At 42.6% G+C, this 288,358-nt stretch overlaps 1 protein-coding gene and 1 long non-coding RNA gene across 7 annotated transcripts; one reads left to right on the forward strand and one right to left on the reverse strand.

The window, feature by feature from the left end:
• The first annotated feature begins 55,017 nt into the window (after positions 1 to 55,017).
• On the forward strand, positions 55,018 to 191,242 carry NRP1 (neuropilin 1). Of its 4 annotated transcripts, none has more exons than XM_044226943.1 (17): positions 55,018 to 55,396; positions 58,876 to 59,050; positions 110,130 to 110,311; positions 116,053 to 116,280; positions 122,273 to 122,428; positions 124,204 to 124,370; positions 149,797 to 149,952; positions 153,367 to 153,511; positions 160,679 to 161,010; positions 165,447 to 165,591; positions 169,043 to 169,147; positions 173,608 to 173,667; positions 178,881 to 179,018; positions 183,130 to 183,404; positions 183,902 to 183,998; positions 186,226 to 186,276; positions 188,341 to 191,242. In XM_044226943.1, the coding sequence occupies exons 1-17, from the start codon at positions 55,324 to 55,326 to the stop codon at positions 188,628 to 188,630; spliced, it is 2,775 nt and encodes a 924-aa protein (XP_044082878.1). In that variant the 5' UTR covers positions 55,018 to 55,323; the 3' UTR covers positions 188,631 to 191,242. The 4 variants fall into 4 exon arrangements, with proteins under 4 accessions (XP_044082878.1, XP_044082879.1, XP_044082880.1 ...); XM_044226944.1 differs by having other exon boundaries at positions 183,133 to 183,404; XM_044226945.1 differs by having other exon boundaries at positions 169,043 to 169,126.
• Positions 128,916 to 172,680, reverse strand: LOC122891352. 3 transcript variants are annotated; one of them, XR_006381278.1, is made up of 5 exons: positions 148,818 to 148,983; positions 139,518 to 139,720; positions 137,310 to 137,376; positions 135,076 to 136,844; positions 128,916 to 128,993 (listed from the first exon to the last, which is right to left on the reverse strand). It is a non-coding gene; the product is annotated as an uncharacterized LOC122891352 (long non-coding RNA). The 3 variants fall into 3 exon arrangements; XR_006381277.1 differs by lacking the exons at positions 128,916 to 128,993; positions 148,818 to 148,983 and adding an exon at positions 172,488 to 172,680 and having other exon boundaries at positions 134,991 to 136,844; XR_006381276.1 differs by lacking the exon at positions 128,916 to 128,993 and having other exon boundaries at positions 134,991 to 136,844.
• Positions 191,243 to 288,358: the final 97,116 nt, after the last annotated feature.

Here is a 288,358-nt window from a genome sequence, read left to right on the forward strand (position 1 = left end):
ACTGGCTCTAATCTTACAAATGAAGAAGGAAAAAGATTTGTTTGGGATCACACAGTTACCAGGAGAACCCGAGTATTCTACTTCCTCTATTATGTAGCACTACCTACCCTGCACACACATTTCTGAGGAATAATGAGGCTAATGGAATTAGAGAACTCATAACCCAATTTCTCATTTCTCAGTGAGGTCAGGAAGGGAAATATGAAGTCAGGATGTGTGTGACAACAAGATAGGGCAGTTCAAAGAAGACCAAGAGTAGATGGGGGTTGTGCTGATATCGATCAGGGAGGTGACTCCTGTCCAGGCTCTGGGAAATCTGCAGAGGTGTGCAGAAAGGCCTGAGAATTACAGCAGGTGTGCAGGGAACAGCCACAAAAGTCAGCAAAGCAGGCCAGACCAACCTGTTCAGATATGGTGCTGAGAAATGAAATATTTACTCAACCCAGGTCAAAGGCTCTTTGTCTCCCAGCTTTATGCTGTTAGAAACACAAAAGACTGTCCCGGAGAGAGGCATGCTTTACAGGTCCTGATAAATGCTACTCACAGAAAATACTGGGTACAGGCTTCTAAGAATGAGGATTTAAAGAAGTGAGAAGTCTTCCCCGAATAACCAATTAAATGAGAATTAATTATTGAGAAGAGTATATGTATATGTTTATCTGGGTCTCTGGAAATAAATAACAAAACTAATTAGAGCTACTTTTCATCCAAAAAAAGAGGGGGGAAAAAAAGATATTTACTGGCAGTATACAAGCCACTTATGGGACCCAAGGTCAAGAAAGCTTCAGGCTTCCGTGAGGGACTGGGAGTTGCCAGAATTCTCCATTTGCCCTGCCTGCTTTGCTCTGTGGATTGCTTCGTTCTTCCCTCTCTGCACTCTGACTGCCACTGCTGGTTATCCACACCAGGCAGGAGGCGGTCACCCCCAAAGCTTCCAAATCCACAGGTCACAGCCCAGTCACAAGCAGATTCTAATCGGCAGGACTACAGGTCTAATGCCAGGTCCCTGGGAAAGAGAATATGTTCATTCCAGCTTGATTCCAGAGTCCATCTCTGGCCTAAATGACTAAATCCTGGAAAAGTGCTCCTGCAGAGTGAGATGGAGTTGGGGGCTGAACAGATGGTTTCCAGAAAAAGAAGTGGTGGTCGGGCTCTGAGACATCTACCATGTGCGCATCTCTGGAATTTAAATCTGGGGACCTCCAAGAGCTTCCGGGCCAAACCAGCCATTTTGTAAATGAAGAATGTAAGGCTCCAAGAAGGGAAATGCTTGCCCAAATTTACAAGATGCATAGATTGCAAAGCCAGAATTAATCTGAAGTCCTCCAAGTCTCTCATTCATTCATTCAACTCATGTTGATCTACGGCTTGGCAGCCCACTACATGTCAGGTCCCCGGCCACAGACTGAAAATAAGGCTGTGTCACACACCAGACCAGATCTTCTTCTCCTCCCTGGAGTGTATAGACATGTGCAGACAATCACACAAATAAATAAAAATGTAACTCTAATCAGTGTTAAAAAACAAAACAAACAAACAAAAACCAGACAGTGCCAGTTCTCATCTTGCTGTTAGATGTCACCAGCCAGGTCAAAAGAGCAGGTCCCCACATCAGCACTCAGAAGAGGAGTTCCATCTAAAGTAAACTGTGACAGGTGTGACATCACCAAGATGGCAGCCTAGAAGGTCTCTGACTGGTCTTCCTCCTATGGACACACTGAGTATGTAGCTACCCACAGATAAGTTGCCTCTGAGAGATGTCTAGAAGTTGAGTGACTCCTGCACATTGGATGACACAGAAAATACCCACATCAAAACAGGTTGTAAAGTCTGAGACCCACTCTTACCAAAAGTGCACCCAGGGCACAGTGACAAGCCAATGGAAGGGAAGCCCCAACTCTCACTTATCCTTGGGAACCAAGGAGTCTGGACCATACATATAGTATCTTAACTTTTAAGGCTGCCACTCAAGCTTCCCACCCAAGGGAGAGACTCCCAAATCACCTAGCATTCAGAGTCAGTGAGGCTGGCATTTACGAATCCCACAGCACTAGAACAAACAAAGAAGCAGTTGTTAAATGGACATGTGTGCTCTCCCCTTTGGCTATATCCCCAGCTCAGTGCAAAGGGAGCAGGCAAAAACACCCATCCATCAGTTTCTTCCTGCAAGGGATGTGACCGCGTACTTTCCAAGCTGCTGCCTATGGGTCCAGCTTCTAATCAGCGTGTTTCTAGGTGCTGTCTGGGATCTTCCCCAGAGCCCAAAAGAGCTAGTGGGCACTTTCCTGCTTTCTCCCTCTGGCTCACTCCAACAATAAAACCGAGTCTCAACTTCCCGACATTTGTGGTAGCCACCCAAAGGGACAGGCCATCAAATTACCTAGCTATGAGAGCCAACAGGGCTCAGCATTTACAGTACTGGATCTAAAAAGAACTAAATTTCAATGGATGTGCAAGTACTTCCTGCAGCTATCGCCCACCCTGGGCTTAGCCCAAATACCAAACGGAAATAAAGAAAACAATCCCTAAAATACTTAGGAATAAATTTAACCAAGGAAATGAAAGATCGCTACACTGAAAACTATAAGACATTGTTGATAGAAATTGAGGAAGGCACAAAATAAAAAGATACTTTGTGCTCATAGGCTGGAAGAATTCACATTGTCAAAATTTCCGTACTACCCGAAGTGACCTACAGATTTCAATGTAACTCCTATCAAAATTCCAATGGCACTTTTCACAGAAATAGAAAAAGTAACATTAAGATGCTTCTGGAACTACAAAAGACCCTGAATAGCCAAAGCAATCTTGAGAAAGAACAAAGCTGGAGGCATCATGCTTCCTGACTTCAAACTACACAAGGCTATTATAATCAAAGCAAACTGTAGTATTGGCATAAAAACAGACACATAGGTCAGTGGAACAGAATAGAGAGCTCAGAAATCAACCCATTCATGTTAGTCTCTTATTAATTTTTGACAGGGATGCCAAGAACACACAGTGGGGAAAGGACAGTCCATTCATAAATGGTGCTGGGAAAACTGGATAGTCACACGCAAAACAATGAAACTGGTCCCCTAGTTTTTTCTTATACCATAAATAAAAATTAACTCAAAGACTTGAATATAAGACCTGAAACTGTAAAACTTCTAGAAGAAAACACGGATGGTAAGCTCCATGACATTGGTATTGGCAATGATTTTCTTTGGCTTTGCACTAAAAGCAAAGGCAATAAAAACAAAAATACTTCAACCTTACATCAAGATTAAAAGCTTCTACACAGGCATCTGCCTTCAGCTCAGGTCAGGATCCCAGGGTCCTGGGATAGAGACCCACATCAGGTTCCCTGCTCAGTGGGGAGTCTGATTATCCTTCTCCCACTCTCCCTGTTTGTGCTCTCTCTTTCTGCCAAATAAATGCCAAATAAATAAATAAAGTTTTTTAAAAAATGTTTCTAGACAACAAAAGAAACCATTGGCAAAATGAAAAGACAACCTATAGAATGTGAGAAAATATTTGCAAACCACATATCCAATAAGGGATTAATATCCAAAATATATTTAAAAAACAGATACAACTCAACAGCAAAATAAATAAATAAATAAATAAATATTTAAAAGTTAAAAAAAAAAATTAAAAATGGACAAAGGACCTGAATAGACATTTTTCTGTTTTTCGAAAGAAGACACGTATGACCAACAGGTACATGAAAAGATGCTCAGTATCACTAATCAACAGGAAATTTTAAATCAAAACCACAATTTGATATCATCTCTCACCTGTTAGGATGTCTATTATCAATAAGACAAGAGATAATGGTGAGGATGTGGAGAAGAGGGAACCCTTGTCCACTGTTGGTGGGAACGGAGACTGGTACAGCCAATATGGAAAATGGTATGAAGCTTCCTCAATAAATTAAAAACTACCATATGATCCAGCGATCTCCCTTCTGGGTCAATAGCCAAAGGAAACAAAATCATTATCTTGAAAAGATATTTGGATTCCCATGTTCATTACAGCATTATTCACAATACCCAAGGTACAGAACCCACCTAAGTTCCTGTCAATGGGTGAATAAATCAATAAAATGTGATAGATGCACATATATACATGATGAAATACTATTCAGCCTTAAAAAAAGAAGGAAATCCTGCCTTCTGTGAGAATATGAATGGACCTAGAGATCATTATACTAAGTGAAATAAGTCAGACAGAGAAAGACGAACAACGCATGCTTCCCTTATAGACGGAATTTTTCTTTTAAAAAAAATAGCTTTCCTCACACAAAAAGAGAGGGAGAGACACAGAGGGAGAGAGTAGAAAAGTGGTTGCCAGGAGTTGCGGAGTAGGAGAAATGGAGAGAGGTTGGTAAAGGAGTACAAACTTTCAGTCATAAGAGCAATAAAGTCTGAGGATCTAATACATAATGCGGTGACTATAGTTGATACTACTGTATTGTGTGCCTGAAACTGGCTGGAGAAGTAGAACTTCGGAGTTCTCTCACACGCACACATGGAAGGTAAATAGGTGGGGTGACGGATGTGTTAATTAACTCAATGGTTGGCATCCTTTAACAATGGATACATGTATCAAATCACCACATTGTATACTTCACACCACAATTGTATTTATAATAAAATAAACTTGGCCACTTTATATCTTTGTCAGTCAATTCATCACATGTAGATACATTATGCTATTATAAAATCTTGAGAAGGGCTTAAAAGCCCGTCACTATGGCACAGTCCTCCAGCTGCGACCGTTTACCGGCAAACAGCATTGTATCAATAGACAATTATTTTGCTTCATTGGCATTGGCTGAACATTCGGAAGCAATGAAAATATTCTGTCAAGTCAAAATATAGTCCTTTTCAAAGATTCTTATAGTACAAGTATCCTAGCTATTTCTTTTTAGATGCTGGTGACTCTTTAACGGAGACGTTGTCATCAAAAATGTAAAAAGCCTATGAAAAATTAAAATGACTTTGGTTTGGCTGAGGCCCTGAGCTGGAAGGGTGTATCACCACATGTCTTCACTTCTCTTGTATGTATGGGATTATACTTGGGCAATTTTTCTTTTCTTCTCTTCTTTTTGACTGGAACCAAGTCAGTTACAATGTAGCCAGCTGCCGTCCTTCTTAGGAAAGTACTGTTGATTTTTGTGTGTATTGTTCTCTCCTATTACAATGCAGCGGGTTCCTTCTCTAAATAAGTGGCGTTCCCCATCTTTCCTTCCATTCCGTGTGACACAAACCGAGTTGGAAAAAAATAACTCCAAAATAGCATCCTTCTATTTTTGCAGTTTTATATGATTATAACATGCTAGAAATGTCACTATAATTATAGCAACAAATTATTTCAACAATCCTCACAAGTGATGCTATTTATAGACAATTGGAGAAGTGTATGGAGGATGAATCCGTCCTGGAGGAAAACCTGCCGAGTGTGGTGGAGCGGGAGCCTTGGGCTGGGACCACCTGGCCCTGGGTGATCAGATGTGTCCTGTGGAAACAAGAGGTTCATGCGTCTTCATTCAAATGCAGAGCGTAAGACATGGAATAAATAAAAGAGGACGTTCAACTGTTTCTAGCTTGGCATTCACTCAGCATTCCTTGTGTGTTAGGTACTGTTTAAAAAATCACAATCACTGCTTCACTCTTTCAAGACTTCAACCCGATCGTCCTATCAGAGAGACCTCGGGTTCCAGAGAGGTAAATGGCAAGAGAGAAACGTTTAGGTCAGGAGAAGGAATGAGATAGCCATGCGTCTCTTATCTGTGATCACTTACAGATTATGAAAGCTGGAAAGAAGACAAACGGTTTTTATGGGTCTTGCTTACTTCCTTCATGTCAGCTTAACCAGGGGAAAAGAGTTGGCTGGAAGTGCTTGTTTGTTACCGGGTTTTCCCTTTTTAGCCTTTAGAGTTTTTCCTTTTATGGCTTTTATATAGTTGTACTTAACAAAGCTGTAAATTCAGGGATGAGGTAAATTGTGAAAGCCATGGTGAAAATTGCTCTTGAACCTCTACTAGTACGATGCTTTTGCAGAAACTTCATTTTAGCTAAGGGATCCCGCTTTGGATGAGGTTTAGAGAGGAGGGGAAATCATTTCACCGAAAGCCATCCCTCCTTAAATCACAACTGGCTCCAAATTACCTGCGTTTTTCCATCTTGGTTTATAAAGTTCTCTCCCCCAGGTCACTGAGTAGAGTTGACAGCGCTGTCATTTGGACGGTGATAGGTGAGTAACTTCCCTTCGCTTCCCAAAAACCCAATCGTGCCTCTGCGGGACACCTCCCAGGGACGCCTCCCAGGGACGCCTCCCAGAGAAGCATGGGCACCAGCTGAAGTAGCTCATAATGGGAAACCTATGTTTGATTTTCTTTTTCTAGCAGACAAAAAAGATGTCCCTAATTTTCCTAATCTCATTATAAATGTCCACCTCTGTGCCATTAAATGTTCATCTGGACTATTTTAGACTCCATCAAAGATCGCCTCTTTCCTGTCTGTGTTTCTCTAGTGTGCATTACTGCCGGAGTACGCAAAGGTAAATTTGCCATTAGTTGACTGTCATTGTGTGGTGGGAGAGGACATACAGAGTGACGCTTAATGCAGGGCACAAAGCTGAACTTCAATGACTATAGCATGGTGCCGAGAAAGTGATCTGGGGATACACCTTACGGGTAAATGACAAGTGCGGAAAGGTGCCTCCAAGGTGGAAGACAAAGATTTGGGGAATGAATTGCTAGTATAGCTTCTTCTGATCCATGTCAAGGGCCAACCTGGGTAGGAAAAGTAATAACAATAACAACAACAACAAAACCCGAAAGCAATAACATGTGTACGGCAGGGACTGCAGCCGCAGCTCCATTTGGGATGAATAAACATGTGTTAATCATTAGAGCTTGAAACCGATCCCAGAGTACGTTGCATTATAGCTACAGACGTGAAAAATGGATCTTTGCACAGACAATAACTACGCATGTTTAGATGGTGACAAAGCCTGCCTAATGACGTGGACCTCAGGAGGAGCTGGAGAGGACAAAGTGATATCACAGGTCGCGTTTAAGGAACAAGGAGATGAATTTTCTTCAGAAGCAGCAGGATGTTCCATGGCTTTGTAAGAGAGCTCCAGATGGATGCTGAGAATAAGATACTAAACACAACAACACCATGCTCGTTGGACAGCTACCTGACAGCAATTGGAAGGAGCCTGCCGAAAAGGGTCCCTTCATTAAGCTAATAATACACCGGCTTATGTGGTTAACTGAAGCCAAGGGCTGGGGATAATTTTACAAAAAGGAAAAAATTTAGCTGCCATGGTAACCTAGACAGCGACAGATCTTCTGGATGTGACAAGATTCCAGTCTGAATTACACAAAGTCACCATAAGCCCAAAAAGCAAAATGGATTTAATTAGTTGGTTAAGTCTGCAGCACAGGAAAAATGGCAACATTTGTCCTTTATTCTCTTTCCAAACTAACAGTGTTTCACTAGCATGAGAGTGTTCCTAGAAAAGGAGCATTTTTAGCTAAGCACGTGATGGCAAAATGATGCTTCGCATGGGAAATCCCCAAATTTAAATTCCCTCAAAACTCCAGATCCAAATTAACCACGACTACTTGAAGGATGCCCAGAGAACAGGCTTCATTACATGTCATTTCTAAACACTGAACCTTCAAATGTCTCTCCCCATAGCCACAGATGCCAAGATTACCACTTCCTAATTTTAAGTTTATTAAGATAACGATAGCACAAGAACCTTCTTCATCTTATTAATCAAAATATATTTGGTAAGTACATATGGCATTGTATTGAATATTAAATAAAGCAACTCTCAAGAGAGCAGATTCCCATAAACTAAGATTTACTATCAAAATATCAGCCATGTTCTCATAACCAGATCTGGGGTGGGGAGGAGTATTAAAGGGCACTGAAAACTTTTCTAAAACAGAAGAGCTTATGGGGCTGTTGCACATGTATTTTGCCTTCCTATAATCCTCATTTCCCTGCTGTCTTATCTATGTTTTATAGATATTAGCATTACATTATTATTATTGTTATCAATAGTAATTACTATTATTATTATTACTATTACATCTGCTTTTTAAACTCTTCTTTGGTTGTCATAACCCCCATCCTTGAGTACGCTCAGTCCCATTCACAGCTCTTCATAGAATCCCGTTCTCACCTGCTCTAATGTCAGCGTAGGGCCCTCCCTTTTCTCCAACTGACAATTTCTCCAACCTCCCCTTTCTCCAACTGACAATTCAATAGTTACATGTCTCCCAAAGCATCCTCACATATCTAAAGTGAATGCTTCTCCCCTTCTTCTTTATTTCCCTAGCCTTCTCAATGCTGCCATCACTCTTCCAAGGCTTCCAGTTGGAACTTCAGAATTTGTCGTCTTCATGTCTCATATCCAATTGGTCAACTAGTCCTGTAGGTTCTTCCTTCAGAGTCCCCCTCAAACCTGCCCTCATGTTTTACACTTGGCTGTCAAAGGAACTACAGTTCTGTACACAGACCATGGTCACTCTGGTCTGCGTTCCTTGGAGTATGTGCTTTCCTCAAGTATCATTAGGTAATTAGCAACAGAAACTCAACATAGTTCTCAATAAAGGGATCTGATTGAAAAGTTTCAGAGAAATCTCATGGAACTTGAGGTGGGAAGCCAAGACCAGCTGGCATGCCTGGAGCTGAGAATGGGAAAAGTGCCAGGAACCAAGGGGGTGTTTCTCTTTCCTCAAGAGGTGCTTCATTCCCTCAGTTTGCTGGAAGGCCAACTCTGTTTATTCATCAACATGCAAATGACCCCCAGGCATCAAGACCTGCCAGCTCTACTTTCTGTCACCGCTTGGCAACATGCCTGGGTCTCTTAGTTCAAAGTTCAAGGGAAAGAATAGATTGGACCAACTTACCTGTTTAACCAAGACCACACATGTGCTTGGTTGCTGGACCATCAATAGGCTTCCTCTGTGTCAGGTAGCATGTACCCCTTAAGCAATCAGCCCCAACTCAAGAAATGGGAGCTGTAAACACCACTGCTGTTTTGAGAGACTGTGGGTGGAGGATGATCTTTAGAAAGGGCCATGGGACAGGCAATCAAACAATTCTTGTCAAAAATGCTGTTTCCTAGAATACTCTTTCCCCACCCATCCACTCAGAACACTCCTCCTACTCATTCTTTGAAACCCAGAAAGGGTCATTCTTTTGTCCCTCCATTTCACTCATTTTGTTTGGAACCCCAGCAGAAACAATCACACCAGCTCTGTGCTGTTGCTCTTTCTCGAGCTCATATCTGTTACTGCACCTAAATCACTAAACTGTAATTATTTTTTGCATGATTGGGTTCCCCACTGGACCAGACATCTCTTAAGGACAGTTTTGAATTTTATTCATCGCAGTATTCCCAACATTGGGCACAGTGTCTGGTAGTAAGTACTCAAAAAATGTTTTGTTGACTGAGTTGCTTTTAATATGCTAATTAATTAATTAATATTTATGAATGTTGTCTCCCAAGTCTGCCCCTCACTTTAGGGAATTAATTGTATGTAATTGAAAGGGCAGGAGTTGCAGTTAGAAGCAATGAATTAGAAGCATCTATAGAAATATGGACAAATCTTAAAAATCCTTAGTGAAAAACAGAAAGGAAAAGAAGACATATAATACCATTTGCATAATTTAAAAATAAATGCACACAAAATGTAATAATATTTAAGAACACATACAAAAAATATACAACAAACCCACTGAAATTTTTGATTATGGAAAGAGAGTAATAGAAACAAGGCATAATAATTTTTAAAAGGGAGAAAAAAAATTTTTTAAAAAAGGGAGAAAAACAAATAAATAAAGTAAGAAAGGGGTCTTGCACAGATCGAAGATGGTAATGTGCCTTGATCTGAGGAGAATGATTGACTCGACCATCTGTTTTGACTTTCAAATAAAGAATAATAAGTGGAGTGAATTTAACATTATAGAAGTTTAGGTTCCTATCCTAGCTCACGTCTGTGGGTGCATTGATACTGAGAAAGTTAACTTACATCTCCTTTCACCTTAGTTTCCCTATATATATAATTGGGATATTATTATCAACTTCATAAGGCTGCTTTAAAATTAAGTTAGAAAATGTATATAGAACACATGCCACAGAGTGACTCAAGAAATGGTCATATAAATGGATTCCTACACAGTATACCTGCTTGCATTTGCCTTTGGGTTCCTCCAGTTCAAATTTAGCCACTACCATATCAATCTTTAGAAGACAAAGACATCAAAATATTTCTATTATTTCCTGCTTCCAAATTACCTATTTCCCAATTTATTGGAAATTGGGTGGTTAGTGGTAGCAAGGAAGAGTTGTTAGATATGATATCTTAAATCTGATATCTTAACTGTGGGTGTGATACACGGGGGGAGGGAGGGGGGGGAGTAACTGAGGGAGATAAGAGAGAGGACAGGGAAGGATTGCCCCTATACCACAGAGTCAGACCATGCAGTTGGCTACTAGAACACATATCCTGCACCTGTAGTAAGAGTGGAGTGTCACCCGGTGATCCACTAAGCAATGCTTAGTAACTCGAGGCCATCCTTACCAACTGCCTTTAATAAGCCTTGAGGTCCAGGTAAACTGATTTTGTTGTCATTATCTCTGTAGGAGCATTGACATTTCCTGGTCTGTGACTTTACTGAAGATATTCCACACCGGGAATGTCTTGTCTTTTGTCCCCCTGTTTCAATATTATCCATTCTTCAGGGACCAGCTAAAACCCCAGCTTCTGTACAAAACTTCCACAGAACACTTCAATTTTTGAATAAGCTCCTTTTCAAGATGGTCACACTTATTTGGCATTATATGCTACCTCCTCATAAATATGAGTCCTCTGGTCAATCTGAATTATATTTATATTGGTTGTATAGACCTTTATTCATATGGTATCTTTGTACCTAAACAGATATGTCTGTAATAAACTCTCAAAAATAGTGTTTTACAAATAAATCACTTCAATAGCTTAAAATTTCATTATTTTGCAGGTGGGTTACTTGAAGACTAAAATATCAACTTATTTAGAAAGTGTGTGAATAAAACTTTCTCCAAGAAAAATCTTACAGGGAAACCCAATCAACAGCACACAAACACACACATTCACACACAAAAGCATAGTTGCTGTGATTGATGTTGGGGAGCAGCTGAGATGCCCATATTTTTGTCCTTGCTCCATTCACCAGCTTCTTGGAAGTAGAGTTTGAAAACCCCAGAATGGATCTAACACAGTCTTTCAGACACTTATTAGTTGCTGACTCCATAACTGCAGGAAAATGAACACCCTCTTCCTTCTTTCATAACACCTTTCCATTTGGCTGGCTTTCAGGATGGTACAAATTACTTAATAGGCCATTCAAAGTAGTAGGAGCTTCACTGCCTTCCCAAGGTTCTATGAAGATCAAGTGAAATAACATAGGTTGAAGTGTTTGCCAATAATAAATCTTAACTTAAAGGCATAGTGGTACTAAACATATTTAGGTGGTGACTGTTCTTGTTTTTACTATTTTTATTACTAATTTGCAGCACTATTTTGAGATCCTAGTTTCACTTAAAGATGAGAAAGTGGGGGCTTAAAAAGGTTAAGTAACTTCAAATAAGGCAAATTACAAATAATAGAACCTTGATTCTAATCACAGGCTTTTCTTATCCAAAATCCATATTTTCACAACAGCATGCTGCTTCAAGCTGAATTTAAAAGGGCTGCCTGAAAGGAAAGATAGTTTTTGAAAAATATGTTTAAAAGAACACAACTTATAATGTCTTTCATGACAAAACCATAACTAATATCTCTGAAGAGTTGGAGTCAGTCTTGTTTGATCCTTAGAGCCACCTTGAGACATGGGACATGTTGGGGGTGATGGTGTAACATCTAAGCTTTCCATGGGCTTGGGTTGCAAGAAAAGATGTCCGAGGGAAAACAAACACTGGGTGATGGAATTTACCAGGAGTCAGATATGAGTATTTCTGTCAAGAGTAAAACTCTAGTCTCTGGGCTAGTTCCCTGGTTCCTGTTAGTCATCTCCTACTCTTGGTAATGGCTGGACACATTTCCATGCTCAGTTTCTAGGCACTCCCAAGCACATCCTCATAAACATAATCTTGGCTTCCTGTAGATCCGACTAATACCTCACATAGATAAGACCTGCCCACATACACATACATACCTAACTGCCTTGTAATGTCAAACGTACGTACTTGTTTTTCACTCTTGCCAACTCAAGACCTATCAAGCATGACAGGTGACACATTGATATTGTCTACATTACTCAGATGAAGTGACTTGGTCAGGACCATGGGAACAAAGAGACAGATTCAGTGTCCAGACCCCAAATCCAGCTGTCTCTCTGTCACATAGGTTTTGGACGAAGCACTAAAAACTGGCCTGCATATTACTACATTGCCATCTGATGCCATTAGCGACCCATGGACTATGGGAAATACAGTGTTTTCTTCCTTGGGAAGCCATGTGATTCTCATACAATCAAACACTGAAAATGTTTTATTTCATGTCCTTGCAATCGACATGGACGGTGGTGGAAGTGTGGCTTGTTTGGTTTTAAGAAATCTCTACATGAGGGATAAAAAGGAGCAGGTATTGGTGAATATCCATTTGTGTGACTTCAGTTTATTTTCTTTTGTAAATCCTTTTTTTAAATAATTAGCTGGGCCCAATGAATGGACCTTTCTTTTCTCCTTCCAACTCTGTTCTCCTTCCATAGCCCCCTCTGGGATCCCAAAGACATCCAGTCAGAGAAGAAGGCCTGAGAGGCATAGAGAGGGCCATGCTCTGGAGAAAGCCTGCAATACCTGCCCTTTCATAGGGCTCCAGGTGTTTCAACAACTTTACTTCCAGAAAGTGCTGACATGAACAATCAGACTCAGGACAGAGAGTCCAAAACCTCTACTTACAACCTCCACCCTACTATTTCCGGAGAATCTAACTCTTCCCTCTAAGATTTCATTTTTGGCCACAATAACTCAAAAAATGACATATTTTCAAAGCAATTCACAAAAGCTGGTTACATTTCATAAATTATTAGTAAAAACTAAATAACTGACCTTCAGTTCAACAAAATATAAACCTAATGCCATTAGATGACTTCTGTATAGAATTTTTAGACTCAACTATGTTGAGTCTAAAACTAATACAGAGGTCTTTCAATTCACCAAATTTTAAATTTTGCATTTCAATTTAGGATAAGAAACAGGAAATGAAGAAAGAAAATTATTATTGTCCCAAGTCTCTAAAAATGTTTAACTTTGTTTTTTTTTTTAAACTTGGTTTTCATTTTATTCAGATAAGTGTAGGCACTGCAAATAAAATTTTAGAATGCAGACAGAAGGCCTGTGAAGCATAAATTATAGGTGTTTTCCCAACTGGTTTGTATAAAAGATTTGCTAGAACATAAAAGTTTAATTCACTAAAACTCAATTCTTCTGAAAAAATAAACTAACTTGGTTTAAAGAATCACATTCATTCACTTTAAGGAATTTATATGGGGTGACTAGAATGTGCCAAGCATTGTGCTTAGTACCATGGGAGACACAGATACTTATTTCTGAGATTAAGAGGTACACAATCTAGAAGTTCAGCTGGAGTTATTTGAAAAAGAGAAGGAGAAGAGCAGAAAGATTTATCTATAATACTGGAAATGTTGGAAAATCTAGTTTTTGGAAACATGATATATTTTGAATTTCCTCTGCTGCAATTTGGTGGCATATGTCTTATTTATAAAACAAATGTTTGTCTATTTTTAAGCACTTGTGAAGACACAATAATCCGTCCTCAAGAAGTTTACAATCTTGTAATCAATTTGATAATGAGGTGATTTTCAAGAAAAAGGGGAGAGTTCTCTGTTTCTCCCAAAGTAAGGGCGGAGAGCTCTGAATAGAGGAATTAGGGAAACAAAAGAACCAGGCAATATCTGGGTTGGATTTTATCAAAGGGGGATGGTGTTCAAAAGACTCACAGTTAACTTATGAGAGACGAGCTCAACATAGAAGAAAACTAGACTGGAGGGAGCCAATTTCAATTCCTGGGTGAAGAACTGACTATGGTTTAGATGGATGATGCAATCTGAAAGGAAGCTGTGAAAATGGCCTCTTTTTCTTCACAAAGCTAGATACTTGATCCTCGGTACATACATGTTCTTATCAATAACGAACTGGTACCCATTTCTGGTTACAGTGTGTGATGACTCCTGTCCCCCGAAGAGAGGTTCAAAGATCCAAGACTGAAGCTCGGAAGTGAGAATTGCAGCATACACACTCATCTTGCTTCTCTACCTCAAGCAGAGTGCACAGGGCCAGTCCCCCTTCTCAGCATAAGAGACAACTCTAAGCCACCGAAGGGACTACATCATGTCCACGGTAATAGCAACAACTAATTTAGGTCCTTAATGACCGTCGGCCGGCGCTTTCTCCCTGTGCAGAATATAGATGAAATAACAACCACATTGGAGATGAAGAGAGTAGGAAATTAAAATCATAAACTTGGGAGCGCCTGGGTGGCTCAGTGGGTTAAGCTTCTGCCTTTGGCTCAGGTCATGATCTCAGGGTCCTGGGATCGAGCCCTGCATCTGGCTCTCTGCTCAGCAGGGAGCCTGCTTCTCTCTCTCTCTGCCTGCCTCTCTGCCTACTTGTGATCTCTGTCTGTCAAATAAATAAATACAATCTTTAAAAAAATCATAAACTTGGACTTATAAGACTATACCCTAGTGTAACATTTAAATTTAAGTGTTAGAGATTGTCTGTCTATTCATGATATAAAAATAAGATCCAGTAAGACTTTTAAAAATCTGGGTCAAAAATTTGTTCCTGAATTGACAGATCTGAAATAGAATCTATGGCAATGTGCTTTCCTAAAAACTTACGGATCAATTAGAAAAGAATTCCAGAGAACCACAGAAACTTAAGGCACAGATATTACCTTAGGAGAAAATATTAGTAATTGATTATGAGATTCCCCTGGAAATTCTCTACTGGGAGTACCCATTCTATTCTGGAGGCTAAGCGTTACCAATCTTTCAATATTCCCCCAGCATCGTCCTTGACAACAACTGCCTCGGTCAGAACCTGTGTTACTCAACATTCCTTAAAGTGATTTGCAAATGGAATTCTCTGTTTGCCTCCAAGAGTGGGAACAGGGCAATTTTAACAACCACAAAATTTAATTTGATCTAGGAAACACATGAGGGAATTTAGCCATTCCAAGCAGGAAAAAAAAAAAGATGATAAGAAAGGAAGCTTTTCTTTTCCTCAAAACTTGAACTTCTGGCATGATGTTGCTCATTCTTTCACTTCTCAAACCCCCCATTCTCTGTTATGAGTTTGTATCTTTTTCTTTAATACCACATCCTCCTTATTTGAAGCCGAATGTGGAATTATTTAAAAGTCATGCTTTTTAAAAGAAATAAAATTTGTAGAATACATACCAAAAAACCCTACATTTTATAAATTATAAATCTGAGGCATAAGGAATTTAGTGATTTGTTTGAAGTCATACGGGGAACACATCAAAAAACCAGGAACCCAACTTCTAGTAAGATTATAGTCAGATAGACCTTGGCTCTGGAGACAGAATAATAATGAGATAATGCTTGGAGATTAGCTCCAAACCTGGCATAGAGTAAATACCTAATAAAAATCATTGTCATAAGTTTCTGTCCTCAGAGATGTCAGGATGATAAATCCTACAGAGAAAATAAAAAAAGGTGGGGGGTGGAGAGTGGGGAGTAAGGAGGGTTGCTAACTTCATGGAGTGGGATCCTGTATCAGTTCATGATAACCCTGCCTCCCGCCCCTGACATAGCCCTCTTTTATCCTGATTCTTGGCTTTAACACCATTTTTGCTTTATATCTCTTGCATCATCTACTTCTTTGAATACTAAATGTTGAATACCCACTAAGATCAAAAATACCAGCTTTGCACTCAATAAAGAGGGGTAAGTGACATGGATACAAAAACTACTCCAACAGACTGGGTAGAACTTAGCTTAATGCTTTTCAAATATAAAGGAATGATTTCAAGCTTTAAAAAGAAAATCCAAAAAAAAAAAACCACTAAGTTTTGTTGAAGGCCCATTAGGCTCTGCTCGTTTGTCTCAGGATAGTTGCAGAAAGCTGAGCTCCATTCAAATAAGCAGTGGTCCTTAACACAACATTTTCAAAGAATCATCTCCTCCCGCAAACTCCTCTGCCAGTGTCTCATTGACCTACTCTCATTTTTTTGAGTATCCTTCAAATATAATCCCCCACATACTGAATTGAAAAAAGAGAGTCAGAGCATTAGAATTTCTATAGCAGTTGACATCTATTATTAAGCTAATTTTTACCTGTGGAATAAAACTGAAGTGTTTTATGGGTATCCACCATCTTAAAACCTTTATTTTCTTTTTAAAATAACTTTATTTTATTTATTTAACATGCTTTGATAATCTCTCTCAGACCACTCTTCTATGAGGAGGGTAGATTCACACCAACTTTGGACTCTCAAGCAGGAGAGTACACTGAGGGACACAAATTTTAAGAGCAATTTTAATGCCATTCAGAAGTGATCTCATCAAACCTAAGATGGCGGCATGAAGTTGTGAGAAAATCTTTGCCCTGAGATTCTGGTAGGGTTGGGAGGGGAGACAAACCAAGGTGCCAAGTGTGCTGAAATTTCCTATATTGTGTTTGAAAAGACACTCCTCACCCAATTTCCTCACCGATAAAATGATGGGGTTATGCCAGCTGCTTCTAAGTCCATTCAGCCTTGAGATTTTTGAGACTTTGGGATTTGGTTTTACTACCAAAATATCTTCCTTGTCTTGCCTTCTACCCCAGTCTGACCAATGCCGTCTACCTCATAAATGGAAACACCACTCCTTCACACCTGTCACCTAGAAGATGTCTTCCATGCCTTTCTCTCACAACCCAAATTCAACCCATGAGAAATGATTTCTGAACATATACTGAATGTGGATCATCCTCTCTGCTCTAATTGCATTCCAAGCCACCTCCCTTTCACTTCTCTCCAAAAGTATTTTCCAAAAGTATTTTCCTGTTCCTGCCGTTTCCTGATGGTACACGGGAGAAGAAGGAGGCACAAACAAGTCAGCCGCAAGAGAAAGGGAGCCGGGGACAACAGTAGAAAAGACTGTTGCCCGGAACAACTCCTCAGTCCCGCCTTTATTAGATAGAAATAGTAACCAACAGAAGAGCCAAAAAAGGCCAAACATTAGCCGTATGCCTTGTAGATAAACAAGAAGGCAGGCAAAATATGTCTGGTCAAGCAGTATAAAGTTTATAGTTGAGGGCACCTGGATGGCTCAGTGGGTTAAAGCCTCTGCCTTCGGCTCAGGTCATGATCCCAGGGTCCTGGGATCGAGCCCCACATCAGGCTCTCTGCTCAGCGGGGAGCCTGCTTCTTCCTCTCTCTCTCTCTGCCTGCCTCTCTGCCTGCTTGTGATCTCTGTCTGTCAAATAAATAAATAAACATTTTTAAAAAAGTTTATAGTTGAACTAGCACATTCAAAGGACTTATCTAACTAGCCACAGGCATTCTCAGGGTGGGGGGAAGGGGGGGCAGAGGTAACGGAAAAATGAAGCAGGAGGCGTTCTGCCCTGAGCAGGCCAGGCAGCCCCCGCCGCTCACCTTCAAGGTGGTATATCGTTGTCTCCCCCAGAGGTCTGTTGCCAGTATGTGTTTTTCTTAAGGTGATATCAAAACATGCTTGGTAACTAGTGAAATTTCCCATGGGTTATATTTTAAGTAATACATTGTTCTGAGGGACAGTTGCATTTTCCCCTTTTTGTGCAGAAGTAGAGAAGTCTATTTTGCAACTTCTTGATTCATCAGTCGTTGGAGGGATTTTTGTGTACATCTGAGGACTAAGCATAAGAAGATTATAGCAGTAGAAAGAAAAATCATTCCACTTATAACGCCAAGACCAGTTTGTTTGATCCAAGTAAAAAGGTTTAAATTAGACAAAATATTGTTCATCTTTTGAGCAAAACTTACTCCTGGAACTGATTGTAATGATGAATGAGTAATGCTTTGAATAGTATCTTGAAGTTGTTTAATATCTAAAGTTAGATTATCACTTTTGTACAAATTGTGTGGTTTGAACAGTTTGACGCAAGGTTATTCCTGTAGTGGTAGCTATAGCAGTAATGGCTATAATTCCTAAAATATTTGTTATAAGCAGCCCAAGAAATTTTTTTGCTCTATGGACCCAGTCCTTTAAAACTGTTAAAAGTACATGCATATCTGGAGAGTTTTCCCAAACACGGTGGTGTTTCACTGGTAACCAGATGCCTGTTCTTCTTCGACCTACGAGAATGATAGAATTGTCTGCATAAACATTCTCATCTACACAGGTGAACATTTTACATCTGGGACAGTTTATTTCTCTATTGTTATGATCGAAGTTCATTTTTCCAATAACAAAAACATAGGGATCTCTTACACAAGCTTTTACCCGTTCTTCATCTATTAGGAAAAAGGAGAAAGCATAGTTATTAAACTTCTAAATGTAAGAGCCGTTCCAAACTCTTATGTGATTTAAAGCAGTGGTGACCTCCCATAAATTCTTTTGTCTTTTATGAGAATTCACAAAAGGGGATGGCACCGAAAGTTCTTGCCCAAACCAGGCCAGAGGTGCATCTCCTGAGGTTAAGGTTTGTGGTAAAATGAGATCATCAAAAACTTGCCATTTTAAATTTCGATGAGAGGAGCAGGGTCTCCCAGTGCGACTGGTGACTGCCATCCCCTTAGGGGAGCAGGCCCATACAACTCCATAGGAATCATTAATAACAATTCTGGGGTGAGAAGCTCAACAATCCTCCCATAGAGGGTGAATTCCTTCATCAGACCACATTTGTGTCAGTTTGCATTTGGGAGTAGGGGGTGCTGCTGTGCTACAAGTAGGACCCCCATATTCATTGGCTAGGAATCCTTTAGTGGAGAGTAAATGTAACTGAACTTTAGTCAGATAATTATTAGTAGGAAAGTCCACCAACCATCTTTGACCATCAGGGATAACGGGATGATTGCCGATACATATTGGTCTATTTTGATATCCTAAGGTAAGACTAATATTTGTGCCCTCCTCTAGGGCAATAGTGGCAATCTAGGATCCAAAATTCCAGGTACCCATTTTGAGGCATTCAAATAAATTGGTATTATATTTTCTCCCCACTCTACTGAACAGAGTGGGGGGGGGGGAATTGGGTATATAAGCCCAGTCAATAAAATTATTTATTTGTGCATAACTTCCAGGAAGACTTAGGCTACTGTGATGAGGACCTTCATAGTACATCAGATGTAGAAATAGTAGTAGTTTCCATATGCTGTAAAAAATACACTGTATAAAAAGAATCAGATAACAGATTAAATGCAGAAGAAACATCTTGAAACAATGTAACAATCACCATTAATTCTGATTTCTGTGCTGAGAGACTGGTAGTAGATATGACCTTTGAGGTAGGACCATAAGAACAGGCTTTGCCTTTGACAGAGTGATCAGAAAAGTAAGTAGGGGCAACTGTTATTGGATTTTTATAAGTAATTTTAGGAAGGACAAAAGCAGTTATGTTTTAAAAAGGAAACAACAGGTAAAGAGGGATAATGAGAAGAAGTGTTTCCAGTAAAGCCACTAAGGGCAATTTGCAAATTTAAATTATTTTGGAATGCTCTTTCAATTTGTGTCTTATTTAAAGGCAAAACTAACTTGTGGATCATATCCCTGTATTTGGAGATTTCTTTTTCTTCCTAATTGAATAATACTGCCAATATGGTCTATATAGGTAGTGAGTGTTTTAACAGTATTATTTGGAAGAAAAATCCATTCTTGATTAGTTTTTCCTGAATAAGTAATCCAGTGGCTGTATGTGGGGTATGAAAAATAAGAAGATCTAATGGTATCTCAGGTTGGACTCTATTTGTTTGCATTGATTGAACCTGGCTTTCCACAAATTGTAATTCTTTTAAGGTCTCTTCTGATAGGGTCCTAGGGCTATTTAAATTAGGATCTCCTTTTAAAGAGGCAAATAGATGCTGCAAAGTAGAAGTGGGAATTCTAATTTTAGGTCTTATCCAATTAATGTCTCCCGATAATTTTTGCAAATCATTCAAGGTTGTAATTTTATCTCTACGGATTTGAACTTTCTGTGGTTTAACTGAGGTCCTATCCATAATGAACCCCAAATATGAGAAAGGTGTAGTGATTGTATTTTTTTCCAGAGCTATAATTAGTTGTATTTTTCAAATTGCAATTGAAGGATTTTAAATGCATCCTGCAATTGCATGTTGTCAGAGGCTACACATAATATATCATCCATATATTGGATAAGATAAATTTGTGGAAATTGATTTCTAACTGGCTGTATAACTTTGGCCACATACTCCTGACAAATAGCAGGGCTATTTAACATTCCTTGTGGTAAAACTCTCCATTGATATTATTTGGCTGGTTCTTTTAAATTTACACTGGGAATAGTGAAAGCAAAACGGGACAGTCTTCCTTAGCAAAGGGTGTAGTATAAAAGCAATCCTGTAAATCTATGATAATTATTGGCCATTAGCGTGGGACTAGATTAGGCGAAGGCAATCCAGGTTGGAGAGACCCCATGGGTTGGATAACACAATTAACCATACGCAGGTCTGTTAAAAGTCTCCATTTTCCCGATTTTTTCTTAATAACAAAGACCGGTGAATTCCAAGGACTGTGAGATTCTTCAATATGCCCTTTTCTTATCTGTTCCTCCACTAGGGCTTGCAAAATAATTTCTCTTGTGTTAAGGGCCACTGCTCCACCCAAATAGGTTTGTCATTCTTCCAGTTTAACTTAGTGGGTTCAGGAGCAGTGGCCCTCAGTGAAAAAATCTGGGAATCCTCCTTAGGGGAAGGTATAACAAGAGAGGCTTCCCATTGACTTAGTAAATCTCACCTCCAAAGGTTAATGGGTAAGTCTACAATATATGGCAGCAGATAACCCTTTTGACCCTCAGGTCCTTCACAGAAAAGAATACTGGAGCTCTGACACACATTTCCATCCTGTCCTAATCCCATAATAGTAACAGAAGAGGAATTATATGGCCATTTTTCAGGCCAATATAATGAGCTTAAGATAGAGATATCAGTTCCAGTATCAATTAGACCTGAAAATTCCTTTCCTTGTATTTTAAGATGACAAATTGGTCTATCTTGATAAATTTTCTCAGTCAAATATGCTCCAGTTTTTCCAGTACTCCCAAACCCATTGGAGTTTCTTCGTTTGTTTTTAGATTGACCCTGGAGATAGGGTAAAAGCAGCAACTGGACAATGCAGTCTCCTTTTTGAAAACGGTATGGAGTCGCCATAGTTAACATCACTGAAATGTCACCAGTATAATCTATATCAATAATGCCAGTGTGAACTAGTACTCCCTTTGAAGTAAGGCTAGATCTCCCCAAAAGTAACCCAGCGGTTCCCTTTGGTAAAGGGCCATAAATATTAGTTGGAATATTAGTGGGAAGCTTGGCAGGCATTAAGAGATAATCTTTGGGAATGGGGATATCTAATCCAGCACTACCAGGCTCTCAGACAATATCAGAGCTGCTCAATAGCTTGATCATTCATCAGTACTTGGTCTTGTACTCGGGCCCATGGCCCAACACCCACAAGCTGCACCATGGAAATAGAAACACTATTAGCTCTGTTATGGGCAGCTGCTGTTTCTGCATGATCTTGCCACCATGTTTTAAATTGCAAGAACTCACTTGAAGATAGAACTGTTTTTGCTAACAAGGACCAACCAGTCGGAATAAGTCGATTGCCTTCTGCGATGCCTTGAATGATTCCCCTTGTAAATGGAGAATTAACTCCATGGTTTTATACTGTTTGTATTAGTTCCTTCAATAATTTGGAGGGAAATGGCTCATGCTTGGCCTCATAGATACCATTATGGTTGTCAGGATCATGTCCCGGAGCGACTTTTTCTCTATAATAACCCGGAAATTAAAATGTAAGGCATCTAGGTCTCCGGCTCGCTGTGCTTCAAGGAGGCCTTTTTAAATGGCCGATAGCATGGATTTTTCATCTTTTTCACTAAATGGTGCCTTCTTACAGAATGATGGAGCCGATTCTTATAGAATGACTTGCACCTTTTTTCTGTTATTGGAGGAGGAGGAGGAGATTCCTCCTTGTTATATTCCTTTACGATGGTCTTAGTAATTTCTTTCCCCTCCTGGATGGCATGTTCAGGTTCCTCCTTTTTAGTTTCTCCTGAACATTCATGATTGCTCTCCAAATCAGGGCTTTGTAAAAGCTCCAAAATGGAGTGAATGAGGGTCCACGTAGGCCATACAGTAATTGGAATTGGTTTTCCTTTAGCATGCAAAAGTTTTAACTCATTACCAACTTTTTCCCATGTTTGTAAATCTAAAGTCCCTAATAGGGGGGACCAGGAGCAATGTTCCTTAATCACTTCTAAAAGCGCCATAAGTTGGCTCTCGCTGACTTTTGCTCCTTCCGCCTAGAGGAGCTGTCTCAGTAGACTAATGTAAGGGCGATAATCATTTGTGCTCTCTAGATTCCCCATACCCTGCGATAAGTACCCACAACTCACCAGCGGGAAAAAGGCACGGCCATGCAAAAACTCATGTTGGGGCTTCTTCTCCTGTTTTGTTTCTGGTCCCTGTTCGGGCGCCACTTGCCATTTCCTGAGGGTGCACGGGAGAAGAATGAGGCAGGAACAAGTCAGCCACAAGAGAAAGGGAGCAGGGGACAACAGTAGAAAAGACTGTTGCCCCGAACAACTCCTCAGTCCCGCTTTTATTAGATAGAAACAGTAACCCACAGAAGAGCCAAAGAAGGCCAAACATTAGTCATGTGCCTTGTAGATAAACAAGGAGGAAGGCAAAATATGTCTGGTCAAGCACTATCAAGTTTGTAGTTGAGCAAGCACATTCAAAGGACTTATCTAACTAGCCACAGGCGTCTGGGGAGGGCGGGGGGTGGGGATCGATAACAGGAAAATGAAGCAGGTGGCGTTCTGCCCTGAGCAGGCCGGGCATCCCCCGATGCTCACCTTCAAGGCCGTGTATCGTCGTCTCCCCCAGAGGCCTGTTGCCAGTATGTGTTTTTCTTATGGCGGTATCTAAACATGCTTGGTAACTAGTGAAATTTCCCGTGGCTTATATTTTAAGTAATACATTGTTCTGAGGGACAGTTGCATGTTCCCACTTTTCCTCTGGTAAGGTTTGTTCTCTGCAGAGACGCCAGAGTGATCTTTTAAAACATAAGTGAAACCCCGTCCCTTCCCAGAAAAAGACCTCATCTACAGGCTTCCCTTCAATCTCAGAATAGCTTGGGAAATCCTTACCACGCTCTGCAAAGGCCTACATGGGTCAGTCCTGGCTATCCCACCAACTCTGTCTATACTCTCCCTCTGCCTACTGGCCTCCAACCACTCTGACCCCCTTGTTGTTCCCACTCATGGCCTTTGCACATGCATCTCCTCTGGCTAGAACCATCTCCCCCAAACCCTCACGGCCCCCTTTCTATGGCACAGGTCTCTGTCTTATTGTCACCTCCTCTGAGAGATTTGTGCTGACCTCCACATCTGAAACAACTGCCCTATCACTCTTTATGAATCCCTTCCCCATTGCTTTATTTTCCTTAGTACCCCTTATCACCCATGTGTTAAAATTTTTCCATAGTGGTCCATAGTAAATCATGGGTCCTGTGTCTCTGCCCATATGTAGCTTCCTCCGAGCCTGTGAGACATGAGCAATTATGAGGCACTTGATAAATGCTTGTCCTTGGGTGCCTGTTCACATGGAACCCTAGGACCACACAGGGACAAAAGACCACATGGACATAGAAGTCTGGCCAGCCCAGCTCTGCCAGCTGACCAGCTGACCTTCCAGTTCAAAGCAGTCATATGAGTGAGCCCAGCTGAGGCCAGAAGGAGAACCGAAACTCACCCACAGAATTGTGGGAAGTAATAAACTATTGTTTAAGCCACTTAGTTTGGGGTGGTTTTTTTATATAGTGAAATATAATTGATAGAGTTCCAATGGCATATTATTTTTCCTTATAATCTTCCCATTGGACTGTGTAGTCCATATACATGTAGAGACTTGGTGACAGAGAAAGTGATGGCAAAGTGCCAGTGAGGTTAAGAAAGGTATTTGAGAAGGTAATGCCAGCCAGAATGAGTGCAGGGCAATCAGAAATGTCTTAACAACTTTTCAGTTCTTTCACACAGTCAGTGCCCGGGACCATTCTGTCTTCCTGCTGAATTAGAGTTCCCTTGAGCTGAAACCTTAGCTCACTGTATTATTGATTTCTAGAGATTTCCATCACTGAGCTTCTAGATCCACGGACAAAGAACAATGTACCTTTTAAGTGACAGTTATTTCCTTCAGAGTGTAACTATAGTTATAAACCTCTCATTCCTCCCACCACATACTCGCAGCCTCTGGCCCTGATGAGTAAAGAAAACCATGTTCATGGAAGGGCTGTCACGATGGTGGGGAATCTGGATTCAGAGGCCAGAAACAACACCCTGTCCCCTGCACAGTGGCCTGGTGGAGCAAGACTGGGGGAACCAACCAGAGAAAGAGGCACCGATGCTTTAAACAGAGCCTTAAGTTGAGCCCGTAAGTGAGATGAATCAGAGAGGATAGTAGACAGCAGGTACCACTTGCTTTCCATGGCCACTGCCTTTGGGTACAGCCTGGTGTCAGAAAAGCATATCTGTGAACTAGGGACTTGCTTGCTTGGGAGAAGCTCTCAAATCCTCCCACAGGCTGTGTGGCCTGGGGCAAGTTCTTTCAGCTCTCTGGCTTCCAGTTTTCTTACCTGCAAGATGAGGAAATTGTCCTAGATGAGAACTAAGGTCCTTTTATGCTTAGAATGTTTGAGCCCCAAATCAGCAATATTAGAAAGAAACCATCTACCTCCCACAAGAGATGAACAATGAAGTCACTATTTTTAACAATCGTTAAGCACAAATAGTCCTATGGAGCAAGCAGTTCATATGAATCGGCTTCCTAGGTATTGTATTTGCATCCAAAGCAAACACGGTGAATTGACTCATCTGGCATGCGAACACTGACCCCCACTGCATGTCTCCATCTGTGCTAGCACCGGGGCCAGGCGAGAGGTGCAGAACACAGCCCCCCACCGTGGAAGGCTGCAGTCAGTTAATAAAGGATCTTGAGTCCCTAAGAGCTTTAAAGGAAGGATTTACTGGTGTAGAGGATGCTCATTCTGGCGTCAGAGCTGCTGGAGGGGGAAAGAAGGAGATGGTGAGGAAGACAGTAAGGAAGGCTGCTGCAGTAGTGTGAATGAAAGGCGACACATAAGGTCTTCATCTGTCTTGTAGGCAAACTGTTGTCATGAAGAGAGCCTAGCATCTCACAGCTCAACACAAGAGGCATTTTCCTGGGCAGTAGGTCAGCACCAGCCGCAGTTCTTCCACATGGGTTCTGCCATCTGCAGCTGCCCCAGCGGAGCAATGCTCCGTGGGCAGAAGACGAAAGAGCATGGAAGCCCTCTTCCACAAATTCTTAATGACCACACCTGGAAGGAACACATGCCATTTCTGTTCTGCGCCCATTGGCATGGGCTGGATGACACAGAAGACCCTGGGAAGAGCATGTAGTCTCTGACATGCCCAAGAAGAAAAAAGAGAATGGATTCTGGAGAACTGTTGGAAGCTTCTGCTTAAAGACACGAGCTGAAAAAGTAGCAAAGAGGGTAAGATGGAAGAAGGATGGAATTAGGAGACATTTCTGCGGTTTAATCGTAGAATGTAATAACACTTTGGTAGGAAACTAGGGAATGAAAAGGAGACATTTGGTGATGACCCTGAAATTTCTAGCTTGGAAAACTGAAATTAAAAATATTGCCAGCAAGACAGGATTTTTGGAGGACAACTTAGTGTTATCCATCAAAACTTCAAATGGAGCATACTTTTCACACACACGTTCTACTCTAGGAATTTATCCTACAGAAAAATTGACTATCTCCCTCACACACGCACATGCAAAGACATTTACTGCCGCATAGCTTGCATTAACCAAAAAAAAGAAAACTAATGAAATGTCCATCAAGAGGATACAATGTAATGAATTATAGCCACATAAGTGACAACCAGTAAAAATTGCAAGGGTAATCTATATGTATCGACAAGAAAAGATGTCTACATTTTACTGTCATATTTAAGAAGTAATATATATATATATATATATATATATATCAGGATGATATATACAACTTCATTTTAGAATAAAAATATATGTATGCATATTCATTGAAAAAAAAAAACCTCTAAAAGAATATACCGAAAACCATTAAGTCACTACTTTGAGAGTTACATATTATTTAAGTGTACTTTTATAAAGTTTCTGTCTTCACTTGGATAATCAGGAAAATATATGATTAAGGGTTTATCTATCTATCTATCTATCTATCTATTTTATTTCTTAGTCTGTAAGGCTGTGCCTGTTCATATTTAGGGGAAAGGTCAGAATGTGAGCATATTCTGTGTGCATGTGTGGATATATGTGTTATTTTTGCTGTTCCTCCAAACACTTTGTGACATCAGCAACTTTCCCATTTTAGAAAAGAGAAAAGAGCCTCAAAGAAGCTAATGTGCTGCCCCAAAATCGCAGGCATCTATCTGAAAGATCTTTCCTCAGGCTCCATGGGAAATATGAAAGCCTTCCTTTGCCACCCTTCTCTGCCCAAGCCCTCCACAGGCAGACATTAGTGGCCTGGTGGGACAGGAGGGTGGGTGGCGTGGGCAGGAAGAGAAAGGCAATGACCAAAATAGAGACAGCTGTGTCTTCTTTCTGAAGAACATGTGGAATTTCAGCTAAAACAACCTTCTATTTTCACTTTGCCTAGTTCTTATTTCCCTTTTCTCTTCTTGCTCCTTCTCTCTGACTCTCCCACATTTTTTCCCCCGCTCTGCCTCTCAACAAAAGAAATAAGAAGATGATAAAGAAAGAGATGTAAAAGCCAACAAACCTTTCAGTGGTTTTCTCTATTTTGTAAATGTTGACTTAGGATTTTTGTTTGTTTGGTTGGTTTTTGTTTTTGTTTCTAATCACAAGCCCTTGAGAGACACAGGTCATGCAATTTTGAAATTCTGTAGGGTGTCTCCTATAGGGACATAGTCATGCCCATAAAATTCTATTTTTAATCTCTTGATCACCAGCACCTGAATGATCAAGAGATTAATAATATCTGAGAAATAAATGGCAGTTGTTGATTTTTTTAGGTATATATTGATTTAATTTTTTGTTTTTCTCTCCTTTCTTCTCAATCCAGTCATCTTTCTCAAAGGCATTGAGTGAAATAAATAACAAGGGTGTACATTTTGTCTTATCGTCTTAATTTTGATGAATCATAAAAGGAACCATATGAAATATATAAAAGGCATTTCATATGCAAAAGATTTCACAAAGAATGAAACTAAGACATAAGATACCATATATATTTGTAACAGCTCACAGAAGCCTTTTATCTCCATGTAGTAAGACATTCTATAAGCTACATGAGAAATCTGTTTCTTAGCTTTATAGTCACAACACACCACACACACACACACACACACACACACACACTGAGGGATAGGGAGACTGATTTGGCTTTAGCAAATATCACTAAGAGCCATCCTTATTGCTTTACTTACAAAAATGAATTTAAGTATATATTTAAGTAAGAGGATGCTTTTACATGTAATGTAACATTAAGTTTGTTACAAAAATAATCATTAGAATGCAGATGGTGAGACATTGTTTCTAAATAAAGTTAGCAACTGTTACTGAAAATGCTTAATTAGGTTATTTTTTTAAGTAAATGAAAATGATAGACTCAATGTGTGTAGAGTGAGTCTGTATCATGCAGGTTCTGGAACATGAGAATGTATGCTTGCTTCAGAGTTATTGCAATGTATTCAAATGAGAAGAAAGAAGGTACAATATTTAAATTTGTAATGAAATTCCATGTAATGCGCTTTTCAAAAAATATTATTGTGTGAATATCTTAAATGGCTATAATTTCTAGGAATCTTCTTTAGCTTTCTCTGCCCTCAAGAAAATCAAATAAATTACACTAGACCAAGCATTAATTGGTTGCCAAGATTCATTTTTGTAAAAATCATTTTGGAGTTATAGATGTTCATAAAAAGACTAATTGCAAAGTGGTTTAAATTATTGTTATTATGATTTAATTGTTCAAAACAATTTTCCCTTAGGAGTATTTTTTCCAAGTCATTTATTTCACTTTGCCAAATGACCTTTTAAGAAGTTCTATAATCAGCACACTTTGTCAAGCCAAAATAGGAAATATGCAGAAATACTCTGGAACTGTTTGCTCTCTTTACTTCTCTGTTTCTCTCTCTTTCTTTCTCTGGGAAAGCCATACTTCTTATTATTAAAGTAATTCGAAAAGGTAGCCACCTATAAAATTAAAAATAAAAGTTCCACCTTAATTCTGTTAGGCTTATTTGGCTTTATATGAAAAATAAAAACAGTATTTTACAGCAGATTACAGAGCATTTAATATGGAAACCATTTCATATAGTTTAAACATGTTATATGTAATGTTAATATATAATCTAAAATATAAAACGCAATACACTATATTGAATGTGAATAGATTTATCTAAATGTTTCTTTCATACAAATCTTAATTGTCAGTGGAGTGTAGCATTTTGTATTTAAAGTCTTCCTTATTGGGGAATCTTTGAAAGGCCCAAAAGATTTTCCTTTCCATAGAGTACAATTTGCACTGACTTGTACCCAAGCGTTTCAATATTCAAAATATGTACAGAAAAAGAAATTCAACTCAGTATATTTGCATCTGCCCACTGTGAAAAATTGTATTATTTGTCATCTGAGTTCCCAAAGCAGAGATGAGGATTGGAACCTGACAGTCTAGCTCGTGGCTCTTTCTCTCCATACATTGAGCACAGGGTCCACAGGGTAAGTATGAAAATGCGGGCCACCTGAGAACTTCCAATCTTATGAAGAACCTGAGGAAAGTAATAAAGGTGGGAAACAGAATGGGGTTTACCTACAGATGATCAAACTCAACAATGATTCACAGCTAAAAGCTGGGTGCATTTAAAATAGAATTCATTCTTGATAATAGTTTGAGAGTTCCATCTGTACAATATTAAATAAGAAAAACGGATTTATCAGATTCTCTTTTAAATTGAATCTTGATCTCTGGTCTTCATGTGGTATAAGAAGAGTGGTGACCAGTGTCATATAGGCGCAAAAGGCATCTTCTACCAAAGAAATAGAAATAAATGAAGTAACTGCTCTTTAAAATTAGGTGGCCATGGCAGGAATATGGAGGAGAAACAGAAGGTACAAGTGTATGCGGATAAAAAGATTTTGTTATGGACTGAATTGTGCTTTTCCCCCGAATTCATATGTTGATGTCTTACTTCCAATGTGACTACATTCGAATATAAGACATTTAGGGAATAATGGTCAAAAAGGGTGATATGGGTGGGGTCCTATTCCAACCGTGATGATGTCCTCATAAGAACAGAAAGAGGGGCGCCTGGGTGGCTCAGTGGGTTAAAGCCTCTGCCCTTTGGCTCAGATCATGATCCAGGGTCCTGGGATGGAGCCCCACATTGGGCTCTCTGCTCCCCAGGGAGCCTGCTTTCTCCTCTCTCTCTGCCTGCCTCTCTGCCTAGTTGTGATTTTTCTCTGTCAAATAAATAAAATATTAAAAAAAAAAAAAAAAGAACAGAAAGAGACAGGGGACATTGCTCCCTCCACTCATGCAAAGAGGAATCCCACTCGAAGACATCATGAGAAATTGGCCACGTGCAAGCCGGGAAAGGAAGTCTCATTGGAAACCAACCCTAACAGCTCCTTCGTCTTGGACGTCCAGCCTTTTGTTGTTTAAGCTGCCCAGCCTGTGATGTTCTGTTATGGCAGCCCAGAAAGACTAATACATGTTTAAAACATGTTTCCATTCATTAGCTAATGGAAGGTGAATGAAAAGTAAGACAGAAGCAACAACAGATTGTGCAAGTCCCAGAGGAGACCAGAGAAGATGGAGCCCTGAACACAGATCACAGGGTGCAGAACACAGGTGGCTCTCATTGAATAAAGTTTCCAGACCCTTTTAAACAGAAGTTAGAGAATTTAATGAGCATTCTGACTTTGGGTAGGTACAGTATTTTCGAAAATGCTTCAAAGTTACACCCTTTCCCCTTTATCTCTGAAGAAGGGGCTCCTGTTCCCAACTAAACTTTCTGCTTATGCTTAGGATTTCAAAACTTCCCCCACCCTGAAGACCTCTTAGACTTTCTTTTCATTACCTTCCTCGCCAGACTTCTCTTTGAGTCTCTCCAACCAGCACCCAGACCCACATACCATGTGCCCTGGTCCTGAATTTTCCAGCCTCTTGTGACTTGTTAACCCTTTTTATAATGATCTATCAAATCATCTCCTTTAAAATTTCTTCATGGTATAAAATGAAGAAATTTTAAGTAAAAGTAAATTTTACATTTTACATCAGTGTGTTATTAAAAATCATATGACAAAATACATTTAATATACTCTCCTATGATATTAATTTTATGTTTAAAAATTTTAGCTTTTTCCATTTGCTATATGACATATATTGTTTGATTTACTTTTTTACATAGTAAAAATAAAGGAATGGTTTAGTAACAAATCTAAAAATGACAGTGCATACAATTTGGAGACTGATATATATTAAAATGTAGATTAAAATTTAATTACATGTTATATCATCAGGATTTGACTACTTTAGTAGCTGATATTTAGAACCCTACATTTTGCAGTTTAAAAATCAACTGGTTCATTTATATAATTGTTAAGTTTTAATGATGATATGAAAGGAGTTTTCAGGCTGTTACTTACAAACACTTTCCAAATAACATATTTTTATTAGATAAAAAGCCAGTCTCATGATATCTCAATATATCATATCTTATGATAACTACTATATTTTTATCTCCTTTTCTGTTTTTTTTTATGCATCTGAGACATCTTGATGAGCTTTAAAGAATTTTGATGTATGAATTGTGGATCTGGTGAAGATCACGTTGAGGCAAATTTGCAAAATATTATCATGTGTGTCAATAACTTCTAACTTCAACGTTAACATTTACTTTATGCCTTAAACCAGAGGTCCCTTTGTCAGCCCCAGTATGAAATTGAAAAAAGTCAATTAAAAATTGTTGAATAATAAAATAAAACTGTGCTTATTCCAATCTCCACTTACCACGCTTGGGGACCGGGTGTGTATAGGGACTCTGGCATCGCGCGGCCATTGCTACCACGCTGATCCCATGGAACACCTTTGTGAATCTCTGGGTGTCTGCAGATTACAAGTCAGAACACATTGCTGTAGCCTTCTTTCTCTCAAACTTTGAAGTCCTCAAACTTGAATGAGCATCAGAATCAAATGAACAAATTGTTAAAGCACAGACTGCCAGGCCTCGGAAAATGCGAACTTTCTGATTCAGTAAATCTGGGGCACCCCAAAATTTGCCTTTCTTAACAAGGTCTCCGATGATGCTGATGCTGCCAGTTCCAGAGGCCTGCTGGAAGAAGCACTGGCCCACCATTCCAGACTCTTCGTGTTTTCCATCTGCATTTCCAGCTCCAAGCCTGGCAATTTCCCCCCTGGGATGCCTCCTCCCACTCTTGTCACTCCCCAGTCCATCCTCTGAACTCTCCCCTGATGACAACTCAACTGTCCTTCCAGGCAAAATTCCTGCTGCTCCCTCAAGCCAGCTTTCTATTCTTCCCAGAGTTCCCCATGTTCTCCTCTGTGAGACAGCTAGTTGGATGCTTGCCCAGATGCACACATTGAGGACAAACTATGGATCGAGCTTTAAGGAAAATATCCAGAACACAAAGAGGTGTGAGCTGCAGATCTTCCTTTTGAGGAGACCCCATTTATGGATCTCACTCTCATTGGCTGTGTTGAAAACTCCTGGATTGTGAAAACTATGTCTTATTAATCTTTATGTCCCCTAAAGAGCTTCACGAACATTTAGGCATTTAATAAGGTCACTTCTAATTTTAATTGGCTTGTGAAAAATATTATTTATTTATTCAACAAATACATGTTGGATGTGCCATGATGAATGGGGCAGACCTAATCCCAGCCTTTATAATAATAAAGACAGTCATGATGATTTATTGAGTGCTTATTATCTGCAAGACACTATACTAAGTGCCTTATATTTATTAACTCATTTAAACCTCAAAACAAGTCTATATGATGGGTACTGTAATTACTTTAATTTTACATTGAGAAAGTCTAGGTAATATGTTCAAGGTCACACAGCTGGGAAGAAAAGGAGCCAGGCTTTAGAGCCCAGGCAGTCTGGCCCCAGAACTCATGCCATTTACCATGATATTACAGCTGAGGAAACCTATTTTAACAAGGGAGGTGGACAGTAATGATGAATGAATTAAATACAATCCTAATATAAACTATGAATAAGAAGTACAAGATGCTATAATAGCATATGATGGCGGGGAGGGGAAAACCCACAGTTTGGGGTTGGTCAGGAAAGGCTTTCTTGAGAAAATAATTTCTAAGCTAAAACATAAAGCACAAACAGGAATGAAGAAAGCAAAAGGAGAGAGAGTCAAGTGGTGTTACACATCAAAGAAAGGCCATGTGCTTAGTTCGAAAGGAACTGAATGTTTATATATGAAAAGATGCTGCTGAAGAGAACACAGGGGGCAGATCATTCAGACACTTACATCCTGTTGAGGATTCTGAAATTCACCCTAGGAACAATGGGAAGCCACTGAAGTTGTCTATATAAGGCAGTTGTATGATGGGACCGAAAGCAACAAATACAAATATGGATAATGGTTGGTAGGTTACTGCTATAGAACAGCCAAGAGAGGAAAATGGCTTATATTATGGTGTTGGCAGTGGAAAAAGTGAGAAAAGAATGGACTTTAGGAAGATAGAAGAGAGAAGGTAAAATTCATTGCATAAGTGAATTTGAGGGCTGAGGCAGAAGTGCTAACAAGGACACTGATTTCTATCACACAGAGGGAGGTACAGGGAGTGACTGAAGGGTTACTTTTTTAAAAGATTTTGTTTATTTATTTGACAGACAGATATCACAAGTAGGCAGAGAGGCAGGCGGGGGGGGGGCGGGGGGCGGGAAGCAGGCTCCCTGCTGAACAGAGAGCCTGATGCGGGGCTCCATCCCAGGACCCTGGGATCATGACCGGAAGTAAAGGCAGAGGCTTTAACCCACTGAGCCACCCAGGTGCCCCTGAAAGGTGACTTTTAAACTGAAACCTGAATGATAAAGAAGAACCAGAAATGTAGAGATCTAGGCAGGAGAATTGCAGGCAGAGTTGAAAGCAAGTTCCAAAGCCTGATGTGGGAATGAGTTTGATGTGTGTGAGGAAGAGAAAGATGGCAGTATGGAAGGGGGGCAGTGGGACAGATATTGTGTGGAGGAAAGATGATCCCTGGTCCTGGATCATCTCAGCCTTGAGAGCCAAGGCAGAGAGTTTGGAATTATTTGAAATGAAATGGGAGCCACGGAGGAGTTTTAGACAGGACAGAGACATAGACACACATGTTTAAAAATTGTTTTAGCTTCTTCGAAGAGAATTGTTTATAGAGAAGCCAAAGTATATATAGGAGGACTTGCAAGAATCTCTGATAATAGATCTGGTGAGAGGTACTAGTGGCTTAAGCTAGGAAAATGGAGAGAGGACAATGGGACCTAGATATATGTTAGATGTGAACATGGTAGAAGTGGTTGATGGATTGTACTTAGCAGGTAAAAGAACATGGGTTTTAGATTTTGGCCTGAACAACCTAAAGATGGTGGTATTTGCGATTTAATAATATGGGGTTTGCTGGGAAAGACCCACTCTGGTGGGGAAATATCAAGGGTTCTGTATCCAATGTGTTGTTTAAGGCACCCAGAAGACTTTCCAGTGGAGTTACACTGACAAGTAGATATGTGGGGCCAGGACTCCAGACCAGAGCTACTAAGAGTACATTTGGAGTTTTATCTAAAGCCATGGGATTGAATGGGATCACTGAGAGGGAAGGGGTACAACACTTAGCTCTAGGTCACCTCAATTTGTTGATGTTGGGCAGACATCCAGGAGTAAGACATAATCCGGAAGGTCAAGAGAAAATCGGCAGACTGTGCTGTCACAGAAGCCAAGAAAAGGAGAGAAAGGTCCAACACGGGACCACTGAATGGTTCAGATGAGACTGGAGAAGTGCCATGCATATGACCACCTGTATGTCATTGTGACCTTGCCCAGACTGATGCCAGTAGTATGGTGGCCGTGACAGCACCATGGAATCGCAGTGTGGAGAAAAAGCATTGGGAGTGATACCGATTATTTCTGTCCTAAATTGTGTCGTGACGAAATCCAAGGGTGCAGCAAGGTAGCTGAGGGGTTATGGAAAACAGTAGAGGATATTTGGGTGCCAGTGAGCAAGGGTCAGTGAATAAACTGATGATGTGACAGGGGTTGGATAGAAAGACAGAGAGTGGGAGAAAGAAAAACTGTAGGCCTATGTCTTTGAGAAGGCCAAGGGAGGTGACAGATGTAGAGGGGATGGCTTTAGACAGAAACATGGAGAGCTCATCAATTGAAACGAGAGAAGGGTATGGACAGTTAGGTTGGTCCAGAGACAGAGAGCGGTTGGGTGGGTAGATAAGATGGAGGGAAGATGAATTAATTTGTTTTCACTCTCTGCTTATATTTTTTCAGTGAAGTATGAGTTGAGGTCATCAGCAGAGCAGGAAGGGTAATTGAATATGGATACTTAAAGCAGATTAAAAGGTGTGACATCCTCATAGAAATGAGTGGGAAAAGAAACTATGAGGGGAAATGAAGCAAGGTGTACAACGATGTCTTGTACAGACTTTCTTATGAATTTAAGTGAGACCAGTCAGCACAGTCATGTGATTTTTTTACCCGCAAGATTCCTTATCTGCTTTGAACATGGACAGATGGCGAATTGGTTGAAAGAAGGGTAGAGATAGGCAAGGCAGGTGAAACGAAGGAGGAGAGGGGCAGTGAAATGAAGGGAGTGGTTGTCATGATGGGTTGTGGAAATTAAGGTGGGTGAGGAGGGAAGGAAGAGAGAGGTCACTAGATTTGAGATCGGGATAACATTGAAGAAGCTCTGGTGGGAGGTACTAGAGCATGTGAGTTAGAAGGACGGGTTGTGGTGTCTCAAGTGGGTGAGGTTTAAAACCAAGATAGCTTTTCTGGCATTATAGCTCATAATCACTTTTTCAAAGCTCCTCTGGCCAGATGTATTCACTATTCATAATCTTCAAATTTCTCAAAACATATGTGTATGTGTGTCATATCCCAATGGGATACAGGGACACCCTCCAATCAAACACATTAATATTTCTGTAGCAAAACCATAAATTTTCACACAAAGTAGGATAAAGACAGACTATTAATAGCCTAGGAACAAATCAGATCAGGACATCTTGCCAAGTGAGTTGTCAGATCTGGTCAAATTTGGCCGCCAAATGAGTAGCAAATAAATAAATGAATAATAAACAAACGAACGTGTCAGAGCTATTTGATTTGAGGATTTCAGATAAGGGATTATGAATATAACAGCTCTCTCTCTGTCCCCAAGTCATTTGATTTTTAATTTTCTCTTGTTTTCTTTTTCTCCAAGGAACTTCATGTACTCTGTAAGACAGCCATAACACTCAAACAATAGGCATAATTTTAAATGTGCAACTTCTCTGAATGTCACACCTGTGTACCATGGCTCATCCAGAGAAATAAAGCCTTACACACAACCCATGAGAAACTTAACCTCCTATAAAAATATGTGAACAAAAGTAGACTTGCTTCCGTTGGAGAGGGTGGGGTGGTAATTATCCCAGAGTGCTCCAGCTCTGGAGATGTTCTGGGGTCACCTCAACCCTCTGGTTTATATTCGTGAGGAGGATCCACCCAACAGCTGTGCTTCCATCATCTGTAGAGACACTGTCTCCCATCCCCTACCTCAAGTTAGTGAATTGTAAAAAAAAAAAAAAAAAAAAAAAACAGTTGAATGTGCTGGTAAATATACATTATGTTCCATTGTGTTACTGTGTAATTACTGTACTATATACATGGTGTACCAGAAAAGGACTGAAAACTGAAGAACTAAACAAAGTTATGGGTAAGCTTGGGCCAAATCCAGCAGGCAGATGAACAGGACAGTCCTGATATTTTGCCAAGGCCACGGCTATAGATAACTAGGACGATAGTGCTGGGCATGCGGTAAGTGAAAGAATTAGTTGAGTGCAAGTTCAGATTGAGAGGTTGATGAATGTGACAAGTCTGTCCAGAATGATCTCTTAGGATGGGTTGTTCATACAAACAAAACAAAGAAAACCATATGAGATATGAACACTATTTTACCAATCAATAAAAAGTTATATAACCTTAAGTTTTATAATCTATATATCAAGCAATGTTTCTATTCCAACATTTAACAATGTTTCTTTGTGTTGTTGAAAGTACCAACCTCCTTTTTTTCTTTTGTTGTTTACTGAGGTAAATCTATTTTCTTTTAGGATAATCTTCCTAGCTCAACGTTACTGACCTGCTAGAGTTTGCAAGAGTGGTCCATTAAAAATTTCATTTTTCCAAAAGCTTAAGAAAACCATATATTTAATTATGATAAGGCTAAGAAGCTAATTAACCTTGCAAGTATATTCCAGAGAAAGAGGGAGCGAAAGAAGAAAGGTAGAAAGATGTACACGTCCAGGGAGTTCCTTCCAGAAGGACAGAGTGCGTAGGTTGAATTAATGAAAGTGGAGAGCAGAAACGAATGTCACCAGCCAGTTCTGACGCTCTTAAATGTTAGCCTCACAAATTGGAATTTAGTTAGTTTGTTTGCAAAAGTAATACAAAGGTTTTTGAATAAGACAATGGCATTATCATATTTATACAGCTTTTTCCATAGAATTCAAACCACTTCACATTCTTCTGAGTCATTAAATATGTCTGTGGCTTTAGGGTAACATCAAGTTAATTTGAGTCCTTGTCCTAGTTTTAACTGACTTCCAAGACCTGGAATCTATAAATTAAGTCTGCCAGTGACTCAAACTCTCTGAACTTCATTTTACTTCTCTGTAAGTGGGGATAATAATACTAATTTTATAAAGGCCCTGTGAGGATCAAATGAGAGAATATGTAAACCACATTGTGTAGTATATGGTACAAAGCCAACGTTCATTATAAGTCAGTTCTCCTCCCAGGCCTTCCATGTCTTCTAATAATTAGAATGATAGCATCAGAAAGAAAATATCCCCCATGTAAGCCTTTTCATTATTTCTTTATTCAATTTGAGAGACTTTTATATGACAACTTCCTGGACCCTAGGACACAAAGATGAATAAAATAAGACTCTTTCTCTCAAGAATTCCATAGCCTACTGAAGGAGGCAGAAACCACATCAATAAGCAGAACACCATGTAAGGAGAATTAACAAAATACAGGGGGCTTTGAGGGGGGCAGCTAATCCTAGCCAGTGGATCTGAGATTTCACAGGAAAGCTAGGCTTTGAAGAATGAGGAGGTAGACGTGTGAGCAAATCACAGAGGCATAAAAGGGGAGTTCCTCAAGCAAGAAGGCCAATAGGATGCACTAATTCAATATGACTCCAAAAGGAATATGAGACCAGGTAATTAAGGAATATATTTATCCTGCCATACGTGTGAGTTTTATCCTGTACACAAGAAGAAACCACAAAAGGTGTTCAAATAGATTTGATATTTTAGACAGTAGTGCAATAGAATGGACTAGAACTCCAGAGCTGGAATGCCTCCAAAATCCATAGAGACCTTCACATTTCCAGCATTGATGTCATGACAGAAATTGTAACCAAGATGAAGGGTTCAAGAAGAAAAGTAGGGGGAAGTGGGTTGAGGAGTGAGATGAAATTATTTCAGATCCCTTAGATGTGAACTGGCTATGGCCCAACAAGACAAAAATCTGAGTTTGAAGTTTAGGAAAAACTCACTACGTGTTCAAGGAATCACAGATTATAGGTGAGGGCTGAAGCCAAGCATGTGACCAGGTCCAACCATGAAAACTTGGAGTGTGAAGGAAAGAGGGCTAAGAGTAGAATGATGGGACTTACAGTGTAAACATCGTGTGGAAAAAAAAAAAAAAAAAAGATTGATATCATTAATACAGAGGCACCTGGCTGGCTCAGTCTGTAGAGCATACAACTCTTAATCTCAGGGTCGGGAGTTCAAGCCCCATGTGGGGTGTAGAGATCACTTAAAAAAATAACAAATAAAATGAAAATAAAATAAATAATACAAATGGAAAGGAACCAGGAAAAAGAATGTCTAGGAAGCCAACAGAGAAAACCAGTAAAGACCAACTACATTTTATGCAGAAAGAAGGTCAAACATATTTAGAGGCAGAATACATATATATGTCTTTTTCTTTTATTTATTTACATATATATAATAAAATATATGATAACTATATAAAAATAAATAAGTACATAAAATAAATGTATATCATATGCATGTATTACATTAAAAATATTTTTATTAGCCATTTTAAAAACAAGGTGAGGGGCACCTGGGTGGCTCAGTGGGTTAGGCCTCTGCCTTCAGCTCAGGTCATGATCTCAGGGTCCTGGGATTGAGCCCTGCATGGGGCTCTCTGCTCAGCAGGGAGACTGCTTCCTCCTCTCTCTCTGCCTGCCTCTCTGCCTACTTGTGATCTCTGTCTGTCAAATAAATAAATAAATAAAGTCTTTAAAAAAATAAATAAAAAACAAAGTGAAATGGTTATCTGATTTTTTCCATTTCTTATGTAATGGCTCCAAATAGAAACATTTCCTGAGGAAAATATTAATTTTTCTCATTCTTAGATGATCTCGAAGGCACCATTCAGTCTTCCTGTGTCCACTCTCTTTATCATACAATCAATCCCACATAGTGACACAAGATACATTTTCTGAATACTACCAAACTGCTACTTTCTTATTCAAAGAACTTTGAGCTCCTCCTAATTGCTTACAGGATAAAGAATAAATCCTGAAGCCTCCTCTGCTTTTTAGACCTTCGATCATTTTTATTCGGTGTTTATCAAGCCAGAGACCTGAGGATCTGAGCTGGGCCCCAAAATGACTCTGTAACCTTTGGAAATATCTTGAACTCTTAGTTTACTCATCTGTAAAATGAAATAATTTTCAAGATTCTCAAGTTCCAAAATCATTCTGTGAAAGTAGGCATTAGCTTCTAACAGGGTACCTGGAGACCAGTTAAGAGGCAGTCGTGACCACTATCAGTCAGAGGCCCGTCCTGGAAGCAGTCCATAAGAAGTCAAACATCCAAGATGGCAAGTGCGCTAACAGGAAACTTCTGACCAAATTGGAAGAAAAAGCATGAAACCCTGCTTCCCACCCCAAGTAATGAATATTCCATCTCCTAGTTAACAACTACCAATACGAGATAGAAACCCAACCCCCAGGCCATGCAGCTGTCTCTCTCTCTCCCTCTCTCTGTCACCCACTCTCATATCTCTAGAGTGTACTTTTTGCTTTCATAAACTTTCCTGCTTGTGTTGCTCATCTACTATGAGAGTCGTCTCTCCTTAAATTCTTTCTTGAGACAGGACCAAGAACCTTTGGTTCTGCCTTCAGGATAGGCTGGATCTAGGCCCCAGGTCCCGCGGACTCTGCAATTCGCCCAGCAACAATTTGACCCTACGTGCTGCAGTGTATGTTTAGCTAAAGAGATAGGAACAAAACAAAACAAAACCATGTTACTGGGTGTATGCACACATCCAATATTCCAGCAAGGAATAAAATTGAGTATCTTCTAAAGAAATGAATGTGCTGATACTAGGATTTTTCCAATGAACTTGGGTTTGGGAAAGAACACATATACAAAAGAGAATGACAGTAACAGGCATGAATCAATGCGAGCATATCACAAAACTGGAAACAAAAGGCCTTGAACAAACTTAAGCTTTCAAAACTATTATCAGTAAAATGAATTTAGGGGTCCCTATTGCCTGGCTTTGATCTTTGATGACCTCTTTTTTTTTTTTTTAAGATTTTATTTATTTATTTGTCAGAGAGAGAGCGAGTGAGAGAGAGCACAGGCAGACAGAGTGGAAGGCAGAGTCAGAAGGAGAAGCAGGCTCCCTACGGAGCAAGGAGCCCGATGTGGGACTCAATCCCAGGACGCTGAGATCATGACCTGAGCCGAAGGCAGTTGCTTAACCAACTGAGCCACCCAGGCATCCCTTTGATGACCTCTTGAGACTCATCTCATTTTCCCCTCTCATGCACACTGTCCTATATATATATATATATATATATATATATTCTTTTTTTTCTCCCTGAATTCTCTCTCTCTCCTTTGTGTCTATTTTTCTTTTCCAGTGTTTTGCTTTCATCTTGCAGGATTTTCTCAAATGATTGGTGATCTGCAGTTGGCCCTTCAGACTTAAGATGAGGGAACAAAAACGCTGTTTCTGTATCTGCTTTTCTTACTGAGCAGTAAGGTCTTTGAAGGAAAGGATTATGCTTTGCTATTACCTTTTTTCCCCTAAAATGCTTTTGCAAAATTGGTATGCAGTATTTGAATGGCAATATTTAGAACACAAGAACTGACCATGCTTTTCTATTCACACCATATTTGGAGTAAGGGTAACATGAAAAACCAATAAAGAAGACTGAATCAGTTATGAAATTTCTTCTGTCATCAAAGTTGAATAAATCGAGAGGTTTCACTTGGAAAAGAGAAGGCAGAAGGAAACAAGGGAAATGGAATATGAAAGGAAAACATCTGAATGAGTGTGCATGACTGTTGTACCAATACCATGGAGGCACTTGCCCTGTATCAGGCAATATCCTGAAAATTAAATGTGTAACTCTTTCAATCCTATGAGGTAGGTATTATTTTTTGCCCCATTTTACAGATGTGAGATCAAAAGGCAAAAATATTAAGTACTTTGCCCAAAGCCACACAGTTCATAATTGGCAAAGCTAAAATTTGTACCCTGGCTATTCCTAGAATAGTCATTTAATCTCTGGAGACCTAATTATCATACATTAAGGGCTTTAGAATTTAGAAGTGAGTGAAATTTATTAGAATTTAGAATTTCAATTAGAAATTCAATTCAATTAGAATTTCCCAGTGATGAACTAATAGAATCAAATGGCAGGGATGTCAAAAGGGCACATTTGCAGTGGTCGAGAAGTTAAGACTTCAAGATCCACTAACAATCCGAGAGTCTGATGGCAGTTATATGCACATATATGTAATTATCGTCTCCAAATACAATGTAAGATTTGGGGGGATATGGATAATTTCTTACCCTTTTCCATGTTCCATGTTCTTTCTCCATATGTTCTCTATGCATAGTAAGCACAAATATTTGTTGTTTAATTTTGAAATACTTTCCACTGACTAGCCTTTTTGAATGGGGTCGATTATCTCTTCTCTGTGATGTTTAGCATGAAGGCAACAGAACAGATTGATGACTTCTAAAGCTCCCTTCCAGTGCTGTGATTTGGTAGGGGACAAAAATAGACAGGAAAAGGCACCAACATCCTTATGTCCTTCTGTGGCACAGTGGGAGAGTGCTATGCCAGGGTTTCTGATTTTAAAGTTGTTTTAAAAGAGAGAAAGGGAGAGATAAAATGGAGTTCTGAGCAAGTCTCAAAATGGCTTATTGATCATGTCATGCAGGTCTTCTAAACTCCATCCTGGATATATACAAGATATCAAATACACGTTGGGAAAAGGAGCTAGCCTTTCTGATGGCCTCAAGGATGTGTCAAAGAGGAGAGCGAGCTATCTAAATATTTCTAGACTACAACATTCAAGACAAGACAAGAGAAGCAATCACAAAGATTTTACAAAACAATTGTCAGCAATAAGAACGTATCTGACAACCTATAGCAGGCTTGGGGGTAATATTTCTTAAATGTCTCTCTGGGTTGTTTAAATCCATTTGAAATCATCATTTTGCCTCCAAACAATGACAATTTGATATTACAGGAGCACATTAGAGTGATTTTAAAGCAAAAGTTCCTGGGGTCACCTTGAAACTCACACTGTACTTGAATACATTTTGTTGTGCTTTTAAAGGCTAAATGAAAGTGCAAGAGATATTATTGAGACAAGAAAGTATAAGATAATAATAACCCTTTAAACCTGGTCTTGAAAATTTTAAAATAGTACATTATATATAACTATTTTCATCCAATAGCAAAAGCATAAAGACGTGATTTGAGCAAAGAGAACCAGATGTTCTTGTGTTGAGAGGAAAGTGGAAAAGCATACGTCAAACGTGTTTGAAAGCATCAAACGATACTCTAATAGTGAGATATGGTTGCTTGTAAAGTTATAATTATACCCACCTCGATGAGAACAGCTCCTAACCTCCAAATAAGTTGTTTACAAATAAGAAACAATTTCTACTTACCTGTGCCATGCCCCACCCACCCACCCACCATTCCCCAAACCGCAAAGCTGTCCCTGGCTTCACAGATGATAGCTGTTCCCTCGGACCCTCTTCTTCAAGGGGATATCTCCATCTTTTAGGGCTCTCCTTTCCAGGAATATAATTACTGTTAGGACCCCATCTAAGCCACTACTTTGGAACCCCACTATCTAGAAAATTCCCCCTCTCAATCCCAGGAGAGGAACCCAGCTGCCAAAACCTGGCTTTTGTGAGATTTCCCCTATTATTACACTATTGACTTAGTGTCCTCATCCTTCTTAAAAATAACCAGGTCTCTCTTAAAAATAACCAGGTTTAGGATCATAAGGGGCCTCACAGCTCAAGGCTACCAATAATAAAAGTTCAGCTGTGGGTGAGTTTAAAATGTCTTAGTGAACGGTCCTGTGGCCTATCTTTTATAACCTTGTCTCTGTAGGGAACTATGTACAACTCTAATCAACTAATTTTGAAACAGATATCTAGAGCATAACCCATTCCCAGGCTAGGGACCACCCATAATAATAATCACCCAAAATAAGCAGCAGGAGCTGAAATTACAGAATTGAAAATATTCCACCAGGGAAAGAAGAGGAACTAAGATATTGGGGATGTATATTTAATAGTTGTAGCCTAAGAAAGAGAAAATAAATTGGAAAAAAAAAGAAAGAAAGGAAAAAAAAAAACCGAATTAAGAAGCCTTTTTAGGTGAAACTACTAGCTAATAATACTGTCATGGGAACCTTGATAAAATGCTTACATTGCAGTCTAACAGATCCCAGAATCCTCTGATGGTCTAGGAAATCAAGTTATTGAAAACAGTGTCTTTTGTATTTAGAATGTCTTCTTTGCTGTAGGCTAAAAAAAAAAAAAATGTGTCAACGCTAGATGTTAACAATAACTAAAAGGAAAAGAAAGCAAACAAACACAAAAACCAGTCTCTTTCTTCTTCTTTTCAAATGGAAGCACCAGAGAAAACAAAAGCATAACAAGACCCTGGTACTAATCTAGTCGGAATTGAAAGGGACTTAATAAAGGTCACCATTGTAGGGAGTGCATGAACTCAACACCAAGAGGATTTGGAAGTCATTTGGCTTTGACTTAATACTGTAAAAGTGTTTGTGCTTAATTATGGAAGCCCTTGGGGGCTCTTCCTTTTCCCCTTCAAATGTGGGGAGTCATCAGTAATGGAAATTACCTGGTTGTGAGATTAAGGAAGACAATGTACTGTTCACCAACGAGGGGCCAACATGGTTCTGACAAATTACAGCCAAGACTCTCTTTTAGGGCAGCAGGATATCACTCTGGGGGATTTTTCCATCAGCCAAAGTACACCTACCTGGATCTTTGTAGATGTGACCTTCAATTAAGGCAACGATTTCCTCATTACCCATTTTCCACAGGCTTATTTTACAGAGAAGCTCCCAGGGAGCATGAAATAGGAAAACTCAGAGGGAACAAGAAAGGGGATTTTAAAATCAAGATAGTCATTTCAGCCTCAGGGGAAAAGGAGGAATGTTTTGGGAGCCTTTATAAAACTTTATTTTATTTATATTGTTTTCCAAGGACAACTTTTACTAAGGGATACGCTTGTTAAAATCACAGCAAAGGTGTGCTCTGTCAGACGAATGCAGCAGCTGTACTCGGATCCCCTCATGGTTCGGACCAGGATGACACTGAGGAACATTTTTATGTTAGCAACAAAAGCTACCTCCTGGATTTAATAATATGGGAATATCTGTGAGAGCCAACCACAGTTTAGTCAGTATGAGCCCTTCTAATATCACTATGAAGAACCAAAAATTGCCCCAGAAAATGCTCCTCTGTCAAACGCATGGTACTGCAGAGGTAGGCCTTTCAACCTCATGAGCAAGATGGTAATTAAGTTCAAGATTAATTGAAAAATAATATACCCTTGATACAGAAGCTGCAGGTAACATAAAAGGAAACCCACAAACCAAATGTGTTCTCCTTTTGTCTTCAGCTTGACCTAGAACGGGCAAGGCTCCATTATTGCTCTCCTGAAGGGAAGTGGGAACAAAGGAGCAGAAACCCAGTGTGGCACACATTCTGCTTCCACTGATAAGGGTATCCAGAAAGGCGGAGCATTTCTAGGAGCCCATGATCACAGAAATGGAAAGGCAAACAGCCTTTAACTAAAGCCTACAGCTTTAACCTGTACTTTCTCAATAAACTTTTGCTCAAATTTTTAATCTAGTTGACTCACAAGGATCCTTCATGAAGGAAGCACTTCTTTCCCTAGCTGAATAGGAATCCTGACTTGCTCTATACTTACAAGAAGTCAGGGAGAGAAGAGTTTTGGTGAGGGGTGTGTTGTTGTTTCTTTATCTTGCTTTTTCTTATGGTTTTGGTCATTCCCTGCCATTCCTCCAATAGCACTATTTTATTTTATTTTAAATTTTATTTTATTCTTCCTGAGAGCTGACAGTTTATACAGATAGGCATAGGACGCGGTCTCCAAGTCCATTTCAGAGCTTCATGGTCCATAGAATTGTGTTAGAAACACAATTCAGAAAGAAAATACACTGAGAAAGTTTTAAGTATCAGATAAGCAAAGGAGCCATTTCATGCGAGCTACTCCATGAGATGTCCTGGGGCAGCACCCCTACATTCAAGGTCTCACAGAATGTTGGATGGTGACACGCCCACTCTAATTTTAAAAAATAAAAATAAACAAAAAAACCCTGCTCTCAAAAGAGCAGAATTATCCAATGTTGCAACAGATAGGCCCTGAAAGATTACTGAATCCAATGACTCTCTTTTACAGACTGGTCACCCAGCAGGACGAGGCGATGGGTTCAGAATGGTACATAGTTGTCGTAAAATGGTAGCCTGGACCATCTGGGTCTGGACTCTCAGCACAGTGCTCTGAAATTCAGTTGAGCTTCCAGTTAACCTGCTTTCCTAGGTGAGAGTCTCCACTGTTCCCATCTCTAAGCACGTATTTCTTAAAAATTTGAAAGGGTCACGTTTTTATAAAAACAACAAACAAACAAACAACAAAAAATCTGGCACTATAAATGTGTGTGGCCTGTTCCAAATATATCTCAATATAGTCAAGTAATTCTTCTGTTCCATGAGGCTTAACACACCTCAAGCAAACATACCACACAAGATTGGCAGAAGAACATTCTGTTCCAAGTTCCTTTTATGATGTGATTGTTGTTTATTGCAAACTTCATACCGGAGTCTACCAATCATGTCACCCTAAAAACCTTTCATTTGTTGAAGAAAACAAGTTGTTTTATAAGTGATTCTTAGGCTCTGTCTTCACAGTCATCTCTCCAAAGTAAATATGTCCCAATTTCTCCCTCCAAGGCAGCTTAACACTTTGGAACCCCGGTGGTGTATTCTGACACTAGTGTGCACAGATTCTTTATTCATATCCTTATAAGGGTATCCTGGAATGTTCCTTGCCTCTTAAGCCCTCCCCACTTGGATGACATGGGCCCTGAACTCTCACCATTCTATGGGTTAAGTCTTGTGTTCTTGCAGTGATCTATTTCTCTAAAGGTCTTTGTGAAGGAGCAGGAAGAAGAGACATAAAATGCAGGGAATTCACTGAAAAGAAGGTGGAGTTAAAAATGAACTCCTTCACCTACTTTATCATTTTATTGACACTAACCCCAAATGAAGCTTGAAATGAGAACTACAGACTCACACTATCTGCCACACATGGATATTTGGGTAAAAATCTAAAAACAGGGGCACCTGGGTGGCTCAGTGAGTCAAAGCTTCTGCCTTGGGCTCAGGTCATGATCCCAGGATCCTGAGATCGAGCCCTACATCGGGCTCTCTGCTCAGCGGGGAGCCTGCTTCCTCCTCTCTCTGCCTACTTGTGATCTCTGTCAAATAAATAAATAAAAACTTTTTAAAAAAAATCTAAAAATAAAGGGAAACAAAACAAACACAATACACTGCCATCAACCCAGATAAACTCGAAGAACTGAAAGTTGTATACACTGTCACTCGAAAACAACAAACAATAACAGAAAGAATGGTCTGCCCAACAGCGGACGCCTGTGGTTTCTGGTGACCTGGGCCTCCTTCGGATTTCCTCACAGAAACCAGAGACCCTCTTATTTTTCTCTTGGAGAATTCCATCTGTCATGCGCGCTCACACTCTCATTCCCACAGCCTTGGTGGGCGAGCGACACAGGCTGACAAGATGAACCCATCCCCCCTGAAAACTGACCACTCCGGGATGGGCATAAATCCAAGTGGAGCCATCTGGATTTTATGGAAGAGAATTACATACCTTGGAAGAGAAACTACCCTATCTCTGAACACTTTCTCCTTCTGGAAAGAAGGGTTAAGCATGGAACCGCCATTAGCCTTGACACTGCCTGGAGAGTGCCTGCTGGAGAATGAAACCAGCTCAGATGAAAACACAGATATCCTGATAACGGGCACCAAATGAACCTTTGGCCCAGCTATGCCTGTGCACCTCGATTTCCCAATTATGACCATTAAATCACCTGTTTGTTTAAGCTAATCTGGTTTGACAATTGACAGCCCTGATTACCTCTCATCATGTATCCTGGAATTTATGAGATGTTTCCTTTTATACATGACAGAAAAGTTGTTATTGTCTATCTACATAATACAAGATATTCACCTGACATGATTAGGACTAATATCAACTGTAGAGATATCAGAGTTGATCTGTCTCAGATAGGTTTCTGCATAAAAGCCCAAGCCAGACAATCTCAAACCAAGGTCCAAAGAATCTTAAAAATCAATGAGACAGGAGTTTGTTTGGCAGGCAACATTAAAGTTGAATATGTTGGAGTAAATCTGAGTACAAGTTAAATCTGAGTATGTTTAACTACATCCAGTCCTTGTCTCAACATAATTCCAAGGTCTGAGATATCACATTAAAAAATTCAGAAAATGACCTATAATGGAGAAATATGCCTTTGCATACAAGACTAGAGACAATAGCACAGTATGAATTTAAGATGCCATTTGATGTATAAAACACAACCTAATGGATATTACTGTAAATTTTTAAAAGAATAAACCAATTGTGTTAAACTTATTTTATAGCTTTGTTTCTATCTTCTTTAAAACACAAATATAAATTCAAAAACGTGAGTTTCCTACAGATTATTCCATCACAGAATTGCTGCATAATCTTGCCAAATTTGAACTTTCAATGTATCTTGGTTCTTTTACCTGGCATAACAGCAAGAAATGACACGTTTAGAAGCCAGTGAGACCCAGGTCCACTTTGAAACTCTGAATGCAAATTATAAGTAGAAAGTTCTGATGGACACTTTTTTTTGTTTAACTTTACATTTCAAAACGCAAACCTATATATTTTGTCTACTCACCTATCACTAAACAACTTTACAGGCCTCAACTTTTAACACTTCGGTTATTTTCAATTTCTACAACTAAAAGTTAACGCTAAAAAAAACTGAGAAGAGAAAATGCAGGAGGGTTTCTTACTAAATATTTTTCCTTCCTGTCTACATGCTATTCTGTCCCTGCTGGGATGTTTACAATAGTTGTGCAGGAGGAGAATGTGCCTGCAAAAGGTAATAGTCTGAAGACTTTTTAACAATCCAAAAGTTCCAAAAAGTCCTGCCGAGTTTTGCATGACTTCCTCAGATCATGCAAACATTCCTCAGATCAAGCATGAGGACAAGGCCATCAAAGCAATGACTTTTGTAGCTGAAAATCAACCAGCAAGTATTAATTTATCACTTCTTACATAGGAGGCAAGGCACTTTGACAATCTGATGGTTTAGCATAATAAACTGAAGGAAAAAGGCTTTGTTGAAAATGATGTCCACTGACAAGTACTTACAAGTAAGTAGTCTACCCAATACACTGGACTGAACTTGATAGGTGGGAAATTATAGAACAACTCAAAGCAGGCAAAACAATCCCGTATGTATCTATCAAAAGTGTGTGCAATATTGTTGTTGCATCTCGACTTTACAAAATTGAAGAAACATTTTAGTTTATTTAATATGGAATATCCAATCAAGCAAGTCTGGAGGTGTGTGGTATAGGGGGAAAAGGAACATTTAAAATTCTTCTTGAGTCATCTCTGGAAGGATAAAGGACAAAGAAGAGATTGGGTGGGAGTGGACAACACTATTGCAAAGAGTTATGTGGAGGGACACTTTCCTGTACATTAATGGACACATTCATTAATTTGCTATAAATAATAGTTAGAAAATTCCTTTTTCTTCAGTCACTGTTGAGCACCTACATAAGCAAGCTTTGTTCCATGAAATAATAGCCAGTTTTTCTGGGAAAATGTGTTCCTAGCCCAAACTTGCAGCCTACAAAATTATCAAAACAATAACAACAGCTTCTCTGGTCAGTCTGCTATTCATTTCAATTACATTCCTCTCCAGAGACTTTCAATATCTCTCCCTGTTCCTCTTATCACATGAGACAGGAGAAAATGGAAGACAGTAGGAAAAAACTTCTAGAAGGGCAAACTTCCTTGCAATTATACTCATCAGCTCCTCTTTCCCTACACAGTTATCACAGAGGAGCTGTCCCTCTTCCAATCTAGGGTAAGTCTGCCCATCTGGTCTCTGTAGGGTATAATACCCCTTCCTGCCTTCTCAAGCAATTTATATCTTGATTATCTTTTCTGTGACATATGTTAAGTATCTTTCCCAGTACTATATTCTACCCATTAGCATTCAAGAATGTTCAAGGGTATCCATCTTAAAAGCAAACTAAGAAGACAAAGAACCAACCTCCCTCCACATCTCTTCCTTCCAGATCTATTGTCTGTCCCCCCCCCCCCCCCGCTTCAGTAGAAACTTTCAGAGAGAATTATCTTTGCTCATTGTCCCTATTCCCTTACCTTCTCCTCACTCACTGGTCTACTCTACTCCGGCCTCTGGCCCTGTCCCTCTAACACTCAACTGAAAAGGCTCTTGATACAGTCCCTCTCAGTAACCATCTTGCACTATACCCAATTGCATTTCAGTCCTTGTCCAACTAGGGCTCTCAACAGTATTTAACTAATTTGTCTAGCACTTCCTTTTAGAAATCTCCCTTCTACTTGACTTTTATGACAATATACTCTCCTGGTTTTCCTCCTACCTCTCCAGCTGCTCATTCTCAAAATCTTTTGTTGAGTCATCCTGACAACTCAGCCTTTAAATGTTCTTCATGGTTCTGTCTTGGTCTTCTTTTCCAATTCCCTTAGCAATTTCATCCATTCCTTCCACTGTGACTACTAAATTATTATAGTTGTATATTGTGATATCATGATATATAACTACATATCAGCAACCCAAAAATTTATATCTCCAATCCAAACCACTCCTCTGTATTCCTACCTCACTTGATTCTCTCGAAGATATGAAACACTAAATCTAGATCAGATCAGACTCATGATCTTTCTTCCACACTAGCCTTCTAGAGTCCCTTGCCTATTTAAAGGCTACTACCACCACCCACCAGGTTATGAAACCCAGAACCTCAGGGGTTGTCCTTGGCCACACCCTCTCCTTCGCAGGCACATCCATCTCACCATCTACCCTATTGATTATCACTTATAAATACACCAGAAATACATTGTTCCCAACCTCTACTGCTACGATCCTTGTTCATGTTCATATTTACATCTGCCATAGTCACTTCCTAACTTCACTTCTTCCCTTGTTCTACTCATAACCCATTCTCCATGTAGCAGCTGAAGTCATCTGATCAGAATACAAAATAAAACTGAATTCTGTTAGGATACTTTGACAATTCTTTTACTCTTTTTAAAGATTGCTATTTATTCATTTGCCAGAGAGAGAGAGAGAGAGATTGAGAGCACAAGTAGAGGTAGCAACAGGCAGAGAGAGAAGGAGAAGCAGGCTCCCCACTGAGCAGGGAGCTCAATGCAATATTCCATTCCAGAACCCTGGGATCATGACCTGAGCTGAAAGCAGCAGCTTAACCCACTGAGCCACCCAGATGTCCCTAAATTTGACAATTCTTAACTGTGGGTTTGTGTTGTTTCATTGGTTGTTTTGCTGTTTTGGTCTTTGTGTTAAATTTTACAATTATTTTTTACTCATTTTGTTCAAAATTCCTTAAAATTTTAGTTCTTTTCCTAAAACTATAATCAAATGTTAACAGAGAGCTACTTCTCTGTTTGATTACTCAAATTATACTTTATAGATCCTCCTATTTAAAACAGTCCTTTGGAAATATTGAATATGTTCTCTCTAATGATGTTTTTATTGGTCTGATGGGTGTTTCTATTGGTTATTATCATCTTAACTTTCCTAATTAAAAAGTAATTAAATGAAGGCAGAATAACCTAAGATGGTTCTTTCACACAAATAAAAATATGCATTTTCAAATTCTAGCCCTAACCTCTAACACCAAAAAATGTTTGGAATCCACTAATACTATGTAAATTTTGGCATTGTTTTCCTGCATCTTAATATTATTGTACATGCTTCAATACAAAAGCTCCATATGATAACTTTGTTCCAAATGTTAGATGGTAGTATTTTCTCCAATATTTGAAAAAATTTGTGAGATTTATTTACATTAGAGAGAGAGGAGAGAGAATGTGGGGAGAAGAGAAAGTCTCAAACTGACTCAGGTTGAACAGGGAGCCCCAAGTGGGGCTCAATCTCCTAATCCTAAAATCAGGACTTTAGCCCAAACCAAGAGTGGGAGGCTTAACCGACTATGCCCCCCAGCTACCCAAGCAGACGTGTCATTTTTAATAGAAATTTTAAAAATAATAATAGGGGCTCCTGGCTGGCTAAAGAAGAGCATGTGACTCTTGATCTGGGGGTTGTGACACCAAGCCCCACACTGGGTCTAGTGATTACTAAGAATAAATAACCTTTAAAAAATAAAATAATAGTATTTTAATTTAAATTTTGATTTTTAATCTTTCCCCAGTTTCACTTCTCCCATTTTTCTTTTTCAAATGTAGGTTAGCTCCTACTAAAAATATGTTGTTTTATTGCTTTTCTGAAATATGTGGGTTTGATGCTTTAAAAAACTTGACTAGACTTGATATAGTTTTGAAATACCAACCTCAATCTCCATATTGCATCAACCTGAAATACTTTGAGGAAGTTAGTGGCTCAAATGGCCCTCTGGGAGCAATGGATCTCATCTCATTTCTGACAAATTGATGAGAGCTTGATAAAAAGAACCTAACATTTACCATCGAGTCTATTCTTAATGATGGACAACGATTTCAGTCCTTCTCTGAAGGTCTGAGCGCCTTATTCCTGCCGCAGCTCTGCATGGATGTCTATGGGACTGGGGCTTGCCCACCCAAGGCCAGGACTGGCATTCTGGAAGTGTGCTCCATGAATCTTCCCTTCAGTGGAACTGGGTCCTATCTAGTCTGGGGATTTGTGATGTCAGGAAGAGTGATGTGTTCGTAAGATCAAAATAAAATCAACCTAGGAACACTGCCAAATTCTTCCTCTGTCTATCACTTATTCTCATATAAAGGTCGGTCTGTCTCCCGTGCTGGAGAATTGCAGAAATCTAAGACTGACCCTTTTTAGCACTTAGCGGAATCGAAGGCAGAGGAAAGAGGTTGTTAGCAAGGACAATTTGCTCTGTACCAACCCACTAGCCGGCAATTATCAATCAGTGAGGTAGGGCTCCATTACCCAGTACCGTGGAGAAACTAAGAAGCCTAGAAAAGCCTCAGATCAGATAAGACCAGAAAAATCAGAGGCAGAACTTAAATTCGGTATTTCCCTCACAGTACATAGTGCAGGTCTTATTAGTTGGTTGGAGAAAGCCTGGCAAAAGTGCTCAGACGGTGAGCAAGAAGGCAGACGGGGGTTTCCTGCGTGTTGACAAACTGGAGGAGCCCTTCCCGGGAAGGGCGGAAAGGGAGCCAGAGGGACAGAGGTTGCGGAGTGGGGGGCAATCCCTCTCTGAGTGCCTGATCCGGTGGCTTTATTTGTTAGCGTGGTGGGTCCAGGCTCGGAAATGCACACTCAGCAGGGAAAGGGGAAGGGAGATTGGCGGCAGTTTTATAAAAACAATACAGCTCAAGTCTCCCGCGTGTGCCCCCTCGCTCACCCCGCCGAGGCACAGTCGGGTCAAAAACGGCTCCCTGGAGTGAGTGCGGCCCCCTAGCTCCCAGTAGGAAGAAGGCGGGTATTTGTGACTCTAGGACGCCCTGACCGCTGCACACACCCCCATTCCCCTTCTCTGTCAACCCGCCAGTTATAAGAGGCGCCTCTCTCTCTGAGCCTTGGACTGAGGTCGCTCGGGGTCATCCTAAATCTGATGATGCGGCTCAGCCCCCCGCAGCTAGGGACTGGGGGCGGGGGGTGCGCTGGAGGCAGAGAGGACGCGGGGAGGAGGCGACTTGCGCCCGTCGGAGCCCAGAGCTGGGGTTTCCCTCGCAGCGCTTGCTCCCCCGGGTCTGCGCTGGGCGCGGCTGGCGCCCGGGTCTTGCCTCCCGCCCGCCCGCCCGCACGCCGCCGACGGGGCCAGGACTCTGGGCTGCCAGCGGCCCCGCCACCGTCCCTTCCGCTCGCCCCAAGCATTTGATTGCCAGCCTCGAAGTACCACCTCCCCACCCAGCGCCTCCCGGCGTCCGAGAGCAGAGACCCGGGAAACTGGTGAGGGAAAAGAGGAGCCCGGGGGCAGGGCCCACTGGGCGCCAGGGGGCCGGGTCTCCGGCTTGGAGGCGGGAGCTCCCCGCGAGCGGGGAACCGGAGAGAGAGCGCGGCGAGCGCGGGCGCCGCGGGTGCACCTCCGCCCTGCGCCGGGCCCGCCCGCATCCCCCAGGGGCGCGCGTCATAGCGCCCAGCCGGGCCCGCGCGCCTCGGGCTGCCCTTCTCCCGTCCCGCCCTTAGTTCTTCCGCCAAAACCCTTGACCAGGGTCTCCTTGCCAACATTCTTAAATGTCTTTTGCCAGCTCTTTGCGCCAGGTAGGAATAAGGCTCTGCTTTCGGGGTGTGCACATAAACGCCAATTCCCAGAAGGTGTAGCGACCTTTTCACCTTCCCCACGAACTCCTTGGGAGGGGGTCCACGGCCATTTACCCTCTGAAGGGCCAGACCGTTTCTGGCCGAAACCTGTTTGTTCCCTGAAATGTCTTTGCTATTCATATCCTCAGAGGCTTCTCGGAAAGCCCCTGGGGGTGGAACTGGGGGGCATCCAGCTCACAGTGAGGACGCGCCGCCGTGGGAGGTGGGGGAAGACAGGAGCTAGAGGTCTGGCGTGACAATTGCCTGTGGCCTGAGGTGGGCATTGTGCGACCCCTGCCAAGAGCCCTCCTCCCCCGCCGCTGTTCTCCCTACCCCGAGAGGCACCGAAACAGAGGCGACTGGACCCCTAATTGCCACCTCCCCCCCAACAACACCTGGGCTCCAGAGAGACGTGAGACAGGGCGGGGTCGGGCGACGGCTGCCCCCTAGCTGGAAGGCGCATCACCTCCCACCCTCCCGCTTTTCCTCTGTCCCAGAGGAGAGGGCCCCAAATCTCGGTTAACAATGGAGCCACCGGTGTGCGGCGGGCACCCGGGCACGACCGGCGCCCGCCAGCGCGCCCCGCTACGGGGCAGAGAGGCGGAGCGCAGCTGCAGCCCAGCCTCGCCCGATCGAGTGGTCTGACTCTGCTTCACGCGGCAGCGACGCTGTCGACCCTCGCCCGGCTCTGTGGTGGCGCCCACCGCTCCAGCCTAGCTTTCCCGGGTCTCCCCCGTCCCGGCCCCGAGCGTCAGGGGTGCCCCGCTGCTCTCTGCCCCGGGTCTCGGACCCGCACTGCCGGAGTGACGCGGCTGGCCCCGCGCTCCTCGCCGCCGCGGGCCGGGGATTTGGAGTTGTGGGAAGCCCCAGCCGTCTCCCCGGCGCGCCGCCTCTTGGCTGGCGGCTGGATCCCGGAGATCCTCCGCGGAGCTGCGGGTCTCTCCCCCCTCCCCGGGTCCTGAGCGAGCACGCAGAGGTAGGCTAGCCCGACCCAGTCGCTGGCACCGACCTCGCAGCCTCCTCTCCAAACACACCCCCACACCCACACGCCCTGGGGCGCAGACCCCCTACGCCTCCCTTCCCGCGGAGATCCTGCAGGGCCTTCAGGGGAGACGGACAGACAGACGGGAAAGCACACGGAGGCAAACTTGTTCCTCCCAGTCTCCTGTCAGGCAATTACTGGCGAGCCTGTGCCGGCAGAGGGGAGGGAGGAAGCGAGGGAAGGGCTCCAGAAGGGGAGGGGGAGGAGGGAGGAGGTGGGGAAGGAGGGGGTGCAGTTGGTGAAACTCCTCTGTCTCTCGCTCATCTTTTCATTGCTTGCTCCTCTCCTTCGCGCAGACACCCCGGACCTCCCCTGGGCGCCAGCTCCTCGGCTCCAACGGGTCCAGAAACAAGCCGGATTTTTTTTTTTTTTTTTTTTTTTCTTTCTGGAAATTGGCTTTGGTGTGTTTCCCTCCCTCCCTCCTCCTCCGGCTACCCCCCCTCCTTTTTTTTTTTTTTTTTTTTTTTTTTTTTTTTTTTTTTTGAGACATGGCCCGGGCAGTGGCTCCTGGAAGAGGAACAAGTGTGGGAAAAGAGAGAGGAAACCGGAGCTAAATGACAGGATGCAGGCGACTTGAGACACAAAAAGAGAAGCATTTCTCTCGGATCAAGGCATTGCCTCGCTGCTCTCTTTTCTCCAAGACGGACTGAGGATTTTACAGCTCTAGGCGGAGTTGAAGCTCTGCAGATTGTTTAGATTCCCCCTTTGCTCTATTTTCCGCCGCACGTTCTCGTTCTCCCGCGTCCGCCTGGGGATCCGGCGAAGGGAGAATGGAGAGGGGGCTGCCGCTCCTCTGCGCCGCGCTCGCCGTCGCCCTCGCCCCGGCCAGCGCTTTTCGCAACGGTAAGTGACAGGCGGAGGCGCGTGTGACAGCGCGGCGGCCCGGCTCCCCGGTTGCCGGCGACCGGCCGGGGTTCGCCTTCCCGCCCCAGCCGCGGGGCTCACGCAGAGCCGCCGGGGTGAGCCCGCAATAGCCACCTCCCGGGCGAATGAAACTTTTGTCCAGGAGGAGAAATAAAGAAATAAGATCAGTGGGCTTAGGGCAGGGAAGATTTCAAGTCCACTGCCTCCCTTCTGAAGTTGGTTGTTTGGTTATGGGGGTTTTCCTAGCTCTGTTACACGGCAGAGCTGCCTACCTTCTATGATCAGCACACCAATTATCTTAATAATGTTTCCTCCCAAAGGCAATTAGATGAGACTCCCTTTCAAAAATTTGATGGCTGTTGAAAGTTAATGAACACTTTACCAGGAGAACTTCCTGGTTCTTTTGCAGCTCTTCGAAACCATTTCCTCTGGTGGGTGCCTGCAAGGGATAGCGGTTTTTTTTTTGTTGTTTTTTTTTTGGTGGATGGAACTCCCTCCTCCGCCTTTGCAAATCGCCTCTAATGTGTCAGAAGTATGAATGAAAGTTACATAGTGTCAATGAAGGAATCTGATATATACACTATAAAACACCAGGATATCTAAAAAACCCTAATCTAGTTGCAGCTTCCACTTAGCTTTTAAAACCACTCACTGTTAAGTAAATGAAAGACTGCTGGGTTATAAACAGTATCCCCTAACCTAAATAATGTATTTTAAAATGTGATCTGGTTGTAGGCATGTTTAACTTACACTTTAAGTAGGCGAAGGCAAGGGTATGAAATTATCTTTACAGTAAGTCTTCAGCAATTATTATTAACTAATTATCAAATATTTACTTTTGTCTGGCTTAGATTTCAATCAAAGTAATTAGAAGAAAAGAACACCCACTACTAACTGTGGTATATTGTTTTAATAAGAGACCACAAGTGGAGGGGTTCCTACCAAGAGGAATTTAAATCACATCTTTATGATGGAAGTTAATCTCTCTAATATGCTTTTTGGAGGTTTTGTGATTGAAGCAATAGATTTCCCCCCAATAGCTACCAAGCGGTGTTCTAAAAGATATGCTCAGAGGCAACTCACGCACGTACACACACGCACACACACACACACACACTGTGAATGTGGAGTTCAATTTATTAATGAACCTGAGTTGGTGGCATCTTTCTCTAATCTGGCAAAGGATGAAACAACATTCTCCTCCAATTGGAAGAGGTCAAGTGGTTAGACTTTAGAAATTACAGGAACCCAACCTCTGCCCTCTACAAGTCCTGAGATTAAATCCATAGTCTGGATGGTCACAGGAGGGATTTGAAACCTAATGCAAATAGCTTCCAGACTTTAGGTTGTGAACTGCATGTATATGTATATGTATATGTATATGAACATACACACACACACACACACACACACAAACACACACACACATATATATGAAATACATTTTTAAATTTTCTTAGCGGAAGTCTGGGGAATGTTGAGAACCTGAGCCTCCGTCTGTGAGCTTGTCTGGGTAAGGCCATGTTGGTATGATTGCAGTGACCAGAGCCAGTAAAATGCTTCTGTGACACAGCAGACCTCTTAAAGCCATGTCCACCTCCTTGGAGTACCAGTGTCTGCTAAATTAATTCATTAACCTTATTTAGGTCTAATGGTCCAGAGTCATTAGAAATTGCTCTTTCTTAATCAACTGTTAGAGAGATGTAACAGAGCCAGAGAGTCTAGCAGTCCACATTATCTTATTACACTGTCACTTTCTCAGAAGTCACAGATTAAAGAGCTCTGGTGTGGTACCAACTCCACCTAAATGTCTTCTGAAGTGGCTCGTGGAGTGACTAGAAGCAGTGCTGTTTTATTTCACTCCTCTAACGGATGCCAGACTCTGCCATGATGTTTGTACAGAGCTGGAGGAAACTTAATGAGATGGGGTCACTCTCCAAGTTTTCTGCACATTTAGAATAATGGAAGAGCCTCGGTAGAATCACGTAACAGAGGCCAATGTGATCATTAGTTGAGATTCCGAACTCCAGTTGCAACATTTCTTCTTGGCAAATCTTAAGCTTTTAAAAGCCAAGGCAAAGGAAACCAGCATAAGGGGACCCCCAGGTCTAAGAAACATGGTCAGAAACATCTAGCAATTGAGAAAAACAATATGATTTATACTGTCTTCTTTTTAATTTATGGCAAATGATTTCTGTAATGCATGTAGCTTTATGCATTTTTGATGGGCACTTCATCTTTCATTTCCATTTGACCTGGTTTTCCTGTAATAAAATTCTGTAGATTTATAAATTCATGCTGAGAGCAAAGAATGCCATTCTCTTTCCACAGGGAATCTATTAGATGCAATATTAAAATCTATATATACCATTACTGAAAATTTGTGATTGATAGGCTTATATATTTCACTGCTTTCATACCTATTCCTCTTATATAGTTTATGCACCAAATTTTTATTGCTTAAAATTAAGCATCAATAAATGTGGCAGCATTTCAGGCTGAGACTCTCCAGCATGAAATCCATCATAAAAAGTGACAATGAGAATCTACACTGAACAATAAAGCAGCCCAGTGACTGGTTTATTTGGCTCTCAGTGAATCACTTCAGCATTTGGGTTTTTGGAAATGAAGGCTCAAAACCAGTCAGCTCACCTTTCCCAGAACGTGAGACCATGGCTTACCATATATGATACCCAGTCCTCAGTGTGGTGGGTTTTGGTCCCCCACCCCAACATTTAGGTAATTAGAATTAATGCTGTGTGGCTATTTTGCTTTCTGCCCAGTTGCTTTGATCTGGTCTCTAAGACTGAACAACTTTCCGTGGAGCAGTAGAGCGGAATTATTTCTGCTTCACCAAATACACTTTGTTCTCTGTTGATCTGGATCTCCAGAGCACAGATAACTCAAAATCACTTAGATTTATGGGCAGATAAAACAACAACACAAAAGGTTTGGCTTTAAGCCAATCGAAGTCTTGGATGACAATCCCCACTGATCAATGACATAGACCAGGCTTATCATCAAAAAGCCACACAAGGGGTCAAATAGCTTCTTTTAGTCACCTTCCACTCAGAACTTGCTACTTAATGCGATTACACTTCTTGGGGGATAATTAAGTCTAGCAGAAGCTCCCTGGGGACCATGTTAACATCTATTGAGAGGATTTAATGTTTTTAATGCTAGAAGACCTTTTTCTTGGGAAAGAAACTTTGGTGGAGGGTGGTACGGTAGAGTCCTGTCACCTGTCAGGTCTCAGTCTCCTTCCCCCCACCTCCAAGCTAACCTTTCTGGGATCAAAGAATGTTCCTGGGCGGTGGGGTTGTATCAACGCCACCTGAACGACCCACAGGGAGTTTCCCTAAAAAGTTATGGAATAATAACCAGTAATTTATATATAAGGCTAGAGCACTGAAGTGGTTGTCAGGGAAAGATTTACCAAATTGTTGTTTTTATTACAGATAAGTGTGGCGATACGATAAAAATTGAAAGCCCCGGGTACCTTACGTCTCCTGGTTATCCTCATTCTTATCACCCAAGTGAAAAATGTGAATGGCTGATTCAGGCTCCCGACCCATACCAGAGAATTATGATCAACTTCAACCCTCACTTTGATTTGGAGGACAGAGACTGCAAGTAAGTGAGCAAGTATTTGAACAGGGCCCCACACCGCCATCTAGTGGTCATGGATGTCTAAGGGGGAGAAAGTCTGTGCCTACAGTATGGAATATAAATGGATCCAGGAGGGATTCTAATCTAGGCCAGATCATATGTCAATGGTATGGAAATTAAATTATGTTAAGCGATTTCTAAGTTCCCCAAACTAGGAATATTATGTTGAAATGTATAATCCCTCATATTCTTTTTCCTGTTAACACTTTTGTTTTCGGAACTCTTTTGTTAAGAAGCGTGTCTATATGCTTCTTTTTTTTTTTTTTCTTTATTTTTTTCCCCCTGCAAAGGGGAAGAACCAGAAACCCGAACTTTCACTCAAGTTTTTATTAAATATTGTGGGTCACTAGCATATATATCATCAACAGATGGTGAGGTTGGCTATTTTTTAACAAATCTCTGACACATTTTGTGATTTAAGGACTGTGGCTTACTGAGTTCGACATGACAAAAGCAAATTGTCATTGAATAAAAATGAGGCATAGAGTATAAATGAGATGGGGTTTTTTTTTTAGTAGATTAATGATTGAAAGTCTTATGGAAAATTCAAAAAAATGGTTAATGCACAATGAATACAATGGGACTCAAATATAAATTTGTATTTCATCCACCTGCTTTAGCCTTGTTAACTCCTTCTAGTGTTAAGTAATTAAGCATCAACTTATGCCAGATTTCATTATTACGAAAACATTCTCACTATAGAGACAGCCTAAATTATTCTTCCTCACTTTATTGGAAAGAATTAGCTGTGCAGGCTTGGCTTTGCACAGTATGGAAAATGTATTTTAACTTTGTGGGCGAAAGCAGTCCACTCAGAGCCAGGTTTGCCCTTCTCTCTGGACACCCAGCGGACCACCGGTCTCTGTCTTGTCTACCTTACCCCATTCTGCCAATCTGCACAGGGAATATTCCCCAGACACTTGAACCTGAATATCTTCCTTTAATGAAGTTTAGATATAGAAGTAGTTTTAGGAAAGGGAAACAATCTTACTTAAATCTCAATTCCAAAGTGTTTCTCTGGAACTGATATGTTTTCTGAAGTTTTAAAATGGGTCAGTTCGATATAATTGTATACAGTGTAAATAGGTTACGAGTTCTATTGGATATGAACATTATTGTGCTGGGACATTCATTATTACAAGTGTTCTATTTGCAAATACATAGCCCTTTTAGGGAAGAACAGAATGATAAAAATGTTCCCACTTGTAAGAGGTCCTTAACTACCTGTTGAGTTGGTATGGTAAAACGAGTGTTTCGTGGGCAGGGAAATGAGATCATCTGGTTAATTCAACATTCTGGTGCTAGAGAATTAGCATACATTCATTGATCAATTTCCAGATAATCAGCATACACTACAGTGTAATAGAATTATGCCGATTCCAATTTAATCCTTGTTCTGTGCTTCAGGGCGTTATATTGACTTCTTAATCTTGTACAAAAGTTGCCATTAATAGTGTTGCAGCGACTGCTAGGAAACAGGGAATTTATTGCTGTTGTTGATGATATTCTGTATGGTGATTTTACAGTGTCAATCACCTAGACAACCTAGACATTTTTTCTTTCATTTTATTTTAGTTTGTTTTATTTTATTTTTTTGCTTTTTGACAATACTTTTTTTTTTTTTGCTTTTTGACAATACTTAAACGGCTTTAAAAGATATTTGTAAGAAACTCAACATAAAACATACTCAAGTAATATAACATTATTCCAAAGATAAGGCGTCATTATAGTTTAGCAAACTCATGCCTGCTAAGTCCTGATCTGAGAGTGGTGACCACGTCTGTGTATAAGATAATAGTTAATAAATTCAGAATAATCAGGAGTCACCAGCAGGGATGTGCTGATCAGTGTTGAATGACCGGATCTTGGAAGGGTATGGGTCAGGTCCTCATCTGTAATATTACCAATTTTTATAGTGTCATTCTGCTGGTGAGGCTTTTTTAAGGTTACCCAGTGAAGTGGTTTCTTAACTGTATCAACTGAGGGTTTGTTTTCTCTGAAAGTGCCATCTCCTGGCCAACCTCGAAAGGCTGATATATTCAGCCTGATGAAGTCAATGGAGATGATGGCATAGAAAATACCTTTCTGCCATGTTGCCACCTGATTGTTTTATCAATGAAAATTCCAAAAATGATAGAGGAAGAGCAACTGAAGACATTGCTGTCACTATCTTTCCAAGCTGGTCCATGTGACTCCTGGTCACTGTTGAAGGTTACACTGGAGATTCTACAAATGGGGCACAATTCTTAAGGCTTTTCTGAAGGCTGCAAGAAGAATCCACAGCTTTAAGTTGAAGTTAAAATTCCCTATAAAAATAGAAAATACCAATAACCCTTGGAAGAACAAATTTGTAGACTTCAAAATTTTACATTGAATGTGCAAAAGCTTGGCTTTGTTTTTGTTTTTTATTTTAGTGGGTTTGAGTTTGTTGGTTTTTTTTTTTAATTTATATTAGGCTACCTCCATAAAAGGAACTTGAGATAATACAACATCAGGTACAACAAACCACATTCAAGGAGCTAGTAAGCTTGTAGTTATCATTCCTGTTGAGATCAAGCTGATAGTTTTATTTGAGATATTTAATATCTCTCCTTGTTTCAGCTATATTATATGTCTAATAGCAATAAAAATTACTTGCTTTACCAATGTCAACAGGTTATTGGTAAGATAAAATGGGGTAGTGGATAGGAAAGCCTTTTGAAATGTTGAAAACTTCCCTCAAAAGAAGTTATCATTGCTATTACGATATCTCAAACAACTTGGTGATGGTTAGAACATATCAAGCTAAATATATAGATCCAGTAATGGGATGGTCCACATAAAATACACCCCCCAATTTCTCTTGAAAACGTCCAGTCTTTGTATAATCAACTTCCACCACGTGAAAGCTTAAGAAATTGATTCCTTAGTATATGTGTTTGTTGAGAAACATCCTTAAAAGCCAAGTAAACAAAAAAAAAACAAAAAAAAAAGTTGTTTTTGTTTTTTTTTTTTTTTTGTAGAGTGTAGGGATGGATAAGTAATTAAATGGATGACTTCTGGGAGGAAAAATATTTTTATTTACATTTGTATTGTTTTATTTATAATTGAATTAAAAACTATTTCATAGTTTTAACAATGCAATAAAGGGTACACAGTTACAACTTTTCATGTGAAGAACATGACCATAACTACGAACCTAAACTTACAAAAAGTTTTTAGAGTGAATATCAAGGGGCATTATTTCCATAGGGAAAATGAATGTATCAGGTTGTAATTGATAGTTTTAAAATGCAGCAATCTCTGTTTCAGGTTCCATTATGAGTCAGGTTTCTAGATAAATAAGCATCAAAACCATAATATTATAACTCCCTGAATTCTTTTATTGAACAAAGTGTGGTATCGATCAATCGCTCAATCAAGCAAGCAGGAGAACATCTGTCTGCAGGATAATGTTGTGCCAAGATGTGTAGCAAAACGGTCCAGTCTGGTTTTATTGTTATGTTGATAAAAGGTGGCTCGAGAATGTTCTGAAGGAGAAGGTGTGGAGGGAATTCACCAGCACAGTCCTCCACGCTTGTGAAGTCAAAGCACAGTTATAAGCAGAAAAGAAAGAAAAACGCAACCTGCCAAGTGTTTTTCGAGAAAGCAATGTTCATTGGGCACTGTACATGGTTTCCTGCATTTACACTGAGCTAGTTAGATCTCACCCAACGATAGTTTCCTTCAGGGGTAACGCAGACATCTTGAATCTCATAAAACTTTATATCTGCATAATAAACAAGAATGTCATTGATACAGTAGTTAGAATTTATGGAACTTTTCCGGTTTCCCAGCAATGCAAACTATCAGCATGATAATTTATAATGGGTTGTGACAAATACTGCTGAGCAAAGAGGTGTGTGATTACATTCAGATCAGATGTCCTCATCTGGGGAGCAATAAAAATTTCACAGACATTGGGTTAAAAACATTAAGAAAATGAATGTGGAGCTCCAGAAAGAGTCTAAAACGGTGGTAGTGTTGGAGGGAAAAAGCTCAGTAGTGGTCTTCTTACTCACTAGTTCCTGACTTCAGTCCCTGATTTGTCAGTGCTGTTTTGTAGGATTTCGCCAAGACACAAGCTAACGTGGCACAGATGCTTTTCTGTCTATAACTTAGGTGTGTATTCCCTTCTTAGTGGAACCAAAAAGAAGTGTTTTTTTTTTTTTTTCTAATTCAATGCAGTCAAGGGAGATTTCACTTTTGTAACTTCGTATGAAGTTTAATTACCAGAAAATTTTAACTAAATAGAGATGCTATTCAAGTTTTGGAATCTTGTTGGAACAAATCACACATCGTTTCTTTAATGCTACTTTTAAAATTACCTAAGTTATTACAAACTTTGAAATACAGGTCATTTCATTTATTGCTGTAGACCATAAACTCACTGAATGAAATTAATCTTCCATTAGTTTCTCAGATTTGATAATTTTCACACATTTAATTATACAGTGGTTACTTTGTCATTTATTGGCAATTTGGGAAATACAAGTTCCATTTTTGGTTTCCCTGAGTACTATTTTTTGTTTTGTTCCTTGCTTTTTTTACTTTGTTCAGCTGTGGGTTTTTTCATTAATTTTCATTTTTTATGCATTAAAATATTATTTATCTTAATTGGTGAATTTTTGACTTTTTGTACCTGAGGCAAGTGCCTTACTCTAGTCCTAGTCTTGTGTTTTAGACTATCCCTTAGACCAAAACAAAGCCTTTGTTTTATGGAAAACAGTGAGTATTTTAAACCAAAATATTTTTTCCGTTTTCTATATTAAATACAGAAGTATACATACTTTTATTAAAGGACGAAGTGTATGTAGAAAAATACAGTGTAAAATTTGATAAAATTTTATAAGGCGAGCAGAACCACATAAGCAATCCAAAGTAAACATTTCCAGCTTCCTATGAAGAATTCCCCTTTTGTTCAACTAGCCTTTGGCTTCAAGGAAGACTACTGTCCCAACATGTGATTCGATTTTTATGAATTTCAAAATAAGACAAAACTAAACTCTTGTCTTAGAAATCTGCGGGCACTATCCTTCGGGTGTGGTAAAATTCTCTGGAATAGAGATAGAACAGTGCATATAGTTCCCCTTCTGATAATAATAATAATAATAAAGTCATACTGAAGTGTATGCTAATGTTCTTCAGTGACTGCTGTAGAAATATCTCAAAGGTGGAAAGATACTTAGTGCAGCAGCTGAGCGTTTGGGCTCAGTTGATTTGTAACAAATATCTCATATTTGTTACATATACCACGAGTTTGTTAAAATACACACAACGTTTATGAACTAGAGCTTCCTTTGATGCAAGGCAAATAGAGAAAAATCTTCCCTGGCTTTATTTTTCAGTTTTTCATTGTTGGTTTTCATCTCAAGTAACTTCCCAACATGGGCGGTGTGGGAGGCACCACCACCAAGCTCAGTTCAATTAAAAAACTTTTGAGTGGTTAAGAACGAACCCTTCTCAGAACAACTGCTGGACAGTATTGTTGCTACCGCCTGCAGCGTCCTTGGTTACTACTCAGGCAGATAATTATCTACTTTCCTCCTTTTGATATTTTTCCCTATTAGCACTGATTTAATTTGAACAAAACCCCATGTGTTTAATAGAATTAATGTTCCTTTATTATTTTTTACTATAAGCAATCGCATTGTATCATAATGAATTCTGAGTACTACAAGGTTGTTGTGTGTTAGGCATTTCTGTAATTTGAAAGAAGCAACCTTTATGAGAAGCTAAAAGAGAAGGTTAGTTGAAATCTTATCAAATTGAATCAACATGTGCATGGCATTTCCAACCAGATTTCACTTGGGGAGCAGACACTTAAAAATTGATCCAAGTGAGACATATGCCTTCAGCCGGCATGCATATTCTCAGCTCCTTTTTTTTCCAGCATAAAACTTGATACTTGCATGCATGCTGACATACTCCGGCAGAAGCACACACACAAACACATATGTGCATGTGTGTGTGTGCTTGTAAAGGAGGCTACAAAATAAACTTAGCTAATTGCCGTTGTAGTATTCATCAAGGCTGATCATTAAGCCCAAAGAAGAACAAGAGACAAGATTAGTGTTCAGATCAGGTTCCAAATGCCTCCTAATTGGGTGTTTGTAATCAATCCTGATTGTAGGAGTCAGTGACTTGGCAGAACTTAGCACCTCAAAAAAAGGTTTTTTTCCTGCTATTCTGTGGTTGATGGAACTGTGTCTAGTATCTAGGTCAGTTAGGGATGGCGTGAGGTCGGGATAACTCTCAGATTGGCTGTGAAGCCTGCCAAACATATCGTGCTGGCTTATGGTTGAAATCACTTAGTCTTTGCAGTTAGCTTAGCAATTGAACTTCCTTCATTCAGAACTCTATGAAATTCTGCAGAAGAGCGGAGAGGAAAAATAATCTTGGCTTCTCTCTACTCAGTTGTCTTTTAACCTAGTTTTTCTCATGTTCGAGCCTAGGTCTATATTGTACGCAATCTTATATCTTATACAGTCACCATGTTTTTTTCTCCTTTAATTTAAATAATTAAAAGAGTGTTTGGGAAGGAATCGTCACAGCTGGTGCTTCCTGTCGGGTCCTTGCTCTATGTCCACCATGAAATAAGCACTGTACACACAATTTCATGCAAGCTTCCCGCCATCCCCATTTTACAGATGGCAGCACTAAGGTTTAGAAAAATTAAGTCAACTGAGCCCAAACGCTCAGCTGCTGCACTAAGTATCTTTCCACATTTGTGACCGATGGGGCTGGGGATGAAGTTCTTATCAAGTATTGCCCGTCTATCTGGTATTCAAACAGACATTTTCTTCTATGAAATACCTCACCAAACTCTGAATACAAACCAACTCATTCTGAGGAAGGACTGAATTTTTAAACTCTTGGTTCAGATTAGGTAAGAACTGCTAAAAACTTTCAACCAACAGGTGATTTTTCCACTCAGTTAAAAACTTGCCTGAACCTAGGGATGAAATCCTGGCAGAAAATATCTAAATTCCGGTCCCTTTGGTTGATGGACTTTGACAGCACAGAGCACATACAAACACAATATTTACTTAAAGCCTGATAACCAGGCAACCCAAGGGTTCGATTTATACAGTTGGTTCAAGGGACGCATGAGTTCCCAGCTGCGGGCTCCACTTCCTCCCAGACCCGGAAGTCAGAAGACTGCCTTGTCTTCCAAGCATTGCTCATTTACTTCATCTCAGCAAGTGTTGGGAAAGTTTGCTCTCCCACAGCTCCCTTATTTGTAAAGTCTCAATACTTGTATTTGCCATGGTGACTCTGTAAGGGTTAAAAGGGAGAATGTTTGCTCAGGCACTGGATTCCTATGAGAAACAGAGGAGTGTTTTTTGAGAAGAAACAGATGCTCTAGAGTATTTTGTTTTTATCTGGTCAGATACTTGTATAATCAGCCGGCCAGGTTGGAGGTGATGGCTTGTTGCTTCTGTGAGGGACTGGCATGTCACGGAGAGATCAGCCAGTCCCAGACTGAAAGAGGATGCTAAATGTCTCCTTATTCAAGTTCTGAAATTTCTTTAGAACAGCCAGAGGTGGCAAAGGCCAGTCCAATATTCCTGATTCCAACTTCTTGCCTGACTCTCCAACCAACAGATGCTACGAGCTGGAAAGCTATTGTGTGCAACAGAAGCAATCACTGAATTGGCAGTGAAAAAAAATGTGGTCAAAACCTTAGTCTTCCAGAGATAATTTTTTTTAAATTAAAAGCACTAAATTCCCAAATATAAAGAAAGAAAAAAAAAAGAACATTCTCTTGACTTGAAGAAAATAAATATCTAATAATAAAGGACACAAAGCCCCCCAGGCTCCGTAGTTTGACTTCCTCTCACTCGGGGGTGGAGGGGGATGTTGTTTTGGATGGAGTGACACCTGACGCCACTGTTTGGCCTTTTCTCTCAGTTCAGACCAGCCTGTCCGTACTTGAATAACTTGGGAAAGTGGGCATTTATTTGTAATGCAGTTGGTCCTAAAAAAAAAAAAATGATGAAAATTTCAATTTCTAGATCAATCCAACCTTGGAAAAAATGGCAGCCCCTAAAAATAACAAATCTGTCTGAATTCGACAGCAATGCTATATTACGCATGGAGCTCTTGGACCCGTCTGTCCAGGTCCCTCATTCTAACCGTACAGGTAAGGGTTCATCTCCCTCACTGGGTGGTGAACTCTTTGTAGGCAGACACCGTGTCTTCCTTACATCTCTACTGTCTACAGTCCCCATGATGCTTTGCACCTAGCAGGCACTAGCCTAACGGAACGCCACAGTGGAGAGTTTTATTGAAATTAAAGTCCTGAAAGAATAGAGAGAAAGCAAACAGTGTTGCCTCGAGTAGAGTCTACAGTTCACGAGAGGCAGTCTGGATGAAAGAACAGCAAAATTCAGCGAAGGGAGAGCAAAAGGGGTAATTTTGATAACTACGGGTCAGTGGTCTGAGCGCCCGTCTTTCAAAAAGACATGATGGCAGCCACTTCCTGGACACAGAGGTGGTAGCTTCATTTTTGTGTTCTCAAAATCTGTCCAGGTCCCTCCTCCTCCGTCCCCATCCACCCAGTCAGAGACATCAGAGCTGGGAGTTTGGCGCCTCGGTTTGCGGCTACACAGGCAAGGCCTGCAGATTGTCTGAGAGAGTGAGAGAGCAGGAGGGGTGGGCTCTCCCGTGGGCTGCCCTTCCACTGTCTATGTTTGAAACACGTTTTAGCGTTGCTTTTGCTGGAGCCAAAACATCCCACAATTCCCCTAGGAGCTTCTTCACTTCTACAAGGGGTGGCCCATAATTTTATTTTTCACTGAAGGTTGTTGACCCTGGACAGAGAGAACAGTAGGGGTTTTAGCACTGATTGGATTTTTTTCTATCTTTCTTTTTTTTTTTTTTTAAGATTTTATTTATTGGAGAGTGAGAGAGCTCACACACACAGGAGTAGGAGGGATGGACAAAGGAAGAGGACGAAGCTGACTCCCCACTGAGCAGGGAGCCCGATGAGGGACTTGATCCCAGGACCCTGAGATCACGACCCAAGCCAAAGGCAGATGCTTAACCAACGAGCCACCCAGGCACCCCGCCCCTCTTTTTTTAAGGAACAAGTTTTACATTTTCCTTATCCTTTATTCCACTGCCAATTTCTTTGTTCCTGAGTAATGGTTCGGTGATCTTGGTTTAGTCCTTTAAGACCCATCCTCATTTCCTTCTTTAGCTCTTCTAGCCTCATACCTAGTGCGTGTGTTAGTTCATTAACTCAAGCAGGGAATTTCTGATTGTCAGGGGACAGTGTTAGCAGCTCTGTGAAAGTGTTCTGGTGAGGATCAGGGGTGTGTGGATCATAATTGCATGTCTACCCTCCCACCTGGGAGGCAGGATTCAGGGCGGGAGGACTGCCTCACCGTCCACGAATGGCTTGGCGATGGCGCTGTGAATACCGTGGCTTTGACCGTGTGGACCGGCGCAGCTCAGGAAGGTGTAGCATCAGGCTCTGATGGACGCCCACAACCCAGACAGAGTCTCAGTTCACCTTTTTTCTTCTCTTTCTTAAGACAAAAAAAAAAATGTTTTCCTTCCCCTACTATCTCAGTGACACAGTGCTGATGACATAACGAAGGTGGAAGTATCTTATGAACACAAGAGAAATAGGTTAAATAAAGCCTAGGTATTACTATAAGAGGAAGTGCATCCGTGGGTTTTGTTCCTTAAAATAAGTTCAGACTGTAAACAATAACGTCTGCATCCTCAGGAGAAGGCACTTATAAATATTTCAAAAGCACTGCACATGTCCGCAACAGAGATAGTATCTCATGCTCAGCGTGTTCTCAGCAAACGAGAGTTCTGAATGTTCTCATACTAAGTTGGCTGGATAAGTGGGTTATAATTGCCTTCCTCTAAAATTCCTGATGGGTGGAGTTTCTGGAAAAATCCCACGGAAGATGCAATCCCAAGATCCCAAACTTGATAATAGCATTAATAAGTATTTTTTTAAAATCACAATTTTCTCAAGGGTGCCTGAGGACTTAGAAATCTATTCAGCACACCCAGATGGTAAAGCAGTCCATACTTTATGGAAGGTGGGAGCCAGGATCATGGTGGCTGCTACAGTCGGGATGCCAGTCCTTTCTAATCAGTTAACTCTGCCACTAAATTCACGTGCAAGAAAGAGGAAATTAGGTGGATTTTGTATTATAAATCCATAGAGAGTTTATGGGAAAATACACATTTTTAGATTGATGGTCCTTCCCATTCTCGTTCCTGTCCCTCCACTTCTCATGTCCCCAGGTCCTTTAACTTCGCCATCTCCTTCCCCCATTTTTGGTTGGGACAGATTTCCCCATAGTGAGGAGGGTCTCCGTGCTAATGAGGAAAAGCCATTTCATCTAGCAGAAAGGGTTGCTTTCCTTCTTGTGGGACCATGATCAGCCTCCTCAGGTCAAACAGATTCTGTAGGACTTTCCTACGCATGAGTAAAAGAAGTCCTCCAGGGAACTTGTTACCTTCAAACAAATATTTCATCTTCTGCCTTCCCTGGTACTGCCACGGGTACTGAAAGGAGTGTCTACACTCTACGGCTCTACCTTCTCACTTAACTTTTTTCAGCATCACTCCTGTCCCTTCCAGTTGACTGAAACTGCTTGCTTAACTGCTCCATTCCAACCACTCTTCTAATGCCCAGGCCACTGGCTTTGCCTTGACCCTGATTTTTTTCGCCCTTTGTACGACATTATATGCTATTGACTACTCTCTGTACATCAGAGCTTTCTTCTTCTCTGTATCGTGTCATACTGTACCATCGTGGATTCCTCCCTACCTCTCTTTTTGGACTTTCTCCTTCTCCTCTAACATTAAAAGACAGGCACTGGCAAAACCTTTGCCCTGAATGTCTTCTCCCTGAATAGCTTTATTGATCTCAGCCACTCACCTCTCCAAAATTTCTGTCCAGCCCTACATTGTCCAGCCCTAAACATTGGACTCAAACTTCCAAATCCATTCCAGACAGTGTTGACTGCCTGAGTGGTAGACCGTTGCCACAAATGAAAAAATCTGGTTTTGTACCACCCCTGCCTTTTCATTTTTTAATTGACTCCTTCCTTTCCTGTGTATCCAAACTTGACACTCTAGAATCTCTCCCAGTTCCTATTTGTCCCCCAGGTGCAGTCAGCTTAAGGCCTCAGCATTGAGTATCTACAACACCCTTCCTTCTTTCTTTTCTGTTCCATTTCCACTGCTACTGCTCAAATCCTAACACTTTTTCACCCACTCTCAGGGCTGTTGCATTAGCGACACAAAGGGACTCTTCTCAGTTCTTCCTCTTTGCTTAGAAAGCTTGAGCATCCTGTTCCCCATCCTGCTTCTGTCGGTGTTTCTCAGTCTTCCACAACATAACTTCGTCCTGTCCCTCTGCTCTATCTCCTGTGGCATCCCGATATATTCTTGCCAAAATATACTGTAGCTCTTTAGACTCACTCCTACTTTATCTCCCCATGCCTATTCATTGGGTGTTTTCTTCACATACCTTGTGTCCCTGTCAAAATATTGCATATCATTCTAGTTCCATCTGAAGTGCTCCTTTGTAAAGCCATTTCCGAGAACCAATGACCAATTAAATGTGATCTCTCCCTCTGTGTCTTCCTGCACCCCAAGAACTGTGTTTCTACATCTTTCATGCTCTTTAAAATATTCTGTCCTGTCATAATGTCATAATCATTAATATTCTGCTACTCTTCACCCAACTAGCTCATAAGGTGCTCAAGAACAGAGTATGATACTGTTTTCCACCACTAGCAGAGCCTAGTGTAGTGTTTCATCTGTAATAGGTGCTTAATTAACATTTCTGAATCGAATGGACCAACTGACGTCCAACTGAGTCTTCTCCAACATGTTCATCTAGTACGCAAGAACCAAGTCAGCTTTTTAGGAAAAGCTCTGACTTAATCAGACTATTAAAATGCACACTTATGCTTCTCATTTACATGGTAAACTCTTCCTTTGCCTGGGCAGTGGAGTCAACCTCACACTTTTCCTCTAAAAATCTCTATTTTTAAAATCACCTAAGATTTCTACATGTGAATAGCTTTAGCTAAATCTCAACAAACATGCAAAGGTAATGCTTGACTGAAAGCTTTGCTTTCTGTCTCACACTCATCTCCACAATCTGTTTTGGAGTTAGAGACATCACATGCATTAACAGTAGAGACATATGTCCCGATTGTTGAGTGTTTTCTAACATCCCCGCAACTCCCTGGACTTCATGTCACTACTCTAGAAACTTTGTCCATTGTCTGTTCATATCTGGGCGCATGGCCAAACCACCTTTATATAAATTTAGCGCAAATAATTTAGAGCCTTCCCGCATTCTAGCTGGCAACCCCAATACATGCACGTTAACTTCACAGCAGGCTTGCTGGGGACGTTGAATAAAGTGAGGTTCTCTGGAACAGAAGTCAGCATAGGATGGATTCTGAGCAGAAGGGTGTAAATACGTTAGTCCGTATTACCAGATAAATACCAAAGCCCAAGTCTTGGTGCAGCTACATGAAGATACCACTCTGGGGAGGAGCTAGACTGAGCTAGCCCAGAGGTTGCTGAAATAGACAATAAGGGATTTCAGCTGCTCCCCTGGTTCACATCATCCCAATGTTTCCTGAGTGTTTCTGTGGGTCACAGTGAACTGAAGTCAACCTAAGAGGAAGAGATGAACAAATGGCATGGGCATGGCTATCCCTACAATAGTGAGTCATCCCGGCCACCACAGTTCATTTTTGTATTTCTTACCATCTTTCACTGAGTTCTCTGGGTTACCGTCAAATGCTTCTGTTCTCTGTCTAGTCTAGAAACCCATAGCACACCCTCATCCTTCCATCTCCAGGTCGTCCGCAACCAGAGAACAGAACGACTTAGATGATAAACTCTTGCATTTCCATGGAGGTCAAGGACGAGCTGGGGCAGAGGCAGAAGTGCTGCCTGACTGTGCCTTCATTTTATTCTCCTTTGTGCCAGTCCCACCTTCATCGTTCCCTTGGGTGACTTGCTTAGCTAACAGTGTGGTCTTCATGTGTGATGCCGATAGGATCCCGTCACGATCCTGAATTCTAGAAGTGACTCAGCCTTTGTTTTGTAGAGCTGTGGGCTCTAGTATTTCATCTTTCTGGGCCTGCATTTCTTCATCTGGGAAATGAGAGAGAGAGGTTCTGTGCTTTCAGCCCTTTGACCTCTAATCTAACAGCATTCTGTGTGTGCAGGGGAATCCTGTCGCCATAAAAGCATATTCCAAAGATGGTTTTTCTGATGATTAAGCTGGGTGCTTATCCCTGGTCCTTCCTTTGTCTTTGACAAGACACCCCACACCTTTTCTCTTTGTCTCTCTTTAGCTCTGAGCTACTCCAGCTCAGTCCAGACCCTCCCTGCCTTTTGCAAAACAGCCCCTCCCCTTTCCTTACCCTTTCTTTTCCTCTGAGACACTTTTTTATGTCAGTTTTCTACCCCTAAATTTTATCAGACATTTTAGATTCTATCTCGGCAAGATTTATTCCAGAGAATTGCCCATTTCCCCACCTTGACCCTAGTCTTCTCCATTAACAGGGGATTATTTTAACTCATCGGTTATTTGGAAGAACTGGGAACGTGGTCCTCAGAAATGCTCATTTCTTGTTCTGCTGTCACTGAATATGATATTTTCAGGCAGTGGAAATTCTGTGCAGGAATAAGCTGTTTATTCTTGAAACTAGATGGGCCACAGGCCAAGTTCAAGGTGTAATTTAACTGCAGTTGATAACCCTAAGAGTTAATCGAGACTCGGATTTGATCACTAACACAGAAATAGCTCTACCTTACCTTTCTGCTCAACATAGCTTATTAAAATTAGATTGTGAAAAATAGAAATTGCATTGGAAAAAATACAGAGGAATGACAACAGCGATTTTGTTAATGAATCCCACCTCACTCTTTATGTCTCAAAGGCAGCTAAACTATGTAATAAGCTATGCATCTATTTGTAAAACAGTCTCGAATTAAGGAGCTTATTCAGATACCATTGTAAAAATAATTTTCTGAAATTGTGGTCTATCAACAGGAGATAAGATGGCACTTGGTTGTCGCCTGCTGAGGCCCATTATGAATATTCTATTTCAGAGGCAAATCACACTGTAAATACAATGTTCAGATTCATTTATTTCCACAATAGCATTTTTGCAAAGGTGCAATTTCATAATTTGACTTAGCAGTGATAGCACATCATCATTTCAAAGCTCTTTATAACCACTGGTTAATTCACACATCCTGGGGAAATTGTTTATTTGTACCAGATCCATTTTAAAGTGAAATCACCACAACATACAAAGATAAAGAAACTTGCCAAAGGCTAAACAGGGACAGAGATTGTGGTTAACTGTCCTTCTACCCGTTTCCTTTCCTTAGCGCTTGTGACTAGGCGTTTCTGGACATGCGTGTGTTCTCAGTAAAAACCAAGGGCTCTATTAATGATTCTATTATGGGCAGGAAGCTTGGTTTAAAACAGTAAATCCAAGTCATTCAAGATGCAAATGCCAGCAGGACTTGAAATGTAAGAACTTATTAATTGTACTTTTCTCCTCTGTTGGGGTCCCCCTGAGCCATATTTTTATTAAAGCAAATGATTAACGGTGGACGAAGAATAACGTTATTTAGCTAATTCCCAGCATTAATTGGAAAAGCTCTACTATTTCTAAACATCTCAACACAAAAAAGAACTTCAACTGCCAACCTCCATTATTTTGTCACCACATCTTTCCTAGGACCGTCCTTGAGATTTAAGCTCTTCGTGTTTCTTATCTGTGTTTGGTGTAGATACTGATTATACAGGCCCTGAGATGGATGACGAACATGAGTTCACTGTTTAACACCCATCACAACGTATGCTTAAAAAATATATATGTGGCAATAAGTTCTGAACTTACAAACTTGTAAGGTGAGGTAAATTCAGGCACTTTCCAAAACATTGCTTATTTGGACACCAGAACTCTTCCCCTGAATGTTGCCTGCTACTTTAACTGTTGCCTGCTACTTCATTCATTCATTCATTCATTCATTCATTCAGCAAGTGTTTATTGATCACAGAGTATGCCGATTACTGTTCAGTGACAGAGCAGTGAACATAACAGACATGGTCCCCTGCCTTCATGGTACCTACATTCCAGAAAGACGGTGAAAAACAAAGGAGAGCTGTTGATCAGGAGCCGTCCTTTGTGTTCACCCTGTGCCCTTCCAGCTTGTTCCTCATTATCCTCATCGGCAGTTCCAAGATAAGCCCGGTCTCTCTGGGACCTGACTCTCACTCTAAACAAGACGTGTATTAAAACATCTGTCTGAGGCAATTGTGGGTTGGCGTCACATTTGCTCCTGGTGGCTGATGCTCTCTGCTTGTAACCTCTGCTGGGGTTCCTCTACGATTCAACTCTCAGCCACTACTCTTGCTTCCCAAATTCACTCAGTCTCCAGCCCTAAGTGCTTGACCCGTGCATGTCCACTCTCCACACCCGGCTAGCCAAGTCTCACTTCACACCTTGGTTCCTTTGCCTGTAGTTAAGGATCCCAGTCCGTCCTTTTTCACTCTCCAGGAGGCCCTGAGTGACAGGCTTCAGGAAGCAGTGGACATGGACAGAGGGAACATGTGGCTTCTAAAGCTTTGGGGCAAACAATACATGTTTGCCGGAGCTGGCTCAGCAGGGCTGATGGCCTCTGGGTGATTCATATATAGGAATCTCTCAGTGGGGACCGAGCATGGTCAGCTCTCATGTTTTGGAGCTGGTTTACAGTCTCGGCAACCATTTTACCGGCTCTTCAAGTCACACAGACTAAGTAGAGGACAGAAGGAAACTATAGGAAATCTTTTCTTCCTCATATTCCTAGTATAAAAATAGTAATTCTTTAACAAAAATATTAATGACTAAATAAATGAGCAGAATGCTTTATCTTACCATTCCATCTTCGCCTCTTTCCACAAAGGTCCCCCATCCACTTCCTGAATGTAGCTAGTGGAGATAGAAACAGAAAGGAAGAGATATCTTTAAGGAGACATGGACTGAACTTGACTGTGATTGGATTTGAGGAGAGATGGAGGCTGGACATTAGTGACTCTCAGTGTCCCTATCTTGAAAATAGTCAACAACAGTACCAGCAACATAAATAGTAAAAAAGCAAGACGGTAGGCCCCGCTGTGGACATTTTGAGATACTTTTGAAATAAACATACAACATTCTATTGCTTTCAAAGTAAGCTGATCAAGTTCAATGGTGGTAAAATTGGTGACCACTTCGTATTAAAGGAAGTAGGAAAACTAGGATTAATTTACCAAGTCTGTTACGTAGCCCTGTGTAGGATGGCAAATGTGTTTAGTATGGATTAACAGTGACCTTTGGTAGTACATTTGAGAAAACTGCTTCGCAAGGAGGCACAGTGCACTGCAGTGCCTCCCATGGGCTTGAAAAGACATGGTAGTGGGGCGCCTGGGTGGCTCAGTGGGTTAAGCCTCTGCCTTCGGCTCAGGTTATGATCTCAGGATCCTGGAATCGAGTCCCACATCAGGCTCTCTGCTCATCAGGGAGCCTGCTTCCCTCTCTCTCTATATCTGCCTTTCTGCCTACATGTGATCTCTGTCTGTCAAATAAATAAATAAAATCTTAAAAAAAAAAAAAAGACATGGTAGTAATCTCCATCTTTAATCCGTACACAGAGGGGCCTCTTCCGGAACCAGGCTAACCACAGAATGTTAGAGAAGAGTTTTATGTAGAACAGACATTTTTGTTATTAAATTAAAAGTCATGCAACTTCTTTTTCTTGAGCACAGAATGATCAGAAATAAAGTCTTATTTAATTGTTATCTGACAGATTTGGATTAATCCCTTTGCTTTAAAAAAGTCTAATGTATGTATTCTATAGAATCAATTTTAAAAACTCAAGAGTTGTAGATACTGTAAAAATATATATTATCATTCTTATAGTTCTAAATAAAGATTTGCTCTGTGGTTTGGCAAACCCTATGTTCTGTTTTGCACAATAGGCCTTTTACAGAGACATGTACACCACACTGAGGTTGCCTATGTCTGATGGAATTGTGCCGCATATTTTTCCTCTGAATAAATATTTGAAAAAAAGAAGACACGAGAAAATAAGTCACCCACAATCTTACCACTCAAAGATAACACTATCTTGATTTTGTATATCTTTTTTTAGCCTTTTCTCTTTGCATCTAGAAATATGCATATGTTTAAGAAATTGAGATGATTCTGTACAGTTTTTATTCTACCATTTTCTCTTAAAATTACATTTTAAGTATTATATTAGACCCTTAAATAGTTTTAAAACATGCCCTTTAGAGATCACATTAACTTCGCAAAATAATAACTTTTATCAAACTGCTTAGGACATTTATTTTCAATGACTTAAAATTATAAGTAATAACAATAATGGTGAAATGATTTCTCTATGCATATCTTTATGTACTTTGAGGATTTCTTTAGAAGATATTTCTGGAAGTACGATTTTTGAACTGAACAATAAGGACAGTATTAAGACTCTTGATACAAATTACCAGCTCATGTAAGAGGGTAATTCTTGGGAATAAGGGAAGTTAGTGACATTTACTTTAAAACTACATCTGCATTTCAAAGAAGTTGATATTTGTGTGACATAAATTGATATTTTAAATCAAGAATTGGCACACTTGCTGAAAAGGATCAGATAGTAAATATTTTAGGCTTTGCTGACCAGATGGTCTCAATCTTAACTTCTCAACTCCTCCATTATAGTGTGAAAGCCCTAGACAAGTAAATGAATGAGCATGGCTGTGTTTCAATAAAACTTTATTTATAAAAACAGGCAGTCAGACAGATGCGGTGTGCAAGTCATAGTTTTCCAATCCCTGTGTCTTAACTGAAAATTCTGCCATGCTGTGAAAACATCCAGATTTGTCACCAGCAAGATTTTGGAGCCAGTGTTCCCTTTGTAAAAATTTGAGCTTGTAGGATTGTGAATCTCAACTATAGTCTAGGGAAGGGAGTAAATTTGCTTTTGTTGCAAGGCAATTTGGAAACCAAGCAAGGAAGCTATAAATCAGCCTGTTGTTTTAACATAGGCAGAGTATGGAGAAGTCTATACAGTTAGGCTTCTGTTTGCCTCTGTTAGGCAGCTGAGCTCTGCCCTGTATCTTTTCTCAGTGTGCTTTCTTGAGGAATTCACTCTAACTCCTACAAAAGTAGTTACATCTATGTATACAAGCTAATTTCACTCACTGTTGACTCAATCAAGGGCTCCGTCACTTATTAATACAATCATTACTGAACAATTCCTAGGAAAACAAAGCTGATGGTAGAAGAAAAAGAAAATCTTATGAGAAATAACTTTGTTTTCATGAAACCTACCAACAGGAGATATTTTTCCCAGATGTTAAGCACGCAGTTGCTTTTCTTTGGGTGACCCTTTATGGAGCAGCTAAAAGACTACCTTTAACAAAGGTGTAAAACAAAGGAAATAAACCAAGTGTAATCTAAATAATCCTATTGTGTCATAGATAATTAGCAATTATCTGTCAAGGAAATTAGTAAACTGGCCAAGGGGATAATATATGTTTTATCAGTCTCCATGGCAAAATAGAGGATGAAGGAAATTGCTTTCAGGGACTATCGGATCTTACGTAGATGTGCGCGCGTGTGTGCACACACACATACCCTTCTGACCTCGAGAATGCAAAAGCAGCTGCTTTGGTAAACACCACATCTGAGTCCAGCAGTAGTTTTATGTTCATTGTTTCTGTCTCTTTTATTTATGCTAGAGAAACAATGCGAGCTAGATGCAAACAGCTCTCTGCCAATAATAGAAGTGTGTTTGCCGGCGAGCCCAAGCAAAAAACAAAGAATCGGAAAAAAATGGCTTTGACCTTAGCAAATTAATATAAACAATAACTTCCCTGCACACATGCACACACACTTGTACACACACACACACATACACTCTCATACAAACACACACACCCCATATGACAGCTATAGTTACAATTTTGACTAGAAATACTTTTTTTTTTTTTAGAAGACCCCAAATTGTGTGCCCATCCTAAGCTTTTAGGCCTAGCACACAGTATTTAGGTAGATGTTATAAATACATATACTGCCTGCCAGTGAGCTAAGAAGGTAACCCCAGACTTATATTCTGCCCCTTCTATTTGATGGATGAAGAAACTGGTGTTTTCACAGTGAAGGACTTGCCCAGGGAGTGGGGCTGTGGTACAAACTTGTTCCTCCTGATTCCTGGAACAACGATCTCTTTACCCCATACCCTCTCCCTCCTTAGCGATGTTGCTTTTCCTATTTGCTGTTTGGCCCAGGCAGAGTATAGTCATCATTTGCTGTTTGGGCATATGCGCCTCCTTTTCAGCTAGTCCTTCCAGGACTCAGAACTTCCTCTGTGTCATACTAAAGGGTAGAAACTCAAGCCCTAATACACCATAACAAACCTTCTAACTTTCATAAAATATGACTTTCTAGGAACGTATGTTCAATCTTGAGCTCGTTTAACTTGAAAAGTTTACACATTAAAAAAAAATGATTGTAGTACATTATATATTTTGTACAAATGCAACTCAGTACCTTATCATAGTTGTTACATGACAGCAGATCTTCAGGCAGAGTTATCAGCGAGGCCACCCTAAATCACTGATTTCGCTACCACTGGGAGCTGTGGATGGGCCACGGTAATGCCACAGAGAGCCCATTTGTAGCCTGGCAGAACCCACCACTATGATGTACATTTCTACAGCAAATCACTTTTCATTGACAAAGAATTGATTCAAGGGGCGCCTGGGTGGCTCAGTGGGTTAAAGCCTCTGCCTTCGGCTCAGGTCGTGATCTCAGGGTCCTGGGATCGAGCTCCATATCGGGCTCTCTGCTCGGTGAGGAGCCTGCTTCCTCCTCTCTCTCTCTGCCTGCCTCTCTGCCTACTTGTGATCCCTGTCTGTAAATAAATAAATAAAATCTTTAAGAAAAAAAGAAGAATTGATTCAATTCTTCATAATACTTTTAATCAATCTGGTTAGTTGGATGCTCTTGCTTTTGTGTTTGTTTGTTTGTTTGTTTGGGGTTTGGGTTTTTTTGGAGGGGGGCTTTCATTGTTTAGAATCAAAGTATATGCTTTTTTATTCCATTTCTACTCCAGTGAGGGACTGTCTCATGGAGTGGTGAGCTCCCTTTCCCCCAGAAGCTTTCAGGCTGTGGCTTGCTGCCATCTGTGAGGAGTGTCGTGCATTTCTGTAAAGATTCAGATCTAGACTGTAGTGGGTCCACCCATAAATGGAGAAGAGTAGTTGAGTGCCAACTCCACGGCCACTGGTTTAGGAGTCATTTTCATTTCATTCCCCAGAGCACATAATGAAATACACAGCTTATCTCCGAGCTAAGTCTGAATTGGATAATGGCATCACAACGGCTGCAAGGGGACAATCATCATCGTGTTCTAGAGTCCTGTGCCCCTGGGTACGGAGGAGCGAAGGAACTAGGGAGGCAGTATTGGTTAAAAATAAGTAAAATAAATAAATAAATAAAAGGCATCCCAGCCAGGAGGGATCTTGTAGAGCATGACAGACATAGCTGACAGAGGACCTCATAGAAGACAAAATGCTACCAAGTTTCTCTTATGGTGGCATTTGTTTTCTTCTCCATTCTTCTCCCAGCTTGCTCAGTTTTTCCCAGTGATGATTTAGTACTTCTGGGAGTAGAGGTTCGATTCAAATAAAGAAAAGTAAATCAGTGAAAGAAGAGGAAACGGAAACCAAAAATAGAATGTATTGCGGTGAAAACATGTCTCGGGTCAACTCCTAAACTAATTATTATAATGGATTTCAGTTATTTTCAACTGTTGGGCCTTTGTTCATGTGTTGACCAAATTACCTTTCGTTATTTCCCATGAACCACTAAGTATCACACAGAGAATACTTGTTCCATCATACGATTTGGCCTATTATATCTTTTTTTTTTTTAAGATTTTATTTATTTATTTGACAGGCAGAGATCTCAAGTAGTCAGAGGCAGGCAGAGAGAGAGAGGGGGAAGCAGGCTCTCTGCTGAGCAGAAAGCCCATCGTGGGGCTCGATCCCAGGACCCTGAGATTGATGAGAGAGCACGGGGCTGGCTGAAGACCAAACAAAAGCTGGCGCCTTGCACCCCCCTCTCCATCCGCTCCCCCTCTGTCATATGTGTAGCATCCCTCAGGCAGCCCTGACTGCCATGAACAATAAGCAAATAGTTAACTTGCAGAGCTCACAATCCTGCTAGACAGGAGTGTCCCTTGGCTTACAAATGTCCTAAATCTCACTAACAAAGGCGATTGATAGCAGGATTGTGACATCCCACCAAAAAGTCTCCCAGCTATCTTAATGTTAATAGCTGGTCTAAAGACAACATTGATCAAGCCGCAAGGGCAAGGCCTCCGGTATGCCTCTGACATCCTGGAACCTTGTAGGCCCTCTTTAGCATATGAAAACTCCGTTGAAACCTCCCTTCCCCTCACCTTCCCCCCACCTTCTGAAGGCAGAGTCTTTAACCCACTGAGCCACCCAGGTGCCCCTGGTCTATTATATGTTGATGGAAAAACAGACCCTCAAAATTTGAAAAAGATCAGGATCTTCATTTCTTCTTTCTCATCACCATGCCAATGTTGTTTAATCATGTTCAGTAACAACAACAAAAAAAGACAGGAATATGCATCATATGTCAGTCTCACAGTCAGTCCTGGGCTCAGAAAGACGAAGAATGTCTCGTTCACAGTCCTAGAAGGGGTTACTGCAGATGGGGGACACGGGAACTGGTAAACGGATATTCTGTAGTTTCAGATGGCAAATGCTGTAACGGGTATGTAAACGAGATGGTTTCCAAGTTGCTACCCAGTTTGGTTGTGTGGGCAAAGCTTCCCTTTTTTCTCCTGCCACTTCCGCCACATTTCACATGACCAACCCCTCATTTAGAGAGGAAACTGAATATCCCTCCCCAGGCCCACAAGGTTGGCCCTGTCACTTCATTACCCTATTATCATCAAAGAAGGCCCCAATCATTGTCAACTGGAAATGAAAGGAGGCAGCATTTAAACGTGAAATTGTTACTGATCTGTAGTACTTGTGACGCCTGGAAGGGAGAGACAAAGAACTGTACCCTGGGATTCGTCCCTTGGGATTTACAAGTTTATCTTCTCTTTGGGAAGATGGAGTTTATCCCAGTAATAAGATAGCGAAGGAAACAAGGCCGTCTGTAAGTAAGTGCCCGCCGAGTGTTACACGGGAATGTGTGATAAGCATTCAAAGCGCCTGTTTTCCTTGTCAGGTAATTAAAAAGAAGAATGAGTTCTATAGATAAGACCAATACAAGAAGGAAGGTCTCCTAAAAATGTTTGTTTGTTTGGGTACACTTTGATCTATTTGCCCAATTTAGAAAGAAGATAACTGATAGCGTTGATTGCTTTCTCTCTCCTTCACTCTTACATAATGAGGTTCTCACACAGGTGTGATTAACTAGAAAGGAATGCAAAATATCACCAGCGTGGAGGGACCCATTTTACCCGAAACTGGTAGATTGTAATGAAATTGCAACTTTGGAAATGGGGGCTATGACTATAAAGTAATAAAGCTTCCTCGACAAATCAACAAACCTGGAATTTTTGCATGGAATGAGGTGTCCAACCTTTAAGTCATTGACTGTGCTCCCAGGTCTCAAAAACACTTTTGAAGTGGACTCAACCAGGAGGGGGCTCCAAGTCTGGGCCCTGGCTCAGAGGAAACCTTTGCTTTTCTCCTGGCCCCACCTCCTCATTAACGGACGGAGCCGCTGCAACTTACCCTTCCTGTAATTTCGGCGGGGCCCTTGCCCTCCTGGCAAGATGCCGGCCCCTCCGCCATGGATGGTAGCAGTGGGTCCTCCAAGAGAACGTCTGATCTGCAAAGTGTTAATGGCTAAAAACTAGGGGGAAGTCCTCATCCAAAAGCTATCTTTTGATCAAGGAGGGGCCCTCCGCCTCAGAGGAAATCTTTCCTGTTTACAGACTTCTGGGCCCTTTGAAAACCCTTGGCAGGTTATGGGCCAGGCTCCTTAGCTTTTACGCAAAGGGGCAAACAGGATGAGACCAGGATGGAAACTACATATCACAGGAACCCAGAAGGGCAGGAAGTAGCAACATAAGAGGGAACTCTTGATTAAAAGTATAATTGAAGAGTTTGTGTGAGGTAGGAAGGGGATAATGGCATTAAAATATGTCTGTAGATTTTGTACGTGTTTGTAATAAAACAACCACTAGCCCACCTTTACTTCGGTTGGTTTTCTTTGTCACGTTATTCTCCACTTTGGAGAAATCTGATTTTTCTCCTCCTTCATGCAGATTCTGTGCTATGTTTGGGAGAAAAGACAACCAAACTACATTCTTTTTAGTATTATTAATTTCTATGTGAAGTGGAATTTGGGAAAGACCTCATTATCCTGCATAAGATTAATTATTCTAGAATAAATAACTGGGAGACTGAAAAGAAAAGATGGGTGTAAAGGAGGAGGTCGCTATTCACTACATTCTGTGAATTTGCTACATTCGGTTCTCTAAGAATGACATAGATGTACATGAGTTCTTTAAAAACAAAATCAAACAAACAAACAAACAAACAAAAAAGGCTGAAAATTTAGACATTACTATGAAAGGAACAATTCTTTTGGCTTCCAAAACTGTGTCTGTGGTGGTGGCAGTGGCGGTGGGGGTGGTGGCCATTGAAATTCCACGTATGAGTGGGGATGTCCACAAAACACCCCTCTAATTGTATAATCCCTCGGCAGGATCCAGGCAGCCTGCGCGTGACCACGAGCCACACCCACCCAACTCTACAACCCACACTACAGGGTGAGCCACCATCATGTGTTTCCAGACAGAAGTTGGTAGTAACATGTTTTATAATTGTAGTCCTATGCCAACTAGAGAATAAATTGTCATTACCAGATGGCTCCCTGGTGCAGAAAATGTGCTTGTACAGAATTCTGCATCAGCCTCCTTGACTTGCACCCAGCAGGTGATATTTATGGACTGTTTACAAGTTGCTCACATATGGCATTCTAAAGAGGTTTGTAACTTTTATGTGCTGTCATCCAGTTTATTTATTTTATGAAAATCCCACTCCAAAGGTCAGCCTCCCTCTGTCTACCTCCCCAACTTTCAGACTAGAGGAAAAATCCTGAATGGAATCTCGGGGCAGAGTTGCTAAACAAAGAGGCTTTCCGGCCCTCCCAGTGTTGTGCCCCCCACACACGTCCCTGATAGACTGCTCCTTCCAACTGCTGGTGGGACCCCGGCGAGAATGGGGGACAGTGTCTTTTACTGACTCAAATCAGAGAGCGTTTGTATTCTGTGATGTGGAAAGGTCTGCCCGCTTTGGGTTGTTCAGCTCACGTGGAAGAGAGAATGGGGCAGCCACCCTGCAGAAAGGAGGGTGGTCAGTGGCGTGGGAGGGTGTGCAAGCCGCGGGCACTCAGGCGGAGCCGCCTGTGGCGTCCTCCCGCCACACGTCCCTGCCTCAGTGGGCCCAGGCCGGCAGGTAGGAGCCGTTCTCTGATCTCCTAGCCGCCGCCTGAAACGGGAGTCCCAGAGTTCCCACCATAGGCAGCGACAGATCTGCACCTGAAAACAGCTCTTCCTGACGCAGATGGGCATTGTTCTGGACATAGCCATTCTTGACATGCTCACCCTCAGTCTGGGTGGCCACTCAACATGGGTAGATGTTTTATTCTCTGTAGGTCAATGGAAATAGGAAGAAGGTATCTTCTTGTCCTCGTGAAAACAAATCTAAGGGAGTGGCATTATTTGATCATTGGACAGATTTCAGTACTGAGATGGACATAGGGTGTCCCCATGGTGGAGGAAAGGCGGGCTGTGTGGGAGCCCGGGGACTGTGGAGATGGCAGCCATCTTGAAAGTCATGTCAAGTCCTTCACCTGCATTTGGTAGGAAGTAGGAAACAGCAGGAAATTTTTTTGATTGTGAACTTTCTCAAGTGACTTTTCCAAGTCGCATAGGTCCTCTTTCCCTTTTTACATAATTCTTTAGGTAATTAGAGAGCATTTAATAGCACAGAGCACGGATGGGGAAAAGGAGGAAGTCAGGACGCTACAAGCCTATATGGGCTGTGGAGCCAACCAGGATCCCTTTGTGATGCTTAAACCAAACACACCCCTGGAAATCAGCTGCCTGCAGCCATTTTTTAAAAATACCTGAAATTAGGACCCGGAACGAAGAGACTAGGGATGGTGCTCCAGCAAGGACGGGAGACCGTCCCGGTGAGCAGCACCCAGGCCTCTGGCCCGCAGGCCCGTGTGCTGCACCCAGCCTGCGAGGGAGATGGACCCCTGCTTGGGCGAGCCAGTGGGTGGGAGGAAGCAGGGCTCTAGGCGCAGGCGCAAGGTGGAGGACTGAGCAGGTTCAGCTCAGCCTCTAGAAAGAGCTCAGCACGGATCAGCCAGGGTCAGCCGCTTTCTCTGTGACTTTGGGGAGGGTGACCTCCTTAAGTCTCATTTCTCTCAAGGACAAAGTGCACCTAAAAATAGTACCTCGTGGGGTTATTGCTGTATGCAGTGAGATGGTAGGGGGCAAGCCCCTAGAAAAGTTGCTGGCAGGAGGAAACGCTGTGAACAAGAGCAATAATGGTGCTAGGACCACTTTGATTAGTGAGGAGAATGTGGAGTTGGCGTTCTGGCACCATTCCAGCCTCAACCTGTAATACGAACAGCCCCAGTTCACGTGGTGTCTACTGCGTGCCTGACTGTAGGTGCCGATCTTTAATCCTCACACGTGCACGGCAAGATAGTGTCATGCCCGTTTCACAAAAGAGACATGAAGAATAAAAAAACGTAAAAGCTCTGGCTAAGAATACAGAACTTGAAGTGGCAGCAGAAGGCTTTGAAGCTGGTCCTTCTGAGGCCAGCCCACCATACGGTCTGCAATACCCGACCAGATACAGAATCATGGGGCCCCGTGTTCCCTTCCGGCTGACCAGAGCAGATCTCAGAGCCCCGCCCCCGCTGCCTGCATGACCGGTCCTGATGAGCTTATATTCTGGGCAGTAACTGAAAAGCACTGGGATCTTGGGAATTCAGCATGACATAAGATCAGGATGTGAAGTGGACCCTTCAAGTACGAGGTTAGAAATTCATCAGCCTTTTCCCAGGGTGAAGGACAAGTGTGGAGAATGGACAGAGGCTGCGAAGAAGGAGCACAGCTAGCTCCCTCCGATCCCCCAGACTCCCTCCAGCCCGGGCAGCATGCCCCAGTGAGGCAGAGTCTGCAGGAGGCCTGCCCGCATCTCTGGTGGCCCCGCCAGTAAGTGCCTGGTCAGCCAGGGCAGAAGTAAGTCTAATGTGACATTCACATGCTGCTCCCGGAACAAGGGCTGAAAATAGGATCTCTTGCAGTTCCCTTTCACCAACTGAAAAAATATTTCCAGGAGATCCCAAGATCTTGAAAACCTGCTTGGCTCTAGAAAAACAGATACACTTCAACGCCTGCCAAGAGTAATAGAACTGAACGTCCACTGTGAACTGAAGTCGATAAGTATATTATTAATAGGAAAATGTAATACTCATTTTCAGAGAATAATATAATTCCTGTGAGTTTTTTCTTAGAGCAGTGTCCAAGAGTCTAATTGTCTAGAGCCATTAAACCAAACTCCGTCTGAGGAGACCAGTAGCTCACCGAGCAGGCAGCCCTCTGTTTCCCCCTCCCGCCATCTGCCCTCAGGACTGTGCAGTTTAAGGCAGTTAACCCTACCTTGAAAACCAAAGTATTTGAAGGAAAAGTAGGTTTTCTGGAACAAGGTATACTTTGACTACATAAGATGTAAGATTGGAAGTAAAAGCTGCAGAGGCTCCAGAAATATTTCAGGATCCATATTTCTATTCAAATGAAATCTATAGAAACTGAGGAATTCATAGCAAATGGCTTCTAGAAACATCCTTGGAGAAAACTGTTCATTCACAGACTATAGATGAAATATTCACCCCTTAAAAGTGTGCGGCTTCTTATAATAAGACACACAGCCTGTGGCTACAACTAAATTTGCCATCTGATGTATGGCATCACCACTAAGAGTAGCGTTCGGTATTGGGTTTGTGTTTAAGGTTGTGTGGACTTCCAATCTGTAGTTTATAATCCATTTGTAGAATAAAGTTGCCCTGAGTGAAAAAGTTTCCCTTGTTTAAATTGGATTATTAGGACTGAGATGCTAATCCTGTCTGGGCTCTGGTGGCCCCAGTAGATACCTCCCAGGGAACTGACTGACTTGTCCAAACCAAGCTTGGTGTGTAGCCTTGTTCCCAAATCGCCTGGTTCCCATCCTACCCCTCCAGCTCTAGCGTAAGAACAGACCGCTTGTGCCACCCCTGAAGCAGTCACTGCTCCAGATTAACCTTCTCGGCTCTCCTGTCTGCATCCAGGCCAGCCCCCGACAGTCCAGAAACATCTTGTCCTTCTCATCAAAGAGCAAGCCAGTTTCCAGATGGCTCTGAGCTGGCTTGGGCATATGAAGCAGGATTAAGATGAAAAGCATCACTTTTCATAAGTCCACTTGAAGTAACTAAACGGGAAAAGGAGACTCTAGAGAGTTCCAGAACAATCAGACTAACTGGAGAGGTCAGTGGACCAGGGGGCAGCAGACTTTCCTGTCTGGCTTTCAGTTCCTGTCCTCACTGAAAAGCCCGAGGATAAAGCTCAAAGGAAAGTATTTCCCAAACTTAGGAGTATGCTGATCACCCTTTCAAGAAGAGCATTCCCACCAACCTTTAGTGTTGAAAATTGTATTTTTGTTACATTTCTTATGACATATGTACGAATGAAGTACCCATGCCTTATTTATGTTTAGCATTCCCAGAGAATAAATAAAATAGGCCAGTTTACACACTGATCCCAACATAACAACAAAATAAAAACATTCAGATAACAACATCAATTTGACGTGCTGAATCATGGGAATTGGCAGAAACAAAATCCTCGTCATTGTATAACATAATCATAGTATGATGTGTTTGCAATTTTATGCTTTACTTAGTATTAACTTAGTTTCCTTGAGTTTCAGCATGATGGACAACCCTTTTAGCTATTATCATGGTCTTTGCTGGTTTTTCAAGATTTTTTATCATTTCATTTGTTGTAGCCACTGATGGTGGTTTCAAGTAATAGTATATTAACAATGCATTAATTTAAAGGTGTAGTTCAAAATATCACATCAGAAAACAAATACCCTTGTAATGAAAAGTTCTTTACTGCCTATTTATGTCTAGAGTTGCTACTTATGACCCACTGCTTATGAGTTTCCTAGTGAAACTGGGAATGGCCAATGGCCAGGGTGCCGGTGCTTTCAAGTTCAGTTTATGTCACTTCTGTGTTCCCAGGTGACGGAAGACTCACCCATCCACACCACTTGTATCTATTTGAATGAATGGGAAGCTTCTTTCCCACAGAGAGCAATGCCTTCATGTGGTCCACCCTTGGCGCTCATTTAATCATAAATAAATACACACATGGCCACCAAAAGACATGGTGGTGTGTCTTATTTGGTGGTTATCTAGGCCACTGAGAACATGTTTGCAGGGCAGTTTTTAAAAGACAATCATCAGGGTGCCTGGGTGGCTCAGTGGGTTGAGCGGCTGCTTTCAGCTCGGGTCATGATCCCGGAGTCCCAGGATCCGGTCCCACGTCAGGCTCCCAGTTCCATAGGGAGTCTGCTTCTCCCTCTGACCTTCTTCCCTCTCATGCTATCTCTCATTCTCTCTCTCAAATAAATAAATAAATAAATAAAGATAATCATCAGAAGGAAAACCTAAATTTTTAAAATTCTTTTGTAATTGTTCAGCACTTGAAGAAGGAATGGCCTTAGGTCCAACTGCCCATATCTGACATAGATGAGGTGGTTTCTGGGCAAGTCATAGGCTCTAGACCTTGATCAGAGCTATAATAAAACCAGAGCCAACATGACTATTTTTGAATCCTTGTGGGTTGTTAATGGAAAGGACTTCTGAGATCTTCTAGGGCAATCCCTTTAGGTCTCAGATGAGGAAACAAAGGCCCAGAACAAAGTCCTCAGAATGAGGACGAAGATGCATTAGCAGGAAGTCAGATGTCACGTTGCACTTTGTTACAATCCTCACATTCTAAGAGCTTACCCGAAGCATTTGAAAAATGTAGGAATCTCACCACTACATAAAACGTCACATATACATAAAAACCAGTAAGTGATCAACATCTTCTATTGAAAGAAATGCACCGATTTTAACTTGAGGTCACAAACCCCACTCTGATTGTATATACAGTTCCGCTTAGCTGAATTTGCTCACTATGGTATTGCTCAGGGCTTACATGAAGTAACAAATGTCTTTAATTGGTATTAATGACCTCTTGGTTTGCCTGCAGAAAGAACATTATCCACACTATGACTGGGATGGATAAAAGACTATACACATTGGGTATGAATGAGTGAAATTCATTCATTCACATGGTAATGCAAAAATGGATAAATCCACAGCATGGTAATAGTGTCACATCCCTATTATACAAATCAGCTATGTTTTAAGGGATTTTTGTGGATTTTGAGTGAACGTATGTGTGGATGCGTGTGTGTTCACTGTTAACAGATGCCAAGCATTCTTCCTTCAAAGATAATAGATACGCTTTCTGTCTTCCCTTTTGCTGAGTGCTTAGTGAGTGTGTTTTAATAGAAGCCCTGGATGTAGGAGAGAGAATCCAAAGTCCAATTCTGTTGCTATCTGGGAGTCATACGACTTGGAGTAGTCCACAGGGGCTCTGCTTCCTTATCTGCAACATTTAGGGGCAGAGAAGATGCCCTCCAAATTCCCTTCTGTGATTCTCATTCATGAATTTACTTTGTTTCTAACACAATGAAAAATATTGTGTGTGATTAAATACGCCATCATGGTTAGTCCACACAGGTTGTAAAGCTCTAAGGAAGTACACTGTTTCTGTTTTCCTCTGTACTAGAAGCCAAGATATCTACTAAAGATGTTAGAATCAAAATTGGCTGGGCCAAAAACATTCCAGGGAAGGAAAAGCCTGGAAAAGTCCCTGTCCAGATTACTGTGTTAAAGTTTATATTTTACAAATGTCTCTTATCTTGTCTGAAAAGGAACAGAGAATCTAAGTATTCTGGTATAAAAATAGAATGTGTTATTTAAATGTATGTGCATGTGTATATTTAAATAAATTGGAAAAAAGAAGAAATGTTCTGAAACTGAAACGAAAGAGATCGGAACTGTCTTCAAAAATTTTCTTCAAAGTAGAGGTTACAGAATGCAGGAATAAGTTACTAGGGATGCTGTGGGATTTCCTCCTTCAATGGGTTTTTAAAGTAGGACAGACATGGGGTGCCTGGGTGGCTCAGTCGGTTAAGCATCTGACTCTTGATTTTGGCTCAGGTCATGATCTCAGTGTCCTGAGAGTGAGCCCTGCGTTGGGCTCTGCATTGGGCATGGAGCCTGCTGGAGATTATCTCCCTCTGCCCCTCCCCCGCTCTCTCTCTTTTTCTCTTTCTCTCTGTCTCAATAATAAATAAATAAGTCTTTTAAAAAAAATAAATAAGGCAGGACAGACACAAATCCTCTCATCTGCCTGAACTGGATTAGGTTGTACAAATGAACTCAAGCCTTTTGATGTTCATTCCCTCTAAGATGTTCAGATGCCTTTCTCTGCCCATTGAGGTTCAGGGGCAAAGTCAGCAGAGTGGCACATGCATAAAAAAACTTAATTTTCTTTCTACCTTTATTTACAATTAAATACTAACTGAGCTCATCAGAATGCTTAAGATATTTAGTTTTGGGGGGTGGAGATTTTGTTTTATTTTAATGATGTTACATTAGTCACCATACAGTACATCATTAGTTTTTGATGTCGTGTTCCATGTCACTTTGCTTAGTGTTCGAAAATAAGCTGCAGATAAAAGAGCGCCCACAACTGAAGAATTCTGTTCTTCAAGAAAAATCGGGACAGAAATAAATTTATAGAGAAAGTTCACATTCTTGAACTGTACAAGTGGGAAACATATTTGGAAACTCTGTGGAAAAGTAGTAGATAGAGAATCAGAAGACCTGAGCCTTTAGACGGTAACACTAACTCTGTGATCTTTTTTCCACCTCTGTCTCAGTTTCCATATTTAAAAATAAGGAGATCAAACCAGACAATTTTGCAGGTCATTTCCACTTGAAAATAGATATATATAATCTTCTCTCCATTCCCCCTCTCTCTTTTTATACAGACACACATATATGACCTATATATTTATATATTATATTACATAAATTGTATGTAACATATTTATATAAATAAATAAATATAAAATTTATATTTATTAATACATATAAATATATATTATATACAATTTGTGTAATAATATATAAATATATAGGTCATATATGTGTGTCTGTAGATACATATATAAAAGTCTTCTAAATTTTGTCCCCATTTAATTGATTTCCTGCTTCCAGGAAACACTCTATGACCTGTGCTTTAAATGTTTATTATAGAGGAGTTTGCAAGCTCTCTGAGTTTTCTCCAGAATTCACGCCACCACTCTTTCGAAGATTCTGTTTGCATCTACTCTGCGTACCCCCACTAACGTCTTGCTTCCCTCCATGTCTCCACAACACAGCTCTGTTTAGTGGCGCGCTGTGGTTGCTGTTGTTCGCAGTTGTCTGGAAAAGTCTTGTCTCCAAATTACAGTGGCTTTCTTTCTTCTTGCCCTGAAGCAACAGAGGATGGAACAAATATGTGTATGTTTCTGTTCTACAGAGTCAGAGCTGCCTCGAGCACAGAATTCTTTAACCCTCTAGTTTATTCCAAATGCAATGAATCACTAAGTAAATGAGAACCCTGGGCTGCATATCAGGGCAATTGTGTAAGTTAAATTCATTTTTAGAACCAGATTGCATTTGTGAAGCCGCGGCTCTTAATGTGTGCCGACAAACATGTCGAATCAGCCTACCAAGGTGCCTGAGACGTATTGCCCAGATAATAGCTGAAAATTTGAACTTGGCAGTTTTATGGATTGGTTTGTATCTAAAAAGCAGGCAGCTTTTAAAAGCCCTGAATAAACATTGCTTTCTGTGGACACCTATGGCGTGACTATTTATAAAAGTACCCAATCTTTTTTCCCCTCCTAAAAATGCTACTGGCAGAAGAGGGCTTGGTATTTAATCCGTAACCTGCAACGCACTGCACCCCACAGTGGCAAAGAACACACAGAGCCCGAAGAAAGAAATCAAGGAAACATTAAAAATGTCAGGCCACAAGACCATGTTTAAATTATTAGGTGAGATGCTGTCCCGCCTTTAACAATGGCCGTGCACACCTCGAGGCCCAACCTCCTCTCCACTTGCTCTGTTCCGATGGGTTCTTGCAATCTGTTCTGAAATTGAATTTCCGTTGGTTTCAATAGCATTTTGCAGTAAATAAGGGGGACGCTGCTATCTTGTTTGTGAATCTTGATGTAATAATCAGAGGTAATTGAAGCATGCACAAGCCACAGAGACTTATGACATGTTTTTAAACAAGTATTGACTGATAGGAAACTAATTTAACAAAAACTGGAAATCGGACTCCTCTGAGAAGGCGTGCGCAGAATACAGGGTCCTTTGGAGTTGCAACAGAATTGGCCTCTAAAAAAATGGTTTGTTCGGGTTTCCTTACCTTTCCTGAAGGAGTCTGGATGCAAGTTACTGGCAGGCAAGGTTGTGACCGCACGAAGAGGGCTAATCATCTGACCACCAGGATTAATCCCTTGTCAACCCTGTGGTTTGGAGTCACTGCGGTCAGTCATCCTCTAGTGCTATGGATCAGAAAGCCTCTTGGTGTCAGAGGCACACAAAATCAACTCCAAATGGCAACATTTTGTGTCTACCAGCACAGCTCTGGAATCTTTTTATTTTGTAAATTAATTGTCCTTAGATAAGAATGCAATCTTTTGTATTTATGCTCAAGCTTACACAGTTATATGCACTGATAAACATAGCCCACAGAAGCATTATATACATTCTCACTTGCAAAGTGCCCGCTGGACTTATATCCCATTTTAATGCTAGTTAGATATTAAAAAAGAGAAATAAAAGAACAAAACCTGTAATTTACATCTCTAAGCCTTAGTACAGACAAAGATTATTAGAACAGGTCATGCTATTCTCCTTAGGCTCTGGATTTAAAGTGTGTGAAAAGCATTTGAGGATCAGAATTTGAAATTCAAATGATGAAAAAAATAGTCTAAAATGTTGGCTTCCATAGACACTGACCTTAGGTACAAATGGTGGTGAATTTTTTTGTTCATGCACTAAAGAGAAGAGAATGGGTTGTGTGTAGTGCCCTCAGAAGATTGGTGATAAAGTCTCTGAAACCTTAGGCTGTTTGTCCCCTAATTGAATGAAGTAGAGAAGACTGATAATACAGGGAGGGAACATAATGGAAAGAAAATAATTAGCAGCTTCATTAGGCAAATTTTACCATTTGAGTGTGTTTCTAGCACACACTCATGTCAGTTGCATTGAGACTTTATGCCGAGCAAATGTCCTGAAGAGACCATGAATTACCACATACAATTTGAAATACATCTGTACCCCCCTTATCAGTAACACTGCCAGAGATCCCAGAAAAGTCGAGAGCTAAACAGTTTACTTTTCTAAATAGAAATCTTGAAGACATGGACCTCATTAGAACTTATCATCCACCTGTGGAAACTGAAGCAGGACTGACAGAGTGACTAGGGATTTATAGACGTAATACTTATTATCGCTAATAAGAGTCAGGTACCCAAATCCCAGGACGATAGAGGCGACTATGCCCTTAAGTATTTGGTATGCTTTTCTGCAGAGGTGTTGTTGTCATGATGGCTATTTTAATACGGTTTCGTGTAATTGGAACAAAAGCAGAACCACCCAGTGTCTAGGCGTTTTCCCCAAAGTGATTTATATCAGTTGCAGAAAAAATTTCTGAAGGGGTAAGGGTAAGATGTTTTCCTTCAGAACCATTTAGTACACAAGGCAGAAGATTCAGTGTCACTGTTGTTAAACTCAGTACAGTGCAGTTGGACTACCTGAGTTATGCGATGCTTGTTCTGGCTTCTCTTGTTGTTTCTTTTTCTCCATAAGCATGAACTTTTTTCAGGGGAGCAGTTTTGTCTCTGATTCTCATGAAAGCCCAAGAAAATAAATAGACATATTTTCTACCTGCAAGAAGGATGATTAGGGCGCCTCAGTGGTTTAGTCGGTTAAGCATCAGACTCTTGATTTTGGCTCAGATTGTGATCTCAGGATGGTGAGTTCAAGCCCCGCATCGGGCTCCACACTCAGCACTGGAGATTCTCTCTTCCTCCGTCTGCCTCTCCCCCTGTTCCCGTGTGCTCTCTAAACAAACAAACAGATAAATAAATAAAATATTTAAGAAAAAAAGAAGGTAGGAGGAGGAGAAGGAGGAGGATGACCCCATCAGGGAAAAAAAAAACTATGGCATGGCAACACCAAAACAATAATTCCAGTGCAGCACTGGGCAAACATAATTAACTGGTCCATACTGACTAGGTTAGGGCACCAGAAAGTCAGGTGGGAGAAACACTTACAGGTGAATGAGTATAAGAAAAGCCCCCCAGAAGAGATGAATGTTGAGTTGGGCTTTGAAAGAATGGAATTTGGTTCTGCAAAAATGAGAAGAGAGAAACTTCTAGGAGACTTGATGCCAGAACAGTTCTGTGTAGTTATTCTTAGGTGAGGAGCATCAGGGCAGCTGTCTCTGATCTTTGGAAAAGCTGGTACCATCCCAGGGGTGGTGATTGGGGCAGAGGCTCAGAGCAGAGACCCAAAGGACTCGCAGGGGGAGCCTCCTTCTGTTTGTGCCTTAAAAAGAGAACCCCGCAGCTAATACCTGGACATGCATTTGACTGCAAATAGTCCTTTCTAATTTCCTTTTTACACTGCCATTTCTCTACTAGGATTCATGGTTTATCTATTTCCTTTCTTAAGGTCACTATCCTAATTTGTTTTATCTACATTTAAACACTGTTTTTCTTTCTTTTTTTTTTTTTTAAAAAAAGATTGTATTTATTTATTTGAGAGAGAGTGTCAGAGGGAGAAGTAGACTCCTCGCTGAGCTGGGAGCCTGATGTGGGGTTCTGGGATCATGACCTGAGCCGAAGGCAGATACCTAACTGACTAAGCCGCCCAGGTGCCCCTACACACTGTTTTTCAAGAGTCCAATTAGAATAAGAAGGAAATGTTCCGCGGTGTTTGCAGCCCTAGGAGAACTTGGCTTAATGCTACCTTGAGCTCTGAAGCTTGAATGAGCAGAGCGTGTTTGAGAGGCAGTAGGAAACACATTACTAAATACATGTCATCGAATTATCTTCAACTGCTATGACTTTTATTTCTTTTACTTCCTCTCTGGCATCCATGCTATGGGTTCACTTCCGGGTCACTGACAGCGAGGTCCAAAGCCAAGGATGAGGAGGCGACTCTGTCTGTCCCACCACTTATCCCTGTAACACTATTCCAGGCACTTCTGTGTAACTCTAGGTGAACAATTCAGGAATTAGTGCAGCTAATTCATCAGTCAGCTCAGGAAAGAATGGCCTGTGACACCAGTGGCTTAACAACTCGACGGGCTCTTCTAGTCGTGAGTCAACACAGTTGCAGTAAAGACATGCACTCACGTCTCTTAGGACACTACCTGTTCACTCTCTCCTTTCAAGCCTACATAACAATGCCAAGTCTGAAAGCTCTCTCAGCTTTTCAGAAAAGAGAGCTACATAAATATAAACTATTATTTTTTCACCAAAATTATGTACACATATACATGTACCACACATGCTAAGATTACTTTCTTCCTTAATTGCAAAGAGTAATGGGAGTAAAAATCAAAACTTTTGCTAATGGTCTAACATTTGTACAGAACATTTCCACTGAATGGATCAATATTATTACTGTTCAAACATTTACACAGTCTGTGTTTAACATGCCTGTCACCCATTATGGGGAAAGTATTTTTGAAGACATTGGATTTTTAAAGAAGAAAAATTAGAAAAACATCAAATTTAAGTTATTATTTTTAATGACTCCCAAACTCAACATTATTTCTGCTTTGATAGTATTTGAACTGCTAACCTGTGTTTCTGGAGTGTATGTTCATCAGTGAATAATTAGAGAGGAATTCAGTAGTAAGTAACCGATATAAAGGCCATTTGACTTATAAATTTACAAAAGCCTATTTTAAGGTTAAAAAACATTATGAAGGCTATATGTGTGCTTAATTAGTGAAAATGGGTATTTGTCTTATGTCTGGAAAGAAGAATTATTACAAACTGTCATTAACAAAAGTATCCTGAGGGGCGCCTGGGTGGCTCAGTGGATTAAGCCTCTGCATTTGGCTCAGGTCATGATCCCGTGGTCCTCAGATCGAGCCCCGCATTGGGTTCTCTGCTCAGCGGGGAGCCTGCTTCCCCCTCTCTCTCTGCCTGCCTCTTTGCCTACAAGTGATTTCTCTCTCTGTCAAATAAATAAATAAAATCTTAAAAAAAAAAAAAAGAAAAGTATCCTGAATAAATGACAGTTTTACCATACAGCCATAATCTTATTATATTACAGACACACACACACACACACACACACATACACACAAATGTTAAAGGGACTATCAGTTGGCATAAGATTACATAGTAGTATGAGGAGGGAGGGAGTAAGAGAAAAGTCAATATAGAAATTTAACAGTTGTAAAAATAGGAACATTCTCAGCCCAGAATTTAGAGTTCTTGGCTGGTGTGCCTAGTTTGTAAAAGAAAAATCAGCAGAATAAGTTAAATTCTTTCTCTGGCTTCAGAAAGCCAACCCTCAAAATGGATGCGGAAAATGTTTGTGTTAAATTGTGACCCAAGCATTTCCATGGCCCTCTGCCTCCTCCACGGAGAGACCCCGATCAGCCCTTCATCTGCCCTGCACCTCTCTCCATCCCCTGGGTTCCTGCTCCACAGGCATCCCCATGGCAAGAACCTGTGTCAAGATTGCCAAGTCCCAAATCAGTAAGAAGGGCAGAGGCAGGAGAGTGTAGGAATGGAGGGAGAAGGAAGGCAGAGTGGGGTGTGGAACAGAAGTCTAGCCACCCACCCTGGCTTTTGTGACACAGACACTACTCCAAGCCCCGAACAGTTACAGAGCCTTTGAAATACATACATGCTTTTCAAAGGGCTCAGCAACCTTGTAATTGCTAAAAGAAGGTTGTCTGGACAACCTTTGAGCAATTAGAGAAGTGGTCTCCTTACTTATTTATGATCTCATTCATTTTTTAAAAAGTGTCAGTCTCATAGATCAGTGTTTTAATTTTTTCTCTTCTTATAGTACCAAATATGTTAGAAACTTAACTGCAGATACCTGAAGGTCTTTCCTGTGGAGGAGTAATGAAACATAGTTTTAGGATAATGGATGGAAGCTACACTAAATACTGAGGAAACATTTACTGAGGGAACAGAGCCAAGGCCAAGTAATGAACACAAAGTAATCATCAGGGCGCCAAAGACAGAATGAGCTCTCTGTCCGGACTTACGCGCCTTCTCTTCCTACAGGTTTTGGAGCAAGGCTGAGCATTCCCCTAATAAGAATCTCAAATCAGAAGCAAACCCGATGAACACAGAGACCTTTCTCATTATCTCCTCAAAAATGAGATGTAGTGGTTTGCTTTTCATCAAAATACAGTAGAAGGTATTACTTCTTCTGTTAAAAGGATCTGAAATATTCTTCCAGTCCCTATAAGTGTTCTGGGTTTTTGGCTCTCTCATCTGTGGACTGCAGTGTTGGCCTACTGTCCCTTAGATCTCTTCCCACCGTAAAAGTTTGCCTGTTCTATTCATGGTGGTCCCCAATACACAAACTGCGTAGGGAAAACCAGGACATTCCCTAATTCCCTGCTCGCAGAGAAGCAAACTGGAGTCCTCTAAGCCAAGTGCATCTGTCAGCCACGGCCAGCCTGTTTTACCAAGTATAGGCAGTCTTCGGGATCAACATTATAGTTGTTTAGTTAGACACAGTTGCTAAAACAGTTCCCCAAGCACTGAGTAAAGTTAAATTCCTAACATCTAAGGCAAGAAAGAAGGAATTAGGTTGCCAAACTTATCTCCGTCTTCTCAAATTTATGTCATCACTTACAAAATTGATTCCCTTCATGACTGCTGACCTGTGGCTAGTACAAAGTCAGTGACTTTTCAAAACAGGACATTGAAAATACTTTCTGATGAACATGGGTTCCATAGGTATTATGTAATAAGAGTCTTAGGATCAATGAGATAGGCATATGTTGGATTAAAGCAAGTTAAATCCAGGCTTCATACCTGTGGGACTTCTCAGAGCCTTTAATATACTGACGTAAATTGTAAAGATTCATGAAAGGAACATTATGACATGCAACATTCCCAAGCGATTTGGGGAAAAACACCCTATTTTTTCCTAGAAGCATTTCATGAGATGAATATTCTTGGGAACACATTTTTGGACCAATTACCTACTATTTCTGCTTCCTACTATCAAAAAAAAAAAAAAAAAGAGGGGTGGGCACTTGGGTGACTCAGTTGGTAAAGCATCCAACTCTTGATTTCAGTTCGGATCATGACCTCAGGGCTGTGAGATCGAGCCCCACATCAGGCTCTGCCCTAGGTGTGGAGGCTGTTTCAGATTCTCTCTCTCCCTCTCCCCTCCACCCCTCACTTATCATGCATGCCCTCTCCCTCTCTCTAAACAAACAAACAAACAAAAAACCAAAGACAAACACAGCAGACTGAGATGTGATGAAACTAATAATACAATCTATGTAACTTGCCATTACTAGAGAAAAAAACAATCAGAATTAATGAAATATCTGAAATGGCTATCTTTAATGTAGTAGGACAATTTCAAGAACATACAATGTTTTAAATAAGTTTCCCCTGGAAGGATTCTCAAAGGGCCTATTTTATTGTCCATATGCAAGCAAACATGTACTTGTTCCCAAATAATTCAAGAGCTAAAATGCTGAAAAACCACCTTGCTATCTCTCCCTGTGACTTGACACCATCAATTGTCTTAAGAAACTTTTTTATTTATAGATAAGTGCAGTAAACTTTAGCCCTCTACGTTAAAAGAAAACATTGATTTCAAAGAACTTAGGCTGTTTAAATGGAGGGAAATGTTAAATCATTTTATGTCTTCTGGTTTGTAATGCAAGAAAAAAAAAAATCACCTTTCCTTATGGAATAATTAGTCAAAGCAAGGAAGGTAAAGCACAACCTTCTCCCTCCTTGGCCTGCCTGTCTTGTTTTTACAGCTGAGTCTTTAGTGTCATCAAGAGGAAATTTTTTATGCCTTTGTCTAGCTTATGTTGTGCTAAAGAGAAGAGTGTATTTGGAAATCCTCCCTTTACACTCCCTCTTATTTTTAGTGAACTTGACCATATTCCCTTTTCTTTTCTGCTAAGCTTGCCATAAAGATACCTGGGGGTCAGGGAGTTCTTTGGATGGTAGGTGAGAGATTGTCTGATCTCCCAGTTGAGTTAAATCATGCTCCAAGCACAGAGCTATTCCGGCGAGCTGACCCTCTTTGTGCTCATATGGTTAAACTTAGGTGGTGCTCCTCCTCTTAGGCTACTGGCAAGGTTTATGGCCACTGCTTTCTTTTCTTCTAAACACACAATTACTCCTTAAGGTCTGTATAAATCATGAGGCCGCCTAGCTCATTAAAATCCTTTCTTCCCTCCATGAGCTCCCTCCTAACTCAGAGACTGTTCAAGTCTTGCTCCTATACCAATTAATTACTGAGTCTGTCATGCAAGTCAATGATAAGAAAAAAAAAACATATAAACTAATGTTTAGGCCAGTAACCAGTAAGTCTCTGAATATTATGTTTTTTAACTGAGTTGCATGTTGTAATATAGAAAAAAAAAGTCTTATTTTATGTCCACAGACCTCCTTCTCATTATATAAATTTTTCTCCGTATTATGACTTGACTTGGGGTTTCAGAATACATGCCTGTTAGGCATGTATTAGTAAATGCATGCAGAAAACATACATGTAGGCATGTTCTAGTAAAACTGGTAGCGGCCCAGGCATGTGCAGCTAATACCCCTGCTTTTTGAGTTAATAGAATTCTAAATAATGAGGAAAAATAGAACAAATACTATAAACATGGGTGCCCTGGACTGTAAAGATGACTTATTCCAAACAGTATGTTGCTTTCAGTGAACATTAGGGACTAAGGAAAAGGCAGATCTCGCTGTGACATGATCTATTCTTCTCATGTGCATTTCTTTCTAGTATCATAAACGTATTAAGCTATACCTAAAAGAGTCATATTCCTTGGTTATGGGTAGCTCTGTAGTTTGTACCCTGAATAAACCTTAGGGGCTACTGAACAGAAAAGCTGAATTCCAACTTCGGTCAATGTCCCTTGCCCATCTTAAAATCCAACTCCAGGTGGCTTTCCCTACTGGTGTCACTAAAAGGAAAAGAAATCTAATCTGTGTTACCAGACCCATTTTTCTTCAGCATTTTTTTCTTTTCACTTTTTCAGAAGACACGGGTAGTCATTTCAGGGTAAGTGACTTCTGCATCCCAGAATGAGTAATCTCACCTAACTGACACCAAAAAGGGTTTTTCCTAATTACTGCCTGCCCCACCCCCCCCAAAAAAAGAAAGAAAAAGAAAAAAGAAAAAACCTTTAAAAAATGAATATTTGCCATCTTTAGTTCCTGCAACTTTGATTTGCAAACTACCTAGATCCCCACTGAATAATTACTAATTAATCAGGAGACTTTTAAAAAAAATTCTTAAAATTGGCAATTAGGTCATAGAGTTTAAAATAAGATTATCACTTTATTTATTTTTCCAAAGGATGAGAAAGGAAACTTGAGGATTCTGATGCTGTGACTCCATCAGCCAGAATCACTGATTTTCTAGAATGGGCAGCTGGACCCTGGGGGCCTCTATTGTACTTAATAATTAAGGGGGGTTTTGAACAAATTCAGCACTGCATGTTAATAGCACCAATCCAATGGCAGATCATTAAATCAGTTGGGTACTTCAGTAAAAACACTCAACAGATTTAGTGATTTTAAAAAAAGCATATCATGGATGTATATATATATATATATCTATAGATCTATATCTATATCTATATATCTATATGTAGAGATATATATATCTTTAATTCCATTATTGACAGCGGCTTTCATTGATTGATTGTTGGTGGTAGTACTGGGGCAGGACCTACTGTCATCCCAGGTAGTACTCTGCAGAATAACAGGTCATATCCTGAAAGTTAACCGTCTGACTGACAGTTCCCCCTGGGAGCTAACAGTAGCTACATTCTCTGCACTCCCTCAACAACAATCTGCTTTGAACTGGGTAGTAGTGTACCTTTTGGCCAAGACAGAACTGTGCTCCCTTTACTTTCTACGTATTCGACTCTTTTCCTTCTCCTGCATTCCAACCTCACTCAGGAACGGACATCAAGCCCTGCAAAGGCCATTACGTGCATTATGTCATCTAATCCTCCCTATCGTTACATAGGTTAATTATCATGTTGTCCATTTTTTCAGGGAGCAACTGAGGCTCCCAGAGGTTGGTTAGTGACCTACCCAAGATGCTCAGCTGGTTAGGGACCGAGTGTGAGGCCTTGGACCACAGTCATCCCACTTTGGCTAAATTGACTGCCTGATGGTCCAGCAGGCGGCACTTCCTTGCCTCACTGGCCCCTTTGACACTTGGGGGGGAGGTCAAATATCGTGACACTTTTTGATAGATCTGAGGTGCCTGAGTGGCTTCTGAGGTTCAGAGCCTCGACCAGAGCCCAGTCCTTCCTGCCCCAGTTCTCTCCACTGGACCAGTTAGAAGAGGCTCAATTAACTAAAAAAAAAAAAAAAATGTACACACACACACACACACACACACACACTGTGGATGGTTCAGAGGAGAGGAGCAGAGAAAATATCCTTGATAGGGGAAAAAAAAAAAACTTAAAGAAGTAAGGATTTAAGATAAGTAAGAAGGAAGTAAATGTGTCCAAAAGCCCCCTCTGTCACTTCCTGATGGCTTGACTTGCTATATAAACCCATCTTGAGACAATCCATACAAGCAGTTCCTTCTTTTTCCCTGAGAACAGTGGAAAGTTGGCAAGAAGTAAAAATTTTCTATGAAATAGGGAGGCGAACAAGTTGTAAATGATGTTAATATCTTCCAGATGGCACAGTTTTACTTGGGAACTGAATTTATTGTAATTAAAGGCATGTGAATTTTTCTATAAATACTGAACTTTGCAAGTTTGACACTGGAAGACTCTGTCACTTCTAGAACATAGTTGCTTTAAGGGAGGCGTTCCTTGTCTTCATTTAAAATTCATCATTGGATTTCATAATCTGAGTTAAATCATAGAAATATTTTCCCATGTGAAGGACTTTTTTTTAATCTTCCATGCCAATAAATCTTAATTATGAAGTGAGATCCCTCAGAAATGAGAAATTTAAACTCTAAACATTTTCTATTAAAATTATATATTTTGACCATTATTTTACACCACATGTCTTGAATTCCTTTATATATTTATTTTTAAATTAAGCTATTATCACTTTTCTGTCTCCAGACATATGTGTTGGGTAATCTTGGAAGTTCTGTTTTTGCTTCAGTCAGGAGAGTCTGGCTCATTCCAGAACCTTGCTTTCCTTACACTACAAGCAAAGCTTACAGGCTCGGAGCTCCCAAACCAGCAGCCAACATGACATGAGCACATTAAAACTGCTTCCACGATGACTTCAGTTTCCTAATCCCACCCTTCGTCTTACCCTGGATCTACTAGGTTCTTCTCTATGGGGTGATGCAAATAGATGATCCCTCTTGGCTTTGGTTTCTACTGTGGCCTCCAAGCTGCAGGTGTCCTACCGGAGCTTGGACCGTGTCGTAGGCAGAATTCAAAGAAGGGCCCCCAGGCTCTTCAACCCCTGGGACACCCACACCTCCTCCCAGTCATTCATTAGTACAGGTGCTGCTACAAAGAAATTTTGCAGATTCAATCAAATTACCAAAGCAGCTGACCTCAAGAAAGAGAGACTATTTTGGATGAGCCTGACCTAACCAGGTGAACCCCTAGAAGGGATTGAGCTCTTCCTGAAGAACAGAGGCACAAGAAGAATTCACTGTGAGGCAGATTTCCTGCTGTTGGTTTCGAAGCTGGAGAGGGCCACATGACAACAAATGACGGTGGCCCATAGGATCCGTCCCCAGCCAGCGAGAAAGTGGGGACCTGCCCTAACAGTGTGGGCTTTAACAAGGACACCAAGCTCAAGATAAGAAGGCAATCCTGCCAACACCTTGATTTTGGCCTTGGGGTACCCTGAGCCAGGAACCCCTGCCACGCCATGCCATGGACCTAACAAATGTGTGTTGTTTCAGCCCCGCCACTGATGGTGATTTGTTATGCAGCAATAGGAAACGGTCTATTACCTGCTGGATATTTATTGTCTGTTTCTCTCCCATGCTGGTCTATGCTGGTCTTGACTGGCCGTGACCCACGGTGGCCATCTGGGTCAATTGTCATCCCTTTGCACCACTCCAGGGAGAGCCATTTAAGATCTCTTTTAATTTTACTCCAGTGAAACTTTTTTTTCTTTAACATTTTCTTTCTTCACTTTCATAATGCCTCATTTCCTAGGACTGTTAACTCTCATATATATTATTATGTTCCTATCTAGCCTATTAATCATCAGCTTTCTATAGCTGCAATAAAGTTATGGATATTCATTATTATGACCCTGAGGCATCACAAAAGCTTAAAGATGAAAATTTTAATGTGTGAGATTAGCTTTATGAGTTTTACTGTACTCTGATTACTGTGAACGAGTTATCAACTACCTACATATAGAAACTCTTACTATACTGAATCAGCAGAGCCACCTTCTGGAAGAGATGCTAGGGAGACTGTATTGTGTTGGGATTTCCTGGAGAAGAGTTATCTGGAAGCCTGTGGACAAGTGCAAGATTAATACCGTTGTGGGCCTTTGAGGAGAACAATGACAAGACAAAAGCCAAAAATGTTTGCAGCAGTTTCTTTGTTCCAAGAGAGCTGAGGGCATTGGCCTCCCATTTATCATCAGTGGAGCTGGTTGCAAGAGAGATGGTTTGGGCTTCGGTATATACAACAACCACTGAGCAAAGCTGCCTGTTTTCTTTTGCACCAAGTACTTCCCAGCTGTGCGGCACGGGCCCAGCCAGCCAGGCATCCTCCTTGCACTCTGGAACTTATGCTCTGTACTGAGGAACTTTGAGGTGGGGAAATGGAAATGCTGATAAAAACGCTACTTTCCTACGATGAATGGGCTCACCAACATGGCAGATAGCTACCCCAACTGAAAAACACCTCTTCATGCCCTAACAGTGTCAAGAACATATTACTTAAGCGCAAATAGGCATAAACACATGATAGATATAGGTACAGTAAGAATAGGGATTGAAAGTTAGGGATGCATCGGAAGGGTAACTGGACTTGGGATGTGTCAAAAGGATTGCCAGAATAGAAGCAGGGGAGACTGAATTTTAGAAAGGGCCAATACAAGTGAAAAGGAGTGCTAGATCAAAGACTGATGTCCTACAGTCTTGCTTATAGTAATACACAGGGTACGTACAGGAAGAAAAAATAATGTGTATATGTGAAAATATATATATATATATATCTTTAGGAAAAGTATTTAATGTTATTTTGATGAGGGAAAATTACTTTCTAACTTAGAAACAAACCTTAAAGGGGACTATGACAAAAATAATAAACACAGCAGTATCTTGTCTATTGTACAAATTTTAAAATGTTGTCAGATTCAGAATGGCTTTCGTAGAAATTGGCACTGGGTAGAACTGGCCAGGTCACAGCCCAGCCCCTCTGTTCCTCTGAAAACACGGAGGGCTCTCTGGCCGGGTCCTCTCGCCACTCTGAGTTTGGATTGTTGCCACCTCCTCCAGGACAGGGAGTGACCCAGGTCAGCTCTGGCCCTGGTGGTGGTCAGAGGGGCCTGCCCTTCCCACGCAGCCGTCCTGGGGAGCGTGGGTGGGCCTGCATCATTTAGGCTCTGCCCACGCCCCAGCCTCGCTGGAGCCATCTGTGCTCAGGCCCAGGGTGCTGGCACTGGGAAGAAACCCAGATTCTAGATGCTCTTGGACACCCTTCCTGTGTTTCAGGCTGGGCGGGGCTTCTCATCACATGGTCCCTGAACAACCGGCCGAGCAGGGGGACCACGACCAGGACTAGGATAGCTAGGAGAGCTCTAGAAGGAGGCCCATTCAATGGCCACCATCAATTCCACTGCAACTTTCAACTCATGTCACTCCCTGGTGGCCAAGGGCTCTCTTTGCTTCTGTCTCTGTCACACTCTGTTCTCACATACACACATGCACATAGACCTCTGCACACACCCAGATGTCTGGATATATAGCTCCAGCATGATGGTAAGAAAAGTCAATGCAATATTGGTTGATGTGGCATGTTTCTAGCAACAATAACCAGTTGCAAAATGAATTATGAGTTGTGAATGAATAATGCTAAATTAATAAGGTCATACCCATCCTCTCCACCTCCCAAAAACTATGTATGAAAGGGAGTAACAAGAGCAGAAATTGGAATCAAATTTGCCCAAAAGTGGACAATGTCGAAAAAATTTTTTTAATTTTTTTAAAATTTTTTAAAAATTAAAAAAAAAAAAGGATATAAATTATTCCATCTGTATGTCTCCCTTCCCAGTGCTTCCCCAAGGCCATGCTCCCACTGGGCAGGATCCCAGTAGGTGCCTTCCTGGGATCACCGTACAGACTATGGTAGACAGTACATCTGAAAGCACTTAGTAACATGGAAATTACTGTACAAATAGCAAGTGTTACTGTCAAGATTTCAGACAGTATAAGATCAAATCTCATTCATTTTAATTTTCTATTACAAAAATAATAAAATTTTTTAAAAAATTTTTAAAAAGCACCCCGAGACTTTCATTGATCCAACTGTTAAAAAAAAAAAGACAAAGACTTTGATTTACTTCTAAATAAAACATCATAAAAAAATAGTGTCTTCTGACCAAGAAATTAAAAATTATTAGCTAGGCAATAAGGTATTGATTTGCTACTTTATATATAGGTAATGAATGCTTTTCAAAGTAACTTCCTTTTGGTTATGAAGGAACATTGACCTGGGGTGCTTGAGTGGTACAGTTGGTTAAGTATCTGACTCTTGATCTCAGCTCAGGACTTGATCTCAGGGTTGTGAGTCCAAGTCCTACACTGTGATCCATACTTAAATAATAAATAATATAAATAAATAAATAAAATAACACTGATCCATTGCAAAAGTTTTGAGAAATATAGAAACAACTAAGGGATGTCATCTCTCTAGCCAGAGATAATCACTTAATCATGGCCCGGCATACTTCCTTCTGGTTCTCCTTCTGCGAACTGAGACTGTACTATAGATAAGGGTTGATGTTCAGATTTTTCACTTAATGATATCCTAACATTTTTCCTATGTTATAAAAAATAGTTTATCCAATAAGCTTTTTAATGACTGCATAATATTCCATGATATGATTGTATATAAATTCCTTCTTATTTCCTTCCTGCCTGACCCATGTTATTCTAAATAAATCTTCAGGCATTGGTTTTGCATAAATATTTGATATTATTCCAGGTTATTTCCTTTGCATGGATTTCTAAAAATTGCTTTTACTAAATAAGGGGCCATGAACCTTATAAGCCTCTTCATATATCTTGATTAGGACACTGCAAGCAAGCCAGAACGTAGGGGCAGATCTCATGTAAAATCACTCAGAAACACAGATGCAGACTAATTGGCTCCTCCAAGCTCCGTCACTGTGTATTTTTATTTCCAAATCCTCTCTCTAATGCTCTGAGAGTAAAGCCTGTTCTCTTCTGGGGAATATGTAAGGTAATTCTTGGATAGCGGCGTGGTAATCGTTTACAGGTTGTTCAGTAGGGATAGCTATTAATTCCTGGTGCAAAATAAACCAAAGATCCAAAGAAACACATTTTTGCAGGTGAAAATTATGTTAGCCAACATCATTTCTCACTCCAGTTTATGATGTCAGGTATCAAATTTCTCCATTATTAATGTGTGGACGCACGTGGGGGTAGAGCCTCTTGGAAGGAGATGAAAAAGCCGCCGGCACCTATAAACCCATCTTCCTAATCTTGGGAGCAGGTCCGGGAGCGGCGAGGGCTGGGTACAGTAGCTCCCCCGCACAGACAACACCGTGCAGAGGATCAGCTTTCTCTCCATTAGTGGGCTCCACCGTGGAGAGTCGGGGGTCATTCCTACTCTCTGGAGAAACCCCGGCTTGAGTAAAAGGCGCTCTCCATCCGTTCAGCACCGCTTACCTGTAAAGCTTCTGCGACCATTCTTTAACGACTGAATGCATTCCTCGTTTTCTCATCACGCCTCCCCCTACTTGGCTATTTTCCTAAAACTGTAATTCAAACTTTCCAAAAGAAAAAATAATCTCTGGCTAATCCTTTTCAAGAATTCTTCGAAGGAAATCTTTATTCTTTTATCACTCTTAGGGGAAACCTAACTCGTGATTAGTATTAGGATTCAGAGTGTTTTCACCACACGCGTATACGTAAGTAGGGTGAGCGTATGGGAGCAGAACATCCTTTAGTGCCAGGAGCATGCATTCGGAAGCCAGGGATGCTCCTGAGAAGAGCCACCGGCGTACTACACCCTAAAATGGGAGCCATGGGAAAGGGTCCTTTAATCATAAAAGAATTCGTTCCTAGTAAATACCGGCTGCTTTACCATTATGAGCACAGAAAGGGAAAGCATTTAGGCAGGAGACTTAAGAAAAGAAATGGCAGGATGCCTAAAGAAGGAGGAGCGGTGATTTGTGCTCTGAAATATTCCAAAAATCCCATGACATTTACATGCCTGTCATGCCTGTGATGATAAGTGGGCAGGATGAGGTTTGAGGAAGGGCTTTCCTGGGTGGGACCCATGTCTGCTCTGGCCCAGGCTCCGGCAGTGAAGGGTGGTGCCCTGTGGACTCCGACAGGGCTCCTTGGAACCTGGAGGATTCACTTTCTGGAGCAGGGCTCCGAACAGACAGAGGCACCCACTAGCTGACCCCAGTGTCTCCAGCTTTGGTGCGTTCGATTCCCGAGACACAACTCCCAGCTCTCCTTCCGGCAGCCATGACGTGTCGGTTCAGAATAAGAGGCACACACGTGTCCCTGTGGTCACCTGTGTAGGTCCCGCCATCATGACCGGGGATCGTGACATTCCAAGGAACGCAGTGTTTGCCACACTGGAGCAGTAACAGAGCAATGTGCAGCAGGCTGGGCGAGCGAAATTTGCAAACTCAGGATCCTGGGCCTCAGGCCAAGGCAGGCTGGGTGCGTTGCTGTGGTGACACATTTAGTCTCTAGGGAGGGATGCTGGCACATCGGCTGCATTTCTGGCACCACGTTTGCCAGCAAGAAACTTATGGAGAGGAACTGGTATCAACTCCAGAGGGAGATGCAAGCTGCTTTCTTAACTTCCTTGGCAGCACCAACCTTTGCAACTTGTGCACATAAACCCTCCTGAATATTTACATGAACTGCTATTTGTGACACTCTTTGGGGCCCTGTTGGATGGTGCTTTGAAGGGAAGTGCTAAAACGATAGCAGCATTCCAGTTTATAAATGTAACTATTGTATCCCTGAATAATTCAATCTCCTAAAATTGGCACTTAACGATGCAATGACTTATCTCTTGCTGGGAGGGGATTCTAATCCCGCTCCTCCTTTTAAAAATAGCTTTTCCTGTTGCCAAGAGGAGAGCCTGGTATTTACTATTAGAAGCTATGTTAATTAAAATACCAGCTTCTTTCCCTGTAGCAACTCACTAGCCCTATATTGGCTGAGCTCTCCCCTACCTGGGAGAAAAGGCCCCTCCCAGAAGCACCCTGAGTTCTTAGGAAAGCCTGATCCACCTCTCTTACTGGATCCTGGGAAGCAAAATGCCCTCGGAGTTGGCCCCTTAGTATTCAGACCATGTCAAGATTCAAGTAAAAAGCCTAGACTGCATCGTCACCAGGCCTAATATAGCCCAACAGTTCAAATCACAGTTAAATTATAAGCAAGCATGGGGCAAAGCTTGCAGATCTGTCTAGTCAATGAAGCAGTAGAGATAAAAGGAATTACTACATAAATGCCAACATGGAGGCTTTAATGAATACAGAGATGGTGTTCTTTCCAGACTTTTCCAGACTGCCCCCCGTCAGCTGTAAAAGGCTCTCCAAGATTTTGAACCTAATGCTTTCTTCCTCCTCTTCCTCCACTTTTTCCTCTCCTCCTCCTGCTTCATCTTTTAACATGCAAAACATCTCCCAAAATATTGGGAACCAAACAGTTCCTCTGTGTAGGTCCGTAGGTTTGCCAAGGGACAGTGATGCTAGCTGGCCAGTGATTACTACTGGAAACATCAGAGGCAGCAAAGGAAATGCAGTTAATACAATAATTCACATATGTTAATGCTTAGTTCCATCAATGTCAGCTTTCTTTTCTTCTTGATATATACAAAGCTGGCACACAATTTTAACTGATGAGGTAATGTCATTTTTAATTTAGAGAGCCTTAAGCTGTCCACTCACACTAGTGATATCATCTTTGCCATTCTCTAGGGAGATTTTATGTAAACATAAGTAATGTGTCCTGGACAGTTTGAAAAGGGATTGTTAAAGATGACATTGGTCATCAGGAAGATTTCCCCCACTTTGATCTCTTTTAAATTGCCAGATATAGTTTATATTACTGCCATATTTTAGCCATTCCTGAAATTAATATATCCCAGGACTTTTGAACCAAGTTAAACACAGAAATAAAATGAAGGTTTGAAATGAACGGATTATAATGTTTTCATGTCAGGGCTGGAAGAAAAACGGAAGACAGCTCAGGTTCTCTGGCTCCCAGGTGACTTGGTAAATAACAGGAGAGGGAAGGGAAAGACGCTGAGAAATGGGTAACACCAAGCAAACAAGAATCTCTCTATTTTCCAGAAGGATGCTAGTCTATTGGAGTCAGCTCCCTTTTGGAAACAAACAAAAAAATATGTGTTAACTCAGTACAGTGTTTAGAATAATATTTTATCACGACTTCCTTTACCATTTGTCTCCTCTTGGTATTGTTATTCAGCCTGAAAGTGTTGGTTGTTTTTTTTTTTTTTCTTTAATCATATCACTTTGGTGACTCCACGTGTGCCACATTTCCCTTCCAAACAACAGTGTTCCTTTAAAGATTCAGGCTGGTGGGTGTAAACAAAGTAAGTTTCCATGTTTAAATAAGCGTTTTTCTTCCGAGAGATGATGTTCTGCAATTCCAGATAGTCTTGGGGCAGATGATCTCTCTCTTAACCACTGTGGGTACAGAGAGAGGTTTTTTTCCCCTAAGAAGTCTGGAGTTTGGTAGAATTGAGTTAAATCGTAAAGAATCTGTTTATTATTCTGTGGCCATATGTTTAGAGGGTCGCTCACAGAAATCAAAGTATTGTTCATGGAGAGCTCCAGCCAAGGAGACATTTTGAATTCATAAAAGAACTTCACAGTTTGAAAAGAATGAATAGCATTATATATTGACACCCCACCACCATAGACAAAGGAACACAATTTAATACTAGAGAATTGTGCTCGTGAGATTTTTCTTCTTCTTGTTAATTGGTTACTTTAAGTGACATTGTCTGCAAGTATAATGGACGCCATTATTCTTAATAGTTCTGTGTTGCCAGATGATGTACACAGACATGATGTAGTCCATTTCAATTATTTCATTTTGCTGAATTTTTCTCCCTCCATGAAACACAGTGGTGCATGCAGATAGCACTGTTTTCCTGACAGACTGTGCTGCATGGGACTGCCTTCTAAATCACTGACATTTTGAGGGCATTTCTTGCTAACCTCTTGTTTTCTTCCGTATTTCTGTGCTAGGTATGACTACGTGGAAGTCATCGACGGAGAGAATGAAAATGGACGCTTGTGGGGGAAGTTCTGCGGAAAGATTGCCCCTTCTCCTGTAGTGTCTTCAGGGCCCTTTCTCTTTATCAAATTTGTCTCTGACTATGAGACACATGGCGCTGGATTTTCCATACGTTATGAAATTTTCAAGAGAGGTGAGTGACTTCCCGTAGAACAAGTATGACTCAACGTTAATTCACATTGTTTGATTCCATGAAAGACCAAAAGAAAAAGACCAAACGAATAGAAGACGTAATGCTTTTATCTTTTTGTGAAAATCGTATATGTTCCCACTACAAAACTGTTGGAAAATACTTTACCCAAAGAAAAATTACCCGATGTATGGCAGAAGTTATGTTTAAATTTAAGTATTTCAGGGCTCAAAATTGCATCATTCTAATATGCTGACCAGTGTTTATAAGACATATATTCTGTAAAACTCTTTTAAGAGCCTTTATTCTTAGCTTGCTTCTTCAAAAGTAAGTCTGATCTGCCCTCGAAGCTTGAGTTCCTTCATTAAATTGTGTGAGTCCCTTTTACCTTAAAGTCTTGTGCATCCTGTTCCCTTTGTTTTATTACAAAATTCACAACTGGTATTTCCCAGGAAAAGCAAAGTTGTCCACTATCCTTCGAGTTTTCTAAAACTATTGAAGGAAGAGGAGCTTTTCTATTAATGTCCGTTAAGAAGAGGAATAGTTGGGGAAAGAAGCTCTTGGAAGAAACCGAACAGCAAAGCTTTAAATGTTATTCTCCTTAGGAAATAAAGGTCCTTCTCCCTCTCCAATATAATCACTTAGTCAACTATTCCAATGGTATATATTGAGATAGATAGAACCTGACAATTCCTAGTCTCCCAGCCTTAAGAAATTGAACGCATATATCAGTCAATTGATAAACAATGTATCTTTATCTGGATGTCACTGTTTTTCAACAAGAGCTATTAGAGTCCTTTCATTTGTCAAATTCAGCCTTCCCTTTTAAGTTGACAGTAATGTGGGGAGTAGGGACCAATCCAGGGCCAGAGGTTCAAGATCTGGGATCATTGGTACAACTTTTTAAAAATTTCAAAGAAATCTGGCACTGTCCCCATGTAAGTATGGAGAGAGGGAGATAACTTTTTTCAAAAATTTATATAAGCATATACTTAGAAAATCTATAGCATAAGTAATAGTCTATATACAACATCAGTATGTACAGCTGATTACATATGTACTTATATTCTTGTGTGGAAAGCTGCTGGGCCTGTTCTCTAAATCATATTGTACTTGTATGCGTATGTACATACACACGTATAAACACATCTACATCTGCTTGCTTACCTGCCTATGGCACTATCAAAGAAAACATGGGGTCAGAAAAGAGTTGAGGAGTAGCCTTTGATTTGCATTGCTTCTCGAAGATCTGAAGATGGTTGAAAAAGAGAGCTCGGTAACTAAGTCATTAAGAATTCTTCTTCCTTCCAAACGAACTCGGTTCCCTTCACCTCCATTCCCCGGAGGTACTGTCCTTTCCCTGCCCTGATCTCCAACACCACCCTTGAGACTTGAAGCCTTAATTCTTCTCTCTCTTCATTTCCCTACATTCAGTGTGGCTTCTAGTTCTTTTGAATTTGTATCCACAAGTCTCCAAAAGTCATGCTGCCTTTTTGCGTCCACAGCCACTAACTGAATAGGCCCAATTTGGGTTCTCCCTATGTTTCCTTATCCTACACCTTCTTATCCTACAACTTCTCAAATGGTCATCAAGCCATTGTCCCTGAGGTGCCTTTGCCAGCTGTCCATCACCCATGGAGTCAAGCTTCAATATCCCATTGGGTCAAGCTCAAGGCTTGACATCAAGTGTTCCCGACCTTCTCCAGCCTCATCTCATGCAGATCCACACTTGGCTTCCTGCCCAAGGACAGAGTGCTGGGTTAAGTCCAACAGACTAAATGGAAAGTTAATTCTGCTTTTGACTATCTTCGTGCATGTTCTGAGCCTCAGAATCCTCATCTGGTAAATGGATAATAGTGTCCAGGACTGACTTGTGGGGAATATTGGTTGAAATGGAAACATGGGAAACATGGAGCCAGTGCCCTCACCAAAAATGTCTTCAGTAAACACGAGCTGTGACGACACTCATGGATATGGCTTGTGCTATCAGATTGCAGAGCCCTTGCTCCTTAACCTCCATGGAAACCTGGCTCTAAACTTGTTCTTGTCAGGAAGCTTTTTTTTTTCCTATGTATATACCCGACTTGTTCCCTACACAAGTGTACAATACACACATATGCATACCATACACACACACACACACACACACACACACACACACAGAGATGTGTTTTACTAACCATTATGTTTCTCCTTAATATTTTCAAATTTGTTCATGTGTGCATAGTTCATTTTCCAACCAGATTGGTACCACCTGAAAAATGCAAAGAAAATATCTTACCCCCTCCCACCTCATTGTACATACTGCATTCTTACAGGGGTTCCACAGGAAGTCATTAGCTAATACAGTACACTAATGCATACATATACAAGTTCATGGACATTTTTTCCCTAAAAAATGATATTTAATGATATTATAGAATCCATGAATCTCCTTTAAAAAACTACCACTTCTTCCAGAGTACAGCAATTTCAATTTTCCTCAAAAAACATACATTATACTAATCATAGTTGAACCGATAAATGAGCCTTTCACCAGTTGACCCTGAGGTTTCCTGGCAATAGATTACAGTTCTAAGGAAAATTTAGACCGTTCCTGCATCCCTAAGGTTGCATTTCTAGAAGGCTACCTTTGCCTGACAGTCAGCAAAACCCATTCCCTCCTCTTCCCATGCCTTCTGGAGACACCCAGACACCCTGATTTTCTCCCCAGGTTCCCCACTTTCCCCTCGTCCATGTCTTTTCCTAGATGCTGAAAGCTTAGGCCACCCCCCTAAAGTTATTCCCACTCACCAAAAAAATTTCTCCAGGGAACCCATGCTTCCCTACCTATCACTCTTCCCCTATCCTTCCCTTGGCCTGAATCATCCAGGCTCAACGGCTGGAAGAAGCTGGAGACATTTTCGGTGGGTCTCTATGTGGGGAAGGCACATTTATTGAAAGCGAGATTGGTCACTTCATATATTATGTGTTTTAGAGTCTGCATATTTAATAATAATTCCAAAGAGAGTGTCTTAGCTATTACTATTATATATCCTAATGTCATTAACAATGTGGCATGGCCTTCTTACAGCACAAGGTCCCCTAAGTCTTACGAATAACCTCGAAAGCACGGTGTTCAAGGGCTGCCCAGTCCAAGTGTGCACCTCCCACACCAGCACCTTGCTCACTCATAGGCATACAGGGCTGCTCCCCCTCCCTCCTGTTTAGTGCTGTGTACACTCTGCAGGATTCCGTAACCCGCACCACTGCCTTGATCCTCTTTGGGAAGTGCTTCCTCAACAGTGGCAAACCTACACAACAGTGAACAAGAAAAATGTTAACACAAATCTTGATGTTTACAGGAGGAAGCAGGAAATTATAGAATCTCTTTGAGTTTGAAGGGCTTTTTTTTTTTTTTTCCAAATCCCAAAGCCCACCTCCCATTTGTTATACACAGAATCTGAGGACCAGGAATGTTAGGAGGCCACCTAAGGTTACACAGCAGGTGTAGAGTAGAGGTTGGACTAGAACTCAGATCTGGTGCTCAAGCCAGTTCTCTTCCACTACCCCCATAGAATTTCTCCAATTTTTGTTGCATACCTGGGCTAGCTTCCGTGAAGGCGTTGAAATTTATTTGATTTTGAAAATATGCCCTTGGGGCGCCTGGGTGGCTCAGTTGCTTGAGGATCTGCCTTCGGCTCAGGTCATAATCCCAGGGTCCTGGGATCAAGACCCGAGTCAGGCTCCCTGCTCAGTGAGGAGCCTGGTTCACCCTCTCCCTCTACCCAATGCTCACTCTGCTTGTGCGCGCTCTCTCTGTCTCTCTGACAAATAAATAAATAAAGTCTTAAAAAAACAAGTATGTCCTTAATTCCTATCATTTTTTTCCCTCTCATTAAATTTTGATCTCACCTAAGCAATTTTATCTTTTTAAGAAGGAGAAAATATTAGTACTGAATTAAAGCCTGCTGTCAGTGTGCCTTACAAGGGCCTAGCCAAAGCATTATTTTTGCCCGAGGCGGGAAGCTGGAGGGCTCCAGGGTCATTGTTCCTAAATAAAAGGGCTTCCAGTATCATAAATCTATTATTTCAAATTGCTGATTTGCATTAGCGTAGTCCCTGTCATTTGAGAAGCAAGCCACTCACTTAGAAACAATATAAACAGTACAGCACATTTCATAATCTTCTCACCTGTAACTGACATGGTAAAATGCCACATATTAGTAACTTTAACTAGAATCAGATAAATAAGTATCTGCAGCCATCATGGCGAAGGGTGAGCCACAACTGAGAAGACTTTCAGAGGCATTTTAAACCAGTCAGACCTCTACAGGCCGGGTTTATTGTGCACAGCTAATAAGTTTTATTCTTCTGCATGTCTAGTGCCATAGACATCTAATATGTACATGGGGAGCAAGCAATTGATTTGTTTACTCAAAAGGCTGCCAGATGCACGGAGTTGGAGATTCAGAGTACCAACCCTAGACACTAAAAATAGAGATCTGCTATTTAAATTTAATCTGTATTGATGACTACACTGTTGCCTCCAGGACTTCGCTCTGTGGGAGAATATTTAGTTAAGAACATTCTCAACAAACCTCCTTATTTAGAGTTGAACCCATGCATGCCATCACGGGATGCCCATCAGTGAGACAATGGCCCAGGAGAAGAATGGTTGAACTTAACTTTCCCCCAGGTTGGATCTTGAAGTTCGAAAGGGTCAAGTCATCTCTGATTCCAGGAGAGTCTTAAGATCTCTTTGGAAAATCATGCCAGTGGTGGCGGTGATAAGGGGCCAAGCTGATGGGCTCACATTCTTGCAGATGGGCCATTTCCAATGGTGGTGAATACCATCCCATGTGGTCCTGGCTGCCGTGAATTGAAATTGCGGTCATCCGTACGGTCAAAAGGTCAACTTGCAATACATGTGTGTATGAGCTTGACCAATGTAAATTACAAATTAGCATAATTTGTAAAGTATTGAGAACACTGACTAGTCATTGAAATTATACTCTAAAAATGTGTGCATTACACACCCACACAACTATATTAAAAAATAATTTTAGAATGACACTGTATCTGCTACTTTGGGGAAGGCAACGATGTCAACATTGATATCAAGTGACTTCTAGCAACACGGCCTGTAATCACAGTTTATCGTGCCCTCACTAACAGCCACACTTTACCGCCACACCTGTGTCAACACCACTCAGAATGAGTCACTCACCCTGGGTACATGTACGAATTACCTTTCACATTTAGTTTGTCAAAGAGGCATAGGTCACATCTGGCAGAGTTACTGAGTCATTGGTGTAGGAATCTGAAACCCAAACTCCCTCCACTGAATTCTCTCCCTCGCTTTTGTAAATGTTCTATTTCACCAATAAAGGGCTGTCAGCCTCAAGATTTAAAGATTTAAGCTTGAAGGGGCTATAATTATTTCTCTAGGGCTCTGTCGAGATTTCTGTAGCTTACTCATTCATTGTTCCCACATGATTTTATATTTGTCATTTTTTTCTCTGCAACAGCAGAAGTTTTTAAATTGCTTCACACAAATGGAAAACTAAGGGGAACGCAATAAATCTGAACTTGACTTTCCATACTTACCGCTCCTATGAAAAGGCTGAGTAATGAATGATTAGGACAGTGATTGTAATGGTGAGCTTTTATTAGAAATATATGTTGCCTTTGCTCAGGTTATTTCTTGGTGAAGTCGTGTGAGCGGGATTTTTACTTTGCTCCTTCTTTTCTTTTACTCCCAGGTCCTGAATGTTCCCAGAATTACACAGCATCTAGTGGAGTGATAAAGTCCCCCGGATTCCCTGAAAAATATCCCAACGGCCTTGAATGCACTTATATTATCTTTGCACCAAAGATGTCAGAGATTATCCTGGAATTTGAAAGCTTTGACCTGGAGCTCGACTCAAATCCTCCCGGGGGAATGTTCTGTCGCTATGACCGGCTGGAAATCTGGGATGGATTCCCTGATGGTAAGAAGGGCAGGAAGCATCCCCAAAAGGGAAGAACCTGGGGGAAGGGCCCTCGGATACTTTTACAAGTGTCATGATACATGCAACATTTTTTTAAAAAAATAGCTCAAAAGGAGGAGGAAAAACAAACCAAAATGGTAAGTCTCTTTATGCAAAGCAACAATGAAACATTTCAGTTCAAAAGACCGTAATTATCTTGTTCAGTTTCTTCATTTTATAGACAAGGAAACTGAGGATGAAAGATTATACATGGTCTTATGGACTCTTTTTTTTTTTTTTTCTTGTGGTAGAATTGGGACCAACACATGGTTTTCCTGACTGAAGTATTTTGCTCCTTTCATTGACCTGCCTACTGGTCATTAATTCATAGACCCTAAGAGAGCAATTAAGTCAAACCATTCACTTTACAAATGCAGAGATTAAGGACCAGAGAGGTTAAGTACTTGATACAATTTTAAGGATGAAATTATAATAGAAAATTATCTATTATGCAGTTACCAAAAATTTAGAAACTTAGAAAAGGAATGAGAATGTTTGGACATTCCTAATCTGGGGGCAGAGGCGCGGCATTGCTAATTTAGAGAGATTCCTTGTCTGCTCTGAGGCAATTTTTATCTTTGGCAATTTGAATCACCTCAAAATATCCTCTATCTACACTGAACTTATCATCTAAATTCGTCCTACATTTAAAAAATATTGACTGAACACCTACCATGTACCAGGCACTGGTCTGGCCACTTGCTAAATATAACAGTCAAAGATGGCTGCCCTCTCTAAGCTTCAGTCCTGCCAGGGAGAATGGGACAATAAACAATACACATTCTAGATGAGTGACTTATGTGGTTAGAATGTCAAAAGGTGAGAAGTTCTATAAACAACAACAACAAAAAAAAAAAAATGGAAAGAAAGAAAAAGAAGAGGAGAGCAAAAGCATGAAAAGAGCTAGGGTTAGGAAGAGGGATGTATATGTTGAAATTTTAAGTAAGGTGGTCAGGGTCAGTCTTAATACAAAAATGACATTTTAGCAAAGATTTGAAGGAGGGGGTGGGTAGCCATGTGAATAGCTAAATTAAAGTTTTCCATGTCAATCCTTGTGAATTAGGAGGTGAATGGCAAAAATACACACCCAAATCCTGAACAGAGGGAGATAATATCAAATAATTTGTTGCAGCTGCATTGCTTGTCTTGTGTTTAGTCTGGTTTAATATTGAGATTTCTCTAGAGAACACACTCCACACAGATCAGAAAGGGCAGGCTGGAAGTTCTTACAAGTCATGCAGTTAGAGATATATAACCATCTATAAAATAAAGCCAGATATTATGATCAGGCAGGAGGAAGGAATATTTAAATAAATATTAAATTGTAAATGAATGAAGGGCAAGTATCACATGAAACAGATTGCCTTTGCCTTTGAAATGACATTAAAATTATCAGTGTAATTCAATGTAGCTGTGTTCCTCAGCAGTAAACAGCAATGGAGATAAACTGGGTTTAGGGGAAGCTTATATTGTCATTGGGGTAAATGGGTGAGCTATCATTGGTTTAGTTTTTTCTTTGGTCTATTACTATATAAATAGGGTTATGATGATCTTATCGAAACTCCTTCATTAAGTAATGAGATTTGCCCAAACAGAGTGCTGATTGATTTCCAAGTAGTCAATCCAATAATTAGGAAAACAATATTATAATAGTATTGTAATAATAGTTGGAACATTTAATAATGGGTTTATTTGTTCACAACCAAAATTTGCAGCCTTCCTTTCCAGAACTTACATTTAAATTGACATCTGAAAAGGAGGTCCAATCAACCAACTATTTTAGAATACTTTCAGAAAGAAGCACATTGTTATTAGTGTCAAGGGTTTCTCAAAGTAGTAATTTTCTGGCTCTAGAAAATCACTGAGTTGAAGCGAGGAACAATTAACAATAAGAATTATCAGCCCTGCAATTCACTCATGTTTGAAACTATGGTGCACTTGACTTATTCCCAGAGAAAACTGGCCTTGCAATGTGAAAACTATGTATATTTGTTAAAAGTTAACCGGCTTCGTCCAGCCTACTCTAGAGTAACAGCTCTCTCCTTTTTAGGCAAAATGGCAGACGGTCCCTCCTGGGTTCCTCGTCAGTGGCACTAGAGACATTTTTGTCATACTAGTTCAACACAGACAGTTCCTTGCCAGCAAAATTGCTTTTACTCTTTGATTCCCCTTCTAAAAACAACAACCAGGAGGTTCTGAAGGCTGTAAACCATCCCGTGATTTTAGGTTGCATTTTATCATACACAATGCATGAGAGGACTAAGTCATTGAAAGCTACCCATTGCTTTAGACTGACGTTGAAGAAAAGTGATTTACTCCAGAACTCAGAATCCGAGACACACATGGGGTGAATCACACATCCCCACGGACTGGTCTCGGAAGCTCCACGGACTCACAGGTAGAGACTCTGAAGTGACTGATGGAAGTTTGCATATGGTTTGTGAGCCAGGAGCTGAGTGTGCCCCCCTGGCGGGTGTCACAAGTGTTTGTGCTGAATCATGGAGTCCAGCGTGAATGCTTAGCTCCCATGGCATGAACACACTTGAAGTCCGCTCTCATCTAGGCTGGCCAAGGAACCAGAAATGCAGTTGTTACCTACATTCCAAAAGTTATCAACTGTTTGAGGAATAGGTTTCTTGAAAACTAGATTGAGCTCTGTTTGGTTTTTATTGACTTACTCTTAATATTAAAATTAACCTTCGGAGGTAGAAATAGAAAATAAAAATGATATAAGCATAAAATAGACACATTCCAAGATATAAATGACACAAAGGTGCAGATTTCTTTTCCCCCCCTGGGGAAGAGTTGCAAAATCCCAATATCCTCCAATAAAAAGTTTACTATTGTAGAAGAGTACATGGTCTCTTTTATACCCTTATACCCTTTCTAAAAGAGTCCCTTTTTTGTTTGGTTTTTCGGAATGCCTCATTTTAAAATGAGGAGATTGGTGCCCTTTTTTTCCACATAGAAAGGAGGCAGAAAGCCAAGTTGTCTGATTCTAAGGTGGGTTATAATTCCTGGAAAGATGAATGGAAAAATACAGAGAACTGGGTACTTCCATTTAGGGTTGCTGGTGTATCTTTTAAACAACACAAACCCCATATCGCCTTCACACTTGGAAAGATACGATCACTGCAGACCTACTGTCCCCACAAGAGATTGCTTGGCACATGTTGCAGGCTTAAATTCTTCAATAATGCAATTTTTGAGTTCTACTGCTGTCTTTGTGACAGTTTCCATTCATCTCCTTGGCCTTTGGGTCTACGAAAACGGAAGTAGGAAATCCAATAGCTGTGTCCATGTAAATACACAAATGAGCACACTCAGGAGATGGATAAGAATCCTGCGTGCACTCCTGCTCAGATCAATATTGCATTAGCTTGCTCGGCTAAGGTCTTGCTGTTGTTCAGGAAAATTCAATACTTCTTTGTCTTATGGTCGAAAAAGCCTTTTCACTCTCGTATCTCGAGGGCTCCGAAAGAGAGTTGCGCACTGCTGTCCGGGGGCAATGTTCTGAAGGACAGAAGGCAGATTTACCCAGCAAGTCTTCAACATTATAAACCAGTGAGTCATGGAGACTCTCTAAATTATGAGTCTGCATTAGACAAGTTCTCTTCTGTTTGCTCTTTCAAAGAGATTCCCCCTCCCCCCCACTTCCCTGGAGGAATGGGGTAGTAGTGGAGGGTGAGAATCTGCAGCTTAAGGGGGTAGGGGGGCAAGTGCAGCTTTCCTTGTGCACTTGTATTCTTGGAGGGGTCAGTGGCTGTGGGGATCAGAGAATGGCTCCAAGGACTCAGGCTGCAAAAGTTTGCCCACAAATTAAAGAAACAGAAAGTTATGAAGCCACGATAATGGAATTTAAACGAGGAAAAAGAGTGAGATCATATGAATGGACTCTAGTCTTCTCATTAAGATTGCACATCAGAAATGGGATTCTTTTTGTGGAAAGGGAAGACCCGAGTTCGTGGCTCTAGCATGATGTTCTCGTGTCATGGGCAACTTTTGCGTTCCAAAGGGAAGGAAAAAAAGTGTTGGATTCATTCAGGTTGAAGAAAATCTGGCAAACAACTAACACATGTAGAAGCTGAGGCTCAGATTGAAACTGAAGAGAAACAAAACAGTTTCCTCTCCTGAGATGCTTTCTTCTGCCAACTGGGAAGTCTGAAATGACAACATTTTCTTCCCATGATGCAGAGCCACTGTTCGTGACCACGTGGCACCTTGTAGAAAACCGGTATCGATGCCCCTAATGGGCTCTGTCCTTGTTTTCTTCATGACAAAGCAGTCTATACACACACACAGACACACACACACACACACACAGTGTTTGGTTGCTGGAGAGGGAGGGGTTACTGTAGGGAAAACTCTTTGAATTCAATCAAATCAATTACTGTGAAAGATATTCAACGTAACCAATTTGCACTAACTCCAACGTGGAAACACTTTGGTTGGGTTTTTGGTGTTTTGATTTTTGTTTTGTTTTGTTTTTAAGTGGGTTGGCCAAGAGCTGGAAACCTGTTAGCCAAGGATCTGAGTACCCTAAAAAGCAGGGTGTTCAGACAAGCCAGCTGCCTACCAGGAGCTCAGAGGGTCCATGTGGCTCCAGGGAGATCAGCTCTTCTAAGGCTCACTTTTTCAATCACATTTGAAGCTTCTCCTAGTCCCCCATCAACTGCCTTCTGCATCCAAGTTACACACACGGGCCTTGGTACACTGTGTCCCTGCCGGAGGCCCACCCCTCCAGAGAGGGGACCACTCACTGTGCTTCCTTGGACAAAGCAATAACTCTTAGATGAAATGCAGAGAACCATGGATTTCTTGGAGGGGAAAATGGTCCACACCAGATTGTCCTTCTAAGCCCAAACCATCTGGTATGTTTTTACCATATGTGCAATTAAAAAAAAAAAAAAAAAGCCTAGGAAAAGGATTTTTTTTTTCTTTTTTGCCTTACTGTTGATCTGGACAGGGAACTGGAAAGATTCTCTAAGCCCAGAGGGCTTGGGCACTGTCTATAAGGTTAACTTACAATTACTAATTACCAAGGTTTATCTAACAGCTCTTCAGTAAAGGGGTGGCCGATCTAAGCCAAACAGCAGTGTGACTTATCAAAATTAATCAGTGTTCCCATTCTTTCACTGCCTTGGGTCCTTCCTCTTTTTCCCCAGCATGCATAGTCAAATGGCTGCATTGGGTCATCTTTTGGCCACTGGACACAAATGCAATGCAGTCACCTCTCCTGTGTTTGGCAAAGAAAAAATTGGAAGAAAAGTCAGATGCATTTTCTTTTCATTTGGTTTACAACTTATTGTTATGTATAAATTATTAGAATCCGTAGCTTCTATTTTTTTTTAATTGTTACAATTATTAGTTGGCCCGTAGATAGAGCTCTGAGTAAGACGCTGTACATCGTCCTTTTTCCGAGTCTGGGATGCTCTTCGTATAAGGCTGCAGGACTAAAAGATGGATTGAGGAAGGACATTGGGACTAGTCAGTGTCGGATCAGATTCCTGGTACTGGTCTAGTTCCATGCAGGACCAGTTCCCAACATCTCCTCCTGCGGTGGGAGAAGTGAGTAAGGCAACTTCAGGAATCTTCATTGATCACAGCCTACCAGGCATCTCGGCCCTGGGCAGTGTGTGCAGTTTGCTCCTGGAGGTGAATGTCAAGGTGCCTCTTGACAGCCCAAACCTCATTCTTTGCTGTTGAGCAAGCATTTCGATTCTGTTTCTGAAAACAGTCCTGCTCAGTGGGGAATGTAGCTACATTTGTGACTGCCCTTCTGAGCACACTTTAAAATCCTCTCCACAAACCTGATCCAATATGTTCACCGCAAAACAATTAACCAGGGAAGACTTCTGGGTTCTGTGGGGACCCATGCTTACAAAATGGTTATTCTTGCGTCTGCTGTGGAACAAAAGCTATTTTAATGTTGTCTGCATTTCTCCCTTTCTAGTTGGCCCTCACATCGGGCGTTACTGTGGGCAGAAGACCCCAGGTCGGATCCGTTCCTCATCAGGCATTCTCTCCATGGTTTTTTATACCGACAGCGCGATCGCAAAAGAAGGCTTCTCAGCCAACTACAGTGTCTTGCAAAGCAGTGTCTCAGAAGGTCAGTATTTATTCATCTTGCAAAGCACTGTGGGAAACACTCCATATTCTTCCTCCTCACACCCCTTGTGGCCACAGGAAACACTAAAGAAATATTTGGTGAATTGGAGTGCCTAGTATTTGTTTTTCTCTTTTAAATGGTTTTTATGAACATCAATAGGAACAACTATTTGGTGTGCCTTCTTAAGAAAATCGTGGATGAGAAGGCTGCTTCTAAGCCTCTGAAATCATGGGAGAGAGTAGGAAACGGCAAAACAGTGACCTGAAACAATGAACTAGAGCCAGACCTCCTGTCTGGTACCCTTGAATGTATATCGGGCTGAGAATCATACAGAGACCGGCATCAATCAGAAGTGATAGAAACACATCTGTGGTGGTTTATTGACAGGAAGTCTTACAAGATAGATACTGACACAGCATAGTTTGGGTCATGAAGACCCAGAATGGAAGCCATTTTGTTTTTCTTTCTTATGTGAATAGAAGTGGATATTCGGGTGAAACAAGTATGTTTCGACTTCTGTTCTAACTTTCCTCAAAAGAAAGAGAAGGTAGTATGTTTCGCATCTTATTAAAATATGCAATTCAACCAACTCAAATCTTCCTCAAAGCTATGTGGGGTTCAGCTCTTTCAAGGGCCTAAGGAAAACATCAGAAAAAAACAATGAATGTGTGATTCAACATGTCTAGCTGTCAGGTTGGAAAGTAACCTAGTGAAGAGGACAGAGGATGTTTGGAAACCTGTCCTACAGGCTAGTCTCTTTTTTACCAGGAAAATAAAAATGCCAATTAAATTACAAAATCATATTTGTACTTAATTTGATCAATTAATTTACATATCTCTGTATCTATAAATATTTTTGTATTAACAAATAACAAACCTAACCTTAAAAGCATGAAACTGGTGAAAGAAAACCTTTTATGCCCTATAACTTGATCTGTTATGACAGAAAATTCAGAAAATGTGAAAGTTTGATTGAGATTTTTCTTGATGGTTGAGAATCTTTCATCTCTAAAACTTTTTTTTTCACTTTATTACTTTAGATTCACATTTCCTAAGGTTGATTATTCATCTCCTTTTATCATATTTCATATCAATGTCATATTTCATTGTTTCACTGAGTATATGAGGCCTAATGGAATATATGATTCATGAATCACAGTCCTCACTGTGAGCATTATTATTTTATGTTGTAAAGCGATGGTCCTCTTTGGGACCATATGATACTGCAGTTTACTTCTGACGGACACTCCCACGTTTTAACGATATAAACTAGGGGCAGGAGGCATGAGAAATAAGGGAGTCAAGGAGAGGTGACCCGGGTGTCAAATAAAAGGAATCTGAAAAACAGAGCGTTAAGATCTGCTGTCCACCTAATATGGATTATACCATAGACATAAAATCTTTTTCATTTTATTAGATATTGAAAGAATTAGTAAAATTTTATTTAAATATAGCTTCTGTATTAAACTTTGAAAGTAACTAAGAATTCCCATCATTTCCTAATAAGTTTCTGATGGTATTTCTGTCAAGCTGGATCCAGTGAGGAAAATAATCACGATGAGATCTTCATAGCCTTGCTTTTCAAAATTATTACCATGATTACGATTACCGTCACATACCAGTGCTGCATCCCAGTAAGTCCCTCACTGTCATCTTCTGTAAGATTCTCTGTGAACATCAAAATGAGTGTTTTCATCTGCCAAGTTATAAAAAGAAAGATGCATCTCGAGTCCCTTTTGTTTTGATGACTTTCGGCCCTTTTTCTTCCCCTTCAGATTTCAAATGTATGGAAGCTCTGGGCATGGAATCGGGGGAGATTCATTCTGACCAAATCACCGCTTCTTCCCAGTACAGCACCAACTGGTCTGCGGAACGCTCCCGCCTCCACTACCCCGAGAACGGGTGGACTCCCGGGGAAGATTCCTACAAAGAGTGGATTCAGGTACGTGGCGCGAGACTCAGCACACACAGGACTGAACATTTAGGTCATCTAGAAAGGTTGTTGACCTAAAGCAGCGCCATTCCAAACGCCTTCAAAAGGAACAGTGGGTACCCAGTGTAGGCACTCTGCAGAATCACCCCGCCACCACCATCGGGGAGAAGCAGTGGAGGTCCCCGAAGATGCATTTATTTTTGCAGGTACTTACATACAAGTCTTCAGAGAATTTGAGCACGGATGTCTCACTTTGGTAACAACTAAAAGATCTGATTTTTCCCCACGACTACACATTTTCTATTCATACGCTTCCTCCGTCAACAGATTTTTATTTCCTTGATGAAATACATTAGTTCTGGCCGACCTGCATGAAGTAATTGCATCTAAGTATAAGGCTTCTTATTTATTTGTTTGTTCTTAGTAGAAGAAGGAAGAAAGGGGTTGAGGCTTACTTTTCCTACAGGGACACATAATACATGCCCAAGGAAGCAGTCTTTGTGGATTCTGTATCTATAGATATGTATGAAATGAACACATTTGTATCCTTATTATGATGTTGCTTCTGCGGTGCTCCCTTTGCCCTAGCACTCCCTCCCCTGCCCTTGTCTTGCATTCCCCGGGACTTCCTCCCCTGCACCCCGTCTCCCCTGCCCCCCGCTCATCCCTGGCACCACTCCTAATGCCTCAGCTTGTCCAGCCTTGATGTCTGAATACTCCCACCCACGGCCTGACGCTCATGTTCTTGACTTTTTCACCCACTGTCAAATGAAACATCCCTATCAGGCTGTGGGGGTTAAACTGTGGGCAAATTATACAGAGTTATTTGCTGAAGGATCGAGGCTTCCTTTTCAGAGCTAGGCAAAGCTTGTCTTACCACTCATTGCTGGATATATAAAAATGACTAATTCCCAGAGAGAGTTTCTAAGCAAGAAAAAAAACCCACGATGATTAATCCCCTACTTTCTACATCTATGGCTGCTTCAGTCTTTTGAACACAAATACCAGATTTTGTTTTACTTTGAAAAGGTCAATATTAGTTTAACATACACTTAAAGTGAAATGGCCTATTACAGGAGACTGAACTCCTGCTAACCTCTAAATGATAACTCTGAGAAATGTGTCGAGGGTGAGAAAAGATGAGACTTTCACCTGAGGTTTGCTGAATCCAGCTCTAGATTAAGTCAGAAATTAAATGAATTTGCCTATGTCAAAACAGCTCTTGGTAAGTTATTTTTCCACATCCCCAAACCAACAAACAGTTCCATATGATTGACAGACGTGCCTCTAGAGGAGAGCTTGCATTTTGCAACGGTAAGCATCTTTGCATGGTAACGTGGTCCTATTCTTGGTAATGTGGAGAGTGCCAGATAATTTAGGGACAGGGGTCTCGTGAGCGTTCTGAAATTGCAGCTGTAGCAATTCTTCTGTGCAGGGCAATTCTGTGTCAGGAGAAACATGGAGACAAAATGGGCTCTCACAAAGCATTTGTCAACAGGACAGGATTCCCATCATGCTCAGGAATTAGGCAGAAGAAAAGAATCTGAACGGCCCAACTCTTTCTACCCAAGCATAGAAAGCAGTGGTTAGGAGAAGCTAGGTAACCCAAACCCCCACAACGAAGTTTAGTTCAAGCTCAAGCTTCTTGCCTTCTTCATCTCCCGTCGGCTGGGGGGTCTGCTCCACATCTCACCCCAGGACCCGGACAGAGAGAGTGGCGGTCACCTCAAAGGTTGCTTGTCACCAAGCAGAGGGAAAAACAGCACGGCCATCGCGCTAGCTCTTAAGTTCCCCTCAAAGAACACTTCCACCACTTTCATTGCCAAAGCACGTCCCACGGCCACACTTAGCTGCTGAAGGGCAGCACTTTAGGGCGTGCTGGAGGAAGCAGTGCTAGAAATTTGGTGAACAGTCTGAAAGACAATTGTGCTATTCATGGAATAGTTGCCGTTTATTAAGTGTTTACTATGGGACCCGACTTCAGCTGAGTACTTGACATATTTGCTTTTAATCCTCCCAGCAATCCCTGGAAGGAGGTGCAATTATCCTCATTTTAAAAATGAGGACACTGAGGTTCAGAGAGATTAGTAAATGCCCAAGGTCCCAGTGAATGACCAGACTTGGAAGCAGGGTCTGTCAGACTCCCAATGCCTGCTTTTTTAGGCTTCGGTCGCTCTGTCTTTATCATTCGTATAAAAGGTGTGTCTTGTGACAGGACTCCTTTTATGCTTTTCCTCGGGAGAAGACACACCAAGATGAGTTGGGTGCTTACTATTTCTAAACCTAGAATTCAGTGCCTTTATGCCGCTCCATCCCTATGGAAGATGAATGTCAGAGAAGCTTAGCATCAGTGCACCTTGAGGTAGAATTATCTTTTGTTCCTTCTGGAGCTCAGCAGGCTCATTTCCATGCTTGTTGTGTCTGCGTACATGGTAGGGGTTCTTATCATTCACCCATCACCTAATTATGAATAATTTCATATGTTTTCAGCTTTTCTGAAACTCCGTGGAAGGGGTTGGCTTGTTGTTTTCTCTGGGTAGATGTTTTAAATTAACCAGCAAGTAAAGCATAATGGAGGCAGAGGGCGGGAAGCTCTTACCTCTACTCACAGGAACGTTAACGCACATACATTCCCATTGATATGCACATCAGTATGCCCAGGGTATTTGTTTCCTTTTTCCACTTTTTCACATTTTTGCATGAAATATACCCCCAGAAAACATGTTGCTGTAGCAACAAGGACAAACACTTGCATGTGTTAAGTTAATAAGGCAGTACTGGAAGCTGACTTTCCTTCAAGACAGGAACAGTCTTTGGCTGCCATTGTTTTCTCTAGGAAATTACTGAGTGACATAAAAAAACAATGCGTCGTTAACCGTGGGTATGAACGTCCACCTTTGGGGCTTCCTGTGAGATCTGTTGTCTGCCAGAAAGCTAAAAACAAGTCAAGAGGCAATTTAGTGGGAAGGGGCGTAAGGGAAGTCCCGGTTCGGAGCTTTATGGTCATATCCTGCTCGAAAGGCCACTTCATATCCTGAGCAGCTAAAACCTCTTAATTGTCCACGGCAGAGTTAATCACACTGTGAAATTTGCCCATGGCTTTCAGGGTATCCCATTCGGTCCTGTGTCTCCGAGCTGCTTATCTTATTGTTAATTTCATCTTTTTTTCCCTTTGGTTTCTGGTTAAACAATCAAGGATTCATAGTAGAGACCCAGGATATCAGTGGGGCTCTAATAAGTCTTCATTTTCGAACACCTCCTTTAGAGCCCAAGCCATTAACCTCCCTGAAGCCGAGTTTCCTTCCCTGTAAAAATAAAGGCTTCTCCATTCAAGCTCTAGCAGTTCATGATACGGTGAATCTCGGAGAAATGTAGTCTCCGTTTTCTTCCCCTCCCTGCATACTAAGTGCATAGTGTACTGTCTGTTCAGGGAGCATGTTCTCATAGATCCTAAGTGTAGCCATTCACACACAAAACAGAATTTAATTCGTTAATTATTTCAATGTTTTATTAATGATAGTGTTCACCACACTGTAAACAGATTTATCCTTCTCGCTTTAATTAAAGCTCCTGGGAGCGCTTTCCTGAAAACAACTGTGACTTTTCCCTGATTAAAATGCCAGGAGACAAGGGGGGAAAAAAATGCAAGAGATATAATGCCTGGATAGGATATGAACTTTGTTGATCCAAAGACATAAAAATGGCGCTAGGGACTAATCGATTACCACACCCCCCTACACTGACTTTGGAAATAGAATTACTTGATAAACCAACTCAGGCTGGAACTGCACTCTTGTCCAAATTTGGGGGCATTGTCTTTTGTGAGAAAATTTTGGGTACTACATTATTTATGCTCTCACTTATTCCAGAGAAGCAGAAAGCGAAAGCCATTGGCTCCTAAACGCTATCCTGTTCGGTTTGGTAAGACTGCCCTCAGCAAGCCCCCGGAGCAAAAGTTGCCCTCTTTTTCCAATGCATATCCTAGCACAGATGTTCATTCTGAGGTATGAGGAGGAAGAATGTTCCAGAAGAGAGGAGGCAGTGCTCACTTCATAAGGAAGCTTGTTTCTGTGTTTTCCTTTTGCCTTATGTGTATATCTCTTGGATAATATTCCACAGTTTCTAACGGAAGGAACTCTTAAAGCAGTCATGAGCAGCAAAACGCCTTAGTGTGTGGAAAGGAGATAGAAGTGAGTCAGAACACGCCCATAACAACTCACGCACATTCCGTCATGGTCACTCACTGGCAACCATAGCATCAAAAACAGTAGGTGCCTTTGATCACGTTCAATATGAGAACCTGGTCAAATCCAGGAGGCCTTTAGGTGTCTTTGTGGATTTTAAAATTCATTGTACGACGTGTTCTAACAACAAAACATGCTTCTAAAGCCCATTTCCTTTCTTAAAGCACCTTTTTGGACACATCCCATTTTCGTCTTCAAATGTACATTAAGTAGACCAAAGAGTCACATCCCCATCTTCATGTGAGAGAAGCGAGGCTCAGAGAAGTTCAATAATTCATGAGTCCCAACGTGGGGACAAGATGCGGCTGGTGGGAAAGCTCAGGCTTACACAGTGGAAGTGGACTTCCTTCCTCAGACTTGAGAAGGGAGTCCGTGGGCACAGAGAGATCTGGAAGGCAGACAGCAGCTGAATCACCACTTGTGGTCAGGCCTGACACAGGGCCAGCGTGCAGCTGGCCTTTCTGTAGCTCTCTGGTCATTCGAATTCGGAGTCTTTTTACCTTGCACTGCCTCGAATAAGGTAAGAGGGGCAATTCTCCCACTCCCCCTCTGCAGAGAAAAACTAGAGCCTTTGATGTTGTGGGGCCTTCAGGTCCCAGAGGAGACTGTCATTCAAGTAACCGTGATCCTAGAACCCCCAGCCCCAGGAGCTTTCCTCTGTGCAAGGAGGCTCACTGTCCGAGACGCTCCCAGTATCTCTCCAGGACTGTGAGCTGTATCTCCCAGTAACTTCCAGAGTGGCTCCGTCATCACTCAAAAATGGAATTAACAGTTACAGCTTACTGAGACCAGAGACAAAAATTAATTTAATGGCATGGGCTTGATTTCAGGAGCTAAGGAGGGGCCAGTTGGATGCCCTGTAAGTAACAAATGGAATGAAATAACTCATGAATTCTTGAAAATATTCCCCCTGACACGTGGAATTATTACACATTTTTAGCAAATCTTAGGTTGGAGAAGTGAGTTCTGCTCATTCAATGAGAAGAATTCGTTATTTGGAACCCTAGTTTTTATCTTTAAAGTTAGTTGTCTTCCAAAATTAAAAGTAGAAACTGGAGTCGTTTATCTTAAAGCTTTAGAATGTCATTTATTTTAACAAGTTCCGTATATAATTTTCTTTCCTTTCAAACTTTCTGGAAACATCTTTTGTTCTCATAATAATGTGTTGGCTTTGGAAGAGGTATCTCCAATGAAAGTTTTTGATTTTTCATTCAATTGCGAGTTTTTAGCACGTTTATTATCTGTAACGTTGTATTCAAAATTGGTTCCATGTGCTAAATTGACTAATCCAGAACATATATTAAGCCAGGTTATCCTGATTGTAAACTTGCTGCTTATAAACCAGACACTTTAGAGGGTGTATTATCTCATTCAGATCATTAGTAAATTGCTGAAATTGCAATAAAATGATCCTTTATAAGTGTGTAACTCGAGAACCGGCAAAAATAGCTCACTGGGTTACCCAAATGTGGAACGATGCATGTAAAATGTAATGTTGGCAAATTTAGGGAAAATACAGCTGTTCAACTGAACGTTGATTCCCCAGGTGTGCTCTGTGTCTGTGTGTATGTATGTGTATTGCAACTAATATTAATATGCTATTTTAGCTAAAACATTAATCTGGAAGAGAGACAATTTGCTTTTTTAAAAATCTGCCAGGTAAGCCTTTGGTTGTCTTACCCGGATTCTGCAGTGACCTCTACTTCCTGCATAAAACGAATGCTTCACGTCCTATCCTTAGTGCATCGTAGGTCTGTTTTCGGTTACTAGGTTCCACCCAGGAAGTCCCTGTTCCAAAAATTCTCTCTCGAGGAACTTTTCCTATGCTTTCTCTGGTACCTTGTTTTCTCATGGTATAGGAAGTCATTTGAAGGAAATACATATAGGAAATGCATATAGGGACAGATGAAATTCAAAGTTTTTTTGCTGCTTAAAGGTGGGTATGATTTAGGGAACATAGATAAGCATATGACATAATTATGTAGATATTTTTAACCGAATGTTTTGTCATATAGAAAATACCAGGACGATTTTAACCATTTCGATTAAGTCAACTACTTACTTCAGTTTTAAAAATCAGTCAGATGATTTTACTAATTAGTATTTCTTATCCACACACCTAAAAGAAAATCTATGACATTTAAAGAAACCTCTTCGATTTTTATGATGAAACATCGCTGGAAAGACAATATTGAAAGAACCACACCTGTTCAGCTAGAATTATACTTAAAATAGATTAATTTGCATACCATGCACATTCCATTTTGCTTACCATTTTGGTTTCTTATTATTTTATGCTAGTGTCTATTTGGAACCAAAATTCATCGTTATATTCTTGAGAAGAACTGTTTTCTTCCCAGGATAGCTCAACTTTAAGCATAAGACTAAAAGCAGAGGCGAACATCATCTTGTCTGAATTCCTTAGACTGCATAGGTCCAGAAGTTAAGCGATTGGCAAGACCACAGAGCAAGTTAATGATAGAACCTGGGCTAGAATCCTAGTAGCCTTGCTGTCACTGCTTTGTTGCACCTCGGGTGTACTAATATGCAAAAATGGATTTGGTTCCCTCTTGAAGATGGTATCCTGATGACTATTTATATACCTGCTCAGTTACTGATTGGTAAATGATGTCTATCAACTTGAACAGTCACTGCAGAAGCTTTAACTTAAACCAATGACTGGATTGTGTCTAGAGCAGGGTTCCTTGGCCTGGACAATACTGACATTTTAGAGTAGATAATTCTTTGTTGTGGAGGTTGGGCCATCCTGGGGGTTACAGGATTTTTAGCAGGATGCCTGACTCAATAGAAGTCAGTAACACACACACACACACACACCCCTATCTCTCGATTTTTTTTTTTTTTTATTAAAAGATTTTATTTATTTATTTGACAGAGAAAGATCACAAGTAGGCAGAGAGGCAGGCAGAGAGAGAGAGGAGGAAGCAAGCTCCCTGCTGAGCAGAGAGCCCGATGCGGGACTCGATCCCAGGACCCTGAGATCATGACCTGAGCCGAAGGCAGCGGCTTAACCCACTGAGCCACCCAGGCGCCCCCTTATCTCTCGATTTTGATGACCAAAAATATCTCCAGGCATTGTCAAATATCCTAAGGGGGGGGGGAATTCATCCTTGGTTGAAAGCCACTGGTGTAGAAGACGCCGTAAGTCCTAATCAAGTCATTTTTTAAATAATAAGGTTGATCGCTATTTTGAAAGAAAAAGTAAACTGGTTGCTTGGCTGTTTTTTTTTTTTTTACTTTTCAACCTCTTATCATAGATATCATTTGAACAGAATCATAGTTCTTTTGTTTTCCAAAAATATTGATGCATCTGTTTACCTTATGCAGGAAAATAGCATCATAAACCTTCTTGCTTATTTATCTTAAGCTTCACTATTTTTAGCTTTTAAAAGTGAACTGTTTTTAGCTAAATATATACAGATGCGATTTTATAATACCGCAGCCTGGGCTTCCAAATGCACTGATAAGGATTGGATTAAAGAAAGGAAACACAAGGATAAAAATCACAAGTCATCGTTAACAAGATTTAGGAAAAATAAGACTGAAATGAGCTCCTCCACACCTGGATGTCGTGTGTCACTGACCTCTGTGGACATATTTTAATTTTTTTGCAGTATGTAAATCAAATGTGTGTGTGTGTGTGTGTGTGTGTGTGTTTTCACTTCCAAGGTAAAGGAGAGTAAGGAAGTGTGTTTGAAAAGCTTGTCTATTGCTTATTACCTTATCTTTTCATGGGAAAAATACTATTAAGTTTCCAATTTTGTAACCTAAACAACAACACATTAAGAGCTATCAATTACCCACCAGTTTCATATCTGTGGACCAATAAGAAGGCAACGTTGATGGTTTCACATCTGTTTTGGGTGAAAGGCTGTTCCTGTCTGTGGTATTTAAAATTTAAAGAACTTCTGTTATTATACAATTGGGAATCCTCAGGGAGTAAAATGTTAATGAAATCCATAACATGCCCAGATTTTATGATAGCAGTTTGAAGAAATTCCTTTGGTGGGGTTTGTTGATTTCTGTCCCGGTGGTAATAATTGTACCTTTTACAGAGTGCATTAATGTTCACGTTTAGGAGCAATGCCTACGCTTAGGCAGCGTGTAATGTAACACACGAACTCCTAAGCTTTAAATAACTTTCATATCGTAATTTGAAAGCCCCAGAGCGAAAAATGTATGTTCTTCGGAACTGGCACAACCCACAGTTTAAAACTTGTCCGGCATGTTTGAAGCAACCTCCCGCAAAGGTGAAAAAGTACAGCCTGGAAATTCCAAAGCCGGGATGGAGATGGGTCTCCCATGCCCTCATGAAGTTCTCATTTAATGCACCGTTTGAAAGCTCCACATCAAAATGGCAATTTTGATCCACATCGAAATGACAATTAGGGATGTTGACCGGCAATAGGGACAGAAACCCATACTTCTTTCCTTTCTCCACTCCCACCCCGCCCCCAGCTTTCAAATATCATTCAATTCTATGTTCGGATAAAGAGGAAAGTAGATTAAATAAAAAATGCTCCCTACATCCCAACAGTAATAAAATGCATTATGCTTTTATATTTCCAGCTATTGAACAAAATAAGCATTTGAGATTAATCGCACATGTTACGACTCAGAATAATCATATACATACTTGGCAAGTGATGTGAAGATTTGTTTTGGTTGTTTTTGTGGGGTTTTTGTTTTTTTTGTTTTAGGGTTTTTTATTTTTTTTTTAATTTTGTTAAGTTTTTATTTTTTTTTTTAATTTCTTTTTAGTGTTCCAGAATTCATTGTTTATGTACCGCACCCAGCGCTCCATGCGATACGTGCCCTCCATAATACTCACCACCAGGTTCACCCAACCTCCCACCTCCCCGCCCCTCCAAAACCCTCAGATTGTTTTTCAGAGTCCATAGTCTCTCATGTTTTGTCTCCCCCTCCAATTTCTGTTTTGGGTGTTTGTTTGTTTTTGTTTTTGTTTTAACTCTCTGCCATAAGGGGTTAAAAAGGCCATTTATGACACTCTTCTATTTTTTAACTCTCTTTGCCGTAAGGGGTTACAAAAGCCATTTATGACACTCTTCTATTTGCCTTTCTTCAGAAGGATGAAGTGTTAATTTTACCAAAGATTTATTTTCTTACAATTCTAATGCTTCAGATTTCTACCTACATTTTCTTGATTTTAGGTGAAAAATAGATAAGTCCCTTTATTCTTTCAGCTAGCCTGAGAAGGGCTATAGATAAAATTCTTCAGGTGATGGGTGATTGGACCAGACAGCTTCTGATGTCTTTTCAAGCATTTAAGATTCTGTGATTGTATTAAAACTAAATGTACTTTATCAGCTGGTGCCCTGGGCTTGCCTAAATGAGAGCATAAATATAGGAAGCATAATGGGAATTCATTTTAAATACTACTGATGATCATGGGAGGCAGCACAAAGCAAAAATTTACTTTTGATTAAAAAGATTTACTCTCCTTAGATCAAGTAATTGTTTAGGATGGCCTCGCCATGAAGCTTCTCTGAGGATTTCACACAGAAAGTCCACTCATGGGCCCTGTTTTCCTCAGTTCTTTGGTAGCAGCTTGCAGGGATGCAGAGACCACTGGGGATATAAGATGAAGCCCAGAGAGTTCTTTCGTGTCTCTCCAGTCTTTGAAGAGCTCTCGGTAAGGGGTAGGCTCACCGGCCATGACAGACTGTTCACACCTTCAAGTCCTGCCGATACCCAGTCTTTCTTTCCTTAAGGAGACTGAATACCACATGCAATTCTAAGGCTGTGATAGGTCATAGTAGCCCAAAAAAGTGAATAAACAAAAAGCGGCCCTGGGATCCTGGATGAAGCTGTAGGATGAAGGACATTATAGTCGTCTTATGCCTCTCAGACTTAATGTATTTACTCTGGGCTAAAGCTGATGCTACTGGATCCATTTCCGAAGTGAGAAAGACCGGGACCCAGGTAGACACCCAACCTTATGGCCATAGGTACAAGAAATCAGACACAGCCTTCCGTTTGAGAATCTGGAAATGAAACGTCAAATTTGCAGTGGGAAGTACTCATGATAATAGAAAGATGCAAGAACATCATGAAACGTGAAATACTGAAGAAAATAGTTTTGATATTTTAGGAGGTACACCAAGCTCATGTGGAGAAGGGAAAATATTTTCTTAAGTTCCCAATCTTAAAAAATGAAGATACAGCATGCAGGATTTTCCTGGCCTAATTATTTAAATCTTTTTTAGAAACCCAGACTGCTCTCAGTCAGCAGCATTCTATCGCACACATATCACACTATTTCTGTAGTTTGGACGTACGTTTCCAAATATTGCATTCATTTATAAGGATGTTCTTATTTATTCAGAAAGCTCCGGTGCCAAGATGGCAGGAATTCATTTATTTAACAATTCGATTTCCATGTAAAGAAAAACCAGTCAATACATTTGTGCACTTAACATGATACTTACTCTCCAACAACCACGAGGAAATATATGAATCTCATTTATTGTGACAAATATGGAAGGCATCTTATATCATCTCCATCTACACATTCCTGTGTTCTCTGGGCAGTTAGACAAAAAGGAGAAGGAGGCAGGAATAGGTAATTTGAGGTTTCTATATCTCCTAAAATTCAACTGTGATTATCAACTTCTATAATACAATAATCCAGCCCCCTTAGTCTAAGAACATGGCTGCTTTCAAGAAGAATTTACATGAGCATGTTTATCTACTTATCTTTCTTTGAAGTGTACAGGTTTATAATATCCTTCTGTGTCATATACAATTCATCTGAATTAAAATCTTTTGTCGAAAGTAATTCGAACAGATTACAAACCAGCTCATTCCATTTCTTTTTAAATACTGGCAGTTTTATTAAACCATGCAAAGTGATGTGTTCTTATCCTTAACTTGCATCTAGAAGTATAGTAACAGGATGTCTGGATGGCTCAGTCAATTGGACATCTGCCTTTGGCTCGGGTCATGATCCCAGGGTTCTGGGATCGAGTCCTACATCGGGCTCCCTGCTCAGTGGGGTCTGCTTCTCTCTCTATGCTTCCCCCCTGCTCAAAATCTTGATCTGTCTCTCTCTCTCTCTCAAATAAATACATAAAATAAAATACTAAAAAAAATAAACAAAAGTATAGTAACAATGGGATAGGATTCTTACTGTCCTGAAAACCTGCAAGGTTAATATGAAGGGAATGCTTTCTTTGCATTTCCAAATATGTGCCTCAGCTCCCTGTTTTCTGTCAAGTGGCACCTCTCCCACACACCACACACACACAAAACAGTGTGCCCATGTTTACCAAGAAAGCATATCACCTCTTGTCACCTCCGAGGATGTGGCTGAAATAGGTGTACCCAACCACGTGTTAAGAATGGTTCCAGTGGATAAATGCAAGTCACAGCTTCCATTGTGTTAAGGACTTTAGGCGATGCTGGGGGACGAATAACACGATATGCTTAGTGTAACATCTGTGCTCATTCTCCTGTGGTTTGAAAATAGTCGCACAGATGCATTTTTCCCATTGTGTGACCCAGGCTGAAATGCATGAAATTAATATAGATAGATTTTTTTTTTCACACCACATTTGGATAGCAAAGCAGCATATCTTCAGAGCATAGAATGATGCTGTGCTTTGTCCCTTTCTTCCAAGAGGACCCTGGAAATCCCTAATCATTACATAACATTTCCCCTTTCCTTGTTTTCCTTTCCCACCTCCAACACAGAGCTGGTCAGTCCAAAACTGCAGAACATCAGTTGTGAATTGTAATTGCAAACAATTCTCTTAAAGAGTTTAAAAAAAAAATTAATGCACTTTTTCAAGGCTTTTCCTACCCACCTTCTAAATGATCTTCAAAAAAAAAATCAGTATACACTTCCTGGCCGAGTGGTCAGCTTGCAGCAGGGAAAACACCGTTGACCAAAGAGTAAATCGTGAAGTTCATTTCATCCGCTCTCAGGAACGACTGGCATCCCTTCCGAGACTGAGTGTTTACCCGCATTTTCCGACCGCCAGCTGTACCTAGACAGCCTGTTCTTTGTCTCCTTTCTTGTCTCGGGGGCAGCATTCGTTATAACCTTAGGCGGATGACCGACTTTAATCTCAATAATCCCATCAGCTCCTCGCAGGATTGTTAATGCCAAAGAGAGGAGTTTTCTTGGACACCTGCACTTGCCGATTCTCCACTGGCACATGAGATTCTCATTAACGTGACAGGCCCACCTAGATCCCTGAAGAAATACATGGAAAATCGGTGTAAAAGGACGCCGTCGGGGTTTCCAGGCCAAGAGGCTATGATTTAGACCACCGCCCCCATCTGCAAGTCTTTAGTGTCCAGAAATTCATCCTTGTGTTTGTTTTTGAAACCAAGCTTTTAGGAGGAGGGAGAAAAATTAAAGGCTTGACTTACTGGAAAACTAATAATAAACAAGTCGTGTTAGAAGAGACAGATGCTGTTTGAGTACAAATGTGTGTTTATCCGGAGGCATTTAGGGATCTCCTCACTAGTGCAGATGAAACTTCATGAATAACATGGAACCACAGCTTCTGAGACAGAAGTATACTTTACCTGTGCAGGATGTTTAATATTTTCTGGGTCTTTTAGATTTAAAGTCTCTTTGAACTGCTGATAAATTGGAAAGATGTATGTGTCCATAACCAAAGTCACTGCTCCTAGAAAAATTATGCCACCTCACCTGGGGGAGGACCCAGCTCCAGAATCTCTCCCACGAGGCTTGCTTGTGAAGCAGCTTCTCAGAGATCCTAAGATAGAAATACGAAGATCACAAAAAGCCCGAAATCTGCATTCATTTCCTAGCCACACACAGCTATAATTGCAACATCTTTTTTTTTAAGATTTTGTTTATTTGAGAGAGAGAGAGAATGAGAGTGAAAGAGAGAGCATGAGAGGGGAGAGGGTCAGAGGGAGAAGCAGACTCTCCACTGAGCAGGGAGCCCGATGCGGGTTCTGTCCCAGGACTTCGGGATCATGACCTGAGCCAGAGGCAGTCGCTTGACCAATTGAGCCATCCAGGTGTCCTATAATTGCAACATCTTATAAAGACCACACGTTAATTAGGTAAAACCGTAGAGACCTATAATTAATGTAGTGAAATTTTGATGTCATTCCCTTTTAAAAAACACAGGAAGGGTATAAGAAAAGTCTAAGACACCAGATACATAAACACCCAATGTATAAACATCTTATAACTTAGCTCCAAAGCAAAAGGTTTGCATGAGGTTGGAAGCATGACTGATACTGTGAAAAAATTTTTCAAGTCCTGCTGTTCTCTGCTGTCCTGTTAAGTCTGGGGTGACTTCTGGGAGGAAGGACACATACGAAGCTACTGAGAGGTCATTTGAGAAATAAGTAAAAAGGAATCCTTCACACAGCATGAGCCGAGCCAATGAAACTCATTACTCACCTGACTTCAGTGTCACGTAGTGGACTTTTCGAAGGACTGGGAAGTGTATGAGTAGTTGTACTATTTGCAATTATAAACACCAAGATGGAAAAAATCACCTTCCTAGCTTACGTGTACAAGTTAGTTGCTCAGACACTAACTTCGACTTTAACGACAGGCAGTTGGCTTTCGTTTGGAAGGAAGGAGTTTCAGGCCTTGCCGGCAAGGCTGGACTGACACGGCGTTGAATTTAAATTCCAACAGAATATTTGAGCATCTGCTGAGGATGAGACACTGTAGATAAGGGCCAGGTGCATTTGAAATGAAAGATTCTGTCCGTCCTTCAAAAGAGTTACAATGTGGGTACCACAGGCAAAACCACACACATGCAAACACACAATTACCCAAGTGACTAAGAGAAAAAAAAATATTAGGGTCACATTCCTATGGTTAATGTGTGTACAAATGCTTCATAATGATCCTCATAATAACTGTGGGTTGCCCACTAAATGGAGTGAGCCTTGGCATTTTTGTTGGCGAGAGGAGAAGACTAAGGCTTGGGGTGGTTAATTAACTCACATAACGTTGTCCAGGTCACATTTTAATGTCAAAGCCGCTGAAGTATTTCTGGGGCCTGTGCTTTATGCCCCCACATGCTGTCTGTATCCCCCCTCCCAGTTTTTTTCCCTGTAGTCTAGAATGTATTGAGCATTTTTAATGCAGTCTACCCGCTCTGCATGGAGATTGATTGTCTACTTGACTTTTTCCCTCACTGGGTAAAGGGCAGGAATCTGGGAACCTTCCCTCTCTTTCACCTAAGTATCCAGCACTTATTTGTGTGATAAATGAGTAATTGCTGGTCACCAGCGTCCCTCCCCAGAAACAAAAATACTCACCATTATACGCTTGTGGTCTGAACTCCTTGCCTACTCCTTAAATGTTTGAGGCGTGAACGGCAGGATTCCAACAGCAGTGTGAATCCCTGAAGTAAACCTAACAATTTTTTTGTCACTTTGCTGAGATGTTTTCTTTTACATGTAGAAAGGAAGATAGGGCAGGACCGGACCGCGGCGTGTGCCATTAGGGCCCCAGAGAAAAGTCCCTGACTCATGCAGAGTGAGGCTGAGGTGTGTCCCCAGGAATGCCGGGAGTCCCAGAGGCAGGAAAAGTGTTCACTGCAACACATTTACCCCAGCAATGCCGTGCACACTCAAGGAAAGTAGGCTTTCCTTGTCTTTCTGTCACCGGCCAGGCCCTTCCTGGCCTGGACCTGTGGACCACATGAAGGCCCACGCAAAAGGTGATGTGTGCTGGGAGGAAGGGGCAGGTTGGACCCGGAAACTTGCCCTCTAAAAGCAGCCCTGCCAGGAGATACTAGATAGAGGGAAAATACTCATCATATCAGATATTTCGAAACACAGGCATCTGGGTGGGATATTTTTCCAGCTGATTCTGCCTTGAGCTCATCAGTCTTGGCCCCTTCCCCAGCCAGAGTCTTACCCTATTTAACAAGATCTGGTGTGAATGACTCGATTGATCTCTCTTCCTTAAAGCCCATTTTTCTCTTTCTTCAGGGAATCTTTCTTCTGGGATCCCATAATGCCTCCTTGGTCAGCATGGTGGCACTTTGTCTTGTATTTGTATACTTGTATATTTTGTCTTTATTATCATTATTTCCACATAGGCCTACTTGCTTCCAGAACCTGGAAAACAATAAACGTGTGTTGAGTTTAATGGACTAGATGTTTCTATCTGGATATGCAGCATCCTTCAGTTTAATTTCACACTTGGAGTTCAGGTACCCATGCCATGTGCAGCACGGTGATTGAACTGTAAGACATGTGTGAGCATAACCCCCGGCTCCCTTCGTTAGCTTGTAGTTTGCCCCCAGATGTTTTAGTAAGAAGAACAATAATCGATGTTTCTCTCCATAGTATAGTCCTACTGAAATTATGCACAGAGATAATAAATTGTGCTAAGTTGTAAAATGGTTGTAATCCAGACCATCTGTTATCCATCCTTCCATACTGTACCCTTTTGGTTTGGGCAGAGACAGGTATCAGGAGCCAGAGATCTGTCTACACAATCTGCTCGATCTTACGGGGTAGCTAGTGTTACATCCCTGCGGTCAGATGGATCAGTACCACTGGACCCGCCAGCAGGCTCCTGCCGACCTCCCGCGTGCAATCTACTAGGAGATCTACTAGCAATCTACTAGAAGACCTGAAGTCTTTTACTAGGAGAATGCTTTCCGAGTTTTTGTAGGTCTTATACATAAGCAATTAACAGGAGGAACCGAGAGTTATAGCGGGAGAGCACTACGCCGGTGCATGCCCTCCATGTAGTAGACACGGACTGCGTCTTTGCTGTGAACCCGTCTAGCAAGAGCACAACTCTCCCATGAGGCTTGTCACTAGGAGACCTACACGGTGTTGATACATATTTGAACTGGTTACAATTATTTCTGACCTGTAGCATATTTCCTTTTCTCTCTTAAGAAATCCGAATTAAACAATTTTTACCGTAACATTTTTAAGTTGAATTCTTAACAGAGTTTCTAGAAATTGCGTTTGGTCTGTTCTGAATACTTGTCCTCTTCCCACATCAAAGGATTAGGCTCAGGCTTTAAATTTAATGTAACTTACAAACGTGCATTCAAAAAATGTTAATTGGAAGTACTAAGTCCCTGAGTCCTTTACTGCCCAACAAGAGTCCCTGAAAATCTTAGTTAGAAAAGGATTTTTTGTGTGTGTGTCGTCTTCGTGACTGAGCTATTGAAGGTTTGAGAGGAACCCATGTGCAAGGTGACATGATATTGAAGCAATGAACCTTCTTCATTTTAAAGAAGAAAGGAGTTCGCAGGCATGTATATGTCTTAAGAAGATTAATATCTTTTCTCAAGATCTAGGCATGGGGGTTTAACCAGCCTTTCTCTTCATCTCTACCAGAGGGTTTCAACTGGTCTTAGATGTTTATTTGTATCCCAGAGTCTAGAGGAACCCTAACACATTTCACTTTCTTCTTCTTTTTTACCAGAATAGATTGTGCCCTGATGTCCAGATTTTACAGGTTTCTCATGTAAGAAAGGAATTAAATGGAATATCTGTCTGATTTTTCTGTACACAATTATATCTATCCAAGAAAATATGGAAGGAAAAAAAAAAAAAAACCTCAGGTTTCGCAGAGGGTATGTGAAGACTTTTTGCCCGTACATGTCTTAAATATGTTTCATAAACTAAGTTGAGCATTTTTGGGGTGGGCGTCCCTTTTGGTTTGTACTTCTGTCAAACCAAAGGTCTTCAAAGCCTGATGCTGTCCCCATCACACTGTGGAAATGTAGACCAGCCGTGGTCCCTCTATTCTAGAACATTTGATCTTTATGGTTTCTATACTGGAGTGATTTGAGTAGCTGGATTCTGGAAATGTCTGTAGTTGAAATACGAAAGTATTAACCTGCTGCACGGAGTCCCTTTTGTTTCTTTTTTTGTCTGTGCCACTTGCCAATTTTAACAACTACAGCAGATTTTACTATTTAAACAGAACCAGATGGAACTCCAGTTCAAAGAACGTATCAGAATTAAATATTTCTTTTTAATTAGTTGCTTCTGATTTATGCAAAAAAAAAAGAGAGATAGAAAGAATGTGCAATGAATTCAGACACAAAGGAGCCCACGTAAACATTATCTGTCTTTATCAGCCAAAAAAGACCAAGGTCAGCCCTTATTTGGGGACTTAGTTTTTCTTGCCCCTTTCCTTGTTCTTGTGCTATAAGGACAGTGGAAAGTCTAGGAAACCAGGCTTTTCACCGCATTTGTGCTGTGACAGCCTTATCTAGTGTTATTCTAAATGGCTGGCTCATAGCTTCCGATAGAATTCATCTTTCGCTCACGTGGTATTGTTTTTCTACCAGAGTTTTGTTACAACCAGTAGTTTGTTTCCACCCAAGGAAAGGCTTTCCTTTTATTTAGCAATGAAAAAGAGAGGGGGAGAGAGATTAATTCAGGCAATTAAGACCAGAAAAGAAAATTGGCAAGGCTCTTCCTGCATTACACTTTTCTCATACTTGGATATTTTTACTCTTTACAAGCATTTTAAAAGTGTTTCCTCATTCATTATCGTTGGCTAACAATGATCCATCTCTACCATCTTGTTTTTCAACAGTGTAACTGAATCATTTGCAAAGGTTTGCTTTCTGGTAGTCAGTGTAAATGTTAAACCCATGGTCAAGGTCATCATAAAGGGTTTCAAATTCTCTGTAATTATACAAAATTGTATTTTTTAAGAAGAAGAATCAGATTTTATTATTATTGAGGAAGTAATCTCTTTCTTTCGATAATCACCACATTTTGCAACAGGAATGGGGCAACAGCCTGGGTGTAGTGTTTGTACATGGGCCATGGATCTGATCTGGGTGAGTCTCAGCTCAGTCACCGGTGAGTTATGTGACTCTGGGCAGGGTCCACACATCTCTTTGTTCCTCAGTTGCTTTGTCCATAAAACCTTCCATGTGTGACTGTTGTAAGAACTGAAAGAGGTAATGATTGTAAATTTAGCCCTTAGTAAAATGCCTGACACAGAGAGATTGCCCTATGATTTTTCTATTAATATAGTAACTTTAGCCATCAGTATTTTTTATGTGATACAGTAATAGTGAAAAAATACATAAAGAGATAGAGAACTATGTCACTGGTTATAAAGTGATTATATTCCAGTTGGTAACTATACGAAGTCCAAGAGTTTAAGGAACGCAAGGATCAGATGCTTGAATTAAGCCCACAGATCCTAGGACAGCACTGATGTTCAAGTGCTCAGGCTCTATCAAAAAACATGTGTGTTATCTAAGGAAATGAGACAATTGCTTAAAAATATTTTCTTTAGCTTAGAGTGTCTAGTGATGAATTAAACAGCTCTTTGAGTCATCAGAGATGCTCTAAAAAAAAAATCCGACTTGCTCCCCCCACTTCAAAATATTTTTCCTGTTTTTAATCAGACTTCAGTCCTTTGTCCTGTATTTTTTCAGGCTCTTGTCTTGACCTGCTTTGGGAATGTTAAGAGCTGGTAAACGCTCCCTGCCCAATGCTAGCTCAATGGGAAGTATTTTATTGAGCAAGACAGATTTTCATTTTAGAAATGAGGCTTTCCACATTATGACATTACCAATAGCTGGTTATGTATTATTACAGAAAGCCACGATATTCATTTCATGGCTCGGAGGCTGCATGCTGGTGTTTAACCAGCAGTTCGCAGAGGTTTGCTACATGATTAACTACACAATGCTGAAACGTGCGCTTTGTCCTCAAAGGATTCCCAGTAGAAAGTGTGCCTCTCCTGGCTTCTCTTTATCTGGGGAATGTGTTTCCTGTCATTACTAAGACAATGCCATGGCCGTAAAGAGCATGTGGATTATACACATAGACATCTTCCAACAAAGAGCGAGTTGGGATCATGGTCAAGGTCCATGCCATGGAAGGGCCCCCCCCCCCCACAGGAGCGGCTAAGACCCCCATCCCCGGCCCCCCAGAAGCAGGTGAGGACCTCTGTTTTCTTCTATGAGTATGCTTCACCCCAAACCCAAGATGAAAGTTGGGCTTTCCCTTTCTGTATCTGCAGTCTAGCAATATTGTCTCTTTGAGGGTGGAGCACAGTGAAAGTGAGACGTGCGTAGGCATTTTAGCAACAGTGTTAGAATTTTATATTTGCACTGGAAACAGGATATAGTATTGGGTCACTTCTGCTGATGGGGCTACATAAGCTAACTTAGAGAGTGGCCATGAGAGCTCAAAAGGAGTGTGCTAGACTTCTATAAAATAGTCTACATTCGACCAGATAAGTACCAGATGTTTATGTTCATCACACACACAGAGTGAAACATTTGACAATTTTAGCAAGTGCATTGATGCACGGCTCCGTACATCCCCCGCCTCCCATTCTCACACCCCCTCACTATCACCCTTAATGTTAAACAGAAGTGCATCAAACTCAGATGTGAAATCACATCTATCTTCCAATTAAAAATAAAGCAGCTGTGAAATAATGATATTCTTTCAAAATGAGAAGATAGTGATTGGAACAGAGCTGATTGGATTTAGGGAAAGCAGGTTACTTAATTATGGTTATTGTGTGTCTGAGTTTTTATGGGAAGAAAGGAAGTATTGTTCAGGACGATGAACCCTCCAAAACACAGAGGGGTGGCATTATGTAAAACCGTTCTGGGGTTGTAGCTTTGTCTTTCCAGCTGCCTGTCTTGGGTCGCCAATCTTGTCTATTATGATGTGAGGTTGGTGAGAGCTCATCATAATTCAAAAAGCTAACCCACCAAGAGGATGGCCAGTGGCTGATTTTGAATAGTCTTCATGAAAACTAATTATGTTGGCTTGAAAATGACCAGAGAATTCTCTTAAAAGAGCAATACACTTCTTTAAAAAAAATAAATAAATAAAAATGAAGAGCGATACACTTCTGGACAAATAAGGGCTACGGTGGTGAGGGAGACACAGTAAGTTGTTTAGGGTCCATTTATTTCTTTCATTCATGTCCTCCTGCTTCCCTCTGTACTTCCTGCTCCTTCTTCTCACCAGAACATTCTTTGTTTTTTGTGCTATTTGCCAACTTCTACTGTGTATCCTCCAACACCTGTGTTAGACATCAGGGTCCACTGCAAAATGTCTGCAGTGCCCCGACTTCCATGGGTCTGCATAAAACGTTGCCTCCTTCCTCCGAGCAGTGCCCCATTCTGTCATCGTGTGTGTGTGTGTGTGTGTGTGTTTCTCACACCCATACTGCTCTTTTGTCCTCACCGCTCACTATAGAACTTAGAGGAGAAGAGGTATGAAGTGTCCACTGAGTGAATGTCAATTAAGTTGAATAAAAATGTTCACGGGTAGTGGACCAATCAAACAGATTATGCAAAAACCTGCCTGTGGAATATAATCCGAAGCCGTTGGAAAATACTTTGGATATGAAAATCTAGCCATCCAACTAAACACAAAGTTCTCAAACCTAGAGGTAATACGACCTCATTTTGCTAATGAAAAAACATACATACAGCATCCAATGTATTTTGCATGGAGAAGAATATTCTGGAACGCTCTTATCGGTGACTATTTCCTAATGTTGGTCTTACAGAGATTCTATTTTCTTCTTTAATCTTTTCTGCCTCTTATACATTTTCACTAGGCAGCTATTACTTTTCTCTATCAAAAAACAGACACTGCCTAGAAGAAATCACAACATTCTGGATGGAAGTAGAACAAAAACACAGTATGATAAGTTCAGCGGTAGAGATGCGAGCCGTGCACCAAGCATCCCCAGGGGGAAGAAGGGACTTCGCGTTCTGCCTACCAGACCAGGAAGAGGGAAATGTGATTTGTAGTCAGAAAAGAGGAAAAGGTTATTTTAGGTCAAGAGAACTTCATGTGGCAAGGCAGGGAAACAGAAGGGCTTCTCTCCTGTGAGGAGTAACAAATAATTTAATGTGGCTGGAAGGTACAGTTGGAGAGCAGGTGGGACTCAGAAGGTCAACAGAGGTCAATGTCATGATTAGCAGAGCCAACTTCACTGGTGACAGGAGTGTAAACACCCAGGCTTTAGGCAGTAAGGCCTTCTGGGTCTCCGGACACGACTCGGGAAGCGTGAGCCGCAGGGCTTCTGAGGCTGATGGTGATGTATCTCTGCCAAAGCTGAATGCCGTGAGGGCATTCCTCGAAGATACCTACGGAGAAAAGACTTGAAAGAACTTCGTTGATGCTGCCGGGGAGAGCTCCCGCGGTGCTACGGAGGCTGTGTCTTGTTAGAGTTCTGGGTACCATCCGGTTTTAATTGCAAAAGTTCAGGCCCCAGCCCTAATGATTTGGGAGGTTGTCATTCATCCTTGCTAAACCCAGTGGCAGTAATGTGAGGAAGAAAAATGAAATGAAATTTCAAGTATCCCAGTGCGGGATAAATAAGAGAATCTGCAGAGTTTTAAAGCACAGCAGGAAATTTTATGCAATTACAAGGGGAGGTTGCCAATGCATTTCATTGCTGTTGAGAAAGGAAAACATTGTTTTCTTTTTTTACAAGGGATTCATGCATATGTTTTGGGGCCTTTCTATCTGGGATGCTGGACATCTCCCGTGTTGGATACCTGTTTAATTCCTGTCAGTTACTCCCTCCTTTAAAGTCCATTGTTTCTAATGCCTAGGATTTTTCTAGTTGACAACCAATTAACTACTTTCCTACCTGGTAACCAAATTTTACCCTAAAATCAAAATTTAAAAATTAGCAGAAGGGACAGCCCGGGGATGATGTTCTAGAGTTATTTCAAATCAGCCTGAGCTGAATATTCACTCTTGGGGATTTAATCATTTCCAAACTGAAGAGCCATTTGTAAGTTTGACAGGAAGAGTTTATTTAAATAGCTCTGCTTCATGCTCCCTTGGACGTCAAGATTTTAAGGGCCCTTCAGCTTGAAAGTGGATATGGCATTGGGCATGACTCAATGGATAGTCAGTAAAGCACTAAGTGTTCTGAGAGCCTTTGAAAACAGTTGAAATTGTGGAGTGCAACCAAGTCCAGAGTACCCATTAACTCTCAGACTGCAGCGTTAGGAAATCAAGAGAGTTTTTGCAGCAACTTAAAATCCCCTGATTATTTGTCTGAAATAGAGTTAGATTTAGGGTTCCCAGATAACATCAGAACATCCAGTTAAATTTGAGTTTCCAGTAAACGAATGACCAGCTCTTAGTATGCCCCAAGATTGCACAGGACATACATGTATGAAAAATAGGTGTTGTTCCTCTGAAATTCAAATTTAATGGAACAGACTTTATTTTTATTTGCCAAATCCAGGAAACGTGGACTGCCTCCCTTTTTTGAAATTTGTGTACAAATTCATACAAAGCCTTACGGCTCACATGTGAAAAAAATTCAAATTTCAGTTAATGAGTAGAGGCGCTTGGTAAAAATGTGTGGGGTAAATACTTATTTGTTAAATTAAGATTAAAGCACCTACCATTATTATCCTAAACTCTTAATTTCTATTCAAGCCTTCCTCTTGTTTCTTCTTAAATCTGGCAAAAGCCCGAGCCTAAACTTTGTATCTTTAAAATCAAGTAAATGAAATAAGGGCAGTTTTACATTGAACGGTGCTCCCTTCCTTTCCAGATGAAATCTCCTATTGTTGAATTGTGTAACTTCAAGTTGGCTTTTATGGGCTAGTGATATAGCTGTTTTTCCTGGATGTAACTTTTTGTTCAGTTTTTGAAGTGAATTGGCAACATGTTGATTTAACTACTCCAAGGGCCTTCAGGAAAAAGCAATTCATGAAAGACAATAGTCATTCTTCATGAGGCTGACTGTACATAAAATGGAAATTCTTTAGGTGTTCACGGCCTATAGGACCGGAGGGTTAATTGGAATTTTGTTTTCTGAAAATTGGGTTGTCAGGCAGTAAGTGGAAAACAGGCTTCCGAAGTGCTGGAGGTGGGTAGGGGGTATGTTTGGGGTTCTTTAATTTTTGTTTTTTTGGCTTTTGTTCCTGTTCTCTTTGGAAAATGACATTCTCTTACCTCTTAATAATGAAAGTGCTGTTGAAACATCTTATTAATGTTGAGTAGTTGTAATGTGCAGTTACTTTCTGTGTCCTTTAAAAAGTATTTGCCGTATGCTTGGGTATCATTTCTTTTTTTTTTTTTCTTCAATTTATTTATTTTCAGAAAAACAGTATTCATTATTTTTTCACCACACCCAGTGCTCCATGCAAGCCGTGCCCTCTATAATACCCACCACCTGGTACCCCAACCTCCCACCCCCCCGCCACTTCAAACCCCTCAGATTGTTTTTCAGAGTCCATAGTCTCTCATGGTTGGGTATCATTTCTTTAAAGTATCTGCATTATACACAAATAAAATAAGCAGAAGGTATAATAAATAGAGGGAAACAATTTTAAGCAAAAAAATCAAATGTATCCTTAAGAAGAAATTAAATATATTTTGAACATATAGAAACTAGTAATGATTTTTGTTTTAAGATTATTCTTGGTTACTAATGATGGAAATACGAAAATAATAAGAAAGAATAAAAACAAAACTATAGTTGACCCTTGAACAACCTGGGTTTGAGCTGTGAGGGTACACTAATAAGTGGATTTTTTTTATAGTATGATACTGTAAGTGGCTGTCCTTATGATTGCCTTAATTACATTTTCTCTTCTGTAGCTCACTTTATTGTAAGAATATAGAATATAATATGTATATAAAATGTGTCTTAATCCATCATTTATGTTATCTGTGAGGTTTCTGGTCAACCGTAGACTATAAGTAGTTGAGTTTTGGGGGAGTCAGAAGTTATGCACGGAGTTTCGACTACGGGGCAGGTTGGCACTCCTAACTCCCCACATATGTTCAAGGGTCAACTGTATTTTACTTTACTGGAAACATGGAATCATTGGAAGTCAGAGATGAAAGGGGCCTTCTGGGTTATCTTGTCCAACTCCTTTATTTAACAACTGAGGACTGGAACCCTAAAGACGAAGTGACTTGCCCAAGGCCTCACAGTGAGCCTGTGGCAGAACCAATCCAAGACTCCTGAGTGCTCGATGCTTAGATCTTTGTCCCGCCCACTCATGTCATAGGGTCACTGGAGCAACCCAAGCCACCACACACCTCTGGCAGGAAATCATGGACCTTGAGGCTTTGGTCACCCTCTGTCGTCACTGCTGCGATGCCCTCTAAGCAGCCCAACCTTCAGGGTTATGAGACAGGCTAGTGAGAGACAAAAACCAGGCTCTGGTGTTGAGGAACTTCTCCCTTGGAAACTTACAGTCAGAGCTCACAGCCCCAGACATTGTCACACGAAGGCATCAGTCCTTCCCGCATGATGTCTTGGGATCCACCGGCATCTGGAGCTGAACTGCAAGAAAGGCCATGGGAAGACAGGGGGAAGGAGGAGATTTAAAGATGACAAGGGGCGCCTGGGTGGCTCAGTGGGTTAAAGCCTCTGCCTTTGGCTCAGGTCATGATCCCAGGGTCCTGGGATTGAGCCCCACGTCGGGCTCTCTGCTCAGTGGGGAGCCTGCTTCCTCCTCTCTGCCTGCCTCTCTGCCTACTTATAATCTCAGCCTATCAAATAAATAAATAAAATCTTTAAAAAAAAAAAAAAGATGAAACAAAAATCCTCACTCTATCTTCCTTGTCTCCCCTCCATTCCAGATTGTACATCTCTGGCCCATTTTCCAAACCACAACACTCACGGTGGTTTCAGAGTTGTATCGTATCTGTCTGCAATTTGTTTGTAAGAGGGCAGACACTTCCGAGTGTAATGGGAGCCCATTAGACCTGAGCTCTAGTCCAAGCCTTTCCAAAGCTCAATGTGCAAATTAATCTTGTCTTAACTTTCTAATTGTAAAATGACATATATTACTGTGTTCTTCGAAAAATGTTTTTATTTTGTAAAAGATTGTATTTATTTACTTGAGAGAGAGAGAGCACAAGCAAAGGCAGAGGGAGAAACAGGCTCCCTGCTGAGCAAAGACCCTGACATGGGGCTGAATCCCACACCCTGGGATCATGACTTGAACCAAAGACTAATGCTTAACTGAATGAGCCACCCAGGCACCCCATACCTGTGCCTTCCTTTAGAAGGAATGGAATGAGGAAGTTAGGGGTTGTTGATGCCAGGTGGAATTCAGGCTTATTGCTCTAAGGTGGATGAAAACTACACTGTGGAACCCACAGGAAAAGACGTTTCCAGTTATGGTGGTGCAAGGTGAGGGACTGACCACACTTGTATTGTTTTGCAGGTAGACTTGGGTCTTCTGCGCTTTGTCACAGCCGTTGGGACACAGGGAGCCATTTCAAAGGAAACCAAGAAAAAATATTACGTCAAGACTTACAGAGTAGACATTAGCTCCAACGGGGAAGACTGGATCACCATAAAAGAAGGAAGTAAACCTGTCGTAAGTGTGACTGCCGTTCCCTTCCTGCCCCCACCACCGAGTCTTTGAAATGGATGATCAATTTTTACTTGTTTGTTTGGGAGCTTTCTGTCTGACCTGGTTTAGTTTGGGATTGATTTAAAATGAAAAGTGCAATTAGAGGTTTATATCTGACCAAGGGGGTCTCATGTTCCCAGATCCAGAAGCCAAGAGGAAATTATACAGATGTTTCCAAGAAAAGTCAATACCAGCCAAATTAAGTGTCAGACTCGAGAATCACTTTAAACCTCTCATGGGATATGGACTGTCCGTGGGATAAGCCCGGTGCTCTTACAGCCTTAGGTGCATTGTTTTGTTTGGTTTCCCAGAGTTTCTTCCTTCTCTTTCATAGACTCCTTTTTTTTCTCTCAGTAATGGGCTGGTTTTAGAAAACTCCTTTTCACCTACCCTCTGTGGCTCACAAACTAATTTACAAGTGCGTTTGGCTGCTTCTGTGAGAATGAATCGAAGGAAAGGCAGTTCGCAGTGTTCTCTCAGATCACGCAAACGACAGGACGCCACCTCCTCCCCGCCCTGAGCCGAAGAAGCCACACCAGCAGGCCTCGCCCTGGGTGCCCTGCCCTAACTCGTTTGGAACTGACATACTCTTCTCCGTCTGCCTGTTTATTTGAAGTTCCGCTTGCTCTGATGGACTAATCAAAAGATTTCTGAGAACTCTTACTCGCTGTCTCCCTCAAATTAAAAGCTTTCCCTGAAGCCAAGTAAAATGCATGGCATTGATAAGGATAGTAGCAAAGATCCAGGGAACTTGAAATTCTGAGTTTGGGAAGAGGCCAATTAATGTGTCTTTGTCTCTCTTTTGAGCATACGTGGCCTGGTTTTTTCCTCCTGGGTCTGGAACTAAGAAAAGCCTCCTGAGTGTGAAGATAATTCCCTTTGATTAGCTGCGAAGCCCCAACTCTTATTGAGGACAGACAGGATGAAAGTAGATATATAGACAGCTGCCCTGTGGGAGGAAACTTCTATGGACAGCAAGTTCAAGGCCACTGTCTAGCCCTGGAGGACACGGAACCAATCCTCCATCTGGGGACGAGAAACCCTCACAGCCAATGCTTTTGAAGCTTTAGCAAGTAAATTTTGACCCTAAGTTTCATGACTTATTCTTGAAATATTTTTTGGAAGACATGCCTAGTTTCAAACAAACAAACAAACAAACAAAACACTAATGCCAAGGACATACCAACAAACAAAAGAATTCAGAGAGAGTGAGGAGAACTGACCTCAGGCCTCTGGGCCATTTCTTTAAAACATGAGGGCTGTTTCTCCAACATGTCCTCGTCAGCTGTTGGCCATCAATTGTCTACATGGCCCAGACACCATGACGGGGACGTGTCAGGGAGCACACACAAGGGCTGAGGGGGTGTCTGACAATGCACAGTGTGAGGCCCACAATCCAGAGCATCCTGGGATGCAGAAGGTCTTCCAAAGTGGGAGGCAGAAGGGTTAAAGAGGGATTCAGCAAAGATAAGGGTGTGGCGTCCTTCTGAGCACATTCATTGAAGTTAATGCAATCCGATCCTCCACCTGGAGTCTCCTTGTTGCTGCCCACTCTCCTTTCCCTGTTCTGTGGGGCCTCTCTGACGCTGGCCTCCACATCTTCCCCGCCTTCTTCAGGGAGAGTTGGCCGTAGCTCGTCAAGAGCAGCCTTCAACCAACGACAACTCCAGTCATCCTCTTTATGGTAAATGGAATGTCCGCACTTACATGGTTTTCAGCAAACGTAAGGTTCCCTCAGTGTGAGCCAGAGTTCACCCCCACAGCCTACGCTGGAGCAGGCAGCCCTCTTAACTGACGGCCGGTCTCTCCCTGAAGAGGACTTGTTGACCCTTCAAGCATTACGGCTGGGGACTCGACTCCCTCAGGCAACGACCCATTAGTCTTTGTCACACAAAAATGCTCCCATACAGATTGTTTCCCAGAGAGATTTGCTGAAGTAGGACAGAAATCTAAAGGCCATCACAGGCCAGGATAAATTATGATATTAAACCATCTCTGGAGAGAGATCAGGCTAACAGCCAACTTTCTAAAGCATTTGACCACCTTCCGTCATGCAGGCACTTAAGCTAAATGAAGCAAAAACACCATCCCGACTCTTAGAAGTCTTTTCTCCCAGGGTTAAGAACAAGCCCTGGGAAACTGTGGTCCTCCTCTGAGAACTTACCTGGAAAGGTGGGGAGGAGTCCCCAGGCCTCTGAAGGGACCCAGTGACATCCAAGGGACACATCCTGACCGGAATGTGGCGTGGTTGTGTGATAAGCAGAACACTAGTAGCTTTTACTTTTCTGTGGGCTCTCCCCAGAGCAGAGCTGAAGTAAATGCCAGAGAAGTGGAGGTTTTCAGCTCCTCCAGAGAGAGGTCTAGTGCCAGAGTGTCCCGGCAAGACAGAGAGTCTCTGCTCCTCAGAGATCTTGCTGGAGAAAGGGGCTGTGGCACCACGCCTAGGCAGCGTGGCCCGTGGAGAACTTGTTCATGACTGGCACTTACTACTACATTTGCAGTTACCTGCTTCATCCTTTCCTAGAATAAAATGACTCATGTTTAAAACTAGAGGCAGGAAAAGCTGATTTCCAGTTGCGTATCATTTATAATTCGGCTTTGATTTTGACCACTAAAACGTGATGTGAAAAAAGATGGAAGTTATTACTTAACATTAGGGATAAGATTTTCCATCAAGAAATGGAGTTAAAAGGGGGGAAACTACTTGCCCAAGTGCTGTAGCTGGGAACATACCCTAGAATTTTCCAAAAGCTGGACCCTATACTGAACTCCAAAAGTACTCCTTCCAGGGGTTCCTGGGAAAGTAAAGTGGTGTGAGTGCCCATGAAATGTCTAGAGTATTCTGTAGGTCCGTATGATAGAGTTAATAATCTCCAACTTTTTTGGATGATAGCACGTAGCCTTTAACAAATGTTACCTTTGAGGGGTGCCTGGGTTGTTCAGTCGTTAAGTGTCTGCCTTCATGAAGCTCAAGGTCCTGAGATCAAGCCCCACATCAGGATCCCTGCTCGGTGGGAATCCTGCTTCTCCCTCTCCCACTCCCGCAGCTTGTGTTTCCTCTCCCGCTGTCTCTTTGTATGTCAAATAAATTTAAAAAATGTTTTTTAAAGTGTTACCTTTGAATAGTGCTTTTGGAGGTTCTAGGCTCTCAGAGAATTGAATAGATGATTAGGGCAACATTCTATATTACACGTGATTTTTTTTCTGGTGGCTATCATTTGAAAAAATAACAGGACAAGTTTTTAATGCTGCCTCAACCTTGATAGCCAGTGCTGAAGTTGTAAATAATTTTATAGACATCTGAGAAAACGTATTTTTGTATTTGTCTTAAATCTAAAGAGTCTGTTGTTAAAGGGGCTTTTTTCTTTTTCTGTCTAGATCTTTCAGGGAAACACCAACCCCACAGACGTTGTGTTTGGAGTTTTCCCTAAACCACTAATAGCTCGATTTGTCCGAATCAGACCTGCGACTTGGGAAACTGGCATATCAATGAGGTTTGAAGTTTATGGCTGTAAGATCACAGGTAAGGTCCAGCTGGAAGGCTGCCTCGTTTTGACTTATGAGAACTTTTAAATATAGGCAAAATCATCTCACATAGGTGGGGTCCTGTCTATTTGGTGGTTAAGGGTATGTCCTCCAGATTTAGACAGATCTGACTTTACCCCGGAGGGATGTGCTTGTGCCCCTCGCTGGCTTATTTGGGGAGGAACCGACTGTCTTTCAAAGCCTTTGTTATCTCACCTAGGAAACAGTCACGACAGCAGACCCATGCAGGGTTGTTGGGATAATGGATTAGCACGTGGGTCTAAAGCACTCAGCACAGCCTGGTGCGTCACAGGTGTTTGCCACTGGTCGGCAAGCTCCATGAAGACAAGCACTGAGCTTCTGTCCCGGACAGGTGCTTGGTAGATCTACAATTAAAAATTATTACATGGCATGCTGCTCTCTGTTACTTTATCTTTCTATTTTTGAAGGCTACTGGAGGCTGTGTCAGCCAAGATCAAGGAGGGGTTTACCTCCTTTTCCTACTAACTCCTCTGACAACTCTGGTCTTGGTATCTAGCCATCGTGTGTGGAAAGCATATACTAATGTTAGAAATCGATCTGTCAAGGTCTCTAGTTTTTTTGTTTCTTCTGACATGAGTAGGACTTTAAAAGTTTCTGTTAAACTGATATAAGTAGAGGGATTCTACCCACTGGAGAGATGAAGAAGACTCAGTCTGGAGGCATTAAGTGACCGAAAAGGTAGGCCAAGCAGGGCAGAGCTGAGAATAAAAAAACCGTCAGGACTATTACTTTCCTTGTATTCCTGTGGCAATCACTGCACTTATGACTTGTCCACTGATCTTCCTGTGCGACCCTGCTGTAGTCTGGAGTGAATAGCAGTCACACCAGAATTCCTTTCCATTGAAGTAAATACATTGCAAAGTGTCATTAAAAAAAAAAAAAAAAGGCAATACAATGTAACCTTCAAAATAAGATTAAAAGTTAAACAGAATCAGTAACTGAACTATCTTTTAATATTACGTTAGGGTATTTACTTTCTTCTTCCATGAATACCAACACTGTTGCTTCTATTTTTATCCTCTTTGCCATAGTTATGTCTAGAGAAGGAAAACAAATTTTTGAAGCTGGGGGGAATACCCACCTGGGAACTTTTCAATGAACTTACAAGCCATTTGGAGAAAAGCACCAGGAGGAAAAAACTAAGGAGAAAAAAAAACTATACTAGTTTATAGGACATTCCATTTTGGAAAGGAAAAACTAACATCTGATTTCTTATTTATTTCGTATTTATTTCCATCCCAGAGACAGACTTATTTGTTTTAAGATCGCAGACTTAGAAAGTTCAAGGCCTTGGAGGCAGGAATTAGTCAGAGAGGTCTGGAGAAAGAAGGAACATTGAAAAGTTAGATTTAATCTTGGCTTTATTTTTGATCAGCGGTTACGTGAGGAAAAGTTCTAGGTAACTTTCAGATCATTACAAATTTGAGAAACTACCCATAAATTTATAGGAACAAGGTCATTTGAGGTCAGGGTGGAAATTTCTGTCTCCTTTCTAATCTTATCTCACTATACCAAAAAAAAAAAAAAAAAAAGGAAGAAGGAGAAGTAACTTGGCGACTCCAAACGTATTGGTCCGAACTAAGACTCCCAAGGTTCTCCTTTTAGTTAAATAAAACACTCACTTAAACTTGAACTGCTCTTTTCCATTTTCACAAGGATTTCCGTGAGAGTTCATTCTAGGCATGTGAGTCTTCACATGTGAAGAAGGTGAATAACTTATTGGATTTTTGAAATAAAAATATCACATGACTTAATGTTACATGTTAAGGGACTAGTTAAATGACCTATTTATTTAAACATTGGTATCCGCAACAGCGTATTCTTATTTTCACACATATTTTATTTTGCAATTATTTAAGGAGCTGTTTGTTTCCCCCAAAAGATACTGTTTTAGGCTCAGAGTGCTAATCTCTTTATCATGACCCCTGACATATTTTACATAATCTGATATATTTAGATAGTCTGACATATTTAAGATACTCCTGGCTAGTACAGTAGCTACAGTCTCTAAATAATGGATGGGTTTTGGAGAAGGCAGCATGTTGACAGTCACGTGGACAGAAAGTGTGCAGACATCTCCCCAGGCCTCACTCTGGACTGTCCACTTGAATGTGTGACCATGAGAGAGGACCATTTCCTCTCTCTGACCTCCATTTCCTGGGTGAATAAGATGGACTTTAATTCATCTGTAATGAAGATTAAACTGAAAGAATATAACACACTTGGCTTAGAGTAAGTGCTCACTAAATGGTACCCTGTAAATGAGAGAAGGCATGGTGTTCCATGAACGGGGCCTAGAACAGGTCTCAGCAAGCAGAGTCTCTGAGGAGACAATGATATCCGTGTTTTCTTCTCAGTTGCCAGAAACAGATAGTTTCCATCTCTTAGAGGCCACTGTCCCCTCAGAGTGGAGACTGGTGTGAGAGAAACAAGGCTTCAGCACCCTTGCTGGACCAGAAGACCCATAAAGCAGGGGCCACGCTTCCCTTATTTTCTATTGTGTCATGTATGCCTGGACCATAACAAGTGCTATATGCATTTATTTTTTATTAATTAATTAACAATTAATTAACTAACTAACTAACTAATTCCTGGATGACTTACAGTTCTATCTATAAACAAATTACTGAATTTCAAAATATCACCCTCTCCTCTTGGCTTGTCAAATCCTAACCCAAACTGGATTAAAACAAACAAAAACTATTGAATTAAAAGTTACCTCATAAATACATCACTTGACTTCCAAAGTTTCTGGAGCCTTCAAGCTTTCACCTAACTTTTATATTAAGAAATTCTTTTTTATTTTTTTAAGATTTTATTTATTTATTTGACAGGCAGAGATCACAGGCAGGCAGAGAGGCAGGCAGAGAGAGAGGAAGAAGCAGTCTCCCCGCGAGAGCAGAGAGCCTGATGCGGGGCTCGATGCGGGGCTCGATGCGGGGCTTGATCCCAGGACCCTGGGATCATGACCCAAGCTGAAGGCAAAGGCCCTAACCCACTGAGCCACCCAGGCGCCCCCAGAAATTCTTTTTTAAAAAATATAATAATCAAAAAAAAATTTCAGAGTATATAGTAGGTGTCACTCCAGAAAGATATAAAGAAAAGAAGATTGGGGCAAACCATTCTGCTTTATAGGTGATTGACAAAGGAGCATTTTCATTATTTTGACAAAGAAACTTCATCATTTGGGCAAATATGGATTTTTTTTTAAAGATTTTATTTATTTATTTGAAAGACAGAGATCACAAGCAGTCAGAGAGGCAGGCAGAGAGAGAGAGAGGGGGAAGCAGGCTCCCCGCTGAGCAGAGAGCCCGATGTGGGACTCGATCCCAGGACCCTGAGATCATGACCTGAGCTGAAGGCAGCGGCTTAACCCACTGAGCCACCCAGGCGCCCTGGGCAAATATGGATATTGAGAAAAATAACCTTGGAGAGTTATGACTTGAAGTATCAGAACATACTGCAATTCTGTTAACTTGTGTTTATTAACCGGAAGTCTCTTAACTGGCATTTCTGCACATATCGGTGTGTTCCTCTGTTAGCCAAAGTTTGCAAGGATGACCTCAGGCATCACAATACCCTGAGTCATCATGGGAAGATTAAACTATGTTCATTCAGTTTCAACCATCAAATGCACCAATCTCCTCCTCCTTGGAAACTGAGTATTGATTTACCAGTATATCCCACTGTTCCTGTTAAAACTGAGTACAGAGATTTTACTATAAAATAATATCAATAAAAAGAACTACCTTAATTCCCCACCACAGAACTCATCTCTCCCTTCCATCTGGAATTGCTTGTAATCCCACACAACCCCCCATAGGGTTGCCAAGTAAAGTACAGAATGGACAGTTAAATTTGATGTAGATAAGTGACGAGTCATTTTTTTAGTACAAGTATATCCCATGCAGTATTTGGGACATACTTGCGCTAAAAATCACTCATTATTTTAAATTCTAATTTGGTTTGCCATCCTGCTTCTTCTTTTGTTATTTTTGATTGTTTGTTTGCTAAATGTGGCAACGCAACTTCCAAAGGATTTGACTTGTAGCCAGGCACATCTGAGCCAGCCAACTATGGAAGAATAGAAGTAGATGTTAGCATCTCATTCAGACTTTGAACGGTTAATATAATTTTTCTCCTAATCATTGCTAAAAGTGAGTCAAATAATTTTTAGTCAAGGGAAAATCAAGGTGTTTCTTCATTGTTCTTTTTGGGTAAGGCAGACTTACAGAAGGGATGTAACTAACTGTACTGTGGATATGTTGGCTGAAGGAGGCTGGGCATCACATGGTTTGTGGGTGTGTAAAAAACACCCTAGCCAAGTCTGCATTAGAGAAAGCGCGTTAATCTGGTAAAGGTTGTGCTCTCCTTACAATATTCAGGTTAATTGTGTTTTTCTCCAGATGGTCACATCTGGTACTTATTACCAGCTAAACATTTTCTTTATAAAGGCTGATTTTGAATCAGTCAGGTGTGACCACAGTGACCAAAAATGTGACTTCTATTTTTAGCACTATAGTTTTATAGACCCTCAGTAAAATACTTCTTATAATTTTTTTTCATCCCCATTGAATTTGTTCTGGGTTTCCAGATCCCAGCTTGGAGCAAATACTGTGACTGAATTACAGGAAGGAGTGCTTAACAAAAAATGACAGCTGCCTTTATTGTGCTCATAAGTTGATTCATTCAACAAATATTTATTAAGTAAATACCCTAGAGAAACCAGGCTTGAGGAGTCATAGAAAATTTTTAGATATGGTGTGATTCGTGTCTCCAAAGAACTTAAAATCTGGTGAGGCAAATAGCGGCACTCCAAGAGCAGAATATGGTCATCTGTATAGTAGAAATGCAGATCAAGGGCTAATAAGAAGTCTCAGAAAAGGAGAACCACACCTTGTTGGAAAGACGAGGAAAATTGTTAGCACTTGAAAACGGTTCAAGATTTTTAGTGGTTTAGATAGTGGGAAAGGCAAGATAATGGGAACTTTCAAGTGGAGGGAAAGGAACAGAATGAGAAAGCTTCCCTCCTTCTCACCACGATAAGGAAGTGCTTTATTTCACTTGCCTCTAGCAAAATGGGGTAAATGAGGAGGGGCTTTGCAAAACCATGATCTGGAAAGCCTGGCCAGCTTGGTTGATAGTACATGCATAATTCTTGGTTGAGCCAGGACTGAATGCTTGGATAAAGAAATGACATGACCTGAAATGTACAACTCATGTGGAAAGTATCTGAGTAATTCATTCTTAAGGGCAGCTAACATGGACACAGTTTAATTGCATTAAATATATGCCTCTCAGTTAAGATGGTTATATTTTTAAGCTGAATTTTAATTATATTATGTAAAATTGAGTATTTCAAAGAAAAATAGGTTATCATTCTTATGGATGTCCTTGAAAGGAGAATGATTGATCAGTTTGTTATTAAGTCACCAATCAATTAATCAATGACTGATACTCTCCTTATGCTCAGAAGCTATTTGGGCTGCTGTAGAAGATACAGAAAGTTCTGATGCTGTTCCTTGCCTTCGAGGATTTTCTAATCTAGCTGTGGAGACAAGATGGCCAGTCTTAAAAACAAGGAGAGAACAATTTAATGCAAAACTCTGTGCTACTTCTCGCACGGACCATCATATTTCTGAGGAGGGAGACTTCAGAACAAAGGCTAGAGTAGTTGGGGAAGTTTTCATGAAGAGTCTGAGGCTGGCTTCTAAGGTTTTAGTGGACCTTACTTCTGTCTGCAGGAGGACAAGGAACAGCAGGAACATTTTGATCAAAGGCAATGATGATGATTAGAGAAAGAAATGGATTAGCTGGAATATACTGTCAGTAAGAGGAAATAAAAGAAAAACAGTGTGAAACCAAAATAAAGGTGTCAAAAGCTGGATAGAGACTTTTTATATGATCCTATAAATAGTAGAAAGCCATAGAAATTTTCTAAAGCTCTTTTATTATTGTGGTAAATATGCATTACATAAAATTTACCATTTTAACCATTGTAAGTGTACGACTGAGGTGTGTTACGTACAGTCCCAGTCCTGGGCAGCCACCACCACCATCCAACTCCAGAGCTTTTCCTTATCCCAAACTAAAACCCTGTACCCGGTAAAGTCTACCTCCCTATTCTCGCCTCCTCCCAGCCCCTGGCAAACACACTCTACTTCCTCTCTTTATGTGTTTGGCTATTCTAGGTACCTCATATTTGTCCTTTTGTGTCTGGCTTATTTTACTTAGTGATGGAAGATTTTTGAGTCTAAGGATGATATTGCAGAAAAATGTTTAGGATAAATGAATCAGCAGTTATGGGTGGTATAAATTCACAGCTGGAGTCTGACAAGACAGCCAGACCATTTAGCACCTTGGCCTGGAGGGCACAGACCGGGATGATGCCGAAGGAAACGGGGACCACAAGCCTGGGTCAACGGACTTCTTTTTCTTTTTCTTTTTTTCTTTTCTTTCTTTCTTTCTTTTTTTAAACAAAACCACGACAGATTTACATAGCAGAACAGGAATGCCAAAATGGAAGATAGGGGTAGACAAGATGACTAAGCAGGAACTAGCTGGTTGGCAGTTCCACTGGTCAAAACACAGAGTTTGGTAAAGGGATTCAGCGTCAAGGGAAAAGGACCGTTTGGATTTGGACACGGTACATTTGAGGTAACAATGGATATTTGTGTGGAAAGCTCCTAATGCAGTTAGAACAAGGGGTGGTCAGGACAGCTTCCTGCTGTTGAAATTACTGATTTCACATCTTCCACCTGTCATAAACTGAACCTCTGTTGGGCAGGGCCTGTCCTAGATCTGGGAATAAGTTCGGGGTACCAAAGAGACTGGAACATCAATACTTTGACATTAAATTTGGAAGAACTCAGAAAGAGGGACGTGTATGACCTTATGGAAGATTTTCTTAATTGGAACGTATGTGTGGGAGGGGAGTTCTGCAAGTGTAGGAGAAAAGTTTGAGGGAGGGAAAGCTCTGGTTTAGTATCAAATGATGCAGAGACTTACACATGTGTATGAATGGATACAGACAATGGGCCAATTCAATCTGTGGTATTCTCTTTCTAAGCACGGAGGCTTGTAGAAAACCATCTCATGTCATCTATTTCATTCCACCCTCTAGATTACCCTTGCTCCGGCATGTTGGGTATGGTGTCTGGACTTATCTCGGACTCCCAGATAACAGCATCAAACCAAGGGGAGAGAAACTGGATGCCTGAAAATATTCGTCTGGTAACCAGTCGCTCAGGCTGGGCGCTGCCACCCGCTCCCCACCCATACATAAATGAGTGGCTCCAGGTGGATCTGGGGGAAGAGAAGATTGTGAGGGGCATCATCATTCAGGGGGGGAAGCACCGGGAGAACAAAGTGTTCATGAGGAAATTCAAGATCGGATACAGCAACAATGGCTCAGACTGGAAAATGATCATGGATGACAGCAAGCGCAAGGCTAAGGTGAGGTCCAGGGACTGGGGATGAAGTCCTTTCTTGAGTTGTTGACCTAGGTCAAGGACCTCCTGCATTTTCCTGAAGAAGTACGACTTCATATTTCTTTTAAGCCATGACATCAGTGGAGGTCTTTGATGGTGTCCACAAGACTCCCATTCTAGGGAACCCGGAAATGAGGTACTGAACATGGTTTCTGAGAGCAACACAGGATAGCATTGCTGATCACCATTCCTCCCTTAGGGAACAGCAGAAAGCTCAACACTGAGGAGACAGGGTGGCCCAGAGGTTGAGGGTCTGGGGGTTGAGAGGGCAACCCAGTAGAAACTCAGTATCTCTCTGCAGATCCTAATCTGTTAGCACCCCCCCTCCCATTCCTTTCCCCTTCTCTCACGCTTCCCTTATTTAAATGTTTAAAGGTTTGTTGTTGTTGTTGCTGTTTACTTTTTACTTGTGGTGAAAGACACATAACATAAAATTTTCCATGTTAACCTTTTCAGCTGTATAGGTCAGTGGTGTTAAGTATATTCATATTGTTTTGCTAACCATCTCCAGAATTTCGTCATCTTGCAAAACTGAAACTCTAGACCCACCGAGCAATAGCTCCCATTCCCTGATCCCCCATCTCCTGGAAACCACCATTCCATTTTCTATCTCTATGAATTTGACTTCTCTAGGAGCCTCACATAACTGGGATCATACAATATTTGAACGTTCACGACTGTCTTATTTTCCTTAGCACAACGTCCTAGCATTGTGGCAGGATTCCTTTTTCTTTTCTTTTTTTTTTTTTTCAAGCTGAATGATATTCTTTTGTATGCATATACCACACTTTGTGTATCCGTTCATCCACCAATGGTCCCTATCATTGCTTCTCCCTTTTGGCTTTCGTGAATCGTGCTTCCATATGTTTTTAGTACATTGGAACCTTTTTAAATATGGCTGGTTCTTGACCCAGTGGAAAGGGAGATATTCCAACATTCCCCACAGATCTTCTTTAGTAATTATGTTTTAGTTGGACTGATGGTCAAACTTATTTGCATATCCTGAGCCCACAACACCAACCAGGAGAGGACACCCAAGAGTATGCTGTGGGATCCGAGAGCTGGTTTGAGGATGAATAACTAACAAGCCACAGCCAGTCCATTCTGTCTGCACTTAGGAATGGTATTCAGCCATCAACACACCCAACACAATTGGCTTTCCATGCCTGCTTTGCCCAAGACCCACTCATTTTGTGAGAAGATCTGAGCCCATTGGCAGGAATGTTATCCTTGCTCCCACTCTAAGCAAGCGTGGGAATATGGCTTGATAAAAGTGACTCAGGCCAATGGTCTTGCGGACAGGAGACAAAACCCGCCAGCACCACCAGCTCCCCTCTGTCCAGATGTGAGGCTCTGCAGAGACCTCCTGTCCCCCATGGCTGTGATCAGCACCAGTGTGGCGGGCCACCAACAGCCACGATGCTGTCAGAAATGTAAGAATTTCTCTCCCATCTCACCCCTGCTTCACTTGTGGTTTCCAAAATATTTCCAGTTTTTTTTTTTTTAATCTATATGCAGCTACTCTCTTTCTTATGTTCATTTCATTTCCCCCCTTTTATGTCTGGCCCTCTTGTTTTGGTAAAAGAAAAAAGTGAAAGAAACTTCAGACACTGGCGTTCCCCTAAGAGCCAATCTCTTCTGAGGAGTGGTGAGCCTTCCGACTCGATCACCAAGTGAGAGATTGCCACACATCAGCAGGGCCAATGCTGTTGTGACAAGTTTGTTCTTCAACACAAGGGTTCCACAGGAGAAAGATAACCAAGTGCCTTATGCTTTGGATAAGATGCCCTGTCACGTCTGCAATTAAGTCCAGAGCTAAAACTATCGCTCTGGGGTAGTACTTTGCTTACAGAATTCCACCCTAAGCCAGGACACAGTTTTCAATTCCAACCAAAAAACTCCATTCATGAGTACGTGAGATTTTTCTCCTCAAGTATTATTTTATCCATCATTATCATCTTCCTATGATATTTAAAACCACAAAACCGTCTAAATTATTTACATAGAGTCCAGTCTGCGACTCCTAGTATGTCCCGCTCCCTACTTAAAATCTTTAAGATGCAAAAGAGCATGGGTAAAACCTTCAGGTTAGGAGCATACCTATTACTGAATTGTATGACAATATTTAACACATTATATTTAACGTATATAACAATAATGTATATAATGATATTTAACGTATTATATTTAAACTTACAAATGAAGGTTACCTGCGTAGAATGCCAAGTATCTTTAATGTAATACTAGAGTGAGCACTGTTTTTATGAATGAAACAGGACTTTGAAGGATTGAAAAGACCTTGCTTCTCACTTCCTATCCTCCGGTAGCCATAATGGACAAGGTATATCAGAGTCTCTGCATTAACTAGACTTCTCAGGAGAGGACAGGGGATCTAAGGTCCCAGAGCTCTCTCCTTCCAGAACATGATTAGTAAAAGGACGCAAAGATACTTCACAAACAGCCTCATGTTAACAAAGTTAGCCCGGTTCCATATGGCTCTTTACTACTAATACTCTTCCCAGCTCATCCCCGTCAGCTTTTATAATGTTTTTACATTGTGCTAATTCTTGACTTGAGTTAAAATGAGAAGAAGAGCCCAAATTCCATAACTCTAAGTGCTTTTCTCCTGTGATTGTTGGAGCTTTGTTAACATCAACAGAACAGGCATGTGTAGCAATGTTGTTTTCATCATAATTATACCTCGCTGGCGACACTTAATTGGGCCTAACAATAACGTATGTCAGATTCTCAGTGACTGGAAGCCAGCTATGTTCCATCAAGAGTGCAGAACACCATTTGTGAATTTACTATTATTTACGTGAAAATAATAGAAGGAAGCCTTCAGGGGGAGAAGCGGGGCTATGTTAACCATGTCCTTTTAGATTCCTGGAGGCTTTTCTGAACTGGAAAAGGGTGATTAATTTCCTTCTAGAACTCAGAGAACCTCTAGTCTGTCACAGACCACCCAGTTGTTCTCTCTTCTCTTACATGTGTGCCCCCTTTAGCCCTGATATTTCTCCTGCTGAATGATCCCATCTTTTGCTGGTTTGGAACTTCTTGACCCAGCCATTGGGTATCGTCCCCACTCCTGACTGACATGGCCTGGGGCTGGCCATCCACTCAATCTGATCTGCTAGGTTTGGTAGTCCAAACTGCAATACATTTAAGGAAACATTAAGAAAACTAAATATGTTGCCTTGGTCATAGACCTCAATTTCCTGAATTTAATGAGATTAGACTAGATTCTTTCTAAGGGCACCAGTCAAGACTACGTAGGTTTGAACCCTGGTTCTGACACTTATTATACATAGAGCCATGGGCACATTACTCAACTTCTCTGTGCCTTATCTGTAAGCTGGGTGTAATGATAGAACCTACCCGAGGATTAAATGAATTCTTCTATTTCAAGCACTTAGAACAATGCCTTGCACCTGTAAATATTGCGCAATGTTTGATGCATATAAGAGACACTCTCAATGATAAGGTGGTTTGGTTTTCCTAATCCCCCTTCCCCACCTCCCACCCTGGACGGGATTAAGAATGATATTGGGAGAAGAGGACGTAAGAAGTCTTATCTGTTTCTTGCAAAAGTTACTGTTCCAGCTTCTTACGATTCCACTCAAGGATTTTGACCTTCCTGTCTGTGTAAAAAGGGGACTAAAATAATCAAGTTGCCGAACCGGCCATGGGCTGCCTGGCTACGGAAGAATGCCACAGCGTCTTCAAGTTAGGGATGTACCTCATTTACTCTGCAGTTCAGCCCGCCCTCAGGACCTCACTCCATGGTCAGGACCCTTGTTACCTTCCTGAGATGAGAAGGTCTTTTATGTACAAATGCCTCCCTCCCGCGGGTGGTACTGCTTCAGTAAATAGCAATTTCAGTGGGTTGGAATAACCCCAGTTCCTGACTAAATTGCGTTTGCACGGCATTACGTTGAATATCTCCTACTTCAGGAGTTTAATCCCTTCTATGGGTCTTAGCAAAACTAGGACCGGCTCCTTTAAGAGGATGTAAGAGGCATCGTTGTTGGAAATGTGCTGTCTATTCTAGCTCTGAAAAATGGCAGCTTCTCTTCCTGAGTTACCTTCCTCCACCTCCAGGAAGTGGTGGAAGTGTCACTTCTCCCAGGCATGTCATTGAAAACGTGTCTCATTAAACCCTCAGCTTCTGGGATAGCCTCCGTGTGTGCTCCAAAGTTTCTGAGAAATGATATCTGTCACTTCTTGGAGAAGCTTTAATTGTTGGTTTTTTTCCCACTTCCTCGTTTGTAAAAGAGGTGTCGGCCATTTATGCAGCGATGGGATGGAGTCTATTTCTCTGCCTTATTAAGAGTCCTGAAGGGGGGACTTTTCTGCCGAAAGGGAGGTTTTATCAGTAATGGCGTTTCTCTTACTTCACAGTCTTTTGAAGGCAACAACAACTACGATACACCTGAGCTGAGGACTTTTCCACCTCTTTCCACACGATTCATCAGGATCTACCCTGAGAGAGCCACTCATGGAGGACTAGGGCTGCGGATGGAGCTGCTGGGCTGTGAACTGGAAGGTAATTACAATTCCCAGAGTCCCTTCTAGTTCCCCAATTCTTTTTTTTTTTTTTTTTAAAGATTTTATTTATTTATTTGAGAGAGAGAGACAGTGAGAGAGAGTATGAGCGAGGAGAAGGTCAGAGAGCGAAGCAGACTCCCCATGGAGCTGGGAGCCTGATGTGGGACTCAATCCTGGGACTCCAGGATCACGCCCTGAGCCGGAGGCAGTCGTTTAACCAACTGCGCCACCCAGGCGTCCCTAGTTCCCCAATTCTTAAATCTCTTTCTTCATGCATTTATGCCCCTGAGGGTGCCGCTGCAAATGGCTAGTTTTTCCCCCGGGTGATCCTGCCTCTGGGTCTGCCAGTCCGGGAGGCTCAACATTCCAGCACACCCCACACAACAGTGCCTTGCTTGTCTTGCGAACAGTGTTTTGGTTGTTCGCAGAGCTCTCCTCAGGTTCTATGGGTTGCCTCCTTTGACTTTTTTTAAAAAATATTTATTGAGATGAAATTTGCATAATAGGAAATTGATCATTTTTAAGTGAACAATTCAGGGGCTCTTAATACATTCACAATTATTTATGCAACCAAGACATTGTTCTATCTAGTTCCAAGATACTCCCATCACTCCAAAGTAAACTCCCCCACCCATTGGGCAGTTTGCCCTCAATGCCTGGAAATCACCAGTTCTTTTGACTTTTTCAGTCTTGTTCAGCCATCTGTCTGATTCAAGTTTCTGTCTGCAGTGGTAACTACCATCACATCCTAGTGGGAAGGGACATTTGACAGACTGAAATAGCAGCATTACCCTGAATGAATTTCTCAGACTGCTGCAGAGAAACAAAACTTTACATGAGATAATATGTCTGAATGGGCACTGAATCCATTCAAGGATATTACTGCATAAATTTATCATATGAAAGTCATACCAAGGACAAATTCATTTCACACACTGACCTTGGAACTGCACGCAGCTCTGCCTTTTTATCACATAATAAATAAGAGGAATGTTTGAAAAAAAATGATGCCATGTTTGTATATTGTACTGTCGAATGCTTTTGTGCATTAGAATTCCCATCTGCCTTAGATTTGAGCATCAATGAGTAACCAACTTTTCCATCCCCATAAAGGTCTTTCTTCAGGTTAGCTCTGAGGATGGCTATTGTTGGTTCCCAGATGTTAATCAACTGAACATATGCTCATGGTTGTTTTGAAGAATGCTTTTTAATACCACCTTCTCGTGGTTTCAAAATTATTTGTGTTTTGAGCTACCCAAATATAATTACATTCTTGAGCACATTAAACATCATAAAACTTTGCTTATGCACTAGAGAATCTCAAGCTATAAATCACCATCCTAGTGAATAATTCATAGCTACTTTTGTATGTATTTATTTTAAAGTAGGCCATTATCTCCCATTCTTTATTGTGTAGTTGTTTCTATATCTGGAGCCATGTCCAGACCTCTGAACTATCCAGTCACTATCAACACAGACTAAGAATGACTATGTGCCAGGACTTTGGCAAAGGTACCGAGAAAGAGAAGAGACAGGCAGATCAAGCCAATTGTAGACACGTTCATTCCATTGGCTAAGAAACGTGCTCCTCTGGAAAAGGGAGTCTGCCACTATGGTGCAAGTCATGAGCCTGGATTCTGGAAAGCAACACTGATTTAAGAGGTGGAATGAATTGTTGGTTGAAAAGACTGAGGCTGGTGGCAGTTTGCCAGTGTCAACTCTTGTAGTGAGGTAGGAATAGTTGGTGAAGAGATTTGCTGCAGATGTTTCCAAGCACTCACAAAAGTGAGGAAGTTGCCCGGAGCCATAGAAGAAGCCAACAATCCGGGGAAAGTAACGTCAAAGCTTTTTGACACAACTGGTAAAAGGGAGTGATTTGGTTTTTTATTTGTTTATTTGTTTGTTTTTAATTCCTTAAAATGATTAACATCCCTTAGTAAATATCTACTCCATGCCTTACACTCCAGAAGATACCTAGAGGAACAGAGAAAGACAGGGGGTTACAACTCAGCCTTGCACATGTGCCCATCCTACTTCGGGCTAGCATTTATGAGAAATAATTAGAGAATCACAGAAGAGAAAATACATTCAAGTATTAAAGTTGGGATATTAAGATTATTCACTTTCTACTTTTTCAGTTTAAACCATGTCCTACCCTGGGTCTCTTCCAATGAAGCACTCCTTCTCAATAAATACCGTAAGAAGGATGAATAGAGAGTTTTAAATACTTGAAGGCGTCACGAGCATCTGGGCCTCCAGGAAGGGTTCTCTTGATTCAGTGATAGCGACAAGTGGAGTCCAGAATGTGTGCTTGGCATTGTACAAAGTCTACATTGTACACCTGGACGGAATGCACATTCTCCCTAGTTATTATTGGTGTGTGTCCTGGACAGTTAGGGAAGTTGAAACTAGTTACGTTTCTATATTTGTCATAACTCTGCTCAGTAATGAAGCACAATTACAAAGAGTATCAAATTTTTATTGAGGAAGAAGCGGTTACCAATACAGTTCTTTTGGCCGGAAGCTCTCAGAGTACAGTACCCCCCCCGCCCCCCCCCACACCCGCTCCCAGTGTCTTGTCTGGTTCTCAGACATCAAGAGAGCTGTACCTTATCTCGAGTCTTGTAAAGTGAAATGTAATGCCGAAAACTGTAAAATATTAAACAGATTGCAAGAATGAGTAACAGGCTGAAAAATAATAGACCAAACTAAATTTAAAGAACTTCAAAAGCCGTCTTTGATTAATGTTGGCTACTTTTCAACTACAAGCTCAAAGATACAGGACTACCTGCCAGGGTTGGAATGCAATCCCCTAGGGAGTTCAGGGAAAATGACCCCAGGATATCTAAGATAACTTCTCTCAAACACCTGCTCCCGAGAGGGGGGTCCCAAGTTGTGAAGCTTACTTAAAGGGAAATGGATTAAATCTAATTTAAAAAAAAATAAAGAACAATATTGTCCTAAAAGAGAATCTTGAGACTCCCTTTTGGGGAAAAAATTATAATACCAACTTAGCAAACTTAGCAAATCCTAAGAATGAAAAAGAATTCATGACAAGCAAGTTCTCTAGCACGTTGAAAATGAAAGGAGAAACATTTGAAGCAGGATCTCTCTCATCAAAGTTCTCAATTCCAGGGTCATGAATAAATAACCAGTGAGAGAACTCAAGCACTTTTCAGAAAAAGGATGTTTATGTAGATTACAATGTATAAAACGCTAGGGCTGCCAACTCTCCTCGGCAGATAGTGATCAAATACCAAAACAAAGCGGTCCCCAATGCATTCTGCTAAATCCAAGTATATTTAGTGCCTGAAAGAGAGGCAAGCCATGCTCTTGGCCTTCTTACCATGGATTAGAGTTTTCTGCAAAGGCGTTAGCGGATTCCCTAGCCAGAGCCCTGTAAGTACATTGCAGAGGTGTGAGATCATAATCCTTGGATCTCGTTTCAGCACCTACAGCTGGACCAACCACTCCCAACGGGAACCTGGTGGATGAATGTGATGACGACCAGGCCAACTGCCACAGCGGCACAGGTGATGACTTCCAGCTCACAGGTGCAGAAACCATCCTCATCCCATTGCTGTGCCATTTCAGTCATGTTGGGGTTGAGACCGGCTAGTTCATGTGTGTGTGTGTGTGTGTGTGTGTGTGTGTGTGTGTGTTCTCACGTAACTCCTTTCGGCCCTGACCATGGCCGGGGTCCGGGTGGTGGCAGAGCTTCAGCGCCATCTTCCTTCCCTCCTGCTGTCCTGCCACCACCACGCAAAACAATTATTTGAGCCGTTTCCAGAGTCAGAGGCTAGGATGGTCTTAATCGAATAAGAATTGCTCCACCATGGCTAAATGTGCACGACTCATCCTTATCTCCAAACCCCCACCCTCATAACACACGCATGACCCATACTAACCACGCACTTTAGAATGTTTCTTTATTTTCTAACCAGGGTGAAATGTTTTGAGTGGAACCTTTACCCAACGAATTGATGAAATTGGGCTTCTATTTGAGATGCAGCTTTTAAGTGGGGATTTTGTAAATCCTGTTACATTAAAACCTACAAAGGCAGAATTAGTTCTTATTTCACATCAGGAACAACTAGCAAATGTATCAGGGATGGGGTGTGCCAAATACCTCACTAATTAATTTAGAGTATTACTCCGTAACATTCTAAAACCTTGAGAGCTCGAAAGTGACCTACTCTTCTCCTTGGAATGGCAGAGGAAATATTAGACGGGGGTGGGGAGGGGGGGAGATGGGATTGTACCAGTTGGAAATGCTCCAAGGCAGTAGGATTTTCACCCGATTGTGGCCAAAGGCACTGTGGGACCTTTACGGCCACCCGGGTCAAAATGCAGTTTCATCTAGCATCTGACTCTCATTTTACATTAAACATGAGCCCTTGGCTGCAGGTCTGTACTTTTACCCAGAAGGGACTCACAGAGCCCACATAATTAATTTCCATGGGCGAAACTGAAGGCGTTCCCATCTAACTCATAAGAGTACCATGTTATTGGCTACCACATTAATATGAAATCTGCAAGGAAATGTCCCACAGTACATTTCCAATTCCTTCAAAAACTCTCCTCTGAAAGAATGAGAGAGCTCCACTCTCAGAGAGAATAAGGGGTCAGATCGAGCTCAGAAATGTTGTACCATGAACCGGGTTTCCATTTAAATCCCAGCTTCTAAGGCTGCCCCCCCCTCCAAATTTCCAGGATAATCGCTTACAGTCATAGGGCCAATAAATGTTACCATGGGCTTCTGAAAACAAATCCTGTATGTAAGTAGCCACAAGCCACAAAAACTAATTAATGCAGAAGCATTTTCTTTGTGAGATGTCAAGTTCAAGCTGAAACCCCTACAGCTGGTGTTAAGAACAGAGTACCATTCTATGAACCAGGTCCTGTGGAACCTTCCCAGGATTGCTTGTAAACACCCTGCCACAGACCTCAGGGCTTTCGTGGACCCCATCACACATCCGTAGTGAAATTCCTCCTAAAAAGGAATGACTAGACTCATCACAGTATACCCTTTCAATTGCCCTGTTGTGGAGAGGGTTCTTTCTTTATAAACCCTAAAGTGGTCAGTTAATATTGATTAGAAACAAAGCCTCAGATTTACTCCTCGTTTCAGAACAACCAACCTTCTTATTTTTGCATCAGTTCATGACTGAATCAATTGAAACTAAGGCCTTTGAATGAAACAGGGCAAGTATGTTAGCCTGGAGCAAATTATGTACGGCAATGAGTAACACACCACAGAAAATGGGTCGTTTATAGTGGAAACACTGACCATCTTCTAAGAGTTACAAGTTTATAGTTTATCTACAGCATTTAAAATCATTTATTGGTTACACTGAAAAAAGTTCCAATTTTTTTTTTCATATTATCGTGGCAAAAAAAGAAAAGCCATTTTCTCAAGTCAGCCCATTTGTCTCAGTATCTATAAATACATACATATATTAGGAACTTCCAGAGGTCTTGTTAATACCCGCTCCCTGACCCATCAAGAAGAGGTGACTTCAGTAGGAATCTCATGTTTCAACTTCATTTATTGCATTAACAGCCAACTTGGGTTTTGTTTTTGTCTTTGTTTTTGTTTACTTATTTTGTTTTATGGAGCTATGGGTTCTCCTTCTCTGAGAAAGGGTGTGCTCATGTGTAGAAGTTTTTGTGGGAAGCAGAAGCCTCCCATCATCCAGGTCTGCTCTTACATAGGAACGGCTCACATCTAGGCTCGGGCACAGCTCTGCACCTTCCTTGCTCCTTCTGTCACAGCCTTTACCGGCAAAGCCTCAAACTGGGCACGTTGAGTATAACGGAGCCAAGGTAAAAGCATCCTCACTTTAACCTTGAGCGGAGGGAAGGTAGAAATTAGGAGGAATGCTCTCTCGCTCCGTGATTGGTTCTTTCATGCAGATGGCGTCACTTCAATCTCTCCTCCTGGGGTAACGCTTTGAATATAGTGGGAAATAAGTATTTTAGCAATATGCTTGTTACTTACAAACAACAGTGAATTCCAGGTCAACTGTACCGAATGCATGGAAATGAGGAGAGATTGCGCTCTCCTGTACTTGCTTGCCAAGGTGAAAATTCACCCCTGAAGTTACTCATTTGCAAATGCCTTTGAAGTCATTAGATAATACAATTGGTTTCAAAGGCACCGGGAGGCCAAATTTCACATTGGATCTGTGTGTACTCAACAGCGGAATTTGGCTCCCAACCTATAACAAAACTGATAATGCATATCGGTTTTAAAAAAGTGAATTTTCACCTTGAGTCTTTCTCCCCTAAGACCACTGGGAACAGAACGCTAATGTATTCTGGCCTCCCTCCAATTCTGCCATTATAGATTCACCTTCTTAACCCATAATATATAAAATTCCTTCTTCCTAGCGCCTGCCTCACTGAGGCCACGCACACCTGTGACCGCTCATCCAGCATATTTACGGGGAGACCAAGGGTAACATGACTTGGTACTGCAGTCGATTAGCTCCAAACTCTTCCCACCATCCCAAGAGCATGATTTTACGGCTCTCTGATTCACGATCGGGATGATTTCTGATCTGTGGGAGCCGCGGGGCCTGGGCAGAATAGAAATGATCACAGAGCTTGACTGAGCGATACTACTGGAAGGTGTATGTTGACACCTGAGAACCGCCTCCAAAACTCTCCATGATGTGCATGAGCCCACCCCATGCCCTGCCCCCGAATCTGCCCAAGGTCTTATCTCTTGGGGCAACAAATACATGCTCTCTGACCATACCAAACACACGCAAGGAGAAATGGCTTTTCTCAAACATCTAAGTAATAAACAGCAAGCCAGTGTCTCCCACACGTAGTAGGTTCTAACACTCACCTGAGGAGCTTTCAAAAATTCAGATTTCAAGGCCTTACCTCTGGACATGCTGGTTCGGTGAGGTCTGAGGAGGATTAGTGGACTGGCAACTACAGCTTCAGCAGGCCCTCAGGTGATTCTTACGGTTGGCAGGTTCAAAAACACTACCTTAAAACAGAGGTTTAGGGGTGCCCGGGGGGCTCAGTCGGTTAAGCGTCTGCCTTCGGCTCAGGTCATGATCCCGGGGTCCTGGGATCCAGCCCCGCATCGGGCTCCATGCTTGGTGGGGAGCCTGCCTCTCCCTCTCCCCCTGCTTGTGCTCGCTCTCTCTCTCTCTCTCTCTGTCAAATAAAAAAAAAACTTAAAAAAAAAAAAACAAATAAACAACAACAACAAAAAAAACAGAGGTTTAATGAGGAGGAGCAGAAAACAGAAGCACCAAGGTGCAGTACAAAAGAGGGGGAAGCTGAAACGTCACCTGGTTCCTTCGCCCGGAATCCCAAAGTCAACCCCAGCTGATTGGAAGCTGACTCGGTTCAGGAGGTCATCCACGCCACCTTCCAGGGCTCTGAGCCTGTGACGCAGTGTTTCTGCTCCTGCCTTCTCCCGCAGCTTCTCCAAATCACATGCTGGGCAGAATATTTGTCCTTGGGAAAAACAAACCACTTCAGCTGCCGAAGAAAGAAGGAACTCCTGCCACCCACGTGAAGCTTCAGTTTTCCAAACAGACTGTGGGGAGCAGCCCAGCGCCGCCCCTGAAGGCACGCATCTGAGACCTTGGGAAACTATTTGAAGCTCAGAGCCCCAGGTCGAGTTTAATTCCCAAGTCACTGAGGACGTGTGGAGGTTTCGGCTTTTCCACGGTTCAAACTGTGTAGCATGCTTAGCCCAGGGAGTCAGGGAATGCCCTTGGAACGAAGTCTCAGGCCCTCTGTACAGCCTGGACGCTTTTAGGAATACATGTGTTGAGTACAGAATCGTGGTTTATGCGCGCTTGATCTTGCAGTGGGTAAAATCTCAGTAAAACGGTTTCCATGGGTGGAATTAAAGGAAGGATTTTCTGGGGAGAAGGTTTGCCTTGAACAGATGTACCTGAGCATACAGCATTTCCTTACTGCATATTATGCACAATGCTTCCTCTTTCTGATTTTCGTATGTTACTTTTTGTGTGTTTTTCAGGCGGTACCACTGTGCTGACCACAGAGAAGCCAACCGTCATAGACAGCACCATTCAATCAGGTATCAAAAAAATAAAAAACACAAAAAATAGGGTAGATTTCACGTGTGTCTCTCCCCTCCCCCCGCCCCCAAGCAGCGCTTCGCGGTGCTTCTCGGTTTCAATTTCTCTCAAAGTCCTAGAAGAGAGATGCCACGCAGCATCTGGTCTCCAAGCATGAGCCATAAATATTGCTTTCCTTCATCCACATGTATATGCAGCAGGGAATGAGGTTTCCTTCTCCATCAGTAATTGCCAAATGGTGACAATCCCAGCTCTCGACGGAAGGAACTGGGTAACATACTTTGTTTAACGCAGCACATCTAGGACATGGACTGTGTTTGCAAACTCCAGGAGAAGGAAATCTCACAGGCAGCAGCCTGACTATTTATTTTCATCACAATCCTGCAAAACCGAGACAGGCAAAGTTTGTCAGTTCTGCCTGCCACGGAGTTGGCAGTGTGACAACAGCGTTTCCAGTGGGCGTGCCATGGAATGGGGGTGCCGGAAACCACGGCTACGATGGTGCGCGGGGAGAGCGGCGCCCCAGGGAGCACCCCCCCTTCCCCGCCTCCTTTTATTAATAGAACAGCCTAATGACTTCTCAGACCCCGTGACTTGCTGTTTAGGGGGGGGGAGGGGGGGCGCAGCGGCAGTTAAATGGTAACCTCCGCCCCCCACCTTTTGTATTTTGTTAGGATTCTGTAAAATTCTTCCCCATGGACACACACGAAGGGAAATCGTCAGTGCAAGCAATCAGAGTTTTTAAATACTTTCAAGTTAATCATTAGAGTAAGGTGAACAGGTCAGCTTTCCAGCGTCTCCCACTTCCTTTATCGCAGCGCACTGAGCCTTGGCCCCCACAGTCATTTATTAATGGGGCGTGTGGTGTATATCAATGTTTCCTCAACAGTATGACACTGCCCAGCGAGGCAGAAAGTAGAAAGGGCTGCTCTAATTAGTATGCTTCCTTAAAGGACGCTGTCACCATTGACCTATTAAACTGCAAAACAAACTTCTCTTCAGTTGAACTTAACCCCGAGTTTCCCTGCGGTGGGCTCAGGTTGACAGAATTCCTGTGACCCCACGCTTCACATACTCCCAGCGACCGAAAGGTGAAACAGAAAAGCTCCTGTTCCCCTAAATTTGGAAAACACTGTAGTCCAAAGGACATCTTTCCAAGGTAGAAGATAGGGCCTTCGAGTTTGCGCCATGACCCTGCATGGACCCTCAGGAGTCCGGCCTCTCCTGTGCATCCTGCCTTCCCTGAGGGTCCTGGGCCTTCTCGGTGGTTCTCCGTAGAGTAGCACCAGCTGGCTCTCTGGGACCCTCTGTGATAGGGAAGAGGGCTGGGGGGACATACTGAAGTTCTGGTAACCTGACAAACATATTAACTGCCCTATTAGTTTTTTTCTCTTGCCAGACAGAGTTAATTAAAAGCCCTCTGAAGTTGCGAGAGGACTTACCTCATCTCTTCTGTCTTCTTGCCTATCAAAAGAGCTAGGGATCATTGAAAAACTGAAAGTTGACAACAGCTCTGGAGACAATAGAGAGGTCTACACCAGATTCCAAAGTGGGGTAATTTCCCCCTGGATGTTGAAGGTCAGCAATGGCTTCTTGAACACATGCGGTTGGTGTATGAGTTCAAGGGCCAGCCATCCAGTGGGGTGTGCTGTGGTCAGAGCACAGATGGGCAAATCCTGAACCAGGAAGACCCATAGCCACCACCATCTGAACCAGCTCATGTCAGACCACAGGACTTACTGAGAGAGGGGGTCTGCTCTGGTTTTGAGTTCCACGGTCATCCCAGAGTCCTTTCTAAATCATCTCGGTTTCTTGTTTTTCCGTTGTCTGAGTCATGAATCTGTCTCCCAGTGTTTGCAGATAATGGACCTTCTTGGAGGGGTTCTGTTCATTGTCACCTTCTGGCTAAGCCCATGGTTAGAGCAGTTCATGAGGCCTTGCGTGTAAACCAAGTCCAAGGCCAAGTCTGGCTTTGAGGTGTCCACCCACCGCTCTGATAATTTGATCCAACTGCTCTGCAGGTTTCAGATTCTGCGGGCATATTTACAAGCAGCCAGTTGGACCCCTAAACTTTCATCTAGTCTGACTTTGCTGAAGCCATCACAGACTTGAGCTGAGTCTTAAGGTTTCATTTTTGAGGATTCTTATCAATATCATAAACTCAGTGGGCATAGAAGACTCATACACTGTCTGGATTGTGATCAGACCCATCAAAGCCTGTTAATGCTCTCCCAGACAATGATGAGAAACCCTGCATTTTCCAGCGGGCCCCCCTGGTATATCTTCAAACACCCCTAGAGCGGCTGAGAGTCTATTCGTGACCCGGGATTGTAAGGGCTTGAGTACCTCCACTTATTGGACTGAAAGACCTGTCTGAGAGTAAGCTAGTTAACATCCTCAAAAGAAGTTCTGAATACCAGATTCCCAAATTAAATCCTTGTGCATATATGGTGCTAATGATTCAAATGCGGGCAAAATAGGTTCCTCTAGTGCAGCTGGGCTCGGCGCACAGCGGCTATAAATTTGTTTTAAGTTCAGAATATTGTTTCCTGCTATTTTTAAGAGTCAAGAAGGGATTTAGCCAGATTATTCCCAATGAATTTAATGAGAATTGTGCAGTCACAGGGCCTGGGTAATATTCAGAAGACTGAAAGGTCACTCGCCCTATATACTTATTTCATTCGTCGGTTTGCTTTTTTCTCTTTCTTTCTCCTCTTTGCTCTTCTGCTTCTCTCCTTCTTTCTTCTTTCTGTCTCTTTTTCTTTCTTTCTCCTCCCTGTAAATGTGTGATGTTTTATGTGTCTCATAGCCTTTCTGGCCAGGCCTGAGCTGTCAACATCTTCTCACTCCACACCCCTCCCCGACCATATGCATGGATTAAAAAAAAAAGAAGAAGAATATTTCTTCTAAATTAACCAGCTTGCCATAGATTATATGATGGGGACAAGAAGATGAAAGGGCAGTAAAATACAAAAGGTTAGAGCAGATCCCCTTGTTAAAGTCACAGAATCAGAGAAAACACGAGAAGGTCAATGTGGACAGTCGCTCAGGGCAGCTGCAGAAATGCTTGAACCCTCCTCTCAAACAAGGCTGTCCTATGTCCTAGTCATAGCAACACATCCAAACTCCTAGATTTTATGATATCACCAGAATATTTAGAGCCAAAATAATGCATGGTGTAGTTTCTATACTATACAATAAATGTAATGTATTCGCCAGAAATACAGCCAGAAATGTGTGTGCTGTAACGGCTCACTGCCCTCCTGCCTATGCTCATCTTATAAACTACATTTAAGGAGGAAACCCAAAACCACATACATATTAACATTTTCCAATATTAACATTTCCTAACAGGAGATTATGCAACAGTACATTCCAGGTTCCTGGGTGTTGACATCCAAGGTCGCTCAACCATTCAGTCACTGTTCGATAGACTGTAGTTCATCTGCATAATTCAATCTTGCTGCGTAAAAGAGTGGTAAATTTTGGAGAGGGTTTCTCATGCTTTAAGAAGCCCTATTTCATGGTTATGATAGACGAGACATGAAATATATCTCTCCAGTGACACCATAGCTGTGAAATACAACCCTTCTGCCCTCACAGAAAGTATGCCCCTTAGCACATCATGGGGCTGGCCCAGAGTGGCTTTCCCCAACTGGCTCTGCTCACCCTTTGGGAGGTCTTACTGTCCCTGGAAGGGAGAGCCCATCCAGCTCGGTTTTGACAATGCATAGGGTGCATTCCTTCCAAAATTCCACATTAGCATTTGCAAAAGGTTCCTTGGAAAGAAACACGTAAAGTAAATCATCCTTTATCTATTCAGTAAATCTTCCCACAAAAATCCCTCCCACCATTGTTAACATGGGGGAGGGGGCGATGGCGGCCAGGTTCCCAGAAGAAGGCAAGCAAGCCCTGTTGTGTTAAACACAGACAAAGTTAAAGAACAGATCAAAACAAGATCTGATCTGAGCCTGACCCTAATACACCATTACGATACTATACTTCCCTTATTGTACATACGAATGGTTTTGAGACATATTCAAGATCAATTGGCAAGATGCCCTAGGCACCTTTCTCTCCGTTTCAATGCTGCCATCTTGTGGACTACCTAAACTCAATGAGAAGCAGCGACCTCCCTGCATTAGCGAAAATAGTCCCTTTGTGTGTTTAATTTCATTTGGGGGGAGGAGTAGGACTGACCAAAGCATGAGAACTTTTATCTTTAGGATTATTTTAATTATTAGCTTCAGTTTACTGAAAACAGATTCCAAGCCACAATGATTTCATTTCTTTCCTACTTAAAAAGTTAAGCTACTTCTAAAAAAAAAAAAAAAGAAAGAAAAAGAAAAAGCGAGGGAGAGTAAAAAATAAAGCTACAGAGCCTTAAAAAACACAACAATCAAATAAGACCTTGTAGAACACACAAGACAAATAATTCTGGAGAATACATTCATACTTTCTTTTCAAATTCCAAAGGAGACTCTTTTTTTTAACATTAAAAGAAATGTTTAAGGGGGCAGCTCTTTAAAAATGCTTGGGCTCTATGTGAACTTGCACAGAGGTTTTAATTTATATGCAAATTTTAAAATTCACTTAAAAGGCAGAAACTTACCCTTAAAATTAATTGACCTGATACAAAGCACATGAGACTAAATAACCTTAAGAAATGCTTCAGAGATTTGACATAAAGACCAGAAGCATTACCCAGTGTGGTGAGAATACAGATAGCCTCGGGAATGAGACATCCAGCCAAGTCACATTTCTAGACTTTTGAGGTTCATGAGTCAACCGGTACTCAAGATACTTCTCGCTGGTGGATATCGATATATATGATTCATCCTCAAGAACAGAATATCTTTCATATTAAATATCGTGGGCATAGGAAGAATGCTATACATATAACATGTCTGCCTTGGAAAGTAACCTTCCCGGAAATTTTATGTAAAACCAATTTGACAGGCAGTCCATAATCTTTTTAAAGCTGGATTTAAAAAAAAAAATCCGAAACGTGATTTTGCAAACATTTTGACATCACCATGGGTCTTTTGAGTTTCCTGGTAGTCCTGGGTTTTGTGGTTTTCCCAGAATTTTCAACCAGACGTTAAGTTATATAAATTGTGCCTTTCGTGAACAAATTAAGGGCCTTGCTGACCTCAATGATTAAATTTGTCTTTCTCTGCTTGTCTCTATTTTTCCTTTCCACCCACTGCAGAGTTTCCAACATATGGTTTTAACTGTGAATTTGGCTGGGGTTCTCACAAGACATTCTGTCACTGGGAACACGACAATCGCGTGCAGCTCAAGTGGAGCGTGTTGACCAGCAAAACCGGACCCATCCAGGATCACACAGGTAACGCGGAGTTCACTGCGGCCTCGGTTTCTCTGAAAGAGAGAAGGTGTCCCTGTGGGGGGTTTCTGGGCTCTGTGAGATGAGGGGTGTTAGAAAACACTCCCGAGCATTCACTCCTGCTTTCATTTCCTGGAATTATCGAGATCTCCTTTCCTAGAAGAGATGGTCCTACTCCGGGTAACAGACAAGGATGATTAAATCTAGCAGCGGATGGCCTCTTGGAAAAATAGCACACTAGGCAAAGATGTGTAACTAAGTACCTGTTTTATACTCTTCCTGCACCATGTTCATGGAAATTCCGAATACATTCAAAAGCAGAGAAGACTTAGTTGACCTGAACCCTCGACGCATATCACCCAGCTTCAACAGGCACCGAATCATAGGCTTGTTATTTTATCTTGAGCACCCCTGGCTCTGGATTATTTTGAAGCAAATCCAGGCATATGTCATATCATTTGTTTTGCAGCTAAAGAAACAATATGTGAGCCTCGTGCCCCCTCTCTCTTGACCCTTGCAGTGGAAGTGGAACAAAGTGGAGCGGAATTCTTTTTCTTTTGAGGAAGACTGTAAATCTGGCCCTTTTTTTTTCAGAGCAGGTGGAAACCTCACCCTGCCCCACCCCGTCTCCTATCTTACTTTCCTGCTAGGATTACTTAGGGCAGAGGGATGGCCTGGGGTGGGGGGCAGTCACTAGAGGCTGACAGACACTCCAGTGAACTCTTTGTCTACCGCTCTCTTGCTTTCCCCTCAGTCATATTGTCATCCAGCTTGAGATGCTGCCTAAAGACTGGGCGGTTGTCCTCACAACGCCCACACGTACCCAGGCTCCCACACGCTCACCACAAACACTCAACCATCGCCCTTCCCTCCGACTCAGTGAAACTTCCAGGACTGTTGGCTCGAGAGGTGGCTTCCCAAACGATACCCCGGAGGGCCGTTTGCTGATGCTGAGAAATCTCATTAAGCAAAATTCCCCCATGCTGGGCCTTTGGATGAGTGGGTCAGTGGGCCAGTGGATGGGCAGAGGGCACTTCATGCCTTTCCCATTTTGTCATTCACTTTTCTTTTCCCCCAGTGAATATAACCATTAAGTAGGTTGAATTGGCCTCCTTCCACCACAGCCACCTCTTTGCCTAATGAGAATGACAAGGAAATTGGATAAAATTGGACTCCTTCAATTCTGAGACACTTTCAATTGAATCTTAAGACAAGCAGTTTTAGAAAACTTAAAATACTTTGACTGTAAATGGCACTGTACATATAAATGGCATCAAATTAACCAAATGCAATTAGCCAAAATGAAGGCAGTAATGGTGGAAAAATTGATGCAAAGTGAAGCAAAATGGCTCAGTAGGATCTGACATTCAAAGGAGGTTAAAAGCTATGTTAGCCAGAGACAAAAGCTAAAAGGCTCGCAGAAGTAAAGTGCTAATTGAGAAAATGAAGACAGAGTTCCTGACCCAGAACTGTGATAAAACCTCTGAAAGGAAGAATATCAACGCTTTATGAGTTGAAGTATCAGAAAAGGAGGGCTTGTCTTAGAGGAGCAGCTGAGAAGTGTAAGTCCTTCAGAAGCATTTGTTTCTTTTGTTCTCCCAGACACCCAGATTTCCTTGGCTGGGGTGCCAGGTCTGCTCTGATGAGAAAAAGCCTCCCACGGCCCTGGAAACATGAGCATTTGCTGAGAGAGGGGGGTGAGCCCTACATCTGAAAGGCAGGGACTTGTTAACGTAAGGAAACTAGATAAAAAAGGGCCTCTTACATGCACACAGACGGACGTTAGACGGTGTTCCACATTTTGCAGATCAGACCTGGAGCTTTCTTTAAATTAACGCGATCTAGGTAAAAATATCCTGCTGTCCAATTTGGAATTTATTGGAAGGAATCCCACTTGGTTTTCTGCATTTGACTTGTAAGAGGGAAGCTATGCACCTCCTTCCAGAAGATTCCTGAAACCCAGCATCTTCCCTGGTTCGTTGAACAAGTGTTCTTTAAGGAGCCCTATTACTTGGTACATGCTGAACTGGAGATGTTGAAATAAAGGAGGGGGGGATGGGGGGCGGCAGCTCTGGGGAGCTCACAGAATGGTTACAGGTGGGAAATGATTACCATGCAGGGGGTGGGGGTCCCAGGTAGAGGTGAGTGGCGATGGGAAAGAGAACATGGCAGCTCAGAGAAAGCAATTGTGTCCCAGAGAGTCTGGGCTAGGAATGGCATGTGCGGACACAGAGGAGGGATGGCTGGGGGTGTGCGGGACAGGCTCCTCTGTGAAGCGGTTAGCTATATGGGGCGAGGGGCTGTGCAGTCTCTGGTGCCATGCGAAAAAGTGTGGCTAGGCTAAGGGTAGTGGGGAGACGCCAACAAACTTCGAGCTGAGGAGTGGCATGAGCGTGTTTTTCAAAGACCGCAGTGGTGTCACGGCGGAGGCCAGGAGAGAATTCCCAGGCAGTCTTCCTCCCTCCGTCCAAGACTGGTTTCCTCCTCCTTTCTACCACCTCTTCTCTGATGAGCCAAAATACAGGTCACGGGCTCCCTCGATGTGCCCCTCTATTTGCAGCATCTCCAGCTTCGGGATTTTTCCTTAAGAATGGGGGACCGGGACCCTACTCGGCTCAGTGAGATGGCGCTGCCACATGGTTAAGGAACCACCAGTTGGTAAAATAGTGGGAGAAAGCAAACCCCAAGAGCAACTGGGTCCTTGTGGCCACGAGGGGGCGCTCTGTAAAGATCGTGTCGAACGTGCCACTGGAGCTGTGAATTTTATTTCCACCCTCCTTTCATTATTCCACCCGTTGGTTTTCTTTCTTTCTTTCTTTCTTTCTTTTTTTTTAAGATATTATTTATTTATTTGACAGAGAGAGATCACAAGTAGGCAGAGAGGCAGGCAGAGAGAGAGAGGAGGAAGCAGAATTCGTGCTGAGCAGAGAGCCCCATGCTGGGCTTGATTTCAGAACGCTGGGATCATGACTTGAGCCTAAGCCATAGGCTCTAACCCACTGAGCCACCCAGGCGCCACCCCCCACCCCCCGTTGGTTTTCTGAAGAGGGTTTTGGTACAATCTCATGTACGCAGCCAGGGGAGGGAAGCAAGATGCCTACTGACACCCCCCCTTCCTCCCGGACACCGTGGACACAGGCAAGAAGATACAAGGACGAGCCTACATGTGCATGGGGAAAAAGGATCTCACAAACACGCAAACCCCTTGGGCAGCAAACAAAACATCCCGCTGCCCACTGAGGCCCGAGCATCACATTCACACTTACCTCAGGTGAGGCATTACAGTAGGCATTTCTATTTACAGAGCAAACAGTGAAACATGAGTTGTGTGTGTAGACCAGGTGGTGGCAGGAGGAAATGTTCCCACTGGGGGTAATTAAAAGCAAAGCCAAGAGTAAGTCCTTGCAACTCGGCAAGGATCTATGTCGCCAAAATGGCACATTCTAATAAGCCTTAAAAATGCAACCTTGCCTCTCCTTGAACCAGAAGCCCACATCAAACAGAAGTGAGACTTGTAGCTGAGAGTCAAGCTCTCAGGAGCATGTAAGGAATTTATAAGCCATTAAAACATGCTAGGGAAAAAACACGTGAATTTGTGTGTGGGGGGGGGGATCACTAGATGATTTGGAAAAACTGCAATGTTAGTACTATCAGGCAGTTATAGTAACCAAAGTATCATCACCCAGCTCACATGATAAATAAGAAAACATCTAAATTATTCCATGTCGTGTCTGTGTTTGGATCCGTGCTGCTGAAACTATTTAAAATTTTGCCTGAAAAATAGTTCTGCCCTCTGCTTTCAATGTGCATGCGACGAGGCAAATGCCAATGGGAGTCCTTGCCCATGGCCATGGGACGATGCCTTCCAAATCCAGACTGCCCGAATTGGTGTTGTTTCACAGTCCTTCCCCATCCAGCACCCACGCAGGGAGGCTTGGAGCACAACCTTAGGTGCCAAAGAGGTTCCTCTAAAACCGCACACCCTTCCCTTCCCACTGCATATTTGTGTTCTTGATGCTCAACCTCAGAGAGAAGGTTGGAGTCATGAACTTGAAAGAAGAGATGAAGAAGTCGTTAACGTGGCCAGTCTCCCTAACCTGGTTTTTTGTCACAGCAGGTGATGGCAACTTCATCTACTCCCAGGCGGATGAAAACCAGAAGGGCAAAGTGGCTCGTCTGGTGAGCCCCGTGGTTTATTCCCAGAACTCCGCCCACTGCATGACCTTCTGGTATCACATGTCCGGTTCGCACGTGGGCACACTGCGGGTCAAGCTGCACTACCAAAAGCCAGAGGAGTATGATCAGTTGGTCTGGATGGCCATCGGACACCAAGGAGACCACTGGAAGGAAGGGCGGGTGCTCCTCCACAAGTCTCTGAAACTCTACCAGGTGTGTGGTCTTCCCCGGGTGGGAGGGCAGCTCCTTCTGGGAGACAGGAGATGGGCATGATATTTTGGAAATTATATAAATGAGATGTGGGAATTATGCCAGTCATTATTTCAGGTGTTTCCCAAACCTGGGATTTTGCTGTGGTGATTTTACTCTCAGCAGCATATTTCAGTCTCCAAGATTACAGGAATAGAACCAATTTGCTGTGAAAGAGGGGAGAATACTACTTTATAATCTATTTCAGGGCTGTCACAATGACCATTCCTTTTCTTCGCTGCTCTCCCCAGTTTTAAATTTTGAATCACAAGAAGAGAGTGTTAGGAGAAGTTTTATGCCATCACCAAGCAGTTAATGTAGATTGATGAGCAAATCGCGTGCTTAGGTAAAATCTCATGAATTTAATTTATGTGCCATAGATTGAACTGAACAAGCGTTTGTAAACACTGCTCCTCGGGACTGAACATTTCAATACTGTGAAAATGATCTCGTTTTGTTAGGTGATTTTTGAAGGCGAAATCGGAAAAGGAAATCTTGGTGGGATTGCAGTGGATGACATTAGTATTAACAACCACATTTCCCAAGAGGACTGCGCAAGTGAGTATGAACTGCTGTACAAGCCAGTGACGTGCTTGCCCAGGGCGTGAACAGTTTCCTGGGAGGGTCTTTGTCTTGCTCATTTAGACCTTAAGAATTTCAATGTGGACCTTAAGCACATTGTATGAAATGCATATTTTGGGCAAAAGGGCATAAAATCAGGTCATCTTACCTTTGGCTACCCCATCCCCCACCTCATTCATTTAGTGTCTGCTTGGTACTTGCAAAACCACATAAATGATGTAGAATCCAAAAACCATAGCTAAAAAGAATAACTAACCGCCCCCCCCCAAAAAAAAGAAGAAAAAGAAGAAGAAACACTCACAGCTTACAGGCTATATATACCTTGCCAAAACATTTTGATGAAAAGTGGAAAACTCAGACATCTGGATAATTCCAAATATCTGGGTGCATAAACAAAACAGCAGGTCTTTGAAAATTTTGAGCACAGCAAACTTAATTAAGATTACAACGTTAACGGATCATAGAAGCCATAATTCTCCTCTCTATTATAAATAAGTATATGTTTCTGACTCTAAAAATAGTTGAAATGACTCAAAACAATAAATGAAATTTTGAGACCTTGCCTAGTACTCCAGAGCTTATGGCTTGTGTTGGCCTGGTATATGGGTGAAAGTTGATGTCGAAAGCCAATTCGTATTCCCTGGTTCTTGATGTATAATTATAAATAGCATCACTAATGGCAAAGTAATAGCACAGTAATTAGTCTTAAGCTCCATTTGCTACACTTCAACTTTTACTATATATCATATAATAGCATGTTAATTATAACAAAATGGAATAAGCCTATTGGGCAAATTTAAGACAAAGGAGGTCTGTTGGCTGGTAATAGGTTTTTGGTCATTTCAGCAATTTACAAAGCTTTTATTATACAATATATCGAATATTATGTAATCCTAAAGTGGCAATAATTTGATATGGTCGATTAAAGAAATTGGGGAAAAAGAGCAATGAATAAGGATCTGCTTCTTTGTACTATGCAAGGAAATCTACTTAGTGCCACACTACTTAGCTGGTCTTTGCAAGAAATAGTAAGACTTAAGATGTTGAGATTACACTATCGCTTGCCCACACCCAAGTCTACACTGTTGTTAAAATATGTATTTCATGTAGTTACACAGTGTATGCGATGTCGCTGCTTTCCTCTTCCAAAATGAAAATGAGGTTTTTGGAATGTGAGAGCAAACTCCACAAACGGAAACAAAGGAATAAAATTTGATTCCATTCATCAAGTTTTAATGGACTGCATGCTTCACGCAAAGCAGCATCCAAGTGCTCCCGTGAATATATAGAGGGATAAGACAATTTGATGAGCCTGTTTCTTTTCATGGGACTGGTCCACACGGCCGTAGCGGTTGCTGGGCCTCATACTCAGAAAGTCACAACTGAAACACCATCAAAATACTCTTATGTTGCTGCCCCGATAAAAAGATGCCTCAGATAATTAATTGTATAATGAGTCACCAAATATGTGTCCTTGAATATTTAGCTATGGATGCTATGAAACTTTCAATTCTTTATTAGTTATCCACACATTTATGGAACAAATATTTTTGAAGACACTTTTTCTGTTCTGTTATAAATGTTGGGAATACAGCAGTGAATAAAGTCCTCAAAACTCCCTGCCCTCCCTCTCCTCAAAACCACATGGGCTATTGGAACTCTACTTCCAGAGATTTCATTTCTTTTAGTTTATTACTATAATTATTATTTTATTATTATTATTATTTGGGGAGGGGAGGTAAGACATAGAACACAGTCTCTTGCCTCAAAGAGCTCGTAATACAATTTGGAAAAACAAACTAGCCCTTGCCAAATTCAGGAACAAGTTCTCTAAAAAAGCACAAGATGGCAGCCATCGGCACAACCCCGCTACTGCTACCTGTTTCCGTCAGCTTTCCCCCATACTCCAGATGCCAGAACAATTTCAGTCCACTCTTCTCTTCTCCTGAAACGACACACTCTGCTAGCAGCAGTGCTTGCTGGTTTCGATGTGACCCCAGTTTCCTCATCCTCTGACACCACTTCTCCATTGTTCTGCATTTATGTGGTGGGGTTGGATCACACTACAAACTCCCAAGGAAATCCAGCAGAAGCATTGGTCTGAGTGTGTGTATGTGTGTGTGTGTAACCATTTATGTAGTCTGTGTGTATTGGATTTTGTTGGCAGTTCAAATATCTCTTTCAATTTTGTTTGACTTGTCAGAACCGGCCGACCTGGATAAAAGAAACCCAGAAAATAAAATTGATGAAACAGGTAAGTCTGTCTTGATGACCAGTTAAAAAAATATTTACTCTGGCTTTCATTATATTATGAAGTAACTTTCTGGAGGTCTAGCACACTGGTAGATCAAAGAGGTTCAAATATAATAAACATCTCTGCCCATGGTGCCGTGTGTTGGACTCTTGTCGCAGAGGGCTGTCTTCTAAGCTGTCCGGAGATCTAGGCCAACACGGAGGCCTGGTGGGGGACATGCTCGCCCTGGCCTTGTCCTGTCTGAGCTGGAGGAGGACCTAGAGGATAACCACATGAAACACTCTCCCATTACATCTGTGGAAATAGGAAACCACTGAAGCCCATGACCTACCCAAAGACCAACAGATTTTTGTACAAGAATTTGAAACCATGCTAAATTCTCATCTGACCGATATGATCTTTGAGGACCGGACCCCAATTTTTGTGATAAGCTGTTGTGTTTGATCCATGTGGCCTCCTCTTTTCCATGGGAATCACACTTCATGATAATGAAGACAGTGATGATGATGGTGGTGGCGATTTATTGAGGAGCTAGTGTGTCTCAGGCACCTGAAGGTGTTGTTGTGTATGCTCTCTGAGGCAGACTGATCCCCCCTTTCACAGATAAGGGGGCTGAAACCAGGAACTTGCCTTCAGTAGCCCAGTTAATTGGGAGGTAGCTTCGGACTTTACACTGATTAATCTGAAAATGTGTGTTTTCCTTGATTACTTTGTGATCAAATACAGGACATTTGACCAGAGTTGGGCCCTACCTGATACTATTGTATTTCTAGAAGCTTCCACCCCTCCCAGCCAGCTTTTGTGGGTTGTTAGACCCTCGCCTCAGCCAGCATCACTCACAGCTGCTGTCAGCAGCTCCGTGTCCTGGCCATCAGCCTCAGCACCTGTGGCCGGTAGAAATGTGGAGCCACCGCAGTCAGTCTTGGACTTGATAGAGACAAATAAATGCGGCACTGTACTAAGTCGTTAATAACATTAACATGCGGCTCATTGAGCTTAGTTACACAGCCCATACCAAGATGTAAGCTTTATTAGAGGTTGTTTCAAAACAATGTTTCAAGGGAGAGAATATTAATATGTCCCAAGGCTTGTTTTCCCCTGTTTAGGGACTTGCATCTCATATTTTTAGTTTTCTTTGATTGGAATCTTTGTTGACCAGAACACCATTAAGTAAACACTATGCATGTTGTGCATTAACATTTCAGTCTCATTTCTAGTACCACGTAATTAGGCTCAAAGCTCCCATGTTAATAATTTCTCATGTTCCACTCTCAAGAAAACATTTCCCCAGTGACTGAACTGCAGAGCAGCGTGACTGTCTCCTGTGAAACCACCAGGGCTGCAAAGACGCTGATTATTAAATGTGTTCTATTCAGCACAACACAGACACGCTCTCTAGCTTTGAGCCATAGCCCATGTTAAATGTCAGGGGCGAGCATCCGCTTTGTTCTGAAAGATCTGTCCTTCTTGAGTGAAACTGGTAGACCCGGGAGCTCAGAATCTGTCTGAATGGAAGATTTTACATGTGGGGGAGCAAACACCTGTGTACCCCGTGCCCAGACACACTGGAAATGGCACGATACAGAGGGCAGTTTGGAAGGTCTCCCTGGGCCTGGTTTGGGGGGCAGGCACAGGCACAGGGCAGGGTGAAACACACACCCCTACCCCCTCACCCCTCCAACCCCCCTCTAGCCGAATGTGTGACTAAGCCGTTTGCAGAGCTTTAGTGACCTGGCTTGCAAACACAGATTACAGTCTAGGGTACACGGTGGGCTGCGCAAAATCCGAATTCGATCAGAACCTCGCCCTCCCCTGTTTGTCCAGAATCTGTGGTCCCCGTGTGCCAGGCCCTGTATAGGAATCGCGGCACCTGCTACACCTCCATTCACAACAAGTCAAACATAGATGGTGTTTCCTGGCGAGGGGAAGCCACATTCCGCTCTGGAGAGAGGACAGACCCACGTGGAGCCTGTGATTGGCTTTTTCTGTCCTTGTTCGCTGTTCTGCGCGTTTTCATCTGGTATGTCGGTGGGGCTCACGGGACCCATTCTGCTTTTCCCCTAGGGAGCACCCCCGGCTACGAGGGCCCAGGAGAAGGTGATGAGAACATCTCCAGGAAGCCGGGCAACGTGCTGAAGACCTTGGATCCCATCCTCATCACCATCATAGCCATGAGCGCCCTGGGGGTCCTCCTGGGCGCCGTGTGCGGGGTGGTGCTCTACTGCGCCTGTTGGCACAACGGCATGTCCGAGAGAAACTTGTCTGCCCTGGAGAACTATAACTTCGAACTTGTGGACGGCGTGAAGTTGAAAAAGGACAAACTGAACACACAGAGCACTTACTCGGAGGCATGAAGGCAGACAGAGGCAAGGACGCGTCGGAGGGCTGCCGCGGAAGGACAGACCTTGAACGTGCTGGGGGAGCCGTGGGTCTCTCGCCGCCCAGGCTGGGACGTGCGTCCGTGACGCTGAGCCAGGCTTTTCTCAGGAGCTTCGACGAGTCCGGCCGACAGGCGGGAACAAGTTCGCTGTGTTCACAAGCAGAATCATGTGCAGTCAGCTTTTTTCTGTTGGGTTCCTTCGAATCATCAAATGCTGGTGTTGAGACCAAGTATGAATGACTCAATAATTCATTTCCACTCTCCTCTCCCTCCCCTTCTCTCTCCTCTTCCTTTGATGGATTCTTTTCGGAAGCTGTGCAAAATCCAAGATGCGGGCACCAAGTGTATGCAGTGGGGCCCTCTCGACGGACGTGCTACCTGCAGCCCAGTGCCCAGAATATCGTAGAAAAACCGCCCTTCGGTGGACTCCTGAAGCCGTCCCTGTGTATAATTGCCCACGTCGTGCATAGGCAGAGAAGGATTAGGCTGTTTTCTGTGAACGTACTGTTATCGCCTCCGTCCCGGTATCGTGTGTCAGCTCTGTTTACAAAGCAATACCGTCAAATTTTCTTGATGTTTTCCAGTGTTGTACTAAACCTCGTGCTTGTGAACTCCATACAGGAAACTGTGCCATCACCAAACACGGCTGGCAACCGCAATGAAAACTCCTTGGCACTGGCTAGTCTGTCTTCTCAAGTGCCTTTTTGTTTGTACTGGTTCTCATTGTGTCACATTAACGACCCGCTCTGTTTCTCGCTGGTGAAAGCCCTACTCTTTAGTCAAACCCTGGTGGCCCACTGACTAAGAAGAAAGTATATTTTAGTGTGAGATGCTGCCCCCCTCCCCCACCCCGGGATGGCAAGGGCTCCGAAGATTTGGCAATGTGGCTTAATTGCTCTGCTTTTTTCCATAGTTCAATTTCATGTCTCTTGACCCTTTTGTATAAAGCTGCAATATTCTCTCTTATTGGTCTTTCATATGGAATGTATTTTCAAATGTAAACTTTCTCTCCTCTCTCTCTCTTTCTCTCTCTCTCTCTCTCTCTGTCCTTTTTCTCTCTTAGAATTTAAGCATTTGCCATTGTCCAGAAAAGAAACTTGCAGCTTTAACCTGCTGGTAATGGCAAACGATTTTGCTAGACTTTATGTTTAAAAATAAATAAATAAGGGAAATTCCTAACTTTGCCCTCCAAAGTCTAACTTTGGTTTTCTTGTTAACTGGTTAAAGTGACAGTATCTTTTTTCCTTAAGCCATTTGTCTGTCTGCTCCAATCAAAATGATCTGTGATAGAAGCGATTGCATTTAATAGAAAGAGTGATAAGCTGAGGAAAGAGTTAATACTAATTGGCTTTCAAGTGAGACCCAAAGAAAGGACTGAATACAATTCTCCAAATACCGAAAAATATGAAATTTTTACATCCAAATCTACAAAATGACCCGTGAGAACCTTCTTGTTTTGCTATTGAATCAGACACGGGAAGTAGAAGAAAGAACAGTTAATTTAAGAAAGTGACTATAAATCCTGCTGCCTGGGGTGAAGTATTTTAAGATAAGACCGGGAAAGAAAATGAGCAGAGTCAAAACAATTCTTTAAAAACATCCATTTAGGAGCAACCCTGAAAAAACAGAGACTTGAATGAATGCATCTAGAAACTTCCAGTGGCTCACAAAGAAAAGGCCTGCCGTGGGGCTGTTAAGACGGAAACCTCGAACAACAGCACAGAGAAGTAAATATCTTATCAGGCAGCATGCGAATTAATCCAAAGAAGTTGTGGTTGTTTTCAGAATGTTCCTATCAGTCAGGCCATGGTGTACAGAAGAATTTTTAGATTTTCCTCCCTTCCTACCTTGCTGCGGGGTCCCGTTCAGATACATTTGTGGGAGTCACATTTGCATCCTGGATGGGTCAGTCCATTCATCTTGGTTTAATTGGATTAAGGATGCCTTTTGTTTCCAGGAAAGTATCGATCACTATGAAAAAAGAATAGATTTTTATCCCCAGAGGCATTCATTCAGTTGTTCCAATCGTTAGGGGATGAAAGCACTAAGTAAGACCTGTTTATTTTTTTTTAAGGCAACAGACTTAAACTTGTCCTTAGCCAAGGAAAAATGATACTGCGACTTTAAATTTTAAAGTATCTTGCACTGATAAATATATTTAAAAATTATATGTTTATAAAGTTATTAATTTGTAAAGGCAGTGTTACAAATTGTTCAGTTTATATCGTTTTAGATTGTTTCGTAATTTTTAAAGGTGTAAAATAACATATTTTTTTCTTTATTGAAATCTATAAGACTTTCTGTAGTAAAATGTTTTCATTTTACTGGTATATGATTGCTTCATGTTTTGTACCATCATAAAATTTTGTGCAAATTTTTTTTACAGAAATTTTTATTTTCTATGACAATATGACGCTTGTAAATTGTTGTTTCAAAATGAACAGCGAAGCCTTAACTTTAAATGACATTTGTATTCTCAGACACTGAGTAGCATAAAAACCACATAGAACCGAACTGTAATTTCAATCCCAACCTATGACTACTACATTCCAAAGAGACAGTTGAATTAAACATTTTCATAAAATACCCACACCTGATGGCTTTTATTCTATTAGCTTTGTTATTGTTAAAGAAATTGGTATTACTCCAGCATCGGATAGGTTTCAAGATTTTTTAAAGTTCTTTTTTGGAAAAGTATATCCTAATAAGGAGAGACGATTAAGAAGACATATCCTGAAAGTAGACAATCCACTCAAATCGGACACTGTCAAGATAAGGAAGAGAATTCAGCCTTCTACGTGGAAAGTTCTCAACCCCAAATCTTGTGTCACATGTTCTATCGTTATTCCACTTGGTAAAGTTTTTTTTTTTTAATTTAAATGAAATTTACAAATATCTGTTGGTAAGTTTCATTCTTGTAGAAAACAAGTCATACACTGACAGCGTTTATGGGCGTGCCTATGCTAACCATAGGCATAAAGCCAAGGTGAGCATGGCATTGTAACTGGCTGTTTGATAATTCTTGGGAAAATTCTAATTCCAACTGGGACCAAAATAATAGTAATAAAAACAACAACAACAGCGGCAACAACAACAACAAAGCAACAGATACGTTAAGCCAAGGTTGCTGAGTAGGGCCCTTTATAAAACTTGCTCTGACAAAATTGGCCTACACTCCACTCCACTCTCCACAGACCAGTAATTCTTTCTTTACCTTTGCAGGGAAATTTGAAAGCATAGGAACTTCTAGAAAAGTGGGCGGCTCTGTACAGCTCTTTGCAGTGAATCAATATATCTGATTCTCTCTGGACATTTTTGCCTTTTTTATCTTTCCAGATTTATCTGAGAATAGGATATTTTTCCTGTTGAGGGGACTTTCAGAATTCTCTGCTTAGAAGAGCTGGAGAGAGACAGAGCTAGGTAACATTTCACTGAAGTTAAATTCTGCCTACCTTCAAGGATATATCCAGAAAGCATGCTAACTTGCAAGGAGTCTATCAGAATTAATCTAGAGATGCCTTCTGAAAATTGCCCAGGGCCCCTGAGTAACATGATCTCCATTTCATCGTTTGAGAAGGCCTTAAACCCTACGTGCTTATCACCCCTGGTTAGCTGATAGGCTAGGTCCTTCCTTTTTTACTGGGTTAAATGAGCTGCACTACTGTATAATATTTCCCAAAGTCAGGAATTAAATGTGTCATGAGGGTTGAAACATTTAACTTAAAGCATGAAAATTCTTTATTGTTCCATCTCCTGTCCTCCCTAATAACTTATTAATTGCCACTCGGGCTGAATTGCACTGGTTCTGTCTGCAAATCAAATGGATTTTGTAACATTCCATAATGCTTCTGCTTCCCAATGGTAATTAAAGCTGTTGTGTGACATTAAAAAGCAGTTCTGCTAAGAATTAGCTCTATTTCCGTAAACTATATCCACTAAGGGATCTTTACCAGCTTTTCAACTTCAGGGTTGAGAAAGGGAGTGAAGGGAGCCTCAAAGTAAGTAGAACCGAGCACCCAAAGCAGGCAAGACCAGACTAATAACATTTTTAAAACACTGTTTCAATACTTACCTGGTAGGGAAGATACCATGATCACAAAAAACTGCTGCAAAGAAACATTGCAAGATGGGGCAAATAAGAGCATCATATAATCACGTGCATTCATCATGTTAGCGATACAGGTCCAGATCCTAACATCTTAGGGGGAAAGGTGTAAACTCCACTTCGTGAGAATCTTCTCCAGCCATGTCATTGTACTTCTTTGAGAGCATTCACTATTCTCACAGCAGCTCTGGGAGGAATCCAAAGTTTAGGGAAGTTTGAGTGATAAGCTTAGTGTGGACCTGATTTCCTCTCCCCTTCGATTGCTTCTACCACCTCCCAGCCCTGCACTGTGTTGCAAGGAGGTCACGTAGAGCCTTGCTACTCAAAGTGGGGCCCAAGAATCAGCATCAATGGCGGCATCATCCAGACACCTCTTAGAACTAGAGTCTCAGGCCATACCCCAGACATGCCAACTCATGTTAACAATAGCCCCAGAGACCCATATTCCCCCATCCATTTGGGTTTGAGAACGGGCAACAGAGTCTGCAGCTTCCCTGAGCCAGGAGTGAGAGAGAGAGTGCCTTGCTTCCAATGGTGATTTTGAGACCCTCAAAGATGGAGGAAATATCCCTGCGACTTTCACGGAGCACTTTTCAGAAGAGTCCAGGCATGATGCAGCCTGGAAAATAGACAGTAAAATTAATAAACAGGAAATCCCCCTCTGGGCACTTTGTGGCCACTCTGCCTGATGGCTTGGGAGGGATCTACACATGGGTTTTTCTGAGGGTGAAGAAATAGTGCTGACCAAGTATTTTGCTGGGAAAGCATTTGAAAGTGCAACGGGCACAGCAAACACTGTAACTCATCAGAGTGTGGTCAGGGACAAAAAGGAAGACCTGTTTATGAAGAACCAAAGCCTCTTCTCCAAAAGAAGTTGCCTTATTTGTTGGACACACACAGTTTACTACTTTACAAAGATGTTAAAATCCTGAATGGTTAAACTAGACTGAACCCTATTTAATCTTTCTTTGATGATTTCTGATCTTGTTCCTTAAGGTCCTTGTTATAGGTTATGACATATGCTTTGTTGTCAAACAGTGACTCCTGAAGAGGGTTTTCCTCCATAGAAAGGTTGTCTCTCATCTGTACAGCTGAATGGGATGGTGCCTATTATGATATAGGAATTCAAAAAACGTGTGACGTGTATAGCTGACACCTAAATGTATCACTGCCCTGTCCAGCGTTCATGGAGTTGGGAAGTTGCTCGCTCCCACAGAGTGTTGCATTGGGAACGAACCTGCTGTCCTGTGAGGAGAGTTGAGTCTCGCCCTGGTGCTACGTGAGTGAGCCGACTTGCCCGGATGGAAAGCGAGCCCTGGTCCCCTGTGATGCTCCTTTCAGTGATTTGGAGATCTCCCCCACCCTGCCATTTCTGACATGCACCGATGCCACGCTCTTCTTCAAGGCCCCATCATCATCTCACAGAGATGTAATGCTGGCACAGCTAATGATCTTGATGTAATCGTGTCGGGAAATGGTGCCATTGTTAATTAGGGCTATCATTTCCCTAATCTTGTCCAACTTCTGAAAAATCATCAATGTTCATTAAATTGCTTCTTGGCTTTGAATATACGATATCTTTGAAGCAGATTCAACCATTAGCCTCAGATCTTTCTTGTAATTCTCCCGTGATTCAAGCCCTCCATCTGAAAGGATCTTATTGTTAGAATCAAACATAATTTTTGTTGGGTCAACTTATAATCCTCTGTGTCACCTAAATTGCTATTAGTTGTAAAAAGAAATGTTCTTTCTGGCATCCAAATAACAAACCAGCCCTTTGATTTAGTGTCACCTATTGATGAGGAAGTTTGGGTGGGGAGAGAGGTCCGGGAAGTGGCACCATCTTTTCCCCGGTCCCTAAGTGTACAGAGCTATGACATCGGATGTGTTTGCTTCAAGTAATGAGCAAGCACATGACTGCATCTACTTTGCATACATTTCTGAACTGCTTATCATCATAACTACTACAGGTTCCTGAATGTTCACTGTGTACCAAACTTTACTAGATGCTTCGAGTAACCCTTAAAACAATGCTACTATGATTGAAGGCTACACGACTGAAGTCCAGAGACACTGAGAAATATAATTAATGTCACATAACTAGTTAGTAAGTGACATTTCCAAGATTCAAACCCAGATCTAACATTCTTTTTTTTAAAAAAAAAAGATTTTATTTATTTATTTATTTTTAAAAACTTATTTATTTATTTGACAGAGAGTGAGAGGCAGAGCAGCAGGCAGAGGGAGAGGGAGAAGCAGGCACCTTGCCAAGCAAGGAGCCGGACATGGGGTTTGATCCCAGGACCCTGGGATCATGACCTGAGCCGAAGGCAGTTGCCTAACCAACTGAGCCACCCAGGCACCCCAATTTTATTTATTTATTTGACAGACAGAGATCACAAGTAGGCAGAGAGGCAGGCAGAGAGAGAGGAGGAAGCAGGCTCCCTGCTGAGCAGAGAGCCCGATGCGGGGCTCGATCCCAGGACCCTGAGATCATGACCCGAGCCGAAGGCAGCAGCTTAACCCACTGAACCACCCAGGCGCCCCCAGATCTAACATTCTAAATGCTTCTCTAAACCGCATCCTCAGCTGAAGGAAAGATCTTCTTGTTACCAATGTCAGTTGTCATAGGAATGTTCTGGAATGTAGAGAACTGGGATCTTACTTTACTATCAGGCCAGGTGTTAGCTTAGGTGAGGCTATCCAGTGGGAGAAATCAGATTCCAAGTATTACTAGCTCAACACATAAAGGTATATGTTCTCTTTATACAAATGCTACTGTGAATCAGGTAACCCTGTGGGACACTTGTATTCCAAGCAGTGACTCAAGGAACTGGACTGTTTACCTCTTTCTGCAATACCAACCAGAATGTGTAGCTTCTAGTTTCCATGCAGGAGAGGACTAAAAATTGTTCACTGTCCTCTACATGCTACAGCCTGGGATTGACACATGGCCCTAATTTTAAGGGCTCTGACAAAAGTGGGGGAGCACATGTGGACTCAAGAGCAGGAGGGGTCTCTGCCACAACTTGCAAGTGCAAAGCCACCCTCTAGAAGGGAGCTTAGTCATTAGTCACTCTGCCTGCCTCCTAGGGAAGTGAGGTCTCAGACTGCAAACTTCAGGGAGAGAAATAACTAAGGGTGAGCAGTCACATGAGATGAGATGTCCCCTATCGAAGACGAGACTCCTGAACGCTGGAGTAGGAGGGGGCATCCTGCATGTGGAGGCAGGTCGGGAGACAGGATATGAGCAAACTAGGCTAAGGGCTGATGGAATTATTTCGAACCATCGGGTCCAGAGAATAGGGACCTTAGGAGATAGTTTGTGAGAGGTCTCTGTGAGTTTGGAGAGCCAGCTTTATATTTCTCATGCTTTCTGTGTATTTCTACTTGATTTTCCTTTAATATTTAATCCTTCAGTCATTTTAGTACTATTTAGAAACTTTTAAAGTCCCTATGCATCTCAGCTATCCAAATAGGAGACAGGGAAAGGTTTTTGCCCATATGCATCCAAAACATAAGAAAAGAAGGCAAACGATACCTGTCCTTCTCCGTTGCAGTTCCCATGTCCACTCCCTATTAGATTTCTTTCCATGGAGTTTATCACCTTTTTGCATAGTATATACTTTATTTATGTCTGTAATTATCCATCCACACTAAGAATGCAAATTCCATGAGGGCAGTGATAAATATGTGTTGAATAAAGGAGCCGGGTGAGCAGCAGATATAAGAGAATTTTGATAGAAATGAGACATGAAGAGACAAAGTTGGGGGGTGCTAACTGACCGGGAGATTCTTCTGGAGCACGAACTTGAAGGGTTGGTATACCACAATTTTTTCTCAAAAGGAATTTCTTTCACACACTGCTTGTTACAGATCTCCTCTATAACAGGATGGCATCTCCCCTAATATTTATCTCTCGCATAGAGACAAGCTATCCTCCTGCCTAAATTTCTCTTTTTCTTATTCCTACCCAATGGCAACATCATCACCACATAAAATTCATCAAGTGAGAAATCACCCATGGTCTCATAGCTGCCCATCTCCTAGAAACCATGGGAAGAAGAGCTTCCTAGATATCCTGTTGAAGATGGCCTGTCAGTTTAGCTCCATGGAAGCCAACACTAGAGATGAATTTTGGGAACACAACTGGGGCCACCCACAGGATCAGTGAGGGAAGGAGACATCTTCCCAAGTGATATTGCTTGAGGATTACTGAAAGATATCTGAATACCTAGCTTTGACCCTGCTTCTGATTCCAGAAGAGCAATGAAGCATAAGCTAGTATTTTCTCTTCTCCCAATATTTCAATTTATATATAAAAATGATACTTTCAAAATAATAAAACTGTGGTACAGCTAGAAAAACAAGTACACTCGCAGAATGGAAAAGTTGAGGAAATCCAGGAAGATGGAAAACAAGCAAGATAGACTCTGGATCTTTTTTTTAAGTTTTATTTATTTATTTAAGATTTTATTTATTTATTTGACAGAGAGAGATCACAAGTAGGCAGAGAGGCAGGTAGAGAGAGAGGGAAGCAGGCTCCCTGCTGAGCAGAGAGCCCAATGCCGAACTCGATCCCAGGACCCTGAGATCACGACCTAAGCCAAAGGCAGCTGCTTAACCCACTGAGTCTCGCAGGTGCCCCTACTCTGGATCTTTTGAGTTAAAATAGCGATTAGTTTTATCAGCCTCATGTAAGTGCAGTCGAGAACAGTAAGCAAACAGGGAGACAGAGAACACTGGGAGGGAAGTTTACATAGTAAAAGGGAAAATAGAGAAAAACTGTAATTGAAAAACCCTGCATCACCAAGTTGTCCCTTTTGATGAGATTAAAAATAGCAAAAACCAGCAAAAATAATCATGAAAAGCAACTAAAACTAGTAATGACTTAAACCTACTCCAATTAGCTTCAAAACCCAGAACCAAACAAACCAAACTGGAGAGCAGCCAGGCAATAGTAGGGGTGTGAACACAGGCCGGCTTCTCACCTGATTCTACCCCCAGAGGGACCCGTCAAGGTGAGTGGAAAATACCAAGGACTCTCTCTTAGAGCGCCTACTCTTGAGTTAAACGGATGTGCTCATCTTTTTTCTTTTTTCAACTGAGAAGTGGGAAGGACTTTGGAAACTATTTGCCAAAATAAAGGGAAAGCTTGTGGGCTGGGGAGAGGAGGGCACCGTGAAGCTCTATGAACCAGGGAAGCCATCTGAAGCCCAAGAATACACCCATCCCGGCAATGCGCTACACTCCATCCTTAGCTGAAGAGAAACTTGGTGAGGCAGAACCAGCTGCTTTTCCAGTTTCTTCCTTTAATAATGGAATTCCCAAATTTCACCGGCACTCAGGACTGCCCAGAAGAAAGACTACATTTCCCAGCCCCCCTTGCAGCTAAGTGTGGCCATATGACCATGTTCCAGCCAATAATATGGAAGAAGTGTTGATGCCTTAGGCGAATGGCTTTAAAAGAGAGAAAGAGCGATCCGCCCTTCCCTTCCTCTTTCTCCCTTTACGCTGGTTGGACGCGGGTGTGCTGTAAGAGCTGAGCGCCACTGCAATGTGTAGCAATCTGGACAGACGACTAGAAAAATTTAGAATCCCTGTCATTACAGAGCTGCTGCAGTCTCTGCACCACCAACCCGGACCGCTTACCTTTACGTAGTTAAGTAGGAGAAAGACACATTTCTATGTTATGCAAATCACTGCTGTTTTGGCCTTCCTACCTGTTTCAGTATCATGTCTAACTCCGGATTTAGATACGTAATTTAGAACTTTTAACCAAATCCTAGAACTGAGCCCAGATATGACCAACAGACCAACCGAGATGACCTTGCTTCCTTTCTCATTTCATTTTCTTACTTTTTGTTTTTTAAGATTTGATTTATTTATTTAAGAGACAGAGAGAGGGGCGCCTGGGTGGCTCAGTGCATTAAGCCGCTGCCTTCCGCTCGGGTCATGATTTCAGGGTCCTGGGATCGAGTCCCGCATCGGGCTCTCTGCTCAGCAAGGAGCCTGCTTCCTCCTCTGCCTGCCTCTCTGCCTACTTGTGATCTCTCTGTCAAATAAATAAATAAAATCTTTAAAAAAAAAAAGAGAGACAGAGAGAAAGCACGAGTTGGGGGGTGGGGGACGGTGCGCAGCGGGAGAGGGAGACAGGCTTGATGCTGAGCAGGGAGCGCAATGCGGGGCTGGATCCCAGGAACTTGAGATCATGACCTGAGCCAAAAGCTGGCATTAACTGACTGAGCCACCTAGGCGCCCTTCCTTTTCTCATCTTCTCATGCTGTGGGTCAGATATTGTGGGAAGAGAGTCGAGAATTGCCCACTCTATATCAGAACAAGGGAAAGGTTCAGGCCAAGCGGTCCGAGCATAAATAAGGTAAAAAGAAGCACACTGACACAAAGCCCACAAATAAGGGAAAACACAAGGCCAACATGAAAAAAAAAAAAAAAAAACCACACACAAGTAACATAATCTAGAAGAAAACAGAAATCAAAAACCAAAAGATATTTACTCACAATTACTAGGTCTTATGTCGAGAACATGAACATAATAAACAAAAATATAAAATGACAGAAGTGGGGCTTTCAAACTTAAGAACACTGAGGAGCAAAATAGCATTATTTCAGGTTTAATAAATAACTTATGAAAAATCAAAATACTATTGAAAATAGAATTACTGAATAGAAAGGCAAGGTTTGAGATAATTATGATAACTGCAGAGGAAAGAGAAAAATATATTAAAGCAATTCGATTAACACTATTATAAACAGCAAATAAAAGGCAATTCAATATAAAGACACATTGTGTCCCTAAATGAGAGAATCCACCTAAGGAAAAGAAGATGTATTGAGAGATAATACAAGAAAATGACCTTTAAATAAAGAATATACTGAATCTGCTTATTGAAAAGAATACTGTGTTTCCTGAAAACGTGATACAGAGTTGCCACAGAACTAGATCGTAGTTAGGCTGTCAGACTACAAGAATACTAATGAATGCTTCAGATATCCAAGCAATAAAGACAAACTAAGAAATAAGGGGGAAAGTCAGTTTGGCCTCAGTCTTCTTCAGAATAATATACAAGGCTCCATTTAAAACAATGGAGTGGAGCCTACACAATGCCAAAGGGAGGAAAATGTAACACCAACAAACTCTGCCAATTGAGAACCATCATTCAAAAGTAAACCATGAGAGACTGTGGACTCTGAGAAACTAACTGAAGGTTTTGGAGGGGGGCGTGGTTGGGAGGGCCTGGTGGTGGGTATTATGGAGGGCACCTATTGCATGGAGCACTGGGTATGGTGCATACACAATGAATCTTGGAACGCTGAAAAAATTAAATTAAATTTAAAAAAAAAAAAAAAGCAAAGAGACATTCTTAAAAACAAACAAAAAATGAGAAGAACACAGTACCTGTGAGCTGCTGTGGAAAGAACTACCAAACACTCACAATCATACAATCAGGGGTGTCTGAGTGTCTCAGTCAGTTACACGTCTGACTCTTGATTTCAGTCCAGATCATGATCTCAGGGTCATAAGTTCGAGCCCCATGTCAGGCTCCATGCCGGACATAAAGCCTGCTTAAGATTTTTCTCTCTTGGGGTGCCTTGGTGGCTCAGTGGGTTAAGCTTCTGCCTTCGGCCCAGGTCATGATCTCAGGGTCCTGGGATCGAGCCCTACATCAGGATCTCTGCATAGCAGGGAGCCTGCTTCCCCCTCTCCTTCTGTCTGCATCTCTGCCTACTTGTGATATCTCTCTCTCTGTGTCAAGTAAATAAATAAAATCTTAAAAAAAAAAAGATTTTTCTCTCTTTCCTTCCCCCTCTGCTCTTTCCCTACCTGCTTGAATGTACTCTCTCTCTCTCTTTTCCTAAAACGTAAAAAATAAAAACAAGTAGTATACTTATTAAAAAAAAAAAAAAACACAATGCATACAAGTCAAAGAGGAACTGAAAATAATAAAGCCAAGAAGAGAGAGAAAATGGGAAAAGGTAAAAGCTACTTGGGAATTCAAGTCGCACCACAGAATGTAAATGTTATATATCTAAATAATGTAGAACTAATCATATGGCTAGAATACATGTATCAGGATGTAGGGAGAGTGAGTAGAGAGAGTGTGAGAGATTGCTGATACCCTCTTTTTTCAGAGCTAGGATTCAGAACATGTCGCATTAGATCACAACCCCTGTTCATTATTTCTCACGACCCCGACTTCCTCAAACTCCTTTGTTGAACATAAACTCATCTTTTAGTCACTAATAGTACTGGTAGTAAAGAATCATTTTTTGAAGTGCCACATTTCCTTTGTTTTCCTTCCATTTTTTTCCCATTAAGTTAAACTGAATCTGAGTAAACTAAAATTTAATTTTCATCAAAATTGCATCTGCAGTATAATCCCATTTATATAAAATAATTCTATCAATCCATTTTATCAATGTGTATTGTATCTTTACTCTTCTAAAGTTAGGAATACTAATGAGATAACAATCTTTTAACCTGTATTTTTCTGTACTTAAAAAAGAAATTTACAGGGACGCCTGGGTGGCTCAGTTGGTTGGACAACTGCCTTTGGCTCAGGTCATGATCTCGGAGTCCCGGGATCGAGTCCCGCATCGGGCTCCCGGCTCCACGGGGAGTCTGCTTCTCTCTCTGCCTTTCTCCTCACTCATGCTCTCTCTCCCTGTCTCTCTCTCAAATAAATAAATAAAATCTTAAAAAAAAAAAAAAAAAGAAATTTACAGGGTAGTGTGCGTGGGTGGCTTATTCAGTTAAGTGTCTGCCTCCGAGCTCAGGTCATGATCTTAGGGTCCTGGGATTGAGCCCCACATCAGGCTCCCTGCTCCTCGAAGTATCTGTTTCTGCTTCTCTCTCTCCCTTTACCCCCTCCCACACCCCTGCTTTCCTCACTCTCTCTCTCTTTCTCTGTCTCAAATAAATAAATAGGAAGGAATCCATCAAAATCCTTGAGGAGAACATGGGCAGCAACCTCTTTAACCTCAGCCACAGCAACATCTTCCTAGGAACATCACCAAAGGCAAGGGAAGCAAGGGCAAAAATGAACTATTGGGATTTCATCAAGATCAAAAGCTTTTGCACAGCAAAGGAAACAGTTAACAAAACCAAAAGACAACTGACAGAATGGGAGAAGATATTTGCAAATGACATATCAGATAAAGGGTTAGCGTCCAAAATCTATAAAGAACTTAGCAAACTCAACACCCAAAGAACAAATAATCCAATCAAGAAATGGGAAAAAGACATGAACAGACATTTCTGCAAAGAAGACATCCAGATGTCCAACAGACACATGAAAAAGTGCTCCACATCAGTCAGAATCAGGGAAATACAAATCAAAACCACGATGAGATACCACCTCACACCAGTCAGAATGGCTAAAATTAACAAGTCAGGAAATGACAGATGCTGGCAAGGATGCAGAGAAAGGGGAACCCTCCTACACTGTTGGTGGGAATGCAAGCTGGTGCAACCACTCTGGAAAACAGCATGGAGGTTCCTCAAAATGTTGAAAATAGAACTACCCTATGGCCTAGCAATTGCACTACTGGGTATTTACCCTAAAGATACAAATGTAGTGATCCAAAGGGGCACGTGCACCCGAATGTTTATAGCAGCAATGTCCACAATAGCCAAACTATGGAAAGAACCTAGATGTCCATCAACAGATGAATAGATAAAGAAGACGTGGTATATATACACAACAGAATACTATGCAGCCATCAAAAGAAATGAAATCTTGCCATTTGCGATGACATGGATGGAACTAGAGGGTATTATGCTTAGCGAAATAAGTCAATCAGAGAAAGACAGCTAGCATATGATCTCCCTGATATGAGGAAGTGGAGATGCAACATGGGGGGTTAAGGGGGTAGGAGAAGAATAAATGAAACAAGATGGGATTGGGAGGGAGAGAAACCATAAGTGACTCTTACTCTCACAAAACAAACTGATGGTTGCTGGGGGGAGGGAGGGTTGGTGGGGGTGGGGTGGGGTTATGGACATTGAGGAGTGTATGTGCTATGGTGAGTGCTGTGAAGTGGGTAAACCTGGTGATTCACAGACCTGTACCCCTGGGAATAAAAATATATTATATGTTTATAAAAAAATAAAAAATTAAAAAAAAAAAGAAATTTACAAGGCACTTGGGTGGCTTAGTCAGTTACGCAGCTGACTCTGGATCTTAGCTCAGGTTTTCATCTCAGGGTTGTGAGTTCGAGCCTCACATTGTGCTCCAAACAAACATACTGATATCTGACTGATGAAAACACCCAGTTTGCCATGACAATTCATTGACTCATACAATGTGCTTGTTTTACTATTTTTCCTTTATCCCTCACTTCAAGCAGGCAACTATAATTCCTCATCTCCAGCATTTTTGCTAGATGACAAGAAGCTGACATCAACATTGCCAAAACATTAAAGTAATAAAAATTAAAATTAAGAATCATAGAGTGAAAGGGAAGAGGGGAAAGATTTTGGTCTCACAGCCTGAGGGTGAGAACAATGAAGAAATTTTCAAACAAAAATTGAAATGAGTATCTATTACCTTGTAAATAAGAGATAAAGTGTATTGTGAAAATAACTAAAAGCATCACTCTAAATTTAAAGTCTCCATGTCAGTTCTTTTCTTAAGGCATTTGCATTACTAAGAAGATTATGTAGCATTTGGTTTATCTCATAATGCTAGTTTTACCCTCTATCACTGAAGGAAAGTGTGGCTCTTAGAAGATGAACCCTCAGGTCAAGAAGACCATCTGGAGAGGAGGGAAACCAGGAGCATGGCATGTTGTCCAAACTGGCAGAGGACACGGCTCTGTGGGGAACCTGGATACCTGGAGAAAGTATCAAGAAGGGAAAGAACATTCCAGAAAGGGGAAGGGAGCATCAAAGCCAAAAACCAATTGTATTCTCATTTCTCAAACAGGTCCCAGGAGAAACATGAGTTATTTGTTTGCTTGTTTTTCCAAACCAGTAGGTTGTCAGTCCACACTGGGATCACATAGCAAGTCAAAGTGTTGGACCAGCCTGGCAGTGAGTAGAAGCTCAGTGAGTTAAGAAGTAAATGGGAAACTTTATAAATAAGTTAATAAATGATTGGAAAATTCCATAACCCATAGAATGTAAGGTCCCATCGAGTAGGATGGAGGTGGTTGTATTTAGCTGGCCAATGACTTGACCAGTGTAAATCACAAGACAGAAACAACTGTTCATAATAAAACATCTCTATGTTACCAGCCTCAAGAGCATCATTGCTTTAGAAATCATCCTGGGAGGGCCCTTGGGTGGCTCAGTTGGTTAAGCACCTGCCTTCCACTCAGGTCATGATCTCAGGGTCCTGGTATCAAGCCCTGAGTTGGGCTCTCTCCTAAGCAAAGCCCCTCCCCCTCAGCTTGCTCCTTTTCAAATAAATAAATAAAATCTCAAAAGAAAGAAAGAAAGAAAGAAAGAAAGAAGAAACCACTGTGGGAGTAAGTTAATTTCGATAGGAGCTGTTATGACAGCACGTTAGAGTTAAATGGCCTGGTTCAGCCTTGTCTTTCTCTACCTGAAGGCTGAGACACATGGCCCCCACTCTCTACCAGTGTGCATTTGAGAACCCGTGGCTGACAGACCCTCCAAGCTCTCTGACAGGTCAAAAGAGGACACCATGCCCATCAATCTCACTCCATCATCACACTGCATTGTCAAATCCTTGGCAGTTTGATCTTTGAAGCTCACCTTGAAAGTGGCATTCTTTGTTCCTTCACCTGACAGTCTTACCCCACCGAGTCACTCAAGTTGATAAGTCCTTGCTGTAAGGACCTGCATCTCCCCTCTTTTTAGCTTCTGCAAGTCTATCACAGCTAAAGCACTTTGCAGGTAAGCACCTTTGAAAAGGAGCTTTTCAAAAGGAAATGTTATTATTAGGTTCAATTTTTCCCATCATGCTCAGAATTCCTTTTGAATTCCATGAATGCTCTCTGTGGAGTACCCCAAGCAGTGTTGTGCCTGCTTACCTTGGGAGCCATTCCTGTCCTGGGGGGATGGGGCAGGGAGATGGAGTGAATGTTTACAAAACACACGTCCACAGAGAGACACTTGCAAGGGCGAGGTATTCTTATTATGAAATCATGAGGTAAAGAGCACCTCCTAACACAGACCAGTCCGTTTGTCGCACAGGGCGACAGCCACTTTAGGCTGTTATTCTGAGCTTGGCAAATCACGTGTCAAATGCTACCATTAAGCCCCTCTGACCCATTCTTGTTAGTACGTTGGGCAGACACCATAAGTGAAAAAAGTTACAAACACAATGATCTATTATTTAAATCAACTAGAGTGCTGTAGATCTTAAAGAAACTCTAAATGATTCCATGTTCAAATAAATAAAGGATTGTTAAATGAAGGAAAACAAAGCAAAATGTTAATGTTTACATAGTGACATTTCAATCCATTCTCACACCTAGTTGGCAATAGGTATCTTGAATGATCTGCACTGTACAAATCTTATTTCAAAACTCACACACTGCCCTTTAAGCAGTGGAGATAAATTTCTTTGTTAAATTTAACATTAACTCTTCATAACTCATGCAAACTTACAAGTCAACACATGCTACTTTAAATCAATATATTCATATTTCCTCACATAAAGAAAGATGGAAACCAGAAATGTATCAAGATAATTCAAGGTGGGCTCATACCTTGCCTTTGTTCTGATCAATAATGTTCAAGGTAGCATTTAGTATAGAGAAGAGGACAATGGCTTTGTCTTTAGGAGACCTGAGTACTTATTTAATTCCTCTTTTCCTAACTTCTCCTGTCTCCCTCCCTCCCTCACTCCTTCCTTCCTTCCCTCCTTCCTTTTCCCCTCCCTCCCCCCCCCCATTCTGTCCCTTTCACTTCCTTCCTTCCCTCCTTCCTTTCTTCCTCCTTCCTTCCCTTCCTTTCTTCATGAATATTCATTAAACACCTACCTACACAAGGTGTTATGTGATATAAAAAGATATATAAGATCCAGCTTGTGCCCTCAAGTGATCTGTAGATTTGTTTTTTTTTCCAATTTATTTATTTTCAGAAAAACAGTATTCATTATTTTTTCACCACACCCAGTGCTCCATGCAAGCTGTGCCCTCTATAATACCCACCACCTGGTACCCCAACCTCCCACCCCCCTGCCACTTCAAACCCCTCAGATTGTTTTTCAGAGTCCATAGTCTCTCATGGTTCATCTCCCCTTCCAATTTACCCAAAAGCACATACCTTCCCCAATGTCCATAACCCTACCCCCCTTCTCCCAACCCCCCTCCCCCCAGCAACCCACAGTTTGTTTCGTGAGATTAAGAGTCACTTATGGTTTGTCTCCCTCCCTATCCCATCTTGTTTCATGGATTCTTCTCCTACCCACTTAAGCCCCCATGTTGCATCGTGATCTGTAGATTTGTATGGGAAATATGAGTGACAGGATGATAAAGACATCACATGGGTTTGACATTTACCAGTCTTAGATGAAAATGCAAATGTAGTTGTGCATGGACTGTGTAACTTCATTCATATTACTTACCTCAGCTGGCTGAACGTTACTGTGTCCCTGGCACTATTTTAAGCATGTATTATTTAATCCCTACAACAGTTCTGTGAATTGGGGATCATTATAATCATTGCTGACCTCACTTACAAAGTCTGAAACTTGGGCACAAGGAGATTCAGGAGTACGACAAAGTGGCCCCAGTAAAGACTGTGGAGGCAGAAGTCAGGGATAAAGGATCTGGAGTTCAAGGTCACATCAAATGCCTTGCTAACCTGCCATGTCTCTCCTTACCAGAGACCCTTAGTCTCTCTTTTCCTGACCTTCCAGGCCCTAAACAAAAATATCTTCCTATTTATTTCTTGATGTCCAGAAATGTCCGTTTTCTTGTCTTGTCTCGCCCAGTTCCGTGGTCTTGACTAAGGCAAGGCATGGTCTTGGGTCTCTGACTGATGTCCTCCACTGGCCACACTCCCTGTTGCTCTTCCTGGAATGAACCTGTTTTTAGCTGATTCTGGCTCTGCCTGGGCAGGATGCGCCCCCTCCCAGGGCTCCCTGGAAAAAATATAGGTGCTTTGGTGTCCCTCTGCCCATAACTGAAATCAGACTGCCACTCATCACAATCTGAATATAAATAACTTGATTAAAGGTGACTCACAGCCAGGTCACTCATTAATTTCCATCTGAAAATGTGCCATCCCCTAGAGTTTATTATAAAAGGATTGAACCCTATACCACTGTCCTTCAACATCAAGAAAGAAATCAATATACTAATTAACCTTGAAATAATAAAAAATTTCGAAGACCCTAAAATTTTAAAGACTGTCTCTGGCAGTCACCTTCCAACTCTTTTAGGAACTTCTACTTTTTTTCTTTTGGTTTATTTTCCAAACTCATTTGCCAGCCTCATGTTGGTGCTAAAATCCCTTTTTGACAGAGAAAGCCCAAATGTGGTAACCACCTGAGCATCCAGATCCTTAGTGGCCAAGGTCGGAATGAAACACAGCTTCTTCTAGAGAAACCTGACCTCTGAAACTAGCCACCATTTGTCTTAACCTCCATTTGCACTAAACCCTGTCTCAAGGACAAACCTTGCCTGTTTCAGGACAGTTCCTGAAGGAACTGGTAGTGAGACACAGACTGGAGTGAGAACAATAAGTTTCGGAGGGAACAGGAGGAAAATTGGGGGGTCTTATCATATTAAATCATGGAGAGGTGATCATGTAAATTCCTGGAATCTTAGCAGTTCACAATTCATTAGCTCTTAGAGGAATAGTATCAAAATATGGCACAGTTCCAATGGGACTGAAACTTGTCAGGTCCTGTTGAGAACACTGATTTTTATTTACTAGGTGTCAAGGAGTCAGGACGCTGTTCTAACACGAACGATCAGGTACATTGGCAGAACAGCTATTTTAAAGAACACTGGGGATAACATAGTCACTTTGCACATGGAGGGCGGGATCTCTAGATGCTGCCACAGGTCATTTTCACCTCCCTGGTGCAAAGATTCTCCAAAAAGAAGCTCGTGGCTGTCTCACTGTAAACATGAGGAAAAGGTGGACAAAACACCACTGTGTTGTAGGGGGAACAAAGTAACTGAAATTAGTGGGCTGATTAAAGAAGACAAACAGGAGGGACGCCTGGGTGGCTCAGTTGGTTGGACGACTGCCTTCGGCTCAGGGCGTGATCCTGGAGTCCCGGGATCGAGTCCCACATCGGGCTCCCAGCTCCATGGGGAGTCTGCTTTGCTCTCTGACCTTCTCCTCCCTCATGCTCTCTCTCACTGTCTCTCTCTCAAATAAATAAATAAATAAAAATCTTTTTAAAAAAATAAATAAATAAAGAAGACAAACAGGAGCAAAAGTCTCCTCACAAGGAAGCTTGTGAGGAGAAACTTTTATAAAAAGGATGCTGTGGACTAATGTTTTTGAGAAACAGTACATCCAACAACATCCTTCTGGAAGAAACCATCACAGCTGCTTTGATATGCTAATGTACACTTTAATCTTTAATTCAGGATTTCCCACACTTATTTACCCATGGCAAAATTTTGTATGTGCAACATTTTGATAACATCCATGTTCTAAGGAATGGCTACATAGTAATAAACTAAAAGATATATTTAGTTGCATGAACGAAAGACAGAAACATCAGGGCGTGTCATGGTTGGAAACGTTGCCTCAGAAGGAAGTGGTCCTTTAGATCCTTTGTTCTGGTTAGGCTGATAAAGGACTGAAAAACGCAAGAGAATTATTGATGAGGGGGCACAGATGTTTAGGAATTTTAGGCAAGAACTTACAGATTTACAGCTCATTCCCTAGTCCCTTCTTTCAACAGACTGTTTATGCTAACGAGCCTGGCATTATGGCTCATCATCATCTCCTTGCTTAATCGCCCTTGATTGCCTCTGTTGTGCATTCCTAACCTCAGGTTCGACAACGGCGGACAAGCCTTTCCTCTTCCCTGACTGTGACAATGTATCATAATTGAGCCATTTCTGCCTCTCTGGTCACCCTCAGCTCCTCCCAGCGCATCCGCCGTTTGTTAATCTGCTAGTTAAATATTGATGGCAAGCGGCTCCCTTAATATTTACTTTGTTGCTCCATTATTGCCACATACAGGCTGATTATTTGTTTCTGTCTTCCCAGCCTGTTTAATCAGAACTGAGTCAACTTTCCTCTGTTTAACCTTCTTGTCCAATCGGAGTCGGAGAGCGGCTGGAGCGGGCGCTGAAGCCAGTTCGGAGACCAGCCTCTCCTCCTGGTGCTGCTGCCATCATAGCCAGCAGGGGTCAGGAGGGCATTTCTCTCTGGGGTCAGGGGGCTGGTGGGGAGAAAGAGAAACCCTGGAGGCGGCGTCTGGAGTTGAACATCTCTCTTTGAGCCTTGTCTCCTAATGTAGCCTGAGAATCAGAGCTGCCCTGGCAGCTTTGGAGAGAGATATATATATATACACATATATATGCATATATATGTATGAATTTATGTGTGTGTGTGTCTGTCTGTCTGTTTGTATTTTTATTTTTTTAATGGCCAGTGAGATCCTGATAAAGTGGGAACAAGAATGGCCACGCCTACCAGGACCATGGAATGGTGGGACATGTCCCTACCATGAATAATAAATAGAACTGCACCCAATCCTTGGTCTTTAAGGAGAGTCTGTTGGAGGCTGAACTGTCTCCATTAGCCTCACGTAGTCTTGTGGATGCATCATGTGCTAAGTGAAGAGGAAGCGTCTTTGAAAATACCCTTCCTCGGCTGCTAGAGCACAGAAATGTATATATCTTCCTCAAGCAAACAAATACTTCTGCTTTGTATTGGTGGGGTGGGGGCAGGCATCTGGCTTAGTTGGTTAAAGGGTCAACTCTTGGTTTCGGCTCAGGTGCTGAGCTCAGGGTCCTGGGATCAAACCCCAGGACGGGTTCGGCGCTCAGCAGGGAGTCTGCCTGAGGTTCTCATTCTCTCTCTCTCTCTCTTTCAAATAATAAATAAATAAATCTTAAAAAAAAAAAAAAAAAAGAATGCTGTGGCAGCAGTCTTCAAATCTTTTTTCTCTGATAGGAAGCTTCAACCCTGGCCCCAGCAAAGAGACCACTGTTGCCTTGTGTAGGTGTGTATTGGGGGGAGGGAGTGATGATTAAATTTGGGACACATTTATCTTACTATCAAAAGAAAACAATTAAACAAGTGTGCTCTGGGTCATTTCTAAGCCCTGGGTCTTGTTGGTTTATAAGTGACTTGGAAAGTGTCTCTCTGCCTCTCTGCCCCATGGCAGAACAGAGGCAAGCAAAAAGTGAATGCTCCAGAAGGCTACCATCTGATTTCGAACAAGGGTGCCTTGTGAGTAGAGATTTCAAGTAACATAGGAATCATATCCAAGTGCATGGGTTTGCTGATACGGCAAATGGTCCTTTGTGTTGATGGAGTAGAAGGATGTTGTGCTAACTTTTCCATGGGATTCCTCCCCTCCTCTGCATCCTGAGGAATTTAAGTCTTCTGGGGCCAGAGTGACACCTGCAGTCACAGAAACTGGAACCTAAAAAGCTATCCCTTGAGTGGTTTCCTTGTTTCGTGCCTGACCCCTCCATCAGGGGGTTTTCATAGTTCATTCTGAACTCCATATTCTATCCCATTGCCATGCTTTTTGCAAATGATTGGAATCTCTCTCCTCACCTACTTCCTTTCCCATTTGATTGTCTTGGAACTTCCTACTCATTCTTGGAGCTGCAATTCAAATTTCCCATTTGGTAGAAGCCTTCCTAGTCCCCACGAGTGAGAGAGGGTCACCATCTAGGTCTCTGTAGCACCTTGCACAGACTCTGTTAATGGCTGCATCACATTACCTTTAAAACTATGTGTTCAACTCCCTGTACTGGTCAGCCTTCAAATATACAGCTCACTCCAGGTAGTGCAATAGGAGAAATTCGATGCAATAAACAAGTTACAAAGGTGTTGAAAGGGTTGAGAAGCCATGGCAAGAAGAAGGAGATCATGCAGACTTTAGTGACTCTAGAAAGGGCCAGCCAGCTGCCAGGACTGGATTAACAGAGCCCAGAAGCCAGGGCCAGATCTGGTCCATGAGAGCTGGGCCTGTTGCAACGCCACTCAAAGCAGAGAGAGATGGGAGCAGTGATCTGTCCACCTCGCTAACGCCCATCCTCCAATCCCCCAGTGCTCTCACAGCCTGAACTGTGGTCTAGTTGCCAGTTGGAGGCCTGGGAAAGACAGCTCTCAGGAAAGCCTCTGAGACAGGATCTGAGAGCCAAAAAGTCGGTGACTGGTTTGTCTCAGTTTTCTCCCTCCGGAGACTGTAAGCTTCATTTCGGCATCTCTAGCATAAGAAAGACACTACGTGAATCTGTTGGGTAAAGTCCTGAAAAAGCGAGATCTACTTTCATCGTGTACTTGCCAAAGGGGCTTACACTTTTCCAGAAAAATAACTTCAACCTTCTTGGCCTACCTTAAACCACTTTCTTTTTCTTCATCACATTGAAAAGTAGGTGTGTTTTTTTTTTTTTTAATGAGGTATTTCCATCTTTGTCTGTTGGCTTTTCACAGTTCCTTAATTCCCAGAGTTCCAAGAGGATGATAAGTTGCCCCAGGTAACCTTGCTTGAAATTTGCATCACGTTCAGTCATCAGTTTCCTTGGGCCCTGCTCTGTCAGCCGGTCAGGCTGAAAAAGGAGCTGCTTTGCTGTCAGACACTTTTTAAGTTTCTTCATTACCAATCCACGAGGATGGCAGCAGACGGAGAGTCCTTTCCTCCACCAAGTGGCTGTACTTGGAGCTGCCACGTCATGGACCATTATCTATAATTACCTCATGGGTATTCCACAAAGATAAGTTTCTTTGTAGGATAAAACAGGCAGATCTTGAGGAAGGTTTTGCAGATTAATCCCAGGGTGAAGCATGATGAGCTGGTGCTGGTATCTAAGTGGAGGTGTTGTTTTTTTCCAGAACAAAGCCATTCGGCCTCTGCCATCGCCATGAAGCCGCTGTCAGTGAAGCAGCCATGAGTGAAAGCGAGCCGGATGCCTCACTTCTCGGCTCTAGAGCTCGGGGTTCCTCGCTCTTTGCCAATTTTTACATGCAAATTCTCTACCCGTGAGCTTCTATTTCAGTCATAACATTCCTCAGTACTTGCTTATACATCCGTGAGGAGCCAGTGCCTCCCACAAATTCGGGGGAAGAAAAGAACATAGGCTACCCCATGGAGAAACAAATTCTGGAAAACTCAATGGAGGCTAAAAAGTTCTTGCTTGAGGAATGCGGGTGAGGAAGTGGCAGTGGTGGGTGGGCATCCACTCGCCCAGGCTTCCTAAAGTGACTGTGCGTGGGTCTTCCCACCCCCTGTTCAGTGAAGCCACAGAGGTAGCTTGAAATGGATCCAAGGGGATGTACTGACACCACACACACTGGCAAGCACAACACATCAACGTTTCGTCCCTTTGCTTTCCTTTCAGAGATATAGTTGTGGAATATTTACCAGTGCAGCACCCCGGGGCGAAGAATCTCATTTTTTGCCAGTGTCTGCCTTTTGAGAAAGCCCACCGGGAACACACCCGCAGGCAAACAAATTCAGTTTTATGAGCTTCCTGCACCAAGAGTGGTGGGACACCAGGGGCGCTGTGGAGCAGCTTATTGAGATAGAGCAGGATCACTCAGCATCAGAGAAATACAGATCAAACCACCTCACACGGGTCAGAATGGCTAAAATTAACAACACAGGAAACAGCAGATGTTGGCATGGATGAGGAGAAAGGGGAACCCTCTTACACTGTCGGTGGGAATGCAAGCTGGTGCAGCCACTCTGGAAAACAGAATGGAGGTTCCTCAGAAAGCTGAAATAGAGCTGCCCTATGATCCAGCAATTGCATGACTAGGGATTTATCCAAGGTTACAAATGTAGTGATCTGAAGGGGCACGTGCACCCGAATGTTTATAGCAGCAATGTCCACAATAGCCAAACTATGGAAAGAGCCCAATGTCTATCAACAGATGAATGGGTAAAGATGTGGTATATACACAATGTGGTATATATACACAATGGACTATTACTGAACCAGCCAAAAAGAATGAAATCTTGCTATTCGCAATGACATGGATGGAACTAGATGGTGTTACACTAAGTGAAATAAGTCAATCAGAGAAAGATAGTTATCATGATTTCACTCAAATGTGGAATTTAAGAAACAAAATAGATGAACACAGAGGAAGGGAAGGAAAAATAAAATAAGACAAAAACAGAGAAGGAGGCAGACCCTAAGAGAGTCTTAACTACAGGGAACAAGTTGAGGGTTGCTGTTGGGGAGGTGGGTGGGGGCATGGGGTAACTGAGTGATGGGCATTAGGAGGACACTTCATGGAATGAGCACTGGGTGTTCTATGCAATTGATGAACTACTGAAATCTACCTCGAAACTAATAATATGCTATATGTTACCTAAATTGAATTTAAATTAAAAAAAATTTTTTTTTAAAGTGGGAGTTGGAAGAGGCCCATTGTGGACTTTGGGCTCATGTAGAATGATTTTTAAGAGGGACTGGGGAAGGCAGAACAGGGCTGCATCAGGGGCTGCCACAAAGCAGAGGCAAGACCCCAGCGGGGTGTGCAGCAGTCGTCCTATTGTTTAGGAGGCAGAATGAAGCAGGCTGAGGAAGCCACTAGGAGAGAGGCTGCCCTTAGGTTAGGAAGCAGGGACAGTTCAGAAGGAGAGAGTTTACCCCATCATTTTGCAGCTGTGGTATTGCCTTGGAGATACCCTGTCTGTGTGGCCTTGGCCACGTCTCATCGGAAACTCTTTTCTTAGGTTCTACTAGGAACATCACAGTCTAATTAGCAGCAGTCTAAAGAAGAGAACTCGGGGTTCTGTTTTCTTGGAAACCAACAAGTTAAGATAACTGTAGAATGTGGTGTCCACACCAGCTATTGCTGTGGAATCCAAGGCTGCGTCCCTGTGTCAAGGTGACCCACAGTCTCAGATCCTTGAGGCAAGAGTGGGTCCCTCATTCCCATGAAGCAAATCCAAAGCAAAGCTTCTCACAGCCTAGGATGTGAGAAAACACAGCTTCTTGGCATAATTTCATTGCTTTCAATGAACAAGAGCAGTTTCCCCTGGTTCACACCTTCTACCGACTTCTTCCTGCTCACCCATCACGAGTTCAGACTCACTGGTCTGGCCACCGGTTTCACAGGGAACATGGCTGCATTTTTACCCAAAATGTAGGCAGAGTGAAAGTTTTTAAGAGCTCTGGGTCTTTAACACCTTTAGTCCCCAGCGCCTGGCACAAAGTAAATACCTAATAAACACTGGTGGAATTAAACGCTCCAGCCTGGGGGGCGCTGGGAACAGAAATGGAACTGTAGGCACTTCTCAGACCACACTGTTCGGACACTCTGCACTCTGTGCATTTATAGGTTGTTTGTTACCATCCCTGCCAAGTTCCTTTTTCTGTCGAGGGGGCCACTCCAATACCTCACGGATAGGAAGGAAAGTGTGGTATTTGCAGCTGTGCCTGTAGGTGTGGTCCTTGCTACAAGTAAACACAGAGCCTGATTGTTTTCTAGAAATTGAGATCCATATGGCCACAAAAGATGAGAACCTTTCAGCCATTAAGGTTCCCCTTAATGTTGTCCACCAACCACCTGCGTCGGGCTCACTGGAGAAACGTGCTCACAAAGCACCAAGTCCCGTTTTCAGCCCACGTTGGCTAAATGGGAGCCGCCAGCCCTGGAAACTGGGGTCTGCGGTTTTCACAAACTCCCCTGCGTGTTGTTTGTGCACACTAGAATTTGAGAACAGTTCATCCAGACGATGCTATTTTTTTTTCCTGTAAGGTTTGCTCATCTAATAAAGCGATGGGAATCTATTGATTCACTCGCCCATTGAACCAACATTCACTAAGTGCCGGGAGCAGAGATAACTGCAGTGAAAAACACTCTCAGGGAGCTTCCAGGCTTCCAGAAAACTCATCGGTCAAGACTATGGGTCATGATGTGAAAGAGATTTTGTTTTCCTTTTTTTAGACCAAAAAGAAAAACAAAATGGTGCCATGTTTGCTGACCAATGATCGGAATTGCCAATGTTCACAAGCTAAGCTGTTCACAGCGGTTATTTCTTTTTTTTTTTTTTTAAGATTTTATTTATTTATTTGACAGACAAAGATCACAAGTAGGCGGAGAGGCAGGCAGAGAGAGGAGGAAGCATGCTCCCCGCTGAGCAGAGAGCCCGATGCGGGACTCGATCCCAGGACCCTGAGATCATGACCTGAGCCGAAGGCAGAGGCTTTAACTCACTGAGCCACCCAGGTGCCCTTCACAGTGGTTGCTTCTCAGAGGGTGGGGTTCCTTGGCAGTGTGAAGAGAAATGGACTTCATTGTACCACCCCCAGTTTGACGGCATCCTCCACTCTAGTCCCCTCTCCACATCCTGACTCCACTGACAGCTTGGTGTGGAGCCTGGCACCCAGGCCGCTGGCTTATCTCTTCCCACCGCCAGCCACCTCAGTCTCTCCCAGGTTCTGTAGCACCAGCCATGGCGGTCACTGAGGCAGGAAATGGAGCCTCCGTACCTTGGCCCCATCTGTCCAGACTCCCTGCAAAATCTACTTCTCTCCTCACCTCCAGGTTCTCAGGATGCTCCCTGTAGTATGCGGGATCTCACTTGCTCAAAGGCTAGTAGGGGCATGTAGTGTCCCACATAGGGCAAACTTTGACTAATAATGGATAAGACAAGCAACAGCCATCAGAGAAAAATCTAGCTACCCCACCTCTGACGTGCACACCCATGGACTGCTCCAGGCAAGGTGGTTCCTGAAGTCTATTGGGAGATGCCTGTCCCTTCCTTTCCTTTTTTCATTATTGCTGCCCTAGGTAACAGCATATGAGCTCTGCCTTGGGCTCTGTTGTCCAAGGAAACCATGCTAAGACAGCATCTCCACTTAAAAATTAATTTCTTCCAATTTGTCTACTAAAATATTTAAAGTGTCTAACGATGGCATTATGCCCAAGTGTCCATCTCTGTCTTGAGGGTGGGGAGCAGGTGGTGCCTGGCTCATATTTCTTTCTCCAGCCCAAGAATCCTGCCTTCAACATAGTAGGAAGTCAGGAAGAATGCATTTGATTAAATAATGCAAAATCTCTGCCTTTGAGAGGCTTGTGATCAGAATTATCAGGCACCTGCAGCCATCCTTGAAATAGGCTTGGTTCCCTCAAACAGTCAGGCCCCTGGACAGTGAGCTAGAGCAGCCCTATGTGATCATACAATGACAGGAGTCAAAATGGGTGGAAGCATGGCAAGGAAATAACAGGTTTTTTTTTTTTTTTTAAAGAAGGCAAATTCTTTTTTTTTTTTTTTTTTTTTTAAGATTTTATTTATTTATTTGAGAGAGAGAGACAGTGAGAGAGAGCATGAGCGAGAAGGTCAGAGAGCGAAGCAGACTCCCCATGGAGCTGGGAGCCTGATGTGGGACTCGATCCCGGGACTCCAGGATCACGCCCTGAGCCGAAGGCAGTCGTCCAACCAACTGCGCCACCCAGGCGTCCCAATAACAGGTTTTTGATGATAACTTCCCAGTTCCCAAAATGAACTGCTAAGGGCTCTGTGATTTTCCCGGGCCCTGACAGTCAAGCCATATACCACAAGCTCCTCCGAATCACTTTCACACCAAGAGGAGTCAGATGAAGGCACAGAGAGCCTCATCCCATGGACAAGGCAATCTCTAGATTTTAATGTGCAATTACCTCCAACCTTATCTTCCCAAGAACTTTCTATTTCATAGATTTGCATACGTTGAGAACACTCTTTTTGGTTACTTATATTTTTGTCAAACATAGATTTTGCATCCTACATGGTTTTTTAAAAAATCAGATTGTTTTAAAAAGCCATCTCCTACCCCTCCAGTCCCAGTGATCTACGTGCTGTCCCCAGAGCTAACTACAAGCAGCCCTATTGAATGTGCCCCCAAGTATTTACGGTCATGTTTCTAAACAATAGATGGCTATTTCTGATTCTTGATTGTCCACTTTAGACATTAACTATTAACATCTCACTATGGTATATTAGACATTAACTATTAATATCTCACTATGGTATGTTAGAACTGTCCTTCACTCCCCATTTCCCTGCTGCCTTCCCCTACCCTTTGGACCAGACTTCTCACAGTATGTCGCTGTATCAATAGTCAATTACATATGCTTATATAATTATCATTCACCACTGAGACCATTAGCACATAGGTCAATACTCCTTTCCTACAAATTTTTGTCCTGGGGTTAATAATTATTCCCATTTAATTCATTTGCCTGATTTTCTTTGTGTCTATGCTTGTTTCTCTCCAGATACTCCAATAATTCTGTCCAAAGTCTATAAATTTTCCTCTGCCATACACTTACAAATACGTCCCCATCCCCAGTTCTCCATCCTGTTTGGACAATGCCTGGGGTCTTTCTGAGCTTGCCTAACCCTGCAGCTGTCACCCTTGGACTCCTCTACTTTGGGTCTTCTGTTTCTTAGATTATTTCCTGTCCAATAAATTTAAGGGTAGAATAAAGACATCCGCTGACAGGTAGGGACTCAAATTGTCCATTTCCCTAGGAAACTATTAGATGATGTGCTCTTGTCCAATCAGAGAGTAAACCAAGAAACAGGAAGTTGCAGACCTTAGTCGCAGATGTTCAAAAACAGGAGAATGGCTAAAGGAAGCTGAGTCACTTCTCTGCTGGGACAAGACTTCTTTAACACTATCCCAAGGAGCAGATGACCACAATGTATCCATATTATCAAATCACCACCATGTACACTTGAAACATCTTAACAACTTTTGTACGTCAGTTATAACTCAATAAAACTGAAACTAACAAAAAAACCAACCAACCAAACAAACAAACAAAAAAAAAAAAAAAAAAAAAAACAACCAGAGGAACGAAAAAAGCTTTTAAAAAGTGATGGAAAAGATTCTTTCTTAGTCTGATTGGCTCAGAGCAGAACGGTGGGAATAAATAATCTTACAAAAATTCAGTGTAGACATCAATGAGATTACCAGCATATTCTTACCAGTTGGCGGAGCAGAGCATTTGAGGTTGGAAATCACTTTCCCTGGGCACACTGAAGGCCTCAATCCCTCATCTCCTGGCTTATCATGTCACAGTGGAGAAGTCTGGTGCTGTTTCCATTCCCAACCCTTTGTATGTGCCCTGTTTCTGGAACTTTTCAGGGTGATTTTATTACTCCAAGTTCCATGATGTTACATCTCGAGAAGGCCTTTCTCTAGTCGTCTGAGTATCATTGTGAACGCTCCATGGGCCCTTTTGATCTACATAGTCATGGCCTTCGGTTCTGGGAAATTGTCTTGAATTAATCCCTCTTGCAATTCTGTGCAGTTCGTTTGCTTTGTTTTCTGTTTCTGGAACTCTTGTCAGTCAGCTGTTCGACCTCCTGACTTAGTCTGTAAATTCCTAGTTCTTCATTTCCTTAAGTTCATTTGTCCCTTTATCCTTTCTTTTCTAGGGTGTTCCCTTCTCTTCTCTCCTAGTCTTCCTAATAAAATGTTGGAAGGAGGCGTCTCTTAATTTTAATTTCCATGATCTCTTTCCTCTTGTCTGATTATTCCCCTTTTTATCTTTTTTTAACATTAGGGAAAAATACACGTAGCACATGGTGGAGAGCAGAGATGGGAGGTTAACTTTCTGGTGACTCTTACAAGGACACTCATCCCATCTATAAAGGTTCTATACTCATAATCTCATCTAATCCTTATAATTAGCTCCCCAAAGGCCCTACCTCCTAATAACCATTGTTCAAGGTTCACGTTTCAACATAGAAATTTGGTTGGGGGGATGGGGAGGCACAAACATTCACTCCATAAAAACATCTCATCTAACCAACTATGTTTTAAAGCAATAATTATGAGCCTCCCTGGGTGATGGGGGAAAATTAGCTCACCTCTCTATAGTAACTCCTCCTAAAAGCTAGGTTTCAGTTCCCTCCAGTTTTCTAAATCATCATCACCTCCATGGGTTATCCGTTTCCTAGGAATTTATTAGGATGCTTTGCCCACTGTTGTCTTCTACTGCCTTTGAGAGTTTATATCTTTCTTTTTATTATTATTCCTTTGCTGGCATATTGGGAGAGGAAAAAGATAAATGAGATCAATTTACCTTGTCTTACCAGAAGTCTCTACTACCTTCGTGAGCTCCTGCATGTCCTTTTCTTTGTGATTGCTGTAGCTCACCATTTCCCAAAGGACATTTGGAGGAACAGCAGTTACATGGGCTATTAATAAAGGTATATAAAGAAAGGATCTCATGGCCAGATAAGCATGGGAGACATTAGACCACAAACACCTTCCAGCAATGCCAATATCTTTCGAACAATTTGAATAGCATTCTTCAAGAAATGCTTCCGAAGCCAGCTTAAAATCCACATAAGAAAACCGTTCTCATTGCATATGGCACACCTCTTTTGTGATCACATGCACACACCACACACAATTTATATTAGACTCAGCTTGCACAACTATCTTAGTTCTCAGATTTGACTCTAAGCTATTTTAGATCTAAAATATTCAAAAGAATGTGCTTTAGTCTCTGCAGAAGAATTCCAAGCATGTTCTGAGTGATGACAAAGTTAGCTTAAGTCTTGAGCCACCGAAGATAAGTTCTTTGAAAGGGACAGCACGCCATCAAATTCACAAGCCCTGCTTATGAATATTTTGTAAGTCTTTTGATTTTATGGCTACAGGTTATACTCAAATGAGGCACATCCTGTTCCAGATCCCTAAGAAAACAAGGATTCATCTCCTTCAATGACCAATGAAGTCTTCTCTTCTGACAGACATCAAAATCAGCGAGGGTTTGGCCTCTGTTTTCTTTATTCTTTCTGTTAAGCGCTTCCTATGAAGTTGTCCCACATTTGATGTGTCCTTTGTTAAATACCACTCATTCTCTGCCAGTTTCGAGAAACACGCTTTATTTCTCCTGCTACAGCTGAAAGGGAGAGGAAAAAAGGGTCTGGGATTTTTTTTTCAAGAGTGGGTGGGGAGAAGCTTTTCCAAAGGCACCCAGTGATTTTCTCCATTCCCAATTTTGACATTTCTTTCATGGTTTGTCTCTTTTCTGAGGAAAAGACGCTTCCTGTATGCCAAAATGCCACTTGTAACAAATGCAGTCAGCGTCCCTGAAACACTCAGAGGGTAACTTCACGATCCACTGAAGTGTCTGGCTGACACACAGTGCAGCTCAGCTGCCAGGACCCTAAATGAATGCCGATTACAATTAAATGCAAATTAGCCGCAACAGTACATACATAATTTCTTCAGCTGCCTCCATATTCCAAGGCACAAATGCCATTCCAGACTGTTATAATTAATTACCCCCAGAGAAGTGTACAGTAAGGATATCCCTATCATTTCATCTTTCATCATCGATTTGCACGTCTGACATGGGGAGCATATCGTTTGCCAGTTAGGCAGTTTCATTAGGTTAATCGACGCAGCCACCAATACGCTATGGAAGTCACTAGACTGTTTGCTACCCACCCACCCTGTTTCCCTGCAGGGCGGCACGCTGGTGCGGGACCGCCACTGATGTCGAGCGCCGATCCGGCAGTGGGCAGCCCTGCCCTTCACCAGCCTCGTGCCCAGTGTCTCTCCAGGGCTCAGAACGGTGCCTGGTGTGTCTTAAGTGCTTATTAAATTCCTTCAATAAATGGATGATTGGATGTTCTAGAGGCTTACTTTCCTCACTGCAATGCCTGACTTCCACGGGAAATCAGAGAAGCTCTATGAACAAAGGGGCCAGAGGATGTGAAGAGAGAATAAGCGGGTGAAGGCAGAGCCTGTGACCAATTGTTCTGTCCTGCCACATTTCTGCAGCCACCAAGCCAAGCCTACGGTCTGCCTAGCCCGGGGGTTCTACTGGAATGTGTTAAAGGTGAAGAGTGTCAGAATGCCATCTGGGCACCACATGGTCGCACTTTCCCGTTAAGCAAAACCTCAAGTGCTCACAGCAGGGTGCTGCTTTCTCTGCCAACACCCTACAAAGTGTCTTTGCAGATGTCTCCATTTGACCAATGAAGCATTACAATGGGCCCATTCATGAAATGAAAAAGCTGCTTATTACATATGGCAGAGGTTCCTAGCTATCCCCAGCATGTAGGCTTTCCTACCATCCCTGTCCCTTTCAAGTGGCTGCCCAAGGGCTATCTTGTCTAAGCTGGTCTTGCATCTAGATGGCTTCATTCAACTAGTGCTCACCAACAGAATTCTGGCCGCTCGTATTATCTAGTCCTCCACCCCAATATGTCCCATTTCACACTGTCTTACAATGGGATGTTGTCCTCCCGCATCAAGCAGTGGACTCTTGGTTCTCTCCCGTTCATCTGGGTGAGCTTGTAAAGTTTGTCAGGCCAAATCATAAAAGGACACAGCTTCTTCCCCATCCTCTTGGGACACTCACACTTGGAACACAGTCATTGTGTTTTGTGGCCCCACACACCAGAGCCTCACGGCCATGTGGAAAGTCCAAGCATGGATGTCCGGGCTTCAGCCGCAGGTGATGTAGCAGCAGACACCAGCCCGTAGGAGAAGGAGGTGAGCTGGCCAACAGACGGTGGCCCTCAGACTTCGAGCCACGCCAGGAGACACCAAAGGAACAGAAGTAAGATGTCCACACCAAGCCCTGCCCAAATCGCAAATTCATGAGCAAAACAAATGTCATTGTTATAAGCCACTTAGCTTGGGGTCATTTGTTATGCACCAGTAAAAGACCGGGACAGGATTGTGAGTGACAACGATGGGTGTCACTTCTAAAAAAAAGCATTGAAGAACTAGGGGTGTCTTTTCTGTAGGTACTCTTTCTCTAAGGCCCTAGTGCAGGTGGACCACAAGAGGGAGTGACCCAAGTACCTCGATGGCCACTCTGTTTCAAGCTCTCCATCACTCAAGAACGCCTGTGTCAAACTATTTCAGAGATAGAAATAAATGTCTGTTAAGACATTAAAACTCAAGAGTTTTTATTTTTATAGCACCTAGGATTATCCTACCTAATTCAATATATTTTTTCTAATCTCCCCCAAATCTTCTACTCTGACCAGTATCTTCCTCTCCTTTAGTCTCCCAGTTGTCTGCATAATACTAACTGTTGTCACTTGGGCTTCTGTTCAGTGATCCTCACACAAAGATGAACCTGTGTGATATCAGAAGGCAATACTTAAAAACTTCAACTCTCGTAGAGGACGTGTAGGTAGAGGGTAAAGGAAGGGTTAGGAACTCATCCCTCCTAACCCTCCTCAACACCTCCAGGATGAGGGCAGCACTGGCCCAGGACAAGAGGGAGGGGAACACTATGCTCTATAGAAGTGAGCCAGCACAGGTCAGTGGACAGGCTCCCCAACACCCCTTGCAGAGGCAGGCTCCTAGACTGAGGACGAAACTGTCACATGCAGACCATTAGGAGTAGACCTGCCATGTTTCATAAACAGTTCAGAAGGAGCAGATAGACCTTTGGTTCCCATGCGCTTTGATGCCAGACAGAGGGCTAAGAAAATTCGAGGCCCAGCCCAGCACCTGCACCCCCAGTGTCTAGCCCCTCATCGACAGGTCTCAGGGACCTGGGTCTAACGTTCATTCCCTCAACAAGAATCTTCCTCCTTCCCCGGTTCTGAAGGACCACAGGCCACCTGACTCTCCCAAATCATGACAGTGCAATGTCCCCGAGCATCATCTCGGGCACTTGGGAACACAAGAGCAGAGAATGCGGGCTCATTTTTAAATATTAACAGGAGTTGGTGCTACAGGAGGTGACGATGAGCCTCAGTGGGTCTCTTTCAGGGTTTCTGAATTCTGAGAGGTCCCCCAAGGTCTTGCCCCTGCCTAGCATTAAAATCACTCCCTAACCTGAAACATATTTGGAAAAACTGGAGAAATTCTGCTGGGGAGCTCACATTGTGTCCCTGACACTCAAAAGGGGAATCTTGGTGTGAACCATGCTGTGTCAGGAAGTGGCTTTTTGAATGTGCAGCCTAAAATATGTTCAGCATAAAATATCAGTGCCTGACCTTATACCTGCCCCGTGCATCCTTCCAGCACCAGGGGACCTTCCCTACAACCACCCCCAGCTTCCTTCCTGATGATACCACTCACCTCTATTACTTATAGCTGCCTAAAGCCTTCTCTGCTTAATTTTTATTTTTCTTTTCAACACTGAATGGCAGCTGCTCAGAGAGCACTTGGGATCCAATCCAAGATGAAAAAGCTTCATCACTCAATGGAAAAGTACAATAAAAATACCCTCGTTCGTGTTTGCTTTTCAAATTACTTCATCTGTGAGTTCCAAACCCTCTCAACTCACCACTGCCTGGCATCTTGGGGCACCATCCCAAGCAAGGGTCCATGGGCTTTGCTCTGCATTGCCAGCCCAGGAACAGTATGAGACGAGATCACGTGCCATTTCCCCAGATGGCCTGTGGGAGAATTTTTTGGTTTTTATGCTTCAACAGAGACCCCAGAGTGGGATTCAGCTTTTCACAGTTCATTCCGAAGTTGAACAAACCCTTTTTCTAGGGGGACCTCAAGAATGTTAGAGATTCCCTCATCTTTCCATGGTTCCAAGCATGGTCTAATCCCTTATCTCTCCATGAGCTGTTTGGCTCATGCTGTTTTGATTTCACCGGAACGGCTGAGCCTCTGAGATCCCTAGCTCTGGCCTCCTCTCTTCAATGGGTCCCTCTGGGCCTCTGGGCTTAATGTCTTCAATGGAGATCTTGTGGGATAATGTTTCCAGATTTGTTTTCCAGAGCCTCAGCCCCTGGGAGCAGACTTGCCTGGGTTTTGTCAGTCCCTGCCCAGCGCCCCCCATCAATCTCCCCTGGCCCCCCTTCTCCTCCATCAGCAGCTCCCTCCCTGTTGGCTCCATCCGTCACTGCTGACCTTGGAGGAGCGATAAGGCTTCAGTGGCTGTGCTCAGCCGGGGAGACACGGAGGGACCGAAAGCCAATTTCTAGTTTTCAGTCGCTTCCAGCTCCTAACAGATTTGAGGGTTTTAAAGGCTTTGTCAATCCAGGAAACCTCTTTCCACCCACCCCTGTCTTTGAAGCTCCTCACAAAAACACCAGCCCCCATTGATAAGATTCTGTCCTCTTAGGCCTGATCTGCTTTGTGCTGCCCAATGCTGCCAAGTGAACGGTGGCCTCACTGAACCCCCAGGACCAGCTCAAGCCTTACCCCATTTCAGGTGTTCTAGTTGGTGTGAAAATCGTGCGGGTACCAGGAGGGTGTGGGAGGGATCTTCCTAGGTAGCCCGCCCACTACTGCTGCCCTCTCCCTTCCTATAGACCTAGGTCCTGTCTGCACTCCCAGGTTTGCTGGGCAGGTAAGATCATCTGCCTGAAGCAAAGGAGCCAAGAACCTTGACAAGTCCAGACCCTCTAGCAATTCAGATGAAGAGGAATGGAAATCAAGATGGTGCTCATTACGCCTTAGACCCCGCGTCACTCAGGTCACAGGCTCCCAGCTGTGTGACTCTTTTCTGCCTTCACGTAACAATCAGGTTCCAAAACTAACCCTCCACACCCCGACCAGCACCCTTCATAAGCAGTAGCAATTCAAGTCTGAGAGTCACAAAGGAAATGAAGGACGGACCGCTCTGACCCTGTCTTTGCCTGATGCAGATGCCCACCCCGAGGAGACAGCTCCATCAAAGCCACCTTAGTCATCTGAGCTCTTGGTTTAGGAGCGCCTATAAAACAGGGGCTTGACCCAGCAGGTAGATACGGTCCCTGGTTTTAGACACCACAGATCATTCTGATGTTCTCGGGGTTGGAGCGTCCTGAAAGTGTGCCCAGAATGTGATGGCAGGAGGAAGGATAACAGCTCACCCATCTAGAGGGAAGGGGAGAGGAGTTCAGAGGACCGGAGGACTTAAGTCAAGACGCCATTCATTCAAGAATTCATTTACTGAGAGTTGATGATGTGCCAGCCAGTCTCCTGAGCACAGGGACTATGCTGTGTATACTCTGGTACATGAGAAAGATTGTACAAAATCCTTGTTCTCATGAGCATGATGGACCTTGGTCTCCTTGAAGAAGGTCCATCTTGGGGGTAGGTGAGAGGGAAAGAGGGGATTCTACATTCAGGGTGAAATTGAGAAACCCAAGGCTTTAACACGTACAAAGTGGCAGAGGGAAGGTATAAATGCGGACCTCCCAACCCCACTACCCACGGCTACATAGAAGGATCGGTTAAGATGGGGGTCATGGGACCCACACCGATGCTGGCATTTCATGTGGTTGGGAGTTTGGTCCTTCAGTTGTTTTTCCCTTCTGAACAGAACTTTCTGGGGACACAAGGGTTACAAATGCTCTTTCGCTCAGCACTTTTAGCATTGGCTTCCAGGCCTATCGGGCAGAGATATTCATCTACATAAATAATACAATTCCCTTAAGGAATTCAAAACATTTTAGAATCTGCAATCAAATTTGTAAAATAAGGCAAAGCAAAGCATAACAAACCAAAAAAAAAAGTTATGTAACCCTTTTTTTGTTCTGCAAAGCTGTAATTAAGAACAAAAATTAGACAGATATACAAAGCAAGAGCATAGAGTTTATCAGTGTATTATTTTGCAGACAAAGTATAAAAGCAAACATGCGTATTCGGGGGGTTTCATATGTGTGATTCACACACAAAGACTGAAATTCCTGCTTTAACAGAATTACCTCCCTCCCCTGGGAAGTAAACCATGGAGTACATGGGTACTTTCCAGCCATCACTTTCTTTCAATTCTAAACTGGTTACAGGAAAGGACACACTTTGTTATGGAAACAGCACCAGCTAGGTTTTAAGAGGGAAGCTGAGATATGTGCCTACCTACCCATGGTTACTTCCGCTTGAAGAGAAAGAAAACAAACCCCAAAGCCTTGAAGTGATAACCAACGGTTAGTTTTACTTCACAGGTGATAACAACGTGTCCTTTCATAAGCAGAAGATGCAAAAACAGGGCTGTGTGTTACTTCATTTTCAGTGGAAAGGCAGGTCCGCAGACTTGCCTTCTCTGACAGGGACTCCCGTCTCTCGGCCCGGCCACCACTCAGCTCCTATGGATTTACTCCACCTCATTGTCACTTCCCGTGGGCACAACCTAGACCTTGCCATCGTCGGCATCACTTTCTGCGCCCCCACCTCCCTGTCTCCTCAGTGCTTCCTCTTCCCCCCAGTGTTCCTGCTCTGCACCTTCACAGAAGCCCCTGTCTCTAGGCTCCTTTCCCCCCCAATCACCCACCCCCCCGCCATCCCTACTCAGTAGAGCTGCTCTTCATCTATCGCTTGCCCCTCTCCCTTCTCGCCCTACTACTCTCCGTCTTTAGAATTCCCTCTCCTTCTTTCACCTCTCCACCAAGCTGGACTCAATTCAATGAGGTCAAGGTGTACCATCTCAGGGATGAGAACAGAGATTTTTTTTTTAATCTGTTTTGTTCACTGTCATAGTCCCAACACCCAGAAGGTATGATCAGCTCTCAATAGATAGCAAATGAATGAATGAATAAATGAATGAACGAATGAACAACTTCACTGCTTAACTCCCCTGGTCCTCTGCACCATTCTCTCTTTCCCTTTGGATGGGTCACCTGTCTTCTCCTTCATTTTCCCATTATATTCTGTGTTCACTTCCAGGATTTCTCAACCCTGAGCAAAGTTTGGTGCATAGCAAATGCTTGCCCTGGGTAGCTGTGTAAATGTCATGATCCTAATGTCTGCGGGTCTTCTCCTTATCCCCAGTGGCCCACTAGTCTGACAATCAATCCCAAAGCCCTCTTCAAAGCTTTTCCAGGACAGTAGAACCTCAAATTATAGGGGAACTAACATTCTGACCATAAATCCTAGAGCCCCTATTGCAATATGGTAACATGTGTGTGGGGTCCCAGATAATCCTAGAAAATAAAAGTCTTATTCTTTTGATGTGTACAATTTTCCAAAGGGAGAGAGTATATTTCAGAGGGAAGACCATTGGGTTTGCAGACCTGGGACTAGGATTTGAGATCTGTCTCCTTCTCTTCCTAGCTTTGTGATGTAGGGTGAGTCACTTTGCTTTTCTCAGTTGTCCTCAACTGCAAAAGAGGAAATTAGCCATCTCCAAGGTTTTTGTTAGAATTACATATAAATGTAAAAATTCCATGTCAACACTGACCCCAAAAAAGGGACAAATCAGAACATAGGTAAGGATCCCTGAATAGTTTCTAATTAAGCTCTGTTTCCCTTTCTTCTCTTGTCACCTTCCTACCCACCAGCCACACACCCAACCCCTTGATCATTTCAATGCATCTTCCAACAGAAAGGATGTATAAGAAGCATCCATTCTTAGTTTTAAATCGCAATAAATTACTTAGTGGAAGATAAATGAAGCTATGTCTGTTTGGGTTGAAATGAGTTTTATGAGCAAGTGGCAGACTGCTTGGTTAGCCATGCCCGCCCCACAGTTTCCGTGGAGAGAGGCTGCACTCAGAGCATACACCTGTCTCCTGTCATGTTGTATCTGAGTCAGCTCTTCATTCTACGGTAGCAGGCTTTCTCTCCAAAACACTCCCACTTTGCTACTACATGACCCCCTCTCATGCAGCAGGAGTTTGCCACGCACTCATCAACCCGGGTCTGTGCTCATAATTGCATCTTTTCCGTGGTTGGCACATCTACCCTGATAGCTTTGATTAGTTTCAGTCTCTCTTAACGGTTAACAGTTGCATCTGCCAAGGGAGGCTAGACTTGAGCTTCGACTAAACCAATTAGCAATAAGACCCCCCCCACTCCCCTTGCCTCTCTGCTCCTGCATCAATGCCCTGAATTGACAGTATGAGCATCTCCACAGCGGCTGCACCAAGTTCTAAGCCAGACTTTCGAAGCCCTTGCCTGGCCTCCGTCCCCGTCACCTCTGGACACCACCTTTGAGAGCCCCAGCCAGTCTGGGCTGAGCCTCGCTGTATCTGCCATGGGCTACCTTTTCTGTAAGGTGCTGTTCTGATGGTTTCTATGGCTCCTAGAATGGGTTGAATGTTGGCCTCTACCTAGCTTCACCCAGTAGAACAAGGTGGCATGGTTGTCTTAAATGGGATTTCAGTTATAGAATAGTTTTTAAGTCCCGAAGCCGCTTGAAAAGGGAAAAGCCACCAGTTTTAGGTCAGCACCAGGGGGCTGCCCTGGTGAGAGGTGAGCCACAGCCTGTGTGTAAGCTGGCAAAGAAGCTAAAAGTGAAAGTGGGAACTTTGCCACCTCTGGTCTCATCGAGCCGGCTGAGCCTTAGAGCTGAGCTCCAAACAGAATCTAGAGATGACTGGTTATCTCCTGTTTGTTGATGATCTTGACTGGAAAGTATTACTGAGTGTTGAACGGGCACAAGTCTACCTTGAAATGACTAAGCTTGCACCAACAGAATGAGTCACAGAAATGCCAACTTCCAGGCACAGGCCCCAGGCCTGGGTTTTTATTACCTCGTTGAGGGTTTGAGCTTCATCCACTTGGGACTCAAGGGCTGCCTCTCCCTTCTTCTTTTATTATAAAGGAGGTGACAAAGTGGAACACAGCACGAGGTCGTTGACAATTTTTAACCTCTGGGAAAAGTGAGATTTGTGCTTCCTGCTCATCATTTCTGTTCAAGATTTGGCAAGTCTACAGGAGCCTTCACCCCTTGCCTCAGCCAGAACTGAGTCCTTCTGTCTGATAATTGGAGAATTTATTCCTTTCCTTATTTGGTCGCTAGATCCCGACTCTGAAACCTCAGATTTACCTGCAATGACCCACGTGTCGTCTTCCTCCACCCTTTGTATTTTATTTCCAAGGGGGCAAGACGGCAGTGGTGTGGTGTTTTTTTATTTAATTAGCTAAAAGGGTCTGTGTCTACCTCCACTGCCCATAAATTAATGTCCATTGTAAATGCCATGTAGAGAAACCTTCAAGGTTAGGATTAGCATGTCAAGAGCTGGAGCTCGATCTTCATCATCAGTCCCTGTCCTGGCCAAAGGAAATAAGTGACTGATCGACCAAGGGCAAGGATCTGTGAATGATGTAACGTCACAGAAGTGGAGCCAAGTAGAAAAAATATTGTCCCCAGCTAAGAAGGGTTGCTGCTGGACTGAAGGTTCCAACGGCTCTGCTAGTGGTAAATTCAGGGTGCTGTGGGCACCAGAGAAGTACATCCACCCAGCCTGGTGGAGTAAATGCTGGAGGTGTCCCCTGCGTCAAGCCCTGAGGTTCAGCAGGAATTGGCCATGTGAAGGAGTGAGCTTACTATGCAGAGGAATCAGCAAAGCTGAAAGCTCAGAGGAGCTTCCCTGTGAGAAGGTTAACGTGTTAAACTGGAAGCTCCCAAGCTCCTTGATTTCTGGTCCAATGCAGCACGCACGCATGTGATCTGGTTCATGGGTGTGAGCAGTTGTAGACCCCCCTTGCCCCATGTGACCTTCAACCCCCACTCCCAGTGGGGACACAGCAAGATGAACTGCAGGTAAGCGTAGTGCAGGACTCGAAAATGGGTCAGCTACTAGGTTTCTCTGAATCACATAAACACAAAGGGAACTGTATTAGCGCACACCGTCAAAATGCTATGCAATTCATGAGATTAAAAAGACAGTGATCATTTTTGTCCCATGAAGCAGAAACTATAGCTTACAAATGCTAAAAGAGCTGACCGGTAGGATTCCCTGTTGCTACATTAGTAAAAGCATCAAGATTCAGGTAGCCAACCAGTAAATAATTAATAGCGCCTATTATGTGAAAAAGCATTTAAGAGACGCAAAGATGCGGTAATGGCCCACATCCTCAAAGAATTTGTAATTTTAAAGACATTCGTGAATACAAATAGGTATAAATAAAGGTAATATTTCCTAAGGATCGAGAGCCAACTATCCCCGAAACCCCAGGGTGGGAGAGATTACTTCTGATTGGGGTGATGGGAAATCATAAGGGGCTTCACAGGCCTAGGGCCGCCTGGACTGACGATGGTTTTTTGAATCAGAATAAACCTTTGAGCAAGAGTAGGATTTCATTCTAAATGCCACATGGGGTCTTTCTGCCATCATGAAGTGATAAGATTACAGTCAAGTCTCAAGGGCACACACTAGGTCAAATCGTAGGAAACTGCCATTATTTTAGAGGCAGAAATGGTTGAAAATCCACAAATCTCATGAAACTCAACACAATAATCCTATCTGGTCTGAGGCCTCGGTTCAAAGAACCCCTAACAGGTGTGATCGGTCCCACAGCCTGCTGAAGTTTCCCGAGGGAGAAACTTTCCCAGGAGCCCACTCCTTCCACTGGAACAAATTCACATGGTTGGAAATCTCTGGACAGTTTGGAAAATTCACTGCGTCATTCCCCAGATTCCCAGTCTCGTGGACAGTGAAGGAAAATCAATTTGGGTAGGTCACATTCTTGATGGTGAACATTCCTGACAGGCCTTGTCTCTGAAATTCTCACTAAAACAAACTCTCTTAAGCCTCAGCAGCATCTGGAAAATCCATGCCATGCTAACTTCTTGCTCAATCTTTGGTGGAGGAGATTAATCACAAGCCTACCACCACCACCATTCAACCCTGCTTTGCTAGAACTTGCCCGGTGTGGAAAAAACTCCATTTGAACCCAGACCTGCCATTCCACAGGAGAATCCTATAAAGGCTGAGGGCTGAGTCAGGCTTTTTGAAGCATGCTTTGTGGAGCAGACCAATTACAGATGCTGTCAACTGATAAGGACCTAATCATTCCCTGAACCAGAGGTCATGAACTGAGAGCTTATTTTTAAAACTGTAATATTAGAGAACCATTTCAATATCCACGCAGAGATGAAGAAAAGGTTTTTTTTAAAAAAAATAAATAATTTAAATGGTTACATTTGGGCCATGCCCAGGATTGTGGATTCAACTGCAGCTTGTGGATGGGATTACTGTTCACAACATATTTAAATTCACCCCACAAATGGCCTTGTTTCTTTTTTTTAAAGGGACAGTCTCATTCTAGAACTAGAAAGAAAAAGGCTTTGGGGACCCAATGACCTCCCAAACGTTTTCAGACATTACTTCATGGGCCCCCACAGCACCTTTTATAGCTCCTGTTTGGCTCCTTCGGATGCTGAGCTGGAGTGGGGAGCTGGGCCAAGGTCACACCCCCCCGCACGGCAGGGCTGTGCCTGGCGGAGGATGGCACGCGGGCTGGGCCAACCAGAGAAAACGCTGCCTCGGCAGCTCAGGGAGATCAGGAACTGCTTGCCTTCTGTCCCCGTGGCACCAAACGTGGGCAGGAGAGAAAGAGAAAAATACTGTTACAGCTGGCTTCAGTGGTGGAATGAGTTGGTGACTTGGAGCCTGGAAGCTCGTCGGAGCCCCTCTGACGCTGCTGCCCACCCTCCTCCCTCCACCTCCGCGGGCCGGCTGGTGGGGACAGTCTGGCGAAGTCTCAAGGCCGCCGGTCCTCAATTCTGCAAGCTCAGTCCTCACTTCATGTCCCTAAGCTGTCGTCCCACGTCCTGTGTCTGCGGGGGAGGGAAGTGAGGCCCAAGATCTCTTGGTTTAAAAAAAAAAAAAAAAAACTGGGCAGAGAAGACAAGTTGGGCGGAGGGAGACCAAGAGAGAAATGGGGGAAGACAAGAGAAAAGGGATGGGAGGAGGAAATGAAGCCTTGGAAGCATAGGGTGCTCATGTGTCCCTGACGGTACCTGTGGCCTGTCGGCCGTGCGAGCCTGCAAACGGCCTCACCGATGTACTGTGGGACCGTGCGGCGTGGGGAGGGCCTCCACGTGGACAAGAGAAGCACGAACCCCAGCCCCTGGCCTTGTGGGACAGGAGACCCCGGAGCTGAGCTCCAGCCCTGTCCCAGGCACTGCGCACAGAGCTTCATTCAACACCGTGGATGCCCGTTTTCCGAGGGCGTGAGCTGCTCCGGCTCTTGGCCAGTCTGTGGAGGCCCCGCCCTGCTCCGGTGGCCCAGCCCCCGCGCGTCTGCACGCCTGCACACCTGCCGTAGGCGAGGACCGTGCGCCTGCGCGCCGTGTTCCTGGCCCCCGGGCGCTGCACGGCAGGAGGAAGGCAGCAAGCGGAAAGAGCAAAGGAGATGCTCTTGCCTCCTTTCTTGCTATGATCCCACACAAAAATCTTCCATGAGGAAAGGAAAGGAAAAGAAAAGGGAAAGGGAAAGAAAAAAGAAAGGAGAGGGGAGGGGAGGAGAGGGGAGCGGAAGGGAGGGGAGGGGAAGAAAAAGGCCCCCGAGAGGGCGCTAACATTATCTTCTCCCACACTCGAACCCTTAATGTCTGCCATTTCCTGGGACCACGCATGTGTGTTTCAGGGAAGAGGACATCTTGTTTGGTTTTCGAGGGCTGGATGGCAAAGGCGCTCTGGACTGATGGAACCTGAAGGGAAGGGCAGCTCTGTCCTAAGCCTTGCACCGTGCTGACTGAGGAGGCTGAGGCAGCACCTGCACAGGTTCCAGTGTGATGGCGGGGACCTGCTGGGCAGATGGGGGAGGCCCTGGGCACCTGACCCTCCGGAAAGCAGCCTAGCCCCTGGCTGTCCCTCTGGAGTCACCCCTGGGGTCCCGGACAGTACTTCTCCCACATCTGAGAAGAATGGAAAAGAGAAAGTCCTTGTGCCTCTGACCCAAGGTCGTGTGTGTCAGTGGTCTCTTGCAGGGGGCGGTAGCATGGTTGAGAGTGACCCTGAAAAGAAATGTTCTAACATGCTTTGCTTGCTAATCATTCTTCCTTGTGACTCCCAAACTGGGTTACACTCTCCCTGAGGTCAAGAGTCTTCCAAATGATGGTCCTCCTTTCTGGAGCTTCAGAGGGCAGTCCCAGAGAGGCTGGTGTCCCTTGGGGTGAACGGGAACACAGTGGAGATCCGGCATTGGCTAAAACTTTGAGGGTAGGAGACAGAGTGGGAAAGCTTCACGTCCCTGTCGTTGGCAGGCCGGAAGTGTGAGCTGGTCTTCTGTTCTTCTTACGGCCTAGGGCAGGGCTGACACACAGAATGTGACCCACATAGACCTGTGGATAGTTTTGGGAATAAGGGTGAGCAGTATGGCCATGTTTCTGCGGGTGTGTCTTATGCCGGGGGAAACCCCAGAATGGCGGGCTTTATCCTTCTCTTTCTTTTAGCAAAGGACCTCTTGACCTGACCATAAATTCTGAACGGACTTCCTAAGAATATGTCTGCTCTCAAAAAGAGAAAAGGGCACTGCCTGAGGAAGTCCTGCCACATGCCACGATCTGCTTTCAGAGAAATGAGCAGGAAGTAGAGGCGAGGACATGGTTTGTGGAAATAGGTCAAGCAAAGGCAATGCCTTGGAAAATCACCTTCCATTTGCCGTTGGAGGCTATTAAACATGAAAGGAAATTCCCAAAAGAAGAGGGGAGGTAAATGACTCAGTCAGTTTCTACAAATAGCCTAGATACTCAGCGTTCTGGAATGATTCAAGGCGCCCTGGCCCTGGCTGAGGGTGAGGGAAGGATGAGGCCCCTCCTCCAGGTCCTCCGCCCACAGGACGATACACTAAAGCTCTGATTTTGTTGCCCCACAAGACACATCCTCTGAGCACTATTATTCATATTATATAAGGTCAGCTGGCCTTCAAACAGGGATTCAAACTCTATAGATCCACTTTGACAGAGATTTTTTTTTCTTTTTTTAAAGATTTTTATTTATTTATTTGACAGAGAGATCACAAGTAGACAGAGAGGCAGGCAGAGAGAAAGAGAGAGAGGAGGAAGCAGGCTCCCCGCTGAGCAGAGAGCCCAATGCGGGGCTCGATCCCAGGACCCTGAGATCATGACCTGAGTCGAAGGCAGAGGCTTTAACCCACTGAGTCACCCAGGTGCCACGATAGAGATTTTTAAAATAAATATGTCATAGTTTCGTAAATGTATTTTCTCCTCCTTAGGATATTAATAACATCTTCTTGTCTCTCTCTTACTTTATCGTAAGAACAAAGTATAGCACACATATAACATACAAAGTATGTGTTAACTGACCGTTTATCAGCAAGCCTTCCGTCAGCAGTAGGCTATCTGAAATTAAGTCTGGGCGGGGGGAGTCAAAAGTTACTGGTGGATTTTTGACTGCATGGGGCGGGGGTGGGGGTTGGCCCTCCAGCCCGTGTGTTTGTTAAGGATCAACTGTAACTTAATAAGCATCCCCGGAATCTTCCTAGTGCTTTGAAAATAATACCCCACCCATCCGTGCTGGCCAGGAGCATGGAAGGAAGATGGATCTGCAAACCGGCCTACCTCGTGGCCCTCGGTATTTATGCCTAAACCCCCCTCTCCAGTCCTGGGTGTTCTAGCTCTACTTTGGTGCTTCTGATCTTGGCTCTTCGTTTGCCTCCGTTCTCCAAGCTCTGATGACTGGGCAGTGCACCTATTAATCTTGAATGGAATGAAGTCTCCGCCACTTCCATTTGAAAAAGAAATAGCTTTGCCTTTTCCATTTGATTCAACAGTATAAAATATTTATGATTCCTCTGGCACCTCCAAGCCCCCTTTCTCCCATCGATTCTCTCAGTCAGCACTAAGTGCTCACTTTGAGGAAAGTACTTCCCGTCCATCAGGGACAAGCCCAGGATGACAACATGCCGTGAGCCCAGCTGCTCCAAGTCCACAGGGTCCCCAGCAAAGCTCCTGCTGCTTCCACCGGGGGCTTCCGTGGGTTTCCAAGCCCCCACCCTGGGGCGCTGGGGGCCTGCTTTTCCTTATTTTCTTCCACCTGGGTGTTTCTGCTACACACGAATGTAAGTGCCATCCCTGAGGGTCCCGTGACTTTAGGGGCTAAGTCAAGATGCCTGGGAGTGACTTTCATCTGGGAGCCCCCTGCAGATTGCAGACGACACGTACGTCCATGCACCCTGGCTGAGCCAGGGTGGGTGGTTATGTCTTTTTTATTATTTTTTTTAAGATTTTATTTATTTATTTGACACAGAGAGAGAGAGAGAGAGAACACAAGCAGGGGGAGGGGGAGGGAGAGAGGCAGCCTCCCCACTGAGCCAGGATCCCAGTGTGGGACTCAATCTCAGGACCCTGGGATCATGACCTCAGTCAAAGACAGATGCTTAACGATTGAGCTACTCAAGCGCCCGTGGTTCTGTCTCCCAGAGGGGAAAGCACCCATATCAGTGTTCTTGGAACTGGCAAGAGGTTTGCCTCTTGCATCTCAGGAGTCACTCTTGCTCTCCCCTTGCTGGTCCCTTTACAGGACTCCTGACTTCACTGTACCAGTAATTCCTCCAAACCTGCTCACTGCCCTAGGTACGGAAAACAGTGCAGGGGGTGGTGTGAGACACTGATCCCAACTGACCCAAAGAAAGATAGAAAGCTTCTGAAGTCCCTAAACCTTTCCATATCTCATTTCCTAGGGGTTATAACAGAAGTCAGCACCCTGAATGATGAGAAGGGTTACATGTACTAAACGTAAATAAACAGCTTAGAACTGCCTGGCTAAGTGCTCAGTAAGTAGGAGCTACTGGTGCTGCAGTTGTTGTCAGTTTCATTTGACAAACCATCATCTGTCCCAGCCACTGATGACAAGGGTGGGTCTCCAGCAGATGGCAGGGAAACACAGTGGGCTAAAAGCCAGGGAATGAGAGAACCTAACATGGGCGTGCCTGGAAGTCCCTCGACACTTCCTGCCTCTAGCCCAGAGCCCTCGGGCTCTGGAGCAGATGGAGTGTGTTGGGCTGTGGGGCAACTGGGCTAACCACACACCCATGCCTGGTATCATTCTCTATACATAGGGTGTGTCTGATAAACCCCAAATGTGTGGACCTATGTCCAGCATCCCCCCACTTCCTATTTTTTTGCATCTTCTTAGGTCCTGAGTATTCTCAGGGAGTATGGTATTCTCCCTAAGGAAGAATACCATACTCTTTCCTCCCCCTGCCCTCACCATCAAAACACACCTGTTGGGTATTCCAGATGCCCAGACTCCCAGGTTTGCCAATGGCACAACTCTGCACGGTAGCTGCCAAGTGTAAACAAGGGTTTTGGGGTAAGACAGACTTGGGTTCAAATCCTGGCTCTGATAACGTCCCCACAGTGCCTAGAGCAAGCTATTTAATCTCCAGAAAACTTGGTTTCCTTATCTAGGAAATGAATAATAATAGTGATGGAACCTCAAAGTTGTCACTCCTAGAGTAGGGATTTCATGAGATGGCAAGAAAAGAGATCAGCCAAGTATCTGGCACATTCTACATGCTCAGTAAATGCTGATTATTGTGGCAACTAGTGCCTGAGTTAACACACTTACCTGGAGTACGTTCACATTTTCCTGAATTTTCTAGAGGTGATGATGCCACAAAACCAATCAGTGGTAGACATTTTGTCCAGGCCAGAGGGAGAGATTTTTGGAGAGGTGACTTTCTGGGCAGATATCCCTTCACCGGTGGCAATAGAGGGCTAAGTGCTCTGCGCCCGCCCAAGAAAAGCAAAGCAAAGCAAACCGAGCTGCTGGGCTGGAAGGTGAACTGAGCTCACGCAGTCCTTCCTGTGCCAACGAGGAAGGATAGGAAGAAAGAATGAATAGAAAACTGATTCTGAGTTAAGTGTGGTCAACCTGGCAGTGGGGTCAGTTTCAGTCATGAAGTTATTTTAAGTGGTGGCTGGCAGCAGGAGGCTGGTTTGAGGTTGCTTAACTGTACTGCAAGAAATTCAAAGGCTGGAGAACACAAAAGAAACGACGAGAAGCCACTGGGGCTAATGTAGTGTATCCCCCTGAATGCTTGCACACGGGCTGCTGCTCAAATGTCTCTTGAACTGAAATGGTGCCCTCCACCCCACTAGCCTGTCCCAGGTGACCCTGAGGGAGGCCTGGGCTGTGGGCCTCCCCGATGTGAAACTTCTGGGCCCTCCTGGAAAGGGCTGAGCATACACAGTTGCTTAATGCGGACTCATTCGCCCAACCAGTGTCAGCATGTTACTGCTTTAGAATGGATCACGCTCGGCCGCGTTGGCACTTTCTCCATCTGTTTACATTTAGAATGGGACTCATTGCCAAAGATTAGGAATCCCGGAGCCCACAACCCAGAAAGCGCAAGCCAAAGGGTAGAAATAAAAACAAATTGAAAAACTACTTGTAGCTTAGTTGAATTCAGAAGGACTGGGAATTTTTTTCCCTAGAGCATTCAATCCTAGAGAACAGGACTTCATGGCAGAAAGTCCAGATGCGTTTCTCAGGGTCCCTCCCCACGTCTGTCTCCTTGACTCAGGGCTGTCTTTTCCATCATGGCCCGACCCTGAACTCCTCAAGGCAGGCAGGGGCATGCCGAGTTCTTTCTCGTTTTCCCAACCTAGAGCCTAGAATCTGTGTGTAAGAAATGCTGGTTAGTTGAATAAATAAGTGAATGACAGTCAGTTCTTTGTGTTGGTTTTCAAACATGGCTACAAATTCTTTGACACTCTTCCCTTGAAATTAACCTCTGTCTCCCCTCCCCTTGAACCCAGATTGGATTCTGAGTACTCTCCCTATCTGTGCTGAGCAGAAGTGACATTTATGATGCCACAGCTAAGTGATAAAGGCTGTGTGGCTTTTGAACTTGTCCTTGGAGCCTAGAGTCACATGTAAGATGTTCTACCACCCTGAGCCGCCATGTCGGGACGTCCCGTGCAGTAATGACAAGGAGAGGTCTCGATGCTACCTAAGCAGAGATGCCCAGCATGACCTCAGACATCTGACATGTGAGCAAAGAAACCTACAGACAAGGGCAGCCCGACTGTGTAAGTTACCCCGGCTTTTTAATCCTTCCAACTGAGTCCTCAGTCATTGTGGATCAGACCCAAGCCATTCTCACTGTGCTGGTTTGAATCACAGACCCAGAGAGTCCGTGAGCACTGTAGAATGGTGCTGGGTTGGGTTACACCACGAAGCTTCAGGGCACGACAATAGGTTAATGTTATACTTTCTTTGAGACTCAAGGCAGAAGAGATTGTGCTATTCTGGCCCCTTCTAGTTGGTAAAAATTGCCACGGTCAGGAAGTTGATCTTAAAAACTTCAATTTTGTCTTTATTTGAAGCTCCTAACTTCTGTATTTGACCTCTGCAGAGAAGGGTAACAGCCGGTTCCCACTCTCATTTTATCACAGGCCTTCACATGCTTGAGAATACTGAGTAAGTAGATTTTCAGTTTTCCTTCTTTGGGTCAAATACCCTGAAATCTTTGCAGATCCTTTTATCTTTCTTCATTTTACCTTGTATTTGTCATCCTCTAAAAACAGATGTCAACAGCTTACAGACAGATGGAGAACATCATCATGAAATGAGAGCCTTTGAACAAAATAACAATCCTTTCGGCATCTAAGGCACTTGATAATATGTAAATCATTTTCACCTGTATTATCCCCAGATGCCCATAACTACCCAGTGACATGAATGAGCTGGACATTTCTTCCCACTTATTAAAGTTAAGCTCCTGAGACACCTGGGGGGTTCAGTCCATTAAGAGTCTGCCTTCAGCTTAGGTCATGATCCCAGGGTCCTGGGATCGAGCCCACATCAGACTCCCTGCTCAGTGGGGAGTCTCCTTCTTCCTCTCCCTCTGCCCCTCCCCCTGCTTGTGTGCCCTCTCTCTCTCTCTCTCTCAAATAAATAAATAAATAAAATCTTTATAAAAATAAATACCGTTAAGCTCCTTTCTCACAACCACATTTGTTAATAGCTGAGCTGAGATGAGAAAACATACCTCCTTGAGTTGCAAGTCTAGCTGTGCAGGACAGAAAAGAAATTAAAAAGAAGAAAATCAGCTGATGTATTTGAATAGTGATTATTTTCTCTTCAATTTTTCTTGATTACGATTTCATCCTTTCAATAAACAAAATCAGGACATTTTTAAAAAAGAAACATGGGTTTTTATGAAGTGTTTTGGACAGTATTGAAATATTTTGAAGTATGTAATTTTAAACATAAATAACTCAAATTGTGGGCACAACAGAAACTACTTAGTGAATTATGTTCTTATTGCTGTCATTGACTTTAATTTCTCTAGTTCTGGAGAAAATGGTAGGAAATTTGCTGTGGTCAGAATTAGAAATAACAATACATTGAACTTCACAGGGTTGGCATATATATATATATTTTTTTTTTTTACTTAAATGCCAATTGCAAATGTGTTCTATTGAATGAACAATGTAAGTGTTAGAATGTAAAGAAGCACCAGGATTTTTTTTTTTAAGATTTTATTCATTTGACAGAGAGAGAGAGAAGGAGGAGCAGCAGGCAGAGGGAGAAGCAGGCTCTCCAAAGAGCAAGGAGCCCAATGTGAGACTCAGTTTCAGGACCCTGGGATCATGACCTGAGCTGAACACAGATGCTTAACCAACTAAGCAACCCAGGCTTTCCAAGAAGCACTGGATTTTATGGCTACCACAGAACATTTTCACCAACAAGTTCGTGAATGGAAGTCCCTATCAGTAGAGCACAGAAAGACCTAATGGCCTTTGCTCTGTAAGGTAGGCATGGGTTCACACTTACTCTCAGTGTCAGACCTTCCATAGGCATGATAAGGCAAACAGCTAGGTAGGATGTGTATTTCCATGTGTATTTCCATGAGTAGAGCCAAAGGAGCAGAGAAGTGATGATTCAGAGGACAGAGTGATGGAGGCTGGGCATAAGGAGAATAAGACTCACCAGTATTCCCACTGGTGCACTCTTGGGATCATATCTGTCAATGGCTGAGCTGAGACTAGAAAACAGAAAGAAGTGACACCTGCCTGTGGCTGTTCCACCACAACAGCAAGACTCACACTTGTCTCCACCATGTTCCGCAAAGAATGGCCCATGGAACCTGGAATCCCAATCTCTGCTGGAGTATTGGAAGAGAGTCCAGAGTCTGTATTTTTAACAAATATTCCAGGTAATTCTGAGGCACACTAAAACAAGCGTGCTCATCATGTCATCTTCTCAATCAGTCATCAGGTAGCAAAGAGTAATGCAAGACTCAGAGAGGTTCTAGGGCGCCTTGGGGGCACAGTTGATTAAGCATCTGACTCTTGGCTTCTGCTCAGGTCATGATCTCAGGGTCCAGAGGTCAAGCCCTGTGACAGGTTCACTCTCCATGCAGAGTCTACCCAAGATTCTCCTTCTCCCTACCCCTCTCCCCGCCTCTCTGTCGCCCCTCACCCCCCCATCAGTGGCTGCACCCACACACACTCTCTCTTTCTCTCTAAAATAAATAAATAAAATCTTAAAAAAAAAAAAGTCTCTGGTTCTATTGAGCAGTGACTGGAGGAGCCAATCTTGAACCCTTCAGAGTTTAGAAGCAGACTCTATACCGCCCATCAGCACAAGTGGCAAGTCTCGACACTTCTCTGTGGTTCGGTGTCCTTGTGCACAAGGTGAGAAGTTGGACCGCGTTAGCTTTAAGAGTTCTTTCGTGGATGACATTTGAGGCTGACTTGAAATGAAAACAGTGGCCGCATCCAAGGCACCTGATACAAGGGGCCATCTTGGATTGGAGAAACTTGTACAAACGTCGGGCCCCATGTTTTTCCAGCGGTCTCTGAATCCCTAGGATGGATTTAAAACAAGAATAAGTACGTGGCGCATTTATATCAAGATCCAGCTCTAATTGGCACTGCGTCCACCAGATCTTGCAGAGATGATTGCCCCTGGCAACCCAGCTGCAGCGGAAAGGATGTGGGCACAAACCCTTCAGACTTGGGTGTGTCCCTTTAGACCAGGCCAGGACCATCAAAGCACTGAGCTCCCCTCCACCCTTTCCGATTGCCCCAAGACTGGCACAGGGCTTACTAAGAGCGAAAGTAACACTTGCCTATCTGGGGACCAACAGTCTTATGTAGGTGGTTGAATAAGGTGCCAGACAGAGCCAGCAGAGAGGTGAATTTTTCACAGCCTCAAACCAGATACTTCTGCTACCTGATCCGCCAGTCATGCAGGCCTGACCCTTGTGCTCTACCGGGCCCCACTGCGACAAGGCCGCAAGTGCACACTTACCATTGGGATTTGCCTGTAAATTCTTGTCACTTTAATTCACCATTGCAGAATATATAATGGCCCCCACTTAAGCCATAAAGTCTTGTTTCGCTTAATGGGGTTTTAGGGAAAGATCGGCAGTGGGAGGAAGTCTGCATTGTCCTGGGGCTGTCAGTGGATCCCACGTATCAATTTATCAGTGCCATTTTGCAAGAAACAGTCTCTAAAGATGACACTCCATACATAACAGGGAGGGCTTGTCTCACTCAGCTGCCAGCACATTACATAATAGAACGTGTCACCAGGCCTCAGACGAAGCAGTAAGGCTGTGTGTGTAGGTGACACCAAAGCCAATACGCGATTAGCCAAAAAATGATTCCATGCCTTCAGAATGCGGGATGCAAAATGAGATTGTGTAGGGGTAGAGAGGTCAATGGCAGCGGAGTGTAAGAGAAAGATCTGACAGCTCCCCAGCCCTGGGCAATCTGTTCTCAGTTAGCTAATAGTGGGGAGGAAACATGGACGGATGAAGCACTAATACTCCCCAGCGCTTGAATCAGTTTCACTATTTGGCCCGATTTTATGTGTCTATTTCCCGTCCCTCCCTGACTCCTTCTTTGGGCTGTAGAATAGGCCTAATGAGGCGGTTTGGTCATCATTTAAGCAACTTTAAAGGAGATAAACGGCAGTTAGGGGCTGGTGGGGAGAGAACCCATCTGTGAAGTCCCAGTGAACTGCCATGCCAGACGACCAGCCCTAATTAATCAAGAGTAAATGAAGGCTGTTGATGGTTTTCTTCTCTTTTCTTTTCTTTTTTTTAAGATTTTATTTATTTATTTGACAGACAGAGATCACAAGTAGGCAGAGAGGCAGGCAGAGAGAGAGGGGGAAGCAGGCTCTCTGCTGAGCAGAGAGCCCGATGCAGGCTCGATCCCAGGACTCTGGGATCATGACCAGAGCTGAAGGCAGAGGCTTTACCCCACTGAGCCACCCAGGAGCCCCTGTCCATGGTTTTCATTCAAAGACAGCACGGTGACATTTTGAGAACTCCCCAGCATGGACGGCAAAAACCCCGAGTTTTCTCTCTAGCCACGTCCGGGTCTGTACTGAATGACTCAAGCCATCCAGGTCACCTCCCAGGATCTGTCTTCTGCCACGTGAGCCTGAGGGATGCTGGGGAAGAACGCCTGACAATTACGAGGAAGCCCCTTGCTACATGAACGTGGTACATGAAGCAGTAATGAGCTTGGACGGAAGTCCGATTTTCGTGGGGCAGTTGCTTCGATTGCTGCTGTTTGTTATTGAACGGGTGCGGGAGTGAGGAGGAAGGCTGGAGGATAAGCGCTTTGGTGGTCGCGTTCGGCCGCCCGAGTGTGGTTTTTGCAGATATGCAACACTGCCCTCTGTCGGCATCCAGAGTATTGATACTCCCCTGAATCCGAGCAGCCCATCTTCCTCCACCCGGCGTCTGGGTACCTCACCGCAGAGGCCCGGAGAGCTGGTGTGCAAGGGCCTGTGACCGGCCCACGCAGCGGAGGGCTTTAGCTTCACAGAGTGTGGTGCGTGTCCATTAGAAAGCTGTTGAGTGGAAATCTTATTCCCTGGGATTTTAAACAGCCACATTTTCTGGTATTTGACATCAATGGGACATTGAGCAAATGGAATGCCAGATGGAGCTCCTGGCTCTATTTTCTGTTAGACACTTGAGAGTCGGAAACCTCCGGATGTTCGCGTTCCATAGGCTTGCTCACTGCAGGCCTGGCCACGGCTCAGTGGACGTGGCGCGTTCTGTGGGCTGTGAGTTGAGGGCAGAGCTGGGACGCACGGGAGGGTCAGAGGCAGCTCTGCGGACAGCGCTACACAGGAAAGCATCCTTGCTAATTCACTTTAACGCTCAGACACTCGCTTCTCTACCGTCATCGGACTTTGTGGAAACCACAGGCAAAGAGGCAGGTAATAACTGACTACTGCTTTCATAAGCCGAGGGAGGAAGGGAGGGCTGAGATCCGAAAACTGGGCCCAGAATGGTGAGGGACGAGCCCGCAGTTCTACACCTGACACGGGGCCACCTACATACGGGAGAACCGTGAAATCTCAGGTCTTCTCTAGCGGCGAAGCAGCCCCTCACCGCTTTTGATGTGACCCCACGGACATATAGAAATCATTTTGATATTTAGTGTCACTGATTCCCATCCACCTGAATCACAGCCCGAGGTTATAGGCCCTTGAAATTGCTTTACTAGTCATTGTGATTATGAAGGCTTGGAGAAAGTCTCAGTGGTGATACTCTGAGAGTCTTTGATACGTTCAGAATTGTCCTGTAATTATGCGGAAGTTGGTTGACAGTGATCAAGTCCCTGAAATAATGACTTGTCTGAGAAAGAACATTTGGATGTTTTCTTCTCATTCAGTTGCCAGGGTCTTTGGTGTTCAGGCAAAATAGATGGCCCATGGCTTTCTTAAACTGGCCTCCTATAGAATGGCTGTTGTTCTTTGTCATGTGCAGAGATCATAGAAAATTCTAGAGCTCTGATGTATCCCTGAGGATTTTTTTACTCACTGTACAGTAACCAGAAAGTGTTTAGGACTCAACCTGTTAAATAGGCGTGGCCCCGTCTTTCGGAAGTTTGCATGCTGCTATTTTTACAGATGTTCTCCTCAGTTCCCACCTAAACGCAGGTCAGGGGAGTTACTGGGAAACGAAACTGTATTTCCTCTGTTTCCCTCCTGCCTGCACGGTTGACTTGCACTGTAAGCCCACAGATATGCTCTACCGGTCGACATATGAGTTGTTTATCACCTCAACCAGGAGACACAACGATCTCCTGGTTTTGCTGGCTATAGGTAATGGTTGCGTCATCAGTATATGGGGAGATGGTCTGTAGATGGGACACATCTTACCTTTGCCTTGAATTGCCCACAGGGGCCTGCTTCTTTCAGGAAAGGCTGCACCCAGCTCTGGTGGCTCCTACAGAGGCAGCTGCAACACACGTCACAATGTCAGTTGATTCCCCACACACCAGACAAACAGGCTGCTCTGCTCTTGCTCCAAAACAAAAAACCTTATCCCATCTGGGATAAGGTCTTCCCTGGTCTCAATGACAAGAAGACCAATGAAGGGGGCCGCCTGGGCAGCTCAGTCAGTTAAGTGTCTGCCTTCCTCTCAGGTCATGGGATCGAGCCCCATGTTAGGCTCCCTGTTCAGCAGGGAGCCTGCTTCTCCTTCTCCCCCTGCTGTGCTCTCTCTCTCTCTCTCTCAAATAAATAAAATATTTTAAAACAAAATATGAAGAACACTGCTACTTTTCCAGGTAAAATTAATAATAATAATAATAGCCAAACAAAAGCCTTCCACACATATTTACCAAGATTCCCTCGGCTCACCTACATTGACCATCAGCAGTTTCGGCAAATCTGAACTTTGGAAGAATTTTAGCAAGCGTCTGTTCCAATCTTCCCATCAACACAGAAAGGCACTCCCTTTCTGAATATATCCACTGACCAAGAGTCCTCCCTTTAAAAGGTTGTGCACTCTGTTTCTGCAGAGCTCCAACAGAGGATAATCAAAAGGAAAGTCCTTTCTCTCACTGGACCTTAAAAGTGATCCTTTGGGATATATTCAGAAGGAAAAGGAGAATGAACTACACGACTCGAGAAGGGGCCATTTCTGTGCAATACAACACAAGAGACCAAAGTTGATACAAGTGATCAATCTTTATTTGATTGTGGAGGTAGAAGTCTTACAGAAGCAGCCCTGGCAAAGCCCTATACTGACCCTTTTACGTGCTCAGTGATCATCTGGTTGGAGCTTGGAATGTGGCATTTCTGTTGGTCCAACACAAGCCCCGAAGAACACAGAGCATACACCCAAATTAAGTGAACTGCTAGTGAATTGGTCCTGGAAGTCTACAAAAACCAACCACAAGACTGTAATGAAAGAAAGTGATGACAGACACGCTATAACATACAGCCAGCCAATTTCTGAACACCATATTTTGGCTGACTAGTCTGAGACATGGGAAGAATTATGTTGCTCAATTTACAACTTATTAAAGAGGGAGAGAAGCCGTCAATACAGATGGCCCGTTCTACATCAAAGAAGGCAAGGGGAGGTGATCTTACAGAGCTTCTATTGAGCAAACTGCCAAGCAGTCCTTAACTCACTTTTTTCCATACCTCAGCATTAGAAAAGAATGAATTTTCAAAAGGTGAAAAACCTGCAGGATTCTTAGGAAGCCCTGGCTTTGCTCCCCCGTCCGCAGAAGCCTGGGCATGCTGGTAGGATCAGCTCCGTGTCTTAGGCGGGGCAGTAATTGCTTTTTCACATGGTACAAGTTCCTTGCCAGCAGTTACTAGCAACATGCAAAATGGAATGGATGCCTTTGGGGTGGGGGGCAGTGAATTGGAAGTTTACGATAGTGTTTCAGGCTAGTAGATAAGATCTGCTCCCACATCTAACATAAAAACTACTTTCCATTTACCCGAAGAAACATATGGTACCTTATGGACGGTCTATGAACACTTTTAGCCAGTAAGCCTCAAAAGAGGCTCCAGGAGTGTGGGGTATATGAAAAAAAAAGAGCCATCCTGGCCCAAAAGGACTTTGAATTTGTTTTATTACTCCATAAATGAAATTGTGTTCACTGTTGCTTTCAGTCAATGGTGTGGAAGAGCCAGAAGACTCATATAGGCATGAGTTAAGCGTGTGAGCCTGATTTCGGAATCTCACAGAGGCCTAATTTGTCTGGAAAACCAGCTTAAACGCTCTCCAAAATTCTTTCAGTCTTCATATTCTGTAATTTAGTCTTCTTGGATGAATAACTTCACCACTTAGCAATGGGAAACACAAGACATCAGAAAACTCTCACGTGCCTTTGGTCCATTGGTGGGCTTCTCAATAATATATTCCAGAATGAATGATAGTCACCTCGCTTCTGTGTGGGCACAAATTCATCATCATCTCACCACTGAGTCATTTCTGCTCTCAGAGAGATTCTGAAACTCCTTCTGCTTTTATCCATTTGTAAGTGGTGGTCCAACTGCTGACTCAACCAGATCTCATTTATAAAAGTTAATTAGATAACATCTTACCTTTTTTATTCCATGAAAGTAAGTGTTCTAAAAATGCAACTGATATTTATTTTTTTAAACAACCACATGTAAGCAAACTATTGTGTTCCCCTTTATAAGTTAAACGTTCAAAAAGAGTATTTTGAGTGCACTGTGGACTCATGAATTGGTTACCACTTTTATTTACAACTATGATCTTCCTGATTTTTTTCCCCCCAGAATTTACACGCTGTTTATCAGAATAAGTCACCAGCTTGGGCCATATTTCCTTTTCTTTGCAAAAGGATTTCACATGGTGAGTTGGAATTTCCTTAATTTAAAATGATTGAAAAATCTGGAATGGTCTGACTGGTTCATTTCTGGAGCGAGGGTATCCAACCAAGAGCCAGAACTTGACATTATGCCCATAAGGGCTCTTCGACATGGCAGTAATTTGTATTTTGTACGTGAGACGTTAATGCCAAGCAGTTGTTCAGCACATGGAGAACCAAATTTCGTAGGATTCACAAGATAAAAACTCCCAAGGCAGGAACACCCCGATCTACTTCAGTACTAGATAACGGACCCGTCACATCTCCAGAACAGCTGTGTAAACAGTGGGTAACCATTGGGCTGTAACTGTCATTAACAAAAAAGTGCAAACAGTTCCCTGGACATTTGCAAGACTCAGTAGTAATTACTTGGTTTCTTTCCTTCTGTTTGATTTGACACATCAGTCTATGTGGGGACCTATTTATATCGCATTTTAGTATTTCAGGATAATAAACTATGTCTCCTAGTAATATCACCAGAACTAGATGAGAAGTGATAATTTTTTTTTTTTTAAATCTGAAGTTAACTCTACCGTAACGTTTCTTCACCTTCAAAAACCCAGCCACAATTTAGACCAGCAAATAGATTCAGGCCTTCTGTGCATATCACCTTCTGTGGGGAAACGTGCAGTTCATTTCCCACAGGTACACCAAATTGAGAAATACTTTAAGTCAGCATTATTTTTAGGAGTTAGTCAAAAAATCTCATGGAGTGAACTGATCTATCTCTGGAGATGAAATATAATTCTGGGAATCCCAGCATGGGGGCCCCCCCGGAGGGGGAGGGGTGGCTTCCCAGCTGGGCACACCCCCTTCGAGAGAGGGCCCCATGGGGCAGTGGGCCAATCCAAAAACACCACTGAGATGGCAGGACCCAGAAGGACAAGTGAAAGAAAGAAATTTCCCGTGGTGGGTCTGGCAAAGGGAAGTGACTGACTCTGAGTCTTCAATTTTGTAGAGGACCTTGATACTCTGGCAACAGTGGGGATGGGCTCCACCACCCTGAGGAAATGTCTGGAGAAGGTGGCCACAGAGGGCAGCACCCAGGGCTTGCGTTGGGCCTGGGGGACATGCTGCCTGATGGGCAGGGCTGGTCAGCACCAGAACGAGACACCAGGGAAGGCCGGATGCTCCATTGTTGGCAGGCTTAGAAATGAGATGCATTCCTCTCTGTGGGAATCGAAGCCACAGGGAAAGAAATGAACCACCTCGAGAGAGCCCTTTGGAGCCGCAGAATCCACACCACTGCGGTGGGAGGAAAGTAGCGGACATTAAAACAAAACAAAAACGGAGCAAGCTCTCAATTGACTCTATTTGTACCTTTCTTTTTTCTGTCAAAACAAAAACTTTTTTTTTTTCCTGTGCTGAGAGGATGTGTATCCTGAGGAAATTATTATTTTCTATTTGCTCTCAATAAACAGAGTGCTAACCACCTCTGGGGTTTTAGCAGAAGCCCTGGCAGGGATGATAGAAGGCTTTGTCAGAGGCTGCCCCAGCTTGGATTGTGAGTCCTCCAAGAAGTGTTTTGTGAAGGCAGGCGTGAGGCGCGGGGCCACTCTGGGCCAGTTTGCACAGCCCCTTAGGATGTGTATCTGTGTGGTTCTAGAAAAGGAAAGGGAAGGAAAGAGGAGGGGAAGGGAGGGGAGGGGAGGCAGAAAGAAGTGAAGGGAAGAAGAGGGGAGGGGAGGGGAGGGGAGGGGATGGGGGAGGGGGGAGGGAAGGAAAAGAAAGGGGAGGGGCAGGGAGGGGAGGGAAGAGAAGAAAAAAAGAGAAAAGGAAATTTGAGTTTTCACCTGGCAGGTACTGGAGGGATTAGGTCACTGCTGGTCCACAGAGCTCTGAGGTCTGAGCAAATGCAAAAGAAGACTTTTCAGGCTACACTTGCTCTCAGTGGGGGTGCTTCTAAGAAAACTGCACGTGTTTCTTATAAGCTTCCAGATAAGAATTGTGTAGAGTTGTATTCCATCAAAACATGTGGTTTTCACACGTACTGCTGTACACATCACAGGCTTCGGGCACTTACAAGAACATCTCGGGAGAAAGACCAAGAAAGAAATTTGAACCCCTCCAACAGACTTTTCTTTCCATTAAGATTAATCTTTGCCCAGATGTGATCTGCCCCACTCTCGCGGCTCCCATGCCTTAGACCAGTTGTGCTAAGCTTTGTTAAATAAAAATGGAGACCCGCCTGCACACCCACCGCACTCCAGCCATTCCAGTGAGGAAGGACGGGAATTCATTTTGTCTCTTTTAAAATGTAAAGTTAATAGTAACTTCAAGATTGTTTCTACAGCCTTTTTGAGGGAAGCTGAAGCAAGTGCCCTTAGGGAGTGATTATCTAGTCTCTCTTGGTTGTTGTTTAGGGTACAATATGTAGTTTTCCCCTGGCAGCTGGAAAATTATGTTGTGGCAGGAAGGACCTCGTTCTGCCTGTCTTGAAAGGCTTTTCCCAAGGGATCTCAAGCTGAGGCTGTGTTGATAAAATATACATAGAGAAGAGATCTTTCTTTCTTCCTATTTCCTTTCTTTCTTTCTGTATTTCTTTTAACTTTCTGGTTATACATCTTTGGAAGGAAACTGAAGACAGAAATAAAATGGAGAAGAAAATTAAACACCTAATTTGACTTAGACAGCCTCTGCCCATGCAGTGAATGAACTAAATCATGGCAATTTTCACGAAACCGTTTCAACTGCAAATGGAAATTGGCCTATTTGTACATTGGGGCATCTGTCAGCAAATAAACCAGTTAAACTTCTTCAAAAGTAGATATGCACATACATCTGAAACCTGTAGCTGGCAGCGGGTTGATGAAACCCCCAGGAAACTAAGTTGTCCTGCCTTCGTATGCCTTCCGGACTCTCAGAAGCTGTTTCAGAAGCTCTTTCATTCCTCCCTACTACTGAACTTCGCTGTTAGACTTGTTGTGTTTACTGGCAACCACAAACCACTTCAAGGTCCCATCCCTAAGTCACTTACATCGCAGGTGGTTTTGAAGAGTCGTTCTAATTACTCTCCAAGAAGGAGGACAGCACCCAGTTAACCATGACTAGAGCCTTCTGTGAACAGACCAGGCTTTGGAAAGGAACGCAGCAAAACAAGTTCTTGGCACTCTTTGGAGAAATGAATTCCCCTGGCTTAAGCTGTTCCTGTTCCAACCTCCGAGACCCTGGATTAAGTCAGCTGCGTAGGCATCGTACTCTTGTACCTCTGTGCTTGAACTTCACCTACTATGTCTGAGCTGTATGACTTTAAACAAATTGTCTACCTTCTGCAGTTTCCTCATCTGCAAAATGAGTAGGATCTTCCTTACAGGGTCACTGTGAAGATCAATTGAGATGATATACTTGAGGCACATGGTGCAAAGTAGGCACGTAGTACTCTTGTTGTTGTCCTTTGGTCCACTGGTAAGGACAGGTCCCAACCCTAAACCTATACAAAGACTCCTAGAAGAAAATTGGAAAGAAGGTTCACAAGAATACAAAGGGAAGATAGATCCAAACAGTAACACACTAGACTGCACAGAAACCCAGTTAGTCCATCTTTCCATCTATCTTCTTGTCCTCTTTCTCTTTCCTCCTGGATCATGTGCTTGGGCTCCCAGATACAGAAGCCGGTTTAAATTCTGAAACTTGCAACCCTATTAAAAGGATTCAACTGATCTGTTCTCTTTTTCCAGAAGAGTTCAGAGTTGCTTTGACCACAGGCTCTCCTAACCAGTTCTCACATTACTGCCTTTCCCATTCTCTTAAAAAAAAAAAAAAATGACCTTCTGGCCTGTTCCAACTGGAAGGCTATTGGAACTTCCTGGGCCAGGGTCGCCTGGGGTCAGGTACATTTATAGTTATTCCCTCCTCTGAAGCTCCCTGGGAATTTTACAAACCTCCCTGATCCATGGTAATGAGCCTTACTTCCCATTTCCAAAAACCTGTGGAATTTGAGCTTTACCCATTATCCAGCAAGGCTGCGTTACACTCCCTGCACTCTTCCTTCCAACTTCATCCATTTATCATGCACCATTTGATAATCTGAGAATTTGCTAAGTCCTCCATCTCTACCAAATACTTCCCGTTGATTAAATCTGCTCATTAAAACCAAGTCCTTTTTCAGGAAGGGCTCTACTAATAATTTATTGATAAGTTTCCAAAGTAGTTAGTGTATTTATTGAACACATACTTCATAGCAGACATGGTTCTAAGTGTATCACCTCAGTTTCTCTTCCCAACACTCCTACGCAACAAGTGCTCTTGAGGCAGGTAAGGAAAACATACCTGGAAGATATCCTAAATGTAGGATACCAAACAAACTCCACCACCTGGTATCAGAGTCTGAGCTTGCTCTGCTTTTCTCCTGTGCAGTCATTAACCCAAGCTTCTCCTTCTGCTGCTGAGTAAGCTCCACATTGGTATTTCAGAGAAACTAAAGTCAACCATGAATAACACTGACACAAAACCAAAGAAGATCCTGGGACTGTCAGAAAAAAGACTATCTTTCTGCTTGAGCCAAATCACTGTAATGTCTGTTTCCAAAATCCACTAGGTCTTCCACAAAGTTGAATGGGTCATATAGGAATTTAAAAACATTATTAGGAACAAATCACCAAAGTCACTTCCTTTTGCTGTGGCAGTTGTTTAATTATGGTGCACAGATTTCATCTTGAGCTACAACAGACAGGTTCCTACTTGGGGGAAAACTAGCATGGAAACCATATAGGAAATGTTAAGTTTCTATGGAGTGCAAGAAGCAGTTTCAAAACCATCCCCTAAATTCTTAGTCTTCACAGAACTTTTCTGGTTCTCGCTGGCTGTTCCAGCCACAGGAACCTCCTAGCAAGGTACCGGTATAGGTGCCTAGAATCTTGCAATAATACCCAGCACAACCAAAGCATCAAGGACATTTCTAATGTGCCGAATGTCACCTATGCCAGAAGACATTCCTTGATCTTCATAAGTAATGGATGTTTTATTTTAAACAAAATGCTCATTTGCAATGTTGAACTTGAGTTTAAAACAGTGCTAGCTATCAGTTTGCCTCCAGCTAATTAGAAATCCACTCTCAAATGTCCTCAATATCTTCAAGTACCACATTAGTAGGACCAAGTCTGAGGTCTGCCCTGTATGTGCAGTTTAAGAGTATGCTATTTTTCCCTTCTGATTCTACAATTAATGGACATTCACTGTAGGGAATTTGTAAAGTAACAAACAAACCAGCCATAAATTCCACCATCCATATTGTACACATGTGTTAGTGAAAATGAGCCGAGTATTTTTCATATATGTCTTGAACTACATAGTCCAAGTTATTTAGTAACAATCTGCTATTGACAAATAAGAGTATGCTGTGACTATTTTCCCATGTTATTAAATAGTCTTCTACTTTGTCATTTCCACAGCTGACCTATAACCTACCACAAGGGCATACATAACTTTATCCCACAAGCTCATGAATAGTGGATGTATTGCTGTACTATAAGCTATCTAAAACTTAGTGGCTTAAAGCAGCAAGTATTTATTGTCTTACCACTTCTGTGGGTCAGAAATCTGGGCACAGCTTTCCTAGGTTCTCTGACTTGGGTCTGTCTGTCACAAGGCACAGTCCAGGTCTTAGCTGGGGCTATTGTCCTCTCAAGGCTCAAACAGGGGATCATATGCTCCAGGCTTATTCACATCACTATTGGCAGATTTCAAGTCCTCACTACCTTTTGTCTGACAACATTGATTCCTTGCCACGTGGGCCCTTCCAGAAGCTGTATCACAATGTATTAACTGGCTTCCAGAGCAAAGGTTCCAAGAGAAAGAATGTGAAAGAGGACACCCAAAATGGATGCCACGGTCTTTGTGTACCCTAATCAAGGACGTGCTATTCCATCACTTTCACCATACTCTGTATGTCAGAAGTTAGTTACTATATCTAGCCCACACTCAAGTGGGCAGAATCACAAAAAGGTATGAATTCTTAAGACAAGAATGACTTAGAACCATCTTAGGATGGTTCTTAGAATTTAGAACCTTCTCAGAATGACTATCACAGTAGACACTTAGAAATACACGCATATACACAGTTCAAATATTAATAGAGAAATATTTTTAAAATATCTTGGAGGAAATGACCAGTTGAAATTTTCAAGACTCGATGTTCTAAACATTGAGTAAAAGCAAGAAAAGATTGTCTTGGCCGATTTTTCAGAAAGATCACCTTTGAAATAGGTGATTTGTGAACATTTTCTCAGGGAGATGTTGGATTTAAAGAGCCAAGTTCTACATTAATTCACTTCATCTTCTTCCTAAACAAAGCATTCATCACCCCAGTCCCCAGCTCATTGTCATCGGGCTGTCATAATGATGGCAGAAAAGCTAAAGTCCTCATCCTAGCATTTAGCTCATCCACAGTCCAAACACTGGCTGTTTTCCAATCTCTTCACTGCACAGACTCTCTGGTCCACCCACAATCTTAAAAAAGTGCCTTTGTATTCCCTTCTTTTCCACCTCTCTGAATCCTATCCATCCTTCTAAGTTCAGCCAAATTAAGACAAACCTCCTTTCTTCCTCTCTGTGACAGTCCCTACCATTGTCTTGGCAATCACTTGAGTCTCTGTTATGGTTAGAGGGTTCCAGAATTGAAAAGAATGGAGAGTAAGACTCGGGACAGGGAATGGAGCAGCATAAAGAGAAACCATAACATCTACACCAACAATTGTCACAAATGCAGCAATGGCAACAGGCCCAGGGACAATTTGAAGATGCCTTGAGCTACTGAAAGCCTTGAGAGGCCCTCATATCAAAAATTAGGAAAAGTTGAATATGACTCAAGAATTAGGAAAACAAAAATCCAAGAGCATGATATTCAGAGCTAAAGCCAAGATGTCAACTTGGAGTAAAAGGTGATCAATGAGGGACAGCTAACCCCAGCCATGATGACAAAGAACTGCTGATTACAAAAGAAGACATTCTTTTGAATGTCTTTTGAACATTACATATGTAACCAGTCATGCATTGCTATATAGTCCAGCCACGATATTTGGCTGTTCTCACACACTTACTTTTGCAAATTGCTAAGTGAGAAATCACCATTGAATCCAAAACAGGGAGTGTGGCCCATGAGTCCAGATGCAGAGACGTGGGTTTGCATAACCGGTCCCAGGGTCCCCCAACCTCCGTTCCTCCAGCAGTGTGATTCCATCAGTATTGAGGAGTAACAGACTGTACTACACGATTAGAAGGAAGTGAACAAGGCAGCTTCTCAGTCTATCACTGAGCAACCACTCAAGTGCTGATTTGGTGCAAAAATGGGAGCTCGGAAACAGACCGACTGCTCTTCAGTCCCTGGACATGCAAGAACACGGACATTAGTCTGCGGACTGCAGAATTACTAGAGATGGCCCCTGCATCTCAGGGGCCTTTTCCCTGAGGGCCTTTTAGAAACTGCAACAGCTATAGGGAGAGTTTTCCATCCTGCGTGTATCTCTACCCACTTTCTATGTTTATAGCAATTGATGGGGGGGTGGGCATGAGAAAAGCAAAGATGAAGAGACTCTAGTCCTTGTCCTCCCAGTGCTTGCAATCCAGCAGGTGAAAAGAAGCACGGTCACCTTAAAAAAGAAGTGGCATATGCTGCACAGTATGATGAACTACCGAATGAGCAGGCGATCAATCAATGGCGGGCCAGGCTGTTGATCTGCACGCTGGCCTGCCAGCTCCAGCTCAGTGCACAGTGACACGAGTCAGGATGCAGGGAGCCTGTGGGTAAAAATGACTCAAGGCACTTAAATGTATATAATCAACCCAGAAAAGCAGCTACATCAGGAGGGGAAGGGGGCAACACAGGAGGAGGAGCCCCCCCATTCCTTTCCGCCTCCCGCCTCGACTTCCCCTCCTGCCGCCCTTTGTGAAGAAGGATCCTTGCCTCTCTTCCCATCCCCCACCTCATTATAGGGAAGAGGTGTATTTGGCTTCTTTTTCACTTTTTCTCAGCACATTTCAGTTCTGCTTTTCTGCTTGTTCTATCTCAAGCTCATTAAACATGATTTAAAATATTTTACCTTACTTCTTTATTCATTTCGTTCTTTAAAGTTTCCCTTCCCCAGTTGTGTTTTATTATCACCTCTGCATTCTAATCATGTTCCCAGCTGCAAATACCCTCACACAACCTTGTCTTAGCAATAGATTTCTTTTTCTTTTATCTTCTAATTGGAATTTACCTTCAAAACCTTCCAAGACTCCTTCCCCATTTTATTACCAGCCTTCCCTATGATTCACACCCTCTCATGTCCAAACTCCCTCCCTTCAGGAAGCCAAACATTAGCATTTTCACTAGGTTTCTCTCTCTTCAGTTACTCATTTCTTAGAAAGAGCTGCATAAGAAATTCACCATAAAATGCTCAGTTTACGTTGTAATGAAAACCAGCTAATTTCTATAGAATGAGCGAAGAGTTCACCTTGATTCTACCATTTAACAGCCAACTACAAAGAAGAGTTCAAGGCAGAAAGAATGGAGTAAAAGAAATTATACTTGATTATAATGGAACCCTATGTGGTTTTTTCCCCTAAGAAACTAAAAATAGAAAATCCATTCCATAATATGCTAGTGAGAAGTATCCAGATGGCAAGGAACAATTGACTATTTAACTCTGCACAAAAAGAAGTGAAGTGTGAGCATGTCAGCCCATGACTCAAGGAAAGGCCACATATGACTGTCCCCAGCTAAAGGCCATCCAAGAAACAAGGAAGAACTTGTCTCTGTCGGGACCAGACAAGTGCCTTCCAGGAGCAGTGATTGCCAAGACAGGCTATAGGGGCAACAAAGAGGGAGTTGATCCTTCTCAGTTATTTTTTTCAAATTTTCCCACCCATGGGAAAATGGGCCAAGGATTTATCCTGAAGAGGCAACTGCTCCATTTAGAATTAATATTCTAGGAAGGGTGGCAGTGGGAGGGACAAATGTATGCAGTAAATCCTGAGAAATTTGTGAACATGGGGAATGGATAGACCTAAATGCTAACTACATTTGCAGTTAAACTTATCCAGAAATGAGATACAGTCTCACCATTTGGGATTTCATAATCTATAATCAGGATGCCTGGAAATTTGACACAAAACAATCAGCAGCTTGATATTCTTTAACCATTATAAACAATTTCCCTTTAATAATTATGTGAGGAAAATCAGAAGGAAAATAGAGCATTGAAAGGTATATAAGTCATGGGAAGAAATTCATATATATTCGTGGTAAACAGCTCACTCACATTGAATGGTGATGTCGTCCATCTCGGAAAGTCCTGGAAAGTCTCCTGAACTATACATAGAGTCTCCATATCTAAGAGCAGCACTTACATTTTATATAATCCCCCTCACCTCGCCTCTGTCAATGGCATGGAATTAGCATATGGTGTCAGTCTTCCAGAAATCTGTAGTCAGCTGTTTAGACACTCTTTCTTGACCAGTAGAGCCATAGGGAAGGCCTTTATATATAGTGGCTGTTTGACAAGTATGAATGACTAGATTCTCCACCAATATCATAAACTGGTCAATATTTTGTTCTGTCCCTAGGTAGCTGTATTTTGCTTGAATGTGCTGAGGGTTCTGATGAATGCAATTACTCCGTTAAAGTCTATGATTCTGTGAGCTAAAAATATATCATATGGGGGCACCTGGGTGGCTCAGTGGGTTAAGCCTCTGCCTTCGGCTCAGGTCATGATCCCAGTGTCCTGGGATCGAGCCCTGCATTGGACTCTCTGCTCAGCAGGGAGCCTGCCTCTCTGCCTGCTTGTCATCTCTCTCTGTGTCAAATAAGTAAATAAAATCTTTAAAAAAAGATAAATCATATGGTTGGACAGTAAGGGACCAAACACAGAATCAGAAGAATGACCATCGCAAGGACTGAGAGAAAGTCCAGTCTAAGAAGCAGAGATGGTGAGCAATGAGCAAGGAGCAATGTCTAGACAGGCAGTTGGCAATGAGATCCATGACAAAGAAGGGGGTGTCCTGAGATTCAAAAAACTCAGGGTGACAATTCCTATGCCTGACAGCCATGAAAATAAAAAGCAAGCTGTAGATTAGAAGAAAATCATTTGCAAAACACATCCAATGTAAGTCTTATATCTGAGCTATAGAAAAACTCCTATAATTCAATAATAAGTCAAACAACCCAATTTGAACAAGTAAAACAAAGATATACAGATGGCATTTAGATACATGAAGAGATACTCATTAGTCATCAGGGAAATGCAAATTAAAACCACAAGGAGACAGTGCTGGGTACCAGTGGGTACTCAAATGGCTAAAATTAAAGGCTGACCTACAAAGCGTTGGCAAATCTGTGAAGAAACAGAAACTGTCATATATTTCTGGTAGGAACGTAAAATGGTAAAATCACTTTGGAAAACAGTTTAAGCAGTTTCTTACATAGTTAAACATACACCTACCCAAGCATATAACCTGGCCGTTCGCCTCCTGGGTTGAGAACTATCAGCATATCATCACACGAAGACTTGCAGACCAATGTTTAGAGTAGCTTTCTTTATGATAGCCCAAACCAGAAAGGTCAAGTGTCCACCAATAGCTCAATGAGTAAACAATTGGAGTACATTCCTGACATGGTAAACTCTACTGCAGTGAGAAGGAACAGATTACTGATATATGTCCTGATTAGAGGATAATACTGTATGATTCATTTATATAAAGTTCTAGAAACTACAAACTTATCTGTGATGATATAAGGCAGATCAGTGGTTGCTTGAAGATGGGGTAAGGGTGAGAGGAGGCAAAGGGAGAAGGTGTTGAAGGGCACCAGGAAACTTTCAGGGGCAACGAAAATGCTCCTTATCTTGGCTGTGCTGATGGATTCACGAGTTATACATATGTCAAAACTCATCAGATTCACACTCTACACATATGCGTTTATTGGGCTTCAATTGTACATCAAAATAGCATTAAAAAAAAAAAGAAAGAAAGAAACACCCATGTCTTCAGATGCTCTATTATTACATAAGAACTGTAATTTTATTTCACTTCAAAATTTTCGGTGTATACCCACAAGAAACGTGAAATCATAAAGGAGACACCAAATAGTCACATTAACCTACTACAGCAAATAACAGGAACACATCTGAACATGTATATTTAGAGGATGAATTAGACAAAAGGAGGATTCTGATGGAGCAGGAGACAAAAAAAAAAAAAATTGGTTGACAACAGTCCGGGAAAATGTCTTAAAATATGAACACCTGAGTTAAAACTTTAGTTTCCGCTGGTGGTAGCCTGTGGGACCGCAATCAATTTCAACACTTGTGAGCACAAGAATAATGTTAAAAACATCAACAACATAGGTGGTAGGGAGGATCAAATGAGAAAAAATATGTGGAAGTTTTTATAAAACTATAAAGCACATGATAATCAACCGCCGTATTCTGATTATAATAAGTAGCACGTGCCAACACATCCGGAGAGCTCTTTACTCAGGTGCTCTTGCCAACAGCCCTGGGAAGCGAGAACGGCGACTGTCCCCGTGTTACAGATGATTGTCCAGGGCTTTAGAAACTTGGGATGATTGGCTCATGGGCACGAATGTCACACATTGTGCGGCTGTGATTTTCCCCAGGTCTCCCAGATTGCATAGCCCTTCATCATGAGTGTTGTATAATCATGCCTTCTCCTGTGATTTATGCAAGAACAGAATCCAAGTGCGTAATAGATGCATCCACGCCCGGGGGTGGGGACGGCCTTCTCGAGCTCTGTGGAATGTGATGTTGGCTAGAACGTATGAAGTGCTTCACTGTAAAGTACACGTGGCATAAGGTGGAATTTTGAATGCCCACCTTATCCATATGCATAGGTAGAAACCATCCCCACTAACAGAATAGAGAATGATGCCATTCTTATTTTGAAAGGAAGGAAGGAATAAAGAAGCAATATGTGTGCATGCTTGTTCCTAAATCCATAGCAGCCATTTTCATTATCAAAAGGAATAGGCCCAGATTAAAGAGTGGCTTCCCAGGGAGCACAGCTGGATGGACTAGCAAAAGCACAGGAAGCAAGGTTTTCTTCTCCCACACCTGGCTTTGTTTATTGTTTATCAGGAACCTCATTAGGCTTTTCTGAATCATTCGCCCATTTATTTCCCTGCCCATTCTTCTATTATTTCTGCTTTTTAAAAACCCCTTTCAATTCTCCTCTTCTGCTTCCTACTGTTCTTAACACTGGCCACTCATTGATGGGTTAATTAAATGTGTCTGATACCTTGCAATAGCCAATGAAATTGTTTTATAAAAATAAAATGGAGAAATGAGAATGAATAGTAGCTTAAAATGATATCCAGCCAACTGTCAATTTCCCCATAACACTGACAGAAACAGAGAACACAATCACAAAAAGAGACTCCAACGAAATCATTAAAAATACTACCGTAATCTTCTCTCCGATCAGCTCTTTAAGTAATAATACTTATTCTCTTAGACTACCACTGAATGAGTTTCAAAATGTGCAAACAAATCATAAAGGGTAAAGAGGGAAGTTGAGCAAAAGGAGAGATAAGAAACTATATGCTCTACTATGTTACATTATGTATAATATGTAATTAATTATTTGTTGTTTATTAAGATGATTACATTTTATACATCATATATTAATCTGTAGCATATATATCATGCTATAGAATAAATTGAGTTATGTATCAAACATGTGCATAATATTTATTTATATAATTTAGTCTGAAGAGCAAAAGCTCATCATAAATATCCTTACTGAATTTCATTGATTTGTTTTTAAAATCGTGTATCCACATATATATGCTCCAATGTGCCTCCCTAGTGTAACAGAAAAAAATTCCTATTATCATAAAGGAATTGGGCTGTGTATATATTTCAATCCAGATCTTTACTGTATCCTCCAAAATATTATTCATTGTTTTGCATAATTTTCTAGAGGAAAAATTTTAAATTCAAGAATTTGATCTCAAGACAGCCTGCTTGCTACTTCCCTAACTCTACCCTACTGCACATGAGCCGTGTATCTTACGGAGCTGCCTCGCTTGGGTAAACAATCAGAATGCCCCCCCAAAGTACACAAAAGAGGGATACTCAGGTACATCTCCATAGGGTAAAGGAAGCTAAAATCTTGACTAATTATCTTAAAAAGTCAAATTTTGTTTGCACTTGCTTGAGAATTTTACCTTCATGGGTGTTGAGTTTTTGACTTGAGTTAGATTTAAGTTTCTGTGTACTTTGGGGTATCCTGCATTAAGAAGAGCACTTTGTATATCTGGGGATTCCCCAGTTAGGTGTTGGTGGGAAACAAGACCAGCTCCCACTACTTCTCCACTCCTAGCCACATGGTACAAGCATGTGGCCTGGGCTCAGCCAGTTGAATTTTAAAACTGAAGCCAGTGATCAGAATGGAGCAGGGAAGCAGCAGCTTCGGTAGGTGCAGAGCCCACAGGCCCAAATCTGGTGGGGCTTCAGGGCGGTGCCACTGGGCAGAATGGCCATGGGGGGCAGAGGCAGAGGGAACCTACCTGGCTTGCGCTGGGCGTGGCCTTGGCTGTGGTTGCAACTACCCAGCTTCCCTTGGTGCCTGTCATTTAGTTCTTGAGTCTTTCCGGTGATTTTAAGAAGTCCCCGACATCATCAAACCAATCCCACTCTGACATCAGTCAAAAAGAATTTGTCCTCTAATGTAAAGCCAAGAGCCTTGAAAGTATGGTGTAGAGACATCTTTTTCTTAAATGTGTGTTTTGTCCCAATGCGACATTTGTTTCCATAGTAACATGTACTCTATGTAAAGCAAATCACAACTCAGAGGTAGGGGCACTATCTGAACTAATAAAAATACTAAATTACGTGGGTTTTCTTTTTCCTAAATGCTTAGTATTCCTCTTAAATGCATGAAATGATTGGAATGGGCTTTATTCTAGTTCCTAGAGGAAAGTGACGCAAACAAATACATAAAAATGAGCTCTGCTTAACATATACATTACCTGTTAACAAAGAACCACTCCTAGGATTTTTAGAGTAAATTGGAAGTTTGGTATCTTGGGAAATGACAAATGGCTCACAGCCTGTGTCTTATTTGTTTTGGTTTTTCGTTTTTCTTTTCTTTTTTTTTTTTTTTTTGGAAGTGATACTAATTCAGTAAAGAAAACCTCAGAGGCTACAAATTGTCTTTTTTTTTTTTCCAATTTATTTATTTTCAGAAAAACAGTATTCATTATTTTTTCACCACACCCAGTGCTCCATGTAAGCCGTGCCCTCTATAATACCCACCACCTGGTACCCCAACCTCCCACCCCCCGCCACTTCAAACCCCACAGACTGTTTTTCAGAGTCCATAGTCTCTCATGGTTCACCTCCCCTTCCAATTTACCCAAATTCCCTACTCCTCTCTAACGCCCCTTGTCCTCCATGCTATTTGTTATGCTCCACAAATAAGTGAAACCATATGATAATTGACTCTCTCTGCTTGACTGATTTCACTCAGCATAATCTCTTCCAGTCCCGTCCATGTTGCTACAAAAGTTGGGTATTCATCCTTTCTGATGGAGGCATAATACTCCATAGTGTATATTGGACCACATCTTCCTTATCCATTCATCCGTTGAAGGGCATCTTGGTTCTTTCCATAGTTTGGCAACTGTGGCCATTGCTGCTATAAACATTGGGGTACAGATGGCCCTTCTTTTCACGACATCTGTATCTTTGGGGTAAATACCCAGGAGTGCAATTGCAGGGTCGTAGGGAAGCTCTATTTTTAATTTCTTGAGGAATCTCCACACTGTTCTCCAAAGAGGCTGCACCAACTTGCATTCCCACCAACAGTGTAAGAGGGTTCCCCTTTCTCCACATCCTCTCCAACACATGTTGTTTCCTATTTTGTTAATTTTGGCTATTCTAACTGGTGTAAGGTGATATCTCAATGTGGTTTTAATTTGAATCTCCCTGAGGGCTAATGATGATGAGCATTTTTTCATGTGTCTGATAGCCATTTGTATGTCTTGATTGGAGAAGTGTCTGTTCATATCTTCTGCCCATTTTTTGATGTGTTTGTCTGTTTCGTGTGGGTTGAGTTTGAGGAGTTCATTATAGATCCTGGATATCAACCTTTTGTCTGTACTGTCATTTGAAAATATCTTCTCCCATTCCGTGGGTTGCCTCTTTGTTTTTTTGACTGTTTCCTTTGCTGTGCAGAAGCTTTTGATTTTGATGAAGTCCCAGAAGTTTATTTTTGCTTGTTTCCTTTGCCTTTGGAGACGTATCTTGAAAGAAGTTGCTGTGGCTGATATCAAAGAGATTACTGCCTATGTTCTCCTCTAAGATTCTGATGGATTCCTGTCTCACGTTGAGGTCTTTTATCCATTTTGAGTTGATCTTTGTGTACGGTGTAAGAGAATGGTCGAGTTTCATTCTTCTACATATAGCTGTCCAGTTTTCCCAGCACCATTTATTGAAGAGACTGTCTTTTTTCCACTGTATATTTTTTCTTGTTTTGTCAAAGATTAATTGACCATAGAGTTGAGGGTCCATATCAGGGCTCTCTACTCTATTCCACTGGTCTATGTGTCTGTTTTTATGCCAGTACCATGCTGTCTTGGTGATCACAGCTTTGTAATAAAGCTTGAAATCAGGTGAAGCTGTTTCAAAAAATTGAAGCAGAAGGAAAACTTCCAGACTCTTTCTATGAAGCCAGCATTACCCTGATCCCCAAACCAGGCAAGGACCCTACCAAAAAGGAGAATTTCAGACCAATATCACTGATGAATATGGATGCTAAGATTCTCAACAAGATCCTAGCCAACAGGATCCAACAGCACATTAAAAAGATTATCCACCATGATCAGGTGGGATTCATCCCTGGGCTACAAGGATGGTTCAACATTCGCAAATCAATCAATGTGATACAACAAATTAATATGAGAAGAGAGAAGAACCACATGGTCCTCTCAATTGATGCAGAAAAAGCATTTGACAAAATCCAACATCCGTTCCTGATTACAACGCTTCAAAGTATAGGGATAGAGGGAACATTCCTGAACCTCATCAAATCAAGACCCACAGCAAATATCATCCTCAATGGGAAAAAGCTTGCAGCCTTCCCATTGAGATCAGGAACAAGACAAGGATGCCCACTTTCACCACTCTTGTTCAACATAGTATTAGAAGTCCTAGCAGCTGCAATCAGACAACAGAGAGAAATAAAAGGTATCCAAATTGGTAATGAAGAAGTCAAACTCTCTCTCTTCGCAGATGACATGATTCTTTATATGGAAAACCCAAAAGACTCCACCCCCAAACTACTAGAACTCATACAGCAATTCAGCAATGTGGCAGGATACAAAGTCAATGTGCAGAAATCAGTGGCTTTCTTATACACTAACAATGAAAATACAGAAAGGGAAATTAGAGAATCGATTCCATTTACTATAGCACCAAGAACCATAAGATACCTTGTAATAAACCTAACTAAAGAGGTAAAGGATCTGTACTTGAGGAACTATAGAACACTCATGAAAGAAATTGAAGAAGACACAAAAAGATGGAAGACCATTCCATGCTCTTGGATCGGAAGAATAAACATTGTTAAAATGTCTATACTGCCTAGAGCAATCTATACTTTTAATGCCATTCCGATCAAAATTCCACTGGCATTCTTCAAAGAGCTGGAGCAAATAATCCTAAAATTTGTATTGAATCAGAAGAAACCCCGAATCGCTAAGGAAATGTTGAAAAACAAAAATAAAGCTGGCGGCATCACCTTACCTGATTTCAAGCTTTATTACGAATTGTCTTTAAGAGAATCAGTGTGAGAGGAATCAAGACAGTCTTCCCTTCGAAACTGTTTTTCAGGGTCAAGGCTTTATTCCTTCACACAGGAGAGCTTGTTGAAAATGCAAATATTCCTGGATAATTGATATCTCGCTGATAGAGTAGAGAATTTGATTGCTGTCCATTAAGAAAGAGGAAGTGGGAAAGAAGAGAGTTCTGTTTGAAAGAAGAGTGCTAGAAATATACAAGACACTGTGCCACTAGGGTCCCTGAGGGGACACTGAGCCTCAGAGAGAATCGTATCTACTCCCTGGACTGGCCAAGAACTATGTAGTTGAGATTTGGCTTTTGTTTATTGTTAGTATTATTCTTGCTGTTACGTTTCCCCTCATGAATCCCTCCTTCAGATCATTCGTCACTGCTTGGACTCTTCTTGAAACTTGCCACAATCTGTCCATATTGCCCCAGCCCTTAACAAAACTCTCCATTTGTTGCTTTGTTCCCCCCTTAACTCACCTATAAGTTTTGTAAGAGGTAATGGAAACATGAATATTAATGTCTGTTAAGCACAGAAGTGCAGCAAGTATCCAGAGGCTGTAAACATCACAAGCCAGGGAGCCTAATTCGCCCAGAGGCCCAGATGATGGTCATGGTCATCATGGCGTCACAGTTGGGAGGGAGCAGGGGAGGGTGCCTGACTAGAAAACTGAGGCCCGCCTGGCCAAGGTTTCTCAGGATGAGACTTTCTAACCTTCTACCCATTTCAGAGGGTGGAAGCAAAGGTACAGAAGATTATTTTAATACCTCCCTGAGAAAATATAGTAAGGGATAGAGCATCAGCAGACCTAAGTTTGAATTTCAGATATTCTCCAACTAAATGACCTTAGTCAAGATCTGAGCCTTTACATATCTGTCTCTCAAATGGGATAATATCAGCATCATGGAGGTTTACAAAGATTAAATAATAAATGTAAGATGCCTGGAATATTTGTGGCATAAAATAAATCTTAGCTTTTTAACCCTTTCCTTTTCTTCCAATGGGAAGTGTTCATTTTGAGAATGAATATTGTACTTATTAAAAGATAAATTAAAATATTAACATAATGTATCTGAAAATGTCCCATAAGCCCTAAAGAGTAACATTAAACATATAGCATTTTGAAAGCTAAAGCACTACATAAAACAGGGAACTTTTATTATTAATTATTATATAAATTCACTAAATTAATTCTGTCTTAATTTGCTCATCTTAACAGAGCACAGTATGCCCAAAGAAGCTAGTACTTATCATCCATATTTGTTGAAAGGAATCATGGACTAGATATTCAAAGAAAGTAGATAATGGAAAAGTCAATTCTAAGGTCAGCTGCCCTTTGAAATGCATTTTATGTCACTTCAGGACAAGATCCTCGAAGGTAGAAACACCCATAAGTCATTTTCATATACCCAAATCCTTGCTCATTGTAGATGTCCTATGAAGAGCTTTTGAGCTGAATCTCCTAAGTAAAAATTCCAAAGTGTTTATCACGTGTGTGTGTGTGACATGGGAGAGGACACACAGGAGATGAAGAATTTATCTCATGCATTTGAAGCTAAGCACCAGAATAAACCACCTCACGTTCTGAGGAGACCTGGAATCACTGGAAAAAGAGCCCCAAGGCCGCAGCATTTGGGTCTGAACTGGCCATGTGTGTGTCTCACATGGAACCCTACCCCTCACCGGCTGGCACCTGGCCCTCCTTCTCAGCATGTAATTTTGTCTCCTGATTCCCCAAGTATTAACATGGCCTCAGAGTCCACACAACAATTGTACCACCTCCCATGATAAGCATCCACCTTCTTCTTCTTGCCCAATACAAAGACATGCTTCCGCTACCACAAGTGAATCTCCATCTTGCCCACCCATTCCCAGTCACGGCTGCTTCTCCGGGGGGAGGGCCCTCTGTACTGACTAGTCCCTCTCCGGCGTCTGCACCTCACACTAGACTGTCTTCTGTCAGGGTTGGAAACCCTGCAGATGCTCCCATCTTAAGGTGAAAACAAACAACAAACAAAATCTCTTCTTATCATTCATTCTATTTCCATCCCCCCTTTCACAGAAAACCTGAGGACTCACCAGTACTGGTTGTGTGTCAGCCTCCTCCCCTCCCACGCACTCCACTGTCATGTCCACAACTCCCCAGGGTTCCATCTATGACCTCCTTATTGCTAAATGCAACTGATATGTATTCCTCCTTATCTTAAGCCCTCTGTGATGTTTGTCCGTGTTGACCATCCTTCCTTTTTTAAGCACAATATTCCCTTTAGATAGACCATCTTCTCTTCATTTGTTTCCTACCTCCGCTACTTCTTGAATTTCCTCCTAACCCGATTTCAGTCATATCTGAAGGTTCGTCTTCTCCTGCCCATCCGTTCCACATCAGCTCTCCTCAGCTTACCCTGCCTCAGGCTCCTGTCTACTCACTAAATCACACCGAGAAGCAGGAAGGTCTGCCTCAGGCACGGGTGCATCCACAGAACCTTGAACTTCTTGTTTAGGGAAGTCCCTGAGGCAAATAGGACTATGAGTGCTCACGGGCAAAGGGGAGACAATCAATTCAGCCCTGACCGAGGCATCTAACACAGCTGGCACTCTGGGAGTGGGTTACTAAATGAGGCCACCAGGAAGAATTACAACCTGGAGCACTGAAGGGTAGAAGGGCCTTGGCCCAGCTTAGACGATAATGGGACCGTGGACCCAGAAGGTCCAGGGCAGCCTGGTCAGGGATCTGTGCCACCAGGACATCATTGCAAAATGAACCAGCATCACTAGTCCTCCTGCAGAGGATAAGCTTTGGAAGGCAACTGTGTGACAGTGGGAATCAAAAGCAATCTGCTCAAGGCTCCCGGAGATTTTTCACAACTCAGGCTCAGGGGAGAAAAACTCAAGAGGAAGATATTATTAGGCTTCCTACTGAAACAGTATGTGGGGATTTTAGTCATTCATTGAAAAACACAAAGGAGAGGAGACCATATGCATACTCTAGGTGGGTGCACAGTTCATGGCGGGCACCCAGGCTGGGGTCCCTGATGTTACATTTATTTCTTAACGGTATTTTCTCCGTACCTAGAAGCCTCAGCAGGAGGGGAAGCAGATAGAATATGTGTTCTCAGAGACAGTCCCGAAAATGAGTAGCATATTTATTTTTTGCTTGCAATTCTCACGGAAGTATTCTGACAAATACGTGCTCCCCCAAGAGCCCTAGAAGCAGCCAACATTTTGACATGCTCGGTAAATCATGAGCGAACTCCTTACAGAAAGTCTTGTCGTGTGATAGCTTAAGACATGACACTTGCAATGACTGGATGGAAGCTACTTGCCGAAGACCGGAGGTATTCAATCCTGCTTCTGTGGAACTCCTCACATGTGTTTTACTCCTGAGTCTTGCTCGGATTGGAGCTGAACGTAAGGCCGTATGGTTCCTTCAAGAACATGATGGAGGGGCGCCTGGGTGGCTCCATGGGTTAAGCCTCTGCCTTCGGCTCAGGTCATGATCTCAGGGTCCTGGGATGGAGCCCCGTATCGGGCTCTCTGCTCAGGGGGGAGCCTGCTTCCTCCTCTCTCTCTCTGCCTGCCTCTCTGCCTACTTGTGATCTCTGTCTGTCAAATAAATAAATAAAATCTTTTAAAAAAAAAAAAAGAAGAACATGATGGAGCTTGGAGTTGTGGCATCAGGCAGTGATATATTCCTCAGGTGCAAAATTCCCTCCTCGGTCTTGGAGGAGGGGGGCACGTGTGCTACAAAAAGCCTTCCAATCTTACCTAAGAAGCAACACTTGGTTCTGTCACCATCCTCAGAACTTCAACAAAATTGGCAACTCTTGCCTTTCCTGTCCATATCCTTCCTTTTTTTTTTTTTTTTCCCCCAAACTGTCCCTTTTCAACTAAGTAATTCTGGCCTCTGGCTGTGGAGGAATTGCAGCTCCTCACCCCCAAAGCCTGGGTCCAGGCTCAGCCTGACACTCAGGTCCCCACCACCACCCTAACTACACTAAATGCCATCCCCTTTGGTTAGTCTTCTCCAGGAAGTAATACCTTACTGTGTTGACTGGTTAATGTGTATTACCCTGAAGTATTTTTATTTTTTAAAACAACTTTCATAAACCTGTTTATTTTAAGCTTTGAGATATGGATTAGTGACCTGAAGATGGGAGCTAACTAGGTAGAGAAAGGGGGATCTATGTGGAAGCTGGAGAAACCCGGGGAGTCTTCAGGAAGCATGGGAGTACTACAAAGATGGCTGCCTCTCTCTCCCATTGCTAAACCCCCAAGGTAATCAAAATTATATTAGCTCATAAATCAAGGTTTTCATATTATGGTTTCATTAGAATTTGTTGAACAATGAACTCAGCCAGCCCTCTGCATGCTGGATTATTCACAGGGATAATATGCCCCATCTTAATTTATTGTCTTCACACCACCTACCCCCCCAACACACACACATATACATATGCATACTGAAATAAAAGTAAACACCTATTCCCACCCTCCCCTAACTTCTCCCCCTATCCCTAGATACCCTCTGAGAAAAGACAGGGGATAGAGAGAAATCACTTAAGATGAGAGAAATATCCCTCAGAGTAAATATGTACTTTGAAATACAAAATATTTACCAGAGAAATATTATTTTTAACTAAAAGAGGCTGTTATCTTTAATTGAGTGGCTTATGTTTTGGCCATCAGCAAGAAAGGAGGCTCCAGAGCAGAAGAGATTAATTATAAGAACTATGAAGATTTTTTCCCCTTCTGTTACATATTTATGCTCCAACATTTTTTTCAGAAAGGATTTAAAGAAAAACATAAAATACCAGGCTGCAGAAATTAACAGAAGGAAGGACAGAAAAGAGAAAACAAGAGAGTGATGTAAATGGAACCAGGGACAGTGACAGCGTGCATTCCGTAAGGAACTCTTCCCTTACAACCATTGGACCGCAAGGTAGATGTTACAGTGTCTTGGACATTAATGCCAAAATGTTAATTGGAGCTTGGAGTTAATGCCAAAAGGGTGATTCACAGTGTCCATGACATTAAAAACAAACCACTGCTTAGGGGAAGTACAACTTTCTCCCCAGGAAGTAGGAGGGGTCCTTCTAAGTAGGACAACATTCTTGTCGCAGATTCATAATAAGTTACACAAGGCTACATTTTACAATAGCCTACTTCTGCTGGTGGGTATGGCATGACACCAAGACATTCTTTGGAAGAAGCAATTCTTTAGGGGGACATTACAGTGTAATATGAGCCTTCAGGTTCCAACTACTCTTTCCCTTGATCCAGAGTGTAAATTTTTAAATTTCTTAAGGTAGTAATGGGCTTAGCATACTTTGTTCCAATTTATGAGTTGCTTATAAATATTGGGCAATATTAAGTACTCCCTGGCAATTACGTAGTTACCAGCATATACCCCTCTTCCATTACAGACGAGCTAGGAGTTTCATTGACAACTTTCTGTAAATACACAGAAAATGGGACAGCATGGTCCCAAAGTTCTAATAAAATAGAATGAACACACACAGTTCACAAACTAGGTAAAACTACACGGTCACCTCAGGCCAACTAGTCACATCAAAAGAATGTTTCATTCTGAATAGGACTGCTTTTTTGTGTGATTTCCAAAATAAAGTCCTTGGGAATATGACCCAAGGAACAAATTGAGATTACTTTTTCTGGGGGGAGTTTATTTATGGACTAGATAAAAAATAGGTAACACCCATCAAATGGAACAGCTTTAAATTTTAAGAGTTATTCTTATAATATCCAACTAGAAGTTCAGTTGCTGTGGTAATTGCCGCCATTCCCTTTCTCCAACTAAGAGGGTTGTGCTTCTCTGTCTCCTTGCAAGTTAGGCGTGGCTGGGCGACTTAAGATGTGAGTAAGAACAATGGCCAGTCTTGAGTGGAGAATTTAAGAACCAGTCTATGATTCTCCACTATCACTTTTCCCCTTGGAAATCACTGTAATGTAGAAACGGAGTTTTCTTCAGGAAGAATTTCTGCATGAGGTCCACAGCCAATCTCCTCAAGCTATCACACCAACATCAAGCGTATATTCTCTCTCTCTCTCACACACACACACACATACACACACACACACACACAACCCATCTCTTTCCAGGCAGTCTTGTGTGTGCTGAATTCTCAGCCTGGAAGGCCTTTTCCTACCCTATCCCTTCAACATCCCCCTAGATCACTCCTTCCCAGAAGACCCAAGTCAGAGCTCCTCTTCCAAAAGGCATTCCCAAACCACCGTCCCATTCTGGAACAGCATTAGAAACACAATTTTTACACTTCAGAACATCTTACACTCAGTTCAAATTGTTGCATGTCACATCGAAAAGATCTGTCCTCTCTCTCGGTTTTGAGCTCCCTGACACAGAGGCTAACCTAACCAGAATCTTTGTATTCTCAGGTGCCAACTCAGTACCTCACACATCGGACGTGCTCAGTAAATGTTGGATGAATATGACTAACCTAGTGAACGAGTGAATGAAAATGACTATGTGTGGAGGCAAAGGAGAGAAGTCCTCTCTGCCAAGGCCATGCTAAGAACTCTGAGGATCCTACTTCTATTAGTTACCAGATGGCATATGATGACCGCTCTGTGAATATTTAAGGAGTGACTAACAGATTAAGGCCTTTTTATTTTTCCTTCTTCCGTCCATGTTTACCATCCATTTCAGAGAAGAAACTTTTCTGTGAGAAATTCGTTATTTAGGCTCTCCAAGTTCTGTGGAACAATGCTAATGAATTCTAGTGACAGAATTCTGGAGTTTGTTCAGTGTGGTGACCTTTGGCAAACCAATTAACCTTTCTCTTTCTTCATCTGTTAGAAAAGAAAACAGGTTTCATATCGCTCAGTCTTGCAGTGTCTCCCTATCCTGAAAAACAACGTGAGACAAAATTTTCAATTATAGACACAGAATAGTTGGTCAAGTATTCTTTTGAAATTGAGCCAGAGAACAAAATCCTGGAATAAATATCTGAAGTAGAGATAATGTGTATATTGTGCCTCCAGCCTCCTGATAAAAATTATGTTGGTCATTCTCATAAAACAACTGGTACACTAGCATTCTTCCCCGTGCTTGTGAAGGTCAAGGTTCAGGGTGTGAATGGTGTCTCTCCTGTTATATTAACGTGTTCAAACACTGCACTGGCATTTCAGGCTGGTTTATGAAGGAACAGAAAAAGGTCAGGATTTCAGTTCTTTATCTTCATTATTGCACTGTTTATACGACAAACAACCATGGGCTCCCTTCTCTATTCAGGTTGCTTAGTGACAAAAACATCACCTTCTCCCCTTCCAATAAAATATATTAAAAAGGGAAGGAAAAAAAAAACCAAAACACAAAGCTAGGTCAAACTTTTCCAAAGTCTCAGGAAATGAGAAACCACAAACAAAACAAAACAATTTAAGATCTTTCTAAGGGTAATATGAACTTCGCTTTTTCTGACAGAGCGCTTGTGGAAGGGGGTGGGGGCTGCAGCATGTTGCACATTTTTGGCTCTTCTTTGAAAAAACACATTTTCCTTTTCTTCCCAGTAGCTGTGCAAACATGCTCTAGTCACTGAAGCCTGCTTGCCTGTCCCCTAGAGTCACCCTGGGGAAGATGAGTAAAGGACAATAAATGTTGAACTTTCTCTGAAGATGAAATTCTGCATTCTAAATTAGCCAAGTAGAGAACTCCAGCCAGAAGGAGTACCACAGGGTCACAGATATTTGGGACCAGGAATTGCGGTCAGGAAACAAATGCTAACACAGGCCCTCTCTGGAAGAATGAGCTCATTGTCACACTGGGGTGCTCTCTGTGAAAGCAACATGGAAACTTCCCTGGCACCGTCCTTCCCCAGCTAGATGTTAAGAAAAATAATAATGCTACCTGGCATGGAGGGAGAACATGATGTTTATTCACAATGACAAAGGACTCAGCCTGTGGTCCACAATCTTTCTAAATCACTATTTTATAGATGAGCTAACAGTGACCCTAACCAGGCCCAGAGTCTGACACAGCAGGGCTGGAGTCTTACCCGCGGGCCTGTCCTCCTGGCCATGTGTGCATTTAGGAGGCTAATCAGATCCTACAGCTGAAAAGCCAGAAGCTACTGGTTGAGCCTTCACCTACCCCTTCCAACGGTGGTTTGGCCATGTGAAGAAGTCAATTACCAGATGTCTTTCTAGAAAGAGCGTTCGTGTCGGGAGGCTAAGATTCAGAAAAGGGTGAATAGTGAAGAAGGACCAGAGCAGTAAGATTAGTGAGGATGGGCTTCATCGTTGGGCAAAGACATTTACTGGCTTTTTAACTCCACAAAGCAAGGTCTGCAGCCAGAGGTGGGTGGTGCCCTAAGATTCCCCAGGAATTTCCCAGGGAAAATAGACTGCACGGACCGGGTCAATCACAAATACAGGTGAATCAGAGTGTAGAGGACTTGGCTTTCACTAGGGCCCAGGAGTGAAGGAAGAAAGGTAACTGCCTATTTAGTTCAAAACCAAACCGGTCTCAGCATCATGAGCCCCACTGTAGACCTTGTTTAGACCCCAGTCAGAATCCACTTCAGCGCTGCCTTTGATTCTTTTAGCTAGAATTCCCCCAAGTTGCCTCCGGCAAATAACCTCCACTCATCCAGTCTGTCCTATGTGCATAGCAAAGAGCATTCAATGTTGAACTGACAAACAGCAGAGCATCTTAAAAACCCACACAATGTGTACATCCACAATAGCTGTGTTGGGGCTGATGGTCCATTACATAGAATTCTACTTGGGTTTCCATGTTGAAGCCTTGGGGATATTTACCAGCAAATATTTCTCTATTTCGAATCTTTCAGGCATATCAGAATTTCCCTGATTTTGCAAGAAAAGGATTTGTTACGCTCCTCGATTCATCTGATCATTAGATAAACCCTCTCTCTTCTTTCTATCTTACTCCAAAGTGGCCCTAATCCCCACTTTCACCCTGATCTGTTTTTAAGGCAGAGACTATTAACCTAAGAGAGTCACATTTGAAATGCATCTGTAATGGATGAAAGAAGCATTCAGAAGTATAAATTTTCTAAATAAAAGTGTCAGGCTCCTAGTAAAAGAAGATGGATTTATTTTTCTTTTGTATCTCTGCAGCATAATTTGTATCCACCATTACAAGTCTTGTGCAGAATACCGAGATTCAGGGTTTTCTCCTAGCAGAAAACATTAGCCTAATTCCTCCACTTAAAATGATTTAACTTCCCGGCAGATGTCCTAAGCAGGCTCAGGGTATGTTTAGAGGCTCTCAGCAAATTAGCTATAGTCATGTCCTGGGATAAGAAGACCCTTTGAATGCCTACAGCAGATTATTTAAGAGAAGAAGAGGAGCAGACCAGCCCTAGAATAATAATTGTGAAAACCCTCTCCAAGCATCTGGAATCAGCAAACTCTTGATGGAAAGAGTGGCTTTATTATTTCACAGACGCAGATATGCTAAAGGTCACACCGTGTCTCTAAAAACAAGGGCATGCAATGAAGGCTGGATAAAATGGACTTTGACCATGAGGTGTATGCTAATGCTATCAGCCAGATTTGTTCAAGAGAGATTCCGCTACTTATTCCAATTCAGTCCTGGGCCCTGATGCCCCGGGTCTTCACAGGCCAGAAGCAATGTGTATTCTCCCGTGTTAGATTCTAAGTTGCCAATGGGTGACTCTACTATGTAATCAACAAACTATTGCAGGAAGCCAAGCCTACCGATAAATTAAGTTTAGTGCTATAATCAAATAAAACTTACAGTGGCACTCTAGGGTACATATTTCATTATTGCCTATCACAGTAATTAAGAATAAAATTGGTGAGTTTATGCAAATGAATTTGATTAGTATTACTTTTATGCAATTGTAACAGTAAGAATTAGGTTTGGCTGTCTGTGACAGAGAATCCCATATAACAAAGGTATAAAAAATAATTGACATATATTTCTCCTGCACATAAGAGGATTCTGGCTGGAAAATAGAGTCCCCACCCCCACTCAGAAACCACACTGAAGGTTCCTGCAGGGGTGAGGTAGTGGCTGCAAAGCCTGTGGAATCAATCGTCATCCTTTAGAGAAGACTTTGAACCCAGGGTGGGACCCACTGTTGGGTGACCAACTGTTCTTGGTGTGTTGGGACTGTCCTCTTTCATCACTGAAAAACCCCCTTCCTGGGAGCCCTCAGCCTGGAAGTGTTTGTCCAGGACTAGCCAGTGTCTTTCTGCAGGGCACGGACGAAGAAGAATCGGCAGGGTGCCTTCATGGGAGTCGCATGAGCCCTTTGGGGAAGGCACCCTTGATCTGGCCTGGGCTGGGCCAGGGGAATAGCTTTTGACATCCCGGCCAGGCTCTGCCTCTTGTCCTGCCCTCCCCTGTGCCCTTTTCCCTATTCACAAACACTTGGTTCACCTCATACTGCACCCTGTTCCTAATGAACTTGGGGCACCAGGAGTGGCATAGGCCACGTGTGAAGCACAAGTTTATCTTCCTCTTCCTTCCATGGGAATTTAGGTCATCATTAACTGAAGAGAAAAAGGCCATATGGACTCCGTTTGAAAAAATAGAAGGCAAACCCCCAAATCCTCAACTACTATGGTATTTGAAGAATATTGTGGGCAAATACGAAAGGATTTAGAAAGATTTTCACAATGCACTACTAAGTGAAAAAAAAGGAGTTTATAGAACAATAGGAACAGTATAATCCTACCCTATGGAAATAGGTGCCTTGCCTTCAAGAGAAGCAAGTCAAAGGCAGAGGACTGAGAAACATCTCCACTTGATGGGGGAGCAGGAGGAGGAAATGAGGCAACATGAAGGACAGGGGCATCTTGAAGCCAGAGAAGCTGGGGAAGCCAGGGTCCAGTAAATCAGAGAAAGACAAAGAGAGGAGGGGAGGGGAAGTTCCAAGTGTGTCTCTGGCTGGCCTCTTGTTCTCTAGGCATGGCTGAGGTTATCGCTGATGTTCTCATGGCTTCCCTCCAGTACTGGGGAGCTTTTACCTACCATAAAGACAAGCCCAGAACGTTCCATTACTCTTCCTCTCTTCTCCAGCCTCACGGAGGGAAGAAAGCAGAGTGTGGGGAAGGGGTGCTGGTGGATCAAAGCAGGAAGGAGGAAAACTAAGTCGGCTGCTCCTCTCCGACCTGCCAGTAACTGGCACAGCAGCTGGGAAAGAGGGCGCAGCTGTGACCTTGAGCCAGGTTGAAAGTTTGGGCTATTACTCTGAGCTAGATGTATAATTACTGATTAGAAGACCTTTTATTACCTGAGGGTGACCATAAAAGTCATGCTCATCCAGACCATGCGAGAGACTAATTAGTCCCACTGAACAAAGGAGCTGTAGGAGCACAAATAAAATCGCTGAACGATCACACCCCAGAGTCACACTGAGTCAACATAATGGCGACAAAGGGACACGATACTGGGACCACTGCCTTTCCCAGGGGTTGCAGGATGTTGTACATGTCTTGTTCTTTTGTCTGGGAGTTGCAGCTAAAATCCCAAGTTGAAAATAATAGTATAAGAGCTGACCCCAACTGACAACCAGACGTTTCTCCAGGGTTCCGTGATCCAGCCGCTATCACCCTACCACCTGTCTCCAGTCGGGTGGTGCACAGACAGACAAAACCCACCAGCTGGCACTGGGAATCATTGACTTAGATGGAGAGCACTGGAGTCTTCTCTTCCTCTTCCCTGCTTGCAGGAGAAGGAGCAGCATATATGTTTCTATTGCTTTGTAACAAATCACCAATAACTTCATGGCTCAAAACAACAAAAGCTCATTAGCTGACAGTTCTGTAGGTCAGAAGCCCAGGCCCAGAGTGGCTGGGTTCTCCATTCAAGGTGTGGGCAAGCGGTGATCTCACCTGATGCCCTAGGCTCAACTCTAAGGTCACCCTCTGTGGCAGATCTTGGTTCCTCGCAGCTGTAGGACTAAGGTCATGGCTTCCCTGCTGTCTGTCAGCTGAGGGCTGCTCCTAGGGGCCATTGCACTCTCCTCACCACGTGTTCCCTCTAAGTTCAAAGTCAGAAACAGAGCTCTCACGTCTGGTCCCTCTCCTCCTTCAAGTTTCTCTTCAGGAAGAGCCCAGGCTCTCTTGAGCACTGTCCTGATTAGGTCAGGCCCACCCCAACAGCTTCCTTTTCTCAAAGTCCTCCATCCCTTATGACATGATCTCATCATAGAAGTAAAACCCATCATCATCATCACAATAATGCTGGGCAGGGATCTTGGTGCTTTCTTACACTATTGTCTAGCACAGATACTCGCTCCAAAAATCCGAGTGCTCCAGAAGTCTCGTTCATGAAGATGAAGAGCAAAGGTAAGAAAAGTTACTAGGGACCTTCCTCAGTTGGATGTGTAGGTCTACCTTCAATGCCTTTCCAAGCAAGACAGCGGTAGGGCCAGAGCAGCGGCAATGGCGAGGTTGGCATCCCATCATTTGCCTCACAAGAATGTGTGAGCTACGCGTGAATGTCGCAGAGCTTGGTCAGTTGTGAGCGGACTTCCCACTCCAGCAGCCTGGAGGCTGGCTTGCTGGGGAGGTGCTGGATGGCCTAGGAGCTGAGGGGAACATCAAGCCAGCGGGCCCAGGTTCCATGTCAGGAACCCGTGTGTGGGGAGGCAGCATGTCACCCTCCAACGCAAGCCCTGGCATCCCTTCCAGATTTGGCCCTCTGGTGCCTCTGACAGGGACCGTCAACAACCAGGAGCACACTCCAGCAGTCGCAGCTGCATTCAAGCTTTTGCCCTTTTTCTCTGATCAAACCTCCTGCTCTCGACAAAGGCTAGAAGCAGAGGTGAAAAGCAACAAAAAAGCCAAATGCCGCCCTCCTCTCTACAAGGTCCTGGGTGCCCGGACAGCTCTCAGGGAAGTGAGTAAATGGGGCCTAAAGCTGACAATATATTGTGTTTTCATCTGGACCCGACTATGCTTTTTGAACGTCTGACAATAACAGAGAAGCCATGGGATCTGCCCTGAAGGGAAGGAAAGGGAGATTCGACAAAGAAATAATGGGAGGTTGTATTTGGAAAAATAATAAAACCACCTCATGTGTGCTCCTCACCAAATTTATACCATTTAATAAATCAGTTCCGCATACGAACACAGTGAGCTTTCAGCTTTCAAGGGTAGACACACGCAGTTGCAGCTACCGGCAGAGTGAGAAGAAATTCAGAGCGGCTTTCTGACCACCACCTAGACATGGACGGTAATAAACTGGGAGCCTCATGAGTGTGTGCTAGAGTGTGTACATGTGTGCACGCATGAATGATAGAGTGTTCACATATGAGTGTTGGTGTGTGTGCGTGTGAGGAGTTTGTGGTGAGTACGAGGGAATGCACATGGGTGAGTGTGTGCATGTGTGAGAGACAGTATTCACACATAGTGTGCGTATGAGGAGTGTGTGGTGCGTGGGTGTGAGGGATGAACATAGATGAGTGTGTGCATTCACAAGTCAGTGTGTTTGCCTATGTGAGCATGAGGAGTGTGTGTGCTTTGTGAGGGAAGACACATGGGTGAGTGTGTGCATGTTTGTGTGTTCACACATGAGCTTGAGTTGTGTGGATGAAAATGAGGGAAGGCAATTGGATGAGTGTGTGCATGTATGCATGTGTGAGTGTGTTCACACCTGAGTGTGTGTGTGAGGGAATGCACTTGGATGCATGTGTGCGTGTGTGTTCAGAAATCAGCGTGTTTGAATGAGTGTGAGGAACGTGGTATGGTGTGTGTGAGGGAACGCACGCGGGTGCATGTGCGCGCGTGTGTGTGTGTGTGTGCGCACGTGCGTGCGCACACACTGCACCACAGTGAACTTCACCTGTTTGGCATGAGGGCACAAAGAGGTGGGTGGTTCAAGGCCAAGAGGAAAGAAATGGAATAAGGTGAAGCCACGCACTCGCGCTCTAGCTGACAAAACAAAAACAAGAGGTTAAAAAAAGGGAGGTGAGTAACACAAAAAGTTTACTGCAATTTGGATTCTCCTTTAGGAGCTGGGATCTTGGTTTAGGGAGAAGACCAGCATGGGGAACTGTTAGGGAGCTTTCCAGAGTCTCACTTGATTTCCTCCCGAGCCATTTGTCTCTCTGTTAGCTTAGTACTTTTCCACAGCTGCTGTGAAGCGTAACTCTCCCTGCGCTGAGCCAAGTTCTCCCCGCCCGGCTGGGGTCGGAGGAGACGGATGGGAAGAGACAGCACCGGGGTCCTGCCCGCGAGCCTGCGGGAGCTTCCAGACTGGGCCGCGGTGCTCGGCCAAAGGAGGCCCGGACACACAGCCACCTCCATTCACGGGCTTCCCTGTGTCTCTCCCTTTCTTACAAATAGCCCCTCTTTCTCCTTGGTTCTGAAGAACTCTCTCCCTTGCCTATTTCCCTAGTTCTTTAAGGAATTAGAAAAAAAAAAGCAAAACCTAAAAACCAAAAGTATTCATTTTAGGCACAACTCACACTAGTAGTTGGCCAACGGGTTTTGATTCTTTCTGTAGAGAGCGTGACTTCTATTTCCATCGTCTTCTGTCTCCCTGAGAGCATCTTACAATGATTGCTTATTCTCTGTCTTCCCAACTGGACGACTTAAACACCCTTCCTGAGAGGCAGCGGGTTCCAGAATTTCGTACACTTATTGGGTTCACGAGACTTGTGACCGGTGGCAGCACCGACCTTCGCAGAGACTCGAAGGCACTCCCCTTCCAGTCTGCTGATGTGTGGAGGAAGCACTTTCTCTGGGCCTGTCCCTTCATCCAGGAATAGGAGCCACCAACAAGTCACAGACTTAGAACGGGAAGGACCCTTCACCACCATATGTGCCAATCCTTTCATTTTACACAAGGAAAGGAGTTAGGTTACTTATTGACTAGTCCCCCACAGGAGAGCTACAGTCAGTTCTTAGCAAGCCTGATCTCCCGTCTAAAGCTGTCGCCCCTGCTCTCTGCAGCCTTCTAGATGTTGGTCTTCTGGATGCTGAAATAGAGCACAGAGGGCACCTGGGTGGTTCAGTTGGTTAAGTGTCTGCCTTCAGCTCAGGTCATGATCCCAGCGTCCTGGGATCAAGCCCAGGGGGGCCTCCCTGCTCAGTGGGGAGGTTGCTTCTCCCTTGTCTCACTCCCCGCCTTGGGTTCTCTCACTCTGCTCTCTCTCAAATAAATAAAATAAATAAAGAAGGAAGGAAGGAAAGAAGGAAGGAAAAAAAAATTTGAGAGAAAGAAAGAAAGGGTTAAGAAGATGGAAGGAAGAAATACTGCACATTTCCCTAAATGCTAGCCCTGTGAAATTTCCTTTCTCTTAAGCAAAATGATTCCTAGATTTTCTTTATTGGGCAGATAATTACAGCAATGATTTATTAGACTCCAGCTGGGTGCCAAGGACTGTGCGGTTTGCATGCATTAACACAGTGAGAGAGCTATTGTTTTCTTCAGAGCTATGAAATTTAGGGGATTATGAACAGCATAGAAAAAAGATTAGAACACTGATAAGACAAATCCACAACAGAGACCATCTTGCCCCTTAATATAACCATGGAAACTAGCCTGGTCAATACTTGCAGTTCACAGAAGAAATCAAGGGCTTAAAGAAATAGTCTCCACCACGGAATTAGGTGGTGGGCAAATGAATTTGGTGTAGGTGTAGAAATGCATGGGTTGGATGTGTGTGTGTGTGCGTGTTATGGAAAGTTAAGTTAGAATGAAGTTAGGGGCTCTGACAGGAGATGGAAAGAAAACCGGCCTCCCAGGAGAGAGCTGGAAGAGCAGAGGAACAGAGATAGCAAATAGCCATGTGTCCAGTCACCCATCGGCCCTGTCCTCGATGGAGAAGACAAGCCACAATCTCTGTAATTTGCAAAAGGGTTGTGCTGCTCACTGTAACTCGAAACGCTCCGTTCTAGCCTCCCTACCTGCCCTTGTCACTTTTTTCTCTCTGTGGCAAAATAGCTCGAGGCAGCCCCGGAAAAAACCTTAATGGAAATCTCTCAGGAACGGAGGTAGTTTCTCTAGAACTGAGTGTGGGAGTTTAACGAGTCTTGCAGAGATTGCTACTTCATCATCACGCCCCAGATTCGCCCTTACCCTCAAAATGAGGAGGAAGAAGCATCCAGAGAGATTCAGTCCACCCCTAAAGGAGACCAGGGAAGGAGGAGCTTGCAGAGAGAACATACCATTTAGTATTTAAAGAAAACAAAACAAAACACCAAAGATGAGGGAACATCAACATCAAACTGAAGCAGACAGACCCCCTCCAGGAAGTGTTTAAGTGAGTCTGAGAAATCAAGGTATTCTAATTAAACACATAGTTTGAAAGAAGCGTAAAGTACTTGGCAGAGAATTACTAAGGTAGGGAATTAATAACATTCACCCCTAGTGTTAAATGAACCCTCCGAATTCTAAAATCCAAAACAATGTCTTCAGTGATGTTCTAAATTTTGTGGAATTATATTCAAGAGTAAAGAGAGACAAAGGCCTCTCCCTGTGGAGGACAGTGGGGTCAGATGCTGCTTTTATTTAAAATTTTGATATTTGGTTCACCTTGGGCCATTTTAGTTTTTTTTTTTAATTTTAAAAATATATCATTATAATATTTATCTTGACTGCTGAGCTAGTTTGTGCCCCTTAATTCAGCACTCGGTGTGAGTATCTCACTCTTCCTTGCAGTCTGGTCAGGAGCCTAATAGGTACCTGTGCAGGGAAAGTCAGCATGTCTTAGGGGTTGAGTTGTGTCTCCCATAGAGTTGAAGTCCTAACCCCTAGTACCCCCAGTACCCCTAGTACCCCTAGTACCCCAGAATGTGAACTTCTTTGGAAATAGAGTCATTACAAATGTAATTAGTTAAGATGAGATCATACCAGAAGAGAGTGACCCCCTAATCCAGTATGACATGTGTCCTTATAAAAAGGAGGAGATTTAGGGACACCTGGGGGACACAGTCAGTTAAGCATCAGACTCTTGGTTTTGGCTCAGGTCGTGATCTCAGAGTTGTGGGATCAAACCCCACATCAGGCTCTAGACTCAGATTCTCTCTCCCTCTCACTACCTCTCATGCTCTCTCTTCCTCTAAAATGAATACATAAATATTTTTTAAAAGGGGGAAAGATTTGGACCCAGACACACACACACGGAGAATGCCATATGAACATGAAGACAGAGGTCAGGTGGTTCATCTATGCCAAAGATCACCAGCAAAGCATGAGAAGGTAAGAGAGAGGCATGGAACGGATTCTCCCCTATAGTCCTAGGAAAGAACCAACCATGCTCGCACCTTGATCTTAGACCTCTGGTCTCAGAACCAAGAGATGATACATTTTGGTTGTTCATGCAACTCAATTTGTGGCGGCTGCTTACAGCAGCTCTAGCAAACTACTGGACCATCGTTGGTCTAAAGGAGAGATAACACCACCATATCGGTTTCTCCTAAGTGTCCTCTTTCCGCCCTGGAGCCAGGGAAGACTAGAGCAGCTCTCAGCCCAGAGATGTAAATATCAAGCCCAATCCAGAGGCTACGTGGGTAAAGATAGGAGGTAAAAGTGGCTTATTGTAGGGATGATGAGGCACGTTGGAATCAATGCTGTGATCACCATCAGACACGGCAACCTTGTGAAATGCCAGGGTAGCTGCATTCAGTATTCCCCTCAGAGAACAACTACTTTCTCTCTGCAGAGCCTTTATCCATCTGGGAACCGCACCCTTCAACCTTGCGTCTAGCCTTGTGCCTTCTCAAACCTCCTACCCTGTGCTCAGCTCAGTGCCAAGTGCTGTATCAGAAAGCGCGTCGGTGTCAGAAGGAAGGGGTCCTATCAGAACACAAGGATAAGGAGATACACGAACAGTGCGACTTCCTTGACCTTGTCCTGAGGTTGGTTTTCATGAGGAATTTGTAACTGACTTTTGAGAAGGAAGAAATAGGAAGGGGGAAAGAAGGAAATGGAAGGAGAAAAGGAGGGGAAGAAGAGGCCCAAGGAGGCCAGTCTTTTAGCCCCAGCATCCCATTTCAGACCTGGTCTGCAGAGAAGCCGATTCCTGGCCACGTGTTAGAGCCTTCCCCACACCCTCACTAACCTGAGAGGGACACTGGTCTCATTTGTGAAAGCCTGATGCTCATGGGCCAGGCCAGGTACGCAAACGTGGCTTTTCTCCTCTCTCACATTTTCTGCCTTCTGGCTGCTGGTGTGATAGGTGGACAGGTGGCCTGACCATCTCCTGTCTGTGTCTAGCGGAGCTGGCTGACTCAGACTATTGGCTTCACATAAGCTAAGGGGCCTAGACTGGTCAGCTCTTGTCATTGACACTGTGCAAGAATGCGGTCAGGCATCGTGTGTTCAAGTCAATCCAGCAGTCATTTATCTTCCTAGCAGAAAAGAACTTTCTCATCATTTCAAAATTCCCCATTAACTGCTTAAAATAGGTTGACTGTTTACAGTTTTATCTTTGCAGCACAAATTGCTCTCTTGCTGTCTTACTCCCTTTCCTAGGTCACTAGTACGAGGCACCAGAACCTCTCCCTCCTATTGCATGAGCAGAGCCCTGCTTGTCATTTATTTTGGAGGGAAAGGCAAGAGACAGAAAATGTCAAAGTTCATGGAAGGAAAAATAAAAGTCTAGAGTTTGGCATCTTACATAATATTTATGTAAGCTTTTCAAAAACGCGTTGAGATAAGTCTTACTCTGTTTTGTAAATGGCAACACTGAGACTCGGAGACACTTATAGGACCTCAGCCACCAGAGTAGGAAAAGGCAGAGCTGGGAATGATGGTGGAGATTCAGGTCTGTCTTCCTGCCAGGTTCTGGACTCTTCCCACCACACTCTCCTAGCTCACCAGGGAGCAACTAGTGTACCAATCACATGCAAAGAAGAGGGGCGTGGGCTTCTCTTAGGGACCAGCCCAAGGCCTTTTGGTTTGTCCTTTCCAACTCCGGCCCAAGACCCACTTTTTCCAAAAAGGTTAAACCCTTCACCCTCAATTCTTGCAGGACACCCCGTAAGCTCTGATGGCAATTTCATTTTGAAACTCTTGGGTGGTTATTTTTGCATTGATACGGCCAATCTCCCTAAAGGGATGGAAAACCCTTCTATGGCAGAGCCTGCCTTTGTCCCTCACCAGCCCCTCAACACCAGGAACAATGGCTCACACACAGAACCCTGCCCTCGGTGAATGCTGCTCCCCCCGCAGCAGGCTATGGTCAGCCCACGGCTCTGGGATTCTAACATACCCTGGCAGGAGAGGAGATGCAGTGCGATGGGGCAGGAGGATAGGCTGATCCGTCCACATCTCTGGGTTCCTGTTATTCCTGCACACTTACCTCACGGGCAGAATGCTCCTGTGACCAACCCAAAGAGTTCTCATACTAGAAGAATCAGATTGGGCTGAAATTTTTTTTTTTTAGATTTTTATTTATTTATTTGAGAGAGAGACAGTGAGAGAGAGCATGAGAGGCAAGAAGGTCAGAGGGAGAAGCAGACTCCCCATGGAGCTGGGAGCCTGATGCGGGACTCGATCTCAGGACTCCGTGACCTGAGCCGAAGGCAGTTTTTTAACCAACTGAGCCACCCAGGCGCCCCTGGGCTGAATTTTTTGTAGCCTCATATACTTCTTCAAAGCAGAAGTCCCCCAGGGGGAATCCAAGCACCCTCTTTTTCATCCTGTTGCTGGCAGAGGTCAGCTTCGTCTTCCTTTCTGACGGGCTCACCGTTCACTCCCAATGTGTGCCCACTGTGGCATTTTTTATTTATAGCTGGATTTTCTGTTGGTCTGATTTAATTTCCTCTCTGAGTCTCAAACTACACGTTGTCGTGAGCTAAATGGTGTCCTACAGTAATCCAATACTGTGCAAAGACCTTCCCAAAATATTCTCCTAGTGACATCACTCATTCCCAGGTGGACAGTTCTGCCCCCTGGACCATCCATCTCACTCCAGGGCTTTCCAGTGACCAGGAAAAACCTCTGGGTCTGCTTCCTTCTCCAACCTCAAGACCTGTTTGGTTAGCCTTCTGCAAGTAAAGGGCTACGAAAAACTAGCTTCTTAGGTCACTATTAGCTTTCTCATCACCAGCATCGTTAACCCAAAGTCACTCATCGGTGGGAAATAATTCCAAAACTTCAGAGAAACTCCCTGAGTTAGGATTTCTGCTTTTCCTTCTAAGACTGAGGACCTGCCAGGGTAGGATATGAGTCTTATTCATCTCTAAACCCCTAGTGACGAGCTGATATTTACTAGGTGATCAAGAAACCTTTGTGATCCAGAATGATATCCATCACCAGCTACATCAAAGAAAGACAGCTGTCCTGAGCAGGAGCCCGCTGCAGGGGCTAGCTAGCTCCTGGGGGCGGCCGCTTTGAAAGTCAGACACGGTCACCCCATCCTCCACCCCGAATAATCACCTGCTTGCTGCCCTTCATCATGGCAAGAACACACGCTGCATGAGTTAGGACTGAGATGCTGGGAGGCAGTCAAATGCCTCTGGATTAATTAAGGTGGATTAAATATCCCAAATAGAAGATTCTGGGCATTCTGTTATTTTAGCTTTGCATTGAAATGTCCAGTGACTGCCTGCTCCTCTGTGTGCCATGAATCATGCTGTGAATAAGTGATTTAAGGTGACTACTAGATTATGCCCAGGAGGGCCTGTCAATATGGCTTGCTATCAACCGCCACTTTATATCAAGGCTAATGGAATGAAATGCAATATGAAATTCTGGTTTGGAGAAAAATAAAATAGTGGTTGTCCATTGATTAAATTTACCTGAAAGTCTGACATCGTCATCGACCAAATGTTGTATTTCTGAATGACTCATGTGCTTTTAAGAGGCTGCCTGTAAAGGGCCGTTTGCATTTCAAACTGATCACTGCAAGTGTCCGTGCCTTAGATTAACTCCCATGCTCCTAGTGCTGGTGGAGCAAGCAAACCCCCAGGTGCCCAAACAGGGCCAGGCCGTGGGCCTGGAGGGACCCTGTCTGCTCCCTGCTGACGATCCAGACCTAGTGGGCTTTGACCGCAGACCAGAAAGAGCCTCGGGGATACACAGGTCCAAAGCTTCGATTTCGCAGATGAAGAAGCCTTTCCGCCTTCGCTTCCTCTTGCCCCTGTAACACATGACCACAGACTCAGTGACTTAAAAACAACACGGTCCTATTATCTTCTAGCTCTGGAGGTCAGAAGTCTACAATAGGGATATAGCGTGATGTTCCTTTTAGAAGCTCTTGGGGCGGGTTGTAGGGGAGCCTCTCCTTTCCCTTCCCAGCTTCCAGACAGTGCTGGCATCCTTTGGCTCTCGTCTGCCTCCTCCATCACTAAAACCAATGGCACAGCAGCTTATGTCCGCCTGACCTTCCTGCCCCACTCCTGCAAGGAGTGAGGCTATGGGGCCCAGACGGATCCTCCAGGACCATTTCTCCATCTCTTAACTTAGTTGTATCTGCAAAATTCCTTTTGCCATGGAGGTTAACGTATTCTTGGATCCCGGGGATTCGATTATAGACATCTGCGTGGGAAGCGGTATGCAGGCTACTGAGCTGGCCAAAAAAAAAAAAAAAAAGGAAATGTGGCAAACAAAGCACTGAAAATATTTCATTTTCATGGAAACATTGCTGTCCATTGACCTCCGCTTGTCCACCTTTGGCCAGCGTGGCGGCGAGAGCCCAGAGCACGGGCACAAGGATCGTGCAGGCTTCAGTCAACCTCGCTCTGCTGCTTCCCAGCTCTAGAAGCTCAGACCAAACAATTCATGAATCGTCCATGTTGCTTCAACGTCAGAACCTCAGAGGAAGTGGTAGGAAATGAGGTAGGAGAGACATCATCAGTGACCCTGAAATATCACGCCGAAAAATCACGGGTGACAAAGTGAGTTCTGTGAGAGCAGGACTCTCTGTCACCCTGCGTCCCCCAGCCCCACCGAATCCTCAGTCCCTGAAATCGTCAGTCCCTGAAATAATCCAACACGATGAATATTTCATGAATGAAAGAAGGAGTGTTGATTCACGGACCTGCACTATGGACACTATGAAGGCCATTACGAAAATCATTTCTTAAAAAAAAAAAAAAAAGAAAAAAGAAAATCATTTCTGCATCCCTGGCTTGCCAACGAGATTAGAAGCCTTGGGCAAGGGGTCCAGATCTTCCGTTTTATGGGCCACAACACCTAATGCCCAACAGGTGTCTGCTCAGGTGCCTCTGCCAGGTAAGAACCCCTCGCCACCTGCTTATACACACTTACTAGTCAAACTACTAATAGATGTTCGATGTAATGTTCTGTTTCCACAGATAAATGTAAATTTGAAAGAAATCATCTGTTGAGTAGCATATTCATAAGCTTCCTCACACTGGTCTCTTCAGGAAATCTTTTTAACAGGACATCCACTGGCTTTAAATTAAAAAGAAACAGATTCAGGAGATCTTCAAAACTCCACCTACGTCAGCAGACATCAGTGCCTTGCCCAGAGCACCAGCGACCCTTCCTCGGCGTGTCAACCCGATGCCCCTAAAGGCAAGCCCCTCCCACTATTTGTGGACGGCTTCCTCCAGTCACCAGCTTGCAGACACCCCAGGGAGTTCATTCTTCCCAGAGCCTCCCTCAGCTGGTGGCCGATGGGAACTAGGATAAATTCCGAAGGCCCTCACGTCTGGGACGAGGTCCATTCTACAAAGGCTTCCAGCATGCCACAGTAGCGTGGAGCCTTGGTTGCCCATTGTGGTAATGGGCTCAAAAACACACCTTTGCTGGCTTCCTTCCCTTCCCTGTCTCACTTCCCCATTCCCCTACCAGTGCTCTCCAGAGTCACCTCCGGTAAACTACCGGCCTCAAGTCTTTGGCTCAGGGTCTGCTTCTGAGGCCACAAAGCATGCATACCTACTGCCGCCAGAAGCTGGAAGGGGCCAGGCTTCCCTAGAGGCTCTGGAGGGAACCCAGCCCTGCTGCCACCTTGATATAAGTGCAGTGAAGCAGATGTTGAGCTTCTAGCCTCCAGAACTGTGAGAGAATGCATTTCTGTTATTTAAAGCCACCAAATTGTGGTAATTTGTTACAGCAGCCCCAGGAAAGTAATATACTTTTACACCGAATAAGTCATTCCTTTAGCAAAACCGGAGCATCTTGAGAAATGCTTACCTCTTTCAGACCTCTAGGATTTAATTTCTCTGTTTTGAGATGGAAACATACACATTCAGAAGTAGTTACTTGAAGCAGATAACATTACTCCGCTGGGTAAAATCCTCCAGTGGTTTGCATCCATCTTGGAATAAAATCTGATCTCCTCTCTGGGCTGCAAAGCACCACGTGGCTCCTGGCACATCCCCTCTCTCTGGCTATGTGGGCCTTCCTTCAGGTCCTTGAATGAGCCTTAGGGCTGCTACCCCAGCTCTGGCTTCAGCCTGGAACGTTCTTCTCCCTGACAATGGCAGGTTAAGCCCTCTTCTGCGTTCTGACCTCAGCTTGCACACCAGCCCTCAGACAAGCCTTCCCGGGTTCCCCATCTGAAGCCACGATCAGCTCACCCTGCCCTTATTCTCTACATAGCCCAGGTTGGTGTCTTGAGTTTCTCCTACGTGGTTACTATTTGTTTCCTGTTTTCCGCTCCGAGATTGTAAATTCCAAGGCAGGGATCCTGTCTGTAATTCACTGTGCTGTCCCTAATACTAGAAGAGGCTCCGGCGTAGTCAGGGTTCAATAAATATTTGTGAGTGGGTGAATAAAAGCATAAATGAATTCTGGTGGAGACCCAATTTAGAGGCTTTAATTATTTCTCTTTAATACAGGTTGCAAACCCAGATGCCCGCAGTGCGGGAGGCTCAGTAAGAGAATGCGTGGCTGGTCAGGCACAGACCCTGACAATTCGTTCTGCCACAAGGAATGTGGGTCTCATGTGCGGCCAGCTTTTCTGATTTTCTTATTTAAAGACACCCCAAATCCAAGTTTTTATATGAGGGCCACCTCAGTCTGTAAATATTGCCTCAAATTGCTTTGAATACTGCTTGATCCTACAGAATGTCTGCCAGGCAAATTCAGCCCAAGTTTCTCATTTTGCTGCCTCCTCCTCATTCTTCCTTAGTTCCCAGGGCAGTAGGAGGTGGATAACAGAAGTACTTGAACTGCTAGCTTATCAGAGCTTGAAAAGGGAAGAAGAGTACTTTCAGAAACATACACACATGTATAGAAACACACAGCATAGTGAGAATATCCCACTGGTTCCATCCAGAAAGAAAGAAAGAAAAGAAAAGAAAGAGGAGGAGGAGGAGGAAGGAAAGAAGGAAGGAAGGAAGGATTGAGAACGTAACTATGACATCCTGGGGTAGGCGGGTCCTCTGATCAGGCACCACCATCCAGAAAACACAGCCATCTTTGTGGCTAAATGAGGCAGGGACCAAGGACAACTGTGGATACTAGAACTCTACTTGAGTTTTCAACCTGCAAATCCAGTGGCCTCCCCCACCACCCAAAGGCGATACATTCCAAGAACCCCAGTGTTTGCCTAAAACTACAGGTACTACAGAAACCTATAGATACTATGTGTTCTTGTATATGCATACCTATGATAAACCTTAATTTATAAATTAGGCACAGTAAGATTAAAAACAACGATAAAGTAATTAAAACAATATTACGCTAAGAGAAATAAGTCAGAAAGACAAATACCCTACGATCTCATTTATTCAGAATGTGAAAACACAAAACAAATGAACAGAGAAACGATAAAAGCAGAAGCAGACCCATAAATACAGAGAACAAACTGATGGTTGCCAGAGGGGAAGGGGAAGTACAGGCTCCCAGCTATGGAATAAATAGGTCACGGGGATGAAAGATACAGTGTAAGGAATATAGTCAATGATACTGTAATGCTGTTGTATGCTGGCGGACGACAGCTACACCTGCGGGGGGCACAGCATTATGTATAGACTTCTCTGGAATCACTATGTTGGACACCTGCAACAAATGTAACATTGAGTATCAACTACGATTCAACTTAAAAAAAAAAACAGCTATAAGAACAGTCTCTCTCTCTCTTTCAAAATATCTTACTATACTGTACTCCCTCTTCTTCTTGTAATGACGTGAGATGGTAAAATGGCTCCATAACATGGTGATGGTAGGTGAGAGTCATAGACACTGTGACATAACCTCAGGCTACTATCGACCTCCTGATGATGCTGCTTCCGCGTCACCAGTGACCACAGGTGACTGAAACTGTGAATCAGGAGGAACTACTGCATCAAGTAAGAAACTCTGCTTAGGACGTGTTGCAGTATACTATCCTCGTTATGAATGCACACGTGCTGGTTTACTGTCCATGGATGTATTTTACTCAAATACGTCCGCTTCATTTCCCAGGATTTCTGCTAAGGAAGTGTTAGTGACCCACCCCTCTTGGTGTCTAGCACGCGCTCCAATTTTCAGGCCCCGTATGTGGTTTCTACTGTCAGGTGTAGACTTAAGGGGATAAATCTCACACCTTAGTGTGGAATGGGGGAAAGCCCAAGGTTGGAGCCTCAGTTC

The sequence above is a fragment of the Neovison vison genome, chromosome 12 (assembly GCF_020171115.1).
Source record: "Neovison vison isolate M4711 chromosome 12, ASM_NN_V1, whole genome shotgun sequence".
Lineage (NCBI taxonomy): Eukaryota > Metazoa > Chordata > Mammalia > Carnivora > Mustelidae > Neogale > Neogale vison.

Bases quoted from the DNA above. Each gene is read 5' to 3' on its own strand.
- NRP1 (XM_044226943.1), top strand. From the start codon at position 55,324: ATGGAGAGGGGGCTGCCGCTCCTCTGCGCCGCGCTCGCCGTCGCCCTC. The intron at 116,281-122,272 runs GTAAGAAGGGCA...CTCCCTTTCTAG, and splicing joins CTGGGATGGATTCCCTGATG to TTGGCCCTCACATCGGGCGT. The intron at 165,592-169,042 runs GTAATTACAATT...ATCTCGTTTCAG, and splicing joins GCTGGGCTGTGAACTGGAAG to CACCTACAGCTGGACCAACC.